Below are 288,358 nucleotides of genomic sequence, written 5' to 3' on the forward strand. Positions count from 1 at the left end.
TTCTATTTTTCTTTCCTTTTCTCTGTCTCGTTCTACCTTTCTTCTCTCTCTCTCCTCTTTTCTTTTCCTTTTTTTAGTGATATTTTCTTTGTTGTTTTCCTTTACACCTGTTTTTTTCTCTTTTCAATTTACTCTTTTCTTTTCTTTTTTATTTGTTTCCTCTTTTTTCCTAATTTATTTTCCTGTTTTCCATTTTTCTTTCTCTCCTTTTCTTTTATTTATTTTCCTTTTTTCCTTATTTGTTTTCCTTATTGTCTCCTTTTCAAGTCTTTTCGTTTCTTTGTTTTGTTTTCTTCTTCTCTTTCTTTCTTTTCCTTCTATTTCCTCCTTCCTTCTTTTCTTTATTTCGTCTTTATCTCGTGTTTTTCTCCTTATTCCTTTTCTACCTTTCTTCAGAACATTTTTTTCTTCTTTTATTTTCTTCGTTTTTTTCCTTTCAAATTTTCTGAAGTTCTTTCTAATTCCTTTTCCTTTTCTTTCTCTGTTTCTTTCTTAACGTTCTATTTTCCCATTTTCTATATTATCTTTTTTTCTCTCTCTAACCTTTTTCCTTTTATACTTATTGGTGACTTTTCTTTTTCTATTTTCTTTCTTCAAAACATCAAACTTTGCCTTCAATATTCGTCTGTTTTTTTCTTCTTCTGCAAACTTTCTTTTCCTCTACAGTCTTTTCCTTAACTTTTCTTCCTTTCTTTAACTTTTTTCCCTCTCGCGTCAGGACACCAATCTTTTCCTTGACGTCCTCTCCTTAAAACAATAAAAACAATCTTACTTTTCTCTTCCTTTCTCCTTTTTTCCAACTGTTTTTTTTTTACGACTCCTCTTCAATACGTCCTCCTGACTCTTCTTTCTCTTCCCCTTTCACTCCTTTTCTCTTCTTTTCTCTTCTTTTCTAACTGTTTTCTTTACTTCTCTTTCTCTTCTTCCCTTCTTCTTTTCTCTTCTTTCCAACTGTTTCCTTTAACTACTACGATTTCTCTTCTTTTTTAGTCCTTCTCTTTTTATTAACTGTTGTACTCTCCTCTTTTCTTCTTTCTCCTTCCTTTCTTCTTAATGGCTTTCTCTTCTCCCTTCTCCTTCTTCTTCTTCTTTCTTCTTACTATCTATCCTTCTTTTATCTTTTCTCCTTCTTCTTCTTTCTCCTTTCTTCCCTCTTATTAACTGCCTTGCTTTTCCCTTCTTCTTCTTTTTCTCCTTCCTTTCTACTTACTTAACTGACCTTCTCTCCCCTCTTCCCTTCTTTTTTCTCCTTCCTTTCTACTTACTTAACTGACCTTCTCTCCTCTCTTCTCCTTCTTCCTTCTTTCTCCTTTTAAACGTATGTAGATCCTTCTCCTCTCGCTCTCTTCGTCTTTGTTTTCCTTTCTATAATACAAGAAAACAAACTCCAGAAGGCGGTCGAGTCTCTAAGTTTGTTTGTAAAGATAACGACCAATATTTCTTTAAGCAATATTTCCTTTCGTCTCTTTTTATCCTGGTTAACTTTCTTCCTTTGTAGCAGTAGTAGTAGTAGTAGTAGTAGTAGTAGTAGTAGTAGTAGTAGTAGTAGTGGTGGTGGTAGTGGTGGTGGTGGTATTTCGATTTCAAATTACGAGTCACATTCAATAATAGTAGTAGTAGTAGTAGTAGTAGTAGTAGTTATCTTCAGGTGGTGGCGTGCTGCAGTGATGGTGGTGGTAGTGGTGGTGGTGATGAAGGTCGTGGTGGTGGCGGTGGTGGTGGTGATGGTGGTGATTGTGGTGGTGGCAGTGTCATTTTAAAAGGTCGCTCTCTTTCTCTCTTTCTCTATCTCTCTATCTCTCTTTCTTCACTTTTTTTCTTTTCACACTCGATCACTCGTTTCCTTGTCTTCCTTCCTTCCTTCCTTCCTTCCTTCCTTCCTCTATTTCTCTCTTCTTTATTTCCTTCCTTCCTTTCTCTCACATTGCTCTTTTTTTTTCTTCTGACTCTCTCTCTCCTACATTGTCTCTCTCTATCTCTCTTTTTCTTTATTTTCTTCGCTTTTTTTGTCTCCTATAATCACTGTATCATTTCTAGACACATCACATGAAAACAATTTACATTACTCTCTCTCTCTCTCTCTCTCTCTCTCTCTCTCTCTCTCTCTCTCTCTCTCTCTCTCTCTCTCTCTCTCTTACGGGTTCACAATGTAACTTTGGGCACTAATAAAATACTACTAAATCTATTGACTGAAAGAAATAGCTAGATAGATAAATAGATAGATAGATAGATAGATAGACAGACAGACAGACAAGTAAATGAATATGTGCAAAATTAAGTAAAAAGATAAATATAAAAAAAGGAAAAGAAAATAAGATAATGAAAACATCAACCTTTTCTCTATAGACTTTTTTCCCTCTATTATTTTTCTTCTTCCTCAAAAAGTAAATAAAAATAATAAAAAAATAAAGGAGGAGGGAAGTTTTTTCGAAGTCTTTTGTGTTTTCGATTTCTGGGGCGCGCCTCGGGAAGAGAGAAATATTGGAACGTTCTTAAGAATTACTTGCTCATGTCGGGAACACAATAATAATAATAATAATAATAATAATAATAATAATAATAATAATAATGATGATAATAATAATGATAATAATAATAATAATAATAATAATAATAATAATAATAATAATAATAATAATAATAATAATAATAATAATAATAATAATAATAATAATAATAATAATAATAATAATAATATACTTCGATCACAGGGTTTTGGAAGTTTTTAATGGCATCAGCGGCAAAGAGTAAAGAAGTAGGATAGGAAGAAGAAGAAGAAGAAGAAGAAGAAGAAGAAGTTAAAAGAAGAAGAAAAAGAAGAAAAAGAAGGTGAACAAGAAGAGCAAGAACAAGAAGAACAAGAGAAAGAACAAGAGAAAGAAGAAGAGAAAGAAGAAGAAGAACAAGATGAAAAAGAAGAAGAAGAAGCAAAAGAAGAAAAGAAGGTGAACAAGAAGAGCAAAAACAAGAAGAACAAAAACAAAAACAAGAGAAAGAAGAAGAGAAAGAAGAAGAAGAAGAAGAAGAAAAAGAAGAAAAAGAAGATGAAGAAGGTGACAGCGCAAGGGCAACACCAAAGGAGAGAGAGAGAGAGAAAGCCCGCTCATCGCTACTTCGCAAAATACGGAAAGAAACAAAATGCCTTAAGATATAATTATAAGGGAGATTAGCGCTAAGAAAAATACATAATGCCAGGCCGTTGACGACTTAAGGATACTAGAAAAGACAGATTAAAACTATCAATGTTCTTTAATCACTCCCTTCATCCCCTTCCTCTTCATTTGCGTTCCTCCCTCTTCTCCTCTTCCTCTTCCTCCTCTTCCCCATTTGCTTCGTATCTTCCTTCATTTCCTTCTTTGTCATTTCCTTCCCTTCCCTTTCTTCCTGCCTATCTCTCTCTTCCCTTCCCTTCCTTCCCTTCCCCATTTATTTTTTTATCCTTCTTCCTTTCCTTCATTGCCATTTCCTTTCCTTCCCTTTCTTCCTCTCTATCTCTTCCCTTCCTCTTCCCCTCCTCTTTCTCCCCTTCCCATTTCCTTTCGTATCTTTATTCTCTCCTTCTTTTTCATTCCCTTCCTTTCCCCTTTTTCTTCCCTGTCTTTCTCTTCCCTTCCCTTCCCTCCATCTCCTCCCCTTCCTTCCCTTCCTCATTTGCTTCGTATCTTTCTTCCTTTCCTTCTTTGACATTCCCTTCCCTTCCCTTTCCCTTCTTCTTCCCTCTCTCTTCCCTTCCCTTCCTCCCATCTCCTCCCCTTCCTTACCTTTCCCATTTCCTTCGTATCTTGATCCTCTCCTTCATTGTCATTCCCTTCCCCTATTTCCTTCCCCTATCGCATCTCTTCCCTTCCTCCCATCTCCTCCCCTTCCCGGACCAGCCCCTTCTTCCCTTCCTCTTCCCCCCTTCCAAAGAGAACAATATAGGAAAATCATACCCCAGTAGAACATTATGAACACAAATACTCTCGTTGTGCCCACATAATACAGGCAGAAGGGGGCGTTGGAGCTTTTATAAATTTATGTATAGGGTATATAGAGCAGAGGGTATATTGTAGTCTTTCTTGAAAATAATTAAATACGAAACAAAAAATGGACAGAAATATAAAAAAATCACAAAAAAGTTTCTTCTTCAACTACACTTCCTTGAAAAAAAAATTATGCATGAAACTAATATAAATGAAAAAAATGGGAAAATAACAAAAATAAATACGAAACGAAAAATGAAAATAAAAATGGACAAAAAACATTAAAAAAATCTCAAAAAAATACCTTCTTCATCTACACTTTCCTTGAAAAAAATTATACATGAAACTAAAATATATGAAAAAAATGGGAAAATAATAAAAATAAATACGAAACGAAAAATAAAAGTAAAAAATGAACAAAAACATAAAAATTCACAAAAAAGTACCTTCTTCAACTACACTTCCTTGAAAAAAATATATATACGAAAATAAAATAAATAAAAAAAATGCAACAATAACACAAAATAAAAATAAAAATAAAAAATGAACAAAAACATTAAAAAAATCACAAAAATACCTCCTTCAACTACACTTCCTTGAAAAAAAATATACACGAAGATGAAATAAACAAAAAAATGCAAAAACAATACACAAATTACAAAAAAATCACCTTCTTCAACTATGCTTCCCTGAAAATTTAAATATACGAAACTAATATAATGTTGAAATGGAAGTGACTCTGGGAATGTTATTGTGAAGGGGAGGAATATAGAGGGGAACGAGAGGGAGGATGGGGAATTGGGAAGGGTATTGATGGGGTGAAGAAGTGGAGGTGGTTATTAGAGGTGTGGATTGGCAAATGGAAAAGAAAAAATGGGAAACTAAGTATAATGTTGGGTGGAGGTGACTCTCTAGAATGAATTGTGTGGAATGGAGGAGGAAGATGGGGGAACGAGAAAAGGAGGATTGGGATTGGGGAAGGGGATGAAGAAAATTGAGGCAAGCGTAGAGGTGGTTAGGGGAGTGGAGGATTGATTACTAAAAAAATAATAATAATAATAATAATAATAAAAAATAACAAAAATAATACAAAAATCACAAAAAAAATTCCTCCTTCAACTACACTTCCTTGAAAAAAAATTATACACGAAACTAAAATAAATCAATAAAATAAATAGATAAGTAAATAAATAAATAATACACAAATCACAAAAAATCACCTCCTTCAACTACACTTCCTTGAAAAAATTATACACGAAACTAAAATAAATAAATAAAATAAATAGAAAAGTAAATAAATAAATAATACAAAAATCACAAAAACTCACTTATCAACTTCAACTACACTTCCTTGAAAAAAAATTATATACACAAACTAAAATAAATAAATTAAATAAATAGATAAATAAATAATAATACAAACATCACAAAAAATACCTCCTTCAACTACACTTCCTTGAAAAAAAAATTATACACGAAACTAAAATAAATATAAAAAATGGTTAATATAATCCAAAATCCTTCCTGAGCCAAATCCATTTCCCTCCAGCAATTATGTATATTATAGGGCACTTGGAAACGGGAAATGAGCACACCGGGCAAGCGCACTTACCTACCTATACCCTATACTCCCAACTTCCCCCTTGCCTGAATAATGTTACAGCGAGCGTCTTGGTAATCAAACTCACAACAGCAAGTATGAATTAAAGACCCCCAAGGAGACGGATATGCGCACCAGGAGCCAAGCGCACCCTGCCTATGCCCTATACCAACTACCCTTGCCCTGAATAATATTACGAGTGTCTTGGTGTAAACTCATAACATCAAAAGTATGTTAAAGACCCCCAAGGATACGGATATGCGCACCAGAAGCCACGCGCACCTACCCCACCTATCCCACTTATACTCCCAGAAATTCCCCCTTTTTTTTTTACAACAAAGGAGACAGCTCAAGAGGCACAACAAGAGGAAACAATAATAATAAATAAAGCCCGCTACTCGGTACCCCTGAATAACGTTGTGAACAAGCGTCTTGGTGTTCAAACTCACAACAAAACAAAAGAAGAGCGGAAGAAAAATAATGGGACAAACTAAACTACTCCATTAACACTGCCTCGGAAAATACCGCAACCAATTGATGATTATTGTGATGGCGGAAATTATTACACAAGAAGTTCCAGAATAGAGAGAGAGAGAGAGAGGAGGAAAAGAAGTATTATATGAGGTTTTTAATGGCAGGGCAAAAGAGTGAAATTGAAAGAAGGGGAAGAGGTGATGATGATGATGATGATGATGAATGAAGGATGATGATGATGAAGAGCAAAGGAAGAAGAGGAAGAAGAAGAAGAAGGAGACGAAGGAGGAAGAGTGAACAAGGAAAAAAAGAAGAAAAGAGGAAAAATAGAAAAGCGAACACGAATGAGAAGAAGAGAAGAAAAACAAGAACTAGAATTAAAAAAGGAAGAGCAAAAACGAGAACAGGAAGAGAAAAAATAACAAGAAGAACGCTAGAAAAAGGAAAAGAAGAACAAAGAAGAACAAGACCTCCGAACACTAGCAAAATTAAAGAAGAAGAAAACAAGAAGAAGGAAAAACAAAATACAAGAATAAGAAGAAGAAGAAGAAGAAGAAGAAGAAGAAGAAGAAAGAAGAAAGAAGAAAGAAGAAGAAGAATAATAAGAAGAAGAAGAAAGAAGAAAGAAGAAGAAAGAAGAAAGAAGAAAGAAGAAAGAAGAAAGAAGAAAGAAGAAAGAAGAAGAAAGAAGAAAGAAGAAAGAAGAAGAAGAAGAAGAAGAAGAAGAAGAAGAAGAAGAAGAAGAAGCAGAAGCAGAAGAAGAAGAAGAAAAAGAAGAAGGACTCACTTACAAAAACCCCTATGCACTTCATCACCAACATTACACTTCTCCGAAAACAAAACCAAAAAAAAAATGACTAAGCAATTAAAATACGGGAGTTAAAAACGAAGCCTCCAAAAAAAGTGTTAAGAGCCTTGTGGAGTTTCGACTTTGAACAAACGTAAAAAACAAAAGGGAAAAAGCAATACCGAAAACATGTTACTTTACTTTAAATATTAACTCCCTTGATCTTGCGACCCTAAAACGTAGCAAATAAAGTAGTGTTAGTAATAGTAGTAGTAGTAGTAGTAGTAGTAGTAGTAGTAGTAGTAGTAGTAGTAGTAGTAGTAGTTAATAGTGGTAGTAAATAGAAAAGTGTTAGCAAATAATAGAAAACAAACGAGTGAAGAGGAGAGAAAAAGAAGACAGGAAAAGATAAATGAGAAACAGACTTTACAGAGATACACAAACTAGAGAGAAAAAGAACGAGAAAGACAAAGAACGAGAAGAAGGATAAAGGAGAAAGACATAGAAAGATAAAGAAAGAAAGAAAAGAGAAAAAGAAGAACAAGAAGAGAAATAAAAAAGGACATTACAGAGATACACAAAAGAAATATACAAAAAAAGGACTAGAGAGAAAAAGAACGAGAAAGATGAAGAACGGGAAGAAGGATAAAGGAGAAAGACAAAGAAAGAGAGAGAAAAAGGAGAAAAAGAAGAACAAGAAAATATAAATAAAAAATGGCATTACAGAGATACACAAAAGAAAGATGGATACAAAAAAGGACTAGAGAAAAAAGAACAGAAAGATAAGGAACAGGAAGAAGGATAAAGGAAAAAGACAAAAGAAATATATATATACAAAATACTCATAAGATATTGTAAATTTATATCAACATATATCAAGAAATACACGTAACGTAACGTAACGTAACGTAAATTTGTATAAAATATATATACAAAATTCACATAAGGAAAAATCTATAAAAAAATATATACAAAATACACATAGAATAATGTAAAATCGTATCAAAATAAATGAACAGAATATCAATAAAATAATGTAAATTTCTATGAAAATAAATATGCAAAATACCCATGAAATAACGCATATTTGTATAAAAATATATATACAAAAATACACATAAAATAATTAAATTTGTATTAATATAAATATACAAAATGCACATACAATAAGGTAAATTTGTATCGAAATAGATAAGCAAAATACACATCAAATAATGTAAATTTGTATTAAAATATATATACGAAAACACATGAAATAGCGTAAATTTCTATGAAAATATATATAAAAAATACATATAAAATGATGTAAATACGCATAAAAATATATATACAAAATACACCTAAAATAAGGTAAATTCGTATCAAATTCAATAAAATAGATTTCAATAAGAGAATGTATATATGTAGGAAAATCAATATACAAAATAATATATAAAAAACCTAAAATTTGTATTAAAATACATACAAAAAACACAAAAATAATTTCAATTTGTATGAAAATAGATATACAAAATCCACATAAAATTAGGTAAATTTGTATTGAAATATATATACAAAATACACATAAAAAAATGTAAATTTGTATGAAAATATATAAACAAATAGACATAAAGTAACGTATGTTTGTATAAAATATATATAGAAAATGCACATTAAATAATGTAAATATGTAAAATTAAATATATACAAAATACACATAGAACAATGTAAAATCGTATCAAAATAAATGCAAAATACATATAAAACAAGGTAAATTTGTTTCAAAATATTTATACGAATACACATAAAATAACGTAGATTTCTATAAAAAAAAAAAATACAAAATACACATAAAATGAAGTAAATACGTATAAGAAAATGCATAAAAAATACACATAAAATAATGTAAATTCGTATCAAAATAAATAAACAAAATACCAATAAAAGAATGTGTATTTGTATAAATATAAATATACAAAATACACATAAAATAACGTAAATTTGTATAAAACTATATAAAAAAATACACAGAAGTAATTAAATTCGTATGAAAATAGATATACAAAATACAGATAAAATAAGCAAAAGTTGAATTGAAATGTATATACAAAATACATAAAATAATGTAAATTTGTATCAAAATATTTATAGAAATACATATAATAACCTAAATTTGTATAAAAATATATAAACAAAATACACATTAAGTAATGTAAATACGTATAAAAAATATGTACAAAATACACATATAATCATGTAATTCGTATCAAAATAAATAAACAAAATAGCAATAAAATAATGTAAATTTGTATGAGAAAACATATACAAATACATATAAAATAACGCTAATTTCTATAAAAATATATATACAAAAATGCACATAAAATAAAGTAAATTTGCATAAAAATATATATACAAAACAAACATTAAATAATGTAAATGCGTACATAAAATAACCTAAATTTGTATAAAACAATATACAAAAATACACTAAAATAATTTAAATTTGTATGAAAAGAAATATTCAAAATACACGTAAAATTAGGTAAATTTGTATTGAAATACATATACAAAATACACATAAAATAATGTAAATTTGAATGAAAATATATAAACAAATACACTTAAAATAAAGTAGATTTGTATAAAATATATATGCAAGATACACATTAAATAATGTAAATATGTATAAAAAAGTATATACAAATAACAAATAGAATAATGTAAAATCGTATCAAAATAATTACACCGAATATTAATAAAATAATGTAAATTTGTATGAAAATAAAGATGCAAAATTCCCATAAAATAGCGCATTTCTTATAAAAAATATATATACCAAAATACACATAAAATATTTAAATTTGTATTGAAATAAATATACAAAATGCACATACAATAAGGTAAATTTGTATTGAAAGAGATTTGCAGAAATACATATAAAACAATGTAAATTTGTTTCAAAATATATATACGAATACAAATAAAATAACGTAGATTTCTATAAAAATATATATACAAAATACACATAAAATTAAGTAAATACGTATAAAAAAATGTATTCAAAATACACATAAAATAATGTAAATTCGAATTAATATAAATATACAAAATATCAATAAAAGAATGTGTATTTGGATAAATATAAATATACAAAATACACATACAAAATAAACATAAAATAAGGTAGATTTGTAATAAAATATATGTACAAAATACACATAAAATAATGTAAATTTATATGAAAATATATATACAAATACACATAAAATACCATAAATTTGTATAAAAATATATATTCAAAATAAATATTAAATTATGTAAATGCGTATAAAAATATATATACAAAGTACATATAAAATAATGTAAATTCGTATCAATATAAATCAACAAAACACCAATAAAATAATATATATTTGAATGAAAATAAATTTACAAAATACACATAACATAACTAAAAATTTTATTAAAATATATACAAAAATACATAGAAATAATTTGAGTTTGTATGAAAATAGATATACAAAATACACATAAAACTAGGTAAATTTCTTTTGAAATGTATATACAAAATACCCATAAAATATTGTAAATTTGTGTCAAAATATATAAACAAATACACATAAAATAACGTAAATTTGTATGAAAAATATATTCAAAATACACATAGAATAATGTCAATTCGTATCAAAATGAATGAGCAGAATATCAATAAAATAAAGTAAATTTGTATGAAAATAAAGATGCAAAATACCCATAAAATAAAGCATATGTTTATAAAAATACTGATACAAAAATACACCTCGAATAATTAAATTTGTATTTAAATTAATATACAAAATGCGTATATAATAATTTAAATTTGTATTGAAGAAATATGCAACATACACGTTTACTCATACAAATTTATATTATTTTATTGGTATTTTGTTCATTTATTTTGATACGAATTACATGATTACATGTGTATTTTGTACATATTTTTTTATACGTATTTACATTATCTAATGTGTATTTTGTTTATATATTTTCATACAAATTTACGTTATTATATGTGTATTTGTATAAATATTATGATACAAATTTACTTTATTTTATGTATGTTGTATATATATTTCAATTCAAATTTAGCTTATTTTGTGTGTATTTTGTATATCTATTTTCATACAAATTTAATTATTTCTGTGTATTTTTGTATATAGTTTTATATAAATTTACGTTATTTTATGTGTATTTTGTATATTTATATTTATACAAATACACATTCTTTTATTGGTATTTTGTTTATTTATTTTGATACGAATTTACATTATTTTATGTGTATTTTGTATACATTTTTTTATACGTATTTACTTCATTTTATGTGTATTTTGTATATATATTTTTTTATAGAAATCTACGTTATCTTATGTATATTCGTATATATATTTTGAAACAAATTTACATTGTTTTATATGTATTTTGCATATCTATTTCAATACAAATTTACCTGTTTTTTGTATATTTATTTTAATAAAAATTTAATTTTTTTATGTGTATTTTGGTATATATATTTTTATAAATAAAAAAAATGCGTTATTTTATGGGTATTTTGCTTCTTTATTTTCATACAAATTTACATTATTTTATTAATATTCTGTGTATTTATTTTGATACGATTTTACATTATTCTATTTGTGTTTTGTATATATTTTTTTATACAAATTTACGTTATTTTAAGTGTATTTGTTTATGTATTTTAATTCAAATTTACATTATTTTAGGTGTATTTTGTATATGTATTTTAAAACAAATTTACCTAATTTTATGTGTATTTTGTATATTTATTTTCATACAAATTTAAAATATTTTTGTGTATTTTTGTATATAGTTTGATACAAATTTAGGTTATTTTATGTGTATTTTATATATCTATTTTCATACAAATACACATTCTTTTATTGATATTTTGTTTATTTATTTTTACGCGAATTTACATTATTTAATGTGTATTTTGTATATATTTTTTTTATACGTATTTACATTATTCTATTTGTGTTTTGTACATATTTTTTTTTATACAAATTTACGTTATTTTAAGTGTATTTGATTATGTATTTTCATTCAAATTTACATCATTTTATGTGTATTTTGTATATGTATTTCAATACAAATTTACCTAATTTTATGTGTATTTTGTATATTTATTTTCATACAAATTTTAAATATTTTTGTGTATTTTTGTATATAGTTTGATACAAATTTAGGTTATTTTATGTGTATTTTGTATATCTATTTTCATACAAATACACATTCTTTTATTGATATTTGTAAATACACATAAAATTAGGTAAATTTGTATTGAGATACATATACAAAATACACTTAAGATAATGTAAATTTGAATGAAAATATATAAACAAATACATTTAAAATAACGTAAATTTGTATAAAATATATATAAAAAAATACACATTAAATAATGTAAATATGTATAAAAAATATTAACAAAACACAAATAGAATAATATAAAATCGTATCAAAATATATACACAGAATATTAATAAAATAATGTAAATTTGTATGAAAATTAAGATGCAAAATACCTATAAAAAAACGCATTTTTATAAAATTATATATACCAAAATACACATAAAATATTTGAATTTGTATCAAAATAAATATACAAAATGCACATACAATAAGGTAAATTTGTATTGAAATAGATATGCAAAATACATATAAAACAATGTAAATTTGTTACAAAAAATATATACGAATACACATAAAATAACGTAGATTTCTATAAAAATATATATACAAAATACACATAAAATTAAGTATATACGTATAAAAAATGTATACAAAATAAAAATAAAATAATGTAAATTCGTATAAATATAAATAAACAAAATACCAATAAAAGAATGTGTATTTGTATAAATATAAATATACAAAATGCACATAGAATAACGTAAATTTATATAAAACTATATACAAAAATACACAGAAGTAATTAAATTTGTATGAAAATAGATATACAAAATACACACAAAATAAGCTAAATTTGAATTGAAATATATATACAAAATACATAAAATAAAGTAAATTTGTATCGAAATATTTTTAAATAATACAAATATAATAACGTAAATTGGTATAAAAATATATAAACAAAATACACATTAAGTAATGTAAATACGTATAAAAAAATATGTACAAAATACACATATAATCATATAATTCGTATTAAAATAAATAAACAAAAAAACAAATAAATAATGTAAATTTGTATGAGAAAACATATACAAAATACACCTAAAATAACGCAAATTTCTATAAAAATATATGTACAAAAATGCACATAAAATTAATTTGCATAAAAAAATATATATAAAACACACATTAGATAATGTAAATGAGTATAAAAATATGTATACAAAATACCTATGAAACAATATAAATTCGTATCGAGTTAAATTAAGAAAATACCAATAAAATAATGTAATTTTGGATGAAAATATATATAGAAAACACACAAAAATAACCTAAATACAAAAACAAATATACACATTAAATAATTTAAAATTGAATAAAATGAATATACAAAATAAACATAAAATAAGGTAAATTTTTAATGAAATATATATAAAAATACACATAAAATAATTTAAATTTGTATGAAAAAATATATATAGAAATACACATAAAATAACATGAATTTGTATCAAATTTGTATCAAATTATATACGAATACACACAATAAAATAACGTAAATGTTTATGTAAATGTATATATAAAATACACATAAAATAATTTAAATACGTAAAAAAATATATATACAAAATACACATAAAATAGTGTAAATTCGTAAAAAAATAAATACACAAAATTCCAATAAAAGAATGTATATTTGTAGGAAAATATATATACTAAATACAAATAAAATAACCAAAATTTTAATAAAAATATATACAAAAATACACAAAAATAATTTAAATTTGTTTGAAAATAGATATGCAAAATACACTTAAATTTAGGCAAATTTGTATTGAAATACATATACAAAGCTCACATAAAATAATGTAAATTTGTATGAAAATATATAAACAAATACACATAAAATAACGTAAATTTGGATATAATATATATACAAAATATACATTAAATATTTTAAATATGTATAAAAATATATTATATTGTATATATTTTTATTGAAATCTGCGTTATTTATGTGTATTATATATATTTTTCTCATACAAATTTATATTATTTTATTGGTATTTTGTCTATTTATTTTGATACGAATTACATGATTATTTGTGTATTTTGAACATATTTTTTATACGTATTTACATTATTTAATGTGTATTTTGTTTATATATTTTTATACAAATTTACGTTATTATATGTGTATTTTTATAAGTATTTTGATACAAATTTACATTATTTTATGTATTTTGTATATATATTTCAATTCAAATTTAGCTTTTTTTATGTGTATTTTGTATATCTATTTTCATACAAATTTAATTACTTTCAAGTATTTTTGTATATAGTTTTATATAAATTTACGTTATTTTATGTGTATTTTGTATATATATATATATATATATATATATATATATATATATATATATATATATATATATATATATATATATATATATATATATATATATATATATATATATATATATATATATATATATATATATATATATATATATATATATATATATATATATATATATATATTTATACAAACACACATTCTTTTATTAGTATTTTGTTTATTTATTTTGATACGAGTTTACATTATTTTATGTGTATTTTGTATACATTTTTTTATACGTATTTACTTAATTATATGTGTATTTTGTATATATATTTTTAAAGAAATCTACGTTATTTTATGTGTATTTCTTTATATATTTTGAAACAAATTTACATTGTTTTATATGTATTTTGCGTATCTATTTCAATACAAATTTACCTTATTATATGTGCATTTTGTATACTTATTTTAATACAAAATCAAATATTTTATGTGTTTTCGTATATATATTTAAAAAAAAATGCGTTATTTTATGGGTATTTTGCATCTTAATTTTCATACAAATTTACATTATTTTATTAATATTTTGTGTATTTATTTTGATACGATTTTACATTATTCTATTTGTGTTTTGTGTCTATTTTTTTTATACATATTTACATTATTTAATATGTATTTGTTTATATATTTGATACAAATTTACGTTATTTTAAGTGTATATGTTTATATATTTTCATTCAAATTTACATTATTTTATGTGTATTTTGTATATATATTTTTATACGTATTTACCTCATTTCATATGTATTTTGAATATATATTTCTATAGAAATCTACGTTATTTTATGTGTATTCGTATATTAATTTTGAAACAAATTTACATTGTTTTAAGTGTATTTTGCATATTTTTTCAATACAAATTTACCTTATTGTATGTGCATTTTGTATATTAATTTTGATACAAATTTGAATATTTTGTTTATTTTTGTATATGTATTTTTATAAAAATATGCTTTTTTTGATGGGTATTTTTCATCTTTATTTTCATACAAATTTACATTATTTTATTGATATTCCGTGTATTTATTTTGATGTTATTTTACATTATTCTATGTGTATTTTTTATATATGTTTCATATAAAATATACGTTATTTTATGTGTCTTTGTTTTCATATCATACAAATTTACATTATTTTATGTGTTTTTTGTACATGTATTTAAATACAAATATGTGTATTTTGTATATCTATTTTTTATGTATATTTTCATAGAAATTTACTCTATTTTATGAGTATTCGTATATATATTTCATACAAATTTACATTATTGATGTGTATTTTGCATATCTATTTCAATACAAATTTACTTTATTGTACGTGCATTTTGTATATTTATTTTAATACAAATTTAATTATTTTATATGTATTTTTGTATATATATTTTTATGCAAATATGCGTTATTATAAGGATATTTTGCATCTTTATTTTCATACAAATTTACATTATTTTATTGATATTTTGTTTATTTATTTTGATACGATTTAACATTATTCTATGTGTATTTTGTATATATTTTTTTTTATACATATTTACATTATTTAATGTTTATTTTGTATATATATTTTATCCAAATATACATTACTTTATGTGTATTTGTTTATATATTTTCATACAAATTTACATTATTTTATGTGTATTTTGTATATATATTTTTCTACGTATTTAAATTAATTTATGTGTAATTTGTATATACATTTTCATAAAAATTTACGTTATTTTATTGAGTATTCGCATATATTTTGATACAAATTTTATACAAATTCTTGTTATTTAATGTGTATTTGTATATATTTTCATACAAATTTATATTATTTTATGTGTATTTTTACATATATTTCATTACAAATTTACCTTATTTTATGTTTATTTTGTATATTTATTTCATTCAATTTTAAATTATTTTATGTGTATATTTGTATTTGTATTTAGGTTATTTTATGTGTATTTTCTATATATATTTTCATCCAAAATTACATTATTTTATTGGTATTTTCTTGATTTAATTCGATACGAATTTAGATTATTTCATAGGTATTTTGTAAACATATTTTTATACTCATTTACATTATCTAATCTGTGTTTTTTATAAATATTTTTATGCAAATTTATTTGATGTGCATTTTTGTACATATATTTTAATAGAAATTTGCGTTATTTTAAGTGTTTTTTGTATATGTTTTCTCATACAAATTTAAATTATTTCATTGGTATTTTGTTTATTTATTTTGATACGAATTACATGATTATATGTGTAGTTTGTACATATTTTTTATACGTATTTACATTATTTAATGTGTATTTTGTTTACATATTTTTATACAAATTTGCGTTATTATATGTGTATTTGTATAAATATTTTGATACAAATTTACTTTATTTTATGTATTTTGTATATATATTTCAATTCAAATTTAGCTTATTTTGTGTGTATTTTGTATATCTATTTTCATACAAATTTAATTACTTCTGTGTATTTTTGTATATAGTTTTATATAAATTTACGTTATTTTATGTGTATTTTGTATATTTATATTTATACAAATACACATTCTTTTATTGGTATTTTGTTTATTTATTTTGACACGAATTTACATTATTTTATGTGTATTTTGTATACATTTTTTTATACGTATTTACTTCATTTTATGTGTATTTTGTATATATATTTTTAAAGAAATCTACGTTATTATATGTGTTTTCGTATATATATATTTTAAAACAAATTTACATTGTTTTATATGTATTTTGCATATCTATTTCAATACAAATTTACCTTATTGTATGAGTTTTTTGTATATTTATTTTAATGCAAATTTAATTTTTTTATGTGTATTTTTATATATATATTTGTATAAATAAAATAAATGCGTTATTTTATGGGTATTTTGCTTCTTTATTTTCATACAAATTTACATTATTTTATTAATATTCTGTGTATTTATTTTGATACGATTTTACATTATTCTATTTGTGTTTTATACATATTTTTTTTATACAAATTTACGTTATTTTAAGTGTACTTGTTTATGTATTTTCATTCAAATTTACATTATTTTATGTGTATTTTCTATATGTATTTCAATACAAATTTACCTAATTTTATGTGTATTTTGTATATTTATTTTCATACAAATTTAAAATATTTTTGTGTATTTTTGTATATAGTTTGATTCAAATTTAGGTTATTTAATGTGTATTTTGAATATATATTTACATACAAATACACATTATTTTATTTATATTTTGTTTATTTATTTTGACGCGAATTTACATTATTTAATGTGTATTTTGTATATATATTTTTATACGTATTTACATCATTTCATGTGTATTTTGTATAGTTTTAAACAAATTTACATTATTTAATGTGTATTTTGTATATTTATATTTATACAAACCCACATTCTTTTATTGGTATTTTGTTTATTTATTTTGATACGAATTTACATTATTTTATGTGTATTTTGTATACATTTTTTTTATACGTATTTACTTAATTTTATGTGTATTCTGTATATATATTTTTATAGAAATCTACCTTATTTCATGTGTATTCGTATATATATTTTGAAACAGATTTACATTGTTTATATGTATTTTGCATATCTATTTTTGTGTATTCTGTATTTATTTTTGTTATACATATTTACATTATTTAATGTTTATTTTGTTTATATATTTTATTCAAATTTATGTTATATTATGTGTATTTGTTTATATATTTTCAAACAAATTTACTTTATTTAAGAGTATTTTGTATATGTATTTCAATACAAATTTTCCTAATTTTATGTGTATTTTGCATACCTATTTTCAAACAAATTTAATTTATTTTTGTGTATTTTTGTATATATTTTCATACAAATTTTAGTTCTTTTATATGTATTTTGTATATATAATTTCCTTCAAATATACATTCTTTTATTGGAATTTTGTTCATTTATTTTGATACGAATTTACAATATTTTATGTGTATTTTGTATATATAATTTTCTACGTATTTAAATTATTTTATGTGCATTTTGTATATACATTTTCATAAAGATTTACGTTATTTCATTGTGTTTATTCGTATATATTTTGATACAAATTTTATACAAATTCAAGTTATTTTATGTTTATTTGTATATATATTTTCATACAAATTTATATTATTTTATGTGTATTTTTACATTTATTTCATTATTAATTTACCTTTTTTATGTTTATTTTGTATATTTATTTCATTAAATTTTAAATTATTTTATGTGTATATTTGTAATTGTATTTAGTTTATTTTATATTTATTTTCTAAATATATTTTCATTCAAAATTACAATATATTATTGGTATTTTCTTAATTTAATTCGCTACGAATTTAGATTATTTCATAGGTATTTTGTATAAATATTTTTATACTCATTTACATTATCTAATGTGTGTTTTGTATATATATTTTTATTCAAATTTATTTTGTGTTTCTATACATATATTTTTATAGAAATTTACGTTATTTTATGTGTATTTTGTATATGTTTTCTCATACAAATTTACATTATTTTATTGGTATTTTGTTTATTTATTTTCATACGAATTACATGATTATATGTGTATTTTGTATATATTTTTTTATACGTATTTACATTATTTAATGTGTATTTTGTTTATATATTTTTACACAAATTTACGTTATTATATGTGTATTTGTATGAATATTTTGATACAAATTTGCTTTATTTTATGTATTTTGTATATATTTCAATTCAAATTTAGCTTATTTTGTGTGTATTTTATATATCTATATCCATACAAATTTAATTGTTTCTGTGTATTTTTGCATATAGTATTATATAAATTACGTTATTTTATGCGTATTTTTTTTATTTCTATTTATACAAATACACATTCTTTTATTGGTATTTTGTTTATTTATTTTGATACGAGTTTACATTATTTTATGTGTATTTTGTATACATTTTTTTATACGTATTTACTTCATTTTATGTGTATTTTGTATATATATTTTCATAGAAATCTACGTTATTTTATGTGTATTCGTATATATATTTTGAAACAAATTTACATTGTTTTATATGTATTTTGCATATCTATTTCAATACAAATTTAAATTAGTGTATGTGTATTTTCTATAATTATTTTAATACAAATTAAAAAAAATTATGTGTATTTTGGTATATATATTTTTATAAGAAAATGCGTTATTTTATGAGTATTTTTCTTCTTTATTTTCATTCAAATTTACATTATTTTATTAATATTCTGTGTATTTATTTTGATTCGATTTTACAATATTCTATTTGTGTTTTCTATATATTTTTTTATATATATTTACATTATTTAGTTTGTATTTTGTATATATATTTTATACAAATTTACGTTATTTTAAGTGTATTTGTTTATGTATTTTCATTCAAATTTACATTATTTTATGTGTATTTTGTATACATATTTCAACACAAATTTACCTAATTTTGTGTGTATTTTGTATATTTATTTTCATACAAGTTTAAATTATTTTTGTGTATTTTTGTATATATTTTTATACAAATTTAGGTTATTTTATATATATTTTGTATATCTATTTTCATACAAATACACATTCTTTTATCGATATTTTGTTTATTTATTTTGATGCGAATTTACATTATTTAATATGTATTTTGTATATATATTTTTATACGTATTTACATCATTTCAAGTGTATTTTGTATATATATTTCCATAGAAATCTACGTTATTTTATGTGTGCTCGTATATATATTTTGAAACAAATTTACACTGTTTTATGTGTATTTTGCATATTTTTTCAATACAAATTTTCCTTATTGTATGTGCATTTTGTATATTAATTTTAATACAAATTTAATTTTTCTATGTGTATTTTTGTATATGTAATTTTAAAAAAATATGCTTTTTTAATGTGTAATTTGCATCTTTATTTTCATACAAATTTACATTATTTTATTGATACTCTGTGTATTTGTTTTCATACGATTTTACATTATTCTATGTGTATTTTGTATAAATATTTTATACAAATGTACGTTATTTTATGTGTATTTGTTTTCATTTCATACAAATTTACATTATTTTATATGTATTTTGTACATATATTCATATACAAATTTAACTAATAATATGTGTATTTTGTATATCTATTTTCATACAAATTGAAATTATTTTTGTGTTTTTTTTGTATATATTTTTATACAAATTTTCGCTATTTTATGTGTATTTTGTATATTTATTTCCTAACAAATATATGTTCTTTTATCGGAATTTTGTTTATTTATTTTGATACGAATTTACATTATTTTAGGGGTATTTGGTATATATATTTTTATTCTTATTTACATCATTATATATGTATTTTGTATGCATATTTTCATAGAAATTTACTCTATCTTATGAGTATTCGTATATATCTTTTGATACAAATTTACATTATTTATGTGAATTTTGCATATCTATTTTAATATAAATTTACTTTAATGTATGTGCATTTTTTATATTTATTTTAATAAAAATTTAATTATTTCATGTGTATTTTTGTATACTTATTTTTATTACATTTACATTATTTTATTGATATTCTGTTTATTTATGTTTATACGAGTTAACATTATTCTATGTGTATTTTGTGTATTATATATATTTTTTTATACATATTTACATTATTTAATGTTTATTTTGTATATATATTTTATCCAAATTTACGTTATTTTACGTGTATTTCTTTATATATTTTCATACAAATTTATATTATTTTATGTGTATTTTGTATAATTATTTCAATATAAATTTGCCTAATTTTATGTGTATTTTGCATATCTATTTTCAAACTAATTAACTTATTTTTGTGTATTTTTGTATATATTTTTATACAAATTTTAGTTATTTTATTTATATTTTGAATATATATTTTCCTAAAAATATATATTCTTTTATTGGAATTTTGTCTATTTATTTTGATACGAATTTACATTATTTTATGTGTGTTTTGTATATATACTCTTCTACGTATTTAAATTATTTTATGTGTATTTTGTATATACATTTTCATAAAAATTTACGTTATTTTCTTGTGTGTATTCGTATATATTTAGATACAAATTTTATACAAATTCATGTTATTTTATGTGTATTTGTATAAATATTTTCATACAAATTTAGATGTTTATTTTGTAAACATTTTTTTATACGTATTTACTTAATTTTATGTGTATTTTGTATATATATTTTTATAGAAATTTACGTTATTTTGTGTATTCGTATATATATTTTTTAACAAATTTACATAGTTTTATATGTATTTTGCATATCTTTTTCAATACAAATTTACCTTAATAAATGTGCATTTTGTATATTTATTTTAATACAAATTTAAATATTTTATGTGTATTTTGGTATATATATATATATATATATATATATATATATATATATATATATATATATATATATATATATATATATATATATATATATATATATATATATATATATATATATATATATATATATATATATATATATATATATATTATATATTTTATACAAATTTACGTTATTTAAGGTGTATTTGTTTATATATTTTCAGTCAAATTTACATTATTTTATGTGTATTTTGTATATGTATTTCAATACAAATTTACCTAATTTTATGTGTATTTTGTATATTTCTTTTCATAAAAATTTAAATTATTTTTTGTGTATTTTTGTAAGTATTTTTTATATATATTTTTATAGAAAATTACGTTTTTTTATGTGTATTCGTATATATATTTTGAAATAAATTTACCTTGTTTTATGTGTTTTGCATATCTATTTCAATACAAATTTACCATATTGTTTGTTCATTTTGTATGTGTATTTTGTATATGTTTTCTCATACAAATTTACATTATATTATTGGTATTTTGTTTATTTATTTTGATACGAATTACATGATTATATGTGTATTTTGTACATATTTTTTTATACGTATTTACATTATTTAATGTGTATTTTGTTTATGTGTTTTTATACAAATTTACGTTATTATATGAGTATTTGTATAAATATTTTGATACAAATTTACATTATTTGATGTATTTTGTATATATATATATATATATATATATATATATATATATATATATATATATATATATATATATATATATATATATATATATATATATTTATATATTATATATATATATATATATATATATATATATATATATATATATATATATATATATATATATATATATATATATATATATATATATATATATATATATATATATATATATATATATATATATATATATATATATATATATATATATATATATATATATTTCAATTCAAATTTAGTTTATTTTATGTGTATTTTGTATATCTATTTTCATACAAATTTAACTACTTTTGTGTATTTTTGTATATAGTTTTATATAAATTTACGTTATTTTATGTGTATTTTGTATATTTATTTTTATACAAATACACATTTTTTTATTGGTATTTTGTTTATTTATTTTGATACGAATTTACATTATTTTATGTGTATTTTGTATACATTTTTTTATACGTATTTACTTCATTTTATGTGTATTTTGTAAATATATTCTTATAGAAATCTACGTTATTTTATGTGTATTCGTATATATATTTTGAAACAAATTTTACATTGTTTTATATGTATTTTGCATATCTATTTCAATATAAATTTACCTTATTGTATGTGCATTTTGTATATTTATTTTAATACAAATTTAAATTTTTTATATGTATTTTGGTATATATATTTTTATAAAAAAATGCGTTATTTTATGGGTATTTTGCTCCTTTATTTTCATACAAATTTACTTTATTTTATTAATACTCTGTGTATTTATTTTGATACGATTTTACATTATTCTATTTGGGTTTTGTATATATTTTTTTATACATATTTACATTACATATTGTGTATTTTCTATATATATTTTATCCAAATTTACGTTATTTTAAGTGTATTTGTTTATGTATTTTCATTCAAATTTATATTATTTCATGTGTATTTTATAAATGTATTTCAAAACAAATCTACCTAATTTTATGTATATTTTGTATATTTATTTGCAAACAAATTTAAATTATTTTTGTGTATTTTTGTATATAGTTTTATACAAGTTTACGTTATTTCATGTGTATTTTGTATATCTATTTTCATACAAATACACATTCTTTTATTGATATTTTATTTATTTATTTTGACACGAATATACATTATTTAATGTCTATTTTGTATATATATTTTTATACGTATTTACAGCATCTCAAGAGTATTTTGTATATATATTTCTATAGAAATCTGCGTTATTTTATGTGTATTCGTATATATATTTTGAAACAAATTTACATTGTTTTATGTGTATTTTGCATATTTTTTTAATAAAAATTTACCTTATTGTTTGTGCATTTTGTATATTAATTTTAGTACAAATTTAATTATAGAATGTGTATTTATGTATATGTATTTTTATAAAAATATGCTTTATTTTATGGGTATGTTGCATCTTTATTTTCATATAAATTTACATTATTTTATTGATATTTTGTGTATTTATTTTGATACGATTTTACATTATTCTATGTGTATTTTGTATATATATTTAATACAAATGTACGTTATTTTATTTGTATTTATTTTCATCTCATACAAATTTTCATTATTTTATGTGTATTTTGTACATGTATTTAAAGACAAATTTAACTAATTATATGTGAATTTTGTATATCAATTTTCATATATATTGAAATTATTTTTGTTTGTTTTTGTATATATTTTTATACAAATTTTCGTTAATTTATGTGTATTTTGTATATTTATTTTCCTACAAATATACGTTCTTGTATCGGAATTTTGCTTCTTTATTTTGATACGAATTTACATTATTTTAGGTGTATTTGGTATATATATTTTTATACTATTTACATAATTTTATATGTATTTTGTATGTATATTTTCATAGAAAGTTACTCTATTTTATGTGTATTCGTACATATATTTTGATACAAATTTACATTATTTATGTGTATTTTGCATCTTTATTTTCATTTAAATTTAAATTATTTTATTGATATTCTGTTTATTTATTTTGATACGATTTAACATTATTCTATGTGTATTTTGTATATATATTTTTAAACATATTTACATTATTTAATGTATATTTTGTATATATATTTTATCCAAATTTACGTTATTTTATGTGTTTTTGTTTATATATTTTCATACAAATTTACATTATTTTATGTGTATTTTGTATATGTATTTCAATACAAATTTGCCTAACTTTATGTGTATTTTGCATATCTATTTTCAAACAAATTTAAATTATTTTTGTGTATTTTTGTATTTATTTTTATACAAATTTTAGTTATTTTATTTGTATTTTGTACATATATTTTCCTACAAATATACATTCTTTTATTATAATTTTCTTTATTTATTTTGATACGAGTTTACATTATTTTATGTGTATTTTGTATACATATATATATATATATATATATATATATATATATATATATATATATATCTCTATATATATATATATATATATATATATATATATATATATATATATATATATATATATATATATATATATATATATATATATATATATATATATATATATATATATATATATATATATATATATATATATATATTTTTTTTTTTTTTTTTTTCTACTTATTTCATTATTTTATCTGTATTTTCTATATATATTTTAATAAAAATTTACATTATTTTATTGTGTGTATTCGTATTTATTTTGATACAAATTTTATACAAATTCTTGTTATTTTATGTGTATTTGTATATATATTTTCATACAAATTTATATTATTTTATGTGTATTTTTACATAGTTTTCATTACAAATTTACCTTATTTTATGATTATTTTGTATATATATTTCATTCAATTTTAAATTATTTTATATGTATATTTGTATTTGTATTTACATAATTTTATGTGTATTTTCTATATATATTTTCATCCAAAATCACATTATTTTATTGGTATTTTCTTTATTTAACTTGATACGAATTTAGATTTTTTCATAGGTATTTTGTATACATATGTTTATACTTATTTACATTATGTAATGTGTGTTTTGTATATATTTTTTAATGCAAATTTATTTTATGTGCATTTTTGTACATATATTTTTTTAGAAATTTATTTATTTTATGTGTATTTTGTATATGTTTTCTCATAAAAATTTACATTATTGTATTGGTATTTTGTTTATTTATTTTGATACGAATTACATGATTATATGTGGATTTTGTACATATTTTTTTATACGTAATTACATTATTTAATGTGTATTTTGTTTATTTATTTTTATATAAAATTTACGTAATTATATGTGTATTTGTAAAAATATTTTGATACAAATTTACTCTATTTTATGTATTTTGTACATATATTTCAATTCAAATTAAGCTTATTTTGTATGTATTTTGTATATCTATTTTCATACAAATTTAATTACTTCTGTGTATCTTTGTATATTATTTTATATAAATTTACCTTATTTTATGTGCATTTTGTATATTTATATTTATACAAATACACATTCTTTTATTGGTATTTTGTTTTTTTATATTTATACGAATTTACATTATTTTGTGTGTATTTTGTATACATTTTTTTATACGTATTTACTTAATTTTATGTGTATTTTGTATATGTATTTTTATAGAAATCTACGTTATTTTATGTGTATTCGTATATATATTTTGAAACAAATTTACACTATTTTATATGTATTTTGCATATCTATTTCAATACAAATTTACCTTATTGTATGTGCATTTTATATATTTATTTTAATGCAAATTCCAATATTTTATGTGTATTTTGGTATCTATAATTTTATAAAAAATGCGTTATTTTATAGGTATTTTGCATCTTCATTTTCATACAAATTTACATTATTTTATTAATATTCTGTGTATATATTTTGATACGATTTTACATTATTCTATTTGTGTTTTATATATATTTTTTTATACATATATACATTATTTAAAGTGTATTTTGAATATATATTTCATACAAATTTACGTTATTTTATGTGTATTTGTTTATATATTTTCATTCAAATTTACATTATTTCATGTGTATTTTGTATATGTATTTCAATACAAATTTAGCTAATTTTATGTGTATTTTGTATATTTCTTTTCATACAAATTTAAATTATTTTTGTGTATTTTTTTATATAGTTTTATATAAATTTTGGGTATTTTATGTACGCATTTACATTATTTAATGTGTGTTTTATATATATATTTTTATGCAAATTTACTTTATTTTACGTGCATTTTTGTACATATATTTTTATAAAAATTTGCGCTATTTTATATGTATTTGTATATGTTTTCTCATACTAATTTACATTATTTTATTGATTTTTTGTTTATTTAGTTTGATACGAATTACATGATTATATGTGTATTTTGTACATATTTTTAATACGTATTTACATAACTTAATGTGTATTTTGTTTATATATTTTTAAACAAATTTACGTTATTATATGTACTTTTATAAATATTTTCATACAAATTTACATTATTTTATGTATTTTGTATATACATTTCAATTCAAATTTAGCTTATTTTATCTGTATTTTGTATAAATATTTTCATACGAATTTAATTACATCTGTGTATTTTTGTATATAGTTTTATACGAATTTACATTATTTTATGTGTATTTTGTAAACATTTTCTTATACGTATTTACTTCATTTTATGTGTATTTTGTATATATATTTTTATAGAAATCTACGTTATTTTATGTGTATTCTTATATATATTTTGAAAGAAATTTACATTGTTTTATATGTATTTTGCGTATCTATTTCAATACAAATTTACCTTATTGTATGTGCATTTTGTATATTTATAGCAATACAAATTTAAATATTTTTTGTGTATTTTTGGTATATATATTTTTATAAAAAATGCGTTATTTAATGGGTATTTTGCATCTTTATTTTCATACAAATTTATATTGTTTTATTAATATTCTGTGTATTTATTTTGATTCGATTTTACATTATTCTATTTGTGTTTTGTATATATTTTTATATACATATTTACATTATTTAATGTGTATTTTGTATATTTTAATACAAATTTACGTTATTTTATGCGCGTCTGTTAAAAAAATTATGATACAAATTTACATTATTTTTTGTATTTTGTATATATATTTCAATACAAATTTAGTTTATTTTATGTATATTTTGTATATCTATATTCATTCGTATCAAAATAAATAAACAAAATAGCAATAAAATAATGTAAATTTGTATGAGAAAACATATACAAATACACATAAAATAACGCAAATTTCTAAAAAAATATATGTACAAAAATGCACATAAAATAAAGTAAATTTGCATAAAAATATATATACAAAACACACATTAAATAATGTAAATGCGTACATAAAATAACCAAAATTTGTATAAAACTATATACAAAAATACACAAAAATAATTAAAATTTGTATGAAAAGAAATATACAAAATACACATAAAATTAGGTAAATTTGTATTGAAATACATATACAAAATACACATAAAATAATGTAAATTTGAATGAAAATATATAAACAAATACACTTAAAACAACGTAAATTTGTATAAAATATATATGCAAGATACACATTAAATAATGTAAATGTGTATAAAAATATATATACAAAAAACAAATAGAATAATGTAAAATCGTATCAAAATAATTACACAGAATATCAAAAATAAAATGTAAATTTGTATGAAAAGAAATATATATACCAAAATACACATAAAATATTTAAATTTGTATTGAAATAAATATACAAAATGCACATTCAGTAAGGTAAATTTATATTGAAAGAGATATTCAAAAATACGTATAAAACAATGTAAATTTGTTTCAAAATATATATACGAATACACATAAAATAACGTAGATTTCTATTGAAATATATATACAAAATACACATGAAATTATGTAAATACGTATAAAAATATATATATAAAATACATATTAAGTAATGTAAATTCGTGTCAAAATAGATAAACAAAATATCATGAAAAAAATGTGTATTTGTATGAAAATAAATAATAGATAATAAATTTGTATGAAATATATAAAGAAGATACACATTAAATAATGTAAATATGTATAAAATAAATATATACAAAAAACAAATAGAATAATGTAAAATCGTATCAAAATAAATACATTGAATATTAATAAAATAATGTAAATTTGTATGAAAATAAAGATGCAAAATTCCCATCAAATAGCGCATATCTTATAAAAATATATATACCAAAATACACATAAAATATTTAAATTTATATTGAAATAAATATACAAAATGCACATACAATAAGGTAAACTTGTATTGAAAGAGATATGCAAAAATACATATAAAACAATGTAAATTTATTTCAAAATATATATACGAATACACATAAAATAACGTAGATTTCTATAAAAATATATATACAATATACACATAAAATTAAGTTAATACGTATAAAAAATGTATACAAAATACACATAAAATAATGTAAATTCAAATCAAAATAAATAAACAAAATACCAATAAAAGAATGTGTATTTGTATAAATATAAATATACAAAATACACATACAAAATAAACATAAAATAAGGTAAATTTGTAATGATATGTACAAAATACACATAAAATAATGTAAATTTATATGAAAATATATATACAAATACACATAAAATACCATGAATTTGTATAAAAGTATATATTCAAAATAAATATTAAATAATGTAAATGCGTATAAAAATATATATACAAAGTACATATAAAATAATGTACATTCGTATCAATATAAATCAACAAAACACCAATAAAATAATATATATTTGAATGAAAATAGATTTACAAAATACACAAAACATAACTAAAATTTGTTTTAAAATATATACAAAAATACATAGAAATAATTTGAGTTTGTATGAAAATAGATATACAAAATACGCATAAAACTAGGTAAATTTCTTTTGAAATATATATACAAAATACGCATAAAATATTGTAAATTTGTGTCAAAATATATAAACAAATACACATAAAATAACGTAAATTTGTATGAAAATAATATAAAAAATACACATAGAATAATGTCAAATCGTATCAATATGAATGAGCAGATTATCAATAAAAAAATGTAAATTTGTATGAAAATAAAGATGCAAAATACCCATGAAATAAAGCATATTTTTATAAAAATACATATACAAAAATTCACATAGAATAATTAAATTTGTATTAAAATTAATATACAAAATGCATATACAATAAAGTAAATTTGTATTGAAAAAATATGCAAAATACACATAAAAGTGTAAATTTGTTTCTAAATCTATATAAGAATACACATAAAATAACGTATATTTCTATAGAAATATATATACAAAATACACATGAAATGATGTAAATACGTATAAAAATATATATACAAAATACACATTAAATAATGTAAATTCGCGTCAAAATAAATAAACAAACTATCAATAAAAGAATGTGTATTTGTATGAAAATAGATATACAAAATACGCATAAAATAACCTAAAATTGTATAAAACATTTTATATATGTATAAAAATATATTATTTTATATATATTTTTATTGAAATTTGCTTTATTTATTTGTATTTTATATATGTTTTCTCATACAAATTTACATTATTTTATTGGTATTTTGTTTATTTATTTTGATACGAGTTTACATTATTTTATATGTACTTTGTATATATATTTTTATACGCATTTACATTATTTGATATTTATTTTGAATATATATTTTTATACAAATTCATGGTATTTTATGTGCATTTGTATATATATGTTCGTATAAATTTACATTATTTTATGTGTATTTTGTACATATATTTCATTATAAATTTACCTTATTTTATGTTTATTTTGTATATTTATTTCATTTAATATTAAATTATTTTATGTGTATATTTGTATTTGTATTTAGGTTATTTTATGTGTATTTTCTATATATATTTTCATCCAAAAAATTACATTATTTTATTGGTATTTTGTTTATTTAATTCGATAAGAATTTAGATTATTTGATAGGTATTTGGTATACATATTTTTATACGCATTTACATTATTTAATGTGTGTTTTGTATATATATTTTTATGCAAATTTACTTTATTTTATGTGCATTTTTGTACCATGTGCTTGTAAATATGTTAAATAAAATACATACAAAATACACATAGAATAATGTAAAATCGTATCAAAATAAATACACAGAATATCAATAAAATAATGTAAATTTCTATGAAAATAAAGATGCAAAATACCCATAAAAAAGCATATTTTTATAAAAAATATGTATAAAAAACACACATCAAATAATTAAATTTGTATTAAAATAAATATACAAAATGCACGTACAATATGGAAAATTTGTATTGAAATATATATGCAAAACACACATAAAACAATGTAAATTTATTTCAAAATATATATACGAATATACATAAAAAAACGTAAATTTCTATAAAAATATATATAAAAAATACATACAAAAATACACAAAAATAATTTAAATTTGTATGAAAATAAACATACAAAATACACATAAAATTAGGGAAATTTGTATTGAAATTCATATAAAAAATAAACATATAATAATGAAAATTTGAATAAAAATATATATAAAAAAATACACTTTAAATAACGTAAATTTGTATAAAATATATATACAAAATACACATTAAATAATGCAAATATGTATGAAAAAAATATATACAAAACACAAGTAGAATAGTGTAAAATCGTATCAAAATAAATACACAGAATATTAATAAAATAATGTAAATTTAAATGAAAAAAAAGATGCAAAATACCCATAAAATAACTCATTTTTTATAATATATATATATATATATATATATATATATATATATATATATATATATATATATATATATATATATATATATATATGTGTATATATATATATATATATATATATATATATATATATATATATATATATATATATATATATATATATATATATATATATATATATATATATATATATAAATAATGTAATGTATTTAAATACAAATTTACAAATTTACATTTATTGTAAATTTGTATTGAAATATATTTTATACAAATTTTCGTTATTTTAAGTGTATTTTCTATATTTATTTTCCTACACATATACGTTCTTTTATCGGAATTTTGTTTATTTATTTTGATACGAATTTACATTATTTTAGGTGTATTTTGTATATATATTTTTATACTTTTTTACATCATTTTATATGTATTTTGTATATAGAATAATGTAAATTTGTATCAAAATAAATACACAGAATGTCAATAAAATAATGTAAATTTGTATGAAAATAAAGATGCAAAAAACCCATAAAATAAAGCATATTTTTATAAAAATACATATACAAAATACAAAAAAGAATAATTAAATTTGTATCAAATATATATACAAAATGAACAAACAATATGGTAAATTTGTATTGAAATAGATATGCAAAACACACATAAAACAAGGTAAATTTATTTCAAAATATATATACGAATACACATAAAAAAACGTAATTTTCTATAAAAATATATATAAATAATACATACAAAAATACACAAAAATAATTTAAATTTGTATGAAAATAAATATACAAAATACACATAAAATTAGGTAAATTTGTATTGTAATACATATACAAAATACACATAAAATAATGTAAATTTGAAGGAAAATATATAAACAAATACACTGTAAATCACGTAAATTTGTATAAAATATATACAAAATAAACATTATATAATGTAAATATGAATGAAAAATATATACAAAATACAAATAGAATTGTAAAATCGTATCAACAATAAATAAACAGAATATTAATAAAATAATGTAACATTGTATGAAAATACAGATGCAAAATACCAATAAAATACCGCCTTTTTTAGAAAAAAATATATATATATATATATATATATATATATATATATATATATATATATATATATATATATATATATATATATATATATATATATATATATATATATATATATATATATATATATATAAATACACTTTAAATATTAAAATTTGTATTAAAATAAATATACAAAATGCACATTCATTAAGGTAAATTTGTATCGAAATAGATATGCAAAATACATATAAAACTATGTAAATTTGTTTAAAAATATAGATGCGAATATACAAAATAACGTAGATTTCTTTAAAAATATTTATAAAAAATACACATAAAATTAAGTAAATACGTATAAAAAAATGTATACAAAATACAGATCTAAGTTTGTATGAAAATATTTATACAAATACACATATAATAACATGAATTTGTATAAAATTTGTATCAAAATATATACAAATACACACAAGAAAATAACGTAAATTTTTATGAAAATGTATAAAAAATACACATAAAATAATTTAAATGCGTAGAAAAGTATATATATAAAATACACATAAAATAATGAAAATTCGTATCAAAATAAATAGACAAAATTCCAATAAAAGAATGTATATTAGTAGGAAAATATATATACAAAATACATATAAAATATCTAAAATTTGTATAAAAATATATACAAAAATACAAAAAAATAGTTTAAACTAGTTTGAAAATAGATATACAAAATACACATAAAATTAGGCAAATTTGTATTAAAATACATATACAAAATACACATAAAATAATGTAAATTTGTATGAAAATATATTAACAAATACACATAGAACAACGTAAATTTGGATAATATATATATACAAAATAAACATTAAATAATGTAAATATGTATAAAAAAAATATACACAAAATACACATTGAATAATGTTAATCGTATCAAAATAAATAAACAGAATATCAATAAAATAATGTAGATTTGTATGAAAATAAAGATGCAAAATACCTATATAATAACGCATATTTGCATAAAAATATATATAAAAAATACACATAAAATACACATAGAATAATGTAAAATCGTATCAAAATAAATACACAGAATATCAATAAAATAATGTAAATTTGTATGAAAATAAAGATGCAAAATACCCATAAAAAAAGCATATTTTTATAAAAATATATATACAAAAATACACATCAAATAATTAAATTTGTATTAAAATAAATATACAAAATGCACATACAATATGGTAAATTTGTATTGAAATATATACAAAATACATATAAAATAATGTAAATTTATTTCAAAATATATATACGAATATACATAAAAAAACGTAAATTTCTATAAAAATATATATACAAACTACATACAAAAATACACACAAATCATTTAAATGTGTATGAAAATAAACATACAAAATACACATAAAATTAGGAAATTTGTATTGAAATTCATATAAAAAAAAATATATAATGAAAATTTAATAAAAATATATACAAAATACACTTTAAATAACGTAAATTTGTATGAAATATATATACAAAATACACATTAAATAATGCAAATATGTATGAAAAAATATACAAAACACAATAGAATAGTGTAAAATCGTATCAAAATAAATACACAGAATATTAATAAAATAATATAAATTTAAATGAAAAAAGATGCAAAATATACCCATATAAATAGATATATATATATATATATATATATATATATATATATATATATATATATATATATATATATATATATATATATATATATATATATATATATATATATATATATATATATATATATATATATATATCTCTATATATAAATAATGTAATATATTTAAAAACAAATTTAACTAATTTACATGTGTATTTTGTATATCTATTTTCATACAAATTGAAATTATTGTTGTGTTTTTTTTTTTAATATATTTTTATACAAATTTTCGTTATTTTAAGTGTATTTTCTATATTTATTTTCCTACACATATACGTTCTTTTATCGGAATTTTGTTTATTTATTTTGATACGAATTTACATTATTTTAGGTGTATTTTGAATATATATTTTTATACTTTTTTACATCATTTTATATGTATTTTGTATATAGAATAATGTAAATTTGTATCAAAATAAATACACAGAATGTCAATAAAATAATGTAAATTTGTATGAAAATAAAGATGCAAAAAACCCATAAAATAAAGCATATTTTTATAAAAATACATATACAAAAATACAAAAAAGAATAATTAAATTTGTTTCAAATTAATATACAAAATGAACAAACAATATGGTAAATTTGTATTGAAATAGATATGCAAAACACACATAAAACAAGGTAAATTTATTTCAAAATATATATACGAATACACATAAAAAAACGTAATTTTCTATAAAAATATATATAAATAATACATACAAAAATACACAAAAATAATTTAAATTTGTATGAAAATAAATATACAAAATACACATAAAATTAGGTAAATTTGTATTGTAATACATATACAAAATACACATAAAATAATGTAAATTTGAAGGAAAATATATAAACAAATACACTTTAAATCACGTAAATTTGTATAAAATATATATACAAAATACACATTATATAATGCAAATATGAATGAAAAAAATATATACAAAACACAAATAGAATTGGGTAAAATCGTATCAAAATAAATACACAGAATATTAATAAAATAATGTAAAATTGTATGAAAATATAGATGCAAAATAATCATAAAATAAGGCTTTTTTTAGAAAAAAAAAAAAATATATATATATATATATATATATATATATATATATATATATATATATATATATATATATATATATATATATATATATATATATATATATATATATATATATATATATATATATATATATATATATATATATATATATATATATAAATAAATATACAAAATGCACATTCATTAAGGTAAATTTGTATCGAAATAGATATGCAAAATACATATAAAACTATGTAAATTTGTTTAAAAATATAGATGCGAATACACAAAATAACGTAGATTTCTTTAAAAATATTTATAAAAAATACACATAAAATTAAGTAAATACGTATAAAAAAATGTATACAAAATACACATCTAAGTTTGTATGAAAATATTTATACAAATACACATATAATAACATGAATTTGTATAAAATTTGTATCAAAATATATACAAATACACACAAGAAAATAACGTAAATTTTTATGAAAATGTATAAAAAAATACACATAAAATAATTTAAATGCGTAGAAAAGTATATATATAAAATACACATAAAATAATGAAAATTCGTATCAAAATAAATAGACAAAATTCCAATAAAAGAATGTATATTAGTAGGAAAATATATATACAAAATACATATAAAATATCTAAAATTTGTATAAAAATATATACAAAAATACAAAAAAATAGTTTAAACTAGTTTGAAAATAGATATACAAAATACACATAAAATTAGGCAAATTTGTATTAAAATACATATACAAAATACACATAAAATAATGTAAATTTGTATGAAAATATATTAACAAATACACATAAAACAACGTAAATTTGGATAAAATATATATACAAAATAAACATTAAATAATGTAAATATGTATAAAAAAAATATACACAAAATACACATTGAATAATGTTAATCGTATCAAAATAAATAAACAGAATATCAATAAAATAATGTAGATTTGTATGAAAATAAAGATGCAAAATACCTATATAATAACGCATATTTGCATAAAAATATATATAAAAAATACACATAAAATAATTTAATTTGTATTAAAATAAATATACAAAATGCACATACAATAAAGTGAATTTGTATTAAAATAGATATGCAAAATACATATAAATAATGTAAATTTGTATCAAAAGATATATACGAATACACATAAAATAGAGTAAATTTCTATGAAAATATGTATACAAAATACATATAAAATGATGTAAAGAAATATAAAAATATATATACCAAATACCCCTAAAATAGTGTAAACTCGTATCAAAATAAATAAACAAAATTCCCATAAAAAAAAGTATATTTGTAGGAAAATAAATATACAAAATACACATAAAATTAGGTAAATTTGTATTTAAATACATATACAAAATACACTTAAAATAATGTAAATTTGAATGAAAATACATAAACAAATACACTTAAAATAACGTAAATTTGTATAAAAAAAATATATACAAAACACAAATAGAATAATGTAAAATCGTATCAAAATAAATACACAGAATATTAATAAAATAATGTAAATTTGTATGAAAATAAAGATGCAAAATATACATATGAATACATATAAAATGATGTAAATAGTATAAAATATATATATATATATATATATATATATATATATATATATATATATATATATATATATATATATATATATATATATATATATATATATATAGATATATATATATATATATATATATATATATATATATATATATATATATATATATATATATATATATATATATATATATACCAAATACACCTAAAATAATGTAATGTAATGTATTTAAATACAAATTTAACTAATTTACATGTGTATTTTGTATATCTATTTTCATACAAATTGAAATTATTGTTGTGTTTTTTTTTAATATATTTTTATACAAATTTTCGTTATTTTATGTGTATTTTCTATATTTATTTTCCTACACATATACGTTCTTTTATCGGAATTTTGTTTATTTATTTTGATACGAATTTACATTATTTTAGGTGTATTTTGTATATATATTTTTATACTTTTTTACATCATTTTATATGTATTTTGTATATAGAATAATGTAAATTTGTATCAAAATAAATACACAGAATGTCAATAAAATAATGTAAATTTGTATGAAAATAAAGATGCAAAAAACCCATAAAATAAAGCATATTTTTATAAAAATACATATACAAAAATACAAAAAAGAATAATTAAATTTGTTTCAAATTAATATACAAAATGAACAAACAATATGGTAAATTTGTATTGAAATAGATATGCAAAACACACATAAAACAAGGTAAATTTATTTCAAAATATATATACGAATACACATAAAAAAACGTAATTTTCTATAAAAATATATATAAATAATACATACAAAAATACACAAAAATAATTTAAATTTGTATGAAAATAAATATACAAAATACACATAAAATTAGGTAAATTTGTATTGTAATACATATACAAAATACACATAAAATAATGTAAATTTGAAGGAAAATATATAAACAAATACACTTTAAATCACGTAAATTTGTATAAAATATATATACAAAATACACATTATATAATGCAAATATGAATGAAAAAAATATATACAAAACACAAATAGAATAGGGTAAAATCGTATCAAAATAGATACACAGAATATTAATAAAATAATGTAAAATTGTATGAAAATATAGATGCAAAATAATCATAAAATAAGGCATTTTTTAGAAAAAAAAAATTATATATATATATATATATATATATATATATATATATATATATATATATATATATATATATATATATATATATATATATATATATATATATATATATATATATATATATATATATATATATATACCAAAATACACTTTAAATATTAAAATTTGTATTAAAATAAATATACAAAATGCACATTCATTAAGGTAAATTTGTATCGAAATAGATATGCAAAATACATATAAAACTATGTAAATTTGTTTAAAAATATATATGCGAATACACAAAATAACGTAGATTTCTTTAAAAATATTTATAAAAAATACACATAAAATTAAGTAAATACGTATAAAAAAATGTATACAAAATACACATCTAAGTTTGTATGAAAATATTTATACAAATACACTTATAATAACATGAATTTGTATAAAATTTGTATCAAAATATATACAAATACACACAAGAAAATAACGTAAATTTTTATGAAAATGTATAAAAAAATACACATAAAATAATTTAAATGCGTAGAAAAGTATATATATATATATATATAATACACATAAAATAATGAAAATTCGTATCAAAATAAATAGACAAAATTCCAATAAAAGAATGTATATTAGTAGGAAAATATATATACAAAATACATATAAAATATCTAAAATTTGTATAAAAATATATACAAAAATACAAAAAAATAGTTTAAATTAGTTTGAAAATAGATATGCAAAATACACATAAAATTAGGCAAATTTGTATTAAAATACATATACAAAATACACATAAAATAATGTAAATTTGTATGAAAATATATTAACAAATACACATAATACAACGTAAATTTGGATAAAATTTATATACAAAATAAACATTAAATAATGTAAATATGTATAAAAAAAAATATATACAAAATACACATTGAATAATGTTAATCGTATCAAAATAAATAAACAGAATATCAATAAAATAATGTAGATTTGTATGAAAATAAAGATGCAAAATACCCATATAATAACGCATATTTGCATAAAAATATATATAAAAAATACACATAAAATAATTTAATTTGTATTAAAATAAATATACAAAATGCACATACAATAAAGTGAATTTGTATTAAAATAGATATGCAAAATACATATAAATAATGTAAATTTGTATCAAAAGATATATACGAATACACATAAAATAGAGTAAATTTCTATGAAAATATGTATACAAAATACATATAAAATGATGTAAACAAATATAAAAATATATATACCAAATACCCCTAAAATAGTGTAAACTCGTATCAAAATAAATAAACAAAATTCCGATAAAAAAAAGTATATTTGTAGGAAAATAAATATACAAAATACACATAAAATAGCGAAAATTTGTATAAAAATATATACAAAAAAAAAATATTTTCAATTTGTATGAAAATAGATATACAAAATACACATATAATTAGTTAAATTTGTATTTAAATACATGTACAAAATACACATAAAATAATGTAAATTTGTATGAAATGAAAACAAATACACATAAAATAACATACATTTGTATAAAATATATATATATATATATATATATATATATATATATATATATATATATATATATATATATATATATATATATATATATATATATATATATATATATATATATATATATATATATATATATATATATATATATATATATATATATATATATATAAAATACACATACAATAATGTAAAATCGTATCAAAATAAATACACAGAGTATCAATAAAATAATGTAAATTTGTATGAAAATAAAGATGCAAAATACCCATAAAATAAAGCATATTTATATAAAAATACATATACAAAAATACACATAGAATAATTTAATTTGTATTAAAATTAATATTTAAAATGCACATACAATAAGGTAAATTTGTATAGAAAAAATATGCAAAATACACATAAAACAGTGTAAATTTGTTTCAAAATATATATACGAACACACATAAAATAACGTAGATTTGTATAGAAATATATATACAAAATACACATGAAAAGATGTAATTACGTATAAAAATATATATAGAAAATACACATTAAATAATGTAAATTCGCGTCAAAATAAATAAACAAAATATCGTTAAAAGAATGTGTATTTGTATGAAAATAGATATACAAAATACACATAAAATAACCTAAATTTGAATAAAAATATATACAAAAATACACAAAAATAATTTAAACTTGTATGAAAATAAATATACAAAATACACATAAAATTAGGTAAATTTGTGTTGAAATATGTATACAAAATACACATATATGTGTATTTAAATAAATATTTTGATACAAATTTACATTATTTTATGTATTTTGTATATTTATTTCTATACAAATTTAGCTCATTTTATGTGTCTTTTGTATATCTATTTTCATACAAATTAAATTATTTTTGTTTATTTTTTATATAGTTTTATACAATTTTACGTTATTTTATGTGTATTTTGTATATATATATTTATACAAATACACAATCTTTTATTGGTATTTTGTTTATTTATTTTGATACGAATTTAAATTATTTTATATGTATTTTGTATACATTTTCTTATACGTATTTACTTAATTTTATGTGTATTTTGTATATATATTTTTATAGAAATCTACGTTATTTTATGTGTATTCGTATATATATTTTTAAACATATTTACATTGATTTATATGTATTTTGCATATCTATTTCAATACAAATTTACCTTATTGTATGTGCATTTTGTATGTTTATTGTAATACAAGTTTAAATATTTTATATGTATTTTGGTATATATAGTTTTATAAAAAATGCGTTATTTTATAGGTATTTTGCATCTTTATTTTCATACAAATTTACATTATTTTATTAATATTCTGTGTATTTATTTTGATACAATTTTACATTATTCTATTTGTTTTGTATATATTTTTTATACATATTTACATTATTTACTGAGTATTTTGTAAATATATTTTATACAAATTTACGTTAATTTAAGGGTATTTGTTTATATATTTTCATTCAAATTTACATTATTTTATGTGTATCTTGTATATGTATTTCAATACAAATTTACCTAATTTTATGTGTATTTTGTATATGTATTTTCATACAAATACACATTCTTTTATTAATATTTTGTTTATTTATTTTGACACAAATTTACATTATTTAATGTGTATTTTGTGTATATTTTTATACGTATTTACATAATTTCATGTGTATTTTGTATATATATTTCTATAGAAATTTACGTTATTTTATGTGTATTCGTATATATATTTTGAAACAAATCTACATTATTTGATGTTAAATATGTATTTAAATACATGTACAAAATACACATAAAATAATGTAAATTTGTATGAAATGAAAACAAATACACATAAAATAACGTACATTTGTATAAAATATATATACAAAATACACATAGAATAATGTAAAATCGTATCAAAATAAATACACAGAATATCAATAAAATAATGTATATTTGTATGAAAATAAAGATACAAAATACCCATAAAATAAAGCATATTTTTATAAAAATACATAAACAAAAATACACATAGAATAATTAAATTTGTATTAAAAATAATATACAAAATGCACATACGATAAGGTAAATTTGTATTAAAAAAATATGCTAAATACACATAAAACAATGTAAATTTGTTTTAATATATATATATATATATATATATATATATATATATATATATATATATATATATATATATATATATATATATATATATATATATATATATATATATATATATATATACGAATACACATAAAATAACGTAGATTTCTTTAGAAATATATATACAAAATACACATGAAATGATGTAAATACGTATAAAAATATAAATACAAAATACACATTAAATAATGTAAATTCGTGTCAAAATAAATAAACAAAATATCAATAAAAGAATGTGTATTTGTATGAAAATAGATATACAAAATACACATAAAATAACGTAAATTTCTATAAAACTATATACAAAAATACACAAAAATAATGAAAATTTGTATGAATATAAATATACAAAATACAGATAAAATTAGATAAATTTGTATTGATATACATATACAAAATACACTTAAAATAACAATAAATTGTATAATATATATATATATATATATATATATATATATATATATATATATATATATATATATATATATATATATATATATATATATATATATATATATATATATATATATATATATATAGAAAATACACATTAAATAATGAAAATATGTATAAAAAATATATATACAAAACACAAATCGAGTTATGTAAAATAGTATCAAAATAAATACACAGAATATTAATAAAATAATGTAAATTTGTATATACAAAATACACATAGAATAATATTAAATCGTATCAAAATAAATAAACAAAATATCAATAAAATGATATAAATTTGTATGAAAATAAAGATGCAAAATACCCATATAATAACGCATATTTGTATAAAAATATATATACAAAAATACATATGAAATAATTAAATTTGTATTAAAATAAATATACAAAATGCAGATACACTAAAGTAAATTTGTATTGAAATAGATATGCAAAATACACATCAATAATGTAAATTTGTATCAAAATATATATACGAATACTAATAAAATAGAGTAAATTTCTATGAAAATATATTTAAAATGATGTAAATAAGTAAAAAAAAATATATAAATACAAATATACCTCAAATAATGTAAATTCGTATCAAAATAAATAAACAAAATTACGATAAAAGAACGTATATTTGTAGGAAAATAAATATTCAAAATACACATAAAGTAACGAAAATTTATATAGAAATATATAGAAAAATACAATGTAAATTTGTTTCAAAATATATTTTCGAAAACATATAAAATAAAGTAGATTTCTATATATATATATATATATATATATATATATATATATATATATATATATATATATATATATATATATATATATATATATATATATATATATATATATATATATATATATATATATATATATATATATATATATATATATATATATATATATATATATATATATATATATATATATATATATATATATATATATATATATATATATATATATATATATATATATATATATATACAAAATACACATTAAATAATGTAAGTTCTTGTCAAAATAAATAAACAGAATATCAATAATAGAATGTGTATTTGTATGAAGAGCAATATACAAAATACACATAAAATAACGAAAAAATTGAATAAAACTATATAAAAAAATAAACAAAAATAATTTAAATATGTATGAAAATAAATATACAAAATACACATAACATTAAGTAAATTTGTATTGAAATACATATACAAAGTACTCAAAATAATATTTTAATTTGAATGAAAATATATAAACAAATACTCCTGAAATAACGTAAATTTTTAAAAATCATATATACAAAATACACATTAAATAATGTTAATATGTATATAAAAATATATACAAAACAGAAATAGAATAATGTAAAATTGTATCAAAATAAACACACTGAATGTTAATAAAATAATGTAAATTTGTATGTAAATTAAGTTGCAAAATACCCATAAAATAACGCATTTTATAATAAAAATATATATACCAAAATACACAAAATATTTGAATTTGTATTAAAATAAATATACAAAATGCACATACAATAAGGTAAATTTGTAATGAAATAGATATGCAAAATACATATAAAAACATGTAAATTTGTTTTAAAATATATATACGAATACACACAAAATAACGTACATTTCTATAAAATAATTATACAAAATACACATATAATTAAGTAAATACGGATAAAAAAATGTATACAAAATACACATAAAATAATGTAAATTCGTATCAAAATAAATAAACGAAATACCAATAAAGGAATGTGTATTTACATAAATATAAATATAGAAAATACACATAAAATAACGGAAATTTGTATAAAACTATATACAAAAAGACACAAAAGTAACTAAATTTGTATGAAAATAGATACACAAAAAACACATAAAATAAGCTAAATTTGAATTGAAATATATATACAAAATATATAAAATAATGTAAATTTGTATCAAAATATTTATACAAATACACATATAATAACGTAAATTTTTATAAAAATATATAAACAAAATATTCATTAAATAATATAAATACGTATAAAAAATATGTACAAAATACACATATAATAATATAATTCGTATAAAAAAACAAAAAACAAAATACCAATGAAATAATGTAATTTTGTATGAGAAAACATATACAAAATACACATAAAATAACGCAAATTTCTTTAAAAATATATGTACAAAAATGCACATAAAATAAAGTAAATTTGCATAAAAATATATATACAAAACACATATTAAATAATGTAAATGCGTATATAATATGTATACAAAATACCTATCAATTAATCTAAACTCGTATCGAATTAAATTAACAAAATACCAATAAAATAATGTTATTTTGGATGAAAATATATATAGAAAATACACATAAAATAACCTAAATACAAATACAAATATACACATAAAATAATTTAAAATTGAATGAAATTAATATACAAAATAAACATAAAATAAGGTAAATTTGTAATGAAATACATGTACAAAATACACATAAAATAATGTAAATTTGTATGAAAATATATATACAAATACACATAAAATAACATGAATTTTTAAAAAATATATTTTCAAAATAAACATTAAATAATATAACTGCGTATGAAAATATATATACAAAGTACATATAAAATAATGTAAATTCGTATCAAAATAAATCAACAAAATACCAATAAAATAATATATATTTGAATGAAAATAAATTTACAAAATACACATAACATCAGTAAAATTTGTATTAAAATATATACAAAAATACCCAGAAATAATTTAAATTTATATGAAAATAGATATACAAAATACACATAAAACGGGGGTAAATTTCTTTTGAAATATATATATATATATATATATATATATATATATATATATATATATATATATATATATATATATATATATATATATATATATATATATATATATATATATATATATATATATATATATATATATATATATATATATATATATATATATATATATATATATATAAATATATATAAATTTGTGTCAAAATATATCAACAAATACACAAAAAATATCGTAAATTTGTATAAAATATATATACAAAATACACATTAAATAATGGAAAAGTGTATAAAAATATATATACAAAATACGCATAGAATAATGTAAAATCGTATCAAAATAAATGAACAGAATATCAATAAAATAATATAAATTTCTATGAAAATAAAGATGCAAAATACCCATACAATAACGCATATTTGTATAAAAATATATATATAAAAATACACATAATATAATTAAATTTGTATTAAAATACATATGCAAAATGCACATACAATAAGATAAATTTGTATTGAAATAGATATGCAAATTACACATCAAATAATCTAAATTTGTATTAAAATATTTATACGAAAACACATAAAATAGCGTAAATTTCTATGAAAATATATATAAAAAATACACATAAAATGATGTAAATACGAAAAAAAATATATATACAAAATACACCTAAAATCATGTAAATTCGTATCAAATTCAATAAACTAAATTTCAATAAAAGAATGTATATATGTAGGAAAATAAATATACAAAATAATATATAAAATAACTAACATTTGTATAAAAATACATGCAAAAATACACAATAATAATTTTAATTTGTATGAAAATACAAATACAAAATACACATAAAATCAGATAAATTTGTATTGAAATACATATGAAAAATACACATAAAATAATGTAAATTTGTATGAAAATATATAAACAAATAAACATAAAGTAAAGTTTATAAGTATAAAAAATATATAGAAAATGCACATTAAATAATATAAATATGTAAAATAAAATATATTCAAAATACACATAGAACAATGTTAAATCGTATCAAAATAAATGCACAGAATATCAATAAAAAAATGTAAAATTGTAAGAAAATAAAGATGCAAAATAATCATATAAAAAGCATATTTTTATGAAAATATATATACAAAAATACATATGAAATAGTTAAATTTGTATTAAAAAAAAAATACACATACAATATGGTAAATTTGTATTGAAATAGATATGCAAAACATACATCAAACAATGTAAATTTGTTGCAAAATATATATACGAATAAACATAAAAAAACGTAAATTTCTATAAAAATATATAAAAAAATACACATAAAATGGTGTAAAAACGTATAAAAATATATATACAAAATACACATAAAATAATGAAAAATCGTATCAAAATAAATAAACAAAATACCAATAGAAGAATGTGAATTTTTATGAAAATAAATATACAAAATATATTTAAAATAACGTAAATTTGTATAAAACTCTATACAAAAATACACAAAAGTAATTTAAATTTGTATGAAAATGGATATACAAAATATGTATAGAATAAGATAAATTTGTATTGAAATATATATAAAAAATACATAAAATAATGGATATCTTTAACAAAATAAATAAACAAATACGCATAAAATAACGTAAATTTGTTTTAATATATATATAAATATACAAAATATACATAAAATAACGTAAATTTGTATAAAACTCTATACAAAATACACAAAAAATAATTTAAATTTGTATGAAAATTAATATACAAAATACACATAAAATTAGATAAATTTGTATTGAAATACATATACAAAATACACATAAAATAATGTAAATTTGAATAAAAATATATAAACAAATACACTTAAAATACCGTAAATTTGTTTGAAATATATATACAAAACACGCATTAAATAATGTAAATATGTATTAAAAAATAAATACAAAAGTCAAATAGAATAATGTTAAATAGTATCAAAATAAATACACAGAATATTAATAAAATAATGTAAATATCTATGAAAATAAAGATGCAAAATACCCATATAACAACGCATTTTTTATGAAAATATATATACCAAAATACACATAAAATATTTAAATTTGTATTACAATAAATATACAAAATGCACATACAATAAGGTAAATTTGTATTGAAATAGATATGCAAAATACATATAAAACAAAGTAAATTTGTTTGAAAATATATGTACGAATACACATAAATTAACGTAGAATTCTATAAAAATATATATACAAAATACACATAAAATGAAGTAAATACGTATAAGAAAATGTATACAAAATACACATAAAATAAGGTAAATTCGTATCAAAATAAATAAACAAAATGCCAATAAAAGAATGTGTACTTGTATAAATATAAATATACAAAATACACATAAAATAAAGTAAAATTGTATAAAACTATATACAAAAATAAACAAAAATAATTAAATTTGTATGAAAATAGATATTATATGTATTTCAATTAAAATTTGCCTAATTTTATGTGTAGTTTGCATATCTATTTTCAAACAAATTTATATTATTTTAATTTGTATTTTGTATATATATTTTCCTACAAATATATATTCTTTTATTGGAATTTTGTTTATTCATTTTGATACGAGTTTACATTATTTTATGTGTATTTTAAATATGTATTTTTCTACGTATTTACATTATTTTATGTGTATTTTGTATATATATTTTCATAAAAATTTACGTTATTTTATTCTGTGTATGCGTACATGTTTTGATACAAATTTATATTATTTGATGTGTATTTAACATATCTATTTCAATAAAAATTTATCTTATTGTATGTGTATTTTGAATATTTATTTTAATACAAATTTAATTATTTGATGTGTATTTTTGTATATATATATATATATATATTTTTTAAATGAGTAATTTTATGGGTATTTTACATCTTTGTTTTCATTTTTACATTACTTTATTGATATTCTGTACACATTAATACAATTAGTACATATTGATACAATTTTACATTATTCTAGATGTATTTTGTATATATTTTCCTTACATATTTACATTATTTTATGTGTATTTTGTAAATATATTTTTCTACGTATTTACATTATTTTAAGTGTATTTTGTATATATATTTTCATAAAAAACTACGTTCTTTTATTGTGTGTATTCGTATATATTTTGATACAAATTTTATACAAATTCATGTTATTTTATGTGTATTTGTATATATATTTTCATACAAATTTATATTATTTTATGTGTATTTTTACATATATTTCATTACAAATTTACCTTATTTTATGTTTATTTTTTATATTTATTTCATTTAATTTTAAATTATTTTATGTGTATATTTGTATTTGTATTTAGGTTATTTTATATGTACTTTCTATATATATTTTCATCCAAAATTACATTATTTTATTGGTATTTTCTTAATTTAAATCGACACGAATTTAGATTATTTCATAGGTATTTTGTATACATATTTTTTTACTCATCTACATTATCTAATGTGTGTTTTGTATATATATATATATATATATATATATATATATATATAGATATATATATATAGATATATATATATATATATATATATATATATATATATATATATATATATATTTGTATATATATATATATATATATATATATATATATATATATATATATATATATATATATATATATATATATATATATATATATATATATATATATATATATATATATATATATATATATATATATATATATATATATATATATATATCTATATATATATATATATATATATATTTATATATATGTATATATATTCACACAAATTTAAATTATTTTATTGGTATTTTGTTTATTTATTTCGATACGAATTACATGATAATATATGTATTTTGTACATATTTTTTCATACGTATTTACATTATTTAATGTGTATTTTGTTCATATAATTTTAAAAAAATTTACGTTATTATAATTTTATTTGTATAAATATTTTGAAACAAATTTACATTATTTTATGTATTTTGTATATATATTTCAATTCAAATTTAGCTTACATTTTTATAAAATATATATACAAAATACACATGGAATAATATAAAATTGTATCAAAATAAATACACAGAATGTCAATAAAATAATGTAAATTTGTATGAAAATAAAGATGCAAAATACCCATAAAATAAAGCATATTTTTATAAAAAAAAAACATATACAAAAATACACATAGAATAATTAAATTTGTATTAAAATCAATATACAAAATGAACAAACAATATGGTAAATTTGTATTGAAATAGGTATGCAAAACACACATAAAACAAGGTAAATTTATTTCAAAATATATATACGAATACACATAAAAAAACGTTATTTTCTATAGAAGTAAATATAAAAAATACATACAAAAATACATAAAAATAATTTTAATTTTTATGAAAATAAATATACAAAATATATTTAAAATAACGTAAATTTGTATAAAACTCTATACAAAAATACACAAAAGTAATTTAAATTTGTATGAAAATGGATATACAAAATATGTATAGAATAAGATAAATTTGTATTGAAATATATATAAAAAATACATAAAATAATGGATATCTTTAACAAAATAAATAAACAAATACGCATAAAATAACGTAAATTTGTTTTAATATATATATAAATATACAAAATATACATAAAATAACGTAAATTTGTATAAAACTCTATACAAAATACACAAAAAAATAATTTAAATTTGTATGAAAATTAATATACAAAATACACATAAAATTAGGTAAATTTGTATTGAAATACATATACAAAATACACATAAAATAATGTAAATTTGAATAAAAATATATAAACAAATACACTTAAAATACCGTAAATTTGTTTGAAATATATATACAAAACACGCATTAAATAATGTAAATATGTATTAAAAAATAAATACAAAAGTCAAATAGAATAATGTTAAATAGTATCAAAATAAATACACAGAATATTAATAAAATAATGTAAATATCTATGAAAATAAAGATGCAAAATACCCATATAACAACGCATTTTTTATGAAAATATATATACCAAAATACACATAAAATATTTAAATTTGTATTACAATAAATATACAAAATGCACATACAATAAGGTAAATTTGTATTGAAATAGATATGCAAAATACATATAAAACAAAGTAAATTTGTTTGAAAATATATGTACGAATACACATAAATTAACGTAGAATTCTATAAAAATATATATACAAAATACACATAAAATGAAGTAAATACGTATAAGAAAATGTATACAAAATACACATAAAATAAGGTAAATTCGTATCAAAATAAATAAACAAAATGCCAATAAAAGAATGTGTACTTGTATAAATATAAATATACAAAATACACATAAAATAAAGTAAAATTGTATAAAACTATATACAAAAATAAACAAAAATAATTAAATTTGTATGAAAATAGATATTATATGTATTTCAATTAAAATTTGCCTAATTTTATGTGTAGTTTGCATATCTATTTTCAAACAAATTTATATTATTTTAATTTGTATTTTGTATATATATTTTCCTACAAATATATATTCTTTTATTGGAATTTTGTTTATTCATTTGATACTATTTTACATTATTTTATGTGTATTTTAAATATGTATTTTTCTACGTATTTACATTATTTTATGTGTATTTTGTATATATATTTTCATAAAAATTTACGTTATTTTATTTTGTGTATGCGTACATGTTTTGATACAAATTTATATTATTTGATGTGTATTTAACATATCTATTTCAATAAAAATTTATCTTATTGTATGTGTATTTTGTATATTTATTTAATACAAATTTAATCATTTGATGTATTTTGTATATATATATATTTTTTTTAAATGAATAATTTTATGGGTATTTTACATCTTTGTTTTCATTTTTACATTACTTTATTGATATTCTGTACACATTAATACAATTAGTACATATTGATACAATTTTACATTATTCTAGATGTATTTTGTATATATTTTCCTTACATATTTACATTATTTTATGTGTATTTTGTAAATATATTTTTCTACGTATTTACATTATTTTAAGTGTATTTTGTATATATTTTCATAAAAACTACGTTCTTTTATTGTGTGTATTCGTATATAATTTGATACAAATTTTATACAAATTCATGCTATTTTATGTGTATTTGTATATATATATTTTCATACAAATTTATATTATTTTATGTGTATTTTTACATATATTTCATTACAAATTTACTTTATTTTATGTTTATTTTTTATATTTATTTCATTTAATTTTAAATTATTTTATGTGTATATTTGTATTTGTATTTAGGTTATTTTATATGTACTTTCTATATATTTTCATCCAAATTACATTATTTTATTGGTATTTTCTTAATTTAAATCGACACGAATTTAGATTATTTCATAGGTATTTTGTATACATATTTTTTTACTCATCTACATTATCTAAGGTGTGTTTTGTATATATATATATATATATATATATATATATATATCTATATATATATATATATATATATATATATATATATATATATATATATATATATATATATATATATATATATATATATATATATATATATATATATATATATATATATATATATATATATATATATATATATATATATATATATATATATATATATATATATATATATATATATATATATATATATATTATATATTTTATTTATATATATATATATATATGATAATATATATATTTTGTATATTTTTTCATTTATTTATTTAATGTATATTTTGTTCATATATTTCATACGTATTTTGTTCATATAATTTTTAAAAAATTTACGTTATTATAATTTTATTTGTATAAATATTTTGAAACAAATTTACATTATTTTATGTATTTTGTATATATATTTCAATTCAAATTTAGCTTACATTTTTATAAAATATATATACAAAATACACATGGAATAATATAAAATTGTATCAAAATAAATACACAGAATGTCAATAAAATAATGTAAATTTGTATGAAAATAAAGATGCAAAATACCCATAAAATAAAGCATATTTTTATAAAAAAAAAACATATACAAAAATACACATAGAATAATTAAATTTGTATTAAAATCAATATACAAAATGAACAAACAATATGGTAAATTTGTATTGAAATAGGTATGCAAAACACACATAAAACAAGGTAAATTTATTTCAAAATATATATACGAATACACATAAAAAAACGTTATTTTCTATAAAAGTAAATATAAAAAATACATACAAAAATACATAAAAATAATTTTAATTTGTATGAAAATAAATATACAAAATACACATTAAACTAGGTAAATTTGTATTGAAATACATATACAAAATACACATAAAATAATGTAAATTTGAATGAAAATATATAAACAAATGCACTTTAAATAACGTAGATTTGTATAAAATATACATTAAATAATGCAAATATGAATGAAAAAAATATATACAAAACACAAATAGAATAGGTTAAAATCGTATCAAAATAAATACTCAGAATATTAATAAAATAATATAAAATTGTATGAAAATAAAGATGCAAAATACCCATAAAATAACGCATTTTTTTAGAAAATACATATATACCAAAATACACATAAAATATTTAAATTTGTATTAAAATAAACATACAAAATCCACATTCATTAAGGTAAATTTGTATTGAAATAGATATGCAAAATACATATAAAACTATGTAAATTTGTTTAAAAATATATATACGAATACACAAAATAACGTTGATTTCTATAAAAATATATATACAAAATACACATCTAAATTTGTATGAAAATATTTATACAAATACACATAAAATAATATGAATTTGTATAAAATTGGTATCAAAATATATACGAATACACACAAGAAAATAACGTAAATTTTTATGAAAATGTATATACAAAATACACATAAAATAATTTAAATACGTAGAAAAGTATATATACAAAACACACATAAAATAATGTAAATTCGTATCAAAATAAATAGACAAAATACCAATAAAAGAATGTATATTTGTAGGAAAATATATATACAAAATACAAATAAAATAACTAAAATTTGTATAAAAATATATACAAAAATACACATAAATAAGTTAAATTAGTTTGAAAATAAATATGCAAAATACACATAAAATTAGGCAAATTTGTATTGAAATACATATACAAATTACACATAAAATAATGTAAATTTGTATGAAAATATATAAAGAAATACACATAAAATAACGTAAATTTGAATAAAATATATATACAAAATTAACATTAAATAATGTAAATATGCAAAAAAAAATATATATACAAAATACACATAGAATAATGTTAACTCGTATTAAAATAAATAAACAGAATATTAATAAAATAATGTAAATGTAATAAAAATAAATATACAAAAATACACATAGAATAATTAAATTTGTATTAAAATAAATATAAAAATATGCACATATAATAAAGTAAATTTATATTAAAATAGATATGCAAAATACACATAAATAATGTAAATTTGTATCAAAAAATATATACGAATACACATAAAATAGAGTAAATTTCTATGAAAATATGCATACAAAATACATATATAATGATGTAAATAAGAATAAAAATATATATACCAAATATCCCTAAAATAATGTAAATTCGTATCAAAATAAATAAACAAAACTCCGATAAAGAAAGTATATTTGTTGGAAAATAAATATACAAAATACACATAAAATAGCGAAAATTTGTATAAAAATATATACAAAAAAAAAACACAAAAATAATTTCAATTTGTTTGAAAATAGATATACAAAATACACATATTATTAGATAAATTTGTATTTAAATACATGTACAAAATACACATAAAATAATGTAAATATGTATGAAATGAAAACAAATACACATAAAATAACACACATTTGTATAAAATATATATACAAAATACACATAGAATAATGTAAAATCGTATCAAAACAAATACACAGAGTATCAATAAAATAATGTAAATTTGTATGAAAATAAAGATGCAAAATACCCATAAAATAAAGCATATTTTTATAAAATTACATATACAAAAATACACATAGAATAATTAAATTTGTATTAAAATTAATATAAAAAATGCACATACCATAAGGAAAATTTGTTTTGAAAAAATATGCAAAATACACATTAAACAGTGTAAATTTGTTTCAACATATATATACGAACACACATAAAATAAAGTAGATTTCTATAGAAATATATGTACAAAATACACATGAAATGATGTAAATACGTATAAAAATATATATACGAAATACACATTAAATAATGTAAATTCGCGTCAAAATAAATAAACAAAATATCGATAAAAGAATGTGTATTTGTATGAAAATAGATATACAAAATACACATAAAATAACCTAAATTTGTATAAAAATATATACAAAAATACACAAAAATAATTTAAACTTGTATGAAAATAAATATACGAAATACACATAAAATTAGGTAAATTTGTGTTGAAATACGTATACAAAATACACATAAAATAATGTAAATTTGAATGAAAATACATAAAAAAATACTTAAAATAACGTAAATTTGTATAAAATATATATACAAAATACAAACTAAATAATGTAAATATATATAAAAAAATATATAGAAAACACAAATAGAATATTGTAAAATCGTATCAAAATAAATACACAGAATATTAATAAAATAATGTAAATTTGAATGAAAATAAAGAAGAAAAATACCCATAAAATAACGCATTTTCTTATAAAAATATATATACCAAAATACACATAAAAAATCTAAATTTGTATTAAAATAATTATACAAAATACACATACACTAATTTAAATTTGTATTGAAATAGATATGCAAAATACATATAAAACTATGTAAATTTGTTTCAAAATATATATACGAATACATATAAAATAACGTAGATTTCTATGAAAATATATTTATACAAAATACACATAAAATGAAGTAAATACTTATAAAAAAATGTATACAAAATACACATAAAATAATGTAAATTCGTATCAAAATAAATAAACAAAATACCAATAAAAGAATGTGTATCTGTATAAATATAAATATAAAAAATACGCATAAAATAACGTAAATTTATATAATACTATATTCAAAAATACAAAAAAATAATTAAATTTGTATGGAAATAGATATATAAAATACACACAAAATAAGCTAAATTTGAATTGAAATATATATACAAAATACATCAAATGAAGCAAATTTGTATCAAAATATTTATACAAATACACATATAATAACGTAAATTTGTATAACAAAATATAAACAAAATGCACATTAAATAATGTAAATACGTATAAAAAAATATAAACAAAATACACATATAATCATGTAATTCGTATGAAAATAAATAAGCAAAATACCAATAAAATAATGTAAATTTGTATGAGAAAACATACACAAAATACACATAAAATAACGTAAATTTCTATAAAAAGATATGTACAGAAATGCACATAAAATAAATTTGCATAAAAATATATATACAAAACACACATTAGATAATGTAAATGATTATAAAAATATTTATACAAAATACCTATGAAATAATCAAAATTCGTATCGAATTACATTAAGAAAATACCAATAAAATATTGTAATTTTGAATGAAAATATATATAGAAAATAAATATAAAATAACCTAAATGCAATTACAAATATACACATAAAATAATTTAAAATTTAATGAAATAAATATACAAAATAAACATAAAAAAAAGGTAAATTAATAATGAAATAAATGTAAAAATACACATAAAATAATACAAATTTGTATGAAAATATATATACAAATAAACATAAAATAACATGAATTTGTGTCAAATTTGTATCAAAATATATACGAATACACACAATAAAATAACGTGAATTTTTATGAAAATGTATACACAAAATACACATAAAATAATTTAAATACGTAGAAAATTATATATACAAAATACACATAAAATAATGTAAATTCGTATCAAAATAAATGAACATAATTCCAATAAAAGAATATATATTTGTAGGAAAATATATATACAAAATACATATAAAAGAACTAAAATTTGTATAAAAATATATACAAAAATACACAAAAATAAATTAAATTTGTTTGAAAATAGATATGCAAAATACACATAAAATTAGGAAAATTTGTATTGAAATACATATACACAATACTCTTAAATAAAGTAAATTTGTTTGAAAATATATAAACAAATACAGATAAAATAACGTAAATTTGAATAAAATATATAAACAAAATAAACATTAAATAATGAAAATATGTATAACAAAAATAAATACAGAATACACAAAAATAGATATGCAAAATACATATAAACAATGGAAATTTGTTTCAAAATATATAAACGAATACACATGAAATAAGGTAGATTTCTATAAAAATATATATACAAAATACACATAAAATTAAGTAAATACGTATAAAAAAATGTATACAAAATACACATAAAATAATGTAAATTCGTATCAAAATAAATAAACAAAATACCAATAAAAGAATGTGTATTTGTATAAATATAAATATACAAAATACACACTAAATAATGTAAATTTGTTTAAAACTATACAAAATACACATGAAATGATGTAAATACGTATAAAAATATATATACAAAATACACATTAAATAATGTAAATTCACGTCAAAATAAATAAACAAAATATCAATAAAAGAATGTGTATTTGTATGAAAATAGATATACAAAATACACATAAAATAACCTAAATTTGTATCAAACTATATACAAAAATACACAAAAATATTTTAAATTTGTATGAAAATAAATATACAAAATACACATAAAATTAGGTAAATTTGTATTGAAATACATATACAAAATACACATAAAATAATGTAAATTTGAATGAAAATACATAAACAAATACACTAAAAATAACGTAAATTTGTATAAAAAAATATGTACAAAACACAAATAGAATAATGTAAAATCGTATCAAAATAAATACACAGAATATTAATAAAATAATGTAAATTTGTATGAAAATAAAGAAGCAAAATACGAATAATTTTTTTTTATTTTTATTTATAAAAATATATATACCAAAATAAACATAAAAAAAATAAATTTGTATTAAAATAAATATACAAAAAACACATACAATAAGGTAAATTTGTATTGAAATAGATATGCAAAATACATATAAAACAATGTAAATTTGTTTCAAAATATATATACGAATACACATAAAATAACGTAGATTTCTATGAAAATATATTTACAAAATACACCAAAAATGAAGTAAATACGTATAAAAAAATGTATACAAAATACACATAAAATAATGTAAATTCGTATCAAAATAAATAAACAAAATACCAATAAAAGAATGTGTATTTGTATAAATATAAATATAGAAAATACACATAAAATAACGTAAATTTATATTAAACTATATACAAAAATACACAAAAGTAATTAAATTTGTATGAAAATAGATATACAAAATACACACAAAATAAGCTAAATTTGAATTGAAATATATATACATAATACATGAAATAAAGTAAATTTGAATCATAATATTTATACAAATACACATATAATAACGTAAATTTGTATGAAAATATACAAACAAAATACACATTAAATAATGTAAATACGTATAAAAAAAAATGTACAAAAAACACATATAATCATGTAATTCGTATCAAAATAAATAAACAAAATACCAATAAAATAATATAAATTTGTATGAGTAAACGTGTATGTTGCATATTTTTTCAATACAAATTTACCTTATTATATACGCATTTTGTATATTAATTTTAATACAAATTTAATTATTGGATGTGTTTTTTTATATCAGTATTTTTATAAACATATGCTTTATTTTATGGGTATTTTGCATCTTTATTTTCATACAAATTTACATTATTTTATTGATATTTTTCTCATTCATTTTGATACGAATTGACATTTTTGTATGTGTATTTTGTATATATTTTTCATACAAATTTACGTTATTTTATGTGTATTTGTTTATATATTTTGACACAAATTTACAATATTTTATGGGTATATTGTTTTATATTTATTTTGCATATCTATTTCAATACAAATTAACCTTTTTGTATGTTCATTTTGGATTTTTATTTTAATACAAATTCAAATATTTTATGTGTATTTTGGTAATATATTTTAATAAAAAATGCGTTATTTTATAGGTATTTTGCATCTTAATTTTCATACAAATTTACATTATTTTATTAACATTCTGTGTATTTATTTTGATAAGATTTTACATTATTCTATTTGTGTTTTGTAAATATTTTTTTTTATACATATTTACATTACTTAATGAGTATTTTGTATATATATTTTATACAAATTTACGTTAATTTAAGTGTATTTGTTTATATATTTTCATTCAAATTTACATTATTTTATGTGTATTTTGTATATGCATTTCAATACAAATTTACCTAATTTTATGTGTATTTTGTATATTTATTTTCATACAAATTTAAATTATTTTTGTGTATTTTTGTATATAGTTTTATACAAATTTACTTTATTTTATGTGTATTTTGTAAATGTATTTCAAAAGAAATTTACCTAGTTGTATGTGTATTTTGTATATCTGTTTTCATACAAAACTCAAACTATTTTTATGTATTTTTGTATATATTTTAATACAAATTTTAGTTATGTTATGTGTATTTTGTAGATTTATATTCACTCAAATATATATTATTTTATTGGCGTTTTGTTGATTTATATTGATACGAATTTACATTATTTTATATGTACTTTGTATATATATTTTTATAAGCATTTACATTATTTAATATTTATTTTGAATATATATTTTTATACAAAAATTCATGGTATTTTAAGTGTATTTGTATATATATTTTCATATAAATTTACATTATTTTATGTGTATTTTGTACATATATTTTATTACAAATTTACCATATTTTATGTTTATTTTGAATGTGTATTTTGTATATTTATATTTATCCAAATACACATTCTTTTATTGGTATTTTGTTTATTTATTTTAATTCGAATTTGCATTATTTTATGTGTATTTTGTATTCATTTTTATATACGTATTTAATTAATTTTATGTTTATTTTGTATATATATTTTTTTAGAAATATACGTTTTTTTATATGTATTCGTATATATATTTTGAAACAAATTTACATTGCTTTATATGTATTTTTGCTTATCTCTATCAATACACATTTACCTTATTGTATGTGCATTTTGTATATGTATTTCAATACAAATTTAAATATTTTATGTGTATTTTGGTATATATATTTTTATAAGAAATGCGCTATTTTATGGGAGTTTTGCATCTTTATTATCATAAAAATTTACATTATTTTATTAATATTCGGTGTATTTATTTTGATACGATTTTACATTATTCTATTTGTTTTTTGTATATACTTTTTTATACATTTTTACATTATTTAATGTGTATCTTGCATATATATTTTATACAAATTTATTATCTATTATCTATTTTCATACAAATACACATTCTTTTCATGATATTCTGTTTATTTATTTTGACACCAATTTACATTATTTAATATGTATTTTGTATATATATTTTTATACGTATTTACATAATTTCATATGTATTTTGTATATATATTTCTATAGAAAGCTACGTTATTTTATGTGTATTCGTATATATATTTTGAAACAAATTTACATTGTTTTATATGTATTTTTGAATATCTCTTTCAAAACAAATTTACCTTTCTGTATATGCATCTTGTATATTTATTTCAATACAAATTTAAATATTTTATATGTATTTTGGTATATATATTTTAATAAAAAATGCGCTATTTTATGGGAATTTTGCATCTTTATTTTCATACAAATTTACATTATTTTATTGATATTATGTGTATTTATTTTGATACGATTTTACATTATTCTATTTGTTTTTTGGATATAATTTTTTTATACACATTTACATTATTTAATGTGTATCTTGCATATATATTTAATACAAATCTACTTTATTTTAAGCGTATTTGTTTATATATTTTTATTCAAATTTACATTATTTGATGTGTATTTTGTATATGTATTTCAATACAAATTTACCTAATTTTATGTGTATTTTGTATATTTCTTTTCATACAAATTTAAATTATTTTTGTGTATTTTTGTATATAGTTTTATTTATATATATATATATATATATATATATATATATATATATACATATATATATATATATATATATATATATATATATATATATATATATATATATATATATATATATATATATATATATATATATATATATATATATATATATATTTCTATGCAAATTTACTTTATTTTATGTGCAGTTTTGTACATATATTTTTATAGAAATTTGCGTTATTTGTATATGTTTTCTCATACAAATTTAAATTATTTTATTGCTATTTTGTTTATTTATTTTGATACGAATTACATGATTATATGTGTATTTTTTACATATTTTGTATACGTATATACATTACTTAATGTGTATTTTGTTTATATATTTTTAAACAAATCTACGTTATTAAATATATTTGTATAAATATTTTGATACAAATCTACATTATTTTATGTATTTTGTATATACATTTCAATTCAAATTTAGCTTATTTTAGCTGTATTTTGTATATCTATTTTCATACAAATTTAACTACCGTGTATTTTTGTATATAGTTTTATACAAATTTACGATATTCTATGTGTATTTTGTATATTTATATTTATACAAATACACATTCTTTTATTGGTATTTTGTTTATTTATTTTGATACGATTTTACATTATTTTATGTGTATTTTGTATTCATTTTTTTATACGTATTTACTTCATTTTATGTGTATTTTGTATATATTTTTATAGAAATCTACGTTATTTTATGTGTATTCGTATATATATTTTGAAACAAATTTACATTGTTTTATATGTATTTTGCATATCTATTTCAATACAAATTTACCTTATTCTATGTGCATTTTTTATATTTATTTTAATACAAATTTTAATATTTTATGTGTATTTTTGTATATATATTTAAAAAAAATACGTTATTTTATTATTTTCATACAAATTTACTTTATTTTATTAATATTCTGTGTATTTATTTTTGATACGATTTTACTTTATTCTATTTGTGTTTTGTATATATTTTTTTATACATATTTACATTATTTAATGTGTATTTTGTATATATATTTGATACAAATTTACGTTATTTTAAGTGTATATGTTTATATATTCTCATTCAAATTTGCATTATTTTATGTGTATTTTGTATATGTATTTCAATACAAATTTACCTAATTTTATGTGTATTTTGTATAATTTTTTTCATACAAATTTAAATTATTTCTGTGTATTTTTGTATATAGTTTTATACAAATTTAGGTTATTTTATGTGTATTTTTGTATATCTATTTTCATACAAATACACATTCTTTTTTTGATATTTTATTTATTTATTTTGACACGAATTTACATTATTTAATGTCTATTTTGTATATATATTTTTATACGTATTTACAGCATCTCAAGTGTATTTTGTATATATATTTCTATAGAAATCTGCGTTATTTTATGTGTATTCGTATATATATTTTGAAACAAATTTACATTGTTTTATGTGTATTTTGCATATTTTTTTTAATAAAAATCTACCTTATTGTATGTGCATTTTGTATATTAATTTTACTACAAATTTAATTATTGAATGTGTATTTATGTATATGTATTTTTATAAAAATATGCTTTATTTTATGGGTATTTTGCATCTTTATTTTCATACAAATTTACATTATTTCATTGATATTTTGTGTATTTATTTTGATAGGATTTTACATTATTCTATGTGTATTTTGTATATATATTTAATACAAATCTACGTTATTTTATGTGTATTTGTTTTCATTTCATACAAATTTTCATTATTTTATGTGTATTTTGTACATGTATTTAAAGACAAATTTAACTAATTATATGTGTATTTTGTATATCAATTTTCATAAAAACTGAAATTATTTTTGTTTTTTTTTGTATATATTTTTATACAAATTTTCTTTATTTTATGTGTATTTTGTATATTTATTTTCCTACAAATATTTGTTCTTTTATCTGAATTTTGTCTATTTATTTTGATACGAATTTACATTATTTTAGATGTATTTGGTATATATATTTTTATACTTATTTATATCATTTAAATGATTTTTGTATGTATATTTTAATAGAAATTTTTTCTATTTTATGTGAACTCGTATGTATATTTTGATACAAATTTTATACAAATTCATGTTATTTTATGTGTATTTGTATATATATTTTCATACAAATTTATATTATTTAATGTGTATTTTTACATATATTTCATTACAAATTTACCTTATTTTATATTTATTTTGTATATTTATTTCATTCAATTTTAAATTATTTTATGTGTATACTTGTATTTGTATTTAGGTTATTTTATGTGTATTTTCTATAAATATTTTCATCCAAAATTACATTATTTTATTGATATTTTCTTAATTTAATTCGATACGAATTTAGATTTTTTCATAGGTATTTTGTATACATATTTTTATACGCATTTACATTATTTAATGTGTGTTTTGTATATTTATTTTTATGCAAATTTAGTTTAATTTATGTGCATTTTTGTACATATATATTTTTTTTAAATTTGCGTTATTTTATGTGTATTTTGTATATGTTTTCTCATATAAATTTACATTATTTTATTGGTATTTTGTTTATTTATTTTGATATGAATTACATGATTATTTTTATATTTTGTACATATTTTTTTATACGTATTTACATTATTTAACGTGTATTTTGTTTATATATTTCTATACAAATTTACGTTATTATATGTGTATTTGTATAATTATTTTGATACAAATTTGCATTATTTTATGTGTTATATATATATTTCAATTCAAATTTAGCTTATTTTATGTGTATTTTGTATATCTATTTTCATACAAATTTAATTACTTTTGTGGATTTTTGTATATAGTTTTATATAAATTTACGTTATTTTATTTGTATTTTGTATATTTATATTTATACAAATCCACATTCTTTTATTAGTATTTTGTTTATTTATTTTGATACGAGTTTACATTATTTTATGTGTATTTTGTATACATTTTTTTTATACGTATTTACATCATTTTATGTGTATTTTGTATACATAGTTTTATAGAAATCTACGTTATTTTATGAAATATACATCAAATAACCTAAATTTGTATAAAACTATATACAAAATTACACAAAAATAATTAAAATTTGTATGAAAATAAATATACAAAATACACATAAAATTAGGAAAATTTGTATTGAAATACATAAACAAAATAGACATAAAATAATAGTTAAATTTGAGTGAAAATATATAAACAAATACACTTAAAATAACGTAAATTTGTATAAAATATATATACAAAATACACATTAAATTATGTAAATATGTATCAAAAAATATATTTACAAAACACATATAGAATAATGTAAAATCGTATGAAAATAATTACACAGAATATTAATAAAATAATGTAAATTTGTATGAAAATTAAGATGCAAAATACCCATAAAATAACGCATTTTTTATAAAATATATATACCCAAATACGCATAAAATATTTGAATTTGTATTAAAATAAATATACAAAATGCACATACAAAAAGGTAAATTTGTATAGAAATAGATATGCAAAATATAAATAACAATATAAATTTGTTTCAAAATATATATACGAATACACATAAAATAAGGTAGATTTCTATAAAATATATATACAAAATACACACAAAATGAAGTAAATACGTATCAAAAATGTATACAAAATACACATAAAATAATGTAAATTCGTATCAAAATAAATAAACAAAATACCAATAAAAGAATGTGTATTTGTATAAATATAGACATTCAAAATACACATAAAATAACGTAAATTTATATAAACTATATACAAAAATACACAAAAGTAATTAAATTTGTATGAAAATAGATATACAAAATACACATAAAATAAGCTAAATTTGAATTTAAATATATTTACAAAATACATCAATTAATGAAAATTTGTATCAAAATTTTTATACAAATACACATATCATAACGTAAATTTTTATGAAAATATATATACAAAATACACATAAAATAATATAAATACGTAGAAAAATATATAAAGAAATACCAATAAAAAAATGTGTATTTGTATAAATGTAAATATACAAACATAAAATAACGTATATTTCTATAAAATTATATAAAAAATACACAGAAGTAATTAAATTTTATGAAAATAGATATACAAAATACACACAAAATAAGCTAAATTTGAATTGAAATATATATACAAAATACATAAAATAAAGTAAATTTGTATCACAATATTTATACAAATACACATATAATAACGTAAATTTGTATAAAAATATATAAAATAATTACACATTAAATAATGTAAATATATATAAAAAAAATATGTACAAAATACACATATAATCATATAATTCGTATCAAAATAAATAAACAAAATACCAATAAAATAATGTAAATTTGTATGAGAAAACATATATAAAATACACATAAAATAACGCAAATTTCTATAAAAATATATGTACAAAAATGCACATATAATAAATTTGCACAAAAATATATACTAAACACACATTAGATAATGTAAATGAGTATAAAAATAAGTATATAAAATACCTATGAAATAATCTAAATTCGTATCGAATTAAATTAAGAAAATACCAATAAAATATTGTAATTTTGGATGAAAATATATATAGAAAATACACATAAAATAACCTAAATACAAATATACACATAAAATAATTTAAAATTATATGAAATAATTATACAAAATAAACATAAAATAAGGTAAATTCGTAATGAAATATATGTAAAAATAGACAAAATAATATAAATTTGTATGAAAATATATATACAAATACACATAAAATAACATGAATTTGTATAAAATTTGTATCAAAATATATACGAATACACACAATAAAATAACGTAAATTTTTATGAAAATGTATATGCAAAATACACATAAAATAATTTAAATACGTAGAAAAATATACATACAAAATACACATAAAATAATGAAAATTCGTATCAAAATAAATAAACAAAATTCCAATAAAAGAATGTATATTTGTAGGAAAATATATATACAAAATACAAATAAAATAACTGAAATTTGTATAAAAATATATACAAAAATATACAATAATAATTTAAATTTGTTTGAAAATAGATATGCAAAATACACATAAAATTAGGCAAATTTGTATTGAAATACATATAAAAAATACACATAAAATATAAATTTGTATGAAAATATATAAACAAATACACGTAAAATAACGTAAATTTGGATAAAATATATATTCAAAATAAACATTAAATAATGTAAATATGTATAAAAAAATATATACAAAATACACACAGAATAATGTTAAATCGTATCAAAATAAATAAACAGAATATCAATAAAATAATGTAAATATGTATAAAAATAAAGATGCAAAATACCCATATAATAACGCATATTTGTATAAAAATATATATACAAAACACACATTAGATAATAAAAATGAGTATAAAAATATGTATACAAAATACCTATGAAAAAATACAAATTCGTATCGAGTTAAATTAAGAGAATACCAATAAAATAATCTAATTTTGGATGAAAATATATATAGAAAATGCACATAAAATTACCTAAATACAAATACAAATATACACATAAAATAATTTAATATTGAATGAAATAAATATACAAAATAATCATAAAATAAAGTAAATTTGTAATGAAAAATATGTAAAAATACACATAAAATAATATAAATTTCTATGGAAATATATATACAAATATACATAAAATAACATGAATTTGTATAAAATTTGTATCAAAATAAATACGAATACACACTATAATATAATGTATTTTTTTATGAAAATATATATACAAAATACACATAAAATAATGTAAATACGTAGAAAAATATATATACAAAATACACATAAAATAATGTAAACTCGTATCAAAATAAATAAACTAAATTCCAATAAAAGAATGTATATTTGTTGGAAAATATATATACAAAATACAAATAAAATAAATAAAATTTGAATAAAAATAAATACAAAAATACAAAAAAATAATTTAAATTTGTTTGAAAATAGATATGCAAAACACACATAAAGTTAGGTAAATTTGCATAGAAATATATATACAAAATACACATAAAGTAATGTAAATTTGTATGATAATATATAAATAAATACACATAAAATAACGTAAATTTGGAAAAAATATATATACAAAATATACATTTAATAATGTAAATCTGTATAAAAATATATATACAAAATACACATAGAATAATGTTAAATCGTATCAAAATAAATAAACAGAATATTAATAAAATAATGTAAATTTGTATGAAAATAAAGATGCAAAATACCCATATAATAACGCATATATGCATAAAAATATATATACAAAAATACACATGAAATAATTAAATTTGTATCGAAATAAATGCACATACAATAAATTAAATTTGAATCAAAATATATATACGAATACACCTAAAATAGAGTAAATTTTTATGAAAATATACATACAAAATACATATAAAATGATGTAAATAAGTATAAAAATATACATAACAAATACACCTAAAATAATGTAAATTCGTATAAAAAGAAACAAACAAAATTCCTATAAAAGAACGAATATTTGTAGGAAAATAATTATACAAAATACACATAAAATAACGAAAATTTGTATAAAAATATATACAAGAAAAACACAAAAATAATTTCAATTTGTATGAAAGTAGATATACAAAATACACATATAATTAGTTAAATATTTCTTTAAATACATGTACAAAACACACATAAAATAATGTAAATTTGTATGAAATGAAAACAAATACACACAAAATAACGTGCATTTGTATAAAATATATATACAAAATACACATAGAATAATGTAAAATCGTATCAAAATAAATACTCAGAATATCAATAAAATAATGTAAATTTGTATGAAAATAAGGATACAAAATTCCCATAAAATAAAGCATATTTTATAAAAATACATATACAAAAATACACATAGAATAATTAAATCTGAATTAAAATTAATATACAAAATGCACATACAATAAGGAAAATTTGTATTAAAAAAATATGCAAAAAACACGTAAAACAGTGTAAATTCGTTTCAAAATATATCTACGAATACACATAAAATAACGTAGATTTCTATAGAAATATATATACAAAATACACATGAAATTATGTAAATACGTATAAAAAAAAAATATATATATATATATATATATATATATATATATATATATATATATATATATATATATATATATATATATATATATATATATATATACAAAATACACATTAAATAATGTGAATTAGATTCAAAATAATTAAACAAAATATATATTAAATAATTTCTATTTGTATTAAAATAGATATACAAAATACACATAAAATAAGCTAAGTTTCAATTGAAATATATATATATATATATATATATATATATATATATATATATATATATATATATATATATATATATATATATATATATATATATATATATATATATATATATATATTGATTCTTTTAGGAGCAGTGAGTAGCAGGCTTTTTTTTATTAAGTTTGCTTTTGTGTGCCCTTGAACTGTCTCCTTTGCTGTAAAAAAAAAATATATATATATATATATATATATATATATATATATATATATATATATATATATATATATATATATATATATATATATATATATATATACACATCAAAATAATGTAAATTTGTATCAAAATATTTATACAAATACACATATAATAACGTAAATTTGTATAAAAACAGATAAACAAAATACACATTAAATAATGTAAATACGTATAAAAAAATATGTACAAAATATACATATAATCATGTAATTCGTATCAAAATAAATAAACAAAATACCAATAATATAATGTAAATTTGTATGAGAAAACTTATACAAAATACACATAAAATAACGCTAATTTCTTTAAAAATATGTGTACAAAAATGCAAATAAAATAAAGTAAATTTGCATAAAAATATATATACAAAAAACACATTAAATAATGTAAATGCGTATAAAAACATGTATACAAAATACCTTTGAAATAATCTAAACTCGTATCGAATTAAATTAACAAAATACCCATAAAATAATGTAATTTTGGATGAAAATATATATAAAAAATACAAATAAAATAACCTAAATACAAATACAAATATACACATAAAATAATTTAAAATTGCATGAAATGAATATATAAAATAAACATAAAATAAAGTACATTTGTAATGAAATATATGTAAAAATACGCATAAAAATAATGTAAATTTTTATGAAAATATATATTCAAATGCACATAAAATAACATGAATTTGTATAAAATTTGTATCAAAATATATACGAATATACACAATAAAATAACGTAAATTTTTATGAAAATATATATATAAAATACATATAAAATAATGTAAATACGTAGAAAAATATATATACAAAATACACATAAAGTAATGTAAATTCGTATCAAAATAAATCAACAAAATTTCAATAAATGAATATATATTTGTAGGAAAAAATATATACAAAATACAAATAAAATAACTAAAATTTGTATAAAAATATATACAAAAATACACAAAAATAATTTACATTTGTTTGAAAATAGATATGCAAAATACACATAAAATTAGGCAAATTTGTATTGAAATACATATACAAAACACACATAAAACAATGTAAATTTGTATGAAGATATATAAACATATACACATAAAATAACATAAATTTGGATAAAATATATATATAAAATATACATTAAGTGATGTAAATATGTATAAACATATATATACAAAATACACATAGAATAATGTTAAATCGTATCAAAATAAATAAACAATATCAATAAAATAATGTAAATTTGTATGAAAATAAAGATGCAAAATACTCGCATATTTGTATAAAAATAAATTTACAAAAATACATATAAAATAGTTAAATTTGTATTAAAATAAATATACGAAGTCCACATACAATAAAGTAAATTTGTACTAAAATAGATATGGAAAATTCACATCAATAATGTAAATTTGTATCAAAATATAAATACGAATACTCATAAAATAAAGTAAACTTCTATGAAAATATTCATACAAAACACATATAAAATGATGTAAATAAGTATAAAAATATATATACCAAATATACCTCAAATAATGTAAATTCGTGTCAAAATAAATACACAAAATTCCGATAAAAGAATGTTTATTTGTAGGAAAATAAATATACAAAATACACATAAAATAACGAAAATTTATATAAAAATATATACAAAAATACACAAAAATAATTTCAATTTGTATGAAAATAGATATAAAAAATACACATATAATTAGTTAAATTTGTAATTAAATACATGTACAAAATACACTTAAGATAATGTAAATTTGTATGAAATGAAAACAAAAACTCATAAAGTACGTACATTTGTATAAAATATATATTCAAAATACACATAGAATAATGTAAAATCGTATCAAAATCAATACAGAGAATATCAATAAAATAATGTAAATTTGTATGAAAATAAAGATGCAAAATAACCATAAAATAAAACATATTTTTATAAAAATACATATACATAAATACACATAGAATAATTAAATTTGTATTAAAATTAATATACAAAATGCATATACAATAAGGTAGATTTGTATTGAAAAAATATGCAAAAAACATATAAAACAGTGTAAATTTGTTTCAAAATCTATATACGAATACTCATAAATCAACGTAGATTTTTATAGAAATATATATACAAAATACACATCAAATGATGTAAACTCGTATAAAAATATATATATAAAATACACATTAAATAATGTAAATTCGCGTCAAAATAAATAAACAAAATATCAATAAAAGAATGTGTATTTGTATGAAAATAGATATTCAATATACACATAAAATCAAATAAATTTGTAGAAAACTATATACAAAAATACACAGAAATAATTTAAATTTGTATGAAAATAAATATACAAAATACATATAAAATTAGGTAAATTTGTATTGAAATACATTTAAAAAATACAAATAAAATAAAGTATATTTGAATGAAAATATATAAACAAATACACTTAAAATATCGAAAATTTGTATAAAATATATATACAAAATACACATTAAATAATGTGAATATGTATAAAAAAATATTTACAAAACACAAATAGAATAATATAAAAACGTATCAGAATAAATACAGAGAATAATAATAAAATAATGTAAATTTGTATGAAAATTAAGATGCAAAATACCCATAAAATAACGCATTTTTTATAAAAATATATATACCAAGACATACATAAAATATTTGAATTTGTATTAAAATAAATATACAAAATGCACATACAATAAGGTAAATTTGTAAACAAAATACACTTGAGATGCTGTAAATACGTATAAAAATATATATACAAAATAGACATTAAATAATGTAAATTCGTATCAAAATAAATAAACAAAATATTAATAAAAGAATGTGTATTTGTATGAAAATAGATATACAAAATACACATAAAATAACGTAAATTTGTATAAAACGTTGTACAAAAATACACAAAAATAATTTAAACTTGTTTGAAAATAAATATACAAAAAACACATAAAATTAGGTAAATTTGTATTGAAATACATTTACAAAATACACATAAAATAATGTAAATTTAAATGAAAATACATAAACAAATACACTTAAAATAACGTAAATTTGTATAAAATATATATACAAAATACACATTAAGTAATGTAAATATGTATAAAAAAATATATACAAAACCCATATAGAATAATGTAAAATCGTATCAAAATAAATACACAGAATATTAATAAAATAATGTAAATTTGTATGAAAATAAAGGAGAAAAATACCCATAAAATAGCCCATTTTTTTTATAAAATATATATACCAAAATACATATAAAAAAATAAATTTGTATTAAAATAAATATACAAAATGCACATACAATAAGGTAAATTTATATTGAAATAGATATGCAAAATACATATAAAACAATGTAAAATTTGTTTCAAAATATATATACGAATACACCTAAAATAACGAAGATTTCTATAAAAATATATATACAAAATACACATAAAATGAAGTAAATACGTATAAAAAAATGTATTCAAAATACACATAAAATAATGTAAATTCGTATCAAAATAAATAAACAAAATACCAATAAAAAAATGTGTATTTGTATAAAAATAAATATACAAAATACACATAAAATAACATAAGATTTATATAAAACTATATACAAAAATCCACAAGAGTAGTTAAATTTGTATGAAAATAGATATACAAAATACACATAAAATAAACTAAATTTGAATTGATATATATATATATATATATATATATATATATATATATATATATATATATATATATATATATATATATATATATATATATATATATATATATATATATATATATATATATATATATATATATATATATATATATATATATATATATATATATATATATATATATATATATATATATAAAAAAAATATGTACAAAATACACATATAATCATGTAATTCGTATCAAAATAAATAAACAAAATACCAATAATATAATGTAAATTTGTATGAGAAAACATATACAAAATAAACATAAAACACCGCTAATTTCTTTAAAAATATATGTACAAAAATGCACATCAAATAAAGTAAATTTGCATCAAAATATATATACAAAACACACATTAAATAATATAAATGCGTATAAAAAAATGAATAAAAAATACCTTTGAAATAATCTAAATTCGTATCGAATTAAATTAACAAAATACCAATAAAATAATATAGTTTTGGATGAAAATATATATGGAAAATACACATAAAATAACCTAAATACAAATACAAATATACACATAAAATAATTTAAAATTGCATGAAATGAATATATGAAACAAACATAAAATAAGGTAAATTTGTATTGAAATGCAGTAAAAATACACATAAAATAATTTAAATTTGTATGAAAATATATATTCAAATACACATAAAATAACATGAATTTATATAAAATTTGTATCAAAATATATACGAAAGCACACAATAAAATAACGCAAATTTTTATGAAAATATATATCCAAAATACACATAAATTAATGTAAATACGTAGAAACATATATATACTAAATACACATAAAGTAATGGAAATTCGTATTAAAATAAATAAACAAAATTGCAATAATAGAATGTATATTTGTAGGAAAATATATATAAAAAATACAAATAAAATAACTAAAATTTGTATAAAAATATATACAAAAATACACAAGAATAATTTAAATTTGTTTGAAAATAGATATGCAAAAAATACATAAAATTAGGTAAATTTGTATTAAAATACATATACAAAACACACATAAAATAATGTAAATTTGTATGAAAATATATAAACAAATACACATAAAATAACGAAAATTTGGATAAAATATATATACAAAATATACATTAAATGATGTAAATACGTATAAAAATATATATACAAAATACACATAGAATAATGTTAAATCGTATCAAAATAAATAAACAGAATATCAATAAAATAATGTAAATTTGTAAGAAAATAAAGATGCAAAATACTCATATAATAACGCATGTATGTATAAAAAATATATATAGAAAAATACATGTATAATAATTAAATTTGTATTATAATAAATATACAAAATGCACATACAATAAAGTAAATTTGTATTGAAATAGATATGCAAAATACACATCAATAATGTAAATTTGTATCAAAATATATTTACGAATATTCATAAAATAGAGTAAATTTCTATGAAAATATACAAACAAAATACATATAAAATGATGTAAATAAGTATAAAAATATATATACTAAATATACCTCAAATAATGTAAATTAGTATCAAAATAAATGAACAAAATTTCGATAAAAGAACGTATATTTGTAGGAAAATAAATATACAAAATACACATAAAATAAAGAAAATTTATAGAAAAATGTATACAAAAATACACAAAAATAGTTTCAATTTGTATGAAAATAGATATACAAAATACACATATAATTAGTTAAATTTGTATTTAAATACATGTACAAAATACGCATAAAATAATGTAAATTTGTATGAAATGAAAAAAATACACATAAAGAAACGTACATTTGTATAAAATATATATACAAAAAACACATAGAATAATGTGAAATCCTATCAAAATAAATACAGAGAATATCAATAAAATAATGTAAATTTGTATGAAAATAAAGATGCAAAATACCCGTAAAATAAAGCATATTTTTATAAAAAATTCATATACAAAAAAACACGTAGAATAATTAAATTTGTATTAAAATTAATATACAAAATGCATATACAATATGGTAAATTTGTATTGAAAAAATATGCAAAATACACATAAAACAGTGTAAATTTGTTTTAAAATCTATATACGAATACATATAAGTCAAGGTAGATTTGTAGAGAATTACATATACAAAATACACATGAAACGATGTAAATACGTAAAAAAATATATATATACAAAATACACATTAAATAATGTAAATATGTATACAGAAATATATACAAAACACAAATAGAATAATGTAAAATCGTATCAAAATATATACACAGAATATTACTAAAATAATGTAAATTTGTATGAAAATTAAGATGCAAAATACCCCAAAAATAGCGCATTTTTTATAAAAATATATATTCCAAAACACACATAAAATATTTGAGTTTGTTTTAAAATAAATATACGAAATGCAAACACAATAAGGAAAATTTGTATTGAAATAGATATGCAAAATACATATAAAACAATGTAAATTTGTTTCAAAATATATATACGAATACACATAAAATAACGCAGATTTCTATAAAGATATATATACAAAATACACATAAAATGAAGTAAATACGTATAAAAAAAATGTGTACAAAATACACATAAAATAATGTAAACTCGTATCAAAATAAATAAACAAAATACTAATAAAAGAATGTGTATTTGTATAAATATAAATATACAAAATACACATAAAATAACGTATATTGATATAAAAGTATATACAAAAATACACAAAAGTAATTAAATTTGAATGAAAATAGAAAAACAAAATACACATAAAATAACTCATATTTAAAAAAAATATATACAAAAATACACATAAAATAATTAGATTTGTATTAAAATAAATATACAAAATACACATACTATAAGGTAAATTTGTATTGAAATAGATATGCAAAATACATATAAAATAATGTAAATTTGTATCAAAATAGATACGAATACACACAATAAAATAACGTAAATTTTAATGAAAATATATATACAAAATACACATAAAATAATGTAAATACGTAGAAAAATATATATACAAAATACACATAAAATAATGTAAACTCGTATCAAAATAAATAAACAAAATTACAATAAAAGAATGTATATTTGTAGGAATATATATATATATATATATATATATATATATATATATATATATATATATATATATATATATATATATATATATATATATATATATATATAAAATATATACAAAAATAAACAAAAAAAATTTAAATTTGTTTGAAAATAGATATGCAAAATACTTATAAAATTAGGCAAATTTGTATTGAAATACATATACAAAATACACATAAAATGATGTAAATTTGTATGAAAATATATTAAAAAAAAACATAAAATAACGTAAATTTCCATAAAATATATATACAAAATATACATAAAATAATGAAAATATGTATAAAAATATATATAGAAAATACACAGAATAATGTAAAATCGTATAAAAATTAATATACAGAATATCAATAAAATAATGTAAATTTGTTTGAAAATAAAGATGGAAAATACCCATATAATAATGCATACATGTATAAAGATATATTTACAAAAATACATATGAAATAATTAAATTTGTTTTGAAATAAATATACAAAATGCACCTACAATAAAGTAAATTTGTATTGAAATAGATATGCAAAATACACATCAATAATGTAAATTTGTATCAAAATATATATACGAATACATAAAATAGAGTAAATTTCTATGAAAATATACATACAAAACCCATATAAAATGATGTAAATAGTATAAAAATATATATACCAAATACACCTAAGATAATGTAAATTCGTATCATAATAAATAAACAAAATTCCGATTAAAGAACGTATATTTGTAGGAAAATAAATATACAAAATACACATAAAATAAGGAAAATTTGTATTAAAATATATACAAAAATACACAAAATTAATTTCAATTTCTATGAAAATAGATATACAAAATACACATAATAAGTTAAATTTGTATTTAAATAGATGTACAAAATACACCTAAAGTAATGTAAATTTGTATGAAATTAAAACAAATTCACATAAAATAACGTTCATTTGTATAAAATATATATACAAAATATACATAGAATAATGTAAAATCGTATCAAAATAAATACACAGAATATCAATAAAATAATGTAAATTTGTATGAAAATAAAGATGCAAAATACCCATAAAATAAAGCATATTTTTTTAAAAATTACAAATACAAAAATACACATAGAATAATTAAATTTGTATTAAAATTAATATACAAAATGCACATACAATAAGGTAGATTTGTATTGAATGAATATGCAAAATACCCATAAAACAATGTATATATGTTTCGAAATATATATACGAATACACATAAAATAACGTAGATTTCTATAGAAATATATATACTAAAAATAGATGAAATGACGTAAATACGTATAATAATATATATACACAATACACATTAAATAATGTAAATTCGTGTCAAAATAAATAAATAAAATATCAATAAAAGAATGTGTATTTGTATGAAAATTAATATACAAAATACACATAAAATTAGGTAAATTTGTATAGAAAAACATATACAAAATACACATAAAATAATGTAAATTTGAATGAAAATATATAAACAAATACACTTAAAATAACGTAAATTTGTATGAAATATATATATACAAAATACACATTAAATAATGTAAATATGTATAAAAAAAATATATACAAAAGACAAATAGAATAATTTAAAATAGTATCAAAATAAATACACAGAATATTAATAAAATAATGTAAATTTGTATGAAAATAAAGATGAAAAATACCCATAAAACAACCCATTTTTTTATGAAAATATATATACCAAAATACACATAAATTATTTAAATTTGTATTACAATAAATATACAAAATGCACATACAATAAGGTAAATTTGTTTTGAAATAGATATGCAAAATACATATAAAACAATGTAAATTTCTTTCAAAATATATATATACGAGTACACATAAAATAACGTAGATTTCTATAAAAATATATATACAAAATACACATAAAATGAAGTAAAAACGTATAAGAAAATGTATACAAAATACACATAAAATAATGTAAGTTCGTATCAAAATAAATAAACAAAATGCCAATAAAAGAATGTGTACTTGTATAAATATAAATATACAAAATACACATAAAATAACGTAAAATTGTATAAAACTCTTTACAAAAATAAACAAAAATAATTAAATTTGTATGAAAATAGATATACAAAAGACACATAAAAAATGCTTAATTAGAATTGAAATAAATATAGAAAATACATAAAATAATGTAAATTTGTATCAGAATATATATTCAAATACACATATAATAACGTAAATTTGTATTAAAATATATAAACAAAATACACATTAAATAATGTAAATACGTATAAAAGATATGTACGTAATGTAAAAATTTATAAAAATCAAGATGCAAAATACCCATAAAATAACTCATATTTAAAAAAAATATATATACAAAAATATACATAAAATAATTAAATTTGTATTAAAATAAATATACAAAATACACATACAATAAGGTAGATTTTTATAGAAATAGATATGCAAGAAACACATAAAATAATGTAAATTTTTATGAAAATATATATGCAAAATACACATAAAATAATGTAAATACGTAGAAAAATATATATACAAAATACACATAAAATAATGTAAACTCGTATCAAAATAAATAAACAAAATTCCACTAAAAGAATGTATATTTGTAGGAAAATATATATACAAAATATAAACAAAATAACAAAAATTTGTATAAAAATATATACAAAAATACACAAAAATAATTTAAATTTGTTTGAAAATAAATATGCAAAATACACATGAAATTAGTCAAATTTTTATTGAAATACATATACAAAATACACATAAAATAATGTAAATTTCTATGAAAATATATAAAAAAATACACATAAGATAACGTAAATTTCCATAAAATATATATACAAAATATACATTAAATAATGTATATATGTCTAAAAATATATATACAAAATACACAGAATAACGTAAAATCGTATCAAAATAAATAAACAGAATATCAATAAAATAATGTAAATTTTTATGAAAATAAAGATGCAAAATACCCATATAATAACGCATATTTGTTTAAAATTATATATAAAAAAATACACATAAAATAATTAAATTTGTATCAAAATAAATATACAAAAGGCACATACAATAAAGAAAATTTGTATTGAAATAGATATGCAAAATACACATAAATAATGTAAATTTGTATCAAAATATATATACGAATACACATAAAATAGAGTAAATTTCTATGAAAATATATATTCAAAATACATATAAAATTATGTAAATAAGTATAAAAATATATATATCAAATACACCTAAAATAATGAAAATTCGTATCAAAATAAATAAACAAAATTCCGACAAAAGAACTTTTATTTGTAGGAAAATAAATATACAAAATACACATAAAATTACGAAAATTTGAATAAAAATATATACAAAAATACACAAAATTAATTTCAATTTGTATGAAAATAGATATACAAAATACACATATAATTAGTTAAATTTGTATTTAAATACATGTACAAAATACACATAATATAATGTAAATTTGTATGAAATGAAAACAAATTCACATAAAATAATGTACATTTGTTTGAAATATATATACAGAATATACATAGAATAATGTAAAATCGTATCAAAATAAATACACAGAATATCAATAAAATAATGTAATTTTGTATGAAAATAAAGATGCAAAATACCCATAAAATAAAGCATATTTTTTTAAAAATACATATACAAAAATACACATAAAATAATTAAATTTGTATTAAAATTAATATACAAAATGCACGTACAATAAGGTAAATTTGTATTGAAAAAATATGCAAAATGCACATAAAATAATGTATATTTGTTTCAAAATACATATACGAATACACAAAATAACGTATATTTCTATAGAAATATATATACAAAATACACATGAAATGACGTAAATACGTATAAAAATATATATACACAATACACATTAAATAATGTAAATTCGCATCAAAATAAATAAACAAAATATCTATAAAAGAATGTGAATTTGTATGAAAATAGATTTACAAAATACACATAAAATATTGTAAATTTGAATAAAACTCTATACCAAAATACGCAAAAAATAATTTAACTTTGTATAAAAATATATATACAAAATACACATAAAATTAGGTAAATTTCTATTGAAATACATATACAAAATACACATAAAATAATGTAAATTTGAATGAAAATATATAAACAAATACACTTAAAATAACGTAAATTTGTATGAAATATATATAGAAAATACACATTAAATATTTATTTTATGTGTATATTTGTATTTGTAAATACGTAGAAACACGTAGAAAAATACGTAGAAAAATATATATACAAAATACACATAAAATAGTATAAACTCGTATCAAAATAAATGAACAAAATTCCTCTAAAAGAATGTATATTTGTAGGAAAATATATATATACAAAATACAAATAAAATAACTATAATTTGTATAAAAATAAATGCAAAAATTTAAATTTGTTTGAAAATAGATATGCAAAATACACTTAAGGTTAGGCAAATTTGTATTGAAATACATATACAAAATACACATAAAATAATGTAAATAAGTATGAAAATATATAAACAAATACACATAAAATAACGTAAATTTGAATAAAATATATATACAAAATATACATTAAATAATGTAAATATGTATAAAAATATATATACAAAATACACATACAATAATGTTAAATCGTATCAAAATAAATAAACAATATCAATAAAATTATTTAAATTTGTATGAAAATAAAGATGCAAAATACCCATATAATAACGCACATATGCATAAAAATATATATACAAAAATACACATGAAATAATTAGATTTGTATTGAAATAAATATACTAAATGCATATACAATAAAGTAAATTTGTATTGAAATACATATGCAAAATACATATCAATAATGTAAATTGTATCAAAATATATATACGAATACACATAAAATAGAGTCAATTTCTATGAAAATATACATACAAAATACATATAAAACGATGTAAATAGTATAAAAATATATATACGAAATACACCTAAGATAATGTAAATTTGTATCAAAATAGATATGCAAAATACACTTAAGGTTAGGCAAATTTGTATTGAAATACATATACAAAATACACATAAAATAATGTAAATCAGTATAAAAATATATAAACAAATACACATAAAATAACATAAATTTTAATAAAATATATAAACAAAATAAACATTAAATAATGTAAATATGTATAACAAAAATAAATACAGAATACACAAAAATAGATATGCAAAATACATATAAACAATGTAAATTTGTTTCAAAATATATATACGAATACACATAAAATAGAGTAAATTTCTATGAAAATATACATACAAAATACATATAAAATGATGTAAATAGTATAAAAATATATATACGAAATACACCTAAGATAATGTAAATTTGTATCAAAATAAACAAACAAAATTCCGATAAAAGAACGTATATTTGTAGGAAAATAAATATACAAAATACACATAAAATAACGAAAATTTGTATAAAAATATATACAAAAAAAAACAAAAATAATTTCAATTATTATGAAAATTAATATACAAAATACACATATAATTAGTTAAATTTGTCTTTTAATATATGTACAAAATACACATAAAATAATGAAAATTTGTATGAGATGAAAACAAATACACATAAAATAACGTACATTTGTATTAAATATATATACAAAATACACATAGAATAACGTAAAATCGTATCAAAATAAATACACAAAATATCAATAAAATAATGTATATTTGTATGAAAATAAATATACAAAATACCCATAAAATAAAGCATATTTTTAAAAAAATACAAATACATAAATACACATTCAATAAATAAATTTGTAGCAAAATTAATATACAAAATGCACATACAATAGGTAAATTTTTATTAAAAAAAAATGCAAAATACACATAAAACAATGTAAATTTGTTTCAAAATATATATACGAATACACATAAAATAGCGCAGATTTCTATAGAAATATATATACAAAATACTCTTGAGATGCTGTAAATACGTATAAAAATATATATACAAAATAGATATTAAATAATGTAAATTCGTGTCAAAATAAATAAACAAAATATCAATAAAAGAATGTGTATTTGTATGAAAATAGATATACAAAAATACACATAAAATAACCTTAATTTATATAAAACTATATACAAAAATACACATCAATAATTTAAATTTGTATGAAAATAAATATACAAAATACACATAAAAATAGGTAAATTTGTATTGAAAAACATATACAAAACACACATAAGATAATGTAAATTTGAATGAAAATATATAAACATACACACTTAAAATAACGTAAATTTATGTCAAATATATATACAAAATACACATTAAATAATGTAAATATGTATAAAAAATATATATACAAAACACAAATAGAATAATGTAAAATCGTATCAAAAATAAATACACAGAATATTAATAAAATAATGTAAATTTGTATGAAAATAAAGATGCAAAATACCCATAAAATAACGTATTTTTTATAAAAATATATATACAAAAATACACATAAAATATTAAAATTTGTATTAAAATAAATATGAAAAATGCACATACAATAAGGTAAATTTGTATTAAAATAGATATGCAAAATACATATAAAACAATGTAAATTTGTTTCAAAATATATATACGAATACACATAAAATAACGTAGATTTCTATAAAAATATATACAAAATACACATAAAATGAAGTAAATACGTATAAAAAAATGAATACAAAATACACATAAAATAATGTAAAATCGTATCAAAATAAATAAACAAAATACCAATAAAAGAATGTGTATTTGTATAAATATAAATATACAAAATACACATAGAATATCGTAAATTTGTATAAAACTATATACAAAAATACACAGAAGTAATTAAATTTGTATGAAAATAGATATACAAAATACAGCTAAAATAAGCTAAATTTGAATTGAAATGTATATACAAAATACATAAAATAATGTAAATTTGTATCAAAATATTTATACAAATATATATAATAACGTAGATTTGTTTAAAAATATATAAACAAAATACACATTAAGTAATGTAAATACGTATAAAAAATATGTACAAAATACACATATAATCATGTAATTCGTATCAAAATAAATAAACAAAATAGCAATAAAATAATGTAAATTTGTATGAGAAAAAATATTCAAATAACGCAAATTTCCATAAAAATATATGTACAAAAATGCACATAAAATAAAGTAAATTTGCATAAAAATATATATACAAAACACACATTAAATAATGTAAATGCGTACATAAAATAACCTAAATTTGTAAAAAACTATATACAAAAATACACAAAAATAATTTAAATTTGTCTGAAAAGAAATATACAAAATACACATAAAATTAGGTAAATTTGTATTGAAATACATATACAAAATACACGTCAAATAATGTAAATTTGAATAAAAATATATAAAAAAATACACTTAAAATAAAGTAGATTTGTATAAAATATATATGCAAGATACACATTAAATAATGTAAATGTGTATAAAAAAAATATACACAAAAAACTAATAGAATAATGTAAAATCGTATCAAAATAAATACACATAATATCAATAAAATAATGTAAATTTGTATGAAAATAAAGATGCAAAACTCCCATAAAATAGAGCATTTTTTATTAAAATATATAAACCAAAATACACATAAAATATTTAAATTTGTATTGAAATAAATATACAAAATGCATATACAGTAAGGTAAATTTGTATTGAAAGAGATATTCAAAAATACATATAAAACAATGTAAATTTGTTTCAAAATATATATATGAATACACATAAAATAACGTAGATTTCTATAGAAATATATACAAAAAACATTTGAAATTATGTAAATACGTATAAAAATATATATACAAAATACATATTAAATAATGTAAATTCGTGTCAAAATAAATAAACAAAATATCATGAAAAGAATGTGTATTTGTATGAAAATAGATAATAGATAATAAATTTGTATAAAATATATATGCAAGATAATAATATATATCAAATAATGTAAATATGTATAAAAAAGTATATACAAAAAACAAATAGAATAATGTAAAATCGGATCAAAAATACACCGAATATTAATAAAATAATGTAAATTTTTATGATAATAAAGATGCAAAATTCCCATAAAAAAGCGCAGTTCTTATAAAAATATATGTACCAAAATACACATAAAATATTTAAATTTGCATTGAAACACGTATACAGAATGCACATACAATAAGGTAAATTTGTATTGAAAGAGATATGCAAAAATACATATAAAGCAATGTAAATTTGTTTCAAAATATATATACGAATACACATAAAATACGTAGATTTCTATAAAAATATATATACAAAATACACATAAAATTAAGTAAATACGTTTAAAAAAATGTATACAAAATACACATAAAATAATGCAAATTCGAATTAAAATTAATAAACAAAATACCAATAAAAGAATGTGTATTTGGATAAATATAAATATACAAAATACACATACCAAATAAACATAAAATAAGGTAAATTTGTAATAAAATATATGTACAAAATACACATAAAATAAGGTAAAAATATATGAAAATATATATACAAATACGCATAAAATACCATGAATTTGTATAAAAATATATATTCAAAATAAATATTAAATAATGTAAATGCATATAAGAATATATATACAAAGTACATATAAAATAATGTAAATTCGTATCAATATAAATCAACAAAACACCAATAAAATAATATATATTTGAGTGAAAATAAATTTACAAAATACACATAACATAACTAAAATTTGTATTGAAACATATACAAAAATACATAAAAATAATTTGAGTTTGTATGAAAATAGATATACAAAATACACATAAAACTAGAAATTTCTTTTGAAATACATATACAAAATACATATAAAATAACGTAAATTTGTATAAAACTAAATACAAAAAAACACAAAATAATTTATATTTGTATGAAACTAAATATACAAAATACACATATAATAATGTAAATTTGAATGAAAATATATAAACAAATACACTTAAATTAACGTAAATTTGTATAAAATATATATACAAAATACTCATTAAGTAACGTAAATATGTATAAAAAAAATTTTTAAAAACACAAATAGAATAATGTAAAATTGTATCAAAATAAATACACAGAATGTTAATAAAATAATGTAAATGTGTATGAAAATTAAGATGCAAAATACCTATAAAATAACGCATTTTTTATTAAAATATATTACCAAAATACATATAAAATATTTGAATTTGTATCAAAATAAATATACAAAATGAACATACAATAAGGTAAATTTGTTTTGAAATAGATATGCAAAATAAATATAAAACAATATAAATATGTTTAAAATATATATATACGAATACACATAAAATAACGTAGATTTCTATAAAAAAAATATATACAAAATACACATAAAATGAAGGAAATACATATAAAAAAAATGTATACAAAATACACTTAAAATAATGTAAATTCGTATCAAAATAAATCAATAAAATACCAATAAAAGAATGTGTATTTGTATAAATATAAATATACAAAATATACATAAAATAACGTAAATTTATATAAAACTATATACAAAAATACACAGAAGTAATAAAATTTGTATGAAAATAGATATACAAAGTACACACAAAATAAGCTAAATTTGAATTGAAATATATTTACAAAATACATAAAATAATGTAAATTTGTATCAAAATATTTATACAAATACACATATAGTAACTTAAATTTGTCTAGAAATATATAAACAAAATACACATTAAATAATGTAAATACGTATAAAAAAATATGTACAAAATACACATATAATCATGTAATTCGTATCAAAATAAATAAACAAAACACCAATAAATTAATGTAAATTTGTATGAGAAAACATCTACAAAATACACATAAAATAACGCAAATTTCTATAAAAATATATGTACAAAAATGCACATAAAATAAAGTAAATTTGCATAAAAATATATATACAAAAAACACATTAAATAATGTAAATGCGTATAAAAATATGTATAGAAAATACCTATGAAATAATCTAAACTCGTATCGAATTAAATTAACAAAATATCAATAAAATAATGCAATTTTGGATGAAATTGTATAGGGAAAATACAGATAAAATAATAATGTAAATTTGTATCAAAATATATACGAATACACACAATAAAATAACGTAAATTTTAATGAAAATATATATACAAAATACACATAAAATAATGTAAATACGTAGAAAAATATATATAAAAAATACACATAAAATAATGTAAATTCGTATCAAAATAAATAAACAAGATTACGCTAAAGGAATGTATATTTGTAGGAAAATATATATACAAAATACAAATAAAATAACTAAATTTTGTATAAAATATATACAAAAATACACAAAAATAATTTAAATTTGTTTGAAAATAGATATGCAAAATACACATAAAATTAGGCAAATTTGTATTAAAATACATATACAAAATACACATAAAATAATGTAAATTTGAATGAAAATATATAAACAAATACACATAAAATAAAGTAAATTTCCATAAAATATATATACATAATATACATTAAATAATGTAAATATCTATGAAATATATATACAAAGTACACATAGAATATTGTAAAATCGTATCAAAATAAATAAACAGAATATCAATAAAATAATGTAAATTTGTATATGAAAATAAAGATGCAAAATACCGATAAAATAAAGCATATTTTAATAAAAATACATATACAAAAATACACTTTGAATAATTAAATTTGTATTAAAATTAATATACAAAATGCACACACAATAAGGTAAATTTGTATTGAAAAAATATGCAAAATACAAATAAAACAGTAAATTTGTTTCAAATATATATATGAATACACATAAAATAACGTAGATTGCTATAGAAATATATGTACAAAATACACATGAAATGATGTAAATACGTATAAAAATATATAGACAAAATACACATTAAATAATGTAAATTCGCTTCAAAAAAAATAAACAAAATATCAATAAAAGAATGTGTATTTGTATGAAAATAGATATACAAAATTCATACAAAATAACCTAAATTTGTATAAATCTATATACATAAATACACAAAAATAACTTAAATTTATATGAAAATAAATATACAAAATACACATAAAATTAGGTAAATTTTTATTTAAATACATATACAAAATACACTTAAAATAATGTAAATTTGAATGAAAATATATAAACAAATACACTTAAAATGGTGTAAATTTGTATAAACTATATATACAAAATATACATTAAATAATGTAAATATGTATAAAAAAATATATACAAAACACAAATAGAATAATGTAAAATCGTTTAAAAATAAATACACAGAATATTAGTAAAATAATGTAAATTTGTATGAAAATTAAGATGCAAAATACCCATAAAATAACGGATTTTTTATAAAAATATATATAACAAAATACACATAAAATATTTGAATTTGTATTAAAATAAATATACAAAAAGCACATACAATAAGGTAAATTTGTATTAAAATAGATATGTAAAAAACATATAAAACAATGTAAATTTGTTTCAAAATATATATACGAATACACATAAAATAACGTAGATTTCTTTAAAAATATATATACAGAATACACATAAAATTAAGCAAATACGTATAAAAAAATGTAAACAAAATACACATAAAATAATGTAAATTCGAATCAAAATAAATAAACAAAATACCAATAAAAGAACGTGTATTTGTATGAATATAAATGTACAAAATACACATACAAAATAAACATAAAATAAGGTAGATTTGTAATAAAATATATGTACAAAATACACATAAAATAATGTAAATTTATATGAAAATATATATACAAATACACATAAAATACCATGAATTTGTATAAAAATATATATTCAAAATAAATATTAAATAATGTAAATGCGTATAAAAATATATATACAAAGTACATATAAAATAATGTAAATTTGTATCAATATAAATCAACAAAATACCAATAAAATAATATATATTTGAATGAAAATAAATTTACAAAATACACATAACATAACAAAAAATTTTATTGAAATATATACAAAAATACATAAAAATAATTTGAGTTTGTATGAAAATAGATATACAAAATAAACATAAAACTAGGTAAATTTCTTTTGAAATATATATACAAAATACCTATAAAATATTGTAAATTTGTGTCAAAATATATAAACAAATACACAGAAAATAACGTAAATTTCTATGAAAAATATAAACAAAATACACATAGAATAATGTCAAATCGTATCAAAATGAATGAGCAGAATATCAATAAAAGAATGTAAATTTGTATGAAAATAAAGATGCAAAATACCCATAAAATAAAGCATATTTTTATAAAAATACATATACAAAAATACACATAGAATAATAAAATTTGTATTAAAATTAATATACAAAATGTATATACAATAAGGTAAATTTGTATTGAAAAAATATTCAAAATACACATGAAAGTGTAAATTTGTTTAAAAATCTATATACGAATACACATAAAATAACGTAGATATCATAGAAATATATATACAAAATACACATGAAATGATGTAAATACGTATAAAAATATATATACAAAATACACATTAAATAATGTAAATTCGCGTCAAAATAAATCAACAAAATATGTATTTGTATGAAAATAGATATACAAAATACACATAAAATAACCTAAATTTGTATAAAACTATATACAAAAATACACAAAAATAATTTAAATTTGTATGAAAATAAATATACAAAATACACATAAAATTAGGTAAATTTGTATTGAAATACATATACAAAATACACATCAAATAATGTAAATTTGAATGAAAATATATAAACAAATACACTTAAAATAACGTAAATTTGTATAAAATATATATGCAAGATACACATTAAATAATGAAAATGTGTATAAAAAAATATATACAAAAAACAAATAGAATAATGTAAAATCGTATAAAAATAAATACAGAGAATATCAATAAAATAATGTAGATTTGTATGAAAATAAAGATGCAAAATTCCCATAAAATAGCGCATTTCTTATAAAAATATATATACCAAAATACATATAAAATATTTAAATTTGTATTGAAATAAATATACAAAATACATATACAATAAGGTAAATTTGTATTTAAAGAGATTTGCAAAAATACATATAAAACAATGTAAATTTGTTTCAAAATATATATACGAATACAAATAAAATAACGTAGATTTCTATAAAAATATATATACAAAATACACATAAAATTAAGTAAATACGTATAAGAAAATGTATACAAAATACACATAAAATAATGTAAATTCGAATTAAAATAAATAAACAAAATACCAATAAAAGAATGTGTATTTGGATAAATATAAATATACAAAATACACATACAAAATAAACATAAAATAAGGTAGATTTGTAATAAAATATATGTACAAAATACACATAAAATAATGTAAATTTATATGATAATATATATACAAATACACATAAAATACCATGAATTTGTATAAAAATATATATTCAAAATAAATATTAAATAATGTAAATGCGTATAAAATATATATACAAAGTACATATAAAATAATGTAAATTCGTATCAATATAAATCAACAAAACACCAATAAAATAATATATATTTGAATGAAAATAAATTTACAAAATACACATAACATAACTAAAATTTATATTAAAATATATACAAAAATACATAGAAATAATTTGAGTTTGTATGAAAATAGATATACAAAAAACACATAAAACTAGGTAAATTTCTTTTGAAATGTATATACAAAATACCCATATTCGTGTCAAAATATATAAACAAATACACATAAAATAACGTAAATTTGTATGAAAAATATATTCAAAATACACATAGAATAATGTCAATTCGTATCAAAATGAATGAGCAGAATATCAATAAAATAATGTAAATTTGTATGAAAATAAAGATGCAAAATACCCATAAAATAAAGCATATGTTTATAAAAATACTGATACAAAAATACACATCGAATAATTAAATTTGTATTAAAATTAATATACAAAATGCGTATATAATAAGGTAAATTTGTATTGAGAAAATATGCAACATACACGTTTACTCATACAAATTTATATTATTTTATTGGTATTTTGTTTATTTATTTTGATACGAATTACATGATTATATGTGTATTTTGAACATATTTTTTTATACGTATTTACATTATTTAATGTGTATTTTGTTTATATATTTTCATACAAATTTACGTTATTATATGTGTATTTGTATAAATATTATGATACAAATTTACTTTATTTCATGTATTTTGTATATATATTTCAATTCAAATTTAGCTTATTTTGTGTGTATTTTGTATATCTATTTTCATACAAATTTAATTACTTCTGTGTATTTTTGTATATAGTTTTATAAAAATTTACGTTGTTTTATGTGTATTTTGTATATTTATATTTATACAAATACACATTCTTTTATTGGTATTTTGTTTATTTATTTTGATACGAATTTACATTATTTTATGTGTATTTTGTATACATTTTTTTATACGTATTTACCTACTTCATTTTATGTGTATTTTGTATATATCTTTTTATAGAAATCTACGTTATTTTATGTGTATTCGTATATATATTTTGAAACAAATTTACATTGTTTTATATATATTTTGCATATCTATTTCAATACAAATTTACCTTATTGTATGTGTTTTTTGTATATTTATTCTAATACAAATTTAATTTTTTTATGTTTATTTTGGTATATATATTTTCATAAATAAAAAAAAATGCGTTATTTTATGGGTATTTTGCTTCTTTATTTTCATACAAATATTCATTATTTTATTAATATTCTGTGTATTTATTTTGATACAATTTTACATTATTCTATTTGTGTTTTGTACATATTTTTTTATACAAATTTACGTTATTTTAAGTGTATTTGTTTATGTATTTTCATTCAAATTTACATTATTTTTATTATTATTTTGTATATGTATTTCAATACAAATTTACCTATTTATGTGTATTTTGTATATTTATATTTTTCATACAAATACACATTATTTTGTATATTTATTTTTTATTGACATTTACATTATTTTATGTATTTGTTATACATATTTTACATTATTTATGTATTTTATGTGTATTTTGTATATACATTTTCATAAAAATTTACGTTATTTTATTGTGTGTATTCGTATATATTTTGATACAAATTTTATACAAATTCATGTTATTTTTTGTTTATTTGTATATATATTTTCATACAAATTTATATTATTTTATGTGTATTTTTACATTTATTTCATAATATATAAACAAATACACATAAAATAACGTAAATTTGTATGAAAAATATATACAAAATACACATAGAACAATGTCAATTCGTATCAAAATGAATGAGCAGAATATCAATAAAATAATGTAAATTTGTATGAAAATAAAGATGCAAAATAACCAAAAAATAAAGCATATCTTTATAAAAATACTGATACAAAAATACACATCGAATAATTAAATTTGTATTAAAATTAATATACAAAATGCGTATATAATAAGATAAATTTGTATTGAAAAAATATGCAACATACACGTTTACTCATACAAATTTATATTATTTTATTGGTATTTTGTTTATTTATTTTGATACGAATTACATGAATATATGTGTATTTTGTACACTTTTTTTTATACGTATTTACATTATTTAATGTGTATAATGTTTATCTATTTTCATACAAATTTACGTTATTATATGTGTAAATTTACTTTATTTCATGTATTTTGTATATATATTTTAATTCAAATTTAGCTTATTTTGTGTGTATTTTGTATATATTTTCATAAAAATTTAATTACTTCTGTATATTTTTATATATAGTTTGATATAAATTTACGTTATTTTATGTGTATTTTGTATATTTATATTTATACAAATACACATTCTTTTATTGGTATTTTGTTTATTTATTTTGATACGAATTTACATTATTTTATGTGTATTTTGTATACATTTTTTTATACGTATTTACTTATTTCATTTATATATATTTATAGAAATCTACGTTATTTTATGTGTATTCGTATACATATTTTGAAACAAATTTACATTGCTTTATATGTATTTTGCGTATCTATTTAAATACAAATATACCTTATTGTATGTGTTTTTTATATTTATTTGAATACAAATCTAATATTTTTATGAGTATTTTGAATATATATTTTATAAATAAAAAAATGCGTTATTTTATGGGTATTTTGCCACTTTATTTCAAATCTACATTATTTTATTAATATTCTGTGTATTTATTTTGATACGATTTTACATTATTCTATTTGTGTTTTGTATATATTTTTTATACAAATTTACGTTATTTTAAGTGTATTTGTTTATTTTTCATTCAAATTTACATTATTTTATGTGTATTTTGTATATGTATTTCCATTCAAATTTACCTAATTTTATGTGTATTTTGTATATTTATTTTCATACAAATTTAAAATATTTTTGTGTATTTTTGTATATAGTTTGATACAAATTTAGGTTATTTTATGTGTATTTTGAATATCTATTAAATATATATACAAAATACATATGAAATTATGTAAATACGTATAAAAATATATATACAAAATACATATGAAATAATGTAAATTCGTGTCAAAATAAATAAACAAAATATCATGAAAAGAATGTGTATTTGTATGAAAATAGATAATAGATAATAAATTTGTATAAAATATATATGCAAGATACACATTAAATAATGTAAATATGTATAAAAAAGTATATACAAAAAACAAATAGAATAATGTAAAATCGTATCAAAATAAATACACAGAATATTAATAAAATAATGTAAATTTGTATGAAAATAAAGATGCAAAATTCCCATAAAATAGCGCATTTCTTATAAAAATATATATACCAAAATACACATAAAATTTTTAAATTTGTATTGAAATAAATATACAAAATGCACATACAATAAGGTAAATTTGTATTGAAAGAGATATGCAAAAATACATATAAAACAATGTAAATTTGTTTCAAAATATATATAGGAATACAAATAAAAAAACGTAGAATCTATAAAAATATATATAGAAAATACACATAAAATTAAGTAAATACGTATAAAAAAATGTATTCAAAATACACATAAAATAATGTAAATTCGAATTAAAAAAAAAAATACCAATAAAAGAATGTGTATTTGGATAAATATAAATATACAAAATACACATACAAAATAAACATAAAATAAGGTAGATTTGTAATAAAATATATGTACAAAATACACATACAATAATGTAAATTTATATGAAAATATATATACAAATACACATAAAATACCATAAATTTGTATAAAAATATATATTCAAAATAAATATTAAATAATGTAAGAGCGTATAAATATATATATACAAAGTACATATAAAATGAAAATTAAGATGCAAAATACCTATAAAATAATGCATTTTTTTATAAAATTATTGATACCAAAATACACATAAAATATTTGAACTTGTATTAAAATAAATATACAAAATGCACATACAATAAGGTAAATTTGTATTGAAATATATATGCAAAATACATACAAAATAATGTAAATTTGTTTCAAAATATATATACGAATACACATAAAATAACGTAGATTTCTATAAAAATACATATACAAAATACACATAAAATTAAGTAAATACGTATAAAAAATGTATACAAAATACACATAAAATAATGTAAATTCGTATAAATGTAAATAAACAATATACCAATAAAAGAATGTGTATTTGTATAAATATAAATATACAAAATGCACATAAAATAACGTAAATTTATATAAAACTATATACATAAAATAACGCAAATTTCTATAAAAATATACGTACAAAAATGAACATTAGATAAATTTGCATAAAAATATATATACAAAACACACATTAGATAATGTAAATGAGTATAAAAATATGTATACAAAATACCTATGAAATAATCTAAATTCGTATCGAATTAAATTAAGAAATACCAATAAAATAATGTAATTTTGGATGAAAATATATATACAAAATACACATAAAATAACCTAAATACAAATACAAATATACAAATAAAATAATTTAAAATTGAATGAAATAAATATACAAAATAAGCATAAAATAAGGTAAATTTGTAATGAAATATATGAAAAAATACACATAAAATAATATAAATATGTATGAAAATATATATACAAATACACATTAAATAACATGAATTTGTATAAAATTTGTATCAAAATATATACTTATACACACAATAAAATAACGTAATTTTTTTATGAAAATGTATATACAAAATACACATAAAATAATTGAAATACGTAGAAAAATATATATACAAAAAACACATAAAATAATGTAAATATATATGAAAATATATAAACAAATACACATAAAATAATGTAAATTTGGATAAAATATATATACAAAATGAACATTAAATAATGTAAATATATATATAAAAAAATATATACAAAAAACACATAGAATAATGTTAAATCGTATCAAAATAAATAAAGAGAATATCAATAAAATAATGTAAATTTGTATGAAAATAAAGATGCAAAATATCCATATAATAACGCATATTTGCAAAAAAATATATATACAAAAAGACATATAAATAACTAAATTTGTATTAAAATAAATATACAAAATGCTCGTACAATAAAGTAAATTTGTATTGAAATAGATATGCAAAATACACATTAATAATGTAAATTTGTATCAAAATATATATACGAATACTCATAAAATAGAGTAAATTTCTCTGAAAATATACATACAAAATAGATATACAAAATACACATATAAGTAGTTAAATTTGTATTTAAATACATGTACAAAAAATACATAAAATAATGTAGATTTGTATGAAATGAAAACAAATACATTTTATATAAAATATATATACAAAATACACATAGAATAATGTAAAATCATATCAAAATAAATACACAGAATATCAATAAAATAAAGTAAATTTGAATGAAAATAGAGATGCAAAATACCAATAAAATAAAGCATATTTTTATAAAAATACATATACAAAAATACACATAGATTAATCAAATTAGTATTAAAATTAATATACAAAATGCACATACAATAAAGTAAATTTGTATTAAAAAAAATATGCAAAATACACATAAAACAATGTAAATTTGTTTCAAAATATATATACAAATACACATAAAATAAATATAAATGTACAAAATACACATACAAAATAAACATAAAATAAGGTAAATTTGTAATGAAATATATGTACAAAATACACATAAAATAATGTAAATTTATATGAAAATATATATACAAATACACATAAAATACCATGAATTTGTATAAAATTATATATTCAAAATAAATATTAAATAATGTAAATGCGTATAAAAATATATATAAAAAGTACATATGAAATAATGTAAATTCGTATTAATATAAATCAACAAAATACCAATAAAATAATATATATTTGAATGAAAATAGATTTACAAAATACACATAACATATCTAAAATTTGTATAGAAATATATACAAAAATACATATAAATAATTTGAGTTTGTATGAAAATAGATATTCAAAATACACATAAAACTAGGTAAATTTCTTTTGAAATATATATACAAAATACCTATAAAATATTGTAAATTTGTGTCAAAATATATAAACAAATACACATAAAATAACGTAAATTTGTATGAAAAATATACACAAAATACAGATAGAATAATGTCAAATCGTATCAAAATGAATGAGCAGGATATCAATAAAATAACGTAAATTTGTATGAAAATAAAGATGCAAAATACCCATAAAATAAAGCATATTTTTATAAAAATACATATACAAAAATACACATAGAATAATTAAATTTGTATTAAAATTAATATACAAAATGCATATACAATAAGGTAAATTTGTATTGAAAAAATATGCAAAATACACATAAAAGTGTAAATTTGTTTAAAAATCTATATACGAATACACATAATATAACGTAGATTTCTATAGAAATATATATACAAAATACACATGAAATGATGTAAATACCTATAAAAATATATATACAAAATACACATTAAATAATTTAAATTCTCGTCAAAATAAATAAACAAAATATCAATAAAAGAATGTGTATTTGTATGAAAATAGATATACAAAATACTCATAAAATAACCTAAGTTTGTATAAAACTATATACAAAAATACACAAAAATAATTTAAATTTGTATGAAAATAAATATACAAAATACACATAAAATTAGGTAAATTTGTATTGAAATACATATACAAAATACACATAAAATAATGGAAATTTGAATGAAAATATATAAACATATACACTTAAAATAACGTAAATTTGTATCAAATATATATACAAAATACTAATTAAATAATGTAAATATGTATAAAAAATATATATACAAAACACAAATAGAATAATGTAAAATCGTATCAAAATAAATACACAGCATATTAATAAAATAATGTAAATTTGTATGAAAATAAAGATGCAAAATAGCCATAAAATAACGCATTTTTTATAAAAATATATATACCAAAATACACATAAAATATTAAAATTTGTATTAAAATAAATAGAAAAATGCACATACTGTAAGGTAAATTTGTATTGAAATAGATATGCAAAATACATATAAAACAATGTAAATTTGTTTCAAAATATATATACGAAACACATAAAATAACGTTGATTTCTATAAAAATATATACAAAATACACATAAAATTAAGTAAATACGTATAAAAAAATGAATACAAAATACACATAAAAATCGTATCAAAATAAATAAACAAAATACCAGTAAAAGAATGTGTATTTGTATAAATATAAATATACAAAATACACATAAAATATCGTAAATTTGTATAAAACTATATACAAAAATACACAGAAGTTATTAAATTTGTATGAAAATATATATACAAAATACTGCTAAAATAAGCTAAATTTGAATTGAAATGTACATACAAAATACATAAAATAATGTAAATCTGTATCAAAATATTTATACAAATACATATAATAACGTAGATTTGTTTAAAAATATTTAAACAAAATACACATTAAGTAATGTAAATACGTATAAAAAATATGTACAAAATACACATATAATCATGTAATTCGTATCAAAATAAATAAACAAAATAGCAATAAAATAATGTAAATTTGTATGAGAAAACATATATAAATAACGCAAATTTCTATAAAAAAATATGTACAAAAATGCACATAAAATAAAGTAAATTTGCATAAAAATATATATACAAAACACACACTAAATAATGTAAATGCGTAAATAAAATAACCTAAATTTGTATAAAACTATATACAAAAATACACAAAAATAATTTAAATTTGTTTGAAAAGAAATATACAAAATACACATAAAATTAGGTAAATTTGTATTGAAATACATATACAAAATACACATCAAATAATGTAAATTTGAATGAAAATATATAAACAAATACACTTAAAATAACGTAAATTTGTATAAAATATATATGCAAGATACACATTAAATAATGTAAATGTGGATAAAAAAATATAAACAAAAAGAAAATAGAATAATGTAAAATCGTATAAAAATAAATACACAGAATATCAATAAAATATGTAAATTTGTATGAAAATAAAGATGCAAAATTCCCAAAAATTATCGCACTTTTTATAAAAATATATATACCAAAATACACATAAAATATTTAAATTTGTATTGAAATAAATATACAAAATGCATATACAGTAAGGTAAATTTGTATTGAAAGAGATATTCAAAAATACATATAAAACAATGTAAATTTGTTTCAAAATATATATACGAATACACATAAAATAAAGTAGATTTCTATAGAAATATATATACAAAATACATATGAAATTATGTAAATACGTATAAAAATATATATACAAAATACATATCAAATAATGTAAATTCGTGTCAAAATAAATAAACAAAATATCAGGAAAAGAATGTGTATTTGTATGAAAATAGATAATAGATAATAAATTTGTATAAATATATATGCAAGATACACATTAAATAATGTAAATATGTATAAAAAAAGTATATACAAAAAACAAATAGAATAATGTAAAATCGTATCAAAATAAATACACCGAATATTAATAAAATAATGTAAATTTGTATAAAAATAAAGATGCAAAATTCCCATAAAATAGCGCATTTCTTATAAAAATATTTACCAAAATACACATAAAATATTTAAATTTGTATTGAAATAAATATACAAAATGCACATACAATAAGGTAAATTTGTATTGAAAGAGATATGCAAAAATACATATAAAACAATGTAAATTTGTTTCAAAATAGATATACGAATACAAATAAAAAAACGTAGATTTCTATAAAAATATATATAGAAAATACACATAAAATTAAGTAAATACGTATAAAAAAATGTATACAAAATACACATAAAATAATGTAAATTCGATTTAAAATAAATAAACAAAATACCAATAAAAGAATGTGTATTTGGATAAATATAAATATACAAAATACATATACAAAATAAACATAAAATAAGGTAGATTTCTTTTGAAATGTATATACAAAATAGCCATAAAATATTGTAAATTTGTGTCAAAATATATAAACAAATACACATAAAATAACGTAAATTTGTATGAAAAATATATACAAAATACAAATAGAATAATGTCAATTCGTATCAAAATGAATGAGCAGAATATCAATAAAATAATGTAAATTTGTATGAAAATAAAGATGCAAAATAACCAAAAAATAAAGCATATGTTTATAAAAATACAGATACAAAAATACACATCGAATAATTAAATTTGTATTAAAATTAATATACAAAATGCGTATATAATAAGATAAATTTGTATTGAAAAAATAAGCAACATACACGTTTACTCATACAAATTTATATTATTTTATTGGTATTTTGTTTATTTATTTTGATACGAATTACATGATTATATGTGTATTTTGTACACATTTTTTTATACGTATTTACATTATTTAATGTGTATTTTGTTTATATATTTTCATACAAATTTACGTTATTTCATGTATTTTGTATATATATTTCAATTCAAATTTAGCTTATTTTGTGTGTATTTTGTATATATTTTCATACAAATTTAATTACTTCTGTGTATTTTTGTATATAGTTTTATGTAAATTTACGTTATTTTATGTGTATTTTCTATATTTATATTTATACAAATACACATTCTTTTATTGGTATTTTGTTTATTTATTTTGATACGAATTTACATTATTTTATGTGTATTTTGTATACATTTTTTTATACGTATTTACTTCATTTTATGTGTATTTTCTATATATATATTTATAGAAATCTACGTTATTTTATGTGTATTCGTATACATATTTTGAAACAAATTTACATTGCTTTATATGTATTTTGCATATCTATTTCAATACAAATTTACCTTATTGTATGTGTATTTTGTATATTTATTTTAATACAAATACAAATTTTGTTTTTTTTATGTATATATTGTACATCTATTTTCATTCGTTTCAAAATAAATAAACAAAATAGCAATAAAATAATGTAAATTTGTATGAGAAAACATATACAAATACACATAAAATAACGCAAATTTCTAAAAAAATATATGTACAAAAATGCACATAAAATAAAGTAAATTTCCATAAAAATATATATACAAAACACACATTAAATAATGTAAATGCGTACATAAAATAACCTAAATTTGTATAAAACTATATACAAAAATACAGAAAAATATTTAAAATTTGTATGAAAAGAAATATACAAAATACACATAAAATTAGGTAAATTTGTATTGAAATACATATACAAAATACACATAGAATAATGTAAATTTGAATGAAAATATATAAACAAATACACTTAAAATAACGTAAATTTGTATAAAATATATATGCAAGATACACATTAAATAATGTAAATGTGTATAAAAAAATATACAAAAAAGAAATAGAATAATGTAAAATCCTATCAATATAAATACACAGAATATCAATAAAATAATGTAAATTTGTATGAAAAGAAAGATGCAAAATTCCCATAAAATAGCGCATTTTTTATAAAAATATATATACCAAAATAAACATAAAATATTTAAATTTGTATTGAAATAAATATACAAAATGCATATACAGTAAGGTAAATATGTATTGAAAGAGATATTCAAAAATACATATAAAACAAAGTAAATTTGTTTCAAAATATATATACGAATACACATAAAATAACGTAGATTTCTATAGAAATATGTATACAAAATACACATGAAATTATGTAAATACGTATAAAAATATATATACAAATTACATATCTAGGTAAATTCGTGTCAAAATAAATAAACAAAATATCATGAAAAGAATGTGTATTTGTATGAAAATAAATAATAGATAATAAATTTGTATATAATATATATGCAAGATACACATTAAATAATGTAAATGTGTATAAAAAAAATATATACAAAAAACAAATAGAATAATGTGAAATCGTATCAAAATAAATACACCGAATATTAATAAAATAATGTAAATTTGTATGAAAATAAAGATGCAAAATTCCCATCAAATAGCGCATTTCTTATAAAAATATATATACCAAAATACACATAAAATATTTAAATTTGTATTGAAATAAATATACAAAATGCACATACAATAAGGTAAACTTGTATTGAAAGAGATATGCAAAAATACATATAAAACAATGTAAATTTGTTTCAAAATATATATACGAATACACATAAAATAACGTAGATTTCTATAAAAATATATATACAAAATACACATAAAATTAAGTAAATACGTATAAAAATAGATATACAAAATACACATAGAATAATGTAAAATTGTTTAAAAAAAAACACAAAAAAACAGAATATAAATAAAATAATGTAAATTTGTATGAAAATAAAAATGCAAAATACCTATAAAATAAAGCATATTTTTATAAAAATACATATACAAAAATACACATAGTATAATTAAATTTGTATTAAAATTAATATACAAAATGCATATACAATAAGGTAAATTTGTATTGAAAAAATATGCAAAATACACATAAAACAGTGTAAATTTATTTCAAAATCTATATACGAATACTCATAAATCAACGTAGATTTCTATAGAAATATACATACAAAATACACATCAAATGATGTAAACACGTATAAAAAAAAATATATATATATATATATATATAGATATATATATATATATATATATATATATATATATATATATATATATATATATATATATATATATATATATATATATATATATAATACACATTAAATAATGTAAATTCGCGTCAAAATAAATAAACAAAATATCAATAAAAGAATGTGTATTTGTATGAAAATAGATTTACAATATACACATAAAATCACCTAAATTTGTATAAAACTATATACAAAAATACACAAAAATAATTTTAATTTGTATGAAAATAAATATACAAAATACACATAAAACTAGGTTAATTTGTATTGAAATACATTTACAAAATACACATAAAATAATGTAAATTTGAATGAAAATATATAAACAAATACACTTAAAATAACGTAAATTTGTATAAAATATATATAAAAAATACACATTAAATAATGTAAATATGTATAAAAAAATATATACAAAACACAAATAGAATAATATAAAATCGTATCAAAATAAATACACAGAATATTAATAACATAATGTAAATTTGTATGAAAAATAAGATGCAAAATACCCATAAAATAACGCATTCTTATAAAAATATTTATACCAAGACACACATAAAATATTTGAATTTGTATTAAAATAAATATACAAAATGCACATACAATAAGGTAAATTTGTATTGAAATAGATATGCAAAATACATATAAAACCATGTAAATTTTTTTCAAAATATATATACGAATACTCATAAAATAACGTAGATTTCTATGAAAATAAATATACAAAATACACATAAAATGAAGTAAATACGTATAAAAAAAGGTATACAAAATACACATAAAATAATGTAAACTCGTATCAAAATAAATAAACAAAATACTAATAAAAGAATGTGTATTGTATAAATATAAATATACAAAATACAAATAAAATAACGTAAATTTATATAAAACTATATGCAAAAATACACAAAAGTAATTAAATTTGAGTGAAAATATATATACAAAATACATGTGTAATTTGAATATTTATTTTCATACAAATTGAAATTATTTTTGTTTATTTTTTTATATATTTTCATACAAATTTTCGTTATTTTATGTGTATTTTGTATATTTATTTTTTCTACAAATATACGTTCTTTTATCTGAATTTTGTTTATTGAATTTGAAACGAATTTACCTTATTTTGTATATCTATTTTCATACAAATTAAAATACTTCTGTGTATTTTTGTATGTAGTTTTATACAAATTTACGATATTTTATGTGTATTTTGTATATATATATATATATATATATATATATATATATATATATATATATATATATATAGATTTATATATATATATATATATATATATATATATATATATATATATATATATATATATATTGATACAAATACACATTCTTTTACTGGTATTTTGTTTATTTATTTTGATACGATTTTTATGTGTATTTTGTATACATTTTTTTTATACGTATCTAATTCATTTTATGTGTATTTTGTATATATAATTTTATAGAAATCTACGTTATTTTATGTGTATTCGTATATATATTTTGAAACAAATTTACATTGATTTATATGTATTTTGCATATCTATTTCAATACAAATTTACCTTATTGTATGTGTTTTTTATATAATTATTTTAATTCAAATTTAATTTTTTTATGTGTATTTTGGTATATATATTTTTATAAATAAAAAAAAATGCGTTATTTTATGTGTATTTTGCCTCTTTATTTTCATACAAATTTACATTATTTTATTAATATTCTGTGTATTTATTTTGATACGATTTTACATTATTCTATTTGTGTTTTGTATATATTTTTTTATACAAATTTACGTTATTTTAAGTGTATTTGTTTATGTCTTTTCATTCAAATTTACATTATTTTATGTGTATTTTGTATATGTATTTCAATACAAATTTACCTAATTTTATGTGTATTTTGTATATTTATTTTCATATAAATTTAAAATATTTTTTTGTATTTTTGTATATAGTTTGATACAAATTTAGGTTATTTTATGTGTATTTTGTATATCTATTTTCATACAAATACACATTCTTTTATTGATATTTTGTTTATTTATTTTGACGCGAATTTACAGTATTTAATGTGTATTTTGTATATATATTTTTATACGTATTTACATCATTCGCGTCAAAATAAATAAACAAAATATCAATAAAAGAATGTGTATTTGTATGAAAATAGATATACAAAATACACATAAAATAACCTAAATTTGTATCAAACTATATACAAAAATACACAAAAATATTTTAAATTTGTATGGAAATAAATATACAAAATACACATAAAATTAGGTAAATTTGTATTGAAATACATACACAAAATACACATAAAATAATGTAAATTTGAATGAAAATACATAAACAAATACACTTAAAATAACGTAAATTTGTATAAAAAAATATGTACAAAACACAAATAGAATAATGTAAAATCGTATCAAAATAAATACACAGAATATTAATAAAGTAATGTAAATTTGTTTGAAAATAAAGAGGCAAAATACCCATAAAATTACGCATTTTTTTTATTTATAAAAATATATATACCAAAATACACATAAAAAAATTAAATTTGAATTAAAATAAATATATAAAAAACATTGAAATAGATATGCAAAATACATATAAAACAATGTAAATTTGTTTCAAAATATATATACACATAAAATATTTGAATTTGTATTAAAATAAATATACAAAATGCACATATAATAAGGTAAATTTGTATTGAAATAGATATGCAAAATACATATAAAACCATGTAAGTTTTTTTCAAAATATATATACGAATACACATAAAATAACGTAGATTTCTATGAAAATAAATATACAAAATACACATAAAATGAAGTAAATACGTATAAAAAAAGGTATACAAAATACACATAAAATAATGTAAACTCGTATCAAAATAAATAAACAAAATACTAATAAAAGAATGTGTATTGTATAAATATAAATATACAAAATACAAATAAAATAACGTAAATTCATATAAAACTATATGCAAAAATACACAAAAGTAATTAAATTTGTGTGAAAATAGATATACAAAATACATGTGTATTTTGTATATTTATTTTCATACAAATTGAAATTATTTTTGTTTATTTTTTTATATATTTTCATACAAATTTTCGTTATTTTATGTGTATTTTGTATATTTATTTTTTCTACAAATATACGTTCTTTTATCTGAATTTTGTTCATTGAATTTGAAACGAATTTACCTTATTTTGTATATCTATTTTCATACAAATTAAAATACTTTTGTGTATTTTTGTATATAGCTTTATATAAATTTACGTTATTTTATGTGTATTTTGTATATTTATATTTATACAAATACACATTCTTTTATTGGTATTTTCTATATTTATTTTGATACGAATTTACATTATTTTATGTGTATTTTGTATACATTTTTTTATACGTATTTACTTCATTTTATGTGTATTTTGTATATATATTTTTATAGAAATCTACGTTATTTTATGTGTATTCGTATATATATTTTGAAACAAATTTACATTGTTTTATATGTATTTTGCATATCTATTTCAATACAAATTTACCTTATTGTATGTGTTTTTTATATATTTCTTTTAATACAAATTTAATTTTTTTATGTGTATTTTGGTATATATATTTTTATAAATAAAAAAAATGCGCTATTTTATGGGTATTTTGCCTCTTTATTTTCATACAAATTTACATTATTTTATTAATATTCTGTGTATTTATTTTGATACGATTTTACATAATTCTATTTGTGTTTTGTATATATTTTTTTTATACATATATACGTTATTTTAAGTGTATTTGTTTATGTCTTTTCATTCAAATTTACATTATTTTATGTGTATTTTGTATATGTATTTCAATACAAATTTACCTAATTTTATGTGTATTTTGTATATTTATTTTCATACAAATTTATAATATTTTTGTGAATTTTTGTACATAGTTTGATACATATTTAGGTTATTTTATGTGTATTTTGTATATCTATTTTCATACAAATACACATTCTTTTATTGATATTTTGTTTATTTATTTTGACGCGAAGTTACAGTATTTAATGTGTATTTTGTATATATATTTTAATACGTATTTACATCATTTCATGTGTATTTTGTATATATACTCCTATAGAAATCAACGTTATTTTATGTGTATTCGTATATATTTTTTGAAACAAATTTACACTGTTTTATGTGTATTTTGCGTTGTTTTTCAATACAAATTTACCTTATTGTATGTGCATTTTGTATATTAATTTTAATACGAATTTAATTATTCTAAGTGTATTTTTGTATATGTAATTTTTAAAAAAATATGCTTTATTTTATGGGTATTTTGCATCTTTATTTTCATACAAATTTAAATTATTTTATTGATATTCTGTGTACTTATTTTCATACGATTTTACATTATTCTATGTATAACAAAAATAAATACAGAATACACAAAAATAGATATGCAAAATACATATAAACAATGTAAATTTGTTTCAAAATATATAAATACATGTACAAAATACACATAAAATAATGTAAATTTGTACATTCTTTTATCGGAATTTTGTTTATTGATTTTGATACGAATTTTCATTATTTTAGGTGTATTTGATATATATATATATTTTTTTTTATACTTATTTACATAATTTTATATGTATTTTTAATATATATTTTTATAGAAATTTACTCTATTTTATGTGTATTCGTATATATATTTTGATACAAATTTACATTATTTATGTGTATTTCGCATATCTGTTTCAATACAAATTTTCTTTATTGTATGTGCCTTTTGTATATTTATTTTGATACAAATTTAATTATTTTATGTGTATTTTTGTATATATATTTTTAAACAAATATGCGTTATTATATGGGTATTTTGCATCTTTATTTTCATACAAATTTACATTATTTTATTGATTGTCTGTTTTTTTTTTTTTTGATACGATTTTACGTTATTCTGTGTATTTTGTATACATATTTTTAGACATATTTACATTATTTAATGTATATTTTGTACATATATTTTATGGAAATTTACGTTATCTTATGTGTATTTGTTTATATAGTTTCATACAAATTTACATTATTTTATGTGTATTTTGTATATGTATTTCAATAAAAATTTGCCAAATTTCATGTGTACTTTGCATATCTATTTTCAAACAAATTGAAATTTTTTTTGTGTATTTTTGTATATATTTTTATACAAATTTTGTTATTTTATTTGTATTTTGTATATATATTTTCCTACAAATATACATTCTTTTAGAGGAAATTTTGTTTATTTATTTTGATACGAATTTACATTATTTTATGTGTATTTTGTATATATATTTTTCTATGTATTTACATTATTTAATGTGTATTTTGTATATATATTTTCATAAAATTTACGTTATTTTATTGTGTGTATTCGTATATATTTTGATACAAATTTACTTTATTTTATGTTTTTTGCATATCTATTTCAATAAAAATCTACCTTATTGTATGTGTATTTTGTATATTTATTTTATTACAAATTTAATTATTTTATGTGTATTTTTGTATATATATATATATATTTTTTTTAATATGAGTTATTTTATGGGTATATTGCATCTTTAATTTTATAAATTTTTACATTACGTACATATCTTTTATACGTATTTACATTATTTAATGTGTATTTTGTTTATATATTTTTATACAAATTTACGTTATTATATGTGTATTTGAATATATATTTTGATACAAATTTACATTATTTTTTGTATTTTCTATATATATTTCAATTCAAATTTAGCTTATTTTAAGTGTCTTTTGTATATCTATTTTCATACAAATTTATTTTTTATTTTATTTTTGTATATAGTTTTATACAATTTTACGTTATTTTATGTGGATTTTGTATATTTATATTTATACAAGTGCACATTCTTTTATTGGCATTTAGTTTATTAATTTTGATACGAATTTACATTATTTTATGTGTATTTTGTATACATTTTCTTATACGTATTTACTTCATGTTATGTGTATTTTGTATATATATTTTTTTAGAAATCTACGTTATTTTATGTGTATTCGTATATATATTTTGAAAGAAATTTACATTGTTTTATATGTATTTTGCATATCTCTTTCAATACAAATTTACCTTATTGTATGTTCATTTTGTATATCTATTGTAATATAAATTTAAATATTTTATGTGTATTTTGGTATATATATTTTCATAAAAAATGCGTTGTTTTATGGGTATTTTGCATCTTTATTTTCATACAAATTTACATTATTTTATTAATATTCTGTGTATTTATTTTGATACTATTTTACATTATTCTATTTGTCTTTTGTATATATTTTTTTATACATATTTACATTATTTAATGTGTATTTTATATATATATTTCATAGAAATTTACGTTTTTTTAAGTGTATTTGTTTATATATTTTCATTCAAATTTACATTATTTTATGTGTATTTTGTATATGTATTTCAATACAAATTTACCTAATTTTATGTGTATTTTGTATACAATTAGGTAAATTTATATTGAAATAGATATGCAAAATACATATAAAACTATGTAAAATTTGTTTCAAAATATATATACGAATATACCTAAAATAACGTAGATTTCTATAAAAATATATATACAAAATACACATAAAATGAAGTAAATACGTATAAAAAAATGTATACAAAATACACATAAAATAATGGAAACTCGTATCAATATAAATAAACAAAATACCAATAAAAAAATGTGTATTTGTATAAAAATAAATATACAAAATACACATAAAATATCGTAAATTTATATAAAACTATATACAAAAATACACAAAAGTAGTTAAATTTTTATGAAAATAGATATACAAAATACACATAAAATAAACTAAATTTGTGTATTTTTGTATATACTTTTATATCAATTTACGTTATTTTATGTGTATTTTGTATATTTATATTTATACAAATACACATTCTTTTATTAGTATTTTGTTTATTTATTTCGATACGAGCTTACATTATTTTATGGTTAATTTGTACACATTTTTTTATACGTATTTACTTCATTTTATGTGTATTTTGTATATATATCTTTATAAAATATGCGTTATTTTATGTGTATTCGTATATATATTTTGAAACAAATTTACATTGTTTTATATGTATTTTGCATATCTATTTCAATACAAATTTACCTTATTGTGTGTGCATTTCGTATATTTATTTTAATACAAATTCATATATTTTATGTGTGTTTTGGTATATATATTTTTATAAAAAATGCGCTATTTTGGGGGTATTTTGCATCTTAATTTTCATACAAATTTACATTATTTTATTAATATTCTGTTTATTTATTTTGATACTATTTTACATTATTCTATTTGTGTTTTGTATATATTTTTGTATGCATATTTACATTATTTAATGTGATTTTATATATATATATATATATATATATATATATATATATATATATATATATATATATATATATATATATATATATATATATATATATATATATATATATATATATATATATATATATATATATATATATATATATATATATATATATATATATATATATATATATATATATATTTGATATATATATTTGTAAATGTATTTTAAAAATTTAAATACATTGTTTATATATTTTCATATAGATTTACATTATTTTATGAGTGTTTTGTATATGTATTTCAATCCAAATTTGCCTAATTTTATGTGAATTTTGCCTATCTATTTTCAAACAAATTTAAATTATTTTTGCGTATTTTTGTATAAATTTTTATACAAATTTTTGTTATTTTATTTGTATTTTGTATATATATTTTCCTACATATATACATTCTATTATTGCAATTTTGTTTATTTATTTTGATACGAATTTCCATTACTTTATGTGTATTTTGTATATATATGTTTCTACGTATTTACATTATTTTATGTGTGTTTTGGATATATATTTTCATAAAAATTTACGTTATTTTATTGTGTGCTCTCGTATATATTTTGATACAAATTTTATACAAATTCATGTTATTATATGTGTATTTGAATACATATTTTCATACAAATTTAAATTATTTTATGTGTATTTTTACATTTATTTCATTACACATTTACCTTATTTTATGTTTGTTTCATATATTCATTTCATTCAATTTTAAATTATTTTATGTGTATATTTGTATTTGTATTTAGGTTATTTTATTTGTATTTTCTATATACATTTTCATCCAAAACTACATTATTTTATTGGTATTTTGTTAATTTAATTCGATACGAATTTAGATTATTTCAAAGGTATTTTTTATACATTTTTTTATACGCATTTACATTATTTAATGTGTGTTTTGTATATATATTTTGATGCAAATTTACTTTATTTGATGTGCATTTTTGTACATATATTTTAAAGAAATTAGCGTTATTTTATATGTATTTTGAATATGTTTTCTCATACAAATTTACATTATATTATTGGTATTTTGTTTATTTATTTTGATACGAATTACATGATTATATGTGTATTTTCTACATTTTTTTTATACGTATTTACATTATTTAATGTGTATTTTGTCTATGTGTTTTTATACAAATTTACGTTATTATATGTGTATTTGTATAAATATTTTGATACAAATTTACATTATTTGATGTATTTTGTAAATATATATATATATATATATATATATATATATATATATATATATATATATATATATATATATATATATATATATATATATATATATATATATATATATATATATATATATATATATATATATATATATATATATATATATATATATATATATATATATATATATATATATATATATATATATATATATATATATATATATATATATATATGTATATCTATTTTCATACAAATTTAACTACTTTTGTGTATTTTTGTATATAGTTTTATATAAATTTACGATATTTTATGTGTATTTTGTATATTTATTTTTATTCAAATACACATTTTTTTATTGGTATTTTGTTTATTTATTTTGATACGAATTTACTTTATTTTATGTGTATTTTGTGTACATTTTTTTATACGTATTTACATCATTTTATGTGTATTTTGTATATATATTTTTTTAGAAATCTACGTTATTTTATGTGTATTCGTATATATATTTTGAAAAAAATTTTACATTGTTTTATATGTATTTTGCATATCAATATAAATTTACCTTATTGTATGTGCATTTTGTATATTTATTTTTATACAAATTTTAATTTTGATATGTCTTTTGGTATATATATTAAAAAAAAGCGTTATTTTATAGATATTTTGCTCCTTTATTTTCATACAAATTTACATTATTTTATTAATATTCTGTGTATTTATTTTGTTACGATTTTACATTATTCTATTTGGGTTTTGTATATATTTTTTTATACATATTTACATTACTTAATGTGTATTTTGTATATATATTTTATACAAATTTACGTTATTTTAAGTGTATTTGTTTATATATTTTCATTCAAATTTACATTATTTTATGTGTATTTTGTAAATGTATTTCAATACAAATTTACCTAATTTTTTGTGTATTTTGTATACTTATTTTCAAACAAATTTAAATTATTTTTGTGTATTTTTGTATATAGTTTTATACAAATTTACGTTATTTTATGTGTATTTTGTATATCTATTTTCATACAAATACAAATTCTTTTATTGATATTTTGTTTATTTATTTTGACACGAATTTACATTATTTAATGTCTATTTTGTATATATATTTTTATACGTATTTACAGCATCTCAAGTGTATTTTGTATATATATTTCTATAGAAATCTGCGTTATTTTATGTGTATTCGTATATATATTTTGAAACAAATTTACATTGTTTTATGTGTATTTTGCATATTTTTTTAATAAAAATTTACCTTATTGTATGTGCATTTTGTATATTAATTTTACTACAAATTTAATTATTGAATGTGTATTTATGTATATGTATTTTTATAAAAATATGCTTTATTTTATTGGTATTTTGCATCTTTATTTTCATACAAATTTACATTATTTTATTGATATTTTGCGTATTTATTTTGATACGATTTTACATTATTTTCTATGTGTATTTTGTATATATATTTAATACAAATGTACGTTATTTTATGTGTATTTGTTTTCATTTCATACAAATTTTCATTATTTTATGTGTATTTTGTACATGTACAAATTTGTACAAATTTAACTAATTATATGTGTATTTTGTATATCAATTTTCATAAAAATTGAAATTACAATTTTTTTTTTTTTATATTTTTATACAAATTTTCGTTATTTTATGTGTATTTTGTATATTTATTTTCCTACAAATATACGTTCTTTAACGGAATTTTGTTTGTTTATTTTGATACGAATTTACATTATTTTAGGTGTATTTGGTATATATATTTTTATACTATTTTCATTTTATATGTATTTTGTATGTATATTTTCATAGAAATTTACTCTATTTTATGTGTATTTGTATATATATTTTGATACAAATTTACATTATTGATGTGTATTTTGCATATGTATTTCAATACAAATTTACTTTATTGTATATGCATTTTGTATATTTATTTCAATACAAATTTAATTATTTTATGTGTATTTTTGTATATATATTTTTATGCATATATGCGTTATTATATGGGTATTTTGCATCTTTATTTTCATACAAATTTAAATTATTTTATTGATATTCTGTTTATTTATTTTGATACGATTTAACATTATTCTATGTGTATTTTGTATAACTATTTTTATACATATTTACATTATTTAATGTATATTTTGTATATATATTTTAACCAAATTTACGTTATTTTATGTGTATTTGTTTATATATTTTCATACAAATTTACATTATTTTATGTGTATTTTGTATATGTATTTCAATACAAATTTGCCTAACTTTATGTGTATTTTGCATACCTATTTTCAAACAAATTTAAATTATTTTTGTGTATTTTTGTATCTATTTTTATACAAATTTTTGTTATTTTATTTGTATTTTGTATATATATTTTCCTACAAATATACAATCTTTTATTATAATTTTGTTTATTTATTTTGATACGAGTTTACATTATTTTATGTGTATTTTGTATATATATTTTAATAAAAATTTACATTATTTTATTGTGTGTATTCCTATTTATTTTGATAAAAATTTTATACAAACTCATGTTATTTTATGTGTATTTGTATATATATTTTCATACAAATTTATATTATTTTACGGGTATTTTTACATATTTTTCATTACAAATTTACCTTATTATATGATTATTTTGTATATTTATTTCATTCAATTTTAAATTATTTTATGTGTATATTTGTATTTGTATTTACGTAATTTTATGTGTATTTTCTATATATATTTTCATCAGAAATTTTATTATTTTATTAGTATTTTCTTTACTCGATACGAATTTAGATTTTTTCATAGGTATTTTGTATACATATGTTTATACTCATTTCATTATGTAATGTGTGTTTTGTATATATTTTTTAATGCAAATTTATTTTATGTCCATTTTTGTACATATATTTTTATAGAAATTTATTTATTTTATGTGTATTTTGTATATGTTTTCTCATAAAAATTTACATTATTTTATTGGTATTTTGTTTATTTATTTTGATACGAATTACATGATTATATGTGAATTTTGTATATATTTTTTTATACGTAATTACATTATTTAATGTGTATTTTGTTTATATATTTTTATATAAAATTTACGTAATTAAATGTGTATTTGTAAAAATATTTTGATACAAATTTACTTTATTTTATGTATTTTGTACATATATTTCAATTCAAATTAATCTTATTTTGTGTGTATTTTGTATATCTATTTTCATACAAATTTAATTACTTTTGTGAATCTTTATATATTGTTTTACATAAATTTACCTTATTTTATGTGCATTTTGTATATTTATATTTATACAAATACACATAAAATAAAGTAGATTTGCATAAAAATAAATATACAAAACACACATTAAATAATGTAAATGCGTATAAAAATATGTATACAAAATACCTATGAAATAATCTAAATTCGTATCGAATTAAACTAACAAAATACCAATAAAATAATGTAATTTTTGTTGAAAATATATATAGAAAATACACATAAAATAACCTAAATACAAATACATATATACACAAAATAATTTAAAATTGAAGAAAATAAATATTCAAAATAAACATAAAATAAGGTAAATTTGTAATGAAATATATGTAAAAATGCACATAAAATAATGTAGATTTGTATGAAAATATATATACAAATACACATAAAATAACATGAATTTGTATAAAATTTGTATCAAATTATATACGAATACACACAATAAAATAAATTAAATTTTTATGAAAATATATATACAAAATACACATAAAATATTGTAAATACGTAGAAAAATATATATACAAAATACACATAAAATAAAGTAAATTCGTATCAGAATAAATAGATAAAATTAAATAAAAGAATGTATATATGTAGGAAAATATATATAGAAAATACAAATAAAATAACTAAAATTTGTATAAAAATATATACAAAAACACACAAAAATTATTTAAATTTGTTTGAAAATAGATATGCAAAATACACATAAAATTAGGCAAATTTGTATTGAAATACATATACAAAATACACATAAAATAATGTAGGTTTGAAAGAAAATATATAAACAAATACACTTAAAATAACGTAAATATAAAAAATATATATACAAAACACAAATAGAATAATGTAAAATCGTATCAAAATAAATATACAGAATATTAATAAAATAATATAAATTTGCATGAAAATAAAGATGCAAAATACCCATAAAATAACGCATTTTTTATAAAAATATATATATACCAATACACACATAAAATATTTCAATTTGTATTAAAATAAATATACGAAATGCACACACAATAAAATTTATTTGTATGAAATAGATTTTTTAAAATAAAAATTTCAATTTGTTTCAAAATATATATACGAAAACACATAAAATAACGCAGATTTCTATAAAGATATATATACAAAATACACGTAAAATGAAGTAAATACGTATAAAAAAATGTGTACAAAATACACATAAAATAATGTAAACTCGTATGGAAATAAATAAAGAAAATACTAATAAAAGAATGTGTATTTATATAATTATAAATATACAAAATACACATAAAATAACGTAAATTGATATAAAAGTATATACAAAAATAACTCATATTTAAAAAAAATATATACAAAAATACACATAAAATAATTAAATTTGTATTAAAATAAATATACAAAATACACATACTATAAGGTAAATTTTTATTGAAATAGAAATGCAAAATACACATAAAATAATGTAAATTTGTATCAAAATAGATACAAATACACACAATAAAATAACGTAAATTTTTATGAAAATATATATACAAAATACACATAAAATAATGTAAATACGTAGAAAAATACATATACAAAATACACATAAAATAATGTAAATTCGTATCAAAATAAATAATCAAAATTCCAATAAAAGAATGTATATTTGTAGGAATATATATATATATATATATATATATATATATATATATATATATATATATATATATATATATATATATATATATATATATATATATATATATATATATATATATATATATATATATATATACAAAATGCACATACAATAAGGTAAATTTGTATTGAAAGAATATGCAAAATACACATAAAACAATGTATATTTGTTTCAAAATATATATACGAATACACATAAAATAACGTAGATTTCTAAAGAAATAAATATATAAAAAATAGATGAAATGACGAAAATACGTATAAAAATATATATACACAATACTCATTAAATAATGTAAATTCGTGTCAAAATAAATAAACAAAATATCAATAAAAGAATGTGTATTTGTATGAAAATAGATATACAAAATACACATTAAATATTGTAAATTATTATAAAACTCTATACAAAAATACACAAAAAATAATTTAAATTTGAATGAAAATTAATATACAAAATACACATAAAATTAGGTAAATTTGTATTGAAATGCATATACAAAATACACATAAAATAATGTAAATTTGAATGAAAATATATAAACAAATACACTTAAAATAACGTAAATTTGTATGAAATATATAGAAAATACACATTAAATAATGTAAATATGTATAAAAAAATATATACAGAAGACAAATAGAATAATGTAAAATAGTATCAAAATAAATACACAGAATATTAATAAAATTATGTATATTTGTATGAAAATAAAGATGCAAAAAAACCATAAAACAACGCATTTTTTATGAAAATATATATACCAAAATACACATAAAATATTTAAATTTGTATTACAATAGATATACAAAATGAACATTCAATAAGGTAAATTTGTATTGAAATAGATATTCAAAATACATATAAAACAATGTAAATTTCTTTCAAAATATATATACGAATACACATAAAATAACGTAGATTTCTATAAAAATATATATACAAAATACACATAAAATGAAATAAATACGTATAAGAAAATGTATACAAAATACACATAAAATAATGTAAATTCGTATCAAAATAAATAAACTAAATGCCAATAAAAGAATGTGCACTTGTATAAATATAAATATACAAAATCCACATAAAATAACGTAAAATTGTATAAAACTATATACAAAAATAAACAAAAACAAAAAAATTGTGTGAAAATAGATATACAAAAGACACATAAAATAAGCTAAATTTGAATTGAAATATATATAGAAAATACATAAAATAATGTAAATTTGTATCAAAATATATATTCAAATACACATATAATAACGTAAATTTGTATAAAAATATATAAACAAAATACACATTAAATAATGTAAATACGTATAAAAGATATGTACGTAATGTAAAAATTTATAAAATTAAAGATGCAATATACCCATAAAAAAACTCATATTTAAAAAAAAATATATACAAAAATACACATAAAATAATTAAATTTGTATTAAAATAAATATGCAAAATACACATACAATAAGGTAGATTTTTATTGAAATAGATATGCAAAAAACACATAAAATAAAGCAAATTTGTATCAAAATATATACGAATACACACAATAAAATAACGTAAATTTTTATGAAAATATATATACAAAATACACATTAAATAATGTAAATATATAGAAAAATATATATACAAAATGCACATAAAATAATGTAAATTCGTATCAAAATAAATAAACAAAATTTCCTCTAAATGAATGTATATTTGTAGGAAAATATATATACAAAATACAAATAAAATAACAAAAATTTGTATAAAAATATACAAAAATACACAAATTTTTTTTAGTTTTGTTTGAAAATAGATATGCAAAATACACATGAAATTAGGCAAATTTTTATTGAAATACATATACAAAATACACATAAAATAATGTAAATTTGTATATAACTATATAAACAAATACACATAAGATAACGTAAATTTTCATAAAATATATGTACAAAATATACATTAAATAATGTAAATATGTCTAAAAATATGTATACAAAATACACAGAATAAAGTAAAATCGTATCAAAATAAATAAACAGACTATCAATAAAATAATGTAAATTTGTATGAAAATAAAGATGCAAAATACCCATAAAATAACGCATATTTGTTTAAAAATATATATACAAAAATACACATAAAATAATTAAATTTGTATCAAAATAAATATACAAAAGGCACATACAATAAAAAAAATTTGTATTGAAATAGATATGCGAAATACACATAAATAATGTAAATTTGTATCAAAATATATATACGAATACACATAAAATAGAGTAAATTTCTATGAAAATATATATTAAAAATACATATAAAATTATGTAAATGAGTATAAAAATATATATATATATATATATATATATATATATATATATATATATATATATATATATATATATATATATATATATATATATATATATATATATATATATATATATATATATATATATAATACACCTAAAATAATGAAAATTCGTATCAAAATCAATAAACAAAATTCCGATAAAAGAACATTGTACAAATTTACATTATTATATGTGTAATATACATGTAAATACTTATAAAATAATTTATGTGTATTTTGTATATCTATTTTCATACAAATTGAAATTTATTTTTTGTTTTTTTATATATATTTTATTCATTTTTTTAATTTTTTGTGTATTTTGTATATTTATTTTGCTACAAATATATATCTTTTTATTTATTTTTTTTTTTTATTTATTTTGATATTTTTTTTTTTTTTTTTTTATATATTGATAGATATATATATTTTATACTTATATTTATATTTTATATGTATTTTGATAGAAATTTACTCTATATGTATATACAAAAAAACACAAAAATAATTTAAATTTGTATGAAAATAAATATACAAAATACACATAAAATTAGGTAAATTTGTATTGAAATACATATACAAAATACACTTAAAATAATGTAAATTTGAATGAAATTATATAAACAAATACACTTATAATAACGTTAATTTGTATAAAATATATATATAAATACACATTAAATAATGAAAATATGTATAAAAAAATATATACAAAACACAAATAGTATAATATAAAATCGTATCAAAATATATACACAGAATATTAATAAAATAAAGTACATTTGTATGAAAACTAAGATGCAAAATACCTATAAAATAACGCTTTTTTTATAAAATTATATATACCAAAATACACATAAAATATTTGAATTTGTATTAAAATAAATATAAAAAATGCACATACAATAAGGTAAATTTGTATTGAAATAGATATGCAAAATACATATAAAACAATGTAAATTTGTTTCAAAATATATATACGAATACACATAAAATAACGTAGATTTCTATAAATATATATATACAAAATACAAATAAAATTAAGTAAATACGAATCAAAAATGTATACAAAATACACATAAAATAATGTATATATAAATAAACAAAATACCAATAAGAGAATGTGTATTTGTATAAATATAAATATACAATATATATATATATATATATATATAAATATATATATATATATATATATATATATATATATAAATATAAATTTTTATATGAAAATATATATACAAAATACACATAAAATAACGTAAATTTTTATAAAATTATATACAAAAATACATAAAATATTTTCATTTGTATTAAAATATATATACAAAATACATAGAATAATGTAAATTCGTATCAAAATAAGTACAAGAATATCAATAAAATAATTTAAATTTGTATGAAAATAAAGATGCAAATACCCATAAAATAAAGTATATTTTTTTAAAAAATATATATACAAAATACACATAGAATAATTAAATTTGTATTAAAAATAATATACAAAATGCACATACAATAAGGTAATTCGTATTGAAAAAAAAAACAAAATACAATAAAACAGTGTAAATTTGTTTCAAAATATATATACAAATACACATAAATAACGTTGATTTCTAAAAATATATATACAAAATACACATGAAATGATGTAAATACGTATAAAATATATCTACAAAACACATTAAATACTGTAAATGCGTAAATAAAATAACAATAAAAGAATGTGTATTTGTATAAAAATATATACAAAATACACAAAATAACCTAAATTTGTATGAAAATATATACAAAATACACATAAAATTTTAAATTTGTATGAAATAAATATACAAAAACACATAAAATAATGTAAATTTGAATGAAATATATATAAACAAATACACATAAAATAATGAAAATATGAATGAAAATATATAAACAAATACACATTAAATAACGTAAATTTGTATAAAAATATATACAAAACCCGAATAGAATAATGTAAAATCTTATCAAAATAAATACACAGAATATCAATAAAATAATGTAAATTTGTATGAAAATAAAGATGCAAAATACCCAAATAATAACGCATATTTTTTTTTATTTATAAAAATATATATACCAAAATACACATAAAATAATTAAATTTGTATTAAAATAAATATACAAAATGCACATACAATAAGGTAAATTTGTATTGAAATAGGTATGCAAAATACATATAAAACAATGTAAATTTGTTTCAAAATATATATACGAATACACATAAAATAACGTTGATTTCTATAGGAATATATAAACAAAATACACATGAAATGATGTAAATACGTATAAAAATATATACAAATAACACATAAAACAATGTAAATTCGTATCAAAATAAATATACAAAATACCAATAAAAGAATGTGTATTTGTATAAAAATAAATATACATAAAATAACGTAAATTTATATAAAATATATATACAAAATACACAGAAGTAATTAAATTTGTATAAAAATATATACAAAATACACAAAATAAGCTAAATTTGAATGAAAATATATACAAATATACATGAAATAATGTAAATTTGTATCAAAATATATATACAAATACACATAAAATAACAATTTGTATAAAATATATAAACAAAATACATAAATAATGTAAATACGTATAAATAATTATAAAAAATACACATATAATAATGTAATTAGTATCAAAATAAATAAACAAAATACCAATAAAATAATATAAATTTGTTTCAAAATATATACGAATACAAATAAATACAAATAAACGTAGATTTCTATAAAAATATATATACAAAATACACATAAATGAATTAAATACGTATAAAAAAATGTATACAAAATACACATAAAATAATGTAAATTGTATTAAAATAAATATACAAAATACCAATAAAAGAATGTATTTGTTTAAATATAAATATGCAAAATACACATAAAATAAACATAAAATAAAAATAATTTGTATCAAAATATACAAATACACATATTAAATTTTATAAAATATATATACAAAATACATAAAATAATGTAAATACGTAAAAAATATACAAATACCAATAAAAAATGTGTATTTGTATAAATATAAATATACAAAATACATAAAATAACGTAAATTTATATAAAACTATATAAAAATACAGAAGTAATTAAATTTGTATGAAAATATATACAAAATACACAAAATAAGCTAAATTTGAATTGAAATATATATACAAAATACATAAAATAAAGTAAATTTGTATCAAAATATATATACAAATACACATATAATAACGTAAATTTGTATGAAAATATATAAATAAATTAACATTAAATAATGTAAATACGTATAAAAAAATATGTAAAAAATACACATATAATCATGTAATTAGTATCAAAATAAATAAACAAAATACCAATAAAATAATATAAATTTATGAGAAAACATATATAAAATACATAAAATAACACAAATTTCTATAAAAAATATGTACAAAAATGCACATATAATAAATTTTCACAAAAATATATACTAAACACACATTAGATAATGTAAATGAGTATAAAAATAAGTATATAAAATACCTATGAAATAATCTAAATTCGTATCGAATTAAATTAAGAAAATACCAATAAAATATTGTAATTTTGGATGAAAATATATATAGAAAATACACATAAAATAACCTAAATACAAATATACACATAAAATAATTTAAAATTATATGAAATAATTATACAAAATAAACATAAAATAAGGTAAATTCGTAATGAAATATATGTAAAAATAGACAAAATAATATAAATTTGTATGAAAATATATATACAAATACACATAAAATAACATGAATTTGTATAAAATTTGTATCAAAATATATACGAATACACACAATAAAATAACGTAAATTTTTTATGAAAATGTATATGCAAAATACACATAAAATAATTTAAAGACGTAGAAAAATATACATACAAAATACACATAAAATAATGAAAATTCGTATCAAAATAAAAGAATGTATATACAATAATAATTTAAATTTGTTTGAAAATAGATATGCAAAATACACATAAAATTAGGCAAATTTGTATTGAAATACATATAAAAAATACACATAAAATATAAATTTGTATGAAAATATATACAAAATACACATAAAATAAAATAAATTTGTATAAAAATATATATAAAAAATATACATTAAATAATGTAAATACGTATAAAAAATATACACAAAATACACATAGAATAATGTAAAATCGTATCAAATTAAATGAACAGAAAATCAATAAAATAATGTAAATTTGTATAAAAATAAAGATACAAAATACCCATAAAATAACGCATATTTGTATAAAAGTATACATACAAAATACACATTAAATAATAAAATTTGTATAAAATATGTAAACAAAATACCTTAAATAATGTAAATTCGTATCGAATTAAATTAAGAGAATACAAATAAAATAATGTAAATTTGGATGAAAATATATATAGAAAATGACATAAAAATACCTAAATAAAAATAAAAATATACAAATAATATTATTTAATATTGAATGAAATTATTATACAAAATAATAATAAAATAAAGTAAATTTGTATTGAAAAATATGTAAAAATACACATAAAATAATGTAAATTTGTATCAAAATATATATACAAATATACATAAAATAACATGAATTTGTATAAAATTTATAAATAAATACGAATACATAATATAATGTATTTTTATAAAAATATATTTACAATATACTCATTAAATAATATACATACGTATAAAAATATAAATACAAAATACACATAAAATTATATAAATTCGTATCAAAATAAATACACAAAAATAAACATAAAATAATGTATATTTGTATGAAAATATATATACAAAATACACATAAGATAACGTGAATTTGTATAAAACTATATTCAAAATACAAAAAGTATTTAAATTGTTTGAAAATAGATATACAACATACACATAAAATAAGCTAAATTTGAATTGAAATATATATACAAAATACACATAAAATAATGTAAATTTGAATGAAAATATATAAACAATTACACATAAAATAACGTAAATTTGTATAAAAATATATATGCAAAATATATTTTAAATAATGTAAATATGTATAAATTATATATACAAAATACACATAAAATAATGTAAAATCGTATCAAAATAAATAACAGAATATCAATAAAATAATGTAAATTTGTATGAAAATAAAAATGCAAAATACCATAAAATTACGCGTATTTGTATAAATATATATAGACAAAAATACACATGAAATAATTAAATTTGTATAAAAATAAATGCACATACAATAAATTAAATTTGAATCAAAATATATACAATACACCTAAAATAAAGTAAATTTTTATGAAAATATACATACAAAATACATATAAAATGATGTAAATAAGTATAAAATATACATAACAAATACACCTAAAATAATGTAAATTCGTATAAAATAAACAAACAAAATTCCTATAAAAGAAATTTGTTTGAAAATAAATACAAAATACACATAAAATAACGTAAATTTGTATAAAAATATATACTAAAAAAACACATCAAATAATTTAAATTTGTACGAAAATAGATATACAAATACACATAAAATTAGTTAAATATTTCTTTAAATATATATACAAAACACACATAAAATAATGTAAATTTGTATAAATGAAAACAAATAATAACTATAAAATATATATACAAAACCCACATAGAATAATGTAAAATCGTATCAAAATAAATACTCAGAATAATAATAAAATAATGTAAATTTGTATGAAAATATAGGAACAAAATACCCATAAAATAAAGCATATTTTAAATATATATACCAAAATAGTTATAAATTAATTAAATTTGTTTTAAAATAAATTTACAAAATGCAGATACAATAAGGTAAATTTATATTGAAACAGATATGCAAAATACACATAAAACAATGTAAAATTTGTTTCAAATATATACGAATACACATAAAATAACGAAGATTTCTATAAAATATATATACAAAATACACATAAAATGATGTAAATACGTATAAAAAATATATATATAATATATATAAATACACATAAAATAATGTAAATTCGTATCAAAATAAATCAACAAAATATATAATAAAGAATGTCTATTTGTATAAATATAAATACAAAATACGCATAAAATAACGTAAATTTATATAATACTATATAGAAAAATACACATATATATATATATATATATATATATAAATACATATATATATATATACATATATATATATATATATATATATACAAAATACATAAAATAATGCAAATTTGTATCAAAATAATTATACAAATACACATATAATAACGTAGATTTGTATAAAATATATAAACAAAATACACATTAAATAAGGTAAATACGTATAAAAATATGTACAAAATACACATATAATCATGTAATTCGTATGAAAATAAATAAACAAAATACCAATAAAATAATGTAAATTTGTATGAGAAAACATATACAAAATACACATAAAATAACGTAAATTTCTATAAAAATATATGTATAGAAATGCACATAAAATAAATTTGAATAAAAATATATATACAAAACACACATTAGATAATGTAAATGAGTATAAAAATATTTATACAAAATACCTATGAAATAATCTAAATTCGTATCGAATTAAATTAAGAAAATACCAATAAAATATTGTAATTTTGAATTAAAATATATATAGAAAATAAATATAAAATAACCTAAATACAATTAGAAATATACACATAAAATAATTTAAAATTTAATGAAATAAATATACAAAATAAACATAAAAAAAGGTAAATTAATAATGTAATAAAGGTAAAAATACACATAAAATAATATAAATTTGTATGAAAATATATATACAAATAAACATAAAATAACTTAAATTTGTATAAAATTTGTATCAAAATATATACGAATACACACTATAAAATAACGTAAATTTTTATGAAAATGTATATACAAAATACACATAAAATAATTTAAATACGTAGAAAATTATGTATACAAAATACACATAAAATAATGTAAATTCGTATCAAAATATATGAACAAAAGTCCAATAAAAGATTTGTAGGAAAATATATATACAAAATTCAAATAAAAGAACTAAAATTTGTCTGAAAATATATAAAAAAAATACACAAAAATAAATTAAATTTGTTTGAAAATAGATATGCAAAATTCACATAAAATTAGGAAAATTTATATTGAAATACATATACAAAATACACATAAAATAAGTAAGTTTGTTTGAAAATATATAAACAAATACACATAAAATAACGTAAATATGGATAAAATATAAATACAAAATAAACATTAAATAATGTAAATATGTATAAAAAAAATACAGAATACACAAAGATAGATATGCAAAATACATATAAACAATGTAAATTTGTTTCAAAATACATATACGAATACACATGAAATAAGGTAGATTTCTATAAAAATATATATACAAAATACACATAAAATTAAGTAAATACGTATAAAAAAATGTATACAAAATACACATAAAATAATGTAAATTCGTATCAAAATAAATAAACAAAATACCAATAAAAGAATGTGTATTTGTATAAATATAAATATATAAAATACACATTAAAAAACGTAAATTTGTTTAAAACTATACACAAAAATACACAAAAGTAATTAAATTTGTATGAAAATATATAAACAAAATACACATTAAATAATGTAAATACGTATAAAAAATATATACAAAATACACATATAATCATGTAATTCGTATGAAAATAAATAAACAAAATACCAAAAAAATAATGTAAATTTGTAGGAAAACATATACAAAATACACATAAAATAACCTAAATTTCTATAAAATATATATAGAAATGCACATAAAATAAATTTGAATAAAATATATATACAAAACACACATTAGATGATGTAAATGAGTAATAAAATATTTATACAAAATACCTATGAAATAATCTAAATTCGTATCGAATTAAATTAAGAAAATACCAATAAAATATTGTAATTTTGAATTAAAATATATATAGAAAATAAATATAAAATAACCTAAATACAATTAGAAATATACACATAAAATAATTTAAAATTTAATGAAATAAATATACAAAATAAACATAAAAAAAGGTAAATTTATAATGAAATAAATGTAAAAATACACATAGAATAATATAAATTTGTATGAAAATATATATACAAATAAACATAAAATAACTTGAATTTGTATAAAATTTGTATCAAAATATATACGAATACACACTATAAAATAACGTAAATTTGTATGAAAAATATATACAAAATACACATAAAATAATTTAAATACGTAGAAAATTATGTATACAAAATACACATCAAATAATGTAAGTTCGTATCAAAATAAATGAACAAAAGTCCAATAAAAGAATGTATATTTGTAGGAAAATATATATACAAAATTCAAATAAAAGAACTAAAATTTGTCTGAAAATATATAAAAACATACACAAAAATAAGTTAAATTTGTTTGAAAATAGATATGCAAAATTCACATAAAATTAGGAAAATTTGTATTGAAGTACATATACAAAATACACATAAATTAAAGTAAGTTTGTTTGAAAATATATAAACAAATACACATAAAATAACTTAAATATGGATGAAATATAAATACAAAATAAACATTAAATAATGTAAAAATGTATAAAAAAAAATACAAAAATAGATATACAAGAAATATATATAAACAATGTAAATTTGTTTCCAATATATATATATATATACATAGACAAATGAGATTTCTATAAAAATATATATACAAAATACACATAAAATTAAGTAAATACATATAAAAAAATGTATACAAAATACACATAAAATAATGTAAATTCGTATCAAAATAAATAAACAAAATACCAATAAAAGAATGTGTATTTGTATAAATATCAATATACAAAATACACATTAAAAAACGTAAATTTGTTTAAAACTATACACAAAAATACACAAAAGTAATTAAATTTGTATGAAAATAGATATACAAAATAAACATAAAATAAGCTAAGCTTGAATTTAAATATATATACAAAGTATATAAAATAATGTAAATTTGTATCAAAATATTTGTAAAAATACACATATAATAAAGTGAGTTTGTATAAAAATATATAAATAAAATACTCATTAAATAATGTAAATAGGTATAATTTTTTTTTTACAAAATACACATATAATAATGTAATCCCTATCAAAATAAATAAACCAAATACCAATAAAATAATGTATATTTGTATGAGAAAACATATACAAAATACACAAAATAACGCAAATTTCTAAAAAAATATATGTACAAAAATGCACATAAAAGAAAGTAAATTTGCCTAAAAATATATATACAAAACACACATTAAATAATGTACATGCGTATAAAAATATATATATATATATATATATATATATATATATATATATATATATATATATATATATATATATATATATATATATATATATATATATGTATATGTATATATATATATATATATATATATATATATATATATATATATATATATATATATATATATATATATATATAGTTCTGGACCGATATTCGCCGCGTGTTGGACGACGCGGGTTCGAATCCTCACGCTACCACTCGGATTTTTCAGTCACAGCCGAGTGGCTTAAAACTACCCACATGCTGTCCTGAAGACCACCCATCAACCCGGACTCTAGAGGAAGCCGTCCAAGCGAATCAAGAACGAGTTCCGGGGGGCAGCATGAGCCAATGCAAGATGGCGCCACTATAAACACTCGCCTGCGCCAGAACGGGCTGGTCCGACCATCAGGCCCCACCTGGAAGAAGCCTTGGGCCAACAATCAGGCCCCACCGGGAAGATGCCTACCGGCGCAATAGGCAATAACGTAAAAACAAAAAAAAAATATATATATATATATATATATATATATATATATATATATATATATATATATATATATATATATATATATATATATATATATACATAATATATATATATATATATATATATATATATATATATATATATATATATATATATATATATATATATATATATATATATATATATATATATATATATATATATATATAAAATATATATACAAAATACAAATAAAATAAGTAAAATTTGTATCAAAATATATTAAAAAATACACAAAAATAATTTACATTTGTTTGTAAATAGAGAGGGAAAATCCACATAAAAGGAGGCAAATTTGTAGGGTAATACATATACAACAAACACATAAAATAATGTAACTTTGTGTAAAAAAATATAAACATATACACAAAAAATTAAGAAAATTTGCATCAAATATATATACAAAATAAACATTAAATAATGTAAATATGTATAAATATATATATATATATATATATATATATATATATATATATATATATATATATATATATATATATATATATATATATATATATATATATATATATATCAAAATAAATAAACAGAATATCAATCAAAGAATGTAAATTTGTATGAAAATAAAGATGCAAATTACCCATATAATAACGCATATTTGCATAAACATATATAAACAAAAATACACATAAAATAGTTTAATTTGTATTAAAATAAATATACAAAATGCATATACAATAAAGTACATTTATTGAAATAGATATGCAAAATACACATAAATAATGTAAAATTGTATCAAAATATATATACGAATATACAAAGATGCGAAATACCCATAAAATAACGCACTTTTTATAATATATATATATATATATATATATATATATATATATATATATATATATATATATATATATATATATATATATATATATATATATATATATATATATACCAAAATACACACAAAATATTTAAATTTGCATTAAAATAAATATACAAAATGCACATTCATTAAGGTAAATTTGTATTGAAATAGATATGCAAAATACATATAAAGCAATGTAAATTAGTTTCAAAATATATAATCGAATACGCAAAATAACGTAGATTTCTATAAAAATATATATACAAAATACATATAAAATGAAGTAAATAAGTATAGAAAATGTATACAAAATACACATAAAATAATGTAAATTGGTATCAAAATAGATAAACAAAATACCAATAAAATAATGAGTATTTGTATAAATAAAAAAATAAAAAATACACATAAAATAACGTAAATTTGTATAAAACAATACAAAAATACACAAAAGTAACTAAATTTGTATGAAAATAGATATACAAAAATACACTTAAAATAAGCTAAATTTGAATTGAAATATATATACAATATACATAAAATTATTTTTTTATACACATTTACATTATTTAATGTGTATTTCCTTACATTATTTTATGTGAATTTGTTTTCATTTCATACAAATTTACATTCTTTTATGTGTGTTTTGCACATGTATTTAAATACAAATTTAACTAATTATATGTGTATTTTGTATATCTATTTTCATTCAAATTGAAAATAATTTTGTGTATTTTTGTATATATTTTTATTCAAATTTTCGTAATTTTATGTGTATTTTGTATATTTATTTTCCTACAAATATACGTTCTTTTATCGGAATTTTGTTTATTATTTTGATACGAATTTTCATTATTTTAGGTGTATTTGATATATATATTTTTATACTTATTTATATAATTTTATATGTATTTTGAATATATATTTTCATAGAAATTTACTCTATTTTATGTGTATTCGTATATATATTTCGATACAAATTTACATTATTTATGTGTATTTTGCATATCTGTTTCAATACAAATTTTCTTTATTGTATGTGCCTTTTGTATAGTTATTTTAATACAAACTTAATTATTTTATGTGTATTTTTGTATATATATTTTTAAACAAATATGCATTATTATATGGGTATTTTGCATCTTTATTTTCATACAAATTTACATTATTTTATTGATATTCTCTTTATTTATTTTGATACGATTTTACGTTATTCTGTGTATTTTGTATATATATTTTTAGACATATTTACATTATTTAATGTATATTTTGTATATATATTTTATGGAAGTTTACGTTATCTTATGTGTATTTGTTTATAAATATTCATACAAATTTACATTATTTTATGTTTATTTTGCATATGTAATTTAATAAAAATTTGCCTAATTTCATGTGTATTTTGCATATCTATTTTCAAACAAATTTTTTTTTGTGTGTGTGTATTTTTGTATATATTTTTATACAAATTTTTGTTATTTTATTTGTATTTTTTATATATATTTTCATACAAATATACATTTTTTTAGTGGAATTTTTTTTTATTTTTTTTGATACGAACCTACATTATTTTATGTGCATTTTGTATATATATTTTTCAATGTATTTACATTATTTTATGTGTATTTTATATATATATTTTCTTTAAAAAAATACGTTATTTTATTGTGTGTATTCGTCTATATTTTGATAAAAATTTAGATTATTTTATGTGTTTTTTGCATATCTATTTCAATAAGAATCTACCTTATTATATGTGTATTTTGTATATTTATTTTAAAACAAATCTAATTATTTTATGTGTTTTTTTGTATATATATTTTTTTTAAGATGAGATATTTTATGGTTATTTTGCATCTTTATTTTTATAAATTTTTACATTACGTACAAATCTTTTTTACGTATTTACATTATTTAATGTGTATTTTGTTTATATATTTGTATACAAATTTACGTTATTATATGTGTATTTGAATATATATTTTGATATAAATTTACATTATTTTATGTATTTTCTATATTTATTTCAATTCTAATTTAGCTTATTTTATGTTTCTTTTGTATATCTATTTTCATACAAATTAAACTATTTTTGTTTATTTTTGTATATAGTTTTATACAATTTTATGTGTATTTTGCATATCTATTTCAATACAAATTTACCATATTGTTTGCTCATTTTGTATATTAATTTTAATACAAATTTAATTATTCTATGTGTATTTTTGTATATGTATTTTTATAAAAATATGCTTTATTTTATGGGTATTTTGCATCTTTATTTTCATACAAATTTACATTATTGTATTGACATTCTGTGTATTTATTTTGATACAATTTTACATTATTCCATGTGTATTTTGTATATATATTTTATAAAAATGTAAGCTAAATTTGATTTGAAAGATATATACAAAATACATAAAATAATGTACATTTGTATAAAAATATTTATACAAATACACATATAATAACGTAAATTTTAAAAAAAATATATGAACGAGATACACATTAAATAATGTAAATACATATAAAAAAATATGTACAAAATACACATATAATCATGTAATTCGTATCAAAATAAATATATAAACAAAATACACATTAAATAATGTAAATACGTAAAAAAAGATATGTACAAAATATACAAATAATCATGTAATTCGTGTCAAAATAGATAAACAAAATACCAATAAAATGATGTAAATTTGTATGAGAAAACTCATACAAAATAACAATATTCAATAACAATATATGTACAAAAATGCATATAAAATAAAGTAAATTTGCATAAAAATAAATATACAAAACACCTATTAAATAATGTAAATGCTTATAAAAATATGTATACAAAATAATGTGTATTTTGTTTATATATTTTTGTACATATTTACGTTATTATATGTGTATTTGTATAAATATTTTGATACAAATTTACTTTATTTTATGTATTTTGTATATATATTTTAATTCAAATTTAGCTTATTTTGTGTGTTTTTTGTATATCTATTTTCATACAAATTTAATTACTTCCGTGTATTTTTGTATATAGTTTTATATAAATTTACACGGACCTAAAACGAATCTTAACCAAAATTTAAATATTTTATGTGTATTTTTTATAAGAAATGCGCTATTTTATGGGAATTTTGGATCTTTATTTTCATACAAATTTACATTATTTTATTAATATTCGGTGTATTTTGATACGATTTTACATTATTCTATTTGTTTTTTGTATATACTTTTTTTTATACATATTTACATTATTTAATGCGTATCTTGCATATATATTTTATACAAATTTATTATCTATTATCTATTTTCATACAAATACACATTCTTTTCATGATATTTTGTTTATTTATTTTGACACGAATCTACATTATTTAATATGTATTTTGTATATATATTTTTATACGTATTTACATAATTTCATATGTATTTTGTATATATATTTCTATAGAAATCTACTTTATTTTATGTGTATTCGTATATATATTTTGAAACAAATTTACATTGTTTTATATATATTTTTGAATATCTCTTTCAATACAAATTTACCTTACTGTATATGCATTTTGTATATTTATTTCAATACAAATTTAAATATCTCATGTGTATTTTGGTAAATATATTTTTATAAAAATCTTTATTTCCATAAATATTTACATTATCTTATTGATATTCTGTGTATTTATTTTGATACGATTTTACTTTATTCTATTTGTTTTTTGTATATATTTTTTTATACACATATACATTATTTAATGTGTATCTTGCATATATATTTTATACAAATTTACGTTATTTTAAGTGTATTTGTTTATATATTTTCATTCAAATTTACATTATTTGATGTGTATTTTGTATATGTATTTCAATATAAATTAACCTAGTTTTATGTGTAATTTGTATATTTCTTTTCATACAAATTTATATTATTTTTATGTATTTTGTATAAAATTTTATACAAATTTAGGTTATTTTATGTACGCATTTACATTATTTAATGTGTGTTTTGTATATATATTTTTATGCAAATTTACTTTATTTTATGTGCATTTTTGTACATATATTTTTATAGAAATTTGCGTTATTTGTATATGTTTTCTCATACAAATTTACATTATTTTATTGCTATTTTGTTTATTTATTTTGATACGAATTACATGATAATATGTGCATTTTGTAGATATTTTTTATACGTATTTACATTACTTAATGTGTATTTTGTTTATATATTTTTAAACAAATCTACGTTATTATATGTATTTGTATAAATATTTTGATACATATTTACATTATTTTATGTATTTTGTATGTACATTTCAATTCAAATTTAGCTTATTTTAGCTGTATTGTGTATATCTATTTTCATACAAATTTAATTACTTCTGTGTATTTTTGTATATAGTTTTATACAAATTTACGATATTTTATGTGTATTTTGTATATTTATATATATACAAATACACATTCTTTTATTGGTATTTTGTTTATTTATTTTGATACGATTTTACATTATTTTATGTGTATTTTGTATTCATTTTTTTATACGTATTTACCTCATTTTATGTGTATTTTGTATATATTTTTATAGAAATCTACGTTATTTCATGTCTATTCGTATATATATTTTAAAACAAATTTACATTGTTTTATATGTATTTTGCATATCTATTTCAATACAAATTTACCTTATTGTATGTGCATTTTTTATATTTATTTTAATACAAATTTTAATATTTTATGTGTATTTTGGTATATATATTTTTTATAAAAAATGCGTTATTTTATGCTATTTTGCATCTTTATTTTCATACAAATTTACATTATTTTATTAATAATCAGTGTATTTATTTTTTATACGATTTTACATTATTCTATTTGTGTTTTGTATATATATTTTTTTATACATATTTACATTATTTAATGTGTATTTTGTATATATATATATTTGATACAAATTTACGTTATTTTAAGTATATATGTTTATATATTTTCATTGAAATTTCCACTATTTTATGTGTATTTTGTATACGTATTTGAATACAAATTTACCTAATTTTATGTGTATTTTGTATAATTATTTTCATACAAATTTAAATTATTTTTGTGTATTTTTGTATATAGTTTTATACAAATTTAGGTTATTTTATGTGTATTTTGTATATCTATTTTCAAACAAATACACATTCTTTTATTGATATTTTGTTTATTTATTTGACGCGAATTTACATTATTTAATGTGTATTTCGTATATATATTTTTATACGTATTTACATCATTTCATGTGCATTTTGTATATATATTTCAATAGAAATCTACGTTCTTTTATGTGTATTCGTATATACATTTTTAAACAAATTTACACTTTTATGTGTATTTTGCATATTTTTTCAATACAAATTTACCTTATTGTATATGCATTTTGAATATTAATTTTAATACAAATTTAATTATACCATGTGTTTTTTTGTATATGTATTTTTATAAAAATATGCTTTATTTGATGGGCATTTTGCATCTTTATTTTCATACAAATTTACATTATTTTATTGATATTCTGCTCATTCATTTTGATACGATTTGACATTATTCTATGTGTATTTTGTATATATTTTTCATACAAACTTACGTTATTTATGTGTTTTTGTTTATATATTTTGACACAAATTTACAACATTTTATGGGTATTTTGTATTTATATTTCAAAAGAAATTTACCTAGTTTTATGTGTATTTTGTTTATCTATTTTCATACAAACTCAAATTATTTTTATGTGTTTTTGTATATATTTCAATACAAATTTTAGTTATGTTATGTGTATTTTGTAAATTTATTTTCATTCAAATATATATTATTTTATTGGTATTTTGTTGATTTATATTGATACGAATTTACATTATTTTATATGTACTTTGTATATATATTTTTATACGCATTTACATTATTTAATATTTATTTTGAATATATATTTTTATACAAATTCATGGTGTTTTATGTGTATTTGTATATATATTTTCATATAAATTTACATTATTTTATGTGTATTTTGTACATATATTTCATTACAAATTTACCTTATTTTATGTTTATTTTGTATGTGTATTTTGTACATTTATATTTATACAAATACACATTCTTTTACTGGTATTTTGTTTATTTATTTTGATTCGAATTTACATTATTTTATGTGTATTTTGTTTACATTTTTTTATACGTATTTACTTAATTTTATGTGTATTTTGTATATATATTTTATAGAGATCTACGTTATTTTATGTGTATTCGTATTTATATTTTGAAACAAATTTACATTTTTTATATGTATTTTGCATATCTATTTCAATACAAATATACCTTATTGTATATGCTTTTGTATATTTATTTTAATACAAATTCAAATATTTTATGTGTATTTTGTTATATATATTTTTAAAAAATGCGTTATTTTATGGGTATTTTGCATCTAAATTTTCATACAAATTTACATTATTTTATTAATATTCAGTGTATTTATTTTTAAACGATTTTACATTATTCTATTTGTGTTTTGTACATATTTTTTTATACATATCTACATTATTTAATGTATATTTTGTATATATAATTTATACAAATTTACATCATTTTAAGTGTATTTGTTTATATATTTTCATTCAAATTTACATTATTTTAAGTGTATTTTGTATATATATTTAAATACAAATTTACCTAATTTTATGTGTATTTTGTATATTTATTTTCATACAAATTTAAGTTATTTTTGTGTATTTTTGTATATAGATTTATACAAATTTAGGTTATTTCATATGTATTTTGTATATCTAATTTCATACAAATACACATTCTTTTATTGATATTTTGTTTATTTATTTTGAAGCGAATTTACATTATTTAATGTGTATTTTGTATATATATTTTTATACGTATTTACATCATTTTATGTGTATTTTGTACATATATTTCTATAGAAATCTACGTTATTTTATGTGTATTCGTATATATATTTGAAACAAATTTACAGTTTTATTTGTATTTTGCATATTTTTTCAATACAAATTTTCCTTATTGTATGTGCATTTTGTATATTAATTTTAATACAAATTTAATTATTCAAAGTGTATTTTTGTATATGTATTTTTATTAAAATATGCTTTATTTTATCGGTATTTGGCTTCTATTTTCATAAACAAATTTACATTATTTTATTGATATTCTGTTAATTTATTTTAATACGATTTTACAATATTCTATGTGTACGTTGTATATATATTTCATACATATATACATTATTTAATGTATTTTATGTATATATTTTTTATGGAAATTTACTTTATTTTATGTGTATTTGTTTATATATTTTCATACAAATTTACATTATTTTATGTGTATTTTGTATATGTATTTCAATACAAATTTGCCTAATTTTATGTGTAATTTGCATATCTATTTTCAAACAAATTTAAATTATTTTTGTGTATTTTTGTATATATTTTTATACAAATTTTAGTTATTTTGTTTGTATTTTGTATATATATTTTCCTACATATATACATTCTTTTAGTGTAATTTTTTTTATTTATTTTGATACGAATTTACATTATATTATGAGTATTTTGTATATATATTTTTCTACGTATTTAAATTTTTTATGTGTATTTTGTATACATATTTTCATTAAATTTTACGTTATTTTATTGTGTGTATTCGTATATATTTTGATACAAATTTACATTATTATTTTGTGTATTTTCAAACTACAATTTCATCCAAAATTGCATTATTTCACTGATATTTTGTTAATTTAATTCGATACGAGTTTAGATTATTTCATAGGTATTTTGTATACATATTTTTATACGCATTTACATTATTTAATGTGTTTTTTGTAGATATATTTTTATGCAAATTTACTTTATTTTATGTGCATTTTTCTACATATATTTTTATAGAATTTTGCGTTATTTTATGTGTATTTTGTAGATGTTTTCTCATACAAATTTACATTCATTTATTGATATTTTGTATATTTATTTTCTTACGAATTACATAATTATATGTGTATTTTGCACATATTTTTTTATACGTATTTACATTATTTAATGTGTATTTTGTTTATATATTTTTAGACAGATTTAAGTTAATATATATGTATTTGTATAAATATTTTGATACAAATCTACATTATTTTATGTATTTTGTATATATATTTCAATTCAAATTTTGCTTATTTTGTGTGTATTTTGTATTTCTATTTTCATACAAATTTTATTACTTCTATACATTTTTGTATATAGTTTTATATAAGTTTACGTTATTTTATGTGTATTTTGTATATTTATATTTATACAAATACACATTTTTTTATTGGTATTTTGTTGATTTATTTTGATACGAATTTACATTATTTTAAGTGTTTTTTGTATACATTTTTTTTATATGTATTTCACACAAATTATATCTATTTTGTATATATATATATATATATATATATATATATATATATATATATATATATATATATATATATATATATATATATATATATATAAATATACTTTATTTTATGTGTATTTTTATATATATTTTGAAACAAATTTATATTGTTTTATATTTATTTTGCATATCTATTTCAATACAAATTTACCTTATTGTATGTTCTTTTCGTATTTTTATTTTGATACAAATTCAAATATTTTACGTGTATTTTGTTAATATATTTTAATAAAAAATGCGTTATTTTATGCTTATTTTGCATCTTAATTTTCAAACAAATTTACATTATTTTATTATCATTTCGTGTATTTATTTTGATACGATTTTACATTATTCTATTTGTGTTTTGTAAATATTTTTTTTATACATATTTACATTACTTAATGAGTATTTTGTATATATATTTTATACAAATTTACGTTATTTTAAGTGTATTTGTTTATATATTTTCATTCAAATTTACATTATTTTATGTGTATTTTGTATATGTATTTCAATACAAACTTACCTAATTTTATGTGTATTTTTTATACCTATTTTCATACAAATTTAAATTATTTTTGTGTATTATTGTATATAGTTTTAAACAAATTTACGTTTTTTTTATGTGTATTTTGTATATGTATTTCAAAAGAAATTTATCTAGTTTTATTTGTATTTTGTATATCTATTTTCTTACAAACTCAAATTATTTTTATGTATTTTTATATATATTTTAATACAAATTTTAGTTATGTTATGTGTTTTTTGTAAAGATATTTTCATTCAAATATACATTATTTTATTGGTGTTTTGTTGATTTATATTGATACTAATTTACATTATTTTATATGTACTTTGTATATATATTTTTATACGCATTTACATTATTTAATATTTATTTTGAATATATATTTTTATACAAATTTATGGTATTTTATGTGTATTTGTATATATATTTTCATATAAATTTACATTATTTTATGTGTATTTTGTACATATATTTTATTACAAATTTACCTTATTTTATGTTTATTTAGTAAGTGTATTTTGTATATTTATTTTGATCCAAATACACATTCTTTTATTGGTATTTTGTTTATTTATTTTAACTTGAGTTTGCATTATTTTATGTGTATTTTGTATACATTTTTTTTATACGTATTTACTTAATTTCATGTGTAATTTGTATATATATTTTTATAGAAATCTACGTTATTTTATGTGTATTCGTATATATATTTTGAAACAAATTTACATTGCTTTATATGTATTTTTGCATATCTCTTTCAATACAAATTTACCTTATTGTATGTGCATTTTGTATATGTATTTTAATACAAATTTAAATACTTGATGTGTATTTTGGTATATATATTTTTATAAGAAATGCGCTATTTTATGGGATTTTTTATCTTTATTATCATAGAAATTTACATTATTTTATCAGTATTCGGTGTATTTATTTTGATACGATTTTACGTTATTCTATTTGTTTTTTGTATATATACTTTTTTTATACATATTTACATTATTTAATGTGTATCTTGCATATATATTTGAAACAAATTTATTATCTATTATCTATTTTCATACAAATACACATTCTTTTCATGATATTTTGTTTATTTATTTTGACACGAATTTCCATTATTTAATATTTGTTTTGTATATATATTTTTATACGTATTTACATAATTTCATATGTATTTTGTATATATATTTCTATAGAAATCTACGTTATTTTATGTATATTCGTATATATATTTTGAAACAAATTTACATTGTTTTATATGTATTTTTGAATATCTCTTTCAATACAAATTTACCTTGCTGTATATGCATTTTGTATATTTATTTCAATCCAAATTTTAATATTTTATGTGTATTTTGGTATATATATTTTAATAAAAAATACGCTATTTTATGGGAATTTTGCATCTTTATTTTCATACAAATTTACATTATTTTATTGATGTTATGAGTATTTATTTTGATACAATTTTACATTATACTATTTGTTTTTTGTATATATTTTTTTTATACACATTTACATTATTTAATGTGTATCTTGCATATATATTTTATACAAATCTACTTTAATTTAAGTGTATTTGTTTATATATTTTCATTCAAAGTTAAATTATTTGATGTGTATTTTGTAAATGTATTTCAATACAAATTTACCTAATTTTATGTGTATTTTGTAAATTTCTTTTCATACAAATTTAAATTATTTTTGTGTATTTTTGTATATAGTTTTCTACAAATTTAGGTTATTTTATGTACGCATTTACATTATTTAATGTGTGTTTTGTATATATATTTTTATGCAAATTTACTTTATTTTATGTGCATTTTTGTACATATATTTTATTTACAATGTAAATTTGTATGAAAATAAAGATGCAAAATACCCATAAAATAAAGCATATGTTTATAAAAATACTGATACAAAAATACACATCGAATAGTTAGATTTGTATTAAAATTAATATACAAAATGCGTATATAATAAGGTAAATATGTATTGAAAAAATATGCAACATACACGTTTACTCATACAAATTTATATTATTTTATTGGTATTTTGTTTATTTATTTTGATACGAATTACATGATTATATATGTATTTTGTACATATTTTTTATACGTATATACATTATTTAATGTGTATTTTGTTTATATATTTGCATACAAATTTACGTTATTATATGTGTATTTGTATAAATATTATGATACAAATTTACTTTATTTCATGTATTTTGTATATATATTTCAATTCAAATTTAGCTTATTTTGTGTGTATTTTGTATATCTATTTTCATACAAATTTAATTACTTCTGTGTATTTTTGTATATAGTTTTATATAAATTTACTTTATTTTTATGTGTATTTTGTATTTTTATATTTATTCAAATACACATTCTTTTATTGGTATTTTGTTTATTTATTTTGATACGAATTTACATTATTTTATGTGTATTTTGTATACATTTTTTATACGTATTTACTTCATTTTATGTGTATTTTGTATATATATTTTTATAGAAATCTACGTTATTTTATGTGTATTCGTATATATATTTTGAAACAAATTTACATTGTTTTATATGTATTTTGCATATCTATTTCAATACAAATTTATCTTATTGTATGTGTTTTTTGTATATTTATTTTAATACAATTTTTTTTTATGTGTATTTTGGTATATATATTTTTATAAATGAAAAAAAACGCGTTATTTTATGGGTATTTTGCTTCTTTATTTTCATATAAATTTACATTATTTTATTTATATTCTGTGTATTTATTTTGATACGATTTTACATTATTCTATTTGTGTTTTGTACATATTTTTTTATACAAATTTACGTTATTTTAAGTGTATTTGTTTATGTATTTTTATTCAAATTTACATTTTTTTATGTGTATTTTATATACCGTATGTATTTCAATGCAAATTTACCTAATTTTATGTGTATTTTGTATATTTATTTTCATACAAATTTAAAATATTTTTGTGTATTTTTGTAAAATGTAAAATGAAGTAAAAAAGTATAAAAAAATGTATACAAAATACACATATAGATTTTTATGAAAATATATATACAAATACACATAAAATAATATGAATTTGTATATAATTTGTTTCAAAATATATACGAATACACACAATAAAATAAGGTAAATTTTTATGAAAATGTATCTACAAAATACACATAAAATAATTTAAATACGTAGAAAAATATATATACAAAATACACATAAAATAAAATAAATTCGTATCAAAATAAATAAACAAAATTCCAATATAAGAATGTATGTTTGTAGGAAAATATATATAGAAAATACAAATAAAATAAGTAAAATTTGTATAAAAATATATACAAAAATACACAAAAATAATTTAAATTTGTTTGAAAATATATATGCAAAATAAACATAAAATTAGGCAAATTTGTATTAAAATACATATACAAAATACACATAAAATAATGTAAATTTGTACGAAAATATATTAACAAATACACATAAAACATCGTAAATTTGGATAAAATATATATACAAAATAAACATTAAATAATGTAAATATGTATAAAAATATATATACAAAATACACATAGAATAATGTTAAATCGTATCAAAATAAATAAACAGAATATCAATAAGATAATGTAAATTTGTATGAAAATAAAGATGCTAAATACCCATATAATAACGAATATTTGCATAAAAATATATATAAAAAAATACACATAAACTAATTTAATTTGTATTAAAATAAATATACAAAATGCATATACAATAAAGTAAATTTGTATTAAAATAGATATGCAAAATACACATAAATAATGTAAATTTGTATGAAAAGATATATACGAATACACATAAAATAGAGTAAATTTCTATGAAAATATGCATAGAAAATACATATAAAATGATGTAAATAAATATTAAAATATATATACCAAATACCCCTAAAATAATGTAAACTTGTATCAAAATAAATAAACAAAATTCCAATAAAAGAAAGTATATTTGTAGGAAAATAAATTTACAAAATACACATAAAATAGCAAAAATTTGTATTAAAATATATACAAAAAAAACACAAAAATAATTTCAATTTGTATGAAAATAGATATACAAAATACACATATAATTAGTTAAATTTGTATTTAAATACATGTACAAAATACACATAAAATAATGTAAATTTGTATGAAATGAAAACAAATACACATAAAATAACGTATATTTTATATAAAATATATATACAAAATACACATAGAATAATGTAAAATCGTATCAAAATAAATACACAGAGTATCAGTAAAATAATGTAAATTTGTATGAAAATAAAGATGCAAAATACCCATAAAATAAAGTATATTTTTATAAAAATACATATACAAAAATACACATAGAATAATTAAATTTGTATTAAAATTAATATACAAAATGCACATACAATAAAGTAAATTTGTATTGAAAAAATATGCAAAATACACATAAAACAGTGTAAATTTGTTTCAAAATATATATACGAACACACATAAAATAACGTAGATTTCTATAGAAATATATATACAAAATACACATGAAATGATGTAAATACGTAAAAAAATATATATACAAAATACACATTAAATAATGGAAATTCGTGTCAAAATAAATAAACAAAATATCATAAAAAGAATGTGTATTTGTATGAAAATAGATATACAAAATACAAATAAAATAACCTAAATTTGTATAAAACTATAAACAAAAATACACAAAAATAATTTAAACTTGTATGAAAATATATATACAAAAAACACATAAAATTAGATAACTGTTTTGAAATACATATACAAAATACACATAAAATAATGTAAATTTGAATGAAAATATATAAACATATTCACATAAAATAACGTAAATTTGTATCAAATATATATACAAATACACATGTATAAAAAAGATAGATACAAAACACAAATAGAATAAAGTAAATTCGTATCAAAATAAATACACAAAATATTAATAAAATAATGTAATATTGTATGAAAATTAAGATGCAAAATACCCATAAAATAACGCATTTTTTATAAAAAATATATATACGAATACACATAAAATATTTGATTTTGTATTAAAATAAATATACAAAATGCACATACAATAAGGTAAATTTGTATTGAAATAGATACGCAAAATACATATAAAACAATGTAAATTTGTTTCAAAATATATAAAGGAGTACACATAAAATAACGTAATTTCTATAAAAATATATATACAAAATACACATATAATTAAGTAAATACGTATAAAAAAATGTATACAAAATACACATAAAATAATGTAAACTCGTATCAAAATAAATAAACAAAATACTAATCAAAGAATGTGTGTTTGTATAAATATAAATATACAAAATACACATAAAATAACGTAAATTTATATAAAACTATATACAAAAATACATGAAAGTAATTAAATGTGTATTAAAATAGATATACAAAATAAACATTAAATAAGCTAAATTTGAATTGAAATATATATACAAAATACATAAAATAATGTAAATTTGTATCAAAATACTTATAAAAATACACATATAATAACGTAAATTTGTATAAAAATATATAAACAAAATACACATTAAATAATGTAAATACGTATAAAAAAATATGTTCAAAATACACAAATTATTATGTAATTCGTATCAAAATAAATAGAAAAAATAACAATAAAATAATATAAATTTGTATGAGAAAACATATACAAAATACACATAAATAACGCAAATTTAATAAAAAATATATAATATAATATATTTTTATACATATTTAAAATATTTAATGTATATTTTGTATATATATTTTATCCAAATTTACGTTATTTTATTTGTAGTTTTTATATATTTTCATACAAATTTACATTATTTTATGTGAGCTTTGTATATGTATTTCAATACAAATTTGCCTAACTTTATGTGTATTTTGCATATTTATTTTCAAACATATTTAAACTATTTTTGTGTATTTTTGTATATATTTTTATACAAATTTTAGTTATTTTATTTGTATTTTGTATATATATTTTCCTACAAATATACATTCTTTTATTGGAATTTTGTGTATTTATTTTTTTACGAATTTACATTATTTTATGTTTATTTTGTATATATATTTTTCCACGTATTTAAATTATTGTATGTGTTTTTTATATATACATTTTCATAAAAATTTACGTTATTTTATTGTGTATTCGTATATAATTTTATACATATTTTATACAAATTGATGTTATCATATGTGTATTTCTATATATATTTTCATACAAATTTAAATTATTTTATGTGTATTTTTACATATATTTCATTACAAATTTACCTTATTTTATGTTTATTTGTATATTCATTTTATTCAGTTTTAAATTATTTAATGTGTATATTTGTATTTGTATTTAGGTTATTTTTGTGTGTTTTCTATATATATTTTCATCCAAAATTACATTATTTTATTGGTATTTTCTTAATTTAACTCGATACGAATTTAGATTATTTCATAGGTATTTTGTATACATATTTTTATACTCATTTACATTATCTAATGTGTGTTTTATAATTATTTTTTTATGCAAATTAATTTTATGTGCATTTTTGTACATATATTTTTATAGAAATTTGCGTTATTTTATGTGTATTTTGTATATGTTTTCTCATAAAAATTTTACATTATTTTATTGTTTTTTTGTTTACTTATTTTGATACGAATTACATGATTATATATGTATTTTGTACATATTTTTTTATACGTATTAACATTACTTAATGTGTATTTTGTTTAAATATTTTTATACAAAATTACGTTATTATATGTGTATTTGTTAAAAATAATTCGATACAAATTTATTTTATTTTATGTATTTTCTATATATATTTCAATTCAAATTTAGCTTATTTTGTGTGCATTTTGTATATCTATTTTCATACAAATTTAATTACTTCTGTGTATTTTTGTATATAGTTTTATATAAATTTACGTTATTTTATGTGCATTTTGTATATTTATACTTATACAAATACACATTCTTTTATTGGTATTTTGTTTATTTATATTTATACGAATTTACATTACTTTATTTTTATTTTGTATACATTTTTTATACGTATTTACTTAATTTTATATGTATTTTGTATATATATTTTTATGAAAATCTACGTTATTTTATGTGTATTCGTATATATATTTTGAAACAAGTTTACATTGGTTTATATGTATTTTGCATATCTATTTCAATACAAATTTACATTACTGAATGAGCATTTTGTATATTTATTTTGATACAAATTCAAATATTTTATGTGTATTTTGGTATATATAATTTTATAAAAAAATGCGTTATTTTATAGGTATTTTGCATCTTAATTTTCATACAAATTTACATTATTTTATTAATATTCTGTGTATATATATTTTTATACGTATTTACGTCATTTCATCTATTTTTTCTATATATATTTCTATAGAAACCTACGTAATTTTATGTGTTTTCGTATATATATATATATATATATATATATATATATATATATATATATATATATATATATATATATATATATATATATATATATATATATATATATATATATATATATATATATATATATATATATATATATATATATATATATATATATATATATATATATATATATATATATATATATATATATATATATATATATATATATATATATATATATATATATATATATATATATATATATTTATATTTTGATCAATATATATGTATATTTGTTTATTAATTTATTTGATTATTATATGTATACTTTTATATATACTATATTTTGTATAAGTAATTTTATAAAAATATGCTCTATTTTAGGGGTATTTTGCATTTTTATTTTCGTACAAATTTACATTATTTTATTGATATTCTGTGTTTTTAATTTGATACGATTTTACATTATTCTATGTATATTTTGTATATATATTTTATACAAATGAACGTTATTTTATATACAAAATACACATAAAATAATATAAGTTCGTATCAAAATAAATAAGCAAAATTCCACTAAATGAATGTATATTTGTAGGAAAACATATATACAAAATACAAATAAAATAACAAAAATTTGTATAAAAATATATACAAAAATACACAAAAATAATTTAAATTTGTTTGAAAATAGATATGCAAAATACGCATGAAATTAGGCAAATTTTTATTGAAATACATATACAAAATACACATAAAATAACGTAAATTTGTATGAAAATATATAAACAAAATCACATAAGATAACTTAAATTTCCATAAAATATATATACAAAATTTACATTAAATGATGTAAATATGTCTAAAAAGATATATACAAAATACACAGAATAACGTAAAAACGTTTCAAAATAAATAAACAGAATATCAATAAGATAATGTAAATTTGTATGAAAATAAAGATGCAAAATACCCATATAATAACGTATATTTGTTTAAAAATATATATACAAAAATACACATAAAATAATTAAATTTGTATTAAAATAAATATACAAAAGGCACATACAATAAAGAAAATTTGTATTGAAATAGATATGCAAAATACACATAAATAATGTAAATTTGTATCAAAATATATATACGAATACACATAAAAAAGAGTAAATTTCTATGAAAATATATATTCAAAATACATATAAAATTATGTAAATAAGTATAAAAATATATATATCAAATACACCTAAAATAATGAAAATTCGTATCAAAATAAATAAACAAAATTCCGATAAAAGAACGTATATTTGTAGGAAAATAAATATACAAAATACACATAAAACTACGAAAATTTGAATAAAAATATATACAAAAATACACAAAATTAATTTCAATTTGTATGAAAATAGATATACAAAATACACATATAATTAGTTAAATTTGTATTTAAATACATGTACAAAACATACATAAAATAATGTAAATTAGTATGATATGAAAACAAATTCACATAAAATAATGTACATTTGTATGAAATATATATACAGAATATACATAGAATAATGTAAAATCGTATCAAAATAAATACACAGAATATCAATAAAATAATGTAATTTTGTATGAAAATAAAGATGCAAAATACCCATGAAATAAAACATATTTTTATAAAAATACATATACAAAAATACACATAGAATAATTAAATTTGTATTAAAATTAATATACAAAATGCACGTAAAATAATGTAAATTTGTATTGAAAAAATATGCAAAATGCACATGAAACAATATATATTTGTTTCAAAATACATATACGAACACACATAAAATAACGTATATTTCTATAGAAATATATATACAAAATACACATGAAATGACGTAAATACGTATAAAAATATATATACACAATACACATTAAATAATGTAAATTCGCATCAAAATAAATAAACAAAATATCAATAAAAGAATGTGTATTTGTATGAAAATAGATATACAAAATACACATAAAATATTGTAAATTTGTATGAAACTCTATACAAAAATACACAAAAAATAATTTATATTTGCATAAAAATATATATACAAAATACACATAAAACTAGGTAAATTTCTATTGAAATACATATACAAAATACACATAAAATAATGTAAATTTGAATGAAATATATAAACAAATACACTTAAAATAACGTAAATTTGTATGAAATATATATAGAAAATACACATTAAATATTTATTTTATGTGTAAATTTGTATTTGTAAATACGTAGAAATACGTAGAAAAATACGTAGAAAAATATATATACAAAATACACAAAAAATAATGTAAACTCGTATCAAAATAAATAAACAAAATTATAATAAAGGAATGTATATTTGTAGGAAAATATATTTTCAAAATACAAATAAAATAACTAAAAATTGTATAAAAATAAATACAAAAATACACAAAAATAATTTAAATTTGTTTGAAAATAGATATGCAAAATACACATAAAGTTAGGCAAATTTGTATTGAAATACATATACAAAATACACATAAAATAATGTAAATTTGTATGAAAATATATAAACAAATACACATAAAATAATGTAAATTTGGATAAAATATATATACAAAATATACATTAAATAATGTAAATATGTATAAAAATATATATACAAAATACACATAGAATAATGTTAAATCGTATCAAAATAAATAAACAGAATATCAATAAAATGATTTAAATTTGTATGAAAATAAAGATGCAAAATACCCATATAATAACGTATATATGCATAAAAATATATATACAAAAATACACATGAAATAACTAAATTTGTATTGAAATAAATATACAAAATGCATGTACAATAAAGTAAATTTGTATTGAAAAATATATATGCAAAATACACATCAATAATGTAAATTGTATCAAAATATATATACGAATACACATAAAATAGAGTAAATTTCTATGAAAATATACATACAAAATACATATAAAATGATGTAAATAGTATAAAAATATATATACGAAATACACCTAAAATAATGTAAATTCGTATCAAAATAAACATACAAAATTCCGATAAAAGAACGTATATTTGTAGGAAAATAAATATACAAAATACACATAAAATAACGCAAATTTATATAAAAATATATACAAAAAAAATCAGTTTTCATGAAAATTGATATACAAAATACACATATAATTAGTTAAATTTGTCTTTAAATACATGTACAAAATACACATAAAATAATGAAAATTTGTATGAAATGAAAACAAATACACATAAAATAACGTACATTTGTATTAAATATATATACAAAATACACATAGAATAATGTAAAATCGTATCAAAAATAAATACACAGAATATTAATAAAATAATGTAAATTTGTATGAAAATAAAGATGCAAAATACCCATAAAATAACGTATTTTTTATAAAATTATATATACAAAAATACACATAAAATATTAAAATTTGTATTAAAATAAATATAAAAAATGCACATACAATAAGGTAAATTTGTATTGAAATAGATATGCAAAATACATATAAAACAATGTAAATTTGTTTCAAAATATATATACGAATACACATAAAATAACGTAGATTTCTATAAAAATATATACAAAATACACATAAAATGAAGTAAATACGTATAAAAAAATGAATACAAAATACACATAAAATAATGTAAAATCGTATCAAAATAAATAAACAAAATACCAATAAAAGAATGTGTATTTGTATAAATATAAATATACAAAATACACATAGAATATCGTAAATTTGTATAAAACTATATACAAAAATACACAGAAATAATCAAATTTGTATGAAAATATATATATAAAATACAGCTAAAATAAGCTAAATTTGAATTGAAATGTATATACAAAATACATAAAATAATGTAAATTTGTATCAAAATATTTATACAAATATATATAATAACATAGATTTGTTTAAAAATATATAAACAAAATACACATTAAGTAATGTAAATACGTATAAAAAATATGTAAAAAATACACATATAATCATGTAATTCGTATCAAAATAAATTAACAAAATAGCAATAAAATAATGTAAATTTGTATGAGAAAACATATACAAATAACGGAAATTTCTATAAAAATATATGTACAAAAATGCACATAAAATAAAGTAAATTTGCATAAAAATATATATACAAAACACACATTAAATAATGTAAATGCGTACATAAAATAACCTAAATTTGTATAAAACTATATACAAAAATACACAAAAATAATTTAAATTTGTATGAAAAGAAATATACAAAATACACATAAAATTAGGTAAATTTGTATTGAAATACATTTACAAAATACACATCAAATAATTTAAATTTGAATGAAAATATATAAACAAATACACTTAAAATAAAGTAGATTTGTATAAAATATATATGCAAGATACACATTAAATAATGTAAATGTGTATAAAAAAATATATAAAAAAACAAATAGAATAATGTAAAATCGTATCAAAATAAATACACATAATATCAATAAAATAATGTAAATTTGTATGAAAATAAAGATGCAAAATTCCCATAAAATAGCGCATTTTTTATTAAAATATATATACCAAAATACACATAAAATATTTAAATTTGTATTGAAATAAATATACAAAATGCATATACAGTAAGGTAAATTTGTATTGAAAGAGATATTCAAAAATACATATAAAACAATGTAAATTTGTTTCAAAATATATATACGAATATACATAAAATAACGTAGATTTCTATAGAAATATATATACAAAATACATATGAAATTATGTAAATACGTATAAAAATATATATACAAAATAAATATTAAATAATGGAAATTCGTGTCAAAATAAATAAACAAAATATCATGAAAAGAATGTGTATTTGTATGAAAATAGATAATAGATAATAAATTTGTATAAAATATATATGCAAGATACACATTAAATAATGTAAATATGTATAAAAAAGTATATACAAAAAACAAATAGAATAATGTAAAATCGTATCAAAATAAATACACCGAATATTAATAAAATAATGTAAATTTCTATGATAATAAAGATACAAAATTCCCATAAAATAGCGCATTTCTTATAAAAATATATACCAAAATACACATCAAATATTTAAATTTGTATTGAAATACATATACAAAATGCACATACAATAAGGTAAATTTGTATTGAAAGAGATATGCAAAAATACATATAAAGCAATGTAAATTTGTTTCAAAATATATATACGAATACACATAAAATAACGTAGATTTCTATAAAAATATATATACAAAATACACATAAAATTAAGTAAATACGTATAAAAAAAATGTATACAAAATACACATAAAATAATGCAAATTCGAATTAAAATAAATAAACAAAATACCAATAAAAGAATGTGTATTTGGATAAATATAAATATACAAAATACACATACTAAATAAACATAAAATAAGGTAAATTTGTAATAAAATATATGTACAAAATACACATAAAATAATGTAAATTTATATGAAAATATATATACAAATACACATAAAATACCATGAATTTGTATAAAAATATATATTCAAAATAAATATTAAATAATGTAAATGCGTATAAAAATATATATACAAAGTACATATAAAATAATGTAAATTCGTATCAATATAAATCAACAAAACACCAATAAAATAATATATATTTGAATGAAAATATCTTTACAAAATACACATAACATAACTAAAATTTGTATTAAAATATATATAAAAATACATAAAAATAATTTGAGTTTGTATGAAAATAGATATAATAAATACAATTAAAACTATGTAAATTTCATTAGAAATACATATACAAAATACACATAAAATAACGTAATTTGAATAAAACTATATACAATAATACACAAAAATAATTTAAATTTGTATGAAAATAGGTATACAAAATACACATAAAATTAGGTAAATTTGTATTGAAATACATATACAAAATACACATAAAATAATGTAAATTTGAATGAAAATATATAAACAAATACACTTAAATTAACGTAAATTTGTATAAAATATATATACAAAATACTCATTAAGTAATGTAAATATGTATAAAAAAATATTTACAAAACACAAATAGAATAATGTAAAATCGTATCAAAATAAATACACAGAATGTTAATAAAATAATGTAAATTTGTATGAAAATTAAGATGCAAAATAAGCATAAAATAACGCATTTTTTATTAAAATATATTACCAAAATACACATAAAATATTTGAATTTGTATTAAAATAAAAATACAAAATGAACATACAATAAGGTAAATTTGTATTGAAATAGATATGCAAAATAAATATAAAACAATATAAATTTGTTTCAAAATATATATTCGAATAAACATAAAATAACGTAGATTTCTAAAAAAAAAAAAATATATATATATATATATATATATATATATATATATATATATATATATATATATATATATATATATATATATATATATATATATATATATATATATATATACAAAATACACATAAAATGAAGGAAATACATATAAAAAAAATGTATACAAAATACACTTAAAATAATGTAAATTCGTATCAAAATAAATCAACAAAATACCAATAAAAAAATGTGTATTTGTATAAATATAAATATACAAAATACACATAAAATAACGTAAATTTATATAAAACTATATACAAAAATACACAGAAGTAATAAAATTTGTATGAAAATAGATATACAAAATACACACAAAATAAGCTAAATTTGAATTGAAATATATATACAAAATACATAAAATAATGTAAATTTGTATCAAAATATTTATACAAATACATATATAATAACTTAAATTTGTCTAAAAATATATAAACAAAATACACATTAAATAATGTAAATACGTATAAAAAAATATGTACAAAATACACATATAATCATGTAATTCGTATCAAAATAAATAAACAAAATACCAATAAATTAATGTAAATTTGTATGAGAAAACATCTACAAAATACACATAAAATAACGCAAATTTCTATAAAAATATATGTACAAAAATGCACATAAAATAAAGTAAATTTGCATAAAAATATATATACAAAAAACACATTAAATAATGTAAATGCGTATAAAAATATGTATACAAAATACCTATGAAATAATCTAAACTCGTATCGAATTAAATTAACAAAATATCAATAAAATAATGCAATTTTGGATGAAATTGTATAGGGAAAATACACATAAAATAATAATGTAAATTTGTATCAAAATATATACGAATACACACAATAAAATAACGTAAATTTTAATGAAAATATGTATACAAAATACACATAAAATAATGTAAATACGTAGAAAAATATATATACAAAATACACATAAAATAATGTAAATTCGTATCAAAATAAATAAACAAAATTACACTAAAAGAATGTATATTTGTAGGAAAATATATATACAAAATACAAATAAAATAACTAAAATTTGTATAAAAATATATACAAAAATACACAAAAATAATTTAAATTTGTTTGAAAATAGATATGCAAAATACACATAAAATTAGGCAAATTTGTATTGAAATACATATACAAAATACACATAAAATAATGTAAATTTGTATGAAAATATATAAACAAATACACATAAAATAAAGTAAATTTCCATAAAATATATATACATAATATACATTAAATAATGTATATATGTATGAAATATATATACAAAGTACACATAGAATATTGTAAAATCGTATCAAAATAAATAAACAGAATATCAATAAAATAATGTAAATTTGTATATGAAAATAGATGCAAAATACCGATAAAATAAAGCATATTTTAATAAAAATACATATACAAAAATACACTTTGAATAATTAAATTTGTATTAAAATTAATATACAAAATGCACATACAATAAGGTAGATTTGTATTGAAAAAATATGCAAAATACAAATAAAACTGTAAATTTGTTTCAAATATATATACGAATACACATAAAATAACGTAGATTTCTATAGAAATATATGTACAAAATACACATGAAATGATGTAAATACGTATAAAAATATATATACAAAATACACATTAAATAATGTAAATTCGCTTCAAAATAAATAAACAAAATATCAATAAAAGAATGTGTATTTGTATGAAAATAGATATACAAAATACATATAAAATAACCTAAATTTGTATAAATCTATATACATAAATACACAAAAATAACTTAAATTTGTATGAAAATAAATATACAAAATACACATAAAATTAGGTAAATTTGTATTTAAATACATATACAAAATACACTTAAAATAATGTAAATTTGAATGAAAATATATAAACAAATACACTTAAAATGATGTAAATTTGTATAAAATATATATACAAAATATACATTAAATAATGTAAATATGTATAAAAAATATATACAAAACACAAATAGAATAATGTAAAATCGTTTAAAAATAAATACACAGAATATTAATAAAATAATGTAAATTTGTATGAAAATTTAGATGCAAAATACCCATAAAATAACGCATTTTTTTTAAATATATAACAAAATACACATAAAATATTTGAATTTGTATTAAAATAAATATACAAAAGCACATACAATAAGGTAAATTTGTATTGAAATAGATATGCAAAATACATATAAAACAATGTAAATTTGTTTCAAAATATATATACGAATACACATAAAATAACGTAGATTTCTATAAAATATATATACAAAATACACATAAAATTAAGTAAATACGTATAAAAAAATGTAAACAAAATACACATAAAATAATGTAAATTCGAATCAAAATAAATAAACAAAATACCAATAAAAGAATGTGTATTTGTATAAATATAAATGTACAAAATACACATACAAAATAAACATAAAATAAGGTAAATTTGTAATGAAATATATGTACAAAATACACATAAAATAATGTAAATTTATATGAAAATATATATACAAATACACATAAAATACCATGAATTTGTATAAAAATATATATTCAAAATAAATATTAAATAATGTAAATGCGTATAAAATATATATACAAAGTACATATAAAATAATGTAAATTCGTATCAATATAAATCAACAAAATACCAATAAAATAATATATATTTGAATGAAAATAAATTTACAAAATACACATAACATAACTAAAATTTGTATTGAAATATATACAAAAATACATAAAAATAATTTGAGTTTGTATGAAAATAGATATACAAAATACACATAAAACTAGGTAAATTTCTTTTGAAATATATATACAAAATACCCATAAAATATTGTAAATTTGTGTCAAAATATATAAACAAATACACATAAAATAACGTAAATTTGTATGAAAAATATATACAAAATACACATAGAATAATGTCAAATCGTATCAAAATGAATGAGCAGAATATCAATAAAATAATGTAAATTTGTATGAAAATAAAGATGCAAAATACCCATCAAATAAAGCATATTTTTATAAAAATACATATACAAAAATACACATAGTATAATTAAATTTGTATTAAAATTAATATACAAAATGCATATACAATAAGGTAAATTTGTATTGAAAAAATATGCAAAATACACATAAAAGTGTAAATTTGTTTAAAAATGTATATACGAATACACATAAAATAACGTAGATTTCTATAGAAATATATATACAAAATACACATGAAATGATGTAAATACGTATAAAAATATATATACGAAATACACATTAAATAATGTAAATTCGCGTCAAAATAAATAAACAAAATATCAATAAAAGAATGTGTATTTGTATGAAAATAGATATACAAAATACACATAAAATAACCTAAATTTGTATAAAACTATATACAAAAATACACAAAAATAATTTAAATTTGTATGAAAATAAATATACAAAATACACATAAAATTAGGTAAATTTGTATTCAAATACATATACAAAATACACATAAAATAATGGAAATTTCAATGAAAATATATAAACATATATACTTAAAATAACGTAAATTTGTATCAAATATATATATACAAAATACACATTAAATAATGTAAATATGTATAAAAAAATATATACAAAACACAAATAGAATAATGTAAAATCGTATCAAAAATAAATAGAGAATATTAATAAAATAATGTAAATTTGTATGAAAATAAAGATGCAAAATAGCCATAAAATAACGCATTTTTTATAAAAATATATATACCAAAATACACATAAAATATTAAAATTTGTATTAAAATAAATATAAAAAATGCACATACAATAAGGTAAATTTGTATTGAAATAGATATGCAAAATACATATAAAACAATGTAAATTTGTTTCAAAATATATATACGAATACACATAAAATAACGTAGATTTCTATAAAAATATATACAAAATACACATAAAATGAAGTAAATACGTATAAAAAATGAATACAAAATACACATAAAATAATGTAAAATCGTATCAAAATAAATAAACAAAATACCAATAAAAGAATGTGTATTTGTATAAATATAAATATACAAAATACACATAAAATATCGTAAATTTGTATAAAACTATATACAAAAATACACAGAAGTAATTAAATTTGTATGAAAATAGATATACAAAATACAGCTAAAATAAGCTAAATTTGAATTGAAATGTACATACAAAATACATAAAATAATGTAAATTTGTATCAAAATATTTATACAAATACATATAATAACGTAGATTTGTTTAAAAATATATAAACAAAATACACATTAAGTAATGTAAATACGTATAAAAAATATGTACAAAATACACATATAATCATGTAATTCGTATCAAAATAAATAAACAAAATAGCAATAAAATAATGTAAATTTGTATGAGAAAACATATACAAATAACGCAAATTTCTATAAAAATATATGTACAAAAATGCACATAAAATAAAGTAAATTTGCATAAAAATATATATACAAAACACACATTAAATAATGTAAATGCGTACATAAAATAACCTAAATTTGTATAAAACTATATACAAAAATACACAAAAATAATTTAAATTTGTATGAAAAGAAATATACAAAATACACATAAAATTAGGTAAATTTGAATGAAAATATATAAACAAATACACTTAAAATAACGTAAATTTGTATAAAATATATATGCAAGATACACATTAAATAATGTAAATGTGTATAAAAAATATATACAAAAAACAAATAGAATAATGTAAAATCGTATCAAAATAAATACACAGAATATCAATAAAATAATGTAAATTTGTATGAAAATAAAGATGCAAAATTCCCATAAAATAGCGCATTTTTTATTAAAATATATATACCAAAATACACATAAAATATTTAAATTTGTATTGAAATAAATATACAAAATGCATATACAGTAAGGTAAATTTGTATTGAAAGAGATATTCAAAAATATATAAAACAATGTAAATTTGTTTCAAAATATATACACGAATACACTTAAAATAAAGTAGATTTCTATAGAAATATATATACAAAATACATATGAAATTATGTAAATACGTATAAAAATATATATACAAAATACATATTAAATAATGTAAATTCGTGTCAAAATAAATAAACAAAATATCATGAAAAGAATGTGTATTTGTATGAAAATAGATAATAGATAATAAATTTGTATAAAATATATATGCAAGATACACATTAAATAATGTAAATATGTATAAAAAAGTATATACAAAAAACAAATAGAATAATGTAAAATCGTATCAAAATAAATACACCGAATATTAATAAAATAATGTAAATTTCTATGATAATAAAGATACAAAATTCCCATAAAATAGCGCATTTCTTATAAAAATATATATACCAAAATACACATCAAATATTTAAATTTGTATTGAAATACATATACAAAATGCACATACAATAAGGTAAATTTGTATTGAAAGAGATATGCAAAAATACATATAAAGCAATGTAAATTTGTTTCAAAATATATATACGAATACACATAAAATAACGTAGATTTCTATAAAAATATATATACAAAATACACATAAAATTAAGTAAATACATATAAAAAAATGTATACAAAATACACATAAAATAATGCAAACTCGAGTTAAAATAAATAATTAAAATACCAATAAAAGAATGTGTATTTGGATAAATATAAATATACAAAATACACATACTAAATAAACATAAAATAAGGTAAATTTGTAATAAAATATATTTACAAAATACACATAAAATAATGTAAACTTTTATGAAAATATATATACAAATACACATAAAATACCATGAATTTGTATAAAAATATATATTCAAAATAAATATTAAATAATGTAAATGCGTATAAAAATATATATACAAAGTACATATAAAATAATGTAAATTCGTATCAATATAAATCAACAAAACACCAATAAAATAATATATATTTGAATGAAAATATCTTTACAAAATACACATAACATAACTAAAATTTGTATTAAAATATATATAAAAATACATAAAAATAATTTGAGTTTGTATGAAAATAGATATACAAAATACAAATAAAACTAGGTAAATTTCAATTCAAATACATATACAAAATACACATAAAATAACTTAAATTTGTATAAAACTATATACAATAATACACAAAAATAATTTAAATTTGTATGAAAATAGGTATACAAAATAAACATAAAATTATGTAAATTTGTATTGAAATACATATACAAAATACACATAAAATAATGTAAATTTGAATGAAAATATATAAACAAATACGTAAATTTGTATAAAATATATATACAAAATACTCATTAAGTAATGTAAATATGTATAAAAAAAATATTTACAAAACACAAATAGAATAATGTAAAATCGTATCAAAATAAATACACAAAATGTTAATAAAATAATGTAAATTTGTATGAAAATTAAGATGCAAAATAAGCATAAAATAACGCATTTTTTATCAAAATATATTACCAAAATACACATAAAATATTTGAATTTGTATTAAAATAAAAATACAAAATGAACATACAATAAGGTAAATTTGTATTGAAATAGATATGCAAAATAAATATAAAACAATATAAATTTGTTTCAATACACAAAATAACGTAGATTTCTATATATATATATATATATATATATATATATATATATATATATATACAATATATATATATATATATATATATATATATATATATATATATATATATATATATATATATATATATATATATATATAAATACATATAAAAAAAATGTATACAAAATACACTTAAAATAATGTAAACTCGTATCAAAATAAACCAACAAAATACCAATAAAAATATGTGTATTTGTATAAATATAAATATACAAAATACACATAAAATAACGTAAATTTATAAAAAACTATATACAAAAATACACAGAAGTAAGAAAATTTGTATGAAAATAGATATACAAAATACACACAAAATAAGCTAAATTTGAATTGAAATATATATACAAAATACAAAAAAATAAAGTAAATTTGTATCAAAATATTTATACAAATTTATATATAATAACTTAAATTTGTCTAAAAATATATAAACAAAATACACATTAAATAATGTAAATACGTATAAAAAAATATGTACAAAATACACATATAATCATGTAATTCGTATCAAAATAAATAAACAAAATACCAATAAATTAATGTAAATTTGTATGAGAAAACATCTACAAAATACACATAAAATAAGGCAAATTTCTATAAAAATATATGTACAAAAATGCACATAAAATAAAGTAAATTTGCATAAAAATATATCTACAAAAAACACATTAAATAATGTAAATGCGTATAAAAATATGCATACAAAATACCTATGAAATAATATTAACTCGTATCGAATTAAATTAACAAAATATCAATAAAATAATGCAATTTTGGATGAAATTGTATAGGGAAAATACACATAAAATAATAATGTAAATTTGTATCAAAATATATACGAATACACACAATAAAATAACGTAAATTTTAATGAAAATATGTATACAAAATACACATAAAATAATGTAAATACGTAGAAAAATATATATTCAAAATACACATAAAATAATGTAAATTCGTATCAAAATAAATAAACAAAATTACACTAAAAGAATGTATATTTGTAGGAAAATATATATACAAAATGAAAATAAAATAACTAAAATTTGTATAAAAATATATACAAAAATACACAAATAATTTAAATTTGTTTGAAAATAGATATGCAAAATACACATAAAATTAGGCAAATTTGTATTGAGATACATATACAAAATACACATAAAATAATGTAAATATGTATGAAAATATATAAACAAATACACATAAAATAAAGTAAATTTCCATAAAAAATATATATATATAATATACATTAAATAATGTATATATGTTTGAAATATATATACAAAGTACACATAGAATATTGTAAAATCGTATCAAAATAAATAAACAGAATATCAATAAAATCATGTAAATTTGTATATGAAAATAGATGCAAAATACCAATAAAATAAAGCATATTTTAATAAAAATACATATACAAAAATACACTTTGAATAATTAAATTTGTATTAAGATTAATATACAAAATGCAAATACAATAAGGTAGATTTGTATTGAAAAAATATGCAAAATACAAATAAAACTAAATTTGTTTCAAATATATATACGAATACACATAAAATAACGTAGATTTCTATAGAAATATATGTACAAAATACACTTAAAATGATGTAAATACGTATAAAAATATATATACAAAATACACATTAAATAATGTAAATTCGCTTCAAAATAAATAAACAAAATATCAATAAAAGAATGTGTATTTGTATGAAATTAGATATACAAAATACATATAAAATAACCTAAATTTGTATTAATCTATATACATAAATACACAAAAATAAGTTAAATTTTTATGAAAATAAATATACAAAATACACATAAAATTAGGTAAATTTGTATTTAAATACATATACAAAATACATTTAAAATAATGTAAATTTGAATGAAAATATATAAACAAATACACTTAAAATGATGTAAATTTGTATAAATTATATATACAAAATATACATTAAATAATGTAAATATGTATAAAAAATATATATACAAAACACAAATAGAATAATTTAAAATCGTTTAAAAATAAATACACAGAATATTAATAAAATAATGTAAATTTGTTTGAAAATTTAGATGCAAAATACCCATAAAATAACGCATTTTTTTTTAAATATATAACAAAATACACATAATATATTTGAATTTGAATTAAAATAAATATACAAAAGCACATACAATAAGGTAAATTTGTATTGAAATAGATATGCAAAATACATATAAAACAATGTAAATTTGTTTCAAAATATAAATACGAATACACATAAAATAACGTAGATCTCTATAAAATATATATACAAAATACACATAAAATTAAGTAAATACGTATAAGAAAATGTAAACAAAATACACATAAAATAATGTCAATTCGAATCAAAATAAATAAAAAAAATACCAGTAAAAGAATATGTATTTGTATAAATATAAATGTACAAAATACACTTAAAAAATAAACATAAAATAAGGAAAATTTGTAATGAAATATATGTACAAAATACACATAAAATAATGTAAATTTATATGAAAATATATATACAAATACACATAAAACACCATGAATTTGTATAAAAATATATATTCAAAATACATATTAAATAATGTAAATGCGTATAAAAATATATATACAAAGTACATATAAAATAATGTAAATTCGTATCAATATAAATCAACAAAAAACCAATAAAATAATATATATTTGAATGAAAATAAATTTACAAAATACACATAACATAACTAAAATTTGTATTGAAATATATACAAAAATACATAAAAATAGTTTGAGTTTGTATGAAAATAGATATACAAAATACACATAAAACTAGGTAAATTTCTTTTGAAATATAAATACAAAATACCCATAAAATATTGTAAATTTGTGTCAAAATATATAAACAAATACACATAAAATAACGTAAATTTGTATGAAAAATATATATAAAATACACATAGAAAAATGTCAAATCGTATCAAAATGAATGAGCAGAATATCAATAAAATAATGTAAATTTGTATGAAAATAAAGATGCAAAATACCCATCAAATAAAGCATATTTTTATAAAAATACATATACAAAAATACACATAGTATAATTAAATTTGTATTAAAATTAATATACAAAATGCATATACAATAAGGTAAATTTGTATTGAAAAAATATGCAAAATACACATAAAAGTGTAAATTTGTTTAAAAATGTATATACGATTTCACATAAAATAACGTAGATTTCTATAGAAATATATATACAAAATACACATGAAATGATGTAAATACGTATAAAAATATATATACGAAATACACATTAAATAATGTAAACTCGCGTTAAATAAATAAACAAAATATCAATAAAAGAATGTGTATTTGTATGAAAATAGATATACAAAATACACATAAAATAACCTAAATTTGTATAAAACTATATACAAAAATACACAAAAATAATTTAAATTTGTATGAAAATAATTATACAAAATAAACAAAATTAGGTAAATTTGTATTCAAATACTTATACAAAATACACATAAAATAATGGAAATTTCAATGAAAATATATAAACATATATACTTAAAATAACGTAAATTTGTATCAAATATATATCTACAAAATACACATTAAATATTGTAAATATGTATAAAAAATATATATATATACAAAACACAAATAGAATAATGTAAAATCGTATAAAAAATAAATATACTGAATATTAATAAAATAATGTAAATTTGTATGAAAATAAAGATGCAAAATAGCCATAAAATAACGCATTTTTTTATAAAAAAATATATATACCAAAATACAGATAAAATATTAAAATTTGTATTAAAATAAATATAAAAAATAGACATACAATAAGGTAGATTTGTATTGAAATAGATATGCAAAAACATATAAAACAATGTAAATTTGTTTCAAAACATATATACGAATACACATAAAATAACGTAGATTTCTATAAAAATATATACAAAACACACATAAAATGAAGTAAATACGTATAAAAAAATGAATACAAAATACACATAAAATAATGTAAAATCGTATCAAAATAAATAAACAAAATACTAATAAAAGAATGTGTATTTGTATAAATATAAATATACAAAATACACATAAAATATCGTAAATTTGTATAAAACTATATACAAAAATACACAGAAGTAATTAAATTTGCATGAAAATAGATATACAAAATACAGCTAAAATAAGCTAAATTTGAATTGAAATGTACATACAAAATACATAAAATAATGTAAATATGTATCAAAATATTTATACAAATACATATAATAACGTAGATTTGTTTAAAAAATTTATAAACAAAATACACATTAAGTAATGTAAATACGTATAAAAAATATGTGCAAAATGCACATATTATCATGTAATTCGTATCAAAATAAATAAACAAAATAGCAATAAAATAATGTAAATTTGTATGAGAAAACATACACAAATAACACAAATTTCTATAAAAAATATATGTACAAAAATGCACATAAAATAAAGTAAATTTGCATAAAAATATATATACAAAACACACATTAAATAATGTAAATGCGTACATAAAATAGCCTAAGATTGTATGAAATTATATACAAAAATACACAAAAATAATTTAAATTTGTATGAAAAGAAATATACAAAATACACAAAAAACTAGGTAAATTTGAATGAAAATATATAAACAAATACACTTAAAATAACGTAAATTTGTATAAAATATATATGCAAGATACATATTAAATAATGTATATGTGTATAAAAAAATATATACAAAAAAACAAATAGACTAATGTAAAATCGTATCAAAATAAATACACAGAATATCAATAAAATAATGTAAATATTTATGAAGATAAAGATGCAAAATTCCCATAAAATAGCGCATTTTTTATTAAAATATATATACCAAAATACAAATGAAATATTTAAATTTGTATTGAAATAAATATACAAAATGCATATACAGTAAGGTAAATTTGTATTGAAAGAGATATTCAAAAAAATATATAAAACAATGTAAATTTGTTTCAAAATATATACACGAATACACTTAAAATAAAGTAGATTTCTATAGAAATATATATACAAAATACATATGAAATTATGTAAATACGTATAAAAATATATATACAAAATACATATTAAATAATGTAAATTCGTGTCAAAATAAATAAACAAAATATCATGAAAAGAATGTGTATTTGTATGAAAATAGATAATAGATAATAAATTTGTATAAAATATTTATGCAAGATACACATTAAATAATGTAAATATGTATAAAAAAGTATATACAAAAAACAAATAGAATAATGTAAAATCGTATCAAAATAAATACACCGAATATTAATAATATAATGTAAATTTCTATGATAATAAAGATACAAAATTCCCATAAAATAGCGCATTTCTTATAAAAATATATATACCAAAATACACATCAAATATTTAAATTTGTATTGAAATACATATACAAAATGCACATACAATAAGGTAAATTTGTATTGAAAGATATATGCAATAATACATATAAAGCAATGTAAATTTGTTTCAAAATATATATACGAATACACATAAAATAACGTAGATTTCTATAAAAATATATATACAAAATACACATAAAATTAAGTAAATACATATAAAAAAATTTATACAAAATACACATAAAATAATGCAAACTCGAGTTAAAATAAATAATTAAAATACCAATAAAAGAATGTGTATTTGGATAAATATAAATATACAAAATACACATACTAAATAAACATAAAATAAGGTAAATTTGTAATAAAATATATTTACAAAATACACATAAAATAATGTAAACTTATATGAAAATACATATACAAATACACATAAAATACCATGAATTTGTATAAAAATATATATTCAAAATAAATATCAAATAATGTAAATGCGTATAAAAATATATATACAAAGTACATATCAAATAATGTAAATTCGTATCAATATAAATCAACAAAACACCAATAAAATAATATATATTTGAATGAAAATATCTTTACAAAATACACATAACATAACTAAAATTTGTATTAAAATATATATAAAAATACATAAAAATAATTTGAGTTTGTATGAAAATAGATATACAAAATACAAATAAAACTAGGTAAATTTCATTTGAAATACATATACAAAATACACATAAAATAACGTAAATTTGTATAAAACTATATACAATAATACACAAAAATAATTTAAATTTGTATGAAAATAGGTATACAAAATAAACATAAAATTAGGTAAATTTGTATTGAAATACATATACAAAATACACATAAAATAATGTAAATATGAATGAAAATATATAAACAAATACACTTAAATTAACGTAAATTTGTATAAAATATATATACAAAATACTCATTAAGTAATGTAAATATGTATAAAAAAAATATTTACAAAACACAAATAGAATAATGTAAAATCGTATCAAAATAAATAAAAATGTTAATAAAATAATGTAAATTTGTATGAAAATTAAGATGCAAAATAAGCATAAAATAACGCATTTTTTATTAAAATATATTACCAAAATACACATAAAATATTTCAATTTGTTTAAAATAAAAATACAAAATGAACATACAATAAGGTAAATTTGTATTTAAATAGATATGCAAAATAAATATAAAACAATATAAATTTGTTTCAAAATATATATACGAATACACATGAAATAACGTAGATTTCTTAAAAAAAAAAAAAAAAAAATATATATATATATATATATATATATATATATATATATATATCTATATATATATATATATATATATATATATATATATATATATATATATATATATATATATATATATATATATATATATATATATATATATATATATATATATATATATATATATATATATATATATATATATATATATATATATATATATATATATATATATATATATATATATATATATATATATATATATATATATATATATATATATATATATAAAAATAATGTAAATTTGTATCAAAATAAATCAACAAAATACCAAAAAAAAAATGTGTATTTGTATAAATATAAATATACAAAATTCACATAAAATAACGTAAATTTATAAAAAAACTATATACAAAAATGCACAGAAGTAATAAAATTTGTATGAAAATAGATATACAAAATACACACAAAATAAGCTAAATTTGAATTGAAATATATATACAAAATACAAAAAATAAAGTAAATTTGTATCAAAATATTTATACAAATACATATATAATAACTTAAATTTGTCTAAAAATATATAAACAAAATACACATTAAATAATGTAAATACGTATAAAAAAATATGTACAAAATACACATATAATCATGTAGTTCGTATAAAAATAAATAAACAAAATACCAATAAATTAATGTAAATTTGTTTGAGAACACATCTACAAAATACACATAAATTAACGCAAATTTCTATAAAAATATATGTACAAAAATGCACATAAAATAAAGTAAATTTGCATAAAAATATATCTACAAAAAACACATTAAATAATGTAAATGCGTATAAAAATATGTATACAAAATACCTATAAAATAATCTAAACTCGTATCGAGTTAAATTAACAAAATATCAATAAAATAATGCAATTTTGGATGAAATTGTATAGGGAAAATACACATAAAATAATAATGTAAATTTGTATCAAAATATATACGAATACACACAATAAAATAACGTAAATTTTAATGAAAATATGTATACAGAATACACATAAAATAATGTAAATACGTAGAAAAATATATATACAAAATACACATAAAATAATGTAAATTCGTATCAAAATAAATAAACAAAATTACACTAAAAGAATGTATATTTGTAGGAAAATATATATACAAAATACAAATAAAATAACTAAAATTTGTATAATAATATATACAAAAATACACAAAAATAATTTAAATTTGTTTGAAAATAGATATGCAAAATACACATAAAATTAGGCAAATTTTATTGAGATACATATACAAAATACACATAAAATAATGTAAATTTGTATGAAAATATATAAACAAATACACATAAAATAAAGTAAATTTCCATAAAAAATATATACATAATATACATTAAATAATGTATATATGTTTGAAATATATATACAAAGTACACATAGAATATTGTAAAATCGTATCAAAATAAATAAACAGAATATCAATAAAATCATGTAAATTTGTATATGAAAATAGATGCAAAATACCAATAAAATAAAGCATATTTTAATAAAAATGCATATACAAAAATACACTTTGAATAATTAAATTTGATTTAAAATTAATATACAAAATGCATTTACAATAAGGTAGATTTGCATTGAAAAAATATGCAAAATACAAATAAAACTGTAAATTTGTTTCAAATATATATACGAATACACATAAAATAACGTAGATTTCTATAGAAATATATGTACAAAATACACATAAAATGATGTAAATACGTATAAAAATATATATACAAAATACACATTAAATAATGTAAATTCGCTTCAAAATATATAAACAAAATATCTATAAAAGAATGTGTATTTGTATGAAACTAGATATACAAAATACATATAAAATAACCTAATTTTGTATTAATCTATATACATAAATACACAAAAATAAGTTAAATTTTTATGAAAATAAATATTCTAAATACACTTAAAATAATGTAAATTTCAATGAAAATATATAAACAAATACACTTAAAATGATGTAAATTTGTATAAATTATATATACAAAATATACATTAAATAATGTAAATATGTATAAAAAAAATATATACAAAACTCAAATAGAATAATGTTAAATCGTTTAAAAATAAATACACAGAATATTAATAAAATAATGTAAATTTGTTTGAAAATTTAGATGCAAAATACCCATAAAATAACGCATTTTTTTAAAATATATAACAAAATACACATAATATATTTGAATTTGAATTAAAATAAATATACAAAAGCACATACAATAAGGTAAATTTGTATTGAAATAGATATGCAAAATACATATAAAACAATGTAAATTTGTTTCAAAATATAAATACGAATACACATAAAATAACGTAGATCTCTATAAAATATATATAAAAAATACACATAAAATTAAGTAAATATGTATAAGAAAATGTAAACAAAATACACATAAAATAATGTAAATTCGAATCAAAATAAATAAACAAAATACCAGTAAAAGAATGTGGATTTGTATAAATATAAATGTACAAAATATACATACAAAATAAATATAAAATAAGGTAAATTTGAAATGAAATATATGAACAAAATACACATAAAATAATGTAAATTTATATGAAAATATATATACAAATACACATAAAACACCATGAATTTGTATAAAAATATATATTCAAAATAAATATTAAATAATGTAAATGCGTATAAAAATATATATACAAAGTACATATAAAATAATGTAAATTCGTATCAATATAAATCAACAAAATACCAATAAAATAATATATGTTTGAATGAAAATAAATTTACAAAATACAGATAACATAACTAAAATTTGTATTGAAATATATACAAAAATACATAAAAATAGTTTGAGTTTGTATGAAAATAGATATACAAAATACACATAAAACTAGGTAAATTTCTTTTGAAATATAAATACAAAATACCCATAAAATATTGTAAATTTGTGTCAAAATGTATAAACAAATACACATAAAATAGCGTAAATTTGTATGAAAAATATATACAAAATACACATAGAATAATGTAAAATCGTATCAAAATGAATGAGCAGAATATCAATAAAATAATGTAAATTTTTATGAAAATAAAGATGCAAAATACCCATCAAATAAAACATATTTTTATAAAAATACATATACAAAAATACACATAGTATAATTAAATTTGTATTAAAATTAATATACAAAATGCATATACAATAAGGTAAATTTGTATTGAAAAAATATGCAAAATACACATAAAAGTGTAAATATGTTTAAAAATGTATATACGAATACACATAAAATAACGTAGATTTCTATAGAAATATATATACAAAATACACATGAAATGACGTAAATACGTATAAAAATATATATACGAAATACACATTAAATAATGTAAATTCGCGTCAAAATAAATAAACAAAATATCAATAAAAGAATGTGTATTTGTATGAAAATAGATATACAAAATACACATAAAATAAACTAAAATTGTATGAAACTATATACAAAAATACAGAAAAATTATTTAAATTTGTATGAAAATAATTATACAAAATAAACATAAAATTAGGTAAATTTGTATTCAAATACTTATACAAAATACACATAAAATAATGGAAATTTCAATGAAAATATAAACATATATACTTAAAATAACGTAAATTTGTATGAAATATATATATATATATATATATATATATATATATATATATATATATATATATATATATATATATATATATATATATATATATATATATATATATATATATATATATATATATATATATATATATATATATATATATATATATATATATATATATATATATATATATATATATATATATATATATATATATATATATATATATATATATATATATATATATATATCTAAAATACACATAAAATAATGTAAAATTGTATAAAATAATAAATACACTGAATATTAATAAAATAATGTAAATTTGTATGAAAATATATATACAAAATACACAAAAATAAATTAAATTTGTATGAAAATAGATATACAAAATACACACAAAATAAGCTAAATTTGAATTAAAATATATATACAAAATACATAAAATAAAGTAAATTTGTATTAAAATATTTATACAAATACACATATAATAACGTAAGTTTGTATAAAAATATATAAACAAAATACACTTTATATTGTATACATATTTTTATAAGCATTAATATTATTTAATAGGTGTTTTGTATATTTATTTTGTATACTTTATTTTATATGCATTTTATATATATATTGTTATTAAATATGCGTTATTTTTGTGTATTTTGTTCATAAATTTACATTATTTAATGTGTATTTTGTTTATATATTTATTTTGATACGAATTACATGATTGTATGTGTATTTTGTACATATTTTTTATACGTATTTACATTATTTAATGTGTATTTCGTTCATATATTTAAAAAAAAAATTACGTTATTATATGTGTATTTGTATAAATATTTTGATACAAATGTACATTATTTTATGTATTTTGTATATACATTTTTTTTAAATATATATACAAAATAAACATGGAATAATGTAAAATTGTATCAAAATAAATACACAGAATGTCAATACCATAATGTAAATTTGTATGAAAATAAAATGCAAAATACCCATAAAATAAAGCATATTTTTATAAAAATACATATCCAAAAATACACATAGAATAAATAAATTTGTATTAAAATTAATATACAAAATGAGCAAATAATATGGTAAATTTGTATTGAAGTAGATATGCAAAACACACATAAAACAAGGTAAATTTATTTCAAAATATATATACGAATACACATAAAAAAACGTAATTTTCTATAAAAATATATATAAAAAATACATAAAAAATACACAAAAATTGTTTAAATTTGTATGAAAATAAATATACAAAATACACATAAAATTAGGTAAATTTGTATTGAAATACATATACAAAATACACATAAAATAATGTAAATTTGAATGAAAATATATAAACAAATACACTTAAAATAACGTAAATTTGTATAAAATATATATACAAAATACACATTAAATAATGTAAATATGTATAAAAATATATATACAAAAGACAAATAGAATAATTTAAAATAGTATCAAAATGAATACACAGAATATTAATAACATAATGTAAATTTGTATGAAAGTAAAGATGCAAAATACCCATAAAACAACGCATTTTTTATGAAAATATATATACCAAAATACACATAAAATATTTAAATTTGTATTACAATAAATATACAAATTGCACATACAATAACGTAAATTTGTATTGAAATAGATATACAAAATACATATAAAACAATGTAAATTTCTTTCAAAATATATATACGAATACACATAAAATAACGTAGATTTCTATAAAAAAATATATATATAATACACATAAAATGAAGTAAATACGTATAAGAAAATGTGTACAAAATACACATAAAATAATGTAAACTCGTATCAAAATAAATAAACAAAATGTCAATAAAAGAATGTGTACTTGTATAAATATAAATATACAAAATACACATAAAATTACGTAAAATTGTATAAAACTATATACAAAAATAAACAAAAATAATTAAATTTATATAAAAATAGATATACAAAAGAAACATAAAATAAGCTGGATTAGAATTGAAATAAATATAGAAAATACATAAAATAATGTAAATTTGTATCAAAATATATATTCAAATACACATATAATAACTTAAATTTGTATAGAAATATATAAACAAAATACACATTAAATAATGTAAATACGTATAAAAGATATGTACGTAATGTAAAAATTTATAAAAATATAGATGCAAAATACCCATAAAATAACTCATCTTAAAAAAATATATATACAAAAAAACACATAAAATAATTAGATTTGTATTAAAATAAATATACAAAATACACATATAATAAGGTAGATTTTTATTGAAATATATATGCAAAAAACACACAAAATAATCTAAATTTTTATCAAAATATATACGAATACACACAATAAAATAACGTAATTTTTTATGAAAATATATATATAAAATACACATAAAATAATGTAAATACATTGAAAAATATATATACAAAATGCACATAAAATAATGTAGATTCGTATCAAAATAAATAAAAAAAATTCCACTAAAAAAATGTATATATGTAGGAAAATATATTTACAAATTACAAATAAAATAAAAAATTTGTATAAAAATATATACACAAATACACAAAAATAATTTAAATTTGTTTGAAAATAGATATGCAAAATACACATGAAATTAGGCAAATTTTTATTAAATTACATATACAAAATACACATAAAATAATGTAAATTTGTATGAATATATATAAACAAATACACATAAGATAACGTAAATTTCCATAAAATATATATACAAAATATACATTAAATAATGTAAATAAGTCTAAAAATATATATACAAAATACACAGAATAACGTAAAATCGTATCAAAATAAATAAACAGAATATCAATAAAATAATGTAAATTTGTATGAAAATAAAGATGCAAAATACCCATATAATAATGTATATTTGTTTAAAAATATATATACAAAAATACACATAAAATAATTAAGTTTGTATTAAAATTCTTTACAAAAGGCACATACAATAAAGAAAATTTGTATTGAAATAGATATGCAAAATACTCATAAATAATGTAAATTTGTATCAAAATATATATCCGAATACACATAAAATAGAGTAAATTTCTATGAAAATAAATATTCAAAATACATATAAAATTATGTAAATAAGTATAAAAATATATATATCAAATACACCTGAAATAATGAAAATTCGTATCAAAATAAATAAACAAAATTCGGATAAAAGAACGTATATTTGTAGGAAAATAAATATACAAAATACACATAAAATTAAGAAAATTTGAATAAAAATATATGCAAAAATACACAAAATTAATTTCAATTTGTATGAAAATAGATATACAAAAAACACATATAATGAGTTAAATTTGTATTTAAATACATGTACAAAACACACATAAAATAATGTAAATTTGTATGAAATGAAAACAAATTCACATAAAATAATGTACATTTGTATGAAATATATATACAGAATATACATAGAATAATGTAAAATCGTATCAAAATAAATACACAGAATATCAATAAAATAATGTAATTTTGTATGAAAATAAAGATGCAAAATACCCATAAAATAAAGCATATTTTTTTAAACATACATATACAAAAATACACACAGAATAATTATTTTTTTACATAGACTTCACAACTAGTTGACGGGAAATCTCTTCAGTCTTGGCGCGCTGGCTTCGCGTAAGGGGCCGATTGTTATGGCGACTTTCACTGCGACAACTCAAACACACTCTGCGTTCTTACTCCGAATTTAAGTGGAAACAGGACGAAATCTTCAAGTTTTAGTGCATACAAGCAGGCAGGAGTGTCTCTAGAGTGATTTGGTCGAGGATTCAAGGTAACTTATATAAAATAGCACCATGCGTGCACTTTGAAAACGTTGTGTAAAAAATGGCAAATTTGCGTAACTTTAGGTTGAAATCTTTACGTAAAATGAATGATAACTGTAGGATAGTGAAGTCCACAGTTTTACGTATTAGGAAACAAGAAATGTACGTTTAGTTAGTGCCTACATGGCAACTCAGCTCAGTTCCCGCGTCGCCTAACTCGCCTTAGGCACGCAGTCAGCTGGCACTTCCCTCTGTAAAGGATTATCGCTGTCCTCTGTTTACTCTCCAAGTAAAGGACCTACAGTTATTCATCGTCTCTGTACCCTTCCCCACAACTGCAAGGATCCAGAGGACGATACAAGAAGACACAGCGTGCAGAACTTCATGGTGAGCAACAGGTTGGCCCAGCGCCTGCATTTGCTGAAGCTCGTCGGGTTCTTCCCCGGGGACGTGCAGGCCGACCTGGACCGGGCCAAGGCAGAGGAGAAGGAGGACGACGAGGTGATCTTGGCCCAGCTTGCCAGGGAGCTGGCCGACGACCAGCCGGACCCGCCGACGGACGAGTTGCTCCTCGCCGCGGTCGGCAACTACCCGGCTACCTGGCCAGGAAGGTCCAGGCCAACTCCTCTGTGGCCGAGTGCTGCAAGCAGGAGCTTGCCCAGCAGGAGGAGATGAAGATTACCGTGGAGCTCGAGAGGGGCGACCCGCCCTCTGTGATGTTCGACGCCCTGGTCGAGCTGGTCGACAGGGGAGAGCTGGAGACGGGCCGGGCGGTCCTGAAGCGGCCATCTCTCCCAATGGCCCACATGGCGTCCTTCGGGATGTCGCTGTGGGACTCCCTGATGTGCAGGGAGGACAAGAAGGAGCGCAGGTTGAGGTTCCTCTCCCTTGCCATGCGCCACAGGGACGGGTTCAGGCACCTCCTGGAGTTCCTGGCGGCCTCAGACCCGACCTTGCAGGGGTACAGGTGCCAGGAAGGGCACAACCTGGCCAACACCATCTTGCCGCACATCAGCAGGTCCCTCTTCAACTGTTTCGGTGCTAATTTCTCCAAGGACGTGACCTCAGAAGCGAGGAAGAACAAGGCCTTGAAGCAGCCGACCGGCAGGAAGAGGAGCAGTATCGAGGAGGGCAGGAAGGAGACGGCGAGGAACAGGGACGTGTACAAGTCCAGGAAACTGACCGGGGCCCACAAGTCATAGGCCAAAAGGCTAAAGTGATTGTTCAGGGACGAGGGCCAGATAGCCGGCAAGACGTGCTGCGGCAATAGTGACATCGGAATTCAACCAAAATAAGTTGTGATTGTATATAGAAAAATGAATATTTTGCTTTTGTTGAGTAAAATTAAGATGTTTCTGCATGCTTTCCTCAAGTATTAAGTTTCTAATGTGAAAATTAAGTGATTTATTATATGTTAAAAACTTACGTAAAAAATTGCACTAAATAAAAAAAAAATAAGTAGCTATTTCGGGCAAAAACTTATAAGATATGCTAAATATTGCTATTGATTCTGAAAATATAAGTGATTATCTCTGCATTTGGTGATGTTTGTGCATCTAGCGTAAAATCTGAGGATTTTATAGCCTTTTTAAGTTTTGTTATACTTATATAAAAAACAATTAATCAGGATTTTATTAGGGAACGACTTTGAATTTTTTGATACCGCTGCTCATGGAGACTCATATATGCCTAAGGGAGGTGCCTGTCTTAGTTTCAGGTCGCTAGCTGCTTTGGTTTTGAAAATATTTAAATTTTAAATTTTTGAAAATCGGCCCCCTGCGAATCGGCCCCGCGCCCCGTTTCCCGTCAAGAGATTGTGAAGTCTATGTTTTTTATTAAAATTAATATACAAAATGCACGTACAACAATGTAAATTTGTATTGAAAAAATAGGCAAAATGCACATAAAACAATATATATTTGTTTCAAAATACATATACGAATACACATCAAATAACGTATATTTCTATAGAAATATCTATACAAAATACACATGAAATGACGTAAATACGTATAAAAATATATATGCACAATACACATTAAATAATGTAAATTCGCATCAAAATAAATAAACAAAATATCAATAAAAGAATGTGTATTTGTATGAAAATAGATATACAAAATACACATAAAATATTGTAAATTTGTATAAAACTCTATACAAAAATGCACAAAAAATATTTTTAATTTGTATAAAAATATATATACAAAATACACATAAAATTAGGTAAATTTCTATTGAAATACATATACAAAATACACATAAAATAATGTAAATTTGAATGAAAATATATAAACAAATACACTTAAAATATATAGAAAATACACATTAGATATATATATTTTGTGTGTAAATTTGTATTTGTAAATACGTAGAAATACGTAGAAAAATACGTAGAAAAATATATATACAAAATACACATAAAATAATGTAAACTCGTATCAAAATAAATAAACAAAATTATAAAAAAGAAATGTATATAAGTAGGAAAATATATTTTCAAAATACAAATAAAATAACTAAAATTTGTATAAAAATAAATACAAATATACACAAAAATAATTTAAATTTGTTTGAAAATAGATATGCAAAGTACACGTAAAGTTAGGCAAATTTGTATTAAAATACATATACAAAATACACATAAAATAATGTAAATTTGTATGAAAATATATAAACAAATACACATAAAATAACGTAAATTTGGATAAAATATATATACAAAATATACATTAAATAATGTAAATATGTATAAATATATATATATATATATATATAGATATATATATATATATATATTTATAAATATATATATATATATATATATATATATATATATATATATATATATATATATATATATATATATATATATATATATATATATATATATATATATATATATATATATATATATATATATATATATATATATATATATATATATATATAAATATATATATATATATATATATATATATATATATATATATATACAAAATACACATAGAATAATGTTAAATCGTATCAAAATAAATAAACAGAAATCAATAAAATAATTCTAATTTGTATGAAAATAAGGATGCAAAATACCCATATTATAACGCGTATATGCATAAAAATATATATACAAAAATACAAATGAAATAATTAAATTTGTATTGAAATAAATATACAAAATGCATATACAATAAAGTAAATTTGTATTGAAATACATATGCAAAATACACATCAATAATGTAAATTTGTATCAAAATATATATACGAATACACATAAAATAGAGAAAATTTCTATGAAAATATACATACAAAATACATATAAAATGATGTAAATAGTATAAAAATATATATACCAAATACAACTAAAATAATGTAAATTCGTATCAAAATAAACAAACAAAACCGATAAAAGAACGTATATTTGTAGGAAAATATATATACAAAATACACATAAAACAACGAAAATTTGCATAAAAATATATACAAAAAACAAACAAAAATTATTTCAATTTTTATGAAAATTGATATACAAAATACAAATATAATTAGTTAAATTTTTCTTTAAATACATGTACAAAATACACATAAAATAATAAAAATTTGTATGAAATGAAAACAAATACACATAAAATAACATACATTTGTATTAATATATATACAAAATACACATAGAATAATGTAAAGTCGTATCAAAATAAATACACAAAATATCAATAAAATAATGTAAATTTTTATGAAAATAAAGATGCAAAATACCCTTAAAATAAAGCATATTTTTATAAAAATACATATACATAAATACACATTCAATAACTAAATTTGTAGAAAAATTAATATACAAAATGCACATACAATAAGGTAAATTTTTATGAAAAAAATATGCTAAATACACATAAAACAATGCAAAATTGTTTCAAAATATATATACGAATACACATAAAATAACGCAAATTTCTATAGAAATATATATACAAAATACACTTGAGATTCTGTAAATGCGTATAAAAATATATATACAAAATAGATATTAAATAATGTAAATTCGTGTCAAAATAAATAAACAAAATATCAATAAAAGAATGTGTATTTGTATGAAAATATTAATACAATTTACACATAAAATAACGTAAATTTGTATAAAACTATATACAAAAATACACAAAAATAATTTAAACTTGTTTGAAAATAAATATACAAAATACACATAAAATTAGGTAAATTTGTATTGAAATATATTTACAAAATACACATAAAATAATGTAAATTTGTATAAAATATATATACAAAACACACATTCAGTAATGTAAATATGTATAAAAAAAATATACAAAAAAAACGAATAGAATAATGTAAAATCGTATCAAAATAAAAACACAGAATATTAATAAAATTATGTAAATTTGTATGAAAATAAATTAGCAAAATACCCATAAAATAAACCTTTTTTTTCTTAGATATATATACCAAAATACTTATAAAAAATTTAAATATCTATTAAAATAAATATACAAAATGCACATACAATAAGGTAAATTTATTTTGAAATAGATATGCAAAATACATATAAAACAATGTAAAATTTGTTTCAAAATATATACACGAATACACATAAAATAACGAAGATTTCTATAAAAATATATATACAAAATACACATAAAATGAAGTAAATACGTATGAAAATATGTTTACAAAATACACATAAAATAATGTAAATTCGTATCAAAATAAATAAACAGAATACTAATAAAAGAATATGTATTTGTATAAATATAAATATAGAAAATACGTATAAAATAACGTAAATTTATATAATACTATATACAAAAATGCACAGAAATAATTAAATTTGTATGGAAATAGATATATAAAATACACACAAAATAAGCTAAATTTGAATTGAAATATATATTCAAAGTACATAAAATAAAGCAAATTTGTATCAAAATATTCATACAAATACACATATAATAACGTAAATTTGTATAAAAATATATAAACAAAATACACATTAAATAATGTAAATGCGTATAAAAAAATATATACAAAACTCACATATAATCATGTAATTATTATGAAAATAAAAAAAACAAAATACCAATAAAATAATGTAAATTTGTATGAGAAAACATATACAAAATACACATAAAATAACGTAAATTTCTATAAAATATATGTATAGAAATGCACATAAAATAAATTTGAATAAAAATATATATTCAAAACACACATTAGATAATGTAAATTAGTATAAAAATATTTATACAAAATACCTATGAAATAATCTAAATTCGTACCGAATTAAATTAAGAAAATACCAATAAAATATTGTAATTTTGAATGAAAATATATATAGAAAATAAATATAAAATAACCTAAATACAATTACAAATATACACATCAAATAATTTAAAATTTAATGAAATAAATATACAGAATAAACAAAAAAAAGGTAAATTAATAATGAAATAAATGTAAAAATACACATAAAATAATATAATTATTTAATGTGTATTTTGTTTATATACTTTTATACAAATTTACGTTGTTATATGTGTATTTGTATAAATATTTTGATATAAATTTGCTTTATTTTATGTATTTTGTATATATATTTCAATACAAATTTAGCTTATTTTGTGTGTATTTTATATATCTATTTCCATACAAATTTATTTATTTCTGTGTTTTTTTCTATATAGTTTTATATAAATTTACGTTATTTTATGCGTATTTTTTATATTTATATTTATACAAATACACATTCTTTTATTGGTATTTTGTTGATTTATTTTGATACGAACTTACATTATTTCATGTGTATTTTGTATACATTTTTTTATACGTATTTACTTCATTTTATGTGTATTTTGTATATATATTTTCATAGAAATCTACGTTATTTTATGTGTATTCGTATATATATTTTGAAGCAAATTTACATTGTTTTATATGTATTTTGCATATCTATTTTAATACAAATTTAAATTAGTGTATGTGTATTTTGTATAATTATTTTAATACAAATTTAAATTTTTTATGTGTATTTTGGTATATATATTTTTATAAGAAAATGCGTTATTTTATGGGTATTTTTCTTCTTTATTTTCATACAAATTTACTTTATTTTATTAATATTCTGTGTATTTATTTTGATACGATTTTACAATATTCTGTTTGTGTTTTCTATATATTTTTTATACATATTTACATTATTTAGTTTGTATTTTGTATATATATTTTATACAAATTTACGTTATTTTAAGTGTATTTGTTTATGTATTCTCATTGAAATGTACATTATTTTATGTGTATTTTGTATACGTATTTCAACACAAATCTACCTAATTTTATGTGTATTTTGTATATTTATTTTCATACAAGTTTAAATTATTTTTGGGTATTACTATATATTTTTATACAAATTTAGGTTATTTTATGTGTATTTTGTATATCTATTTTCATACAAATACACATTCTTTTATCGATATTTTGTTTATTTATTTTGACGCGAGTTTACATTATTTAATGTGTATTTTGTATATATATTTTTATACGTATTTAAATCATTTCATGTGTATTTTGTATATATATTTCTATAGAAATCTACGTTATTTTATGTGTGTTCGTATATCTATTTTGAAACAAATTTACACTGTTTAATGTGTTTTTTGCATATTTTTCAATACAAATTTTCCTTATTGTATGTGCATTTTGATTATTAATTTTAATTCAAATTTAATTATTCTATGTGTATTTTGTCTATATTCTATTAAAATATATATATATATATATATATATATATATATATATATATATATATATATATATATATATATATATATATATATATATATATATATATATATATATATATATATATATATATATATATATTATATATATATTTTATGTATTCATTTCATACAAATTTACATTATTTTTTGTGTATTATGTACATATATTTAAATACAAATTTAACTAATAATATGTGTATTTTGTATATCTATTTTCATACAAATTAAAATCTTTTTTTTTTGTATATATTTTTATACAAATTTTCACTATTTTATGTGTATTTTGTATATTTATTTTCCAACAAATATACGTTCTTTTATCGGAATTTTGTTTATTTATTTTGATACGAATTTACATTATTTATTATTATTTTGTATATATATTTTTATACTTATTTAAAATGTTTTATATGTATTTTGTATATACATTTTCATAGAAATTTACGTTATTTTTCTTGTGTGTATTCGTATATATTTAGATACAAATTTTATACAAATTCATGTTATTTTATGTATTTTTAATATAAATTTACTTTATTGTATGTGTATTTTTTATTGATTTTTAAAATTTAATTTTATGTGTATTTTTGTATATATTTTATTAAATTTACATTATTTTGTGTATTCTTATATATATTTTTTAACAAATCTACATAGTTTTTATGTATTTTGCATATCTATTTCAATATATATATATATATATATATTTTATATATATATATATATATATATATATATATATATATATATATATATATATATATATATATATATATATATATATATATATATATATATATATATATATATATATATATATATATATATATATATATATATATATATATATTTAAAAAAAATGCGTTATTTTATGGGTATTTTGCATCTTTATTTTCATTCAAATTTACATTATTTTATTAATATTCTGTGTATTTATTTTGATACGATTTTACCGTATTCTATTTGTGTTTTGAATATATTTTTTTCATGCATATTTGCATTATTTAATTTGTATTTTGTATATATATTTTATACAAATTTACGTTATTTAGAGTGTATTTGTTTATATATTTTCACTCAAATTTACATTATTTTATGTGTATTTTGTATATGTATTTCAATACAAATTTACCTAATTTTATGTGTATTTTTTATATTTATTTTCATACAAATTTAAACTATTTTTTTGTATTTTTGTATGTATTTTTTATATATATTTTTATAGAAAACTACGTTTTTTATGTGTACTCGTATATATATTTTGAAATAAATTTACCTTGTTTTATGTGTGTTTTGCATATCTATTTCAATACAAATTTATCATATTGTTTGTTCATTTTGTATATTACTTTTAATACAAATTTAATTATTCTATGTGTATTTTTGTATATGTATTTTTATAAAAATATACTTTATTTTATGGATATTTTGCATCTTTATTTTCATACAAATTTACATTATTTTATTGACATTCTGTGTATTTATTTTGATACAATTTACATTATTCCAAGTGCATTTTGTATATATATTTTATAAAAATGTAAGCTAAATTTGAATTGAAATATATATAAAAAATACATAAAATAATGTAAATTTGTATCAAAATATTATATAAATACACATATAATAACGTAAATTTTTTTAAAAATATATGATCAAAATACACATTAAATAATGTAAATACGTATAAAAAATTATGTACAAAATACACATATATTCATGTAATTCGTATCAAAATAAATATATAGACAAAATACACATTAAATAATGTAAATACGTAAAAAAAAGATATGTACAAAATACACAAATAATCATGTAATTCGTATCAAAATAGATAAACAAAATACCAATAAAATAATGTAAATTTGTATGAGAAAACATCTACAAAATACTAAAAAAATAACGCATATTTCAATAGCAATATATGTACAAAAATGCATATAAAATAAAGTAAATTTGCATAAAAATAACTATACAAAACACCTATTAAATAATGTAAATGCTTATAAAAATATGAATTCAAAATAATGTGTATTTTGTTTATATATTTTTATACAAATTTACGTTATTATATGTGTATTTGTATAAATATTTTGATACTAATTAACTTTATTTTATGTATTTTGTATATATATTTTAATCAAAATTTAGCTTATTTTGTGTGTATTTTGTATATCTATTTTCTTACAAATTTAATTACTTCCGTGTATTTTTGTATATAGTTTTATATAAATTTACACGGACCTAAAACGAATCTTAACCGAAATTTAAATATTTTATGTGTATTTTGGTATATATATTTTTATAAGAAATGCGCTATTTTATGGGAATTTTGCATCTTTATTTTCATACAAATTTACATTATTTTATTAATATTCGGTGTATTTATTTTGATACGATTTTACTTTATTCTATTTGTTTTTTGTATATACTTTTTTATACATATTTACATTATTTAATGTGTATCTTGCATATATATTTTATACAAATTTATTATCTATTATCTATTCTTATACAAATACACATTCTTTTCATGATATTTTGTTTATTTATTTTGACACAAATTTACATTATTTAATATGTATTTTGTATATATATTTTTATACGTATTTACATAATTTCATATGTATTTTGTATATATATTTCTATAGAAATCTGCTTTATTTTATATGTATTCGTATATATATTTTGAAACAAATTTACATTGTTTTATATATATTTTTGAATATCGCTTTCAATACAAATTTACCTTACTGTATATGCATTTTGTATATTTATTTCAATACAAATTTAAATATTTTATGTGTATTTTGGAATATATATTTTTATAAAAAATGCGATATTTTTGGGGGAATTTTGCATCTTTATTTTCATAAATATTTACATTATTTTATTGATATTCTGTGTATTTATTTTGATACGATTTTACATTATTCTATTTGTTTTTTGTATATATTTTTTTATACACATATACATTATTTAATGTGTATCTTGCATATATATTTTATACAAATTTACGTTATTTTAAGTGTATTTGTTTATATATTTTCATTCAAATATACATTATTTGATGTGTTTTTTGTATATGTATTTCAATACAAATTTACCTAGTTTTATGTGTATTTTATATATTTCTTTTCATACAAATTTAAATTATTTTTGAGTATTTTTGTATATAATTTTAAACAAATTTAGGTTATTTTATGTACGCATTTACATTATTTAATGTGTGTTTTGTATATATATTTTTATGCAAATTTACTTTATTTTATGTGGATTTTTGTAAATATATTTTTATAGAAATTTGCGTTATTTGTATATGTTTTCTCACACAAATTTACATTATTTTATTACTTTACTTAATATGTATTTTGTTTATATATTTTTAAACAAATATACGTTATTATATGTATTTGTATAAATATTTTGATACAAATTTACATTATTTTATGAATTTTGTATGTACATTTCAATTCAAATTTAGCTTATTTTAGCTGTATTTTGTATATCTATTTTCATACAAATTTAATTACTTCTGTGTATTTTTGTATATAGTTTTATACAAATTTACGATATTTTATGTGTATTTTGTATATTTATATTTATACAAATACACATTCTTTTATTGGTATTTTGTTTATTTATTTTGATACGATTTTACATTATTTTATGTGTATTTTGTATTCATTTTTTTATACGTATTTACTTCATTTTATGTGTATTTTGTATATATTTTTATAGAAATCTACGTTATTTTATGTGTATTCGCATATATATTTTGAAAAAAATTAACATTGTTTTATATGTATTTTGCATATCTATTTCAATACAAATTTACCATATTGTATGTGCATTTTTTATGTTTATTTTAATACAAATTTTAATATTTTATGTGTATTTTGGTATATATATTTTTATAAAAAATGCGTTATTTTATGGCTATTTTGCATCTTTATTTTCATACAAATTTACATTATTTTATTAATATTCTGTGTATTTATTTTTGATACGATTTTACATTATTCTATTTGTGTTTTGTATATATATATTGTTTATATATATTTACATTGTTTAGTGTATTTTGTATATATATATATATTTGATACAAATTTACGTTATTTTAAGTATATATGCTTATTACATTTTCATTGAAATTTCCTTTATTTTATGTGTATTTTGTAAATGTATTTGAATACAAATTTACCTAATTTTATGTGTATTTTGTATAATAATTTTCATACAAATTTAAATTATTTTTGTGTATTTTTGTATATAGTTTTATAAATTTAAATTATTTTGATGTATATTTTTATATATTTCAATACAAATTTTAGTTATGTTATGTGTATTTTGTAAATTTATTTTCATTCAAATATATATTATTTTATTGGCATTTTGTTGATTTATATTGATACGGATTTACATTATTTTATAAGTACTTTGTATATATATTTTTATACGCATTTACATTATTTAATATTTATTTTGAATATATATTTTTATACAAATTCATGGTGTTTTATGTGTATTTGTATATATATTTTAATATAAATTTACATTATTTTATGTGTATTTTGCACATATATTTCATTACAAATTTACCTTATCTTATGTTTATTTTGTATGTGTATTTTGTACATTTATATTTATACAAATACACATTCTTTTACTGGTATTTTGTTTATTTTTTTTGATTCGAATTTATATTATTTTATGTGTATTTTGTTTACATTTTTTTATATGTATTTACTTAATTTATGTGTATTTTGTATATATATTTTATAGAGATCTACGTTATTTTATGTGTATTCGTATTTATATTTTGAAACAAATTTACATTGTTTTATATGTATTTTGCATATCTATTTCAATACAAATTTACCTTATTGTATGTGCTTTTGTATATTTATTTCAATACAAATTTAAATATTTTATGTGCATTTTGTTATATATATTTAAAAAAAATGCGTTATTTTATGGGTATTTTGCATCTAAATTTTCGTAAAAATTTACATTATTTTATTAATATTCTGTGTATTTATTTTTAAACGATTTTACATTATTTTATTTGTGTTTTGTATATATTTTTTTATTCATATCTACATTATTTAATGTATATTTTGTATATATAATTTATACAAATTTACATCATTTTAAGTGTATTTGTTTATATATTTTCATTCAAATTTACATTATTTTAAGTGTATTTTGTATATGTATTTAAATACAAATTTACCTAATTTTATGAGTATTATGTATATTTATTTTCATAAAAATTTAAGTTATTTTTGAGTATTTATGTATATAGATTTATACAAATTTAGGTTATTTTATATGTATTTTGTATATCTAATTTCATACAAATACACATTCTTTTATTGATATTTTGTTTATTTATTTTGAAGCGAATTTACATTATTTAATGTGTGTTTTGTATATATATTTTTATACGTATTTACATCATTTTATGTGTATTTTATACATATATTTCTATAGAAATCTACGGTATTTTATGTGTATTCGTATATATATTTGAAACAAATTTACAGTTTTATTTGTATTTTGCATATATTTTCAATACAAATCTACTTTATTCCTTGTGCATTTTGTATATTAATTTTAAATCAAATTTAATTATTCAAAGTGTATTTTTGTATATGTATTTTTATTAAAATATGCTTTATTTTATCGGTATTTTGCATCTATTTTCATATACAAATTTACATTATTTTATTGATTTTCTGTTTATTTATTTTGATACGATTTTACTATATTCTATGTGTACTTTGTGTATATATTTCATACATATATACATTATTTAATGTATATTATGTATATATTTTTTATGGAAATTTACTTTATTTAATGTGTATTTGTTTATATATTTTCAAACAAATTTACATTATTTTATGTGTATTTTGTATATGTATTTCAATACAAATTTGCCTAATTTTATGTGTATTTTGCATAACTATTTTCAAACAAATTTAAATTATTTTTGTGTATTTTTGTATATATTTTTATACAAATTTTAGTTATTTTATTTGTATTTTGTATACATATTTTCCTACATATATACATTCTTTTAGTGTAATTTTGTTTATTTATTTTGATACGAATTTACATTATTTTATGTGTATTTTGTATATATATTTTTTTACGTATTTACATTATTTTATGTGTATTTTGTATACAAATTTTCATTAAAATTTACGTTATTTTATTGTGTGTATTAGTATATATTTTGATACAAATTTACATTTTTATTTTGTGTATTTTCCCTATACAATTTCATCCAAAATTGCATTTTTTTATTGATATTTTGTTAATTTAATTCGATACGAGTTTAGATTATTTCATAGGTATTTTGTATACATATTTTTATACGCATTTACATTATTTAATGTGTTTTTTGTAGATATATTTTTATGCAAATTTTCTTTAGTTTATGTGCATTTTTGTACATATATTTTTATAGAAATTTGCGTTATTTTATGTGTATTTTGTAGATGTTTTCTCATACAAATTTACATTAATTTATTGGTATTTTGTTTATTTATTTTGATACGAATTACATGATTATATGTGTATTTTGTACATATTTTTTTATACGTATTTACATTATTTAATGTGTATTTTGTTTCTATATTTTTAGACAAATTTAAGTTATTATATATGTATTTGTATAAATATTTGGATACAAATTTACTTTATTTTATGTATTTTGTATATATATTTCAATTCAAATTTAGCTTATTTTGTGTGTATTTTGTATATCTATTTTCATACAAATTTTATTCCTTCTCTGTATTTTTGTATATAGTTTTTATAAATTTACGTTATTTTATGTGTATTTTGTATATTTATATTTATACAAATACACATTTTTTATTGGTATTTTGTTGATTTATTTTGATACGAATTTACATTATTTTAAGTGTATTTTGTATACATTTTTTTATATGTATTTCCTTCATTTTATGTGTATTTTGTATATATATATATATATATATATATATATATATATATATATATATATATATATAGATATATATATATATATATATATATATATATATATATATATATATATATATATATATATATATATATATATATATATATATATATATATATTTTTTTTTTTTATAGAAATCTACGTTATTTTATGTGTATTCGTATATATATTTTGAAATAAATTTATATTGTTTTATATTTATTTTGCATATGTATTTCAATACAAATTTACCTTATTGTATGTTCATTTTGTATTTCTATTTTAATACAAATTCAAATATTTTATGTGTATTTTGGTTATATATTTTAATAAAAAATGCGTTATTTTATGCATATTTTGCATCTTAATTTTCATAGAAATTTACATTATTTTATTAACATTTTGTGTATTTATTTTGATACGACTTTACATTATTCTATTTGTGTTTTGTAAATATTTTTTTTATACATATTTACATTACTTAATGAGTATTTTGTATATATATTTTATACAAATTTACGTTAATTTAAGTGTATTTGTTTAAATATTTTCATTCAAATCTACATTATATTATGTATATTTTGAATATGTATTTCAATACAAATTTACATCATTTTATGTGTATTTAGTATACCTATTTTCATACAAATTTAAATTATTTTTGTGTATTATTGTATATAATTTTATACAAATTTACGTTATTTTTTGTGTATTTTGTATATGCATTTCAAATGAAATTTACCTAGTTTTATTTGTATCTTGTATATCTATTTTCATACAAACTCAAATTATTTTTATGTATTTTTGTATATATTTTAATAAAATTTTTAGTTATGTTACGTGTATTTTGTAAAGATATTTTCATTCATATATATATTATTTTATTGGTGTTTTACATTATTTTATATGTGCTTTGTATATATATATTTATACGCATTTACATTATTTAATATTTATTTTGAATATATTTTTTTATACAAATTCATGGTATTTTATGTGTATTTGTATATATATTTTCATATAAACTTACATTATTTTATGTGTATTTTATACATATATTTTACTACAAATTTACCTTATTTTATGTTTATTTAGTATGTGTATTTTGTATATTTATATTTATCCAAATACACATTCTTTTATTGGTATTTTGTTTATTTATTTTAACTCGAGTTTGCATTATTTTATGTGTATTTTGTATACATTTTTTTTATACGTATTTACTTAATTTTATGTGTATTTTGTATATATATTTTTATAGAAATCTACGTTATTTTATGTGTATTCGTATATATATTTTGAAACAAATTTACATTGCTTTATATGTATTTTTGCATATATCTTTCAATACAAATTTACCTAATTGTATGTGCATTTTGTATATTTATTTCAATACAAATTTAAATATTTGATGTGTATTTTGGTATATATATTTTTATAAGAAATGCGCTATTTTATGGGAATTTTGGATCTTTAGTATCATAGAAATTTATATTATTTTATTAATATTCGGTGTATTTATTTTGATACGATTTTACATTATTCTATTTGTTTTTTGTATATACTTTTTTATACATATTTACATTATTTAATGTGTATCTTGCATATATATTTTAAACAAATTTATTATCTATTATCTATTTTCATACAAATACACATTCATTTCATGATATTTTGTTAATTTATTTTGACACGAATTTCCATTATTTAATATCTGTTTTGTATATATATTTTTATACGTATTTACATAATTTCATATGTATTTTGTATATATATTTCTATAGAAATCTACGTTATTTTATGTATATTCGTATATATATTTTGAAACAAATTTACATTGTTTTATATGTATTTTTGAATATCTCTTTCAATACAAAATTACCTTGCTGTATATGCATTTTGTATATTTATTTCAATACAAATTTAAATATTTTATGCGTTTTTTGGTATATATATTTTAATAAAAAATGCGCTATTTTATTGGAACTTTGCATCTTTATTTTCATACAAATTTGCATTATTTTGTTGATATTATGTGTATTTATTTTGATACGATTTTACATTATTCTATTTCTTTTTTGTATATATTTTTTTTATACACATGTACATTATTTAATGTGTATCTTGCATTTATATTTTATACAAATCTACTTTATTTTAAGTGTATTTGTTTATATATTTTCGTTCAAATTTAAATTATTTGATGTGTATTTTGTAAATGTATTTCAATACAAATTTACCTAATTTTATTTGTATTTTGTATTTTTCTTTTCATACAAATTTAAATTATTTTTGTGTATTTTTGTATATGTTTTTATACAAATTTAGGTTATTTTATGTACGCATTAGTTTACATTATTTTATTGACATTCTGTGTATTTATTTTGATACAATTTTACATTATTCCATGTGTATTTTGTATATATATTTTATTAAATGTAAGCTAAATTTGAATTGGAATATATATACAAAATACATAAAATTATGTAAATTTGTATCAAAATATTTATACAAATACACATATTATAACGTAATTTTTTTTTTAAATATATGAACAAAATACACATTAAATAATGTACATACGTATAAAAAAATATGTACAAAATACACATATAATCATGTAATTCGTATCAAAATAAATATATAAACAAAATACACATTAAATAATGTAAATACGTAAAAAAAGATACGTACAGAATATAGAAATAATCATGTAATTCGTATCAAAATAGATAAACAAAATACCAATAAAATAATGTAAATTTGTATGAGAAAACATTTACGAAATACACAAAAAATAACGCATATTTCAATAACAATATATGTACAAAAATGCATATAAAATAAAGTAAATTTGCATAAAAAATAAATATACAAAACACCTATTAAATAATGTATATGCTTATAAAAATATGTATACAAATTAATGTGTATTTTGTTTATATATTTTTATATAAATTTACGTCATTATATGTGTATTTGTATAAGTATTTTGATACAAAGTTACTTTATTTTATGTATTTTGTATATATATTTTAATTCAAATTTAACCTACTTTGTGTGTATTTTTATATATATTTTCATACAAATTTAATTACTTCCGTGAATTTTTGTATATAGTTTTATATAAATTTACATGGACCTAAAACGAATCTTTACCCAAATTTAAATATTTTTTTTGTATTTTGGTATATATATTTTTATAAGAAATGCGCTATTTTATGGGAGTTCTGCATCTTTCTTTTCATACAAATTTACATTATTTTATTAATATTCGGTGTATTTATTTTGATACGATTTTACATTATTCTATTTGTTTTTTGTATATCCTTTTTTTTTAAACATTTTTACATTATTTAATGTGTATCTTGCATATATATTTGATACAAATTTATTACCTATTATCTATTTTCATACAAATACACATTCTTTTCATGATATTTTGTTCATCTATTTTGACACGAATTTACATTATTTAATATGTATTTTGTATATATATTTTTATTCGTATTTACATAATTTCATATGTATTTTGTATATATATTTCTATAGAAATCTACTTTATTTTATGTGTATTCGTATATATATTTTGAAACAAATTTACATTGTTTTATATATATTTTTGAATATCTCTTTCAATACAAATTTACCTTACTGTATATGCATTTTGTATATTTATTTCAATACAAATTTAAATATTTCATGCGTAGTTTCGTATATATATTTTTATAAAAAATGCGATATTTTTTGGGAATTTTCCATCTTTATTTTCATAAATATTTACATTATTTTATTGATATTCTGTGTATTTATTTTGATACGATTTTACATTATTCTATTTGTTTTTTCTATATATTTTTTTATACACATATACATTATTTAATGTGTATCTTGCATATATATTTTATACAAATTTACGTTATTTTAAGTGTATTTGTTTATATATTTTCATTCAAATTTACATTATTTGATGTGTATTTTGTATATGTATTTCAATACAAATATACCTAGTTTTATGTGTATTTTGTATATTTCTTTTCATACAAATTTAAATTATTTTTGTGTATTTTTGTATATAATTTTATACAAATTTAGGTTATTTTATGTACGCATTTACATTATTTAATGTGTGTTTTGTATATATATTTTTATGCAAATTTACTTTATTTTATGTGCATTTTTGAATATATATTTTTATAGAAATTTGTGTTATTTGTATATGTTTTCTCATACAAATTTACATTATTTTATTGCTATTTTGCTTATTTATTTTGATTCGAATTACATTATTTATGTGTGCATTTTGTATATATATTTTATACAAATTTATTTATTTTATATATATTTTTATATATTTTTAAACAAATCTATGTTATTATATATATTTGTATAAATATTTTGATATAATATATTTGTATAAATATTTTGATACAAATTTACATTATTTTATGTGTTTTGTATATACATTTCAATTCAAATTTAGCTTATTTTAGCTGTATTTTGTATATCTATTTTCATACAAATTTAATTTTTTCTGTGTATTTTTGTATATAGTTTTATACAAATTTACGATACTCTATGTGTATTTTGTATATTTATATTTATACAAATACACATTCTTTTATTGGTATTTTGTTTATTTATTTTGATACGATTTTACATTATTTTATGTGTATTTTGTATTCATTTTTTTTATACGTATTTACTTCATTTTATGTGTATTTTATATATATTTTTTAGAAATCTACGTTATTTTATGTGTATTCGTATATATATTTTGAAACAAATTTACATTGTTTTATATGTATTTTGCATATCTATTTCAATCCAAATTTACCTTATTGTATGTGCATTTTTTATATTTATTTTAATACAAATTTTAATATTTCATGTGTATTTTTGTATATATATTTTTATAAAAACTACGTTATTTTATGGGTATTTTGCATCTTTATTTTCATACATATTTACATTATTTTATTAATCTTCTGTGTATTTATTTTTGATACGATTTTACATTATTCTATTTGTGTTTTGTATATATTTTTTTTACACATATTTACATTATTTAATGTATATTTTGTATATATAATTTATACAAATTTACATCATTTTAAGTGTATTTCTTTATATATTTTCATTAAAATTTACATTATTTTATGTGTATTTTGTATATGTATTTCAATACAAATGTACCTATTTTTATGTGTATTTTCTATATTTATTTTCACACAAATTTAGATCATTGTTGTGTATTTTGCAAATAGTTTTATACAAATTTAGGTTATTTTATATGTATTTTGTATATCTCTTTTCATACAAATACACATTCTTTTATTGATATTTTATTTATTTATTTTGTCACGAATTTACATTATTTAATGTGTATTTTGTATATATATTTTTATACGTATTTACATCATTTTATGTATTTTATATATATATTTCTATTTTATGTGTATTGGTATATATATTTTGAAACAAATTTACAGTTTTATATGTATTTTGCATACTTTTTCAATACAAATTTACCTTATTGTATGTGCATTTTGTATATTAATTTTAACACAAATTTAATTATTCTATGTGTATTTTTGTAAATATATTTATATGAAAATATGCGTTATTTTATGGGTATTTTGCATCTTTATTTTCATACAAATTTACATTATTTTATTGATATTCTGTGTATTTATTTTGATACGATTTTACATTATTCTATGTGTATTTTGTATATATATTTCATACAAATGTACGTTATTTTATGTGTATTTGTTTATATATTTTCATACAAATTTACATTATTTTATGTGTATTTTGTATATGTATTTCAATACAAATTTACCTAATTTTATGTGTATTTTGTATATCTATTTTCATACAAATTTAAATTATTTTTGTGTATTTTTGTATATATTTTATACAAATTTTAATTATTTTATTTGTATTTTGTATATTTATTTTCCTACAAATATACATTCTTTTATTGTAATTTTGTTTATTTATTTTGATACGAATTTACATTATTTTATGTGTATTTTGTATATATATTTTTATACGTATTTACATCATTTTATGTGTATTTTGTATATATATTTTCATAGAAATTTACGTTATTTTATGTGTATTCGTATATATTTTGATACAAATTTACATTATTTGTGTGTATTTTCCTATCTATTTCATCCAAAATTACATTTTTATTGAATATTTTGTTAATTTAATTTAATACATTTAATTATTTTTTTGTATGTATATTTTATACAAATTTACATTATTTTTTTGTTATTTTTATACAAATTTACATTATTTTATTGAAATTTTGTTATATTTTGAAATTTACATTATTTTATGTGTATTTTGTATATATTTTATACATATTTACATTATTTATTGGTATTTTGTTTATATATTTTATTACGATTTTATGCGTATTTGTTTATATTTTTTCATACAATTTTATATTATTTAATGAGTATTTTGTATATGTATTACAAATTTTCCTAATTTTATGAATAGTTTGAACATATATTATCAAACAAATTTAATTTACTTTAATGTACATTATTTTAGGTGTATTTTGTATATGTATTTCAATACAAATTTATCTAATTTGATGTGTATTTTGTGTATTTATTTTCACGCAAATTTAAATTATTTCTGTGTATTTGTGTATATAGTTTTAAACAAATATACAATATTTTATGTTTATTTTGAATATCTATATTCATACAAATACACATTCTTTTATTGATATTTTGTTTATTTATTTTGATACAAATTGACATTATTTTAAATGTATTTTGTATATATTTTTTTTATATGTATTTCCATCATTTTATGTGTATTGTGAATATATATTTATATAGAAATCTAAGTTATTTTATTTGTATTCTTATATATATTTTGAAACAAATTTATATTGTTTTATATTTATTTTTCATATTTTTACAATAAAAATTTAAATTATTGTATAAGCATTTTGTATGTTTAAATTAATACAAAATTATTTATTATATTTGTATATTTGTAATATATTTTAATAAAAATGCTTTATTTTATGCTTATTTTGCATCTTAATTTTCATACAAATTTACTTTATTTTATTTTTATTCTGTGTTTTTTTTTTGATTTGATTTTACATTATTCTATTTGTGTTTTGTATTTTGTATATATATTTTATACAAATTTATTTTATTTTAAGTGTATTTGTTTATGAATTTTCATTAAAAGTTACGTTATTTTATGTGTAGTTTGTATATGTATTTAAATACAAATATACCTAATTTTATGTGTGTTTTGTATACCTTTTTTCATATTTTATTTATTTTTTTTGTGTATTATTATAGTTTATACAAAATGAAATTTACCTAGTTTTATGTGTATTTTGTATATCTATTTTCATACAAATTCAAATTATTTCTATGTATTTTTGTATATATTTTAATATAAATTTTAGTTATGTTATGTGTATTTTGTAAATTTATTTTCATTCAAATACATATTATTTTATTGGTATTTTATTGATTTATTTTGATACGATTTTACATTATTTTATATGTACTTTGTATATGTATTTTTATACGCATTTACATTATTTAATATTTATTTTGAATATATATTTTTATACAAATTCATGTTATTTTATGTGTATTTCTATATATATTTTCATATAAATTTACATTATTTTATGTGTATTTTGTATATTTATTTTAATACAAATTTACCTTATTTTATGTTTATTTAGTATGTGTATTTTGTATATTTATATTTATCCAAATACATTATTTTATTGGTATTTTGTTTATTTATTTTTATAATTTGCATTATTTTATGTGTATTTTGTATACATTTTTGATACGTATTTACATTATTTTATGTATTTTGTATATATATTTTATACATATATACATTATTTTATGTGTATTTGTATATATATTTTGATACAAATTTACATTATTTTATATGTATTTTTATATTTATTTCAAAACAAATTTAAATATTTTATGTGTATTTTGTATATTTATTTCAAAACAAATTTAAATATTTTATGTGTATTTTGTATATATATTTTTATACAAATGTATTTATTTTCATACAAATCTAAATTATTTTTGTGTATTTTTGTATATAGTTTTATAAAAATTTAGGTTATTTTATGTGTATTTTTTATATCTATTTTCATACATATACACATTCTTTTCATGATATTTTGTTTATTTATTTTGACACGAATTTACACTATTTAATGTGTATTTTGTATATATATATTTTTATACGTATTTACATCATTTCATGTGTATTTTGTATATATATTTCTATAGAAATCTACGTTATTTTATGTGTATTGGTATATATATTTTGAAACAAATTTACATTGTTTTATGTGTATTTTGCATATTTTTTCAATACAAATTTACCTTATTGTGTGTGCATTTTGTATATTAATTTTAATACAAATTTGATTATTCTATTTGTATTTTTGTATATGTATTTTTATAAAAATATGCTTTATTTTATGGTTATTTTGCATCTTTATTTTCATACAAATTTACATTATTTTATTGATATTCTGTGTATTTATTTTGATATGATTTTACATTATTATATGTGTATTTTGTATATATATTTTATATAAAATGTACGTTATTTTATGTGTATTTGTTTTAATTTCATACAAATTTACATTATTTTATGTGCTTTTTGTACATGTATTTAAATACAAATTTAACAAGTTATTTTTGTATTTTGTATATATATTTCATATGTATATTTTCATAGAAAATTACTCTATTTTATGAGTATTCGTATATATATTTTGAAACAAATTAACGTTATTGATTTTTATTTTGCATATCTATTTCAATACAAATTTACTTGTGCTTTACTTGTGCATTTTGTATATTTATTTTAATACAAATTTAATTATTTTATATGTATTTTTGTACATATATTTTTATGCAAAGTTGCGTTATTATATGGATATTTTGCATCTTTATTTTCATACAAATTTAGATTATTTTCTTGATATTCTGTTTATTTATTTTGATACGATTTAACATTATTCTATGTGTATTTTGTATATATATTTTTTTATACATATTTACATTATTTAATGTTTTTTTTATATATATTTTATCCAAATTTACATTATTTCATGTGTATTTGTTTATATATATTCATACAAATTTACATTATTTTATGTATATTTTGTATATACATTTTTCTACATATCTAAATAATTTTGTGTATTTTGTATATACATTTTCATAAAAATTTACGTTATTTTATTGTGTGTATTCGTATATATTTTGAAACAAATTTTATACAAATTCATGTTATTTAATATGTATTTGTATATATATTTTCATACAAATTTATATTATTTTATGTGTATTTTTACATATATTTCATTACAAATTTACCTTATTTTATGTTTATTTTGTATATTTATTTCCTTCAATTTTAAATTATTTTATGTGTATATTTTTAATTGTATTTAGGTTATTTTATGTGTATTTTCTATATATATTTTCATCCAGAATTACATTATTTTATTGGTATTTTCTCAATTTAATTCGATACGAATTTAGATTATTTCATAGGTATTTTGTATACATATTTTTTTACTCATTTACATTATCTAATGTGTGTTTTTTATATATATTTTTATGCAGATTTATTTTATGTGCATTTTTGTACATATATTTTTTAGAAATTTGCGTTATTTTATGTGTATTTTGTATATGTTTTCTCATACAAATTTACATTATTTTATTGGTATTTTGTATATTTATTTTGATACGAATTACATGATTATATGTGTATTTTGTACATATTTTTTATACGTATTTACATTATTTAATGTGTATTTTGTTTATATATATTTATACAAATCTACGTTATTATATGCGTATTTGTATAAATATTTTGATACAAATTTACTTTTATTTTATGAATTTTGTATATATATTTCAATTCAAATTTAGCTATTTTTTGTGTATTTTGTATATCTATTTTCATACAAATTTAATTACTTCTCTGTATTTTTGTATATAGTTTTATATAAATTTACGTTATTTTATGTGTATTTTATATATTTATATATATACAAATACACTTTTTTATTGGTATTTTGTTTATTTATTATGATACGAATTTACATTATTTTATGTGTATTTTGTATACATTTTTTTATACGTATTTACTTCATTTTATGTGTATTTTGTATATATTTTTATAGAAATCTGCGTTATTTTATGTGTATTCGTATATATATTTTGAAACAAATTTACATTGTTTTATATGTATTTTGCATATCTATTTCAATACAAATTTACCTTATTGTATGTGTATTTTGTATATTTATTTTAATACAAATTTAATTTTTTATGTGTATATTTGTATATATATTTTTATAAAAAATTCGTTATTTATTGGGTATTTTGATTCTTTATTTTCATTCAAATTTACATTATTTTATTAATATTCTGTGTATTTATGTTGATACGATTTTACATTATTCTATTTGTGTTTTGTATATATTTTTTATACATATTTACATTATTTAATTTGTATTTTGTATATATATTTTATACAAATTTACGTTATTTTAAGTGTATTTGTTTATGTATTTTTATTCAAATTTACATTATTTTATGTGTATTTTGTATATGTATTTCAATAAAAAATTACCTAATTTTATGTGTATTTTGTATATTTATTTTTATACAAATTTAAATTATTTTTGTGTATTTTTGTATATAGTTTTATACAATTTTAGGTTATTTTATGTGTATTTTGTACATCTGTTTTCATACAAATACACATTCTTTTATTGTTATTTTGTTTATTTATTTTGACGCGAATTTACATTATTTAATGTGTATTTTGTATATATATTTTTATACGTATTTACATCATTTCATGTGTATTTTGTATATATATTTCTATGGAAATCTACGTTATTTTATGTGTATTCGTATATATATTTTGAAACAAATTTACACTGTTTTATGTGTATTTTGCATATTTTTTCTATGCAAATTTACCTTATTGTATTTGCATTTTGTATATTAATCTTAATAAAAATTTCATTATTCCATGTGTATTTTTGTATATGTATTTTTATAAAAATATGACTTATTTTATGGTTATTTTGCATCATAATTTTCATACAAATTTATATTATTTTATTGATATTCTGTGTATTTATTTTGATGCGATTTTACATTATTCTATGTGTATTTTGTATATATATTTCATACAAATGTACGTTATTTAATGTGTATTTGTTTTCATTTCATACAAATTTACATTATTTTATGTGTATTTTATACATGTATTTAAATACAAATTTAACTAATTATATGTGTATTTTGAATATATATTTTTATAAAAACTTAAATTATTTTTTTTTGTATATATTTTTATACAAATTTTCGTTATTTTATGTGTATTTTCTATATTTATTTTCCTACACATATACGTTCTTTATCGGAATTTTATTTATTTATTTTGATACGAGTTTACATTATTTTTTTATATATATATATATATATATATATATATATATATATATATATATATATATATATATATATATATATATATATATATATATATATATATATATATATATATATATATATATATATATATATATATATATATATATATATATATATATATATATATATATATATATTTATACTTATTTACATTATTTTATATGTATCTTGTATGTATATTTTCATAGAAATTTACTCTATTTTTTGTGTATTCGTATATATATTTTGATACAAATTTACATTATCTATGTGTATTTTGCATATCTATTTCTATACAAATTTACTTTATTGTATGTGCATTTTGAATATTTTTTCTAATACAAATTTTATTATTTTCTTTATTTTTGTATATATATTTTTATGCAAATATGCGTTATTATATGGGTATTTTACGTCTTTATTTTCATACAAATTTACATTATTTTATTGATATTCTGTTTATTTATTTTGATACGATATATATTTTTTTATACATATTTACATTACTTAATGTTTATTTTGTATATATATTTTATCCAAATTTACGTTATCTTATTTTATTTTATTTTTATATATATTTTATATATATTTTAATATATTTTTATACAAATTTACATTATTTTATGTGTATTTTGTATATGTATTTCAATAGAAATTTGCCTAATTTTATGTGTATTTTGCATATATATTTTCAAACAAATTTAAATTATTTTTAGTTTATTTTTGTATATATTTTTATACAAATTTTAGCTATTTTATTTGTATTTTGTATATATATTTGCCCACAAATATACTTTCTTTTATTGGAATTTTGTTTATTTATTTTGATACGAGTTTACATTATCTTATGTGTATTGTGTATATATATTTTTCTACGTTTTTAAATTATTTTATGTGTATTTTGTATATACATTTTCATAAACATTTACGTTATTTTATTGTGTGTATTCGTATATATTTTGATACAAATTTTATACAAATTCATGTTAAATTATGTGTATTTGTATATATATGTTCATACAAATTTATATTATTTTTTGTGTATTTTTAAATATATTTCATTACAAATTTACCTTATTTTATGTTTATTTTGTATATTTATTTCATTCAATTTTAAATTATTTTATGTGTATATTTGTATTTGTATTTAGGTTATTTTATGTGTATTTTCTATATATATTTTCATCCAAAATTACATTATTTTATTGGTATTTTCTTAATTTAATTCGATACGAGTTTAGATTATTTCATAGGTATTTTGTATACATATTTTTATACTCATTTACATTATGTAATGTGTGTTTTGTATATATTTTTTAATGCAAATTTATTTTATGTGCATTTTTGTACATATATTTTTATAGAAATTTGCGTTAATTTATGTGTATTTTGTATATGTTTTCTCATAAAAATTTACATTATTTTATTTGTATTTTGTTTATTTATTTTGATACGAATTACATGATTATATGTGTATTTTGTACATATTTTTTATACGTATTTACATTATTTAATATATATTTTGTTTATATATTTTTATACAAATTTACGTTATTATATGTGTGTTTGTAAAAATATTTTGATACAAATCTACTTTATTTTATGTATTTTGTATATATATTTCAATTCAAATTAAGCTTATTTTCTGTGTATTTTGTATATCTATTTTCATACATATTTAGTTACTTCTGTGTTTTTTTGTATATTGTTTTAAATAAATTTACGTTACTTTATGTGCATTTTTTATATTTATATTTATACAAATACACATTCTTTTATTGGTATTTTGTTTATTTATATTTATACGAATTTACATTATTTTATATGTATTTTGTATACATTTTTTATACGTATTTACTTAATTTTATGTGTATTTTGTATATGTATTTTTATAGAAATCTACGTTATTTTATGTGTATTCGTATATATATTTTGAAACAAATTTACATTATTTTATATGTATTTTGCATATCTATTTCAATATAAATTAACCTTATTGTAAGTGCAATATGTATATTCATTTTAATACAAATTCAAATATTTTATGTGTATTTTGGTATCTATAATTTTATAAAAAAATGCGTTATTTTATAGGTATTTTGCTTCTTAATTTTCATTCAAATTTACATTATTTTATTAATATTCTGTGTATATATTTTGATACGATTTTACATTATTCTATTTGTGTTTTGTATATATTTTTTTATACATATTTACATTATTTAATGTGTATTTTGTATATATATTTCATACAAATTTACGTTATTTTATGTGTATTTGTTTATATATTTTCATTCAAATTTACATTAATTTAAGTGTATTTTGTATATGTATTTCAATACAAATTTACCTAATTTTATGTTTATTTTGTATATTTATTTTCATACAAATTTAAATTATTTTTGTGTATTTTTTTATATAGTTTTATAAAAATTTAGGTTATTTTATGTGTATTTTGTATAACTATTTTCATACAAATACACATTCTTTTATTGATATTTTGTTTATTTATTCTGACGCGAATTTACATAATTCAATGTGAATTTTGTATATATATTTTTATACGTATTTACATCATTTCATGTGTATTTTGTATATATATTTCTATAGAAATCTACGTTATTTTATGTGTATTCGTATATATTTTGAAACAAATTTACACTGTTTTATGTGTATTTTGCATATTTTTTCAATACAATTTTACCTTATTGTATGTGCATTTTGTATGTTAATCTTAACACAAACTTAATTTATTCAATGTGTATTTTTGTATATGTATTTTTATAAAAATATGCTTTATTTTATGGGTATTTTGCATCTATATTTTCATACAAATTTACATTATTTTATTGATATTCTGTGTATTTATTTTAATTCGATTTTACATTATTCTATGTGTATTTTGTATATATATTTTATACAAATGTACGTTACTTTATGTGTATTTGTTTTCATTTCATACAAATTTACATTATCTTATGTGTATTTTGTACATGTATTTAAATACAAATTTAACTAATTATATGTGTATTTTGTATATCTATTTTCATACAAATTGAAATAATTTTTGAGTATTTTTTATATATTTTTATATAAATTTTCGTTATTTTATTAGTATTTTGTGTATTTATTTTCCTACAAATATACGTTCTTTTATCGGAATTTTGTTTATTTATTTTGATACGAATTTACATTATTTGAGGTATATTTGGTATATATATTTTTATATTTATTTACATCATTTTATATGTATTTTGTATTTATATTTTTATAGAATTTTACTCTATTTTATGAGTATTCGTATATATATTTTGATACAAATTTACATTATTGATGTGTATTTTGCATATCTATTTCAATACAAATTGACTTTATTGTATGTGCATTTTGTATATTTATTTTAATACAAATTTAATTATTTTATATGTATTTTTGTATATATATTTTTATACAAATATACGTTAATCTATGGGTATTTTGCATCTTTATTCTCATACAAATTTAAATTATTTTATTGATATTCTTTTTATTTATTTTGATACGATTTTACATTATTCTATGTGTATTTTGTATATATATTTTTATACATATATAAATAATTTAATGTATATTTTGTACATATATTTTATCCAAATTTACGTTATTTTAAGTGTATTTGTTTATATATTTTCATACAAATCTACATTATTTTATGTGTGTTTTGTATATGTATTTCAATACAAATTTGCCTAATTTTATGTGTATTTTGCATATCTATTTTCAAAAAAATTTAAATTATTTTTGTGTATTTTTGTATATATTTTTATACAAATTTTAGTTATTTTATTTGTATTTTGTATATATATTTTCCTACAAATATACATTCTTTTATTGGAATTTTGTTTATTTATTTGATACGAGCTTACATTATTTTATGTGTATTTTGTATATATATTTTTCTACGTATTTACATTATTTTATGTGTGTTTTGTATATCTATTTTCATAAAAATTTACGTTATTTTATTGTGTGTATTCGTATATAATTTGATACAAATTTTATACAAATTCTTGTTATTTTATGTGTATTTGTATATATATTTTCATACAAATTTACATTTTTACATATATTTCATTACAAATTTACCTTATTTTATGTTTATTTTGTATATTTATTTCATTTAATTTTAAATTATTTTATGTGTATATTTGTATTTGTATTTAGGTTATTTTATGTGTATTTTCTATATATATTTTCATCCAAAATTACATTATTTTATTGGTATTTTGTTAATTTAACTCGATACGAATCTAGATTATTTCATAGGTATTTTGTATACATATTTTTATACGCATTTACATTATTTAATATGTGTTTTGTATATTTATTTTTATGCAAATTTACTTTATTTGATGTGCATTTTTGTACATATATTGTCATTGAAATTTGCGTTATTTTTTGTGTATTTTGTATATGTTTTCTCATACAAATTTACATTATTTTATTGGTATTTTGTTTATCTATTTTGATACGAATTACATGATTATTTGTATATTTTGTACATATCTTTTTATACGTATTTACATTATTTAATGTGTATTTTGTTTATATATTTCTAGACAAATTTGTATAAATATTTTGATACAAATTTACATTATTTTATGTATGTTGTATATATATATTTCAATTCAAATTTAGCTTATTTTATGTGTATTTTGTATATCTATTTTCATAAAAATTTAATTACTTCTGTGGATTTTTGTATATAGTTTTATATAAATTTACGTTATTTTATGTGTATTTTGTATATTTATATTTATACAAATACACATTCTTTTATTAGTATTTTGTTTATTTATTTTGATACGAATTTACATTATTTTATGTGTATTTTGTATACATTTTTTTTTACGTGTTTACTTCATTTTATCTGTATTTTGTATATATATTTTTATAGAAATCCAAGTTATTTTATATGTATTCGTAGATATATTTTGAAACAAATTTATATTGTTTTATATGTATTTTGCATATCTCTTTCAATACAAATTTATCGTATTGCATGTGCATTTTGTATATTTATTTTAATACAAATTCAAATATTTTATGTGTGTTTGGTATATATATTTACAAAAAAAAAAATCGTTTTCTTATGGGTATTTTGCATCTTAATTTTCATACAAATTTACATTATTTTATTAATATTCTGTGTATTTATTTTGATTCGATTTTACATTATTCTATTTGTGTTTTGTATATATTTTTTATACATATTTACATTATTTAATGTGTATTTTGTATATATATATATATATATATATATATATATATATATATATATATATATATATATATATATATATATATATATATATATATATATATATATATTATACAAATTTACGTTATTTTAAGTGTATTTGTTTCTATATTTTCATTCAAATTTACATTATTTTATGTGTATTTTGTATATGTATTTCAATACAAATTTACCTAATTTTATGTGTATTTTGTATATTTCTTTTCATACAAATTTAAATTATTTTAGTGTATTTTTGTATATAGTTTTATACAAATTTAGGTTATTTTATGTACGCATTTACATTATTTAATGTGTGTTTTGTATATATATTTTTATGCAAATTTACTTTATTTTATGTGCATTTTTGTACATATATTTTTATAGAAATTTGCGTTATTTTATATGCATTTGTATGTTTTCTCATACAAATTTACATTATTTTATTGCTATTTTGTTTATTTATTTTGATACGAATTACGAGATTATTTGTGTATTTTGTACATATTTTTTATACGTATTTACATAACTTAATGTGTATTTTGTTTATATATTTTTAAACAAATTTACGTTATTATATGTATTTGTATAAATATTTTGATACAAATTTACATTATTTTATGTATTTTGTATATACATTTCAATTAAAATTTTGCTTATTTTATCTGTATTTTGTATATCTATTTTCATACGAATTTAATTACTTTTGTGTATTTTTGTATATAGTTTTATACAAATTTACGTTATTTTATGTGTATTTTGTAATTTATATTTATACAAATACACATTCTTTTATTGGTATTTTGTTTATTTAGTTTGATACGAATTTACATTATTTTATATGTATTTTTTATGCATTTTCTTATACGTATTTACTTCATTTTATGTGTATTTTGTATATATATTTTTATAGAAATCTACGTTATTTTATGTGTATTCGTATATATATTTTGAAACAAATTTACATTGTTTTATATGTATTTTGCATATCTATTTCAATACAAATTTACCTTATTGTATGTGCATTTTGTATATTTATTGTAATACAAATTTAAATATTTTATGTGTATTTTGGTATATATATTTTTATAAAAAATGCCTTATTTTATGGGTATTTTGCATCTCTGTTTTCATACAAATTTACATTGTTTTATTAATATTCTGTGTATTTATTTTGATACGATTTTACATTATTCTATTTGTGTTTTGTATATATTTTTTTATACATATTTACATTATTTAATTAGTATTTTGTATATTTTAAAACAAATTTACGTTATTTTATGCGCATCTGTTAAAATTTTTTGATACAAATTTACATTATTTTATGTATTTTGTATATATATTTCAATACAAATTTAGTTTATTTTATGTATATTTTTTATATCTATTTTCATACAAATTTAAATTACTTTTGTGTATTTTTGTATATAGTTTTATATAAATTTACGTTATTTTATGTTTATTTTGTATATTTATTTTCATACAAATTCACATTCCTCTATTGGTATTTTGTTTATTTATTTTGGTACGAATTTTCATTATTTTATGTGTATTTTGTATATACATTTTTATACGTATTTACATCATTTTATGTGCATTTTTTTATTTATATTTTTATAGAAATTTACGTTTTTTCATGTGTAATCGTATATATATTTTGAAACAAATTTACATTGTTTGATGTGTGTTTTGCATATCTATTTCAATACAAATTTATCATATTGTATGTGCATTTTGTATATTTATTTTAATACAAATTTAATTATTTGATGTATATTTTTGTATATATGTTTTTATAAAAAAATGTTTTTTTTTTAATGGGTATTTTGCATCTTTATTTTCATACAAATTTACATTATTTGATTGATATTCTGTGTATTTATTTTGATACGATTTTACATTGTTCTATGTGTATTTTGTATCTATTTTATTTTACATATTTACATTATTTAATGTGCATATTCTATATATATTTTATACAATCATACGTTAATTTACGTCTATTTGTTTATATATTTTCATACAAATTTACATTATTTTATGTGTATTTTGTATATATATTTCAATACAAATTTACCTAATTTTATGTGGATTTTGTATATGTATTTTCATACAAATTAAAATTATTTTTGTGTTTTTTTGTATGTATTTTAATACAAATTTTAGGTTTTTTATATATTATTTTGTATATTGATTTTCCTACATATATACATTCTTTTATTGAAATCTAGTTTATTGAATTTGATACGAATTTACCTTATTTTAGGTGTATTTTGTATATATATTTTTATACGTATTTACATCATTTTATGTGTATTTTTTATATATATTTTCATAGAAATTTACGCCCTTTTATGTGTTTTCGTACATATATTTTAATACAAATTTACATTATTTGATGTGTATTTTGCATATCTATTTCAATACAAATTTACCTTATTGTATGTGCATTTTGTATATTTATTTTAATACAAATTTAATTATTTTATGTTTATTTTTGTATATATATTTTTATACAAATATGCGTTATTTCATGGGTATTATGCATCTTTATTTTCATAGAAATTTACATTATTTTATTGATATTCTGTTCGTTTATTTTTGATTCGATTTTACATTATTCTATGTGTATTTTGTATATATTTTTTTATACATTTTTCCTTAATTTAATGTGTATTTTGTATATATATTTTATACCAATTTACGTTACGTTACGTTACGTTACGTTACATGTATTTGTTGATATATGTTGACTTAAATTTACAATATCTTATGGGTATTTTGTATATATATTTCAAAAGAAACTTACCTAGTTTTATATGTATTTTGTATATCTATTTTCATTCAAATTCAAATTATTTCTGGGTATTTTTTATATATTTTAATACAAATTTTACTTATGTTATGTGTATTTTGTAAATTTATTTTCATTCAAATATATATTATTTTATTGGTATTTTGTTGATTTATTTTGATAAGAATTTACATTATTTTATATGTACATTGTATATATATTTTTATACATTATTTAATGTTTATTTTGAAAATATATATTTTTATACTAATTCATGTTATTTTATGTGTATTTGTATATATATTTTCATACAAATTTATATTATTTTATGTGTATTTTGTACATATATTTCATTACAAATTTACCTTATTTTATGTTTATTTTTTTAATATTTATTTCATTCAATTTTAAATTATTTTATGTGTATATTTGTATTTGTATTTAGGTTATTTTATGTGCATTTTCTGTATTTTATTAATTTAATTCGATACGAATTTAGATTATTTCTTTGGTATTTTGTTTACATATTTTTATACGCATGTACATTATTTAATGTGTGTTTTGTATATATATTTTTATGCAAATTTACTTTATTTTATGTGCACTTCTGTACATATATTTTTATAGAAATTTGCGTTATTTTATGTGTATTTTGTATATGTTTTCTCATACAAATTTACTTTATTTTATTGGTATTTTGTTTATTTATTTTGATACGAATTACATTATTATATGTGTATTTTTTACAATTTTTTTTATACGTATTTACATTATTTAATGAGTATTTTGTTTATATATTTTTTATACAAATCCACTTTATTATATGTGTATTTTTATAAATATTTTGATACAAATTTACATTATCTTATGAACTTTGTATATATATTTCAATTCAAATTTAGCTTATTTTATGTGTATTTTGTATATCCATTTTCATACAAATTTAATTACTTTTGTGTATTTTTGTGTTTAGTTTTATACAAATTAACGTTATTTAATGTGTATTTTGTATATTTATATTTATACAAATACACATTCTTGTATTGGTATTTTGTTTATTTATTTTGATACGAATTTACATTATTTTATGTGTATTTTGTATACATTTTTTAATACGTATTTACTTAATTTTGTGTGTATTTTGTATATGTATTTTTATAGAAATCTACATTATTTTATGTGTATTCGTATATATATTTTGAAACAAATTTACATTGTTTATATGTATTTTGCATATCTATTTAAATACAGATTTACCTTATTGTATGTGCATTTTGTATATTTATTTTAATACAATTTCAATTATTTTATGTGTATTTTGGTATATATTTTTTTATAAAAAATGCGTTATTTTATGGGTATTTTACATCTTAATTTTCATACAAATTTACATTATTTTATTAACATTCTGTGTATTTATTTTGATACGATTTTATATTATTCTATTTGTGTTTTGTATATATATATATATATATATATATATATATATATATATATATATATATATATATATATATATATATATATATATATATATATATATATATATATATATATATATATATATATACATTATTTTAAGTGTATTTGTTTATATATTTTCACTCAAATTTACATTGTTTTAATGTATAAGAAAACATATACAAAATACACTTAAAATAACGCTAATTTATTTAAAAACATATGTACAAAAATGCACATAAAATAAAGAAAATTTCCATAAAAATATGTATACAAAACACACATTAAATAATGTAAATGCGTATAAAACATGAATACAAAATACCTTTGAAATAATCTAAATTCGTATCGAAACAAATTAACAAAATACCAATAAAATAATGTAATTTTGGATGAAAATATATATAAAAAATACACATAAAATAACCTAAATACAAATACACAGAAAATAATTTAAAATTGCATGAAATGAATATATAAAATAAACACAAAATAAAGTAAATTTGTAATGAAATATATGTAAAAATATACATAAAATAATGTAAATTTATGTGAAAATATATATTCAAATACACATAAAATAACATGAATTTGTATAAAATTTGTATCAAAATATATACGAATACACAAAAAAATACCGTAAATTTTTATGAAAATATATATACAAAATACATATAAAATAATGTTGATACGTAGAAAAATATATATACAAAATACACATAAATTCGTATCAAATTAAATGAACAAAAATTCCAATAAAAGAATGTATATTTGTAGGAAAATATATATACAAAATACAAATAAGATAACTAAAATTTGTTTCAAAATATATACAAAAATACACAAAAATAATTTAAATTTGTTTGAAAATAGATATGCAAAATACCCATATAGCTAGGCAAATTTGTATTGAAATACATATACAAAACACACATAAAACAATGTAAATTTGTATGAAAATATATAAACATATACATATAAAATAACGTAAATATGGATAAAATATATATACAAAGTATACATTAAATGATTTAAATATGTATAAACATATATATACAAAATACACATAGAATAATGTTAAATCGTATTAAAATAAATAAACAGAATATCAATAAAATAATATAAATTTGTATGATAATAAAGATGCAAAATACTCATATAATAACGCATATTTGTATAAAAATATATATACAAAAATACATATAAAAAAATAAATTTGTATTAAAATAAATATACGAAATGCATATACAATAAAGTCAATTTGTATTGAAATAGATCAGGAAAATTCACATTAATAATGTAAATTTGTATCAAAATATATATACGAATACTCATAAAATAGAGTAAATTTCTATGAAAATATTCATACAAAATACATATAAAAAGATGCAAATAAGTATAAAAATATATGTACCAAATATACCTTATATAATGTAAATTCGTGTCAAAATAAATAAACAAAATTCCGATAATAGAACGTATATTTGTTGGAAAATAAAAATACAAAATACACATAAAATAACGAAAATTTAAATAAAAATATATACAAAAATACACAAAAATAATTTAAATTTGTATGAAAATAGATATACAAAATACACATATAATTAGTTAAATTTGTATATAAATACATGTAAAAAATACACATAAAATATTGTAAATTTGTATGAAATGAAAACAAACACACATAAAGTAACGTACATTTGTATAAAATATATATACAAATACACATAGAATAATGTAAAATCGTATCAAAATCAATACAGAGAATATCAATAAAATAATATAAATTTGTATGAAAATAAAGATGCAAAACACCCATAAAATAAAGTATAATTTTATAAAAATACATATACAAAAATACACATAGAATAATTAAATTTGTATTAAAACTAATATACAAAATGCATATACAATAAGGTAAATTTGTATTGAAAAAATATGCAAAATACACATAAAACAGTGTAAATTTGTTTCAAAATCTATATACGAATACTCATAAATCAACGTAGATTTTTATAGAAATATATATACAAAATACACATCAAATGATGTAAACACCTATAAATATATATATATATATATATATATATATATATATATATATATATATATATATATATATATATATATATAAAAATATATATATATATATATATATATATATATATATATATATATATATATATATATATATATATATATATATATATATATGTATATATATATATATATATATATATATAAAATACACATTAAATAATGTAAATTCGCGTCAAAATAAATAAACAAAATATCAATAAAAGAATGTGTATTTGTATGAAAATAGATATACAATATACACATAAAATCACCTAAATTTGTATAAAACTATATACAAAAATACACAAAAATAATTTAAATTTGTATGAAAATAAATATAAAAAATACACATAAAATTAGGCAAATTTGTATTGAAATACATTTACAAAATACACATAAAATAATGTAAGTTTGGATGAAAATATATAAACAAATACACTTAAAATAACGTAAATTTGTATAAAATATATGTACAAAATACACATTAAATAATGTAAATATGTATAAAAAAATATATACAAAACACAAATAGAATAATGTAAAATCGTATCAAAATAAATACACAGAATATTTATAAAATAATGTAAATTTGTATGAAAATTAAGATACAAAATACCCATAAAATAACGCATTTTTTATAAAAAATATATATACCAAGACACACATAAAATATTTGAATTAGTATTAAAATAAATATACAAAATGCACATTCAATAAGGTAAATTTGTATTGAAATAGAAATGCAAAATACATATAAAACAATGTAAATTTGTTTTAAAATATATATACGAATACACATAAAATAACGTAGATTTCTATAAAAATTATATATACAAAATACACTTAAAATGAAGTAAATACGTATAAAAAAAGGTATTCAAAATACACATAAAATAATGTAAACTCGTATCAAAATAAATAAACAAAATACTAATAAAAGAATGTGTATTTGTATAAATATAAATATACAAAATACACATAAAATAACGTAAATTTATATAAAACTATATGCAAAAATACACAGAAGTAATTAAATTTGTGTGAAAATAGATATACAAAATACACATAAAATAAGCTAAATTTGAATTGAAATATATATACAAAATACATAAAACAATGTAAATTTGTATCAAAATATTTATACAAATACACATATACTAACGTAAATTTTTAAAAAAATATATAAACAAAATACACATTAAATAATGTAAATACGTATAAAAAAATATGTACAAAATACACATATAATCATGTAATTCGTATCAAAATAAATGAAAAAAATACCAATAAAATAATGTAAATTTGTATGAGAAAACATATACAAAATACTCATAAAATAACGCAAATTTCTATAAAAATATAAGTACAAAAATGCACATAAAATAAAGTAAATTTGCATAAAAAATATATACACAAAACACACATTAGATAATGTAAATGAGTATAAAAATATGTATACAAAATACCTATAAAAAGATCAATTCGTATCAAATTAAATTAAGAAAATACCTATAAAATAATGTAATTTTGGATGAAATTGTATATAGAAAATACACATAAAATAATAATGTAAATTTGTATCAAAATATATACGAATACACACAAAAAAATAACGTAAATTTTTATGAAAATATATATACAAAATACTCATAAAATAATGTAAATACGTAGAAAAATATATATACAAAATACACATAAAATAATGTAAATTCGTATCAAAATAAATAAACAAAATTCCACTAAAAGAATGTATATTTGTAGGAAAATATATATACAAAATAGAAATAAAATAACTAAAATTTGTATAAAAATATATACAAAAATACACAAAAATAATTTAAATTTGTTTGAAAATAGATATGAAAAATACACATAAAATTAGGCAAATTTGTATTGAAATACATATACAAAATACACATAAAATAATGTAAATTTGTATAAAAATATATAAACAAATACACATAAAATAAAGTAAATTTCGATAAAATATATATACATAATATACATTAAATAATGTAAATATGTATGAATTATATATACAAACTACACATAGAATATTGTAAAATCGTATCAAAATAAATAAACAGAATATCAATAAAATAATGTAAATTTGTATATGAAAATAAAGATGCAAAATACCGATAAAATAAAGCATATTTTAATAAAAATACATATACAAAAATACACATTGAATAATTAAATTTGTATTAAAATTAATATACAAAATGCACATAAAATAAGGTAAATTTGTATTGAAAAAATATGTAAAATACACATAAAACTGTAAATTTGTTTCAATTATATATACGAATACACATAAAATAACGTAGATTTCTATAGAAATATATGTACAAAATACACATGAAATGATGTAAATACGTATAAAATATATATACAAAATAAACATTAAATAATGTAAACTCGCTTCAAAATAAATAAACAAAATATCAATAAAAGAATGTGTATTTGTATGAAAATAGATATACAAAATACACATAAAATAACCTAAATTTGTATAAATCTATATACATAAATACACAAAAATAATTTAAATTTGTATGAAAATAGATATACAAAATACACATAAAATTAGGTAAATTTGTATTTAAATACATATACAAAATACACTTAAAATAATGTAAATTTGAATGAAAATATATAAACAAATACCCTTAAAATGATGTAAATTTGTATAAAATATATATACAAAATACACATTAAATAATATAAATATGTATAAAAAAATATATACAAAACACAAATAGAATTATGTAAAATCGTTTAAAAATAAATACACAGAATATTAATAAAATAATGTAAATTTGTATGAAAATTAAGATGCAAAATACCCATAAAATAACGCATTTTTTATAAAAATATATATAACAAAATACACATAAAATATTTGAATTTGTATTAAAATAAATATACAAAATGCACATACAATAAGGTAAATTTGTATTGAAATAGATATGCAAAATGCATATAAGACAATGTAAATTTGTTTCAAAATATATATACGAATACACATAAAATAACGTAGATTTCTTTAAAAATATATATACAAAATACACATAAAATTAAGTAAATACGTATAAAAAAATGTATACAAAATACACATAAAATAATGTAAATTCGTATCGAAATAAATAAACAAAATACCAATAAAAGAATGTGTATTTGTATAAATATAATTATACAAAAAACTCATAAAATAACGTAAATTTATATAAAACTATATACAAAAATACACAAAAGTAATTAAATTTGTATGAAAATAGGTTTACAAAATACACGCAAAATACCCATAAAATAAAGCATATTTTTATTAAAAATACATATACAAAAATACACAAAGAATAATTAAATTTGTATTAAAATTAATATACAAAATGCACATACAATTAGGTCAATTTGTATTGAAAAAATATGCAAAATACACATAAAACAATGTAAATTTGATTCTATATATATATATATATATATATATATATATATATATATATATATATATATATATATATATATATATATATATATATATATATATATATATATATATATATATATATATATATATATATATATATATATATATATATATATATATATATATATATATATATATATATATATATATATATATATATATATATATATATATATATATATATATATATATATATATATATATATATATATATATATATATATATATATATAAATTTGTATTAAAATATATATACAAAATACAAATAAAATAGCTAAAAGTTGTATAAAAATATATACAAAAATACACAAAAAATAATTTTAATTTCTTTCAAAATAGATATGCAAAATACACATAAAATTAGGCAAATTTGTATTGAAATACATATACAAAATACACATGAAATAATGTAAATTTGTATGAAAATATATAAACAAATACACTATTAACGTAAATTAGCATCAAATATATATACAAAATATACATGAAATAATGTAAATATGTATAAAAATATATATATACAAAATAAACATAGAATAATGTAAAATCGTATGAAAATAAATAAACAGAATATCAATAAAATAATGTAAATTTGTATGAAAATAAAGATGCAAAATACCCATATAATAACCCATATTTGTATAAAAACATATATATAAAAATACACATAAAATAATTAAATTTGTATTAAAATATATATACAAAATGCACATACAATAAAGTAAATTTGTATTGAAATAGATATGCAGAATACACATAAATAATGTAAATTTGTATCAAAAAATATATACGAATACACATAAAATAGAGTAAATTTCTATGAAAATATACATACAAAATACATATAAAATATTGTAAATAAGTATAAAAATATATATACCAAATACACATAAAATAATGTAAATTCGTATCAAAATAAATGAACAAAATTCCAATGAAAGAACATATATTTGTAGGAAAATAAATATACAAAATATAAATAAAATAACGAAAATTTGTATAAAAATATATACAAAAATACAGAAAAATAATTTCAATTTGTATAAAAATAGATATAAAAAATACACATATAATTAGTTAAATTTGTTTTTAAATACATATACAAAATACACATAAAATAATGTAAATTTTTATGAAATGAAAACAAATACACATAAAATAACGTACATTTGTATAAAATATATACACAAAATACACATAAAATAATGTAAAATCGAATCAAAATAAATACACAGAATATCAATAAAATAATGTAAATTTGTATGAAAATAAAGATGCAAAATACCCATAAAATAAAGCATATTTTTATAAAAATACATATACAAAAATACACATAGAATAATTAAATTTGTATTAAAATTAATTCACAAAATGCAAATACAATAAGGTAAATTTGTTTTGAAAAAATATGCAAAATACACATAAAACAATGTAAATTTGTTTCAATATATGTATACGAATACACATAAAATAACGTAGATTTCTATAAAAATATTTATACAAAAAACACATGAAACGATATAAATACGTATAAAAATATAAATACAAAATACACATTAAATAATGTAAATTCGTGTCAAAATAAATAAACAAAATATCAATAAAAGAATGTGTATTTGTATGAAAATAGATATACAAAATACACATAAAATAACGTAAATTTGTATAAAACTACATACAAAAATACACAAAAATAATTTAAATTTGTATGAAAATAAATATACAAAATACACATAAAATTAGGTAGATTTGTATTGATATACATATACAAAATACACTTAAAATAACGTAAATTTGTATAAAATATATTTTATATGTATTTTGGTAAGTATATTTTTATACAAATATGCGTTATTATATGGGTATTTTACATCTTTATTTTCATGCAAATTTACATTATTTTATTGATATTTTGTTTATTTATTTTGATACGATTTAACATTATTTTATGAGTATTTTGTATATATATTTTTATACATATTTAAAATATTTAATGTATATTTTGTGTATATATTTTATCCAAATTTACGTTATTTTATGTGTATTTGTTTATATATTTTCATACAAATTTACATTATTTTATGTGTGTTTTGTATATGTATTTCAATACAAATTTGCCTAACTTTATGTGTATTTTGCATATCTATTTTCAAACAAATTTAAATTATTTTTGTGTATTTTTGTATATATTTTTATACAAATTTTAGTTATTTTATTTGTATTTTGTATATATATTCTCCTACAAATATACATTCTTTTATTGGAATTTTGTTTATTTATTTTGATACGAATTTACATAATTTTATGTGTATTTTGTATATATATTTTTCTACGTATTTACCTTTTTTATGTTTATTTTGTATATATATTTTCATAAAAATTTAAGTTATTTTATTGTGTGTATTCGTATATATTTTGATACAAATTTTAAACAAATTCATGTTATTTTATGGATATTTTGCATCTTTATTTTCACACAAATTTACATTATTTTATTGATATTCTGTGTATTTATTTTGATACGATTTTACATTATTCTATGTGTATTTTGTATATATATTTTATACAAATGTACGTTACTTTATGAGTATTTATTTTCAGTTCATACAAATTTACATTATTTTATGTGTATTTTGTACATGTATTTAAATACAAATTTAACTAATTATATGTGTATTTTGTATATCTATTTTCATACAAATTTAAATTATTTTTGTGTATTTTTTATATATTTTTATATAATTTTCGTTATTTTATGTGTATTTTGTATATTTATTTTCCTACAAATATACGTTCTTTTATCGGAATTTTGTTAATTTATTTTGATACCAATTTACCTTATTTGAGGTATATTTGGTATATATATATTTATACTTATTTACATCATTTTATATGTATTTTGTATGTATATTTTCATAGAAATTTACTCTATTTTATGAGTATTCGTATATATATTTTGATACAAATTTACATTATTGATGTGTATTTTGTATATTTATTTTAATACAAATTTAGTTATTTTATATGTATTTTTGTATATATATTTTTATACAAATATGCGTTATTATATGCGTATTTTGCATCTTTATTTTCATACAAATTTAAATTATTTTATTGATATGCTGTTTATTTATTTTGATACGATTTAACATTATTTTATGTGTATTTTGTATATATATTTTTATACATATTTACATCATTTAATGTATATTTTGTATATATTTTTTTTCCAAATTACTTTATTTTATGTGTATTTGTTTATATATTTTCATACAAATTTACATTATTTTATATGTGTTTTGTATATGTATTTCAATACAAATTTGCCTAATTTTATGTGTATTTTGCATATCTATTTTCAAACAAATTTAAATTATTTTTGTGTATTTTTGTATATATTTTTATACAAATTTTAGTTATTTTATTTGTATTTTGTATATATATTTTCCTACATATATACATTCTTTAATTGGAATTTTGTTTATTTATTTTGATACAAATTTACATTACCTTATGTGTATTTTGTATATATATTTTTCTACGTATTTATATTATTTTATGTTCATTTTGTATATGTATTTTCATAAAAATTTACGTTATTTTATTCTGTGTTTTCGTATATATTTTGATACAAATTTTATACAAATTCATGTTATTTTATGTGTATTTGAATATATATTTTCATACAAATCCACATTATTTTATGTGATTTGTATTTGTATTTAGGTTATTTTATGTGTATTTTCAATATATATTTTCATCCATAATTATATTATTTTATTGGTATTTTGTTAATTTAACTCGATACAAATTTAGATTATTTCATAGGTATTTTGTATACATATTTTTATACGCATTTACATTATTTAATGTGTGTTTTGTATATATATATTTTTATGCAAATTTACTTTATTTTATATGCATTTTTGTATATATATTTTTATAAAAATTTGCGTTATTTTATGTGTATTTTGTATATGTTTTCTCATATAAATTTACATTAATTTATTGGTATTTTGTTTATTTATTTTGATACGAATTTCATTATTATATGTGTATTTTGTACATATTATTTATACGTATTTAAAGTGTTTAATGAGTATTTTCTTTATATATTTTTATACAAATTTACGTTATTATATGTGTATTTGTATGAATATTTTGATCAAATTTACATTATTTTATGTATTTTGTATATATATTTGAATTCAAATTTGGCTTATTTTATGTGTATTTTGTATATCTATTTTTATACAAATTTAATTACTTGTGTGTATTTTTGTACATAGTTTTATACAAATTTACGTTATTTTATGTGTATTTTGTATATTTATATTTATACGAATATACATTCTTTTATTGGTATTTTCTTTATTTATTTTGTTTCGAATTTACATTATTTTATATGTTTTTTGTATACATTTTTTTATACGTATTTATTTAATTTTATGTGTATTTTGTATATATATTTTTATAGAAATCTACGTTATTTTATGTGTATTCTTATATATATTTTGAAACAAATTTACATTGTTTTATATGTATTTTTGCATATCTCTTTCAATACAAACTTACCTTATTGTATGTGCTTTTTCTATATTTATTTCAATACAAATTTAAATATTTTATGTGTATTTTGGTATATATATTTTAATAAAAAATGCGCTATTTTATGGGAATTTTGCATCTTTATTTTCATACAAATTTACATTATTTTATTAATATTCTGTGTATTTATTTTGATGCGATTTTACATTATTCTATTTGTTTTTTGTATATATTTTTTATACATATTTACATTATTTAATTTGTATTTTGCATATATATTTTATACAAATTTACATTATTTTAAGAGTATATGTTTATATATTTTCATTCAAATTTACATTATTTTATGTGTGTATGTATATTTCAATACAAATTTACCTAATTTTGTGTATTTTGTATATTTATTTTCATTCAAATTTAAATTATTTTTGTGTATTTTTGTATATAGTTTTATACAAATTTACGATATTTTATGTGTATTTTGTATATCTATTTTCATACAAATACACATTCTTTTATTATTATTATTATTATTATTGATATTTTGTTTATTTATTTTGACGCGAATTTACATTATTTAGTGTGTATTTTGAATATATATATTTTATACGTATTTACATCATTTCATGTGTATCTTGTATATATATTTCTATAGAAATCCACGTTGATTTATGTGTATTCGTATATCGATTTTGAAACAAATTTACACTGTTTTATGTGTATTTTGCATATTTTTTCAATACAAATTTACCTTATTGTATATACATTTTGCATATTAATTTTAATACAAATTTAATTATTCTATGTGTTTTTTTGTATATGTATTTTTATAAAAATATGCTTTATTTTATGGGTATTTTGCATCTTTATTTTCATACAAATTTACATTATTTTATTGATATTCTGTGTATTTATTTTGATACAATTTTACATTATTCTATGTTTATTTTGTATATATATTCTATGCAAATGTACGTTACTTTATGTGTATTTGTTTTCATTTCATACAAATTTGCATTATTTTATGTGTATTTTGTACATGTATCTAAATACAAATTTAACTAATTATATGTGTATCTTGTATATCTATTTTCATACAAATTGAAATTATTTTTGTGTAATTTTTTATATATTTTTATATAAATTTTTATTATTTTATGTGTATTTTTTATATTTATTTTCCTACAAATATACGTTCTTTTATCAGAATTTTGTTTATTTATTTTGATACGAATTTACATTATTTCAGGTATATTTGGTATATATATATTTTTCTACTTATTTACATCATTTTATATGTATTTTGTCTGTATATTTTCATAGAAATTTACTCTATTTTATCAGTATTCGTATATATATTTTGATACAAATTTACATTATTGATGTGTATTTTGCATATCTATTTCAATACAAATTTACTTTATTGTATGTGCATTTTGTATATTTATTTTAATACAAATTTAATTATTTTATATGTATTTTTGTATATATATTTTTATACAGATATGCGTTATTATATTGGTATTTTGCATCTTTATTTTCATACAAATTTACATTATTTTATTGTTGTTCTGTTTATTTATTCTGATAAGATTTAACATTATTCTATGTGTATTTTGTATATATATTTTTATACATATTTACATCATTTAATGAATATTTTGTGTATATATTTTATCCAAATTTACGTTATTTTATGTGTATTTGTTTATATATTTTCATACAAATTTACATTATTTTATGTTTGTTTTGTATATGTATTTCAATACAAATTTGTCTAATTTTATGTGTATTTTGCATATCTATTTTCAAACAAATTTAAATTATTTTTGTGCATTTTTTGTATATATTTTTATACAAATTTTAGTTATTTTATTTGTATTTTGTATATATATTTTCCTACAAATATACATTCTTTTATTGGAATTTTGTTTATTTATTTTGATACGAGTTTACATTACTTTATGTGTATTTTGTTTATATATTTTTCTACGTATTTACATTATTTTATGTGTATTTTGTATATATATTTTCATGAAAATTTACGTTATTTTACTGTGTGTATTCGTATTATTTTATATGTATTTGAATATATATTTTCATACAAATTTACATTATTTTATGTGTATTTTTACATATATTTCATTACAAATTTACCTTATTTTATGTTTATTTTATATATTCATTTCATTCAATTTTAAATTATTTTATGTGTATATTTGTATTTGTATTTAAGGTTATTTTATGTGTATTTTCTATATATATTTTCATCCAAAATTACATTATTTTATTGGTATTTTGTTAATTTTATTCGATACGAATTTAGATTATTTCAAAGGTATTTTATATACATATTTTATACGCATTTACATTATTTAATGTGTGTTTTGTATATATATTTTTATGCAAATTTACTTAATTTTATGTGCATTTTTGTACATATATTTTTAAAGAAATTTGCGTTATTTTATGTGTATTTTATATATGTTTTCTCATTGAAATTTACATTATTTTATTGGTATTTTGTTTATTTATTTTGATACGAATTACATGATTATATGTGTATTTTGTACATATTTTTTTATACGTATTTATACAATACAATAAGATAAATTTGTATTGAAAAAATATGCAAAATACACATAAAACAGTGTAAATTTGTTTCAAAATCTATATACGAATACACATAAATCAACGTAGATTTCTATAGAAATATATATACAAAATACATATGAAATGATGTAAATACGTATAAATATATATATACAAAATACACATTAAATAATGTAAATTCGCGTCAAAATAAATAAACAAAATATCAATAAAAGAATGTGTATTTGTGTGAAAATAGATATACAAAATACACATAAAATAACCTAAATTTGTATAAAACTATATACAAAAATACACAAAAATAATTTAAATTTGTATGAAAATAAATATACAAAATACACGTAAAATTAGGTAAATTTGTATTGAAATACATTTACAAAATACACATAAATAATGTAAATTTGAATGAAAATATATAAACAAATACACTTATAATAATGTAAATTTGTATAAAATATATATACAAAATACACATTAAATAATGTAAATATATATAAAAAAATATATATACAAAACACAAATAGAATAATGTAAAATCGTATCAAAATAAATGCACAGAATGTTAATAAAATAATGTAAATTTATATGAAAATTAAGATGCAAAATACCAATAAAATAATGTAAATTTGTATGAGAAAACATATTCAAAATACTCATAAAATAACGCAAATTTCTTTAAAAATATATGTACAAAAATGCAGACATTCTTTTATTGGTATTTTGTTTATTCATTTTGATTCGATTTTACATTATTTTATGTGTATTTTGTATACATTTTTTTATACGTATTTACTTCATTTTATGTGTATTTTGTATATATTTTTATAGAAATCTACGTTATTTTATGTGTATTCGTATATATATTTTGAAACAAATTTACATTGTTTTATCTGTATTTTGCATATCTATTTCAGTACAAATTTACCTTATTGTATGTGCATTTTTTAAATTGATTTTAATACAAATTTTAATATTTTATGTGTATTTTGGTATATATATTTTTATAAAAAATGCGTTATTTTATGGGTATTTTGCATCTTTATTTTCATACAAATTTACATTATTTTATTAAAATTCTGTGTATTTATTTTTGATACGATTTTACATTATTCTATTTGTGTTTTGTATATATTTTTTTATACATATTTACATTATTTAATGTGTATTTTGTATATATATTTGATACAAATTTACGTTAGTTTAAGTGTATATGTTTATATATTTTCATTTAAATTTACATTATTTTATGTGTATTTTGTATATGTATTTCAATAGAAATTTACCTAATTTTATGTGTATTTTGTATATTTATTTTCATACAAATTTAAATTATTTTTGTGTATTTTTGTATATAGTTTTATACAAATTTAGGTTATTTTATGTGTATTTTGAATATCTATTTTCATACAAATACACATTCTTTTATTGATATTTTGTTTATTTATTTTGACGCGAATTTACATTATTTAATGTGTATTTTGTATATATATATTTATACGTATTTACATCATTTCATGTGTATTTTGTATATATATATATATATATATATATATATATATATATATATATATATATATATATATATATATATATATATATATATATATATATATATATATATATATATATATATATATATATATATATATATATATATATATATTTCTATAGAAATCTACGTTATTTTATGTGTATTCGTATATAGATTTTGAAACAAATTTACACTTTTATGTGTATTTTGCATATTTTTTCAATACAAATTTACCTTATTGTATATGCATTTTGTATATTAATTTTAATACAAATTTAATTATTCTATGTGTATTTTTGTATAAGTATTTTTATAAAAATATGCTTTATTTTATGGGTATTTTGCATCTTTATTTTCATACAAATTTACATTATTTTATTGACATTCTGCTCATTCATTTTGATACGATTTGACATTATTCTCTGTGTATTTTGTATATATTTTTCATACAAATTTACGTTATTTTATGTGTATTTGTTTATATATTTTGACACAAATTTATAATATTTTATGGGTATTTTGTATATATATTTCAAAAGAAATTTACCTAGTTTTATGTGTATTTTGTATATCTATTTTCATACAAACTCAAATTATTTCTATGTATTTTTGTATATATTTTAATACAAATTTTAGTTATGTTATGTGTATTTTGTAAATTTATTTTCATTCAAATATATATTATTTTATTGGTATTTTGTTGATTTATATTGATACGAATTTACATTATTTTATATGTACTTTGTATATATATTTTTATACGCATTTACATTATTTAATATTTATTTTGAATATATATTTTTATACAAATTCATGGTATTTTATGTGTATTTGTATATATATTTTCATATAAATTTACATTATTTTATGTGTATTTTGTACATATATTTCATTACAAATTTACTTTATTTTATGTTTATTTTTTATGTGTATTTTGTATATTTATATTTATACAAATACACATTTTTTATTGGTATTTTGTTTATTTATTTTGATTCGAATTTACATTGTATTATGTGTATTTTGTATACATTTTTTTATACGTATTTACTTAATTTTATGTGTATTTTGTATATATATTTTTATAGAAATCTACGTTATTTTATGTGTATTCGTATATATATTTTGAAACAAATTTACATTGTTTTATATGTATTTTTGCATATCTCTTTCAATACAAATTTACCTTATTGTATTTGCATTTTGTATATTTATTTCAATACAAATTTAAATATTTTTTGTGTATTTTGGTATATATATTTTTATAAGAAATGCGCTATTTTATGGGAATTGTGCATCTTTATTTTCATACAAATTTACATTATTAATATTCTGTGTATTTATTTTGATATGATTTTACATTATTCTATTTGTTTTTTGTATATATTTTTTTATACATATTTACATTATTTAATGTGTATCTTGTATATATATTTTATACAAATTTATTATCTATTATCTATTTTCATACAAATACACATTCTTTTCATGATATTTTGTTTATTTATTTTGACACGAATTTACTTTATTTAATATGTATTTTGTATATATATTTTTATACGTATTTACATCCTTTCACGTGTATTTTGTATATATATTTCTATAGAAATCTATAATATTTTATGTGTATTCGTATATATATTTTGAAACAAATTTACATTGTTTTATGTGTATTTTGCATAATTTTTCAATACAAATTTACCTTATTGTATGTGCATTTTGTATATTATTTTGAGTACAAATTTAATTATTCTATGTGTATTTTTGTATATATATTTTTATAAAAATATGCTTTATTTTATTGGTATATCTTTATTTTCATACAAATTTACACTATTTTATTGATATTCTGTGTATTTATTTTGATACGATTTTACATTATTCTATGTGTATTTTGTATATATATTTTATAAAAATGTACGTTATTTTATGAGTATTTGTTTTCATTTCATACAAATTTACATTATTTTATGTGTATTTTGTACATGTATTTTAATACAAATTTAACTAGTTATATGTGTATTTTGAATATCTATTTTCATACATATTGAAACTATTTTTGTGTATTTTTGTATATATTTTTATACAAATTTTCGTTATTTTATGTGTATTTTGTAAATTTATTTTCCTACAAATATACATTCTTTTATCTGAATTTTGTTTATTTATTTTAAAAGGAATTTACATTATTTTAGGTGTATTTGGTATATATATATTTTTATACTTATTTACATCATTTATATGTATTTTGTATGTATATTTTCATATGTATGTTTATATGTATTCGTATATATATTTTGATACAAATTTACATTATTGATGTGTATTTTCCATATCTATTTCAATACAAATTTACTTTATTGAATGTGCATTTTGTATATTTATTTTAATACAAATTTAATTATTTTATGTCTTTTTTTGTTGGTATATTTTTATACAAATATGAGTTATTATATGGGTATTTTGCATCTTTATTTTCATACAAATTTACATTATTTTATTGATATTCTGTTTATTTATTTTGAAACGATTTTACATTATTTTATGTGTATTTTGTATATATATTTTTATACATATTTACAATATTTAATGTATATTTTGTATATATATTTAATGCAAATTTACGTTATTTTATGCGTATTTGTTTATATATTTTCATACAATTTTACATTATTTAATGTGCATTTTGTATGTGTATCTCAATTCAAATTTGCCTAATTTTATGTGTAGTTTGCATATCTATTTTCAAACAAATTTAAATAATTTTTGTGTATTTTTGTATATATTTTCATACAAATTTTAGTTATTTTACTTTGAATTTTGTATATATATTTTCCTACAAATATACATTCTTTTATTGGAATTTTGTTTATTCATTTTGATACGAATTTACATTATTTTATGTGTATTTTGTATATATATTTTTCTACGTATTTACATTATTTAATGTGTATTTTGTATATATATTTTCATAAAAATTTACGTTATTTTATTTTGTGAATTCGTATATATTTTGCAATTTTTTTTATTATTTTATGTGTTTTTAGCATATCTGTTTTAATAAAAATCTCCCTTATTGTATATGTGTTTTGTATATTCATTTTAATACAAATTTAATTATTTCATGTGTATTTTTGTATATATATTTTTTTTTAAATATGAGTAATTTTATAGGTATTTTGCATCTTTATTTTCATAAATTTTCACATTACTTTATTGATATTCTGTATATTTATATTGATACAATTTTACATTATTCTAGGTGTATTTTGTATATATATATATACATATATATATATATATATATATATTTATATATATATATATATATATATATATATATATATATATATATATATATATATATATATATATATATATATATATATATATATATATATATATATATATATATATATATATATATATATATATATATATATATATATATATATATATATATATATATATATATATATATATATATATATATATATATATATATATATATATATATATATATATATATATATATATGCAAATTTACGTTATTTTATGTTTGTTTGTTTATATATTTTGATAGAAATTTACAATATTTTATTGGTATTTTGTATATACGTATATTTCAAAACAAATTTGCCTAATTTTATGTGTATTTTGTATATCTATTTTCATACAAATTTAAATTATTTCTGTGTTTTTTTGTGTAGATTTTAATAGAAATTTTAGTTATGTTATGTGTATTTTGTAAATTTAATTTCACACAAATGTATATCATTTTATTGGTATTTTGTTGATTTATTTTGATACGAATTTACATTGTTTTATGTGTAATTTGTATATATATTTTTATACGTATTTACCCTATTTAATGTGTATTTTGTATATATATTTTCATACAAATTTATGTTATTGTACGTGTATTTTTATATATATTTTGATACAAATCTACATTAATATTACTTGTATTTTGTATATATATTTCATTACAAATTTGCCTTTTTTTATGTTTATTTTTATATTTATTTTCATTCAAATTTAAATTATTTCATGTGTATATATTTATATGTATTTACGTTATTTTATGTGTATTTTCTATATATATTTTCATTCAAAATTACATTATTTTATCGGTATTTTGTTCATTATTTCGATTCAAATTTAGATTATTTCACGTGTATTTTCTATACATATTTTTATACGCATTTACATTATTTAATGTGTGCTTTGTATATATATTTTTTATACAATTTTACTTAATTATATTTGCATTTTTTTTTATATAAATTAACATTATTTTAAGTGTATTTTGTACTTATTTTACAAGAAATTTGACTTATTTATGTGTATTTTTTTTTATTTATTTTCATACAAATTTATATTATTTTATGTGCATTTTTGTACATATATTTTTATAGAAATTTGCGTTATTTTGTGTATTTTGTATATATTTTTTCATAGAAATTTACATTTTTGTATTGGTATTTTGTTTACGTATTTTGATACTAATTTACATTATTATATGTGTATTTTGTATATATATTGCATACGTATTTTCATTATTTAATGTGCATTTTGTTTATATTTTTTAAAACAAATTTATGTTATTTTATGCGCATCTGTTAAAATATTTTGATACAAATTTACATTATTTTATGTATTTTGTATATATATTTCAATACAAATTTAGTTTATTTTATGTATATTTTGTATATATATTTTCATACAAATTTAAATTACTTTTGTGTATTTTTGTATATAGTTTTATACAAATTTACGTTATTTTATGTTCATTTTGTATATTTATTTTCATAGAAATTCACATTCTTCTATTGGTATTTTGTTTATTTATTTTGGTACGAATTTACATTATTTTATGTGTATTTTGTATATATATTTTTATACGTATTTACATCATTTTATGTGTATTTTTTATTTGTATTTTTATAGAAATTTACGTTTTTTTATGTGTATTCGTATATATATTTTGAAACAAATTTACATTGTTTAATAATGTAAATGTGTAAATATTGTGTTTTGCATATCTATTTCAATTCAAATTTATCATATTTTATGTGCATTTTGTATATTTATTTTAATACAAATTTAATTATTTGATGTGCATTTTTGTATATATATTTTTTATAAAAATATGATTTTTTTAATGGGTATTTTGCATCTCTATTTTCAAACAAATTTACATGATTTGATTGATATTCTGTGTTTAGCATATCTATTTCAATTCAAATTTATCATATTGTATGTGCATTTTGTATATTTATTTTAATAGAAATTGCATATCTATTTCAATTCAAATTTATCATATTGTATGTGCATTTTGTATATTTATTTTAATACAAATTTAATTATTTGATGTATATTTCTGTATATATATTTTTTATAAAAATATGATTTTTTTTAATGGGTATTTTGCATCTTTATTTTCATACAAATTTACATTATTTGATTGATATGCTGTGTTTTGCATATCTATTTCAATTCAAATTTATCATATTGTATGTGCATTTAGTATATTTATTTTAATACAAATTTAATTATTTGATGTGTATTTTTGTATATATATTTTTTATAAAAATATGATTTTTTTTAATGGGTATTTTGCATCTTTATTTTCATACAAATTTACATTATTTGATTGATATTCTGTGTATTTATTTTGATACGATTTTACATTGTTCTATGTGTATTTTGTATATATTTTATTTTACATATTTACATTATTTAATGTGTATTTTCTATATATATTTTATACAAACATACGTTACTTTATGTCTATTTGTTTATATATTTTCATAAAAATTTACATTATTTTATGTGTATTTTGTATATGTATTTCAATACAGATTTACCTAATTTTATGTGGATTTTGTATATCTATTTTCATACAAATTGAAATTATTTTTGTGTTTTTTTGTATGTATTTTAATACAAATTTTAGGTTTTTTATATATTATTTTGTATATTGATTTTCCTACATATATACATTCTTTTATTGAAATTTAGTTTATTGAATTTGATACGAATTTACCTTATTTTAGATGTATTTTGTATATATATTTTTATACGTATTTACATCATTTTGTGTATTTTTTTATATATTTTCATAGAAATTTACATTATTTTATGTGTTTTCGTATATATATTTTAATACAAATTTACATTATTTGATGTGTATTTTGCATATCTATTTCAATGCAAATTTAGCTTATTGTATGTGCATTTTGTATATTTATTTTAATACAAATTTAATTATTTTATGCGTATTTTTGTATATATATTTTTATACAAATATGCGTTATTTTATGGGTGTTTTGCATCTTTATTTTCATAGAAATTTATATTATTTTATTGATATTCTGTTCATTTAATTTGGTACGATTTTACATTATTCTATGTGTATTTTGTATATATTTTTTATACATTTTTCCTTAATTTAATGTGTATTTTGTATATATATTTTATACAAATTTACGTTACGTTACGTTACGTTACGTTACGTGTATTTGTTGATATATGTTGACACAAATTTACAATATCTTATGGGTATTTTGTATATATATTTCAAAAGAAATTTACCTAGTTTTATGTGTATTTTGTATATCTATTTTCATACAAATTCAAATTATTTCTGGGTATTTTTTATATATTTTAATACAAATTTTACTTATGTTATGTGTATTTTGTAAATTTATTTTCATTCAAATATATATTATTTTATTGGTATTTTGTTGATTTATTTTGATAAGAATTTACATTATTTTATATGTACTTTGTATATATATTTTTATACATTATTTAATGTTTATTTTGAATATATATTTTTATACTAATTCATGTTATTTTTTGTGTATTTGTATATATATTTTCATACAAATTTATATTATTTTATGTGTATTTTGTACATATATTTAATTACAAATTCACCTTATTTTATGTTTATTTTGTATATTTATTTCATTCAATTTTAAATTACTTTATGTGTATATTTATATTTGTATTTAGGTTATTTTATGTGTATTTTCTATATATATTTTCATCCAAAAGTCCATTATTTTATTGGTATTTTGTTAATTTAATTCGATACGAATTTAGATTATTTCATAGGTATTTTGTATACATATTTTTATACGCATGTACATTATTTAATGTGTGTTTTGTATATATATTTTTATGCAAATTTACTTTATTTTATATGCATTTTTTGTACATATATTTTTATAGAAATTTGCGTTATTTTATGTGTATTTTGTATATGTTTTCTCACACATATTTACATTATTTTATTGGTATTTTGGTTTATTTATTTTGATACGAATTACATTATTATATGTGTATTTTGTACAAATTTTTTATACGTATTTACATTATTTAATGAGTATTTTGTTTATATATTTTTTATACCAATTCACTTTATTATATGTGTATTTTTATAAATATTTTGAGACAAATTTACATTATCTTATGTACTTTGTAGTGTATTTGTTTATATATTTTCATACAAATTTACATTATTTTATGTGTATTTTGTATATGTATTTCAATACAAATTTGCCTAACTTTATGTGTATTTTGCATATCTATTTTCAAACAAATTTAAATCATTTTTGTGTATTTTTATATTTATTTTTATACAAATTTTAGTTATTTTATTTGTATTTTGAAAATATATTTTCCTACAAATATACATTATTTTATGATAATTTTGTTTATTTATTTTGATACGAGTCTACATTATTTTATGTGTATTTTGTATATATATTTTTCTACGTATTTTTCTACGTATTTCTACGCATTTACAAATACAAATTTACACATAAAAAAAATATTTAATGTGTATTTTCTATATAAATTTTATACAAATAACGAAGATTTGTATAAAAAAAATATGTACAAAACACAAATAGAATAATGTAAAATCGTATCAAAATAAATACACAGAATATTAATAAAATAACATAAATATATATGAAAATAAAGAAGCAAAATACCCATAAAATAAAGCATTTTTTTTATTTATAAAAATATATATTCCAAAATACACATAAAAAAATTAATTTGTATTAAAATAAATATACAAAAAACTCATACAATAAGGTAAATTTGTATTGAAATAGATATGCAAAATACATATAAAACAATGTAAATTTCTTTCAAAATATATATACGAATACACATAAAATAACGTAGATTTTTTTAAAAATATATATACAAAATACACATAAAATGAAGTAAATACGTATAAAAAATCTATACAAAATACACATAAAATAATGTAAATTCGTATCAAAATAAATAAACAAAATACCAATAAAAGAATGTGTATTTGTATAAATATAAATATACAAAATACACATAAAATAACGTAAATTTATATAAAACTATATACAAAAATACACAGAAGTAATTAAATTTGTATGAAAATAGATATACAAAATACACACAAAATAAGCTAAATTTGAATTGAAATATATATACAAAATACATGAAATAAAGTAAATTTGTATCAAAATATTTATACAAATACACATATAATAACGTAAATTTGTATGAAAATATATAAACAAAATACACATTAAATAATGTAAATACGTATAAAAAAATATGTACAAAATACACATATAACCATGTAATTCGTATCAAAATAAATAAACAAAATACCAATAAAATAATATAAATTTGTATGAGTAAACGTGTATGTTGCATATTTTTTCAATACAAATTTACCTTATTATATACGCATTTTGTATATTAATTTTAATACAAATTTAATTATTCGATGTGTATTTTTGTATCAGTATTTTCATAAACATATGCTTTATTTTATGGGTATTTTGCATCTTTATTTTCATACAAATTTACATTATTTTATTGATATTCTGCTCATTCATTTTGATACGAATTGACATTATTCTATGTGTATTTTGTATATATTTTTCATACGAATTTACGTTATTTTATGTGTATTTGTTTATATATTTTGACACAAATTTGCAATATTTTATGGGTATTTTGTATATACATTTCAAAAGAAATTTACCTAGTTTTATGTGTATTTTGTATATCTATTTTCATACAAACTCAAATTATTTCTATGTATTTTTGTATATATTTTAATACAAATTTTAGTTATGTTATTTGTATTTTGTAAATTTATTTTCATTCAAATATATACTATTTTATTGGTGTTTTGTTGATTTATATTGATACGAATTTACATTATTTTATATGTACTTTGTATATATATTTTTATACGCATTTACATTATTTAATATTTATTTTGAATATATATTTTTATACAAATTCATGGTATTTTATGTGTATTTGTATATATATTTTCATATAAATTTACATTATTTTATGTGTATTTTGTACATATATTTTATTACAAATCTACCTTATTTTATGTTTATTTTGTATGTGTATTTTGTATATTTATATTTATCCAAATACACATTCTTTTATTGATATTTTTTTATTTATTTTAATTCGAATTTACATTATTTTATGTGTATTTTGTATACATTTTTTTATACGTATTTACTTAATTTTATGTGTATTTTGTATATATATTTTTATAGAAATCTACGTTATTTTATTTGTATTCGTATATATATTTTGAAACAAATTTACATTGTTTTATATGTATTTTTGCATATCTCTTTCAATACAAATTTACCTTATTGTATGTGCATTTTGTATATTGATTTCAATACAAATTTAAATATTTTGTGTATTTTGGTATATATATTTTTATAAGAAATGCGCTATTTTATGGGAATTTTGCATCTTTATTTTCATACAAATTTACATTATTTTATTAATATTCCGTGTATTTATTTGATACGATTTTACATTATTCTATTTGTTTTTTGTATATACTTTTTTATATATATTTACATTATTTAATGTGTATCTTGCATATATATTTTATACAAATTTATTATCTATTATCTATTTTCATAGAAATACACATTCTTTTCATGATATTTTGTTTATTTATTTTGACACGAATTTACATTATTTAATATGTATTTTGTATATATATTTTTATACGTATCTACATAATTTCATATGTATTTTGTATATATATTTCTATAGAAATCTACTTTATTTTATGTGTATTCGTATATATATTTTGAAAGAAATTTACATTGTTTTATATGTATTTTTGAATATCTCTTTCAATACAAATTTACCTTACTGTATATGCATTTTGTATATTTATTTCAATACAAATTTAAATATTTTATGTGTATTTTGGTATATATATTTAAAAAAAATGCGATATTTTTGGGAATTTTGCATCTTTATTTTCATACAAATTTACATTATTTTATTGATATTCTGTGTATTTATTTTGATACGATTTTACATTATTCTATTTGTTTTTTGTATATATTTTTTTATACACATTTACATTATTTAATGTGTATCTTGCATATATATTTTATACAAATTTACGTTATTTTAAGTGTATTTGTTTATATATTTTCATTCAAATTTACATTATTTGATGTGTATTTTGTATATGTATTTCAATACAAATTTACCTAATTTTATGTGTATTTTGTATATTTCTTTTCATACAAATTTAAATTATTTTTGTGTATTTTTGTATATAGTTTTATACAAATTTAGGTTATTTTATGTACGCATTTACATTATTTAATGTGTGTTTTGTATATATATTTTTATGCAAATTTACTTTATTTTATGTGCATTTTTGTACGTATATTTTTATAGAAATTTGCGTTATTTGTATATGTTTTCTCATACAAATTTACATTATTTTATTGCTATTTTGTTTATTTATTTTGATACGAATTACATGATTATATGTGTATTTTGAACATATTTTTTATACGTATTTACTTTACTTAATGTGTATTTTGTTTATATATTTTTAAACAAATCTACGTTATTATATGTATTTGTATAAATATTTTGATACAAATTTACATTATTTTATGTATTTTGTATATACATTTCAATTCAAATTTAGCTTATTTTAGCTGTATTTTGTATATCTATTTTCATACAAATTTAATTACTTTGTATATAGTTTTATACAAATTTACGATATTTTATGAGTATTTTGTATATTTATATTTATACAAATACACATTCTTTTATTGGTATTTTGTTTATTTATTTTGATACGTTTTTACATTATTTTATGTGTATTTTGTATTCATTTTTTTATACGTATTTACTTCATTTTATGTGTATTTTGTATATATTTTTATAGAAATCTACGTTATTTTATGTGTATTCGTATATATATTTTGAAACAAATTTACATTGTTTTATATGTATTTTGCATATCTATTTCAATACAAATTTACCTTATTGTATGTGCATTTTTTATATTTATTTTAATACAAATTTTAATATTTTATGTGTATTTTGGTATATATATTTTTATAAAAAATGCGTTATTTTATAGCTATTTTGCATCTTTATTTTCATACAAATTTACATTATTTTATTAATATTCTGTGTATTTATTTTTGATACGATTTTGTTTATTTTTTATATTTATTTCATTCAATTTTATATTATTTTATGTGTATATTTGTATTTGTATTTAGGTTATTTTATGTGTATTTTCTTTATATATTTTCATCCAAAATTACATTATTTTATTGGTATTTTCTTAATTTAATTCGATACGAATTTAGATTATTTCATAGGTATTTTGAATACATATTTTTTTACTCATTTAAATTATCTAATGTATGTTTTGTATATATATTTTTATGCAAATTTACTTTATTTTATGTGCATTTTTGTACATATATTTTTATAGAAATTTGCGTTATTTTATGTGTATTTTGTATATGTTCTCTCACACAAATTTACATTATTTTATTGGTATTTTGTTTATTTATTTTGATACGAATTACAAGATTATATGTGTATTTTGTACATATTTTTTTATACGTATTTACATTTTTTAATGTGTATTTTGTTTATATATTTTTTAAAAATTTACGTTATTATATGTGTATTTGTATAAATATTTTGATACAAACTTACATTATTTTATGTATTTTGTATATATATTTCAATTCAAATTTGCTTACATTTTTATAAAATATATATACAAAATACACAGAGAATAATGTAAAATTGTATCAAAATAAATACACAGAATGTCAATAAAATAATGTAAATTTGTATGAAAATAAAGATGCAAAATACCCATAAAATAAGGCATATTTTTATAAAAATACATATACAAAAATACAGAAAGAATAATTAAATTTGTTTCAAAATTAATATACAAAATGAACAAACAATATGGTAAATTTGTATTGAAATAGATATGCAAAACACACATAAAACAAGGTAAATTTATTTCAAAATATATATACGAATACACATAAAAAAACGTAATTTTCTATAAAAATATATATAAGAAATACATATAAAAAAACACAAAAATAATTTAAATTTGTATGAAAATAAATATACAAAATACACATCAAATAATGTAAATTTGATTGAAAATATATAAACAAATACACTTTAAATAACGTAAATTTGTATAAAATTCATATACAAAATACACATTAAATAATGCAAATATGAATGAAAAAAATATAAACAAAACACAAATAGAATAGGGTAAAATCGTATCAAAATAAATACACAGAATATTAGTAAAATAATGTAAAATTGTTTGAAAATAAAGATGCAAAATACCCATAAAATAAGGAATTTTTATAAAATGTATATATATACCAAAATACACAAAATATTTAAATTTGTATTAAAATAAATATACAAAATGCACATTCATTAAGGTAAATTTGTATTGAAATAGATATGCAAAATACATATAAAACTATGTAAATTTGTTTAAAAATATGTAAATTTTTATGAGAAAACATATAGAAAATACACATAAAATAAATAAATTTATATAAAAATATATGTACAAAAATGTACATAAAATAAATTTGCATTAAAAAATATATACAAAACACACATTACATAATGTAAATGAGTATAAACATATGGATACAAAATACCTATGAAAAAATCTAAATTCGTATCGAGTTAAATAAAGAAAATACCAATAAAATAATGTAATTTTGGATGAAAATATGTATAGAAAATACATATAAAACTACGTAAATAAAAATACAAATATACACATAAAATAATTTAAAATTGAATGAAATAAACATACAAAATAATCATAAAATAAGGTAAATTTGTAATGAAAAATATGTAAAAATACACATAAAATACTATATATTTGTATGAAAATATATATACAAATACACATAAACTAACATGAATTTGTATAAAATTTGTATCAAAATAAATACGAATACACACAATAAAATAATGTAAATTTTTATTAAAATATATATACAAAATACACATAAAATAATGTAAATACGTAGAAAAATATATATACAAAATACACATAAAATAATGTAAACTCGTATCAAAATAAATAAACAAAATTATAATAAAAGAATGTATATTTGTAGGAAAATATATATACAAAATACAAATAAAATAACTAAAATTTGTATAAAAATAAATACAAAAATACACAAAAATAATTTAAATTTGTTTGAAAATAGATATGCAAAATACACATAAAGTTAGGCAAATTTGTATTGAAATACATATACAAAATACACATAAAATAATGTAAATTTGTATGAAAATATATAAACAAATACACATAAAATAACGTAAATTTGGATAAAATATATATACAAAATATACATTAAATAATGTATATATGTATAAATATATATATATATATATATATATATATATATATATATATATATATATATATATATATATATATATATATATATATATATATATATATATATATATACACAAAATACACAAAAAATTGTTAAATCGTATCAAAATAAATAAACAGAATATCAATAAAATAATTTAAATTTGTATGAAAATAAGGATGCAAAATACCCATATTATAACGCATATATGCATAAAAATACATATACAAAAATACACATGAAATAATTAAATTTGTATTGAAATAAATATACAAAATGCATATACAATAAAGTAAATTTGTATTGAAATACATATGCAAAATACACATCAATAATGTAAATTTGTATCAAAATATATATACGAATACACATAAAATAGAGTAAATTTCTATGAAAATATACATACAAAATACATATAAAATGATGTAAATAGTATAAAAATATATATACCAAATACAACTAAAATAATGTAAAATCGAATCAAAATAAACAAACAAAATTCCGATAAAATAACGTGTATTTATAGGAAAATATATATACAAAATACACATAAAATAACGAAAATTTGTATAAAAAAAAAAAGAATAATTTCAATTTTTATGAAAATTGATATACAAAATACACATATAATTAGTTAAATTTGTCTTTAAATACATGTACAAAATACACATAAAATAATGAAAATTTGTATGAAATGAAAACAAATACACATAAAATAACGTACATTTGTATTAATATATATACAAAATACACATAGAATAATGTAAAATCGTATCAAAATAAATACACAAAATATCAATAAAATAATGTAAATTTGTATGAAAATAAAGATGCAAAATACCCATAAAATAAAGCATATTTTTATAAAAATACATATACATAAATACACATTCAATAACAAAATTTGTAGTAAAATTAATATACAAAATGCACATACAATAAGGTAAATTTTTATAAAAAAAGATGTGCTAAATACACATAAAACAATGTAAATTTGTTTCAAAATATATATACGAATACACATAAAATAACGCAGATTTCTATAGAAATATATATACAAAATACACTTGAGATTCTGTAAATACGTATAAAAATATATATACAAAATAGACATTAAATAATGTAAATTCGTGTCAAAATAAATAAACAAAATATCAATAAAAGAATGTGTATTTGTATGAAAATATTAATACAAAATACACATAAAATAACGTAAATTTGTATAAAACTATATACAAAAATACACAAAAATAATTTAAACTTGTTTGAAAATAAATATACAAAATACACATAAAATTAGGTAAATTTGTATTGAAATACATTTACAAAATACACATAAAATAATGTAAATTTGAATGAAAATACATAAACAAATACACTTAAAATAACGTAAATTTGTATAAAATATATATACAAAACACACATTAAGTAATGTAAATATGTATAAAAAAAATATATACAAAACCCAAATAGAATAATGTAAAATCGTATCAAAATAAATACACAGAATATTAATAAAATAATGTAAATTTGTATGAAAATAAAGGAGCAAAATACCCATAAAATAAAACTTTTTTTTTTAAATATATATACCAAAATACATATAAAAAATTTAAATTTGTATTAAAATAAATATACAAAATGCACATACAATAAGGTAAATTTATATTGAAATAGATATGCAAAATACATATAAAACAATGTAAAATTTGTTTCAAAATATATATACGAATACACATAAAATATCGAAGATTTCTTAAAAAAATATATATACAAAATACACATAAAATGAAGTAAATACGAATAAAAAAATGTATACAAAATACACATAAAATAATGTAAATTCGTTTAAAAATAAATAAACAAAATACCAATAAAAGAATGTGTATTTGTATAAATATAAATATAGAAAATACGCATAAAATAACGTAAATTTATATAATACTATATACAAAAATACACAGAAATAATTAAATTTGTATGGAAATAGATATATAAAATACACACAAAATAAGCTAAATTTGAATTGAAATATATATACAAAATACATAAAATAAAGCAAATTTGTATCAAAATATTTATACAAATACACATATAATAACGTAAATTTGTATAAAAATATATAAACAAAATACACATTAAATAATGTAAATACGTATAAAAAATATATACAAAATACACATATAATCATGTAATTCGTATGAAAATAAATAAACAAAATACCAATAAAATAATGTAAATTTGTATGAGAAAACATATACAAAATACACATAAAATAACGTAAATTTCTATAAAATATATGTATAGAAATGCACATAAAATAAATTTGAATAAAAATATATATACAAAACATACATTAGATAATGTAAATGAGTATAAAAATATTTATACAAAATACCTATGAAATAATCTAAATTCGTATCGAATTAAATTAAGAAAATACCAATAAAATATTGTAATTTTGAATGAAAATATATATAGAAAATAAATATAAAATAACCTAAATACAATTACAAATATACACATCAAATAATTTAAAATTTAATGAAATAAATATACAAAATAAACATAAAAAAAGGTAAATTAATAATGAAATAAATGTAAAAATACACATAAAATAATATAAATTTGTATGAAAATATATATACAAATAAACATAAAATAACTTGAATTTGTATAAAATTTGTATCAAAATATATACGAATACACACAATAAAATAACGTAAATTTTTATGAAAATGTATATACAAAATGCACATAAAATAATTTAAATACGTAGAAAATTATATATACAAAATACACATAAAATAATGTAAATTCGTATCAAAATAAATGAACAAAATTCCAATAAAAGAATGTATATTTGTAGGAAAATATATATACAAAATACATATAAAAGAACTAAAATTTGTATGAAAATATATACAAAAATACACAAAAATAAATTAAATTTGTTTGAAAATAGATATGCAAAATACACATAAAATTAGGAAAATTTGTATTGATATACATATAGAAAATACTCTTAAATAAAGTAAATTTGTTTGAAAATATATAAACAAATACACATAAAATAACGTAAATTTGAATAAAATATATAAACAAAATAAACATTAAATAATGTAAATATGTATAACAAAAATAAATACAGAATACACAAAAATAGGTATGCAAAATATATATAAACAATGTAAATTTGTTTCAAAATATATATACGAATACACATGAAATAATGTAGATTTCTATAAAAATATATATACAAAATACACATAAAATTAAGTATAAACGTTTAAAAAAATGTATACAAAATACACATAAAATAATGTAAATTCGTATCAAAATAAATAAACAAAATACCAATAAAAGAATGTGGATTTGTTTGAATATAAATATACAAAATACACATTAAATAATGTAAATTTGTTTAAAACTATACAAAATACACATGAAATTATGTAAATACGTATAAAAATATATATACAAAATACACATTAAATAATGTAAATTCGCGTCAAAATAAATAAACAAAATATCAATAAAAGAATGTGTATTTGTATGAAAATAGATATACAAAATACACATAAAATAACCTATATTTGTATCAAACTGTATACACAAATACACAAAAATATTTTAAATTTGTTTGAAAATAAATATACAAAATACACATAAAACTAGGTAAATTTGTATTGAAATACATATACAAAATACAAATAAAATAATGTAAATTTGAATGAAAATACATAAACAAATACACTTAAAATAACGTAAATTTGTATAAAAAAATACGTACAAAACACAAATAGAATAATGTAAAATCGTATCAAAATAAATACACAGAATATTAATAAAATAATGAAAATTTGTATGAAAATAAAGAAGTAAAATACCCATAAAATAATGCTTTTTTTTTATAAAAATATATATTCCAAAATGCACATAAAAAAATTAAATTTGTATTAAAATAAATACAAAGAAAACTCATACAATAAGGTAAATTTGTATTGAAATAGATATGCAAAATACATATAAAACAATGTAAATTTCTTTCAAAATATATATACGAATACACATAAAATAACGTTGATTTCCATAAAAATATATATACAAAATACACATAAAATGAAGTAAATACGTATAAAAAAATCTATACAAAATACACATAAAATAATGTAAATTCGTATCAAAATAAATAAACAAAATACCAATAAAAGAATGTGTATTTATATAAATATACAAAATACTCATAAAATAACGTAAATTTATTTAAAACTATATAAAAAAAATACACAGAAGTAATTAAATTTGTATGAAAATAGTTATACAAAATACACACAAAATAAGCTAAATTTGAATTGAAATATATATACAAAATACATGAAATAAAGTAAATTTGTATCAAAATATTTATACAAATACACATATAATAACGTAAATTTGTATGAAAATATATAAACAAAATACACATTAAATAATGTAAATACGTATAAAAAAAATATGTACAAAATACACATATAATCATGTAATTCGTATCAAAATAAATAAACAAAATACCAATAAAATAATATAAATTTGTATGAGTAAACGTGTATGTTGAATATTTTTTCAATATAAATTTATCTTATTATATACGCATTTTGTATATTAATTTTAATACAAATTTAATTATTCGATCTGTATTTTTGTATATGTATTTTTATAAAAATATGCTTTATTTGATGGGTATTTTGCATCTTTATTTTCATACAAATTTACATTATTTTATTGATATTCTGCTCATTCATTTTGATACGATTTGACATTATTCTATGTGTATTTTGTATATATTTTTCATACAAATTTACGTTATTTTATGTGTATTTGTTTATATATTTTGACTCAAATTTACAATATTTTATGGGTATTTTGTATATATATTTCAAAAGAAATTTACCTAGTTTTATGTGTATTTTGTATATCTATTTTCATACAAACTCAAATTATTTTTATGTGTTTTTGTATATATTTCAATACAAATTTTAGTTATGTTATGTGTATTTTGTAAATTTATTTTCATTCAAATATATATTATTTCATTGGTATTTTGTTGATTTATATTGATACGAATTTACATTATTATATATGTACTTTGTCTATATATTTTTATACGCATTTACATTATTTAATATTTAATTTGAATATATATTTTTATACAAATTCATGGTATTTTATGTGTATTTGTATATATTTTCATATAAATTTACATTATTTTATATGTATTTTGTACATATATTTCATTACAAATTTACCTTATTTTATGTTTATTTTGTATGTGTATTTTGTACATTTATATTTATACAAATACACATTCTTTTATTGGTATTTTGTTTATTAATTTTGATTCGAATTTACATTATTTTATGTGTATTTTGTTTACATTTTTTTATACGTATTTACTTAATTTTATGTGTATTTTGTATATATATTTTATAGAAATCTACGTTATTTTATGTGTATTCGTATATATATTTTGAAACAAATTTACATTGTTTTATATGTATTTTGCATATCTATTTCAATACAAATTTACCTTATTGTATGTGCTTTTGTATATTTATTTTAATACAAATTCAAATATTTTATGTGTATTTTGTTATATATATTTAAAAAAAAATGCGTTATTTTATGGGTATTTTGCATCTAAATTTTCATACAAATTTACATTATTTTATTAATATTCTGTGTATTTATTTTTAAACGATTTTACATTATTCTATTTGTGTTTTGTATATATTTTTTTATACATATTTACATTATTTAATGTATATTTTGTATATATAGTTTATACAAATTTACATCATTTTAAGTGTATTTGTTTATATATTTTCATTCAAATTTACATTATTTTAAGTGTATTTTGTATATGTATTTAAATACAAATTTACCTAATTTTATGTGTATTTTGTATATTTATTTTCATACAAATTTAAGTTATTTTTGTGTATTTATGTATATAGATTTATACAAATTTAGGTTATTTTATATGTATTTTGTATATCTATTTTCATACAAATACACATTCTTTTATTGATATTTTGTTTATTTATTTTGAAGCGAATTTACATTATTTAATGTGTATTTTGTATATATATTTTTATACGTATTTACATCATTTCATGTGTATTTTGTACATATATTTCTCTAGAAATCTACGTTATTTTATGTGTATTCGTATATATATTTGAAACAAATTTACAGTTTTATTTGTATTTTGCATATTTTTTCAATACAAATCTACCTTATTGTATGTGCATTTTGTATATTAATTTTAATACAAATTTAATTATTCAAAGTGTATTTTTGTATATGTATTTTTATTAAAATATGCTTTATTTTATCGGTATTTTGCATCTATTTTCATATACAAATTTACATTATTTTATTGATATTCTGTTTATTTATTTTGATACGATTTTACAATATTCTATGTGTACTTTGTATATATATTTCATACATATATACATTATTTAATGTATATTATGTATATATATTTTATGGAAATTTACTTTATTTTATGTGTATTTGTTTATATATTTTCATACAAATTTACATTATTTTATGTGTATTTTGCATATGTATTTCAATACAAATTTGCCTAATTTTATGTGTATTTTGCATATCTATTTTCAAACAAATTTAAATTATTTTTGTGTATTTTTGTATATATTTTTATACAAATTTTAGTTATTTTATTTGTATTTTGTATATATATTTTCCTACAAATATACATTCTTTTAGTGTAATTTTGTTTATTTATTTTGATACGAATTTACATTATTTTATTTGTATTTTGTATATATATTTTTGTACGTATTTACATTATTTTATGTGTTTTTTGTATACATATTTTCATTAAAATTTACTTTATTTAATTGTGTGTATTCGTATATATTTTGATACAAATTTACATTATTATAATATTTTATGTGTATTTTGTATATCTGTTTTCATACAAATACACATTCTTTTATTGAAATTTTGTTTATTTATCTTGATGCGAATTTACATTATTTAATGTGTATTGTGTATATATTTTTACGCATTTACATTATTTAATGTGTATTTTGTATATATATTTCTATAGAAATTTACGTTATTTTATGTGTATTTGTATATATATTTTGAAACAAATTTACATTGTTTTATGTATTTTGCATATTTTTCAATTTACAAATTTATTGGTATTTTGTATATATTATTTTTAATACAAATTTACATTATTCTATGTGTATTTTGTATATGTATTTTTATAAAAATGCATTATTTTATGTGTATTTTGCATCTTTATTTTCATACAAAATTACATTATTTTATTGATATTCTGTATATTTATTTTGAAACAAATTTACATTATTTTATGTATATTTTGTATATATATATATTTCATTTTTATGTACATTTTACATGTATTTACATACAAATTTAACTAATTATATAAATTATATAAATATAAATTTGTATTTAAATACATGCACAAAATACACATAAAATAATGTAAATTTGTATGAAATGAAAACAAATACACATAAAATAACGTACATTTGTATAAAATATATATACAAAATACACATAGAATAATGTAAAATCGTATCAAAACAAATACACAGAGTATTAATAAAATAATTTAAATTTGTATGATAATAAAGATGCAAAATACCCATAAAATAAAGCATATTTTTATAAAATTACAAATACAAAAATACACATAGAATAATTAAATTTGTATTAAAATTAATATACAAAATGCCCATACAATAAGGAAAATTTGTATTGAAAAAATATGCAAAATACACATAAAACAGTGTAAATTTGTTTCAAAATATATATACGAACACACATAAAATAACGTAGATTTCTATAGAAATATATATACAAAATACACATGAAATGATGTAAATACGTATAAAAATATATATACAAAATACACATTAAATAATGTAAATTCGCGTCAAAATAAATAAACAAATAATCGATGAAAGAATGTGTATTTGTATGAAAATAGATATATAAAATACACATAAAATATCCTAAATTTGTATAAAAAAATATATACAAAAATACACAAAAATAATTTAACCTTGTATGAAAATAAATATACAAAATACACATAAAATTAGGTAAATTTGTGTTGAAATACGTATACAAAATACACATAAAATAATGTAAATTTGAATGAAAATACATAAACAAATACACTTAAAATAACGTAAATTTGTATAAAATATTTATACAAAATACAAACTAAATAATGTAAATATATATAAAAAATATATAGAAAACACAAATAGAATATTGTAAAATCGTATCAAAATAAATACACAGAATGTTATTAAAATAATGTAAATTTGTATGAAAATACTCATAAAATACCCATAAAATAACGCATTTTTTTATAAAAATATATATACCAAAATACACATAAATTTTTTTAATTTGTATCAAAATAATTATAGAAAATACACATACATTAATTTAAATTTGTATTGAAATAGATATGCAAAATACATATAAAACAATGTAAATTTGTTTCAAAATATATATACAAATACATATAAAATAACGAAGATTTCTATGAAAATATATATACAAAATACACATAAAATGAAGTAAATACGTATAAAAAAATGTATACAAAATACACATAAAATAATGTAAATTCGTATCAAAATAAATAATCAAAATACCAATAAAAGAATGTGTATTTGTATAAATATAAATTTAATTATATGTGTATTTTGTATATATATTTTTATAGAAATCTACGTTGTTTTATGTGTATTCCTTTATATATTTTGAAACAAATTTACATTGTTTTATATGTATTTTGCGTATCTATTTCAATACAAATTTATCTTATTGTATGTGCATTTTGTATACTTATTTTAATACAAAATCAAATATTTTATGTGTTTTCGTATATATATTTTTATAAAAAATGCGTTATTTTATGGGTATTTTGCATCTTAATTTTCATACAAATTTACATTATTTTATTAATATTTTGTGTATTTATTTTGATACGATTTTATATTATTCTATTTGGGTTTTGTATATATTTTTTTTATACATATCTACATTATTTAATGTGTATTTGTATATAAATTTGATACAAATTTACGTTATTTTAAGTGTATATGTTTATATATTTTCATTCAAATTTACATTATTTTATGTGTATTTTGTATATGTATCTCAAAACAAAATTACCTAATTTTATGTGTTTTTTGTATATTTATTTTCATACAAGTTTAAATTATTTTTGTGTATTTTTGTATATAGTTTTATACAAATTTAGGTTATTTTATTTGTATTTTGTATATCTATTTTCATACAAATACACATTCTTTTCATGATATTTTGTTTATTTATTTTGACACGAATTTACATTATTTAATGTGTATTTTGTATATATATTTTTATACGTATTTACATCATTTCATGTGTATTTTGTATATATATTTCTATAGAAATCTACGTTATTTGATGTGTATTTGTATATATATTTTGAAACAAATTTACATTGTTTTATATGTATTTTGCATATTTTTTCAATAAAAAATTTACCTTATTGTACGTGCATTTTGTATATTAATTTTAATACAAATTTGATTATTCTATGTTTATTTTTGTATATGTATTTTTATAAAAATATCCTTTATTTTATGGGTATTTTGCATCTTTATTTTCATACAAATTTACATTATTTTATTGATATTCTGTGTATTTATTTTGATATGATTTAACATTATTCTATGTGTATTTTGTATATATATTTTATATAAAATATACATTATTTTATGTGTATTTGTTTTCATTTCATACAAATTTACATAAATTTAATCGTTTTTTGTACATGTATTTAAATATAAATTTAACTAGTTATATGTGTATTTTGTATATCTTTATATATTTATATATGTATATATTCATAGAAATTTACTCTATTTTATGAGTAATCGCATATATATTTTCATACAAATTTACATTATTGATGTGCATTTTGCATATATATTTCAATTCAAATTTACTTTATTATACGTGCATTTTGCATATTTATTTTTGTATATTGTATTTTTGTATATATATTTTTATGCAAATATGCGTTATTATATGGATATTTTGGATCTTTATTTTCATACAAATTTACATTATTTTATTGATATTCTGTTTATTTATTTTGATACGATTTAACATTATTCTATGTGTATTTTGTATATATTTTTTTTATACATATTTACATTATTTAATGTTTATTTTGTATATATATTTTATCCAAATTTACATTATTTTATGTGTATTTGTTTATATATTTTCATACAAATTTACATTATTTTATGTGTATTTTGTATATATATTTTTCTACGTATTTAAATTATTTTATGTGTATTTTTTATATACATTTTCATAAAAATTTACGTTATTTTATTGTGTGTATTCGTATATATTTTGATACAAATTTTATACAAATTCTTGTTATTTAATGTGTATTTGTATATATATTTTCTTACAAATTTATATTATTTTATGTGTATTTTTACATATATTTCATTACAAATTTACCTTATTTTATGTTTATTTTGTATATTTATTTCATTCAATTTTAAATTATTTTATGTGTATATTTGTATTTGTATTTAGGTTATTTTATGTGTATTTTCTATATATATTTTCATCCAAAATTACATTATTTTATTGGTATTTTCTTAATTTAAATCGATACGAATTTAGATTATTTCATAGGTATTTTGTATACATATTTTCTTCAAATGTACGTTATTTTATGTGTATTTATGTTCATTTCATACAAATTTACATTATTTTATGTGTATTTTGTACATGTATTTAAATACAAATTTAACTAATTATATGTGTATTTTGTATATCTATTTTCATTCAAATTGAAATTATTGTTGTGGTTTTTTATTGTATATATTTTTATACAAATTTTCGGTATTTTATGTGAATTTTCTATATTTATTTTCCTACACATATACGTTCTTTCATCGGAATTTTGTTTATTTATTTTGATACGAATTTACATTATTTTAGGTGTATTTGGTATATATATTTTTATACTTTTTTACATCATTTTATATGTATTTTGTATGTATATTTTCATAGAAATTTACTCTATTTTATGTGTATTCGTATATATATTTTGATACAAATTTACATTATTTATGTGTATTTTGCATATCTATTTCAATACAAATTTACTTTATTGTATGTGCATTTTGAATATTTATTTTAATACAAATTAAACTATTTTATGTGTATTTTTGTAAATATATTTTTATGCAAATATGCGTTATTATATGGGTATTTTGCGTCTTTATTTTCATACAAATTTACATTATTTTATTGATATTCTGTTTTTTTATTTTGATACGATTTAACATATTAATAAAGTAAATTTGTATTGAAATACATATGCAAAATACACATCAATAATGTAAATTTGTATCAAAATATATGTACGAATACACATAAAATAGAGTAAATTTCTATGAAAATATACATACAAAATACATATAAAATGATGTAAATAGTATAAAAATATATATACCAAATACACCTAAAATAATGTAAATTCGTATCAAAATAAACAAACAAAATTCCGATAAAAGAACGTATATTTGTAGGAAAATAAATATACAAAATACACATAAAATAACGAAAATTTGTATAAAAATATATACAAAAAACAAACAAAAATAATTTCAATTTTTATGAAAATTGATATACAAAATACACATATAATTAGTTAAATTTGTCTTTAAATACATGTACAAAATACACATAAAATAATGAAAATTTGTATGAAATGAAAAAAAATACCCTTAAAATAACGTACATTTGTATTAAATATATATACAAAATACACATAGAATAATGTAAAATCGTATCAAAATAAATACACAAAATATCAATAAAATAATGTAAATTTGTATGAAAATAAAGATGCAAAATACCCATAAAATAAAGCATATTTAAAAAAAAATACATATACATAAATACACATTCAATAATTAAATTTGTAGTAAAATTAATATACAAAATGCACATACAATAAGGTAAATTTTTATTAAAAAAATATGCAAAATACACATAAAACAATGTAAATTTGTTTAAAAATATATATACGAATACACATAAAATAACGCAGATTTCTATAGAAATATATATACAAAATACACGAGATGCTGTAAATACGTATAAAAATATATATACATAATAGACATTACATAATGTAAATTCGTGTCAAGATAAATAAATAAAATATCAATAAAAGAATGTGAATTTGTATGAAAATAGATCTACAAAATACACATGAAATAACGTTAATTTGTATAAAACTATATACAAAAATACGCAAAAATAATTTAAAATTAGGTAAATTTGTATTGAAATACATTTACAAAATACACATAAAATAATGTAAATTTGAATGAAAATACATAAACAAATACACTTAAAATAACGTAAATTTGTATAAAATATATATAGAAAATACACACTAAGTAATGTAAATATGTATAAAAAAATTATATACAATACCCAAATAGAATAATGTAAAATCGTATCAAAATAAATACACAAAATATTAATAAAATAAAGTAAATTTGTATGAAAATAAAGGAGCAAAATACCCATAAAATAACGCATTTTTTTTATAAAAATATATATACCAAAATACATATAAAAAATTTAAATTTGTATTAAAATAAATATACAAAATGCACATACAATAAGGTAAATTCATATTAGAAATAGATATGCAAAATACATATAAAACAATGTAAAATTTGTTTCAAAATATATATACGAATACACATAAAATAAAGTAATTTCTATAAAAATATGTTTACAAAATACACATAAAATGAAGTAAATACGTATAAAAAAATGTATACAAAATACACATAAAATAATGTAAATTCGTATCAAAATAAATAAACAAAATACCAATGAAAGAATGTGTATTTGTATAAATATAAATATAAAAAATACGCATAAAATAACGTAAATTTATATAATACTATATACAAAAATACACAGAAATAATTAAAATTGTATGGAAATAGATATATAAAATACACACAAAATAAGCTAAATTTGAATTGAAATATATATACAAAATACATAAAATAAAGCAAATTTGTATCAAAATATTTATACAAATACACATATAATAACGTAAATTTGTATAAAAATATATAAACAAAATACACATTAAATAATGTAAATATGTATAACAAAAATAAATACAGAATACACAAAAATAGATATGCAAAATACATATAAACAATGTAAATTTGTTTCAAAATATATATACGAATACACATGAAATAAGGTAGATTTCTATAAAAATATATGTACAAACTACACATAAAATTAAGTAAATACGTATAAAAAAATGTATACAAAATACACATAAAATAATGTAAATTCGTATCAAAATAAATAAACAAAATACCAATAAAAGAATGTGGGTTTGTATAAATATAAATATACAAAATACATATTAAATAATGTAAATTTGTTTAAAACTATACAAAATACACATGAAATGATGTAAATACGTATAAAAATATATATACAAAATACACGAGAAAACATATATAAAATACACGTAAAATAACGTAAATTTCTATAAAAATATATGTACAGAAATGCACATAAAATAAATTTGTATAAAAATATATATACAAAACACACATTAGATAATGTAAATGAGTATAAAAATATTTATACAAAATACCTATGAAATAATCTAAATTCGTATCGAATTAAATTAAGAAAATACCAATAAAAAATTGTTATTTTGAATGAAAATATATATACAAAATACACATAAAATGAAGTAAATACGTATAAAAAAATGTATACAAAATACAGATAAAATAATGTAGATTCGTATCAAAATAAATAAACAAAATACCAATAAAACAATGTGTATTTGTATAAATATAAATATAAAAAAATACGCATAAAATAACGTAAATTTATATAATACTATATACAAAAATACACAGAAATAATTAAATTTGTATGGAAATAGATATATAAAATACACACAAAATAAGCTAAATTTGAATTGAAATATATATACAAAATACATAAAATAAAGCAAATTTGTATCAAAATATTTATACAAATACACATATAATAACGTAAATTTGTATAAAAATATTTAAACAAAATACACATTAAATAATGTAAATACGTAAAAAAAATATATACAAAATACACATATAATCATGTAATTCCTATGAAAATAAATAAACAAAATACCAATAAAATAATGTAAATTTGTATGAGAAAACATATACAAAATACACATAAAATAACGTAAATTTCTATAAAAATATATGTACAGAAATGCACATAAAATAAATTTGCATAAAAATATATATACAAAACACACATTAGATAATGTAAATGAGTATAAAAATATTTATACAAAATACCTATGAAATAATCTAAATTCGTATCGAATTAAATTAAGAAAATTCCAATAAAATATTGTAATTTTGAATGAAAATATATAGAAAATAAATATAAAATAGACTAGATTCAATTACAAATATACACATAAAATAATTTAAAATTTAATGAAATAAATATACAAAATAAACATAAAAAAAGGTAAATTAATAATGAAATAAATGTAAAATTACATATAAAATAATATAAATTTGTATGAAAATATATATACAATTAAATATAAAATAACATGAATTTGTATAAAATTTGTATCAAAATATATACGAATACACACAATAAAATAACGTAAATTTTTATGAAAATGTATATACAAAATACACATAAAATAATTTAAATACGTAGAAAATTATATATACAAAATACACATAAAATAATGTAAATTCGTATCAAAATAAATGAACAAAATTCCAATAAAAGAATGTATATTTATAGGAAAATATATATACAAAATACATATAAAAGAACTAAACTTTGTATGAAAATAACGTAAATTTATATAATACTATATACAAAAATACACAGAAATAATTAAATTTGTATGGAAATAGATATATAAAATACACACAAAATAAGCTAAATTTGAATTGAAATATATATACAAAATACATAAAATAAAACAAATTTGTATCAAAATATTTATATTTATATTTATAAAAATAACGTAAATTTGTATAAAAATATTTAAACAAAATACACATTAAATAATGTAAATACGTAAAAAAAATATATACAAAATACACATATAATCATGTAACTCCTATGAAAATAAATAAACAAAATACCAATAAAATAATGTAAATTTGTATGAGAAAACATATACAAAATACACATAAAATAACGTAAATTTCTATAAAAATATATGTACAGAAATGCACATAAAATAAATTTGCATAAAAATATATATACAAAACACACATTGGATAATGTAAATGAGTATAAAAATATTTATACAAAATACCTGTGAAATAATCTAAATTCGTATCGAACTAAATTAAGAAAATACCAATAAAATATTGTAATTTTTAATGAAAATATATATAGAAAATAAATATAAAATAATTTAAATTCAATTACAAATATACACATAAAATAATTTGAAATTTAATGAAATAAATATACAAAATAAACATAAAAAAAAGATAAATTAATAATGAAATAAATGTAAAATTACATATAAAATAATATAAATTTGTATGAAAATATATATACAATTAAATATAAAATAACATGAATTTGTACAAAATTTTTATCAAAATACATACGAATACACACAATAAAATAACGTAAATTTTTATGAAAATGTATATACAAAATACACATAAAATAATTTAAATACGTAAAAAATTATATATACAAAATACACATAAAATAATGTAAATTCGTATCAAAACAAATGAACAAAATTCCAATAAAAGAATGTATATTTATAGGAAAATATATATGCAAAATACATATAAAAGAACTAAAATTTGTATGAAAATATATACAAAAATACACAAAAATAAATTAAATTTGTTTGAAAATAGATATGCAAAATACACATAAAATTAGGAAAATTTGTATTGAAATACATATACAAAATACTCTTAAATAAAGTAAATTTGTTTGAAAATATATAAACAAATACACATAATATAACGTAAATTTGAATAAAATATATAAACAAAATAAACATTAAATAATGTAAATATGTATAACAAAAATAAATACAGAATACACAAAAATAGATATGCAAAATATATATAAACAAGGTAAATTTGTTTCAAAATATATATACGAATACACATGAAATAAGGTAGATTTCTATAAAAATATATATAAAAAATACACATAAAATTAGGTAAATACGTATAAAAAAATGTATACAAAATACACATAAAATAATGTAAATTCGTATCAAAATAAATAAATAAAATACCAATAAAAGAATGTGTATATGTATAAATATAAATATACAAAATACACATTAAATAATGTAAATTTGTTTAAAACTATACAAAATACACATGAAATGATGTAAATACGTATAAAAATATATATACAAAATACACATTAAATAATGTAAATTCGAGTCAAAATAAATAAACAAAATATCAATAAAAGAATGTGTATTTGTATGAAAATAGATATACAAAATACACATCAAATAACCTAGATTTGTATCAAACTATATACAAAAGTACACAAAAATATTTGAAATTTGTATGAAAATAAATGTACAAAATACACATAAAATTAGGTAAATTTGTAATAAAATACGTATATAAAATACACATAAAATAATGTAAATTTCAATAAAAATACATAAACAAATACACTTAAAATAACGTAAATTTGAATAAAAAAATATGTACAAAACACAAATAGAATAATGTAAAATCGTATCAAAATAAATACAGAGAATATTAATAAAATAATGTAAATTTGTATGAAAATAAAGAAGCAAAATACCCATAACGCATTTTTTTTTATTTATAAAAATATATACCAAAATACACATAAAAAAATTAAATTTGTATTAAAAAAAATATACAAAAAACACATACAATAAGGTAAATTTGTATTGAAATAGATATGCAAAATACATATAAAACAATGTAAATTTGTTTCAAAATATATATACGAATACACATAAGATAACGTAGATTTCTATAAAAAAATATATACAAAATACACATAAAATAATGTAAATTCGTATCAAAATAAATAAACAAAATACCAATAAAAGAATGTGTATTTGAATAAATATAAATATACAAAATACACATAGAATAACGTAAATTTATATAAAACTATATACAAAAATACACAGAAGTAATTAAATTTGTATGAAAATAGATATACAAAATACACACAAAATACATACAAAATACATGAAATAAAGTAAATTTGTATCATAATATAAAAATAACGTAAATTTGTATCAAATATATATACAAATACACATTAATAATGTAAATATGTATAAAAAAATAGATACAAAACACAAATAGAATAATGTAAATCGTATCAAAATACATAAAATATTAATAAAATAATGTAAATTTGTATGAAAATTAAGATGCAAAATACCCATAAAATAACGCATTTTTTTATAAAAATATATATACGAAAACACATAAAATATTTGATTTTGTATTAAAATAAGTATACAAAATGCACATACAAAAAGGTAAATTTGTATTGAAATAGATACGCAAAATATATATAAAACAATGTAAATTTGTTTTAAAATATATAAAGGAATACACATAAAAATTGAAATAGATATGCAAAATACATATAAAACAATGTAAAATTTGTTTCAAAATATATATACGAATACACATAAAATAACGTAGATTTCTATAAAAATATATATCAAAATACACATAAAATGAAGTATATACGTATAAAAAAAATCAATACAAAATACACATAAAATAATGTAAAATCGTATCAAAATAAATAAACAAAATACCAATAAAAGAATGTGTATTTGTATAAATATGAATATACAAAATACACATAGAATATCGTAAATTTGTATAAATCTATATACAAAAATACACAGAAATAATTAAATTTGTATGAAAATAGATATACAAAATACAGCTAAAATAAGCTAAATTTGAATTGAAATGTATATACAAAATACATAAAATAATGTAAATTTGTATCAAAATATTTATACAAATATATATAATAACGTAGATTTGTTTAAAAATATATAAACAAAATACACATTAAGTAATGTAAATACGTATAAAAAATATGTAAAAAATACACATATAATCATGTAATTCGTATCAAAATAAATAAACATAATAGCAATAAAATAATGTAAATTTGTATGAGAAAACATATACAAATAACGGAAATTTCTATAAAAATATATGTACAAAAATGCACATAAAATAAAGTAAATTTGCATAAAAATATATATACAAAACACACATTAAATAATGTAAATGCGTACATAAAATAACCTAAATTTGTATAAAACTATATACAAAAATACACAAAAATCATTTAAATTTGTATGAAAAGAAATATACAAAATACACATAAAATTAGGTAAATTTGTATTGAAATACAAATACAAAATACACATAAACTAATGTAAATTTGAATGAAAATATATAAACAAATACACTTAAATTAACGTAAATTTGTATAAAATATATATACAAAATACTCATTAAGTAATGTAAATATGTATAAAAAAATATTTACAAAACACAAATAGAATAATGTAAAATCGTATCAAAATAAATACACAGAAGGTTAATAAAATAATGTAAATTTGTATGAAAATTAAGATGCAAAATAACAATAAAATAAAAATACAAAATGAACTTACAATAAGGTAAATTTGTATTGAAATAGATATGCAAATTAATATAAAACAATATAAATTTGTTTCAAAATATATATACGAATACACATAAAATAACGTAGAATTCTATTAAAATATATATACAGAATACCATTAAAATGAAGGAAATACATGTAAAAAAATGTATACAAAATACACTTAAAATAATGTAAATTCGTATCAAAATAAATCAACAAAATACCACTAAAAAAATATGTATTTGTATAAATATAAATATACAAAATACGCATAAAATAACGTAAATTTATATAAAACTATATACAAAAATACACAGAAGTAATAAAATTTGTATGAAAATAGATACAAAATACACACAAAATAAGTTAAATTTGAATTGAAATATATATACAAAATACATAAAATAATGTAAATTTGTATCAAAATATTTATACAAATACATATATAATAACTTAAATTTGTCTAAAAATATATAAACAAAATACACATTAAATAATGTAAATACGTATAAAAAATATGTACAAAATACACATATAATCATGTAATTCGTATCAAAATAAATAAACAAAATACCAATGAATAAATGTAAATTTGTATGAGAAAACATCTACAAAATACACATAAAATAACGCAAATTTCTATAAAAATATATGTACAAAAATGCACATAAAATAAAGTAAATTTGCATAAAAATATATATACAAAAAACACATTAAATAATGTAAATGCGTATAAAAATATGTATACAAAATACCTATGAAATAATCTAAACTCGTATCGAATTAAATTAACAAAATATCAATAAAATAATGCAATTTTGGATGAAATTGTATAGGGAAAATACACATAAAATAATAATGTAAATTTGTATAAAAATATATACGAATACACACAATAAAATAACGTAAATTTTAATGAAAATATGTATACAAAATACACATAAAATAATGTAAATACGTAGAAAAATATATATACAAAATACACATAAAATAATGTAAATTCGTATCAAAATAAATAAACAAAATTACACTAAAAGAATGTATATTTGTAGGAAAATATATATACAAAATACAAATAAAATAACTAAAATTTGTATAAAAATATATACAAAAATACACAAAAATAATTTAAATTTGTTTGAAAATAGATATGCAAAATACACATAAAATTAGGCAAATTTGTATTGAAATACATATACAAAATACACATAAAATAATGTAAATTTGTATGAAAATATATAAACAAATACACATAAAATAAAGTCAATTTCCATAAAATATATATACATAATATACATTAAATAATGTATATATGTATGAAATATATATACAAAGTACACATAGAATATTGTAAAATCGTATCAAAATAAATAAACAGAATATCAATAAAATAATGTAAATTTGTATATGAAAATAGATGCAAAATACCGATAAAATAAAGCATATTTTAATAAAAATACATATACAAAAATACACTTTGAATAATTAAATTTGTATTAAAATTAATATACAAAATGCACATACAATAAGATAGATTGTATTGAAAAAATATACAAAATACAAATAAAACTGTAAATTTGTTTCAAATATATATACGAATACACATAAAATAACATAGATTTCTATAGAAATATATGTACAAAATACACATGAAATGATGTAAATACGTATAAAAATATATATACAAAATATACATTAAATAATGTAAATTCGTTTCAAAATAAATAAACAAAATATCAATAAAAGAATGTGTATTTGTATAAAAATAGATATACAAAATACATATAAAATAACCTAAATTTGTATAAATCTATATACATAAATACACAAAAATAACTTAAATTTGTATGAAAATAGATATACAAAATACACATAAAATTAGGTAAATTTGTATTTAAATACATACACAAAATACACTTAAAATAATGTAAATTTGAATGAAAATATATAAACAAATACACTTAAAATGATGTAGATTTGTATAAACTATATATACAAAATATACATTAAATAATGTAAATATGTATAAAAAAAATATATACAAAACACAAATAGAATAATGTAAAATCGTTTAAAAATAAACACACAGAATATTAATAAAATAATGTAAATTTGTATGAAAATTTAGATGCAAAATACCCATATAATACCGCTTTTTTTTTTTAAATATATATAACAAAATACACATAAAATATTTGAATTTGTATTAAAATAAATATACAAAAGCACATACAATAAGGTAAATTTGTATTGAAATAGATATGCAAAATACATATAAAACAATGTAAATTTGTTTCAAAATATATATACGAATACACATAAAATAACGTAGATTTCTATAAAAATATATATAGAAAATACACATAAAATTAAGTGAATACGTATAAAAAAAATGTAAACAAAATACACATAAAATAATGTAAATTCGAATCAAAATAAATAAACAAAATACCAATAAAAGAATGTGTATTTGTATAAATATAAATGTACAAAATACACATACAAAATAAACATAAAATAAGGTAAATTTGTAATGAAATATATGTACAAAATACACATAAAATAATGTAAATTTATATGAAAATATATATACAAATACACATAAAATACCATGAATTTGTATAAAAATATATATTCAAAATAAATATTAAATAATGTAAATGCGTATAAAAATATATATACAAAGTACATATAAAATAATGTAAATTCGTATCAATATAAATCAACAAAATACCAATAAAATAATATATATTTGAATGAAAATAAATTTATAAAATACACATAACATAACTAAAATTTGTATTGAAATATATACAAAAATACATAAAAATAATTTGAGTTTGTATGAAAATAGATATACAAAATACACATAAAACTAGGTAAATTTCTTTTGAAATATATATACAAAATACCCATAAAATATTGTAAATTTGTGTCAAAATATATAAACAAATACACATAAAATAACGTAAATTTGTATGAAAAATATATACAAAATACACATAGAATAATGTCAAATCGTATCAAAATGAATGAGCAGAATATCAATAAAATAATGTAAATTTGTATGAAAATAAAGATGCAAAATACCCATCAAATAAAGCATATTTTTATAAAAATACACATACAAAAATACACATTGTATAAATAAATTTGTATTAAAATTAATATACAAAATGCATATACAATAAGGTAAATTTGTATTGAAAAAATATGCAAAATACACATAAAAGTGTAAATTTATTTAAAAATGTATATACGAATACTCATAAAATAACGTAGATTTCTATAGAAATATATATATAAAATACACATGAAATGATGTAAATACGTATAAAAATATATATACGAAATACACATTAAATAATGTAAATTCGCGTCAAAATTAATAAACAAAATATCAATAAAAGAATGTGTATTTGTATGAAAATAGATATACAAAATACACATAAAATAACCTAAATTTGTATAACACTATATACAGAAATACAGAAAAATAATTTAAATTTGTATGAAAATAAATATACAAAATACACATAAAATTAGGTAAATTTGTATTCAAATACATATAGAAAATACATATAAAATAATGGAAATTTGAATGAAAATATATAAACATATACACTTAAAATAACGTAAATTTGTATCAAATATATATACAAAATAGACATTAAATAATGTAAATATGTATAAAAAAATATATATACAAAACACAAATAGAATAATGTAAAATCGTATCAAAAATAAATACACAGAATATTAATAAAATAATGTAAATTTGTATGAAAATAAAGATGCAAAATAGCCATAAAATAACGCATTTTTTATAAAAATATATATACCAAAATACACATAAAATATTAAAATTTGTATTAAAATAAATATAAAAAATGCACATACAATAAGGTAAATTTCTATTGAAATAGATATGCAAAATACATATAAAACAATGTAAATTTGTTTCAAAATATATATACGAATACACATAAAATAACGTAGATTTTTATAAAAATATATACAAAATACACATAAAATGAAGTAAATACGTATAAAAAAATGAATACAAAATACACATAAAATAATGTAAAATCGTATCAAAATAAATAAACAAAATACCAATAAAAGAATGTGTATTTGTATAAATATAAATATACAAAATACACATAAAATATCGTAAATTTGTATAAAACTATATACAAAAATACACAGAAGTAATTAAATTTGTATGAAAATAGATATACAAAATACAGCTAAAATAAGCTAAATTTGAATTGAAATGTACATACAAAATACATAAAATAATGTAAATTTGTATCAAAATATTTATACAAATACATATAATAACGTAGATTTGTTTAAAAATATATAAACAAAATACACATTAAGTAATGTAAATACGTATAAAAAATATGTACAAAATGCACATATTATCATGTAATTCGTATCAAAATAAATAAACAAAATAGCAATAAAATAATGTAAATTTGTATGAGAAAACATACAAATAACGCAAATTTCTATAAAAATATATGTACAAAAATGCACATAAAATAAAGTAAATTTGCATAAAAATATATATACAAAACACACATTAAATAATGTAAATGCGTACATAAAATAACCTAAATTTGTATAAAACTATATACAAAAATACAGAAAAATAATTTAAATTTGTATGAAAAGAAATATACAAAATACACATAAAATTAGGTAAATTTGTATTGAAATACATATACAAAATACACATCAAATAATGTAAATTTGAATGAAAATATATAAACAAATACGCGTAAAATAACGTAAATTTGTATAAAATATATATGCAAGATACACATTAAATAATGTATATGTGTATAAAAAATATATATACAAAAAACAAATAGAATAATGTAAAATCGTATCAAAATAAATACACAGAATATCAATAAAATAATGTAAATTTTTATGAAAATAAAGATGCAAAATTCCCAAAAAATATCGCATTTTTTTTTTAAATATATATACCAAAATACACATAAAATATTTAAATTTGTATTGAAATAAATATACAAAATGCATATACAGTAAGGTAAATTTGTATTGAAAGAGATTTTCAAAAATATATATAAAACAATGTAAATTTGTTTCAAAATATATATACGAATACACATAAAATAAAGTAGATTTCTATAGAAATATATATACAAAATACATATGAAATTATGTAAATACGTATAAAAATATATATACAAAATACATATTAAATAATGTAAATTCGTGTCAAAATAAATAAACAAAATATCATGAAAAGAATGTGTATTTGTATGAAAATAGATAATAGATAATAAATTTGTATAAATATATATGCAAGATACACATTAAATAATGTAAATATGTATAAAAAAGTATATACAAAAAAACAAATAGAATAATGTAAAATCGTATCAAAATAAATACACCGAATATTAATAAAATAATGTAAATTTGTATGAAAATAAAGATGCAAAATTCCCATAAAATAGCGCATTTCTTATAAAAATATATATACCAAAATACACATAAAATATTTAAATTTGGGTTAAGATTCGTTTTAGGTCCGTGCCAGTATCTCATTACCTACCTTATGAAACATCAGTATCTCTTCATATATCTTTTCTACAAACCTTCAACAGTCATGGAAACGCTTTGAAAATCCAATTCAAGGACTTTTTTTTTACTCCTGAAAATAAGGGATAATGTTGACGAAAGCGCGTCGCCTCCTCTGGTGCTGGCCGCGGCGGGTGTTGCGAGAAATACCTCCTCGCTGAAATAAGTCACATATACATGAGGGGGGGGATGTAAAATCGTATCAAAATAAATACACAGAATATTAATAAAATAATGTAAATTTGTATGAAAATAAAGAAGCAAAATACCCAATAAATAACGCCTTTTTTTTATAAAAATATATATACAAATATACCCATAAAAAATTTAAATTTGTATTAAAATAAATATAAAAAATACACATACAATAAAGTAAATTTGTATTGAAATAGATATGCAAAATACATATACAACAATGTAAATTTGTTTCAAAATATATATACGAATACACATAAAATAACGTAGATTTCTATAAAAAAAATATATACAAAATACACATAAAATGAGGTAAATACGTATTAAAAATGTATACAAAACACACATAATTTAATGTAAATTCGTATCAAAATAAATAAACAATATACCAATAAAAAAATGTATTTGTATTAATATATATATACAAAATACTCATAAAATAACGTAAATTTATATAAAACTATATACAAAAATACACAGAAGTAATTAAATTTGTATGAAAATAGATATACAAAATACACACAAAATAAGCTAAATTTGAATTAAAATATATATACAAAATACATAAAATAAAGTATATCTGTATCAAAATATTTATACAAATACACATATAATAACGTAAATTTGTATAAAAATATATAAACAAAATACACATTATTTTGTATACATATTTTTATAAGCATTTACATTATTTAATAGGTGTTTTGTATATTTATTTTTATGCAAATTTACTTTATTTTATGTGCATTTTTGTACATATATTGTTATTGAAATGTGCGTTATATTTTGTGTATTTTGTATATGTTTTCTCATACAAATTTGCATTATTTTATTGGTATTTTGTTTATCTATTTTGATACGAATTACATGATTATTTGTATATTTTGTACATATCATTTTTTACGTATTTACATTATTTAATGTGTATTTTGTTTATATATTTATTTTGATACGAATTACATGATTATATGTGTATTTTGTACATATTTTTTATACGTATTTACATTATTTAATGTGTATTTTGTTCATATATTTTTAAAAAAAATTACGTTATTATATGTGTATTTGTATAAATATTTTGATACAAATATACATTATTTTATGTTTTGTATATATATCTCAATTCAAATTTAGCTTACATTTATATAAAATATATATACAAAATACACATGGAATAATGTAAAATTGTATCAAAATAAATACACAGAATGTCAATAAAATAATGTAAATTTGTATGAAAATAAAGATGCAAAATACCCATAAAATAAAGCATATTTTTATAAAAATACATATACAAAAATACACATAGAATAATTAAATTTGTATTAAAATTAATATACAAAATGAACAAATAATATGGTGAATTTGTATTGAAATAGATATGCAAAACACACATAAAACAAGGAAAATTTATTTCAAAATATATATACGAATACACATAAAAAAACGTAATTTTCTATAAAAAAATATATATAAAATACATACAAAAATATACAAAAACAGTTTAAATTTGTATGAAAATAAATATACAAAATACACATAAGATTAGGTAAATTTGTATTGAAATACATATTCAAAATACACATAAAATAATGTAAATTTGAATGAAAATATATAAACAAATATACTTTAAATAACGTAAATTTGTATAAAATATATATACAAAATACACATTAAATAATACAAATATGAATGAAAAAAATATATACAAAACACAAATAGAATAGGGTAAAATCGTATAAAAATAAATACACAGAATATTTATAAAATAATGTAAAATTGTATGAAAATAAAGATGCAAAATACCCATAAAATAACGCAGTTTTTAGAAAAAAAAATATGTATATATATACCAAAATACACATAAAATATTTAAATTTGTATTAAAATAAATATACAAAAGCACATTCATTAAGGTAAATTTGTATTGAAATAGATATGCAAAATACATATAAAACTATGTAAATTTGTTAAAAAATATATATACGAATACACAAAATAACGTAGATTTCTATAAAAATATTTACACGAAATACACATGAAATTAAGTAAATACGTATAAAAAAATGTATACAAAATACACATCTAAATTTGTATGAAAATATTTATACAAATACACATAAAATAACATGAATTTGTATAAAATTTGTATCTAAATATATACGAATACACACAAGAAAATAACGTAAATTTTTATGAAAATGTATATACAAAATACACATAAAACAATTTAAATACGTAGAAAAGTATATATACAAAACACACGTAAAATAATGTAAATTCGTATCAAAATAAATAGACAAAATTCCAATAAAAGAATGTATATTTGTAAGAAAATATATATACAAAATACAAATAAAATAACTAAAATTTCTATAAAAATATATACAAAAATACACAAAAAATAAGTTAAATTAGTTTGAAAATAGATATGCAGAATACACATAAAATTAGGCAAATTTGTATTGAAATAACTACACAAAATACACATAAAATAATGTAAATTTGTATGAAAATATATAAAGAAAAACACATAAAATAACGTAAATTTGGATAAAATAGATATTCAAAATAAACACTAAATAATGTAAATATGTATAAAAATTTATACATATAAAAAATACAAATAGAATAATGTTAACTCGTATAAAAATAAATAAGCAGAATATCAATAAAATAATGTAAATGTACATATTTCAATACAAATTTTAATATTTTATGTGTATTTTGGTATATATATTTTAATAAAAAATGCGCTATTTTGTGGGAATTTTGCATCTTTATTTTCATACAAATTTACATTATTTTATTGATATTATGTGTATTTAGTTTGATACGATTTTACATTATTCTATTTGTTTTTTGTATATACTTTTTTTTATACACATTTACATTATTTAATGTGTATCTTGCATATATATTTTATACAAACCTATTTTATTTTAAGTGTATTTGTTTATATATTTTCATTCAAATTTACATTATTTGATGTGTATTTTGTATATGTATTTCAATACAAATTTACCTAATTTTATGTGTATTTTGTATATTTCTTTTCATACAAATTTAAACTATTTTTGTGTATTTTTGTATATAGTTTTATACAAATTTAGGTTATTTTATGTACGCATTTACATTATTTAATATGTGTTTTGTATATATATTTTTATGCAAATTTACTTTATTTTATGTGTATTTTTGTACATATATTTTTAATAGAAATTTGCGTTATTTGTATGTTTTCTCATACAAATTTACATTATTTTATTGCTATTTTGTTTATTTATTTTGATACGAATTACATGAATATATGTGTATTTTGTACATATTTTTTATACGTATTTACATTACTTAATGTGTATTTTGTTTATATATTTTTAAACAAATCTATGTTATTATATGTATTTGTATAAATATTTTGATACAAATTTACATTATGTTATGTATTTTGTATATACATTTCAATTCAAATTTAGCTTATTTTAGCTGTATTTTGTATATCTATTTTCATACAAATTTAATTACTTTGTATATAGTTTTATACAAATTTAAGATATTTTATGAGTATTTTGTATATATATATTTATACAAATACACATTGTTTTATTGGTATTTTGTTTATTTATTTTGATACGTTTTTACATTATTTTATGTGTATTTTGTATTCATTTTTTTATACGTATTTACTTCATTTTATGTGTATTTTGTATAAATTTTTATAGAAATCTACGTTATTTTATGTGTATTCGTATATATATTTTGAAACAAATTTACATTGTTTTATATGTATTTTGCATATCTTTTCAATACAAATTAAGCTTATTGTATGTGCATTTTTTATATTTATTTTAATACAAATTTTAATATTTTATGTGTATTTTGGTATATATATTTTTATAAAAAATGCGTTATTTTATAGCTATTTTGCATCTTTTTTTTCATGCAAATTTACATTATTTTATTAATGTTCTGTGTATTTATTTTTGATACGATTTTGTTTATTTTTATATTTATTTCAATCAATTTTATATTATTTTATGTGTATATTTGTATTTGTATTTAGGTTATTTTATGTGTATTTTCTTTATATATTTTCATTCAAAATTACATTATTTTATTGGTATTTTCTTAATTCAATTCGATACGAATTTAGATTATTTCATAGGTATTTTGAATACATATTTTTTTACTCATTTAAATTATCTAATGTATGTTTTGTATATATATTTTTATGCAAATTTACTTTATTTTATGTGCATTTTTGTACATATATTTTTATAGAAATTTGCGTTATTTTATGTGTATTTTGTATATATTTTCTCACACAAACTTACATTATTTCATTGATATTTTGTTTATTTATTTTGATACGAATTACAAGATTATATGTGTATTTTGTACATATTTTTTATACGTATTTACATTTTTTAATGTGTATTTTGTTTATATATTTTTTTTTTAAATTTACGTTATTATATGTGTATTTGTATAAATATTTTGATACAAATTTACATTATTTTATGTATTTTGTATATATATTTCAATTCAAGTTTGCTTACATTTATATAAAATATATATACAAAATACACATAGAATAATGTAAAATTGTATCAAAATAAACACACAGAATGTCAATAAAATAATGTAAATTTGAATGAAAATAAAGATGCAAAATACCCATAAAATAAAGCATATTTTTATAAAAATACATGTACAAAAATACAGAAAGAATAATTAAATTTGTTTCAAAATTAATATACAAAATGAACAAACAATATAGTAAAATTGTATTGAAATAGATATGCAAAACACATATAAAACAAGGTAAATTTATTTCAAAATATATATACGAAACCACATAAAAAAACGTAATTTTCTATAAAAATATATATAAGAAATACATATAAAAAAACAAAAATAATTTAAATTTGTATGAAAATAAATATACAAAATACACATAAAATTAGGTAAATTTGTATTAAAATACATATGTAAATTTGAATGAAAATATATAAACAAATACACTTTAAATAACGTAAATTTGTATAAAATACATATACAAAATACACATTAAATAATGAAAATATGAATGAAAAAAATATAAACAAAACAGAAATAGAATAGGGTAAAATCGTGTCAAAATAAATACACAGAATATTAGTAAAATAATGTAAAATTGTATGAAAATAAATATGCAAAATACCCATAAAATAAGGCATTTTTTAGAAAATATATATATATATATATATATATATATATATATATATATATCTATCTATATATATATCTATATCTATATATATATATATATATATATATATATATATATATATATATATATATATATATATATATACCAAAATACACATAAAATATTTAAATTTGTATTAAAATAAATATACAAAATGCACATTCATTAAGGTAAATTTGTATTGAAATAGATATGCAAAATACATATAAAACTATGTAAATTTGTTTAAAAATATGTAAATTTTTATGAGAAAACATATAGAAAATGCACATAAAATAAATAAATTTATATAAAAATATATGTACAAAAATGTACATAAAACAAATTTGCATTAAAAAATATATATAAAACACACATTACATACTGTAAATGAGTATAAACATATGTTTACAAAATACCTATGAAAAAATCTAAATTCGTATCGAGTTAAATAAAGAAAATACCAATAAAATAATGTAATTTTAAATGAAAATATATATAGAAAATACACATAAAACTACGTAAATAAAAATACAAATATACACATAAAATAATTTAAAATTGAATGAAATAAATATACAAAATAATCATAGAATAAGGTAAATTTTTAATGAAAAATATGTAAAAATACACATAAAATAATATAAATTTGTATGAAAATATATATACAAATACACATAAAATAACATGAATGTGTATAAAATTTGTATCAAAATAAATACGAATACACACAATAAAATAATGTAAATTTTCATTAAAATATATATACAAAATACACATAAAATAATGTAAATACGTAGAAAAATATATATACAAAATACACATAAGATAATGTAAACTCGTATCAAAATAAATAAACAAAATTATAATAAAAGAATGTATATTTGTAGGAAAATATATATACAAAATACAAATAAAATAACTAAAATTTGTATAAAAATAAATACAAAAATACACAAAAATAATTTAAATTTGTTTGAAAATAGATATGCAAAATACACATAAAGTTAGGCAAATTTGAATTGAAATACATTTACAAAATACACATAAAATAATGTAAATTTGTATGAAAATATATAAACAAATACACATAAAATAACGTAAATTTGGATAAAATATATATACAAAATATACAGTTTAAACATTAAAATATATATATATATATATATATATATATATATATATATATATATATATATATATATATATATATATATATATATATATATATATATATATATATATATATATATATATATATATATATACAAAAAACACATAGAATAATGTTAAATCGTATCAAAATAAATAAACTGAATATCAATAAAATACTTTAAATTTGTATGAAAATAAGGATTCAAAATACCCATATTATAACGCATATATGCATAAAAATACATATACAAAAATGCACATGAAATAATTAAATTTGAATTGAAATAAATATACAAAATGCATATACAATAAAGTAATTTTGTATTGAAATACATATGCAAAATACACATCAATAATGTAAATTTGTATCAAAATATATATATGAATACACATAAAATAGAGTAAATTTCTATGAAAATATACATACAAAATACATATAAAATGATGTAAATAGTATAAAAATATATATACCAAATACAACTAAAATAATGTAAATTCGTATCAAAATAAACAAACTAAATTCCGATAAAAGAACGTATAGTTGTATATATACAAAATACACATAAAATAACGAAAATTTGTATAAAAATATATACAAAAAAAATCAATTTTTATGAAAATTGATATACAAAATACACATATAATTAGTTAAATTTGTCTTTAAATACATGTACAAAATACACATAAAATAATGAAAATTTGTATGAAATGAAAACAAATACACATAAAATAACGTACATTTGTATTAATATATATACAAAATACACATAGAATAATGTAAAATCGTATCAAAATAAATACACAAAATATCAATAAAATAATGTAAATTTGTATGAAAATAAAGATGCAAAATACCCATAAAATAAAGCATATTTTTATAAAAATACATATACATAAATACACATTCAATAACTAAATTTGTAGTAAAATTAATATACAAAATGCACATACAATAAGGTAAATTTTTATTAAAAAAATATGCTAAATACACATAAAACAATGTAAATTTGTTTCAAAATATATATACGAATACACATAAAATAACGCAGATTTCTATAGAAATATATATACAAAATACACTTGAGATTCTGTAAATACGTATAAAAATATATATACAAAATAGACATTAAATAATGTAAATTCGTGTCAAAATAAATAAACAAAATATCAATAAAAGAATGTGTATTTGTATGAAAATATTAATACAAAATACACATAAAATAACGTAAATTTGTATAAAACTATATACAAAAATACACAAAAATAATTTAAACTTGTTTGAAAATAAATATACAAAATACACATAAAATTAGGTAAATTTGTATTGAAATACATTTACAAAATACACATAAAATAATGTAAATTTGAATGAAAATACATAAACAAATACACTTAAAATAACGTAAATTTGTATAAAATATATATACAAAATACACATTAAGTAATGTAAATATGTATAAAAAAAATATATACAAAACCCAAATAGAATAATGTAAAATCGTATCAAAATAAATACACAGAATATTAATAAAATAAAGTAAATTTGTATGAAAATCAAGGAGCAAAATACCAATAAAATAACCCATTTTTTTTTTAATATATACCAAAATACACATAAAAAAATTAAATTTGTATTAAAATAAATATACAAAAAACTCATACAATAAGGTAAATTTGTATTGAAATAGATATGCAAAATACATATAAAACAATGTAAATTTCTTTCAAAATATATATACGAATACACATAAAATAACGTAGATTTCTATAAAAATATATATACAAAATACACATAAAATGAAGTAAATACGTATAAAAAAATCTATACAAAATAAACATAAAATAATGTAAATTCGTATCAAAATAAATAAACAAAATACCAATAAAAGAATGTGTATTTGTATAAATATAAATATACAAAATACACATAAAATAACGTAAATTTTTATGAAACTAAATACAAAAATACACAGAAGTAATTAAATTTGTATGAAAATAGATATACAAAATACACACAAAATAAGCTAAATTTGAATTGAAATATATATACAAAATATATGAAATAAAGTAAATTTGTATCAAAATATTTATACAAATACACATATAATAACGTAAATTTGTATGAAAATATATAAACAAAATACACATTAAATAATGTAAATACGTATAAAAAATATATGTACAAAATACACATATAATCATGTAATTCGAATCAAAATAAATAAACAAAATACCAATAAAATAATATAAATTTGTATGAGTTAACGTGTATGTTGAATATTTTTTCAATATAAATTTAACTTATTATATACGCATTTTGTATATTAATTTTAATACAAATCTAGTTATTCGATGTGTATTTTTGTATATGTATTTTTATAAAAATATGCTTTGTTTGATGGGTATTTTGCATCTTTATTTTCATACAAATTTACATTATTTTATTGATATTCTGCTCATTCATTTTGATACGATTTGACATTATTCTATGTGTATTTTGTATATATTTTTCATACAAATTTACGTTATTTTATGTGTATTTGTTTATATATTTTGACACAAATTTACAATATTTTATGGGTATTTTGTATATATATTTCAAAAGAAATTTACCTAGTTTTAGGTGTATTTTGTATATCTATTTTCATACAAACTCAAATTATTTTTATATATTTTTGTATATATTTCAATACAAATTTTAGTTGTTATGTGTATTTTGTAAATTTATTTTCATTCAAATATATATAATTTTATTGGTATTTTGTTGATTTATATTGATACGAATTTACATTATTTTATATGTACTTTGTATATATATTTTTATACGCATTTACATTATTTAATATTTATTTTGAATATATATTTTTATTCATATTCATGGTATTTTATGTATATATATATATATATATATATATATATATATATATATATATATATATATATATATATATATATATATATATATATATATATATATATATATATATATATATATATATATATATATATATATATATATATATATATATATATTTTCATATAAATTTACATTATTTTATGTGTATTTTGTACATATATTTCATTACAAATCTACCTTATTTTATATTTCTTTTGTATGTGTATTTTGTACATTTATATTTATACAAATACACATTCTTTTATTGGTATTTTGTTTATTTATTTTAATTCAAATTTACATTATTTTATATGTATTTTGTTTACATTTTTTTATACGTATTTACTTAATTTTATGTGTATTTTGTATATATATTTTATAGAAATCTACGTTATTTTATGTGTATTCGTATATATATTTTGAAACAAATTTACATTGTTTTATATGTATTTTGCATATCTATTTCAATACAAATTTACCTTATTGTATGTGCTTTTGTATATTTATTTTAATACAAATTCAAATACTTTATGTGTATTTTGTTATATATATTTAAAAAAAAAATGCGTTATTTTCTGGGTATTTTGCATCTAAATTTTCATACAAATTTACATTATTTTATTAATATTCTGTGTATTTATTTTTAAACGATTTTACATTATTCTATTTGTGTTTTGTATATATTTTTTTATATATATTTACATTATTTAATGTATATTTTGTATATATAGTTTATACAAATTTACATCATTTTAAGTGTATTTGTTTATATATTTTCATTCAAATTTACATTATTTTAAGTGTATTTTGTATATGTATTTAAATACAAGTACACATTCTTTTATTGATATTTTGTTTTTTTTATTTTGAAGCGATTTTACATTATTTAATGTGTATTTTGTATATATATTTTTATACGTATTTACATCATTTCATGTGTATTTTGTACATACATTTCTATAGAAATCTACGTTATTTTATGTGTATTCGTATATATATTTGAAACAAATTTACAGTTTTATTTGTATTTTGCATATTTTTTCAATACAAATCTATCTTATTGTATGTGCATTTTGTATATTAATTTTAATACAAATTGAATTATTCAAAGTGTATTTTTGTATATGTATTTTTATTAAAATATGCCTTATTTTATCGGTATTTTGCATCTATTTTCATATACAAATTTACATTATTTTATTGATATTCTGTTTATTTATTTTGATACGATTTTACAATATTCTATATGTACTTTGTATATATATTTCATACATATATACATTATTTAATGTATATTATGTATATATATTTTATGGAAATTTACTCTTTTTTATGTGTATTTGTTTATATATTTTCATACAAATTTACATTATTTTATGTGTATTTTGTATATGTATTTCAATACAAATTTGCCTAATTTTATGTGTATTTTGCATATCTATTTTCAAACAAATTTAAATTATTTTTGTGTATTTTTGTATATATTTTTATACAAATTTGAGTTATTTTATTTTAATGTTGTATATATATTTTCCTACAAATATACATTATTTTATGTGTATTTTGTATACATATTTTCATTAAAATTTACGTATTTTATTGTGTGTATTCGTATATATTTTGATACAAATTTACATTATTATTTTATGTGTATTTTCCCTATACAATATCATCCAGAATAGCATTATTTTATTGATATTTTGTTAATTTAATTCGATACGAGTTTAGATTATTTCATAGGTATTTTGTATACATATTTTTATACGCATTTACATTATTTAATGTGTTTTTTGTATATATATTTTTATGCAAATTTACTTTATTTTATGTGCATTTTTGTACATATATTTTTATAGAAATTTGCGTTATTTTATGTGTATTTTGTAGATGTTTTCTCATACAAATTTACATTAATTTATTGGTATTTTGTATATTTATTTTGATACGAATTACATGATTATATGTGTATTTTGTAAATATTTTTTATACGTATTTACATTATTTAATGTGTATTTTGTTTATATATTTTTAGACAAATTTAAGTTATTATATATGTATTTGTATAAATATTTTGATACAAATTTACATTATTTTATTTATTTTGTATATATATTTCAATTCAAATTTAGCTTATTTTGTGTGTATTTTGTATATCTATTTTCATACAAATTTTATTACTTCTGTGTATTTTTGTATATAGTTTTATATAAATTTACGTTATTTTATGTGTATTTTGTATATTTATATTTATACAAATACACATTTTTTTATTGGTATTTTGTTGATTTATTTTGATACGAATTTACATTATTTTAAGTGTATTTTGTATACATTTTTTTATATGTATTTCCTTCATTTTATGTGTATTTTGTATATATATTTTTATAGAAATCTACGTTATTTTATGTGTATTCGTATATATATATTTTGAAACAAATTTATATTGTTTTATATTTATTTTGAATATCTATTTCAATACAAATTTACCTTATTGTATGTTCATTTTGTATTTTTATTTTAATACTAATTCAAATATTTTATATGTATTTTGGTAATATATTTTAATAAAAAATTATTTTATGCTTATTTTGCATCTTAATTTTCATACAAATTTACATTATTTTATTAACATTCTGTGTATTTATTTTGATACGATTTTACATTATTCTATTTGTGTTTTGTAAATATTTTTTTTATACATATTTACATTACTTAATGAGTATTTTGTATATATATTTTCATTCAAATTTACATTATTTTATATGTATTTTGTATATGTATTTCAATACAAATTTACCTAATTATATGTGTATTTTGTATATTTATTTTCATACAAATTTAAATTATTTTTGTGTATTTTTTTATATAGTTTTATACAAATTTACGTTATTTTATGTGTATTTTGTATAAGTATTTCAAAAGAAATTTACCTAGTTTTATTTGTATTTTGTATATCTATTTTCATACAAACAAATTATTTTTATGTATTTTTGTATATACTTTAATATAAATTTTAGTTATGTTATGTGTATTTTGTAAAGTTATTTTCATTCAAATATATATTATTTTATTGGTGTTTTGTTGATTTATATTGATACGAATTTACATTATTTTATATGTACTTTGTATATATATTTTTATACGCATTTACATTATTTAATATTTATTTTGAATATATATTTTTATACAAATTCATGGTATTTTATGTGTATTTGTATATATATTTTCATATAAATTTATATTATTTTATGTGTATTTTGTACATATATTTTATTGCAAATTTACTTTATTTTATGTTTATTTAGTATGTGTATTTTGTATATCTATATTTATCCAAATACACATTCTTTTATTGGTATTTTGTTTATTTATTTTAATTCGAATTTGCATTATTTTATGTGTATTTTGTATACATTTTTTTATACGTATTTACTTAATTTTATGTGTATTTTGTAAATATATTTTTATAGAAATCTATGTTATTTTATGTGTATTCGTATATATATTTTGAAACAAATTTACATTGCTTTATATGTATTTTTGCATATCTCTTTCAATACAAATTTACCTTATTGTATGTGCATTTTGTATATGTATTTCAATACAAATTTAAATATTTGATGTGTATTTTGGTATATATATTTTTATAAGAAATGCGCTATTTTATGGGAATTTTGTATTTTTATTATCATAGAAACTTACATTATTTTATTAATATTCGGTGTATTTATTTTGATACGAATTTACATTATTCTATTTGTTTTTTGTATATACTTTTTTATACATATTTACATTACTTAATGTGTATCTTGCATATATATTTTATACAAATTTATTATCTATTATCTATTTTCATACAAATACACATTCTTTTCATGATATTTTGTTTATTTATTTTGACACGAATTTACATTATTTAATATTTATTTTGTATATATATTTTTATACGTATTTACATAATTTCATATATATTTTGTATATATATTTCTATAGAAATCTACGTTATTTTATGTATATTCGTATATATATTTTGAAACAAATTTACATTGTTTTATATGTATTTTTGAATATCTCTTTCAATACAAATTTACCTTACTGTATATGCATTTTGTATATTTATTTCAATACAAATTTAAATATTTTATGTGTATTTTGGTATATATATTTTAATAAAAAATGAGCTATTTTATGGGAGTTTTGCATCTTTATTTTCATACAAATTTACATTATTTTATTGATATTATGTGTATTTATTTTGATACGATTTTACATTATTCTATTTGTTTTTTGTATATATTTTTTTTATACACATTTACATTATTTAATGTGTATCTTGCATACAAAAATACACAAAAGTAGTTAAATTTGTATGAAAATAGATATACAAAATACACATAAAATAAACTAAATATATATATATATAGATATATATATATATATATATATATATATCTATATATATATATATATATATATATATATATATATATATATATATATATATATATATATATATATATATATATATATATATATTTTATACAAATTTACGTTATTTTAAGTGTATTTGTTTATGTATTCTCATTCAAATTTACATTATTTTATGTGTATTTTGTATACGTATTTCAACACAAATTTACCTAATTTTATGTGTATTTTGTATATTTATTTTCATACAAGTTTAAATTATTTTTGTGTATTTTTGTATATATTTTTATACAAATTTAGGTTATTTTATGTGTATTTTGTATATCTATTTTCATACAAATACACATTCTTTTATCGATATTTTGTATTTTGTATTTTGTATTTTGTATTTTGTATATATATTTTTATACGTATTTACATCATTTCATGTGTATTTTGTATATATATTTCTATAGAAATCTACGTTATTTTATGTGTGTTCGTATATATATTTTGAAACAAATTTACACTGTTTTATGTGTATTTTGCATATTTTTTCAATACAAATTTTCCTTATTGTATGTGCATTTTGTATATTAATTTTAATTCAAATTTAATTATTCTATGTGTATTTTTGTATATGTAATTTTATTAAAATATGCTTTATTTTATGGGTATTTTGCATCTTTATTTTCATACAAATTTACATTATTTTATTGATACTCTATGTATTTGTTTTGATACGATTTTACTTTATTCTATGTGTATTTTGTATATATATTTTATACAAATGTACGTTATTTTATGTGTATTTGTTTTCATTTCATACAAATTTACATTATTTTTTGTGTATTTTTATATTTAAATACAAATTTAACTAATAATATGTGTATTTTGTATATCTATTTTCATACAAATTGAAATTATTTATTTTTTTTTGGATATATTTTTATACAAATTTTCGCTATTTTATTTGTATTTTGTATATTTATTTTCCAAAAAATATACGTTCTTTTATCGGAATTTTGTTTATTTATTTTGATACGAGTTTACATTATTTTAAGGGTATTTGGTATATATATTTTTATACTTATTTACATCATTATATATGTATTTTGTATGCATATTTTCATAGAAATTTACTCTATTTTATGTGTATTCGTATATATCTTTTGATACAAATTTACATTATTTATGTGTATTTTGCATATCTATTTTAAAATAAATTTTCTTTATTGTATGTGCATTTTTTATATTTATTTTAATACGAATTTAATTATTTCATGTGTATTTTTGTATATTTATTTTTATTACATTTACATTATTTTATTGATATTCTGTTTATTTATTTTTATACGAGTTAACATTATTCTATGTGTATTTTGTATATATATATATATATATATATATATATATATATATATATATATATATATATATATATATATATATATATATAGATATATATATATATATATATATATATATATATTTTTTTTTTTATATACATATTTACATTATTTAATGTTTATTTTGTATATATATTCTATCCAAATTTACGTTATTTTATGTGTATTTCTTTATATATTTTCATACAAATTTACATTATTTTATGTGTATTTTGTATAATTATTTCAATGCAAATTTGCCTAGTTTTATGTGTATTTTGCATATCTATTTTCAAACTAATTTAACTTATTTTTGTGTATTTTTTTATATATTTTTATACAAATTTTAGTTATTTTATTTGTATTTTAAATATATATTTTCCTAAAAATATACATTCTTTTATTGGAATTTTGTCTATTTATTTTGATACGAATTTACATTATTTTATATGTGTTTTGTATATATTCTTTTCTACGTATTTAAATTGTTTTATGTGTATTTGTATATACATTTTCATAAAAATTTACGTTATTTTCTTGTGTGTATTCGTATATATTTAGATACAAATTTTACACAAATTCATGTTATTTTATGTGTATTTGAATAAATATTTTCAAACAAATTTAGATGTGTATTTTGTATACATTTTTTTATACGTATTTACATAATTTTATGTGTATTTTGTGTATATATTTTTATAGAAATCTACGTTATTTTGTGTATTCGTATATATATTTTTAAACATATTTTCATAGTTTTATATGTATTTTGCATATCTATTTCAATACAAATTTACCTTAATGAATGTGCTTTTGTATATTTATTTTAATACAAATTTAAATATTTTATGTGTATTTTGGTATATATATATATTTTCTAAAAAATGCGTTATTTTATGGGTATTTTGCATCTTTATTTTCATACAATTTTACATTATTTTATTAATATTCTGTGTATTTATTTTGATACGATTTTACCCTTTTCTATTTGTGTTTTGTATATATTTTTTTCATTTATATTTGCATTATTTAATGTGTATTTTGTATATATATTTTATACAAATTTACATTATTTAAAGTGTATTTGTTTATATATTTTTATTCAAATTTACATTATTTTATGTGTATTTTGTATATGTATTTAAATACAAATTTACCTAATTTTATGTGTATTTTTATATTTATTTTCATACAAATTTAAACTATTTTTGTGTATTTTTGTATGTTTTTTTATATATATTTTTATAGAAAATTACGTTTTTTTATGTGTATTCGTATATATATTTTCAAATAAATTTACCTTGTTTTATGTGTTTTGCAAATCTATTTCAATACAAATTTACCATATTGTTTGTTCATTTTGTATATTAATTTTAATACAAATTTAATTATTCTATGTGTATTTTTGTATATGTATTTTTATAAAAATATGCTTTATTTTATGGGTATTTTGCATCTTTATTTTCATACAAATTTACATTATTTTATTGACATTCTGTGTATTTATTTTGATACAATTTTACATTATTCCATGTGTATTTTGTATATATATTTTATAAAAATGTAAGCTAAATTTGAATTGAAATATATATATAAAATACATAGAATAATGTAAATTTGTATCAAAATATTTATACAAATACACATATAATAACGTAAATTTAAAAAAAAATATATGAACAAAATACATATTAAATTATGTAAATACGTTTAAAAATATATATACAAAATACATATCAAATAATGTAAATTCGTATCAAAATAAATATATAAACAAAATACACATTAAATAATGTAAATACGTAAAAAAAGATATGTAAAAAATATACAAATAATCTTGTAATTCGTATCAAAATAGATAAACAAAATACCAATAAAATAATGTAAATTTGTATGAGAAAACATATACAAAATACAAAAAAAATAACGCATATTTCAATAACAAAATATGTACAAAAATGCATATAAAATAGAGTAAATTTGCATAAAAATAAATATACAAAACACCTATTAAATAATGTAAATGATTATAAAAATATGTATACAAAATAATGTGTATTTTGTTTACATATTTTTATACAAATTTACGTTATTATATGTGTATTTGTATAAATATTTTGATACAAATTTACTTTATTTTATGTATTTTGTATATATATTTTAATTGAAATTTAGCTTATTTTGTGTGTATTTTGTATATCTATTTTCATACAAATTTAATTACTTCTGTGTATTTTTGTATATAGTTTTGTATAAATTTACACGGACCTAAAACGAATCTTAACCGAAATTTAGATATTTTATGTGTATTTTGGTATATATATCTTTATAAGAAATGCGCTATTTTATGGGAATTTTGCATCTTTATTTTCATACAAATCTACATTATTTTATTAATATTTGGTGTATTCATTTTATGTGTATTTTGTATATATATTTTTATAGAAATCTACGTTATTTTATGTGTATTCGTATATATATTTTGAAACAAATTTATATTGTTTTATATTTATTTTACATATCTATATCTATACAAATTTACCTTATTGTATGTTCATTTTGTATTTTTATTTTAATACAAATTCAAATATTTTATGTGTATTTTGGTAATATATTTTAATAAAAAATGCTTTATTTTATGCTTATTTTGGATCTTAATTTTCATACAAATTTACATTATTTTATTAACATTCTGTGTATTTATTTTGATACGATTTTACAGTATTCTATTTATGTTTTGTAAATATTTTTTTATACATATTTACATTACTTAATGAGTATTTTGTATATATATTTTATACAAATTTACGTTAATTTAAGTGTATTTGTTTATATATTTTCATTCAAATTTACATTATTTTTTGTGTATTTTGTATATGTATTTCAATACAAATTTATCTAATTTTATGTGTATTTTGTATATTTATTTTCATACAAATTTAAATTATTTTTGTGTATTATTGTACATAGTTTTATACAAATTTACGTTATTTTATGTGTATTTTGTATAAGTATTTCAAATGAAATTTACCTAGTTTTATTTGTATTTTGTATATCTATTTTCATACAAACTCAAATTATTTTTATGAATTTTTGTATATATTTTAATACAAATTTTAGTTATGTTATGTGTATTTTGTAAAGTTATTTTCATTCAAATGTATATTATTTTATTGGTGTTTTGTTGATTTATATTGATACGAATTTAGATTATTTTATATGTACTTTGTATATATATTTTTATACGCATTTACATTATTTAATATTTATTTTAATATATATTTTTATACAAATTCATGGTATTTTATGTGTATTTGTATATATATTTTCATATAAATTTACATTATTTTATGTGTATTTTGTACATATATTTTATTACAAATTTACCTTATTTTATGTTTATTTAGTATGTGTATTTTGCATATTTATATTTATCCAAATACACTTTCTTTTATTGGTATTTTGTTTATTTATTTTGATTCGAATTTGCATTATTTTATGTATATTTTGTATACATTTTTTTATACGTATTTACTTAATTTTATGTGTATTTTGTATATATATTTTTATAGAAATCTACGCTATTTTATGTGTATTCGTATATATATTTTGAAACAAATTTACATTGCTTTATATGTATTTTTGCATATCTCTTTCAATACAAATTTACCTTATTGTATGTGCGTTTTGTATATGTATTTCAATACAAATTTAAATATTTGATGTGTATTTTGGTATATATATTTTAATAAGAAATGCGCTATTTTATGGGAATTTTGTATCTTTATTATCATAAAAATTTACATTATTTTATTAATATTCGGTGTATTTATTTTGATACGATTTTACATTATTCTATTTGTTTTTTGTGTATACTTTTTTATACATATTTACATTATTTAATGTGTATCTTGCATATATATTTTATACAAATTTATTATCTATTATCTATTTTCATACAAATACACATTCTTTTCATGATATTTTGTTTATTTATTTTGACACGAATTTACATTATTTAATATTTATTTTGTATATATATTTTTATACGTATCTACATAATTTCATATGTATTTTGTATATATATTTCTATAGAAATCTACGTTATTTTATGTATATTCGTATATATATTTTGAAACATTGTTTTATATGTATTTTTGAATATCTCTTTCAATACAAATTTACCTTACTGTATATGCATTTTGTATATTTATTTCAATACAAATTTAAATATTTTATGTGTATTTTGGTATATATATTTTAATAAAAAATGCGCTATCTTATGGGAATTTTGCATCTTTATTTTCATACAAATTTACATTATTTTATTGATATTATGTGTATTTATTTTGATACGATTCTACATTATTCTATTTGTTTTTTGTATATTTTTTTTTTATACACATTTACATTATTTAATGTGTATCTTGCATATATATTTTATACAAATCTACTTTATTTTAAGTGTATTTGTTTATATATTTTCATTCAAATCTACATTATTTGATGTGTATTTTGTAAATGTATTTCAGTACAAATTTACCTAATTTTATGTGTATTTTGTATATTTCTTTTCATACAAATTTAAATTATTTTTGTGTAATTTTGTATGTAGTTTTATACAAATTTAGGTTATTTTATGTACGCATTTACATTATTTAATGTGTGTTTTGTATATATATTTTTATGCGAATTTCCTTTCTTTTATGTGCATTTTTGTACATATATTTTTATAGAAATTTCCGTTATTTGTATATGCTTTCTCATACAATATGTATTTTGCATATCTATTTTCAAACAAATTTAAATTATTTTCGTGTATTTTTGTATTTATTTTTATACAAATTTTAGTTATTTTATTTGTATTTAGTATATATATTTTCCTACATATATACATTCTTTTATTATAATTTTGTTTATTTATTTTGATACGAGTTTACATTATTTTATGTGTATTTTGTATATATATTTTTCTACGTATTTTTCTACGTATTTCTACGTATTTACAAATACAAATATACACATAAAATAAATATTTAATATGTATTTTCTATATATATTTCATACAAATTTACGTTATTTTAAGTGTATTTGTTTATATATTTTCACTCAAATTTACATTATTTTATGTGTATTTTGTATATGTATTTCAATAGAAATTTACCTAATTTTATGTGTATTTTGTATATATATTTTTATACAAATTTAAATTATTTTTTGTGTATTTTTGTATAGAGTTTTATACAAATTTACAATATTTTATGTGTATTTTGTATATCCATTTTCATACAAATACACATTCTTTTTTTGAAATTTTGTTTATTTATTTTGATGCGAATTTACATTATTTAATATGTATTGTGTATATATATTTTTATAAGTATTTACGTCATTTTATGTGTATTTTGTATATATATTTCTAGAGAAATATACGTTATTTTATGTGTATTCGTATATATATTTTGAAACAAATATACATTGTTTTATGTGCATTTTGCATATTTTTTCAATACAAATTTACCTTATTGTACGTGCATTTTGTATATTAATTTTAATACAAATTTAATTATTCTATGTGTATTTTTGTATATGTATTTTTAAAAAAAATATGCTTTATTTTATGGGTATTTTGCATCTTTATTTTCATACAAAATTACATTATTTTATTGATATTCTGTGTATTTATTTTGATACGATTTTACATTATTCTATGTATATTCTGTATATATATATATTTCATACAAATGTACATTATTTTATGTGAATTTTTTTTCATTTCATACAAATTTACATTATTTTATGTGTGTTTTGTACATGTATTTAAATACAAATTTAACTAATTATATGTGTATTTTGTATATCTATTTTCATACAAACTGAAATTAATTTTGTGTATTTTTGTATATATTTTTATTCAAATTTTCGTAATTTTATGTGTATTTTGTATATCTATTTTCCTACAAATATACGTTCTTTTATCGGAATTCTGTTTATTAATTTTGATACGAATTTTCATTATTTTAGGTGTATTTGATATATATATTTTTATACTTATTTACATAATTTTATATGTATTTTGAATATATATTTTCATAGAAATTTACTCTATTTTATGTGTATTCGTATATATATTTTGATACAAATTTACATTATTTATGTGTATTTTGCATATCTATTTCAATACAAATTTTCTTAATTGTATGTGCCTTTTGTATATTTATTTTAATACAAATTTAATTATTTTATGTGTATTTTTGTATATATATTTTTTAACAAATATGCGTTATTACATGGGTATTTTGCATCTTTATTTTCATACAAATTTACATTATTTTATTGATATTCTGCTAATTTTTTTGATACGATTTTACGTTATTCTGTGTATTTTGTATATATATTTTTAGACATATTTACATTATTTAATGTATATTTTGTATATATAGTTTATGGAAATTTACGTTATCTTATGTGTATTTGTTTATATATTTTCATTCAAATTTACATTATTTTATGTGTATTTTGTATATGTATTTCAATAAAAATTTGCCAAATTTCATGTGTATTTTGCATATCTATTTTCAAACAAATTTAAATTATTTTTGTGTATTTTTGTATATATTTTTATACAAATTTTTGTTATTTTATTTTTATTTTGTATATATATTTTCCTACAAATATACATTCTTTTAGTGGAATTTTGTTTATTTATTTTGATACGAATTTACATTATTTTATGTGTATTTTGTATATATATATTTTTCAATGTATTTACATTATTTTATGTGTATTTTGTATATATATATATATATATATATATATATATATATATATATATATATATATATATATATATATATATATATATATATATATATATATATATATATATATATATATATATATATATATATATATATATATATATATATATATATATATATATATATATATATAAAATTACGTTATTTTATTGTGTGTATTCGTATATAATTTGATAAAATTTTGATTATTTTATGTGTTTTTGCATATCTATTTCAATAAAATCTACCTTATTGTATGTGTATTTTGTATATTTATTTTAATACAAATTTAATTATTTATGTGTTTTTTGTATATATATATTTTTTTAAGATGAGTTATTTTATGGGTATTTTGCATCTTTATTTTTATAAATTTTTACATTACGTACATATCTTTTATACGTATTTACATTATTTAATGTGTATTTTGTTTATATATTTCTATACAAATTTACGTTATTATATGTGTATTTGAATATATATTTTGATACAAATTTACATTATTTTATGTATTTTCTATATTTATTTCAATTCTAATTTAGCTTATTTTATGTTTCTTTTGTATATCTATTTTCATACAAATTTAATTATTTTTGTTTATTTTTGTATATAGTTTTATACAATTTTACGTTATTTTATGTGTATTTTGTATATTTATATTTATACAAGTACACATTCTTTTATTGACATTTTGTTTATTTATTTTGATACGAGTTTACATTATTTTATGTGTATTTTGTATACATTTTCTTATACGTATTTACTTCATTTTATGTGTATTTTGTATATATATTTTTTTAGAAATCTACGTTATTTTATGTGTATTCGTATATATATTTTGAAAGAAATTTACATTGTTTTATATGTATTTTGCATATCTATTTCAATACAAATTTTCCTTATTGTATGTGCATTTTGTATATTTATTGTAATACAAATTTAAATATTTTATGTGTATTTTGGTATATATATTTTCATAAAAAATGCGTTGTTTTATGGGTATTTTGCATCTTTATTTTCATACAAATTTACATTATTTTATTAATATTCTGTGTATTTATTTTGATACGATTTTACATTATTCTATTTGTCTTTGCATATATTTTTTTATACATATTTACATTATTTAATGTGTACTTTGTATATATATTTCATACAAATTTACGTTATTTTAAGTGTATTTGTTTATATATTTTCATTCAAATTTACATTATTTTATGTGTATTTTGTATATGTATTTCAATACAAATTTACTTAATTTTATGTGTATTTTGTATATTAGTTTTCATACAAATTTAAATAATTTTTTTGTGTATTTTTGTAGTTTTATACAAATTTGAAATATTTAATGTGTATTTTGTATATATATTTTCATACAAATACACATTCTTTTATTGATATTTTGTTTATTTTTTTTGACACGAATTTACATTATTTCATGTGTATTGTGTATATATATTTTTATGCGTATTTACGTCATTTCATCTATTTTTTGTATATATATTTCTATAGAAATCTACGTTATTTTATGAGTATTCGTATACATATTTTGAAAGAAATATACATTGTTTTATGTGTATTTTGCATATTCTTTCAATACAAATTTACCTTATTGTATGTGCATTTTGTATATTAATTTTAATACAAATTTAATTATTCTATGTGTATTTTTGTATATGTAATTTTATAAAAATATGCTTTATTTTATGGGTATTTTGCATCTTTATTTTCATACAAATTTACATTATTTTATTGATATTCTGTGTATTTAATTTGATACGATTTTACATTATTCTATGTATATTTTGTATATATATTTTATACAAATGAAAGTTATTTTATGTGAATTTGTTTTAATTTCATACAAATTTACATTATTTTATGTGTATTTTGTACATCTATTTAAATACAAATTTAACTTATCATATGTGTATTTTGTATATCTATTTTCATAGAAATTGAAATTAATTTTGTGTATTTTTGTATTTATTTTCATACAAATTTTCCTAATTTTATGTGTATTTTGTATATTTATTTTCCTACAAATATACGTTCTTTAATCGGAATTTTGTTTATTTATTATGATACGAATTTACATTATCTTAGGTGTATTTAGTATATATATTTTCTTCATTTTATGTGTATTTTGTATATATATTTTCATTCAAAATTACAATATTTTATTGGTATTTTCTTAATTTAATTCGATACGAATTTAGATTATTTCATAGGTATTTTGTATAAATATTTTTATAGTCATTTACATTATCTAATGTGTGTTTTGTATATATATTTTTATGCAAATTTATTTTATGTGCATTTCTGTACATATATTTTTATAGAAATTTACGTTATTTTATGTGTATTTTGTATATGTTTTCTCATACAAATTTACATTATTTTATTGGTATTTTGTTTATTTATTTTCATACGAATTACATGATTATATGTGTATTTTGTATATATTTTTTTATACGTATTTACATTATTTAATGTGTATTTTGTTTATATTTTTTATACAAATTTACGTTATTATATGTGTATTTGTATAAATATTTTGATACAAATTTGCTTTATTTGATGTATTTTGTATATATATTTCAATTCAAATTTAGCTTATTTTGTGTGTATTTTATATATCTATTTCCATACAAATTTAATTATTTCTGTGTATTTTTGTATATAGTATTATATAAATTTACGTTATTTTATGCGTATTTTTTATATTTATATTTATACAAATACACATTCTTTTATTGGTATTTTGTTTATTTATTTTGATACGAATTTACATTATTTTATGTGTATTTTGTATACATTTTTTATACGTATTTACTTCATTTTATGTGTATTTTGTATATATATTTTCATAGAAATCTACGTTATTTTATGTGTATTCGAATATATATTTTGAAACAAATTTACATTGTTTTATATGTATTTTGCATATCTATTTCAATACAAATTTAAATTAGTGTATGTGTATTTTGTATAATTATTTTAATACAAATTTAAATTTTTTGTGTATTTTGGTATATATATTTTTATAAGAAAATGCGTTATTTTATGGGTATTTTTCTTCTTTATTTTCATACAAATTTACATTATTTTATTAATATTCTGTGTATTTATTTTGATACGATTTTACAATATTCTATTTGTGTTTTCTATATATTTTTTTATACATATTTACATTATTTAGTTTGTATTTTGTATATATATTTTATACAAATTTACGTTATTTTAAGTGTATTTGTTTATGTATTCTCATTCAAATTTACATTATTTTATGTGTATTTTGTATACGTATTTCAACACAAATCTACCTAATTTTATGTGTATTTTGTATATTTATTTTCAAACAAGTTTAAATTATTTTTGTGTATTTTAGTATATATTAATATACAAATTTTGGTTATTTATGTGTATTTTGTATATCTATTTTCATACAAATACACATTCTTTTATCGATATTTTGTTTATTTATTTTGACGCGAATTTACATTATTTAATGTGTATTTTGTATATATATTTTTATACGTATTTACATCATTTCATGTGTATTTTGTATATATATTTCTATAGAAATCTACGTTATTTTATGTGTGTTCGTATATATATTTTGAAACAAATTTACACTGTTTTATGTGTATTTTGCATATTTTTTCAATACAAATTTTCCTTATTGTATGTGCATTTTGTATATTAATTTTAATTCAAATTTAATTATTCTATGTGTATTTTTGTATATGTAATTTTATTAAAATATGCTTTATTTTATGGGTATTTTGCATCTTTATTTTCATACAAATTTACATTATTTTATTGATACTCTATGTATTTGTTTTGATACGATTTTACATTATTCTATGTGTATTTTGTATATATATTTTATACAAATGTACGTTATTTTATGTGTATTTGTTTTCATTTCATACAAATTTACATTATTTTTTGTGTATTTTGTACATGTATTTAAATACAAATTTAACTAATAATATGTGTATTTTGTATATCTATTTTCATACAAATTGAAATTTTTTTTTGTATATATTTTTATACAAATTTTCGCTATTTTATGTGTATTTTGTATATTTATTTTCCAACAAATATATGTTCTTTTATCGGAATTTTGTTTATTTATTTTGATACGAATTTACATTATTTTAGGGGTATTTGGTATATATATATATATTTATTTATACTTATTTACATCATTATATATGTATTTTGTATGCATATTTTCATAGAAATTTACTCTATTTTATGTGTATTCGTATATATCTTTTGATACAAATTTACATTATTTATGTGTATTTTGCATATCTATTTTAATATAAATTTACTTTATTGTATGTGCATTTTTTATATTTATTTTAATACAAATTTAATTATTTCATGTGTATTTTTGTATATTTATTTTTATTACATTTACATTATTTTATTGATATTCTGTTTATTTATTTTTATACGAGTTAACATTATTCTATGTGTATTTTGTATATATATATATTTTTATACATATTTACATTATTTAATGTTTATTTTGTATATATATTTTATCCAAATTTACGTTATTTTATGTGTATTTCTTTATATATTTTCATACAAATTTACATTATTTGATGTGTATTTTGTATAATTATTTCAATACAAATTTGCCTAATTTTATGTGTTATTTGCATATCTATTTTCAAACTAATTTAACTTATTTTTGTGTATTTTTGTATATATTTTTATACAAATTTTAGTTATTTTATTTGAATTTTGTATATATATTTTCCTACAAATATATATTCTTTTATTGGAATTTTGTCTATTTATTTTGATACGAATTTTCATTGTTTTATGTGTGTTTTGTATATATACTTTTCTACGTATTTAAACTATTTTATGTGTATTTTGTATATACATTTTCATAAAAATTTACGTTTTTTTCTTGTGTGTATTCGTATATATTTAGATACAAATTTTATAAAAATTCATGTTATTTTATGTGTATTTGTACAAATATTTGCATACAAATTTAGATGTGTATTTTGTATACATTTTTTTATACGTATTTACTTAATTTTATGTGTATTTTGTGTATATATTTTTATAGAAATCTATGTTATTTTGTGTATTCGTATATATATATATATATATTTTTTAACAAATTTAAATAGTTTTATATGTATTTTGCATATCTATTTCAATACAAATTTACCTTAATGAATGTGCTTTTGTATATTTATTTTAATACAAATTTAAATATTTTATGTGTATTTTGGTATGTATATATTTTCTAAAAAATGCGTTAATTTATGGGTATTTTGCATCTTTATTTTCATACAATTTTACATTATTTTATTAATATTCTGTGTATATATTTTGATACGATTTTACCCTATTCTATTTGTGTTTTGTATATATTTTTTTCATTCATATTTGCATTATTTAATGTGTATTTTGTATATCTATTTTATACAAATTTACGTTATTTAAAGTGTATTTGCTTATATATTTTCATTCAAATTTACATTATTTTATGTGTATTTTGTATATGTATTTCAATACAAATTTACCTAATTTTATGTGTATTTTGTATATTTATTTTCATACAAATTTAAACTATTTTTGTGTATTTTTGTATGTATTTTTTTATACATATTTTTATAGAAAATTACATTTTTTTATGTGTATTCGCATATATATTTTGAAATAAATTTACCTTGTTTTATGTGTGTCTTGCATATCTATTTCAATACAAATTAACCATTTTGTTTGTTCATTTTGTATATTAATATTAATTCAAATTTAATTATTCTATGTGTATTTTTGTATATGTATTTTTATAAAAATATGCTTTATTTTATGGGTATTTTGCATCTTTATTTTCATACAAATTTACATTATTTTATTGACATTCTGTGTATTTATTTTGATACAATTTTACATTATTCCATGTGTATTTTGTATATATATTTTATAAAAATGTAGGCTAAATTTGAATTGAAATATATATACAAAATACATAAAATAATGTAAATTTGTATCAAAATATTTATACAAATACACATATAATAACGTAATTTTTTTTAAAAAATATATGATCAAAATACACATTAAATAATGTAAATACGTATAAAAAATATGTACAAAATACACATATAATCATGTAATTCGTATCAAAATAGATATATAAACAAAATACACATTAAATATTGTAAATACGTAAAAAAAGATATGTACAAAATATACAAATAATCATGTAATTCTTTTCAAAATAGATAAACATAATACCAATAAAATAATGTAAATTTGTATGAGAAAACAAATACAAAATACACAAAAAATAACGCAAATTTCAATAACAATATATGTACAAAAATACACATAAAATAAAGTAAATTTGCATAAAAATAAATATACAAAACACCTATTAAATAATGTAAATGCTTATAAAAATATGTATACAAAATAATGTGAATTTTGTTTATATATTTTTATACAAATTTACGTTATTATATGTGTATTTGTATAAATATTTTGATACAAATTTACTTTATTTTATGTAATTTGTATATATATTTTAATTCAAATTTAGCTTATTTTGTGTGTATTTTGTATATCTATTTTCATAAAAATTTAATTACTTCTGTGTATTTTTGTATATAGTTTTATATAAATTTACGTTATTTTATGTGTATTTTGTATATTTATATTAATACAAATACACTTTTTTTATTGGTATATTGTTTATTTATTTTGATACGAATTTACATTAAATTATGTTTATTTTGTATACATTTTTTATACGTATTTACCTCATTTTATATGTATTTTGTATATATATTTTTATAGAAATCTACGTTATTTTATGTGTATTCGTATATATATTTTGAAACAAATTTACATTGTTTTATATGTATTTTGCATATCTATTTCAATACAAATTTACTTTATTGTATGTGTATTTTGTATATTTATTTAAATACAAATTAAAAAATTTTATGTGTATATTTGTATATATATTTTTATAAAAAAAAGGCGTTATTTATTGGGTATTTTGCTTCTTTATTTTCATATAAATTTATATTATTTTATTAATATTCTGTGTATTTATTTTGATACGATTTTACATCCCCCCCCTCATGTATATGTGACTTATTTCAGCGAGGAGGTATTTCTCGCAACACCCGCCGCGGCCAGCACCAGAGGAGGCGACGCGCTTTCGTCAACATTATCCCTTATTTTCAAGTGTAAAAAAAAAGTCCTTGAATTGGATTTTCAAAGCGTTTCCATGACTGTTGAATGTTTGTAGAAAAGATATATGAGGAGATACTGATGTTTCATACGGTATGTAATGAGATACTGGCACGGACCTAAAACGAATCTTAACCCAAATTTAAATATTTTATGTGTATTTTGGTATATATATTTTTATAAGAAATGCGCTATTTTATGGGAATTTTGCATCTTTATTTTCATACAAATTTACATTATTTTATTAATATTCGGTGTATTTATTTTGATACGATTTTACATTATTCTATTTGTTTTTTGTATATACTTTTTTATACATATTTACATTATTTAATGTGTATCTTGCATATATATTTTATACAAATTTATTATCTATTATCTATTTTCATACAAATACACATTCTTTTCATGATATTTTGTTTATTTATTTTGACACGAATTTACATTATTTAATATGTATTTTGTATATATATTTTTATACGTATTTACATAATTTCATATGTATTTTGTATATATATTTCTATAGAAATCTACTTTATT

General features: G+C 16.7%; 1 protein-coding gene across 1 annotated transcript in view; it reads right to left on the reverse strand.

Moving 5' to 3' along the window:
* LOC126990511 (glycine receptor subunit alpha-4-like) overlaps positions 1-58 on the reverse strand; it is a 142,530-nt gene extending 142,472 nt beyond the window's left edge. The window contains exon 1 of the mRNA XM_050849109.1: positions 1-58. This exon is cut by the window's left edge and continues 166 nt beyond it. The gene's annotated coding sequence lies outside the window, so the exon portion shown is untranslated.
* Positions 59-288,358: the final 288,300 nt, after the last annotated feature.

Source organism: Eriocheir sinensis, unplaced genomic scaffold (genome assembly GCF_024679095.1).
Source record: "Eriocheir sinensis breed Jianghai 21 unplaced genomic scaffold, ASM2467909v1 Scaffold17, whole genome shotgun sequence".
NCBI classification, from domain to species: Eukaryota; Metazoa; Arthropoda; class Malacostraca; order Decapoda; family Varunidae; genus Eriocheir; species Eriocheir sinensis.